This window comes from Pholis gunnellus (assembly GCF_910591455.1).
Source record: "Pholis gunnellus genome assembly, chromosome: 22".
NCBI lineage: Eukaryota > Metazoa > Chordata > Actinopteri > Perciformes > Pholidae > Pholis > Pholis gunnellus.
Window position 1 is genome coordinate 15,423,293 of NC_136549.1, and position 231,977 is coordinate 15,655,269.

A 231,977-nucleotide genomic window follows, 5' to 3' on the forward strand; every position below is an offset into this window, starting at 1 on the left:
CAGTTAATGGATATTACACACACCAAGTGTGCAACATCTGATTCAATAAAATATAACTTAACAAGTTAACTGCGTTTGTTTTTACATCTGCAGGAGCTTTAATATGCTTATATATTATTATTTGTACAACTTCTTTTTATGAAGATGGATTTTTGCTAACTCTCCAAAATATACTTATTCACAAGGCACTGAAACATATTAACACTTTGTGTAACTAACAGCAGTGTGAGAGCCCAAATAATTACTGTGTGATAGTAGGTCACGTTAGACATCCCTGCAAGACAACACTAAGGTAACAACAACCCGCATTAGCGCGGTACGGTAGCTAGCTTACATGCTAATGCTAACCTTGTGGCGCGAAACCGTCGCGGATTTCTAAACTACCTATTTACACTTTCCTGCCCACAATAACTACACACAGCCGTACAACATTAGCATACACATACAGTAGTTTCCCAAGAGTGAACATTGGCCGTTTCCACCAGTACTAACCTGTAGGACACAGATACAGTTTAACAAACACCAAGACACCAGCCGTTCAGTTGTTCTTCCAGATCAGATCTGAGGAGTGAGCGGGTGTCACACCCTAAAGCAACCTTCGCGCAACTGCTCCGGTGTCAATAGTTCCTCCTCAGGCGCTGTAATTCTTTCCTGTCCCTCTGTTCAGTCCATATGTTCCGATTACACTCCGTAAATTACTTCAGTCCCTCAAACAATGTTCTACATATTTAAATCAGTTATTAAATCCTTGTGGTCACATTTTTGGGTGTGCCACAAACACATAGAATCAGTTATTGGATATTACACACACCAAGTGTGCAACACCAACACTATTTCTACGCCTGCAGATGTTAGAGGTGGCTTTGAGCTGGTGAAAGAGACTGAGCCTTCCTTCTCTCACAGATGTTTTTTTCTTCAGTGATTTAGTGAATGAAGTTGATATTCACTGAATCTAGGAAGAACCGGAGACCCCGGAGAAAACCTTACCTTACCTTCAGCTATATAACTTCAACATTATTTCCTGTAGATGTTGGAGATACCTTTGCACACAGACGAGAAGAATTTGTAGATGGTGCTGCAGGTGATCTTTGACAGAGGAGGTAATGCAGTTCCCAAGTTCTGATTCCTCTAATCTCATGGACAGCATCACCATTCCTAAACTGCCCCACTTCTTACAAAGGTCCTGGAAAATGGCCTTGTGAAGTTTTGTAAACGTTTTGGGATCAAAATCGACCTCCTGGACATTGATCCACGTTTTTTCAAACAGACGCATAGTGATGTCCTCACAGTTTGTATAAAAGGTCGTGTTCACTTTTGCTTTCTTAAATATCCGCAAAACCAGCTGCATCACGAATACCTTAACTGCCATTTTCCTTTCTTCTTCCTGTGGTGTTGCACCTCGTGAGGGTTCAGCACGTGTTTCCTCACATACTGAGTCAGCAGTTGTTGAAGCTACGTCATCCTCGTTGCTGTCGACCAACGAGGGACTTGACGTAAGATACACAGGTTTGTGGTTTAACGGCTGCTCAAGAGAGTCCCATCCTTCAATGAAGTCGTCATCGACCTCACGGCCCCATCTCTCACTTGTCGAGTCAGGAGTTGTAGCTTCGTTGCTCTCAAGGCTTTTGGGCGGCACCTGAAGGGGTGGAAGAGACTCAGGAGTTGTTGAAGCTCCGTAGTCCTCGTTGTCCGCGTCGTTCTCGTTGCTGTCGACCAACGACGGACTTGACGTAAGATACACAGGTTTGGGGTTTAACAGCTGCTCAAGAGTCCCATCCTTCAATGGAGTGTCATCGACCACACGGCCCCATTTCTCACTTGTTGCGTCAGGAGTTGTTGAAGCTACGTCGGCCTCGTCGTCCGCGTCGTTCTCGTTGCTGTCGACCAACGACGGACTTGACGTAAGATGCACAGGTTTGGGGTTTAACAGCTGCTCAAGAGAGTCCCATCCTTCAATGTAGTCGTCATCGACCACATGGCCCCATCTCTTACCTGTTGAGTCAGCAGTTGTTGAAGCTACCACGTCCTCTTTGCTGTCGACCGACGACTGGCTTGGTGTGGAAGAATCATGATACATTTCATGTGTGTCAATCCTGATATTCATCTGTTCTAGGAAAGTCCATATATTATTGAGCATCTCAGCGTACTTGTCAGCATGTGACTCACTACAAGATGCTCTGTTTGCTAATGTATCTGGGCGGATCTTGGGCGCCACTCCATCTGTAAAGTCACTGGAGAGGTAATCCTTCACTTCCTCTGTGAAGATACATCTGGCAACGTCTGTGCAATACTCATTCTTCTCTTGATCTATGAACGACATAATTTTAACAGAATCGCTATGGGATTTCATCCCTAGTGGACATAACTTCTCATAGTTCTGCTGGTCTTTAAGAACCAGCCAGAGAAATGTTTTTGCCACAGCTGACAGCTCATGAGGAATTTCCTTCCTTATGAGACCACGCTCAATGTCTTTCTGCTCCTCAATAAAACCAGACAGCATGTGACAAATTCGTCTTATTATAATTTTCAATTTTCTGATCTGCCACACCATGGTGTAAAGGACTCTTAAGAGGTTCTTTCTTCTTCCTGTGGTGTTGCACCTCGCGAGGGTTCAGCACGTGTTTCCTCACATACTGAGTCAGCAGTTGTTGAAGCTACGTCATCCTCGTTGCTGTCGACCAACGAGGGACTTGACGTAAGATACACAGGTTTGTGGTTTAACGGCTGCTCAAGAGAGTCCCGTCCTTCAATGAAGTCGTCATCGACCTCACGGCCCCATCTCTCACTTGTCGAGTCAGGAGTTGTTGAAGCTACGTCGTCCGAGATGCTGTTGGGCAGCACCTGAAGGGGTGAAAGAGACTCGGTGCCCCATCGCTCACTTGTTGAGTCAGGAGTTGTTGAAGCTACGTCATCCTCGAGGCTGTTGGGCGGCACCTGAAGGGGTGGAAGAGAGTCAGGAGTTGTTGAAGCTCCGTAGTCCTCGTCGTCCTCGTTGCTGTCGACCAACGACGGACTTGACGTAAGATACACAGGTTTGGGGTGTAACAGCTGCTCAAGAGAGTCCCATCCTTCAATGAAGTCGTCATCAACCTCACGGCCCCATCTCTCACTTGTCGAGTCAGGAGTTGTTGAAGCTACGTCGTCCGAGATGCTGTTGGGCAGCACCTGAAGGGGTGAAAGAGACTCAGTGCCCCATCGCTCACTTGTTGAGTCAGGAGTTGTTGAAGCTACGTCATCCTCGAGGCTGTTGGGCGGCACCTGAAGGGGTGGAAAAGAGTCAGGAGTTGTTGAAGCTCCGTAGTCCTCGTCGTCCTCGTTGCTGTCGACCAACGACGGACTTGACGTAAGATACACAGGTTTGGGGTGTAACAGCTGCTCAAGAGAGTCCCATCCTTCAATGAAGTCGTCATCGACCTCACGGCCCCATCTCTCACTTGTAAGATACACAGGTTTGTGGTTTAACGGCTGCTCAAGAGAGTCCCATCCTTCAATGAAGTCGTCATCGACCTCACGGCCCCATCTCTCACTTGTAAGATACACAGGTTTGTGGTTTAACAGCTGCTCAAGAGAGTCCCGTCCTTCAATGAAGTCGTCATCGACCTCACGGCCCCATCTCTCACTTGTAAGATACACAGGTTTGGGGTGTAACAGCTGCTCAAGAGAGTCCCATCCTTCAATGAAGTCGTCATCGACCTCACGGCCCCATCTCTCACTTGTAAGATACACAGGTTTGTGGTTTAACAGCTGCTCAAGAGAGTCCCATCCTTCAATGAAGTCGTCATCGACCTCACGGCCCCATCTCTCACTTGTCGAGTCAGGAGTTGTTGAAGCTACGTCGTCCGAGTTGCTGTTGGGCAGCACCTGAAGGGGTGAAAGAGACTCAGTGCCCCATCGCTCACTTGTTGAGTCAGGAGTTGTTGAAGCTACGTCATCCTCGAGGCTGTTGGGCGGCACCTGAAGGGGTGGAAAAGAGTCAGGAGTTGTTGAAGCTACGTCTGCCTCGTCGTCCGCGTCGTTCTCGTTGCTGTCGACCAACGACGGACTTGACGTAAGATGCACAGGTTTGGGGTTTAACAGCTGCTCAAGAGAGTCCCATCCTTCAATGTAGTCGTCATCGACCACATGGCCCCATCTCTTAGGGGAGGTTTGTCCTCCCCAAAGCACTATCACTGAAACACACAATGAAGATCAGAAAACCTCAATTTAACACAGTTGGAGGGTTTTTTATTGGATAGTTACATTGTAAAATATAGGACCTTTTTTAACGAACGGAGTAAAGTATTTTATATTAAATTATAAAATAGCTATAACTTTGATTCTGTCTAGGCCAGATGAACAGACTTTATTTTTGTATTTTATTGAATCAGATATTGCTTGTGTGCAACATCTGATTCAATAAAATATAACTTTTATACAACACATAGAATCAGTTAATGGATATTACACACACCAAGTGTGCAACATCTGATTCAATAAAATATAACTTAACAAGTTAACTGCGTTTGTTTTTACATCTGCAGGAGCTTTAATATGCTTATATATTATTATTTGTACAACTTCTTTTTATGAAGATGGATTTTTGCTAACTCTCCAAAATATACTTATTCACAAGGCACTGAAACATATTAACACTTTGTGTAACTAACAGCAGTGTGAGAGCCCAAATAATTACTGTGTGATAGTAGGTCACGTTAGACATCCCTGCAAGACAACACTAAGGTAACAACAACCCGCATTAGCGCGGTACGGTAGCTAGCTTACATGCTAATGCTAACCTTGTGGCGCGAAACCGTCGCGGATTTCTAAACTACCTATTTACACTTTCCTGCCCACAATAACTACACACAGCCGTACAACATTAGCATACACATACAGTAGTTTCCCAAGAGTGAACATTGGCCGTTTCCACCAGTACTAACCTGTAGGACACAGATACAGTTTAACAAACACCAAGACACCAGCCGTTCAGTTGTTCTTCCAGATCAGATCTGAGGAGTGAGCGGGTGTCACACCCTAAAGCAACCTTCGCGCAACTGCTCCGGTGTCAATAGTTCCTCCTCAGGCGCTGTAATTCTTTCCTGTCCCTCTGTTCAGTCCATATGTTCCGATTACACTCCGTAAATTACTTCAGTCCCTCAAACAATGTTCTACATATTTAAATCAGTTATTAAATCCTTGTGGTCACATTTTTGGGTGTGCCACAAACACATAGAATCAGTTATTGGATATTACACACACCAAGTGTGCAACACCAACACTATTTCTACGCCTGCAGATGTTAGAGGTGGCTTTGAGCTGGTGAAAGAGACTGAGCCTTCCTTCTCTCACAGATGTTTTTTTCTTCAGTGATTTAGTGAATGAAGTTGATATTCACTGAATCTAGGAAGAACCGGAGACCCCGGAGAAAACCTTACCTTACCTTCAGCTATATAACTTCAACATTATTTCCTGTAGATGTTGGAGATACCTTTGCACACAGACGAGAAGAATTTGTAGATGGTGCTGCAGGTGATCTTTGACAGAGGAGGTAATGCAGTTCCCAAGTTCTGATTCCTCTAATCTCATGGACAGCATCACCATTCCTAAACTGCCCCACTTCTTACAAAGGTCCTGGAAAATGGCCTTGTGAAGTTTTGTAAACGTTTTGGGATCAAAATCGACCTCCTGGACATTGATCCACGTTTTTTCAAACAGACGCATAGTGATGTCCTCACAGTTTGTATAAAAGGTCGTGTTCACTTTTGCTTTCTTAAATATCCGCAAAACCAGCTGCATCACGAATACCTTAACTGCCATTTTCCTTTCTTCTTCCTGTGGTGTTGCACCTCGTGAGGGTTCAGCACGTGTTTCCTCACATACTGAGTCAGCAGTTGTTGAAGCTACGTCATCCTCGTTGCTGTCGACCAACGAGGGACTTGACGTAAGATACACAGGTTTGTGGTTTAACGGCTGCTCAAGAGAGTCCCATCCTTCAATGAAGTCGTCATCGACCTCACGGCCCCATCTCTCACTTGTCGAGTCAGGAGTTGTAGCTTCGTTGCTCTCAAGGCTTTTGGGCGGCACCTGAAGGGGTGGAAGAGACTCAGGAGTTGTTGAAGCTCCGTAGTCCTCGTTGTCCGCGTCGTTCTCGTTGCTGTCGACCAACGACGGACTTGACGTAAGATACACAGGTTTGGGGTTTAACAGCTGCTCAAGAGAGTCCCATCCTTCAATGTAGTCGTCATCGACCACATGGCCCCATCTCTTACCTGTTGAGTCAGCAGTTGTTGAAGCTACGTCGTCCTCTTTGCTGTCGACCGACGACTGGCTTGGTGTGGAAGAATCATGATACATTTCATGTGTGTCAATCCTGATATTCATCTGTTCTAGGAAAGTCCATATATTATTGAGCATCTCAGCGTACTTGTCAGCATGTGACTCACTACAAGATGCTCTGTTTGCTAATGTATCTGGGCGGATCTTGGGCGCCACTCCATCTGTAAAGTCACTGGAGAGGTAATCCTTCACTTCCTCTGTGAAGATACATCTGGCAACGTCTGTGCAATACTCATTCTTCTCTTGATCTATGAACGACATAATTTTAACAGAATCGCTATGGGATTTCATCCCTAGTGGACATAACTTCTCATAGTTCTGCTGGTCTTTAAGAACCAGCCAGAGAAATGTTTTTGCCACAGCTGACAGCTCATGAGGAATTTCCTTCCTTATGAGACCCCGCTCAATGTCTTTCTGCTCCTCAATAAAACCAGACAGCATGTGACAAATTCGTCTTATTATAATTTTCAATTTTCTGATCTGCCACACCATGGTGTAAAGGACTCTTAAGAGGTTCTGTGATTATTTCCTACAAACCTTTTACTTTACTCAAGTTAATCACTTCCTGCTAGCTTTTATTTTGTAAGTGCCTTTTTTACGTTTTGGGTCTTTTATTTTGAAGTCCTTTCGGCCAGCGGAAGCAGAGCCATATCTCGTCCGAGTATGGTAGCTTGACTTCGCTTCAAGCTAAGAACGAAATTTACGGTACAACTGAAAGGAAAGGTGGCATGAAATATATTACTCTGCAATATATTTTCATAATTAACGTTTAAGCACCTAGCTGGAACGGGAACAAGGTATTGTGTGTTTATTGTGTTTTATTGTATTACTGTTTTAACTAGATGCTAATGTTAGCTTAACGGGTATAGCTAAATGACTCAGCTGTAATTTTGGGCTAATACTAGATTTCGGGTTTACATATGCTGTTGATAAGTATACATGAGAAAATGTTTGATTAATGCTCCCATGTATATTTAAATGTAAGCCACTGAATGTTTAAACTCGTAAGAGCTCACTCATGTTTTATCTGTTTCGTAGCTCTTACGGTGTTTTCTGGAGAAACATATATTTCTGTTCATCAAAGGAAGGATGAAAGTTGAACAAGAATAAAGGCCTCTGGAAATATCAGTAAGCTTCACCATTGTCCGGCTGGGGTCCGCTACAGTAAGAGCTTGGCCCTCACCGATCTGACGACTTGCTGCCTCCATGACGGGCCGTGACGGAGGGTCTTCACGGCTACCTGCTGTTGCTACGTCACCACATGCTGTCAACATGGATTCATCTAGCGTGTGTGCCCGCGTGCCAGCACTTGATCGACTTCGGCAATTCTGGTAGTGGTCTCAGGGATTCGGTGCAATGGTCAAGTACGGTCACATGCATTGACATTGCCCCCCCCCCCCCCCCCCTTTATTACCCACAGTCCACAGTACTCAAATAAGGAAATAAGGTGAGCTCCACATGAACAGCCTGTAGACTGAACCAGTGAACATTTCATACTGACCTGCTCATCTACAGCAAAGGAAAGACATTGTTGTTTACATTCATATGGACTCTTATTAGTTACAAAAATTGTAAAATTGTACTACTTTGAATGCTACATTCCAACTACCTTTTAGAATTGGGTTAACACGGTACTTACCTGAATATTTACAGTTATTTGAGTATATGCACACGAACGCAACAACTTTCTATGGTTGATCTGATGTTATAAGTTCATGCTGTTTATTGCAAGGGTTTTATAATTGTTTAAAGGTTTTTCTATTGACTAAATAATTTAAGAGATTTAGTTCATGATGTCAGAGTCAAGTAGCGCTAAGGAGACTGAGGAACTTCAAGATAAGCAGAGCGAGCTCCTCTCACTGACGGATGTATCTGAGAGACCCTGTCTGAAAGACAATCTTGACAAAAATGATAACCAGCCTGAAGGTCCTCGACGCTCTGAACGTGCACGGAACCCTACAGAGAAAATGCTTGCGTTGCAAGGTGAAGAAGCCAAGAGAATGGAAAAAAGGCTGCTCTTAATGTATGAGAAATGGAAGCTCAATGTGCGTAAGGCAAGAGATCAGCTGAAGACTTATATGCCAGAGAGCGAGCTCTGGCCACTCATTGAAGAGCTGAAGAAAAGTAAGGATAACATTATGAACATGTATTTCGAGATTCGAGATCTCGCCACACCTTCCACTGACGTGAGAAGACGAGTGGATACGTGTGAATCAATTACAACGGAAATTGTCAGTATCGCCTATAGTAGAGCAATTGACGAAGAAGGTGAGTTTAATGAGGACCAGGAAAGACGCCGCCTTCATGAACTGCTCCACCGTGACTGTGCAAAGTCTGTTTACGGATCTGCTGCTTCTTCTATAAGTCACAGCAAATCTGAACACCACTCCATAACTTCGTCCACGGCAGCTAAGCGTGTGGCTGCAGCTGCTGAACTTGCAGTGAAGGAAGCGAATTATAAGATGATGGTAGCAGAAGAAAGGCAAAAGGAAGTGATCCGAGAGTTAGAAGAACAGCAACGGAAGGCCCTAGAGGCACAAAAGCGGGAGTTGGAGCGATTGCAGGCAGAGAAGGAGGTGCGGGCGGCTCAAGCCAAACTGAAGGTGTACGATAAGGAAATGGAACGTGAAGCCGCTGACTGCCTTAACAATGAAAGGAACAAGGACACAAGGAATGAGCCTGTAACCACATTCCCTCTGTCACATGCTGCAACACCCTCTCATACAGACATTTCCTCTCTTGCTCAGGTCTTTCAAGACAGCATAGCCTTAAATAGGCTCCCTCTTCCAGAGCCATTCATCTTCAGTGGTGACGCAATGCAATTCATTGAATGGAAAGCAGCATTTACCTCACTCATTGACCAAAGGACGATCGCTCCAGCTGAAAAACTATACTATCTGAAGAAATACGTTGGTGGTCCAGCACGTCAGGTGCTAGACGGGACTTTCTTCCGAAACGATGATGAGGCCTATCGGGATGCCTGGAACAAGCTAAATCGTCGCTTTGGCCAGCCATTCACCATTCAGAGAGCATTCAGAGAGAAGCTCACCAATTGGCCAAGGATTCAAGCTAAGGATGCTCAAGGACTCAGAAGCTTCTCAGATTTTCTGAGTGCTTGTCAAGATGCCATGCCTCATGTCAAGGGTCTCGACATATTAAATGACTGTGAGGAAAACCAGAAGCTCACCCATAAACTACCAGACTGGGCAGCTTCAAGCTGGAACCGACAAGTCACACATAGCCTAAACGAGAAACAAGAATTTCCAAGTTTCAAGGACTTTGCAATCTTTGTATCAACTGAAGCTGAGATTGCCTGCAATCCAATTACATCTTTCCATGCTCTTCATACATTAGACTCTAACACTGAAAAGAGAAATCTCCTAGACACAAAGAGAGACAGGGCCAGTGTTCTCACCACTCACACAGCTACAGACAACGCAAACCAAAGGTCGGATCAGAGACAAGTTAAAACGCCCTGTATTCTCTGTAAAGATAATAGACACCAGCTACATACATGTCCCAAGTTCATGGAAATGTTGTTGGTAGAGCGACGGAACTACGTAAGGGAGAATAAACTTTGCTATGGATGCCTGAAAACTACTCAGATGCTATCTGAGACTAGCATACATTTCTTTAATGGTAATTTGATTCGTCCGCATATACCAGGTGCGTATGTGGACATGTGTTGTCAATTCATCAGAAGAAAAGACACAAGGTCACCTGTGAACATGTGATAATGTTAATTTAATAAAACATGATCTCTTCACACAACGCCTTGTCTTCCTGCACTGATTCGTGGGCGATGCGTGCTGTCGTACGCGTTCACATCTTGGCTTTAAGAGTCTGGCTGGAGTACAGATGCTGCTGCAGAAAAGCCAAGATCTTATTCCAGGAGTCCTCCTGAGCGTCTGAATGGGGTTTGGTTTGTCCTCCCCAAAGCACTATCGCTGAAACACACAATGAAGATCAGAAAACCTCAATTTAACACAGCTGGAGGGTTTTTTATTGGATAGTTGCATTGTAAAATATAGGACCGTTTTTAACGAACGGAGTAAAGTATTTTATATTAAATTATAAAATAGCTATAACTTTGATTCTGTCTAGGCCAGATGAACAGACTTTATTTTTTTATTTTATTGAATCAGATATTGCTTGTGTGCAACATCTGATTCAATAAAATATAACTTTTATACAACACAGAATCAGTTATCATATATTACACACACCAAGTGTGAAACATCTGATACAATAAAATATAACTTTTATACAACACAGAATCAGTTATCATATATTGCACACACCAAGTGTGCAACATCTGATTCAATAAAATATAACTTTTATACAACACAGAATCAGTTATCATATATTGCACACACCAAGTGTGCAACATCTGATTCAATAAAATATAACTTAAGTTAACTGCGTTTGTTTGACTCAGTGCCCCATCAGTTATAATATGCTTATATATTATTTTTTGTACAACTTGTTTTTATGAAGATGGATTTTTGTTTGGTTTTATATTTTATATTTGATAGGAAATATTGTTACGTCCAATGTTGCTCTGGGGACATATTTAGCCGGTGCCAGTGTTGCCAATTTGGCGACTTTCTCGCTAAATCCGGCGACTTTCCAAACCCTCTGGGGATGTTGCACACACCAAGTGTGCAACAGCTGATTCAATAAAATATAACTTTTATACAACACAGAATCAGTTATCATATATTACACACACCAAGTGTGCAACATCTGATTCAATAAAATATAACTTAAGTTAACTGCGTTTGTTTGACTCAGTGCCCCATCAGTTATAATATGCTTATATATTATTTTTTGTACAACTTGTTTTTATGAAGATGGATTTTTGTTTGGTTTTATATTTTATATTTGATAGGAAATATTGTTACGTCCAATGTTGCTCTGGGGACATATTTAGCCGGTGCCAGTGTTGCCAATTTGGCGACTTTCTCGCTAAATCCGGCGACTTTCCAAACCCTCTGGGGATGTTGCACACACCAAGTGTGCAACAGCTGATTCAATAAAATATAACTTTTATACAACACAGAATCAGTTATCATATATTGCACACACCAAGTGTGCAACATCTGATTCAATAAAATATAACTTAACAAGTTAACTGCGTTTGTTTGACTCAGTGCCCCATCAGTTATAATATGCTTATATATTATTATTTGTACAACTTGTTTTTATGAAGATGGATTTTTGTTTGGTTTTATATTTTATATTTGATAGGAACTATTGTTACGTCCAATGTTGCTCTGGGGACATATTTAGCCGGTGCCAGTGTTGCCAATTTGGCGACTTTCTCGCTAAATCCGGCGACTTTCCAAACCCTCTGGGGATGTTGCACACACCAAGTGTGCAACAGCTGATTCAATAAAATATAACTTTTATACAACACAGAATCAGTTATCATATATTACACACACCAAGTGTGCAACAGCTGATTCAATAAAATATAACTTTTATACAACACAGAATCAGTTATCATATATTACACACACCAAGTGTGCAACAGCTGATTCAATAAAATATAACTTTTATACAACAGAATCAGTTATCATATATTACACACACCAAGTGTGCAACACCTGATTCAATAAAATATAACTTTTATACAACAGAATCAGTTATCCACCAAGTGTGCAACAACTTTTATACAACACATAGAATCAGTTATCATATATTACACACACCAAGTGTGCAACAGCTGATTCAATAAAATATAACTTTTATACAACAGAATCAGTTATCATATATTACACCCACCAAGTGTGCAACATCTGATTCAATAAAATATAACTTTTATACAACAGAATCAGTTATCATATATTACACACACCAAGTGTGCAACAGCTGATTCAATAAAATATAACTTTTATACAACACATAGAATCAGTTATTGGATATTACACACACCAAGTGTGCAACACCAACACTATTTCTACGCCTGCAGATGTTAGAGGTGGCTTTGAGCTGGTGAAAGAGACTGAGCCTTCCTTCTCTCACAAATGTTTTTTTCTTCAGTGATTTAGTGAATGAAGTTGATATTCACTGAATCTAGGAAGAACCGGAGACCCCGGAGAAAACCTTACCTTACCTTCAGCTATATAACTTCAACATTATTTCCTGCAGATGTTGGAGATACCTTTGCACACAGACGAGAAGAATTTGTAGATGGTGCTGCGCTCTTTGGGTAGCGTCATCAGGTGATCTTTGACAGAGGAGGCAATGCAGTTCCCAAGTTCTGGTTCCTCTAATCTCATGGACAGCATCACCATTCTTACACTGCCCCACTTCTTACAAAGGTCCTGGAAAATGGCCTTGTGAAGTTTTTTAAACGTTTTGGGATCAAAATCGACCTCCTGGACATTGATCCACGTTTTTTCAAACAGACGCATAGTGATGTCCTCAAAGTTTGTACAAAAGTTCGTGTTCACTTTTGCTTTCTTAAATATCCGCAAAACCAGCTTCGTCAAGAATACCTTAACTGCCATTTTCCTTTCTTCTTCCTGTGGTGTTGCACCTCGCGAGGGTTCAGCACGTGTTTCCTCACATACTGAGTCAGCAGTTGCTGAAGCAACGTCGTCCGAGATGCTGTTGGGCAGCACCGGAAGGGGTGAAAGAGACTCAGTGCCCCATCGCTCACTTGTTGAGTGAGGAGTTGTTATAGCTACGTCATCCTCGGGGCTGTTGGGCGGCACCTGAAGGGGTGGAGGAGACTCAGGAGTTGTTGAAGCTCCGTAGTCCTCGTCGTCCTCGTTGCTGTCGACCAACGACGAGCTTGACGTGAGACAAACAGGTTTGGGGTGTAACAGCTGCTCAAGAGAGGGCCATCCTTCAATGAAGTCGTCATCGACCTCACGGCCCCATCTCTCACCTGTAAGATGCACAGGTTTGGGGTGTAACAGCTGCTCAAGAGAGGGCCATCCTTCAATGAAGTCGTCATCGACCTCACGGCCCCATCTCTCACTTGTCGAGTCAGAAGTTGTACCTTCGTTGCTCTCAAGGCTGATGGGTGGCACCTGAAGGGGTGGAGGAGACTCAGGAGTTGTTGAAGCTCCGTAGTCCTCGTCATCCGCGTCGTTCTCGTTGCTGTCGACCAACGACGGACTTGACGTACGATGCACAGGTTTGGGGTTCAACAGCTGCTCAAGAGAGTCCCATCCTTCAATGTAGTCGTCATCGACCACATGGCCCCATCTCTTACCTTTTGAGTCAGCAGTTGTTGAAGCTACCACGTCCTCTTTGCTGTCGACCGACGACTGGCTTGGTGTGGAAGAATCATGATACATTTCATGTGTGTCAATCCTGATATTCATCTGTTCTAGGAAAGTCCATATATTATTGAGCATCTCAGTGTACTTGTCAGCGTGTGACTGACTAAAATATGCTCTGTGTGCTAATTTATATGGGCGGATCTTGGGCGCCACTCCATCTGTAAAGTCACTGGAGAGGTAATCCTTCACTTCCTCTGTGAAGATACATCTGGCAACGTCTGTGCAATACTCATTCTTCTCTTGATCTATGAATGACATAATTTTAACAGAATCGCTATGGGATTTCATCCCTAGTGGACATAACTTCTCATAGTTCTGCTGGTCTTTAAGAACCAGCCAGAGAAATGTTTTTGCCACAGCTGACAGCTCATGAGGAATTTCCTTCCTTATGAGTCTCCGCTCAATGTCTTTCTGCTCCTCAATAAAACCAGACAGCATGTGACAAATTCGTCTTATTATAATTTTCAATTTTCTGATCTGCCACACCATGGGTGTTGACGTTACATCTTTAATGAAAGATGTTCCAGGTCTTATTTTATCTCCTACATCTCCCAACGTATCCCCTTCGAACCAGCTCTCCATCATTTGCCCGAAAGTCACACATTTTTGGATCAGAGCAGAATGCATCTCGATCTCTCGCAAATTGTCTCGTTTGGATATGACCTCCAGTTCCCTGATTAGAGCTATTTGGTTTACTGGAAATCCGTCGTAGTACACGACTTTGTTCTTTAGAAACAGCGCAATCGCCCGATAGATTTCACAATGTACCAACCGATATTCAAATGTTGATACTCTAGCATCTATATATGCCATAAGCTCGCGCACCTCAAGAAGTAATTTTTCAAAAGGATTGTAAAAAACTCGCTCTTCATCTAGTCCATGGACAGGGCTGAAACACAATCCTTGGATCTGATCCACCAATCTCTTTAAATTGAATGTACCCATGGCTATATTACTCTGGTTGAACCTGTATCTACTCTTCACTGAACCTCGGGAACTAATGTGAAGTCCAAGCCCGTAATCACACGTCCTTACAAATGCGATGAAAGGCACGTGACGTCACAAAGGCAACCTCTCAGCTGACGGAACGTCGTCACAAAGGCAAAGAGAAGGCACGTGACCGGCGTTGCCGTTGCCGAGCAACAGGTGGTACCTCCTTTCTGAAGTAGTTAAGGCTCCGCAAGGCCTCAAACATCATGTCAATAAACTTCAATGTTGTCTTTCAGTCCGTTGTGTTGCTGCAGCGCTGTCGCCCCCTGCTGGCCTGCCTGCAGTACAACAACCAGCTGGCCCAGCACCTCCGATCCCACTTCAGAGAGGAGTTCAGGTTTGCACGAGTAAAAAGTCAGATTAAAAAGCAAAGTTTGCCAACGATGAAACCCTTCACCAACCCAGCGTCAATGCCAGCATTTCATCAACAGTCACAAGCTGAATAATGTCAGCAGCCTTTCAGTGGTTTAAGTCATACAGAATAGTTTCTGGGGCTATATGTATACAAATAACTGCTCATTATTTGTCGTAAAGCTACGAATGCTATCTGAGACTAGCATACATTTCTTTAATGGTAATTTGATTCGTCCGCATATACCAGGTGCGTATGTGGACATGTGTTGTCAATTCACCAGAAGAAAAGACACAAGGTCACCTGTGAACATGTGATAATGTTAATTTAATAAAACATGATCTCTTCACACAACGCCTTGTCTTCCTGCACTGATTCGTGGGCGAAGCGTGCTGTCGTACGCGTTCACATCTTGGCTTTAAGAGTCTGGCTGGAGTACAGATGCTGCTGCAGAAAAGCCAAGATCTTATTCCAGGAGTCCTCCTGAGCGTCTGAATGGGGTTTGGTTTGTCCTCCCCAAAGCAATATCGCTGAAACACACAATGAAGATCAGAAAACCTCAATTTAACACAGCTGGAGGGTTTTTTATTGGATAGTTGCATTGTAAAATATAGGACCGTTTTTAACGAACGGAGTAAAGTATTTTATATTAAATTATAAAATAGCTATAACTTTGATTCTGTCTAGGCCAGATGAACAGACTTTATTTTTTTATTTTATTGAATCAGATATTGCTTGTGTGCAACATCTGATTCAATAAAATATAACTTTTATACAACACAGAATCAGTTATCATATATTGCACACACCAAGTGTGCAACATCTGATTCAATAAAATATAACTTAAGTTAACTGCGTTTGTTTGACTCAGTGCCCCATCAGTTATAATATGCTTATATATTATTTTTTGTACAACTTGTTTTTATGAAGATGGATTTTTGTTTGGTTTTATATTTTATATTTGATAGGAACTATTGTTACGTCCAATGTTGCTCTGGGGACATATTTAGCCGGTGCCAGTGTTGCCAATTTGGCGACTTTCTCGCTAAATCCGGCGACTTTCCAAACCCTCTGGGGATGTTGCACACACCAAGTGTGCAACAGCTGATTCAATAAAATATAACTTTTATACAACACAGAATCAGTTATCATATATTGCACACACCAAGTGTGCAACATCTGATTCAATAAAATATAACTTAAGTTAACTGCGTTTGTTTGACTCAGTGCCCCATCAGTTATAATATGCTTATATATTATTTTTTGTACAACTTGTTTTTATGAAGATGGATTTTTGTTTGGTTTTATATTTTATATTTGATAGGAACTATTGTTACGTCCAATGTTGCTCTGGGGACATATTTAGCCGGTGCCAGTGTTGCCAATTTGGCGACTTTCTCGCTAAATCCGGCGACTTTCCAAACCCTCTGGGGATATTGCACACACCAAGTGTGCAACAGCTGATTCAATAAAATATAACTTTTATACAACACATAGAATCAGTTATCATATATTACACACACCAAGTGTGCAACATCTGATTCAATAAAATATAACTTTTATACAACACAGAATCAGTTATCATATATTACACACACCAAGTGTGCAACAGCTGATTCAATAAAATATAACTTTTATACAACACAGAATCAGTTATCATATATTACACACACCAAGTGTGCAACAGCTGATTCAATAAAATATAACTTTTATACAACAGAATCAGTTATCATATATTACACACACCAAGTGTGCAACATCTGATTCAATAAAATATAACTTTTATACAACACAGAATCAGTTATCATATATTACACACACCAAGTGTGCAACAGCTGATTCAATAAAATATAACTTTTATACAACAGAATCAGTTATCATATATTACACACACCAAGTGTGCAACACCTGATTCAAAAAAATATAACTTTTATACAACAGAATCAGTTATCCACCAAGTGTGCAACAACTTTTATACAACACATAGAATCAGTTATCATATATTACACCCACCAAGTGTGCAACAGCTGATTCAATAAAATATAACTTTTATACAACAGAATCAGTTATCATATATTACACCCACCAAGTGTGCAACATCTGATTCAATAAAATATAACTTTTATACAACAGAATCAGTTATCATATATTACACACACCAAGTGTGCAACAGCTGATTCAATAAAATATAACTTTTATACAACACATAGAATCAGTTATTGGATATTACACACACCAAGTGTGCAACACCAACACCATTTCTACGCCTGCAGATGTTAGAGGTGGCTTTGAGCTGGTGAAAGAGACTGAGCCTTCCTTCTCTCACAAATGTTTTTTTCTTCAGTGATTTAGTGAATGAAGTTGATATTCACTGAATCTAGGAAGAACCGGAGACCCCGGAGAAAACCTTACCTTACCTTCAGCTATATAACTTCAACATTATTTCCTGCAGATGTTGGAGATACCTTTGCACACAGACGAGAAGAATTTGTAGATGGTGCTGCGCTCTTTGGGTAGCGTCATCAGGTGATCTTTGACAGAGGAGGCAATGCAGTTCCCAAGTTCTGGTTCCTCTAATCTCATGGACAGCATCACCATTCTTACACTGCCCCACTTCTTACAAAGGTCCTGGAAAATGGCCTTGTGAAGTTTTTTAAACGTTTTGGGATCAAAATCGACCTCCTGGACATTGATCCACGTTTTTTCAAACAGACGCATAGTGATGTCCTCAAAGTTTGTACAAAAGTTCGTGTTCACTTTTGCTTTCTTAAATATCCGCAAAACCAGCTTCGTCACGAATACCTTAACTGCCATTTTCCTTTCTTCTTCCTGTGGTGTTGCACCTCGCGAGGGTTCAGCACGTGTTTCCTCACATACTGAGTCAGCAGTTGCTGAAGCAACGTCGTCCGAGATGCTGTTGGGCAGCACCGGAAGGGGTGAAAGAGACTCAGTGCCCCATCGCTCACTTGTTGAGTGAGGAGTTGTTATAGCTACGTCATCCTCGGGGCTGTTGGGCGGCACCTGAAGGGGTGGAGGAGACTCAGGAGTTGTTGAAGCTCCGTAGTCCTCGTCGTCCTCGTTGCTGTCGACCAACGACGAGCTTGACGTGAGACAAACAGGTTTGGGGTGTAACAGCTGCTCAAGAGAGGGCCATCCTTCAATGAAGTCGTCATCGACCTCACGGCCCCATCTCTCACCTGTAAGATGCACAGGTTTGGGGTGTAACAGCTGCTCAAGAGAGGGCCATCCTTCAATGAAGTCGTCATCGACCTCACGGCCCCATCTCTCACTTGTCGAGTCAGAAGTTGTACCTTCGTTGCTCTCAAGGCTGATGGGTGGCACCTGAAGGGGTGGAGGAGACTCAGGAGTTGTTGAAGCTCCGTAGTCCTCGTCATCCGCGTCGTTCTCGTTGCTGTCGACCAACGACGGACTTGACGTACGATGCACAGGTTTGGGGTTCAACAGCTGCTCAAGACAGTCCCATCCTTCAATGTAGTCGTCATCGACCACATGGCCCCATCTCTTACCTTTTGAGTCAGCAGTTGTTGAAGCTACCACGTCCTCTTTGCTGTCGACCGACGACTGGCTTGGTGTGGAAGAATCATGATACATTTCATGTGTGTCAATCCTGATATTCATCTGTTCTAGGAAAGTCCATATATTATTGAGCATCTCAGTGTACTTGTCAGCGTGTGACTGACTAAAATATGCTCTGTGTGCTAATTTATATGGGCGGATCTTGGGCGCCACTCCATCTGTAAAGTCACTGGAGAGGTAATCCTTCACTTCCTCTGTGAAGATACATCTGGCAACGTCTGTGCAATACTCATTCTTCTCTTGATCTATGAATGACATAATTTTAACAGAATCGCTATGGGATTTCATCCCTAGTGGACATAACTTCTCATAGTTCTGCTGGTCTTTAAGAACCAGCCAGAGAAATGTTTTTGCCACAGCTGACAGCTCATGAGGAATTTCCTTCCTTATGAGTCTCCGCTCAATGTCTTTCTGCTCCTCAATAAAACCAGACAGCATGTGACAAATTCGTCTTATTATAATTTTCAATTTTCTGATCTGCCACACCATGGGTGTTGACGTTACATCTTTAATGAAAGATGTTCCAGGTCTTATTTTATCTCCTACATCTTCCAACGTATCCCCTTCGAACCAGCTCTCCATCATTTGCCCGAAAGTCACACATTTTTGGATCAGAGCAGAATGCATCTCGATCTCTCGCAAATTGTCTCGTTTGGATATGACCTCCAGTTCCCTGATTAGAGCTATTTGGTTTACTGGAAATCCGTCGTAGTACACGACTTTGTTCTTTAGAAACAGTGCAATCGCCCGATAGATTTCACAATGTACCAACCGATATTCAAATGTTGATACTCTAGCATCTATATATGCCATAAGCTCGCGCACCTCAAGAAGTAATTTTTCAAAAGGATTGTAAAAAACTCGCTCTTCATCTAGTCCATGGACAGGGCTGAAACACAATCCTTGGATCTGATCCACCAATCTCTTTAAATTGAATGTACCCATGGCTATATTACTCTGGTTGAACCTGTATCTACTCTTCACTGAACCTCGGGAACTAATGTGAAGTCCAAGCCCGTAATCACACGTCCTTACAAATGCGATGAAAGGCACGTGACGTCACAAAGGCAACCTCTCAGCTGACGGAACGTCGTCACAAAGGCAAAGAGAAGGCACGTGACCGGCGTTGCCGTTGCCGAGCAACAGGTGGTACCTCCTTTCTGAAGTAGTTAAGGCCTCAAACATCATGTCAATAAACTTCAATGTTGTCTTTCAGTCCGTTGTGTTGCTGCAGCGCTGTCGCCCCCTGCTGGCCTGCCTGCAGTACAACAACCAGCTGGCCCAGCACCTCCGATCCCACTTCAGAGAGGAGTTCAGGTTTGCACGAGTAAAAAGTCAGATTAAAAAGCTTGTTTGCCAACGATGAAACCATTCACCAACCCAGCGTCAATGCCAGCATTTCATCAACAGTCACAAGCTGAACAATGTCAGCAGCCTTTCAGTGATTTAAGTCATACAGAATAGTTTCTGGGGCTATATGTATACAAATAACTGCTCATTATTTGTCGTAAAGCTACGAATGCTATCTGAGACTAGCATACATTTCTTTAATGGTAATTTGATTCGTCCGCATATACCAGGTGCGTATGTGGACATGTATTGTCAATTCACCAGAAGAAAAGACACAAGGTCACCTGTGAACATGTGATAATGTTAATTTAATAAAACATGATCTCGTCACACAACGCCTTGTCTTCCTGCACTGATTCGTGGGCGATGCGTGCTGTCGTACGCGTTCACATCTTGGCTTTAAGAGTCTGGCTGGAGTACAGATGCTGCTGCAGAAAAGCCAAGATCTTATTCCAGGAGTCCTCCTGAGCGTCTGAATGGGGTTTGGTTTGTCCTCCCCAAAGCAATATCGCTGAAACACACAATGAAGATCAGAAAACCTCAATTTAACACAGCTGGAGGGTTTTTTATTGGATAGTTGCATTGTAAAATATAGGACCGTTTTTAACGAACGGAGTAAAGTATTTTATATTAAATTATAAAATAGCTATAACTTTGATTCTGTCTAGGCCAGATGAACAGACTTTATTTTTTTATTTTATTGAATCAGATATTGCTTGTGTGCAACATCTGATTCAATAAAATATAACTTTTATACAACACAGAATCAGTTATCATATATTGCACACACCAAGTGTGCAACATCTGATTCAATAAAATATAACTTAAGTTAACTGCGTTTGTTTGACTCAGTGCCCCATCAGTTATAATATGCTTATATATTATTTTTTGTACAACTTGTTTTTATGAAGATGGATTTTTGTTTGGTTTTATATTTTATATTTGATAGGAACTATTGTTACGTCCAATGTTGCTCTGGGGACATATTTAGCCGGTGCCAGTGTTGCCAATTTGGCGACTTTCTCGCTAAATCCGGCGACTTTCCAAACCCTCTGGGGATATTGCACACACCAAGTGTGCAACAGCTGATTCAATAAAATATAACTTTTATACAACACAGAATCAGTTATCATATATTGCACACACCAAGTGTGCAACATCTGATTCAATAAAATATAACTTAAGTTAACTGCGTTTGTTTGACTCAGTGCCCCATCAGTTATAATATGCTTATATATTATTTTTTGTACAACTTGTTTTTATGAAGATGGATTTTTGTTTGGTTTTATATTTTATATTTGATAGGAACTATTGTTACGTCCAATGTTGCTCTGGGGACATATTTAGCCGGTGCCAGTGTTGCCAATTTGGCGACTTTCTCGCTAAATCCGGCGACTTTCCAAACCCTCTGGGGATATTGCACACACCAAGTGTGCAACAGCTGATTCAATAAAATATAACTTTTATACAACACATAGAATCAGTTATCATATATTACACACACCAAGTGTGCAACATCTGATTCAATAAAATATAACTTTTATACAACACAGAATCAGTTATCATATATTACACACACCAAGTGTGCAACAGCTGATTCAATAAAATATAACTTTTATACAACACAGAATCAGTTATCATATATTACACACACCAAGTGTGCAACAGCTGATTCAATAAAATATAACTTTTATACAACAGAATCAGTTATCATATATTACACACACCAAGTGTGCAACATCTGATTCAATAAAATATAACTTTTATACAACACAGAATCAGTTATCATATATTACACACACCAAGTGTGCAACAGCTGATTCAATAAAATATAACTTTTATACAACAGAATCAGTTATCATATATTACACACACCAAGTGTGCAACACCTGATTCAATAAAATATAACTTTTATACAACAGAATCAGTTATCCACCAAGTGTGCAACAACTTTTATACAACACATAGAATCAGTTATCATATATTACACCCACCAAGTGTGCAACAGCTGATTCAATAAAATATAACTTTTATACAACAGAATCAGTTATCATATATTACACCCACCAAGTGTGCAACATCTGATTCAATAAAATATAACTTTTATACAACAGAATCAGTTATCATATATTACACACACCAAGTGTGCAACAGCTGATTCAATAAAATATAACTTTTATACAACACATAGAATCAGTTATTGGATATTACACACACCAAGTGTGCAACACCAACACCATTTCTACGCCTGCAGATGTTAGAGGTGGCTTTGAGCTGGTGAAAGAGACTGAGCCTTCCTTCTCTCACAAATGTTTTTTTCTTCAGTGATTTAGTGAATGAAGTTGATATTCACTGAATCTAGGAAGAACCGGAGACCCCGGAGAAAACCTTACCTTACCTTCAGCTATATAACTTCAACATTATTTCCTGCAGATGTTGGAGATACCTTTGCACACAGACGAGAAGAATTTGTAGATGGTGCTGCGCTCTTTGGGTAGCGTCATCAGGTGATCTTTGACAGAGGAGGCAATGCAGTTCCCAAGTTCTGGTTCCTCTAATCTCATGGACAGCATCACCATTCTTACACTGCCCCACTTCTTACAAAGGTCCTGGAAAATGGCCTTGTGAAGTTTTTTAAACGTTTTGGGATCAAAATCGACCTCCTGGACATTGATCCACGTTTTTTCAAACAGACGCATAGTGATGTCCTCAAAGTTTGTACAAAAGTTCGTGTTCACTTTTGCTTTCTTAAATATCCGCAAAACCAGCTTCGTCACGAATACCTTAACTGCCATTTTCCTTTCTTCTTCCTGTGGTGTTGCACCTCGCGAGGGTTCAGCACGTGTTTCCTCACATACTGAGTCAGCAGTTGCTGAAGCAACGTCGTCCGAGATGCTGTTGGGCAGCACCGGAAGGGGTGAAAGAGACTCAGTGCCCCATCGCTCACTTGTTGAGTGAGGAGTTGTTATAGCTACGTCATCCTCGGGGCTGTTGGGCGGCACCTGAAGGGGTGGAGGAGACTCAGGAGTTGTTGAAGCTCCGTAGTCCTCGTCGTCCTCGTTGCTGTCGACCAACGACGAGCTTGACGTGAGACAAACAGGTTTGGGGTGTAACAGCTGCTCAAGAGAGGGCCATCCTTCAATGAAGTCGTCATCGACCTCACGGCCCCATCTCTCACCTGTAAGATGCACAGGTTTGGGGTGTAACAGCTGCTCAAGAGAGGGCCATCCTTCAATGAAGTCGTCATCGACCTCACGGCCCCATCTCTCACTTGTCGAGTCAGAAGTTGTACCTTCGTTGCTCTCAAGGCTGATGGGTGGCACCTGAAGGGGTGGAGGAGACTCAGGAGTTGTTGAAGCTCCGTAGTCCTCGTCATCCGCGTCGTTCTCGTTGCTGTCGACCAACGACGGACTTGACGTACGATGCACAGGTTTGGGGTTCAACAGCTGCTCAAGAGAGTCCCATCCTTCAATGTAGTCGTCATCGACCACATGGCCCCATCTCTTACCTTTTGAGTCAGCAGTTGTTGAAGCTACCACGTCCTCTTTGCTGTCGACCGACGACTGGCTTGGTGTGGAAGAATCATGATACATTTCATGTGTGTCAATCCTGATATTCATCTGTTCTAGGAAAGTCCATATATTATTGAGCATCTCAGTGTACTTGTCAGCGTGTGACTGACTAAAATATGCTCTGTGTGCTAATTTATATGGGCGGATCTTGGGCGCCACTCCATCTGTAAAGTCACTGGAGAGGTAATCCTTCACTTCCTCTGTGAAGATACATCTGGCAACGTCTGTGCAATACTCATTCTTCTCTTGATCTATGAATGACATAATTTTAACAGAATCGCTATGGGATTTCATCCCTAGTGGACATAACTTCTCATAGTTCTGCTGGTCTTTAAGAACCAGCCAGAGAAATGTTTTTGCCACAGCTGACAGCTCATGAGGAATTTCCTTCCTTATGAGTCTCCGCTCAATGTCTTTCTGCTCCTCAATAAAACCAGACAGCATGTGACAAATTCGTCTTATTATAATTTTCAATTTTCTGATCTGCCACACCATGGGTGTTGACGTTACATCTTTAATGAAAGATGTTCCAGGTCTTATTTTATCTCCTACATCTCCCAACGTATCCCCTTCGAACCAGCTCTCCATCATTTGCCCGAAAGTCACACATTTTTGGATCAGAGCAGAATGCATCTCGATCTCTCGCAAATTGTCTCGTTTGGATATGACCTCCAGTTCCCTGATTAGAGCTATTTGGTTTACTGGAAATCCGTCGTAGTACACGACTTTGTTCTTTAGAAACAGCGCAATCGCCCGATAGATTTCACAATGTACCAACCGATATTCAAATGTTGATACTCTAGCATCTATATATGCCATAAGCTCGCGCACCTCAAGAAGTAATTTTTCAAAAGGATTGTAAAAAACTCGCTCTTCATCTAGTCCATGGACAGGGCTGAAACACAATCCTTGGATCTGATCCACCAATCTCTTTAAATTGAATGTACCCATGGCTATATTACTCTGGTTGAACCTGTATCTACTCTTCACTGAACCTCGGGAACTAATGTGAAGTCCAAGCCCGTAATCACACGTCCTTACAAATGCGATGAAAGGCACGTGACGTCACAAAGGCAACCTCTCAGCTGACGGAACGTCGTCACAAAGGCAAAGAGAAGGCACGTGACCGGCGTTGCCGTTGCCGAGCAACAGGTGGTACCTCCTTTCTGAAGTAGTTAAGGCCTCAAACATCATGTCAATAAACTTCAATGTTGTCTTTCAGTCCGTTGTGTTGCTGCAGCGCTGTCGCCCCCTGCTGGCCTGCCTGCAGTACAACAACCAGCTGGCCCAGCACCTCCGATCCCACTTCAGAGAGGAGTTCAGGTTTGCACGAGTAAAAAGTCAGATTAAAAAGCTTGTTTGCCAACGATGAAACCATTCACCAACCCAGCGTCAATGCCAGCATTTCATCAACAGTCACAAGCTGAACAATGTCAGCAGCCTTTCAGTGATTTAAGTCATACAGAATAGTTTCTGGGGCTATATGTATACAAATAACTGCTCATTATTTGTCGTAAAGCTACGAATGCTATCTGAGACTAGCATACATTTCTTTAATGGTAATTTGATTCGTCCGCATATACCAGGTGCGTATGTGGACATGTATTGTCAATTCACCAGAAGAAAAGACACAAGGTCACCTGTGAACATGTGATAATGTTAATTTAATAAAACATGATCTCGTCACACAACGCCTTGTCTTCCTGCACTGATTCGTGGGCGATGCGTGCTGTCGTACGCGTTCACATCTTGGCTTTGGCTTTAAGAGTCTGGCTGGAGTACAGATGCTGCTGCAGAAAAGCCAAGATCTTATTCCAGGAGTCCTCCTGAGCGTCTGAATGGGGTTTGGTTTGTCCTCCCCAAAGCAATATCGCTGAAACACACAATGAAGATCAGAAAACCTCAATTTAACACAGCTGGAGGGTTTTTTATTGGATACGTAAGGCAGAATAAAGTACATCGACGTCCAGCTTTCTTAAATAAAATAAAATCAATAAATGTTATTAGCAGTCAAGCTCTAGTTCATTTGTACTCTGGAACCAGTTACATTGTAAAATATAGGACCGTTTTTTAACAAACGGAGTAAAGTATTTGGTTCTGTGATAGACGGTGAAGGGAACACATCTATGAATGTCTTCCATAACCCCGAAACCACCAAAACTAAAAGCTAAAAGCAGAGCCTGCAGACGTTAAATGAGCAGAACTCACCTTTCTCTTTCGTGCTGTCCTTTATGAACTTAGTGGCTCTGAAGTGAGGCGAGTAGGGCGGCTCGATCAGATGTCCAGCATCCAGGTATTCAATCCTGGTCAGCAGGTGCTCCTTCCCTGCTGCTCGCATCATTTTGGCCATCTGGGGTGGGGTCAAAGGTCAAATCAAAATGGCACCGACTGATTTCATGTCTGTGGAGCTCCAGCAGGTGAAAACCACTCAAGAGTTATGAGATCTGAGCCTTTATTGTTCAGTTCTCTGACGGACTGTCTCGACCAAACGGACTCATTTTAGGATCTGAACGAACGCTCCTTCACTTCTAGAGAAACGTTGTTAAGTTGAGCTATTGATTATTTTACTACCTATTAATCTGCTGATTGTTTTCTCAATTAATAGTTTATTTACTTTATTTATCAGTAAAACATTCTCAAACCTCATTTTACTAATTTTATTAAGTTAATACTAAAACATTGATCAAACAATCTCTTTGACAGCAAAGCTCATTCAACATTATAAATTACCAATCAAAGTACTCAAGGAAGTTCAAGCAAGAGAAAAACTTTAAAAGAATACACATTTAAATATTCAGCCAGATACAGAACTACAGCTTGCACAAACATCCTTTTTCATTTGTAGCTGTGCCGACATTTGATTTATTTTAACTTGCAATGAACAATAATACTCTTAAGATATACAAATCATTCCCACAGAGTGTACCTGGTGGTGTACATCCCCGTATGATACAGTGGATTCAAAGGTAAGTCAACAAGTTGCCGTCTTTAAATAGCTTGTTTTTGCAGATTCATCGATGCTCTTCTTCACTTTGCACAAAGTACCTGCTCTAGTATAAACTGCTCTTACATCTACTTCATCGTCAGGTGTGTGTGTGTGCGTGCGCGTGTGCGTGTGCGTGTGCGTGTGCGTGTGCGTGTGCGTGTGCGTGTGTGTGTGTGTGTGTGTGCACTCACGTCCTCAGCACACTCCACTGTGGGCCAGTTCTGATCATCACGGCCGTTCACCAACAACATTGGACAGTTTATTTTCCCCACCTCCAAGAGAATCAACCACAATACGTGTTTGTTAGAATAATAATAATTATTCTCACGACTCAACACAGAAATCATTTAGTTGTTTGGTGCAAAGTGGAACAACATAAATATATTTTACATTTTAGTACAATGCATTGACTATATCGTAAAGGGATGTAGTCACCGTAATGTCACTCCTTAACTTGTGGACTGCCGACATTTTGGCCGTCGCCATCTTGTCTTTTTTTGCAAACAGAAGTGACACGAGAGGGAGGAGCTAAGTACAACCGAACGCTAAATAAGACATTTTCAAAGGACCAGAAATGTTACAATTAACTTTCATTAACTGAAAACACACTGTGAGAGGGTTGTCTGTTTGACTCTAAATGGAGCATCATTGACTAAATGAACATCATGCAGTGTTGAAGAAGACTTGAAACTAGAGATTGAGACCATAAACTCATGTTTACAATGTTTACTGAGCTAATAAATCAAGAGAGAAGTAGAGTCATTTTCTCATAGACTTCTATACAACCAGAGGAGTCGCCCCCTGGTGGTCATTAGAGAGAATGCAGCTTTAAGACATGAAGCCTTGACTTCACTTCACAATGATTGAAGAACAGATAAGAAAGCCACGAAAATAGGGAGCCAAGACATATTTTAGTCCGATGTTGGATGTTAAAAAGTGAATTTGTTTACACTTTGAAACTTGCTGTGCCGTATGAGTCTTTAATGAAAGGCGGGTATCTGTTGAAACAAACCAATATATAATCTCATCCTCGTGTGTCAATAGTGTAACGTGTACTTACGTCCAATTTCTGCGAGAGATCATCGGGAATCGGTAGGACCATGTCTCGCCATATCTCATGGTTGTTCTCATCCACACGCATCTTGTGAGTATTCCTGCCATCACAAGTAATTAATTCACCATGATATCAGTCCAACTGTGTGTACTGGCTTCATGTTACTGACAGAATAACAGAAACCTACGAGACCAACGCTCGATAGAATCCTTTGAGGGTCGCCCCGCGTGGATAAACGTGGATGCCGCTGATACAAACACAACAACGAGGCTGGAACAAAACACAAAGATGCATTCTTAAATCTGGTTCTCTACTGTGTGCTATCGGGGCCAAAAGTTCTACAGGTTTTCAATTTCAAACCTGCAAACAAAAAAGCAATCTCCAACATATCTTGCATTCAGTACTTGCCTTGATAACGCTGCTCTCGGCTGCCAGATAATTGGTCACAATTGAGCCGAGTGAAAGACCAAAAATTCCGACTCTGTCTGGGATCACTTGAGGATGTTCACTGACGATATTAAACGCCGTCTGTGCAAAAGTAGAACAGGAACTTAAGAAACAATGAACCTTTTTAAAACGCTAATAAACGTAATAAGTAAAGTTTTAAATATTGGTGTCTGTTCATGGCCTAAAGATGACGATGCAAATGTAAATGTAAGATGTTTATGTGTCTAATATTAAGATGTCACAAACAGAACGGGCAGAAATGGTAAAATATTGGTTTCTGTGCCAAGAGGTTAATTGTTTCAATAAAAACGGGGCATAGTTTGGCCACACCAGCTTTATATATTGAAATATGAATAACTTAGTATATTAATAACAAACACAAACCTCAAAATAGTTAAACTCTATTTCGGCTGACTTCAGCTCACCGGCGGAGAAATATTCCAGCGCCAAAGAAACGTAACCGTGAGACGCCAGCAGAGCTGAGCGATACTCCAACAGCCCTCCACCTCCTCCCCAGATGTCCAACAGGCCGGGGAACGGTCCTGGACCTGAGGCACGGAGACACTGGATTTACTGATCATCAATTATCTAATCTAACTAAAACACTGATCTTTTAAGAGCAACACAAAGAAGATAAGAGGAGGACACATGTTTTTCAGGTGGACCTGGAGGTAGGAACAGCGTCCCTCGCACTCCTTTCTCTCTGACTTCCATCCTCCGGACTCCTGGACTCATGTACCATCTCTCTGTGAGCGCCGAGGCCAGAGGAGCCTGCTCCCTGAAGCCCTCCTCTACATGTCCACTGTAGACCGAGATGTTGACCAGCAGGGGGCTGCAGACGTTCATCTTTCTCAACCTTGACAGGTGAAGAGGTTGTGTTGTAGAGGTGTGTTAATGAGGCCCGAAGCCTCCAGCCTGCAGCAGAGATGAGCAGCTCACTTCATCAACACATGCTAGGTTTCACCTAACATGACACAGAAATATATATATTTCACCAGTTCACCCTGTGGATCCACACCCAAAGAATTAAAGCTGAGACCTTAAGGCACAAGCCTGTGTTCAAATCCCACGTCCTGTAGTCCCCCGTCTTTCCACAATGTCTTTGTTATCCATGATTTTGTTGTTCAGTGCAAAGAATTTATAACAGATCCAGTGCGAGGACAGAGAATCAATATGGTTTCATTAATCATTTCAGAGGAGAAGAAGAGGATTAATTGTGTTATTGACTTTAGGTGATAGTTTTACCTGAGGCCCTCGCGGCTGCCTGGGACAGGACGCATACTCCACAACAAACCCATGGCTTCTTTTCCCGTGTACGTTCCCCCAAAACTGAAATCCTCTGCAACTACAAACATTGTTTAAATGTCAACAAAACAAATATACAAAATTAGGGAAATGAAGTGCAGACATCTGAAGTGTTTTAGTGTTTAGCATGAAGCCACTTGTCCTCACGGTAGATTTAAAACACACTTTAAGATTTTAAAATAGTAGTTTTGAGGAGATAAAAAGGAAGAGAACCCACGAGACACGGTTCCTCTGTGATCGCTGATGTAGTGTCCGAAGGCCTCCCAGAAGTCCTTGTCCTCGGAGAGGTGGAGGGAGTGAAGTGTTACTGGAGAACCCGGAGGAAGATTCTGCACCGCCACCTTGAACGTCTCATCCACCAGAGCCCGAGAGGGGACAACGGAGACAACCGGAGGGACAGTGTGGGACATGGTGGACAATCGTCTGTGGAGAAATGCACAAGTTCACGTGACAAGGAGGAGGAACGTCCTCGGTCCTCACAGGCTGCGTGAACAAGTGAACTAAATATACATTTGGGAAGAGTACACAACAGACATGTGGTTTTAACAGAGCACATCTACGATAGAGCAGCACAGTGGGTTCTTGTTCCCATCATCCCTCACTCAAGGGCTGAGGTTCTACCCAGAAGCGAATGGTTCTGGGTAGAACCCTTCAGTGGGTCCACAATTGATGTTACAGGGCTGTCGGCCATCGTCCGTTATGAGCGTCGTCGTCACTCCCGCATTGCATTGTGGGATGTAAATACCGGCGTAGCGGGCAGTGTTTGCATGCTGTAATATTTCACTGGAGCTAGTATGCAATTTGAGTACTTTGGGTTTCATACTAAGAGTTTGGGACGTACTAGAAAATCTCACCTCCTGTTTTGGCGCACTAACTAGCATGTTAGTGCAGGATTTCATACGTGCCATCGGTTGTTCAAGGGTTCTTTAAAGGGTTCTTTAAAGGGTTCCATTAAGAACTCTTTACAGCCAAAAAACTGTTTTGGAAGAAAGAGTTCTTCAAGGATCGATGAAAGCATGAGTGACAACACAACCCCCAAAAACTGTGATTGTGAACAAAGACCCTGGACCATCTTAACAGTAACGTGAGCTCCAGAAGGAACTCTGATAATATAAAAGGGTTCTAATGAACTACGTCCAGACGAGGTATAACTTTAGATATCCTAAATGTTGGCTGCATTACAGTAAAGTGATGTAAAAGATAAATAAAACAAGAGGTTTAGACTCTGATAAACCTGCTGACAAAACAGAAAGACCAAAGACACAAAAAGGAAATGATTGTTTAGTTTGACGAATGTTATCTCAGGAGAGGTTGTCTTCGACTCTTTTCAAGGTTGAGACAGAACACAGCGTTCCTCCACACTGATTGTGGGTGTGATAGATTTGATAAGTTAATGATTTGATGATGTTTAACTCCCCAACTGCATATAAAATCAACTCCACATCAGAGATAACTATCTAATGTGATGATAACATGTCAGTCACAGGAGTTATTTAATGCAGAACCAGTACTTTTGATACTTCTATAAGTATAAATATATCAGTATATTTTGCTCATAAAACTTCTGTACTTTTTGAGTGCAGGACTTTTACTTTAATTCAAGTACTTTTTACATTAGTGTATTTTGTAATGTTGCCACTAGTGGAAGTCTTTAAGTTATATCATGCACCATGAGTATGTTTTCTCTTCATACTTTGCCTTCACTGCAACGTTTGGTTTTGTTTACTAAATCTAACCGTTTAAAGATATTTTATCTAAACCCAACTAAGTGGTTTTGTTGCGTAAAACTTTCGTTTTCTTGCATATTGTCCCGAAAAAAAGGTTTAGAGCAGTAGATAAACCTCGTGAGCATTTCACAAACTCAGTAATCATTAACAGTTTCACCAAAAGCACTCACAGAGTTTGAGGATCGTTGGCTGCAGGTCCACGGGGGGCTCAGGGAAATCCTCAAATGCCTGTGAGCTCTCTGGTGTAAACCCTTTATACACACATTCCTCGAGTGTGCACACCTTAAAGGGGACTTTGCACAGAAACATGCTCACCCAGTTGTAGACTACTTATCTCTACGACCGGTGTTACGGTTTAACCAGGGACCCTATGGCGACCTTCAAGCTGTATTCTGGTACACTTCTAGATGATCTGTTGATCTGGTTCCCTCTGCTGACTGTGTTTTACTTTTCCATGTATTTCTCCAATTCCTTCGTCCGGCGTCGTGGCACCTCCTCTGCCTGCAAGTTAATTTCCCACTCAATAATATCAGTTCGAATCCCGTATATACCTTTTAATGTATTTGTTTAACTGTGCTACAGAGTTCTTCTACGTAACACATGTTTCCACAAAACAGGCTCCAAAGATTATGTGTTTGTTTGTTTTTATACCAACTTTATTATTTCAAAGGAAGGGGAATTTGCTCCCTTTCTGTTTCAACACATAAACAACAAGCAAGCAACGTTTCAAACTCGAGTGGACTAGTTTCCTAAAAAGACGCTCCAACGTGGAATCCGGTATGTTTTGACCAAAGACTGTAAATGAGAAGGTTTGACACTGTATTGCAAAACTAAACAATGCGGCATTCACGAGGACAGCTACGTGTTCTCGTCTCGTTTATAACAGCTGCCGTAGCTACGACAACAACAGACGCATTCGGCTGAAGGTCGCCAGTTAACAGGGTCCCTGGTTTACCCGTAACACCAGCGTGCATGACACGTCTCGTGTGCCTCGGGACTCTTATCTTTGCAATTACCCATTAAGGACCCACTTTAAATATCCTGGAAGGTTAACCATCCTGGTTACATCATGTGACAAGTGAGTTTATTTGTGTACCAATTCAATCACTTCCACTTGTTGCTGAAGGTAAGTTTCAACACATGCTTTCATAACAAGTCCTACATTAGATCTAAACTGTTCTAACCATATTCCACAAACATATTTATGTCCAAAAAGTTATGAAAATATATTGTTTTGTGGGCTTTTAAACTTATAATTGTCTCAGAAAAACCAATGTGAGGCAAAAAAAAATCACATTGCAACATAATGACGTGCAGTATTTTGTATTGGTAGTAATTCATTAAAGTCATAACATAAAGTACAGCATATAATCGTATTTGTTCACTTGACATATGTTTGTTTGTGACATGATGCAAGGAAATAAAGAAAATGTATATCCAAATATAAACAATATTTCCCCCCAAAACTATGTGGTAATTTATGAAACTCCTGTGATTTATATAATATAATATTATTATGTTAAAAAGTATTTTTATAATGTTCAAAATCGATAAGTATGATGATTAAATGTTACGTGGGTGTTACTTCCGGTAGGTGGTCGGACTCGTTTTAGAGACGGACCGGAAGCTTGAGGTTACCGAAGACCGTTCTGCACCTGGTGAGTTTCCAACCAGCTCTTTCATGTCCTTCTTTTGCCAAACTTTGACACCGTTTTCTACCAAACACGCGTCCGTTTTGTCTCATATTATATTTTAATGATTTAACAGATTTATTCATTTATCACATCCTAATGGCGCGAGACCCAGACAGCCTCATTGCTGTTGTGACTTTGAGTCGACGCTCACGTGCTTGATTCTTCTTTTTGTGTGTATGTGTACAATGATAATAAATTAACCGTGTAGGTTATAATGTTACATTTTTCTTAAAACTGTTAGAGGTTTTGAGTCAACTGTTTGATTATTTAGCTTGTATCAGTTGAAGTAAATCTTTCTTTATATAGTCTGGTTTTGTGAGCTTGATGTCAGTGTTGTGCAGTTACTTGTATACTTTTTCTATTATCTCTAAGATGTTTGTCGTTGTTTTTAAGATCAGTCTCCTAAAAAGTCTCCACAGCTGACAAGATGTTGAGAAGTGCCTCTGCACAGGTGAGAGGAAAAAGGGGATTCTTACTGCGAGTAGTTATTAATTTAATTATCAATTAGTTTCTCTCATTTTCTGGATTCATCAATTAGCTATTTGTTCTATAAAATGTGTAAAATAGGGGTTTTCCAAAAGCACAAGATCACATCCTCCATTTTTTAAAATGGTCATAGAGGAGTAAAGAAAATATTCACATTTAAAAAAAGCATCTCAACTGATGAGAATGAAGGAGGAAAACATTCAAGTGTGTGCAGGGAGCTGCACACGAGCTCTGCATACTTTTTGGTTTTACAGAGTAAATATTTACTCTCGTCCCTCCACAGATCTTCAGACAGGTGGTGAGGTGCAGCAGCACAGACGCCAGCCTCATCCTGGAGAGATGTGAGTCCGCTTTGTGTCCGGAAGAGACGGATTTAAACATCCTCTCCTCTCAAATGTTTTCTCACTACGATTTAACGTCTTTATTCCAGCGATAAACCGCGTGCAGCTGTTGGGCCGAGTGGGTCAGGACCCGGTGATGAGACAAGTGGAGGGTCGCAACCCGGTCACCATCTTCTCGTTGGCAACCAATGAAATGTGGCGCTCTGGAGACGGAGAGACGACCCCAACGGGTACGATGTCACGTGATACCCGATGATGGAATAACAGTATTTTATGCAACACAGTTCGTTACAAGTAGAGTCGTTGTGCTTTACGCTAAAATTCCTCTGCAGAGATGGAAAGAAATCCACATAAAGTAAAGACACAGAGCAGCATGTTTTAATATATTATATTATTTTACGATCTCCTCAAAGATCCAGCTCTGCTGACATTGTTTTGTTCTTATTTTGGTGCGTAACAAAACACTGCACGTTAAGAATATTAGAAATAAATGTACAATATAAGAAATAAACATCACTGCAAGGTGAGAATCTAAAGTACTAATTTACAGTAAAAGTACTAAACTAAGTGTACGTGTACATTTTAAAGAGCTGTAGTGTTTAAAACAAAGCGTGTAAATGGTTTTTTTTGTGGCTCCAGGTGACATCAGTCAGAAGACGACGTGGCATCGCGTGTCGGTGTTCAAACCTGGTTTGAGAGACGTAGCCTACCAGTACGTCAAGAAAGGGTACGACCGTGAACGCATCCGGGTGTTTCAAAATGTTCTTTTGAGGGTTTACAGCAGAGAGGCAGAGTCACAAAACACACTTAAAATCATAAAAAGTATTTAAATTCACTGGATTAGCCAAAAGAAATGTCACTATATCACAATATACATTGATATCTTATTATAAAATTACACGGTCAGAGGATGTTATCAGTCATTCTTAAAGACTGGGTCGGGTCACCAAATACATTTTCAGAATTTCTTCCACGGTCTTTGATTCAACGTTCATATCTGCAGTACAGTTTTGAGCCACACGGGGGCGCCTGAACGTTTGTATTCTGATAATTGAAGCTTTTTATAACATTTCTAAAGTCTAAAGTTGGATGACATGACAGAGGAACCTTCATGTGACTGATTCAAGGTCTCTGTTTCAGGTCTAGGATCCTTGTGGAGGGGAAACTGGACTACGGAGAGTATGTGGACAAGAACCAAGTGAGACGCCAGGCCACCACCATCATCGCAGGTCATAAACGCTTTGTGTGAACATGAAGTGACGTAAATGTGACACGACGATTACGACACAGTCTCGTGCCACAAATTCAATCTATTGGTTTTGTGTAAAAGGACACGAATTGTCGTGTCGTTTGGAGGCAACAGAACCACTTGGTTGGGTTTAGAACTACAATCATGGTTGGCCTTAAAATATCTACGTACAGTTCGCTTTAGGCATCAGAACCACAGCGTGATGTCAAACACACGGGTGTTATGGCTGAACGTCCTGTTTGTTGGACCCACACTAAGGTTTATTTTTTGGATGTTAAATATGACATCACTTCCTCTTACTGTCGCTGAGTCATTTGGATGCATTTAATTTGTGTGTTTAAAGGATCCGAATTGACAAACAATTTGTTTCTTTCTTTCCAGACAACATCGTCTTCCTGAGCGACAACGTCCGAGAGAGAACCTGAAGCTCTTTCTCCTCTTCGTCGCCACACAACAACTTATTTTTGTATTCTCCAGTTTTACACAGAAACACGACTGAGGACCTGACCCCCAAAAGGAACTGACCCACCCAAAGAAAAAGGGGACCGAATATGCTGCGACACTCTGGTCATGTTTGGCCTCTCCTGCGGACCTTGAGGCATCGAGAGAAGCAGAAAGTATAAATAAATGTTCTGATTATATAGTTTTCATTGTGCTGCTTGTACATTACCGTTAACGGTGCAATTTAGAAAAGACAAATGTTTCACTGCGTTACAAGTTGTAGCGACTCGTAGTCGTGTTGAGGATCGTAGACGAACGTTATTGTTTTAAAAGAAATCATGTGTTTGTTGGGAACTATTTTCAGATTAATCGTGGTCATTTCATGGGATTTGTTCATCACAAACAATACAGTTCATTATAAGTCAAATTTAACATATTTGCTGTTTCTTACACTTCTCTGTGTTAAATGTCAGCTGTCTTTCCTGCAAAATCAGAGGAAACGCGTTTAATATGTTTTAACTTTTTTGTCCTGTTTCTCCATTTTGTTTTCTTGTTCCCATCCCTGAATCGTGCACACTTCTAACACATTGATGTGTGTATTTGATGTTTTCTGCTTTGTCACTTATCAGTTGTCATCCCTCTTATCTGTTGATCGTTTCCTTCCGTCACCTCACTACTGCTGCTTCATTTCCCTGTAATATTTGGTATAATAGATTTTTTTTTTACAAACTATATTTGTGTTCACATTTTTGTTCATCATCTTCAGACAGAGCATGTATGAGTCAAACCTCCCTGTGTTAATAACTGAACAAATTCCCCTACAAAGCACTTTATAGAGGAGGAAAAGCAGATAAAGTTACAAATAACCATTAAAAACAATATATTGTTAAAGGAATTCTAAGAAAATTAATGACAAATGTTTCCATTAAAAACATAAATGTCTACTTTATGAAAGTATGTCATTATGCAAGTATTGAGTTATTTAAATCTTGTATTTTCGCTAGTGGACGTTGATTGGCTGTTTCTCCGGCAGCGGAGGCGGGCTTTAAGTCAAAGGTATTCTTGGCCTAACGTGATTGGCCTCAGGATTAGTCTTAGTCTTTTCTGATTGGTTGTGTCACTTGTCAGTCAAAGAAGAAGCACGGTCGAACGGGCTTTAAACAGGGGAGCGATGTAATTGGTCGGATAGATGGAGGTGGGCGGGGTTTTGAGTTGTGGGGAAACCTGTGGATTGAGTTTAAAGACGACGCGTCACTTTGACGGAATTTACCAGTGTGGGACCGGAAATGGGTCGAGTGGATTTAAAAATAAAAGCTCAAAACCTATTCATAACAGGATTTGTTTATTAAAAGTTAGAGACTGAATCTTTTATCTTATTATCCTACACAAGTTTCTTTCAGTATATATATTTGTTTACTGTTTACTCACTTTAATTGCCATAAAACTTCAGCAAAGGCCTGAAATGAGGAGTGCTGGCTTTATCTTGAAGTTCTTAACCGGAAACTCTAGTTTGTTATTGTAGGTATTTGACGCTAGTGTCATAAACAGCTGGAACAGACGAACCACTCCACATTCTACAGCCTACATCTAACCTCCAATGTATTACATTACTTTCACTTTTACTTGTTAACAGTCGTGCTCACTTTTTTATTGATTTTCTTTTATTACTTGAGTTCAGTTCCCCCAATTTCTCTGCTCGTCCGTGACTCCGCCCATGCATTCCTGTGTGTCTGGGCTGTGAAGAAGAGGAGGAGGAGGAGGCTGCAGAAAGCTGAAGCAGAGAGCAGATGATCATCAACAACAATAACGCGCAGCTTCAATCTGACTGCTGCAGCCTTCTGACACATCGAACATTAATCCCTCAAGTCTGAACTAACGGCACGTGTTTCTATTTATTTTATTTATTTCCTTTAACAAGTTGTTGGAAACTTCTTCTTTTTTTTACACCGGAGTTGGAGCTTTTTTTTGGAGTTTTGGTTTTCAGTCCGACTGCAACAAAACACCCGTTTTTGTCTTCGCTGCATTTTTATTTCTGCTGCAAAAAACAACAACAAACCGGCCAGAAGAGAGAGAGAGAGTGTGTGTGTGTGCGCGTGTGTGTGGAGGAAATCATGGAGATCCTGGACGGTAGTGAACCGTTTCTACACTGGGACCGGAACCTCAGCGAGCTGTCTGAGGCTGGAGAGATCGACCGTGTGCTCTACACCAATGTAAGTAATCGATCAGGGTGATTGGCTCTGAAACCTGTCAGTGAGAAATAATCACCTTTTAATCACCTTGATTGAGAAGAGGGGGGAGGGAAGTGTGTGTGTGTGCGTGTGTGTTGGTACCCGCCTCTCCATTCACAACTTGAGCCTTGAGGTCCAGGATGCAACTTTCTTTTGGATGATTTCTCAGCCTCCTTTTCCTTGAAACGCATTTTTTTAGCAAGATGGTGACAAAGTATTCAAAATGAGAGATAACGGAGATAAACAACTAGTTTTTGAGGATATGGAACTTCAAAATAAGACTTTTAATGTTCTTTCAGTGTTTTAACTTGTGATGAACATTTAGGTCAGAAAGGTTATAACTCAGATGCTTTATTTGACATGGGGTGATACACTTTATAAAGCTTATACTTAATATATTGAAAAAATACCTGTTTTCATACTTTCTCTTTGGACTGTGTTTATAACAAATCGCAGGTCATAGTTGAACCAAATAGTGACTGATTTTTTGAGCATTGCGTCGATGTTAAAGCCATCTTTTTCAGGTATCTTCTCACAGCTTTTACTTTTCCATTAACAGATATTTTCCATCAGTTATTTTCACCAGTGACGCTGCTTGAGGCCCCCAAGTTGAAAATGTGGCATTAGGTTTCTTCCAAAACATATTTGCTGTTGCAAATTAGTTGTATTTTAACAACGTTATTTCTAGGGGACGGTGTTGAATAGTTTGTGAACATGTTTGAGTCTAAAGAAGTAAAGTTATTGTGTACGTTTTTGCCATTTTGCAGAGTTGCATATCACGACGAATACCACTTTTAATAGAAATAAGTTGCACACACAGCATCTCCTCAGGAAAGCTGCTTTAAAATGGCCTTCAGTTGTCGTCCAGCCATATGTCTCTCGAGAGGAGAGAGTGTGTGTGTGTGAGTGAGCCAGAGACTGTGTGTGTGTGTGTGTGTGTGTGTGTGTGTGTGTGTGTGTGTGTGTGTGTGTGTGTGTGTGTGTGTGTGTGTGTGTGTAGATGATGGGAGGGAGCGTTTGGGTTTACAGTGGAAAAAAATCCAGCTGGCTTGCAGGACGGGAATCAGACACCACAGAGGCCTATTGAGCCCTGAGACTGAGACAATACACACACACACACACACACACACACACACACACAGTCTTGTAGGAAAACTTGCAGACAGGTAAAGACTTGTACTGATAAAACTTCAGAGCATTCAAGCTGTGAATGTGGGCTTTTTAAACGAGTCCCGAGGCTACGAGTCCTGCAGCATTGGACCAGCGAGCTGCAGCTGTTCAGAATTGACTGCACATTTTTGGAAGATTATGCGATGAGAAGAAAGATCTTCCTCTATGAAAGTGCCGTACTAAGATTCAAATTCTGTAATCTTTTGCATTTAATTATGATTTATTACAACTTGCGTCTTTATTCTACTTCTTATGACTATTAAAGTCACATTATCTAACCCGCTTTAAAGGGCGATTGTGTAGCATTTAGCAGAAATGGAATATAATATAAAAAACTTTGTTTTCGTTTGTTTCACATGAAACTAAGAGTCTTTGTGTTTTCGTTGGCTTAGAAAACTTCATATCTAACATAAGGAGTGGGTTGCCTCTTGACCGCCATGTTGCACCTCCATGTTGCTACGGTAGCCCAGAACGGACAAAACAAACACTGGCTCTAGAGAGTTCACGGTAGTTCTCCGACACGCTGCGGTACCCTGAGGAGCACGGTGCAAAGAGTTGGTACGGCCAGCCGCTGTCAGACCTACGTTGCTCCTATAGTGTTATTATGGTATGGTCACCATCTTGGAAAGGGAGTCAGCTGGTTGCAATCTGCAACCACAACGCTACATGCAACCAAATCTTAAACACTAACCCTTTAAGAATCGTGTCAAGAAACACTTATTTGTTTTGAATATCAACATGCATTTAATAAATAAATCACGACTAGTTCTTCTTTAATACATTATTACACATTAGCTGCTTTTAATTTGTTTTGATACTTGTGATTTTGGCTCTGCATTTCTTGCTATTGTATCAAAACCATTTTGTGTTGCTGTCCCACTTTACTGCTCTCGACTATCCGAAGCTCAAAGTTGAACCTCTCCAGGTGTTAAACATGAAGCCTCGCTCTGCCGCTCATGCCGACGGCACACAAAGGTCAGGTTGTGTTAAGCAGCGGGACTAAGATGCTCTTGTTTAGAGAGGTGAATATTCTATATATATATATATATATAGTAAAGCATGAATAGCATGTGTGTGCGAGTGGGGGATGCATGAAGACTGCAGTGTTTGAATCCCGGGCAGCTTGGGAAACAGACTGGAGTCTTTGTTGGGTCTCACTCTCACTTTCTCACTCTCACTTTCTCTCCCCGGGGGTTTTGTTGACGTGAGATTCCTCACAACAATGTACAGCCCCTCGGTCGGTCGCATGTGTGGGATCCTCGATCTCTGCTTCCCTCATCAGTCCGACGTCCCTCCCATCTCCCTCTCTTTGTCTCCGCTCATATGATAATCAAGTTCCTCAGGTTTTAGAATAATAACGTAGCGTCATAGCCAAGGTGCGGTTTGTTCTTTTCTCTCCATTCATCCTTGCGCCTCTGACAGAACAACGGACGTATTTGTGTGACGTAAGTTATATCTATTTCAGGAAAGAGAAAACATGCTCCAAAACAGGAGGTCAAATTAATCGATTCATTCAAAAATATCTTGGTTTCTTCTTCAGTTTTCCTTAAGAGCCAAATAGACTGCTTTAACTTTGTGGTTTTGGTGGTCCCTGTGGACAGTCTGAATCCTCTCAGTCCTGGTTCTGGTTCTCCCGTTGCCTCCCTTCCCTCCAGCGGGTCCAGCAATACGTCCTGGGTCTCCAGCAGCGTGGTGTCGGTGTTGGCTCCCAGAGAGGAGAAGCTCTGCTCCTGGAGGAGGAGGAGGAGGGAGGAGGAGACGCTGCTGCTGCTGCCGCCGGGAGCTGAGCTCTCCTCCCTCCGGAGCTCCGACTGCAGGTCCGAAGCTGCAGAGAAGCCGGATCTGGGTCTGTCCATGGTGGACCAGGTCTCTGCTGGAGGATGAAGTGTTTGTAGTCATGAATTGATGCTCAGCTGGGAGATAACCGGCCGTCTTGGTTTGACCAAATGTCTGCTTTTGAGTTTAGGAAGCTTGGCTTCCTGTCAGACAGATCAGGAAATTAAACTAAAATGCTATTTCATGCTCTTACACATACTTGTCATTAAAAAAAGAACTTGGCGTGGTGCTCAGCACATGGTGTACTCGTGGAGAGAAGAAGAGGACATGCAGAGGAAACGAGTATATTTGCTCTGCTCACGCTACAGGGCAGCTGTGTGTGTGTGTGTGTGTGTGTGTGTGTGCTTACATAACACACAGCATACCTGCAGATAAAGACTCACCTGTGTCTTTAAATCAAACTCCAGCTGTAATACAGCTGATATAATGGCTTTGACAGCTTAAGTATTTACTCAAGTATTGTGCTTCGAGGTACTTTACTTGAGTATTTCTATTTTATGATACTTTATATTTCTACTCCACTACATTTGTCTGACAAATTTTTAGATGACAGGTTTTAATGTAGATTAACCTAGTTAACAGGATACGAAGGAGTTAAAATGCAACATACACATTAGTGCAGCAGAAACATCAGATATAATAGTAAAACACTGACGGGGAACATATTACTGCAAAATCAATAGTTTTACTTTTCAAACTTAAAGTAAATTCTACTGATAATAAATAATGTTACGTTTTTAATATTTCTACAGTGTGTTCTCACAGTGTGGAATCTGTACTTTTACTCAAGTAAAGGATGTGAGTACACACACTTAGAGTCGCTTTATTCATCGAGAGCAAACACACAAGGAGACGAAAGGTAAACAGCCTGATCCGTGTGCTCACTGAGCTCAGCCTGTTCTCCGTCGGGGCAGGGCATCCTGCTCGCCGGTGGCCTCGCTCTGTCTCTCTGTGAATGCTCCATGTGTCTGTTGTGTCGGTCCGTAGGCAGCACACACACACACACACACACACACACACACACACACACACACACACACACACACACACACACACACACACACACACACACACACACACACACACACCATCACACACACACACAGTTTATATACAGATAGTGAGTAAATGACGACATAATTTCACAACCAGTCACATTTTACTGCCAATCAAAGTTCGAGTGTCTCAGATGTCTGTACTAATACCACACTGTGTGAAAATACTCCAGTACAAGTAAAACTCCTGCACTCAGAACCTTACTTTAGTAAAAGTATTGTTGGCAACATTATTTAAAGTTTCCAAAAGTAAAAGTGTTTTTCTTTTGTTCATGATGTTTCTAGATTTAATGTGAGAACCACGAATCTCTAAAAAGAAAAACAGCCTGTTTTCAGCTTTGTGAAGATGCATTTTAAAGAGTTTATTTAGCTGAAGAAGAAGAAGGAGGATCTTCTCAACACATAAAGGAACACTTCATCCTTCAGTTTATCACAAACATTAAACATCAACACGTCTGGAGATACGTGTTTTTCACTGGAAGGGGATGAAAAACTGTCATCTGGACAGACACTAAAGCTGTCAGAGAAATGTAGTGAAGTAAAAGTAAAGTACTTTAAATGTGTACTTGAGTAAATGTACTGGGTTACATTCCACTACTGTGTTCCAGTTTTGAATATTACAACCAGACCGGCCTCTCCATCTTTAACTCGCCTAAAGGAATGCACCAGTGTTCGACAATGAAGTGTTATTATCGCAGGTGTGGTGCCGGATCTTCTGGTTGGTCGACTGAGAGTTGACTGTGTGAAACAGACTACAGTTAAATTAATACTTACATCAATTATTTTTTAAGATACTATGATACAGAGAATTTTCTGATTATATTTCTGCTGCTTGTAGAGCCAAACTAAAATGGGGAACATGGTAAACCTGCTTAGCAACAGATTTTAGCATTTTGAGCATGTTAGCACGCTAGCGTTACGGAGCTGCTCGCATGGCTGTTGATTCTTATTTTTGTTTGGAAACTGGAGCTGCTTAATGATTTACTGTTTATTATCACTTTACGTTCTGTGTTTGATTAATTAAAGTGACACTTATCAATATAAGATATGTTTCATACACATGGAAGTAGATCCCTACACAGTTAGCTTAAATAGCTAATCCATGTAGCTAAATTCTGCATTTACGTCTGGTCTAACCAAAACCCCATTTACACCTGGCAGTAATGTGTGATCTCTACTTGGATATACTACTTGGACAAGGAAAATGTTATATATGTTGTGTTAATACAAGAGTTAAACAAACTTAAACAAACTTGGCAAAAGCTAGTTAGCAACTAGCACTAGCTACTTGCGAGCTAGCTAGTGCTACTACTACTAGGTATAGCCAGGTGTATATGTGGTTTAAGAGACAAGAGTTTAGATTTATTTATGTAATATTTAAAATATATAGTCATAGTCACAATAATGAAATCCCAGGTTGAAAGATAAGATAATTTTTTTAAGACATTGCAATAAATAGCATAGTACACTGGTTGTAAATGTTACACAAAATACTTCTAAGGTTTTTCCACCCATAAAATATTTGGCATATTTCACAAAATCTGTCTACATTGTTTTAATCAGAGCCACCTTGCTGACTTGAACTCTTTTGGCTTCAGAAAGTGACAGCGGGTCTACACATGGTGTGCAAATGGACGCACGAAGGCCACGTTTTCTCTCTTTTTTCCCCCCAAATCTGATGCAACTTTTCTCCCGACTTTGAAAGTGGACTCAAGTTTTTGCTGCAGGCGGACGGCCGTTTGGGAGCAAAGCGAAGGTAGTAATCAGCGCGTGAGGGATCATTATGGAAAATCCACAGGAGCCTTCGTTCTCCGAGGCAAAGCTAAATTTACCTCCTCTGTCTGTAATTCTGTCTGTCTCTCTTGATTCTTGCATTTACCCGTCCCACATCTGCCCCCTCCGGTTCTGCTTTAGTCACCATAAAAGGTTTGAAATGGATGTGTGTGTGTGTGTGTGTGTGTGTGTGGTTAGCAGGGTGTGGGCTTAATATCCCTGTGAGTAGCTTATACACACAGCCCACACATGAGTCTGGAAGCTGTGTGGTATAATAGCAGCCTGGTGAAAATGCTTCTAACTCACCAACTTTCTTTATCAATTCTAAAAGACACCGAGGTGGAGATTTGAGCTTTAAGTTTGGAGCAAGAAATAGAATGTTATGTTGTTTAAAGTTGCACAATCAACAGTATTTAGGTGTAGTTTTTGGGGGCATGAAACATCAAAGTGTTTCATGTGCTTATTAAACAGTATGAGCTGTGAGACCCCCTCCGATGTTTTTGTTTTTTTATGGATGTTGCAGCTCATATCCTGACTTAAAGTGTACAATCAGCTTTAAACAGAAACCTCTCCATCCGCTGTCTAGTTAACCTCTCACCCCTCTTTCCATCCCTCCTCCTCTTCCTCCTCCTTCTTCGTCACTCCTCCAGGGAGAGCTGAGAGTCGGGACGAGTCGGCTCCTGTCCAAAATGCCAGAAACTCCTCCATTGCTCCCATTTCTGAGTCTGCTTTTCAACCTCCTTGTTTCTCGTCCTGACTCTTCTTTCTGTGTGAACGATGAGTTATTCATCTTTCTCCTCCTCTACAACTCTTTTTGTTTTCACCGGTTTATCTGTTTGTCTTTTTAAATTTACTTTTAAAGTAAATTTTTTTTATTGAATTTCCATATCAGCTGTTTTGAAACACTCAAAATTGGGCCTTGTCTCCTAAAAACGTCCTTCCCATGCAACACACCTGCATTGTCTTTTATGTTTTGAGGAAAACGCTTTTTGTTCTCACAACTAAATCTCTTGCTTGAGGTTAGAGACAGATTGCGGTTATCAAACTTTCCACCTCAATAATAATGTCACACTACTGAACTGTCCAAGAAATACTGAGCTGCAGGTGTGACTGCAGACAAACTGGGAATAAATGGGAAAGATCTGATGTCTGGGGCACTTTTATCGGCTATCTCAGCGAGATACAAACAACAAAAATATTGCAAAAATATTACTTAAATCCATAATATCAGTACTGGAATCCACGTTTTAAAAACCCATTCTGGTCAAATAATACGTGTCTCTGCATTCTTCTAGACGAACTCTTCATCTCACCTTTTCTCTTGAACCTTTCCATTTAAAGAGACGTGAACAAGCCCGTTCATCCGTGCATAGTTCAGTGTGTGTGTGTGTGTGTGTGTGTGTGTGTGTATGACTTGACATTCAAGCATGCCTCTACTTGGCAAACGTCCCTCTCACAGCTCTCTAACGCTTTAACACAGGATTTAAGATCGGAGGCGCGCCCAAACAAGTTTCCCGGGAGTGATTGCCTGTGATTAAAGCGATCTCTGGTACTCAGGACCGGCATTGACCCAGTTCTTTTACCCAGATGATGGTCATGAGGAGGAGACAAGTTTACAGTTTGTGTTGAAGGAAGATCGTTTAAAAAACACAAAAGGAGAGCTGAAAAAACTAGAAAGGGGTGAGGGAGTTCACTGGTTGAGTAACGTGTGTGTGTGTGTGTGTGTGTGTGTGTGTGTTTAATGGTACTTTGTGACCGGTCAGTGTTACAGTGCAGAGATGGAAAAAGTTATTCATGTGTGTGTCTGTGTGTGTGTGTGTGTGTGTGTGTGTGTGTGTGTGTGTGTGTGTGTGTTGACCCAGTTTATAACGAGCACACACACACTCAGGATGAGAGAGGGAGAGACATCAGAAGACAGCTGTGCTTGTATTTGACACAAACAGTCTCAGCTGTGTTTGACGACAGGAAGTAGAGTCCTGATTTGATGATATGTGAACAGTGTTAAGTTACGTGTCGGACTATTTCTTTAAAAACAACACCCAATAAATATATATATATATATATATATATATATATATATATATAGTAATTTCCTGCTGGTCTCTGTAGTTTTCGTCAAAGAAACGGAAAGAAGTAGTGCATTTGTTCGGGACTATTTTCAGCAGCGGATTAATCGTCATTTGGTGCTCTAGTGCAGTTATTTTCAAAGTGCAAATTGGTGGAGAAAGGAAGAAGATTTATCAGGACACACTGACGATACTCGTTGGTTTGATTCATTGTTGGGATTTTGTTGACATGAGGAAAGTTCAAGCTGATATTGTAGCTTCTATCAGTCTGGTGAAGTCATTGCGTAACATCTGGAGGGTCAGTGTGTGTTTGGATGTGTATGTGTGTGTGTGTGTGTGTGCAGAGTGGGGGTTGTACTCTGTGATCGGTCAGAATGACAGAGACTGGAAAGTGTGTGTGTGTGTGTGTGTGTGTGTGTGTGTGTTTTGAGGGTAAGAGTTTGAACTTTTGGGAAGCCAGACGGGGGAGAAAATGAGAGCTTTTTCCATTTGTCATCGTCTGGGTCTGTTTTTTATATCGTCTCTGGTGTGAGGACTCACTGATTCCCTCACACACACACACACACACACACACACACACACACACACACACACACACACACACACACACACACACACACACACACACACACACACACACACACCTGCCCTCTAATATCAGCAGAGTCCCCGTCAGATAACGACTGACTCATAGATGTGAACTTTGACTCGGGATCTCTTTGTCGCCGCTGTGACACTTCCTATTTTTAACACACTTCCTGTCGTGGCTCTGCGTGCACTTCTTTAAATAAAGCGTGAAAACATTAATGAGACCGAAAAAAAACAAAGGTCAAGGACGACGGTGTTGAACAGGAAGGGGGACCTTGAGGTTTTGGGGAGCTGGTTTGTAATGGATCAGCTGTGATTTGTGTCACATTCAGGCGTTGTGTGTTTATTCCTGTCCTCCCACTGTGGGTGGAGAGTAAACACTGCTGGACGTCCCGCCTGCTGTTATTCTCCCTCACATCCTGCTGTTTACATCCGTTTACCATCACTCCACCCCGACTCAAATCTGTTTAAAGAACGAATTGAATAATATCAAGGCAGATTAAGTTGTTTCTTATATTTAAAATAGTCAACATTTAGGCAACAAAACTACTTGGTTACGTTAAGGCAGGAAGGTTAGTTGATAATGAATCCAGTCAGTGAGGATTTCCTTGTCAGCTAAAAACTGTTTTTCTTCCTTCCATGACTGTTTTGCTTTTTGCTGATTAGTAGATAAATCTGGCTCAAATCAAGCTCTCTGGATCACCGATTTGGAATAACGTTTCTCGAGGCTGCAGGGTCGTTCGTGCAACATGTTGCTTGATCTCATCTCTGGTTGACGTGTATCATGTGTGGTTGTGATTTGCTTTGGTATTTAGTTTGTTAATTAATGCAACTATGGAGGAAATGATGAGACGAGTCAAATCATGTGAGTCCGAGACAAATGATATCGTATATATCTAGAATCTGAATCTGGGAGAGTGTGTGTGTGTGTGTGTGTGTGTGTGTGGGTGTAATTTAATCCTTGTGAGAACCACTTTGAGTCTCCTTCACAACGAGGACATTTCTGTGAAGCGACGTCACTTTACTTCCTCAGACATTACGGAACGAATGATGTCAACAAGACGGATGTGTGCGGTTGTGTGTCCGTTGGAAATGATGGTGTCACACGTGAAGCTGCACCATGTTAGCTCCTCCAACACAGCCCGGACACGAGGCCTCGGTGCTGATAAGACCCAGATAGCAGAAACCCTCCAAGGCCTGGAATTCGTCTGATTATGCTGACTCGTACAATATTAATGCCACAGCCGAGATGGCCTCGGGTCTCCGAGCTGTTACAAGAATGGTGGGTGATAAATAGTCCTGTTTACTATCAGGGTTATCTGATGCAAACATATGATGGTTGTAGGTGTTTTGGCTCGTTACGGTGCAGAACAGCTGTTTTATACTTCTATGATTTTATTCTCGATCCAACTGAGAAAAAAAAGCTCTTTAGTCAAATTTCTCAGCTCTGCTTTGAGTTCGTGTGGCGCTAATAAGATCAACTTAAGCATGCATTCGGCTTAAAACACAACCGAGTCTTTACACTTGATTCAAACAAAGTACATGTATTGATGAAAAGCTGAGGCTGTGCCTAACGTCCCCTTTAAAGCCTCATGTGGGCCTGTCGACTCTACTGGAATAAATCGCTGAACGCTGGAATAAAACACCAAATAGTTGTACTTTTTAGAAACCTCTTGGATTTACTAATAACAAGCTGCCGGCGTGTTTGATGCACAAACATTGGTTTTGTTATTAGCTGTTTATTCTGCTCAAACACTAGTTTACTGTCTCAATTTGACCTGAAGTTATCAACAAGTATTAAAGATTGTATTCCGAGCCGCTGAAGGAATCTCTCTGCAGACAAAGTCTCTCCACATGTTCTCCAAGTGCTAAAACATTGTTGGCATTCCAGCAGATACTTGCTGCACTTCGGCTCACAGCTGCAGGAATGGGGACGCAGTCGCATCAACTGAGGTTTATGCAAATATTTTTTTTTTTATCTGGAAGTGTTTTGGGAATTTCACCAGAGGGTCAGGATGGTGGGAATTTACTACGAATGCAGAGGAACTGGATTTTTTTGAGAGTCTCTGGACTTGCTGGGAAGCTGAAGTCAAAGAAGAATATAGAATAACTTTTCACCTTCAGTGACAAAATACAATCAAAGAAATACCACAGAAACCTGCAACAAAACTGAAACTGAAACATGTTTTAAATTTGAGTTATTTTAGACGCTTCTGTCTCTCGGTTGGTTTTTCGCCACCTGTTCATCTGTTCTGTAATATCATGCATCTCCTCAGTGCATGCTTTCAACAGAATACTAGATTTTAATCTCACTCAGACAACTTTCAAGATAAGCAAAGTTTTGTTTTACTTGTGAGGCAACTTTTATCTGTGAAGAAAAGGCACATTTATTTATTTATATATATATTCATTCATTCACAAGGTTTCAACGAGTTTTACAGTAATTTAAACTTTAAAAGTAATTGGAACAAACTTCAATAGATTAAATAAAAGAAAGCAGAACATGAACTGAAAGAAAAGACATAAAAACAACAATTGAAGTCAGCAGAAAGTAACAAAACCAGTTGCGTTATCAAGATGTTTAATTAAATATTAACATTAGATGATAGCTGACTAGATAGGGAGAAACTCATGAGCCTTATAATGACTTATTGACATATATCAGGGGTTTTAAAAGTCTCACACTGTGTATTTGCAGCTTGGATTTGTTTACATTTTGGCAAGTTAGCATCATTAAAATTATGCCGAATTAGCTATTAGCTGCTCCTGTTTACAGTGGACCCATGGAGGTCCAGACAAGTATCGCTGGAGCACTTTTATACTGACGGAAATGCTAAAACGTGATGTTTTCGAGGCAAGTTATAAGTGGATTTATGGACGTTTATTTGCGATGTACTGCCTTATAAATGAGTGATCTATAAATAAAGCCATTAGCTACAGATTATAAACCTATTGGTGACTTTTTAAAACAGTGGAAACGAAACTATGAATACATTATTTAACAGTAAAGCGGCAGATAAACGGTCAGATACCTCTTGGGACTTTAATGCTGGTTTCATCTGGTTTTGATGGGACACGTGCTGGTGGTCTACATAGTGACTGGAACAAGTCTTCAACCTGGATCCAAAACAAACAAATGAGTCATTGAGTTTATCTTGACATAACGCCAAGTGTGTCTTTTTTATTAGTGTTTGTGAAGTTGTATCATCAGCAAAAGTACACACAGATGAGTCCAGGGCAAGGTACACACACACACTGACACACACTCTCCGAGGAGATGACCCTTGTCTCTGTGTTTGTGTGTGTGTGTGTGTGTGTGTGTGTGTCATTAGTAATGCCAGTACTCTTTCACATCTGTTTTTTGCTCTTTAAGGGAGGAAGGTGTTACGTCATCAAACGTCCCTCCTCTTCCTACCTCTGAAGTTTTAAACTTCTGGTCATTAAGCGTTAAAACAGACATCCTACTTTATTGAACGGAGGAATTACAGGCCTGAGAGGACATTCCTTCCACTCCTCTTCCACTCCCAGACCGTTAATTTAAATGCTAACTCCTGACCAACACAGCTGCCGAGGCTTTTATTGTGAAGGCTTATCACTCTCCACTCTGCCTGGGAGTGTTTTTAAAGAAATTGGTCCACCACTTAAGTACAGACTGAAATATCTCAACAACTATCTGATGGATTGGCATGAAATTTTGTACAGACATTCATGATCCCCAGAGGATGAATCCTTATGACTTTGGTGATCCTCTGACGTTTCCTGTAGCGCCACCATGAGGTTGAAATGTGTAATTTAGCGTGAAATGTAGCTACAACTGTCAGATGGATTGGTATGAAATTTGGTCTGGGAGTTGTCCGTGTTTTCATCTTTCACAGTGTGTTTTCATTTCATGACAGTTCATTTTACACTTTTTTGGTCGCCTAAAACGTCTTATTCAGCTTATTCAGCGTCCAAAAAAGCAACATGGTGACAAAAAAACGAGATGCTCTTTGACTCAATCTCAGCTCACAGTTTTCCTTCGCCCTCAGTTCTGCCTCTGATTGTTTAATAGACTTTTCTGACCCAGTTCGGCATCTTCTCTTCATCAGTGTTCCTCTGATTTGTATTAAGATCAGGCCTCCGAGAGGATTGTCTCTCTTTGGAGGAGCCAGGAACCGGAGAGATAGTCTCTCTGTTTTTCCTCCTCCATCGACAGACTTCATTGTGGCTTCATTAAAAGATAACAATCTGCACTTTCAGCGACGTCCTCTGCTGTGTTTCGATATGTTTCTCAGAAAGAACATGAGAATAGGCTCTTTGTTAACACCACTGCTCCTTCAGAGTGACTACGGATTCCTGCCCTACTTCCAGTTTACGCTCCCACTTTTTCCCATTTAGGCTTTAAATTCCGTTTCCCAGCCGAAGAGTGTCGAGTTACAGTCGACCCCAAGTAACGCCTCTGCGTTGGGCTGCGAAGACAAAGAGGTTTCTGTTGCGTGTGTGATGAGTTACACCCGACCAGTGACCCATCCTGCAGCCCGGTCTACTCCCTGCATCACAGTTTCTTCTCTCAGCCACAACCACACACAGAAAATGACAGGGAGCGAATACAAACCCTCTCTATATGTGTGTGTTTGGTGTGGTTCTGCAGAGATGGACCTCTCCCATTTCCTTTTCTTGAACAACAAGAGGCTTTATTCCTCTCTGTGTAAACGTCTGCACTGTGAATTAGCTGTGAGCTAAAAACTTGAGCCTCGTTGTAGCCCGTGTTTGTTTACGTTTCGGCGGGTTAGCATCATTTAAAGTGTGCTGAATTAGCTGTTACCTGCTCTTGTATGCAGGATTTACAGACAGTATCACTGGATTGCTGAAGATAATGTGAAAATGTGATGGTTCTGCAGTTCCAAGGAGCCTCTTATTTGCTATGATTTGCATGCAGATTTAAGAATGTTATTAATGGTTTATATTGATCTGACAAAACTACAAGTTAATGTCAAATGTCACTTAAACCCACAAAATATGGCCTTTTATTTAAAGATGGGTTCTGGATGTAATTACGCCTCCATAAAAACTACACCCTCTTTTACCATCATGATGGTTTCTCCTCTTTCTCAGCTGAAACCTGATCAATCTCCTTTTCTTTACTCCCTCTTTGAGGATATTTTCTAACTGTTTTTCTCTAAACTTGAATAAATGTTCACTTTTAATGGAGTTCACTTCATATATTTAATGTTCTCCTGCAACAAGTGCTATTTTATTCGTTTACAAAACCCTCAACTGTCAATAACTGAGCAATAACACCAGCAGCAGACGTATGAGATGTGGTAGCCAGGAGATGCTGTAAAGCGTCGTGAACTGCTGTAAAGGTGATGGGTTTTGGCTCGTGCACACTCATACGTGCACTCTTTTCTTGGCTGAAAGGTGGAAATGGACCCATCTGATGGATAAGAGTGTAAATATTTGTCTTCCCTCCTTGAGTAGATTCACGGTACGCTGTCGGTGTTTGCATCACACACACACACACACACACACACACACACACACACACACACAGAGGCCTGAAACCAGCGGCCTTATAGGGCAGCATATGGTTTGCAGGAGTGTGCTGTGTGTTTATGGAGTTAAGAGGTCATTTCACTGTGTGTGTGTGTGTGTGTGTGTGCAATAGAAAGTCTCTCGGCCTGTAATTGAAGCCACATGTTTGGCCCTCCTCCTGTTTCCTCCATCTTGATTTCACTCTCGTCTCTCCGTACGTCCTTTTGTCTGATGTCACGGAACAAAATATGTCTGAATGGTAGATTTTCTTTCCTTTCCTTTCCTTTTTCACTTCTTTCCTTTCCTCTCTTAATTTCCCTTCTTTCCTTCCTAACTTCCTTCGGTCTTTGTTTTTATTTTCAATTCCTTTCTTCTTCTCCTTTCCATTACTTTCTCTCTTCCTTCTTTCTTTCCTTACTTCCCTCCTTGTCCTTTTTTATCCTCCCTTCCTTTCCCCTCTGTCCATTCTTCGTTCTTCCTTTCCTTTCCCTTCTTCTTTCTTTTTAATCTCTTTCCTAAATTAAAACTGCACTCTATTAGACTTTAACTTTTTACGATAAAAACTGCAGATTTGTCTTTTTAAACTTCTCTTTTCTTCCTCTTCTTCTGTCTGTTCAAACTCTAAACTCACCTTTTGAATAAAGTTTCCTTCATTTCCTTTCTTTCCTTTTCTCGGGCAACAGTTCCAGATGTCTCAGTTTCACGTGTGTTTGATTTAAACTGTTTATTTACTTCTCATTGGCTGAGCCCAGACTGCTCTCACATCACCAATATTTCATTGGATACGATCTTCTGCCCGGCAACAGAATCTGAGCAGAAATATTTTCACGTTCTCTCGGGAGCGATGAGTTCGAGTGAGGACAGGACTTTTATTTTGTAGTCACACAGTTATACTATAAAAATGTTGCTGTTCCAATAATTAGTCACTCTTACTTGTATTAGACTTATTAGAATATTGTTTTAGTTAACAGCAAAGTAGTTAATTTATTCCGAATTAAATTAAACGTTTCTTGATGCTACAACAAGTCTTATTCTTTCAGTTTTCAAAATAAAGGTATAAGCAAGACAAAATCTAGTAAAATAATCTATTATTTGTTGCCCGAAACTAAAACATGAGCATCTGTTGCTGTTCTCTGATTTTATAAAATGGTAAACTTATTATTTTTGGACTGTTGGTCGTTAAAAAAAAACACATTTGTCAACAAATTATGTCACTTTTTACTCACATTCTGTTGACGACAATCAACAACAAATCCTGCAGATGAAATATAATGAAAATACTGAAATATAAAAAGAAAAGAAACACAAGGTTGTGATGATTTGCTGGCTCTCCGGCAGTAATTATAGGATTCTACCAGTTCCACGCTCACTAACAGGAGATGTACGTCAGTATGCTATCAACACGTCACCTGCGGGGCCTTTTTGTTTTTGTTCATCACAACACCTGAACGCTCACCTTCAGAGATGGAAAGATAGAGAGAGCAGCAGGAATGTGGGGAAGGAGGACGCTTGTCTACTTCATGGCTTCACACTGAGAGTCACACACACACACACACACACACACACACACACACACACACACACCGTGTTTCTAATTGGCTGCTTTAGTGTTCCCTGAGGGGAGAAGTTAAAGTAAAGGTTTAGCCGTCTGTAATTACAGGCAGGCTGTCTTCCACTCTAAGTATCTAATTATCCGTCTGTGTCATCGTCTCAGATTGATATTTTATGCTTGTATTAAATAAGATATTTACAGTATATATTTTCTTCCTTGTCTTGTGCAGCACTTCTCCGAGCTCCTCGACGATCTCTCCCAGGATGCGTTGCTGGGCCAGCTGCTCAGCGACCCCTTCCTGTCCGGGGTGCGAGGCGGCGTGGAGGCCATGGAGGGGGAGGACGGCAGCGACCTGTCCCCGTCCTCCCCTCTGCCGCCTCACATCACGGCCGAGCACAGCTACTCGCTCTGCGGGGACAGCCGACCACAGTCGCCCCTGTCGCACCTGACCGGAGAGCAAGGCAGCGACGCAGGTAAGAGGCAGATTAGTGGAATTAGTTTTTATCACAGTCCTTCTGAAGAGTCCCAGAGCACAGTAACAGGAGTCCATGTCTCTCTTGTGCTGCAGAGTCTGATGGAGACTCGGCCGACTGGCCCATGGAGCAGGAGGACGCCATTGACAGCCTCCTTTGTGAGACTCCTTCCCTCCTCCCTACCCTCTCCCTCTCTCTGGCCTCCTCCAGCAGGGGGCCTCAGGAGCCCGAGGGCCTCGCTGTGGCCCCCCCAGCTGCTGCCGCCGCCTCCCCACCTCAGACCACCGTCAGCAGCCACAACCAGGGCAAAGCCTTCAAGGTGAGGGTTAAGCGTCACGATCGTTGATGATGTTTTCGGTGATTTCTTTCCCATGTTTGTAACTGTGTCATCACTCTCCTTCTGTCGTCAGATAAAAGAGGAGAACATCATCCCTCAGATTAAACTGGAGCCTCATGAAGTGGACCAGTTCCTCAATCTTTCACCCAAAGGTGTGAATTTAAGGTTCACCCTCTCACTCAGTCACTTATCTGATGCTACAGCGACCCCTGCTGGCCGTTTGCTGATACAGCAGTTTATTTTAACAACACGACTTTTCATGGTTGCATGAAGCATTTTTTTTAATCGGGATGTCGTTCCAGGTCTGGAGTCGCTGCAGATGCCTCCCACTCCTCCCAGCTCCCACGGCAGCGACTCGGAGGGCAGCCAGAGCCCCGTCCACGCCCCCCCCGGCCTGTCCTCCCCCGCCTCCCCCACCAGCCCTCCTCCCTCCCAGGCCGGCCTGAAGGTGTCGCCTCGCGCTGCCTCCTCCCTCTCCAACTCCCCTCTGCTCACCGCCGCCCATGTGAGTTATCCCACCAATCCAAACCTGTCACACATAGCAAAAATACGTCTATTCATTTGGAGACATTTGCATTGAAATGACTGCTAATAATTAACTTTATTTCAGTGTTATAATCCATCTCCCCCCCCTGTTCATACCTGGCTTCAACAAACATGTTATGGGTCTTCATCATTTGTGTGTGTGTGTGTGTGTGTGTAGAAGCTGCAGGGGTCGGGCCCCCTGATGCTGACTGAAGAGGAGCGTCGGACGCTGGTGGCCGAAGGTTACCCGGTGCCCACCAAGCTGCCGCTCACCAAAGCCGAGGAGAAGGCGCTGAAGAAGATCCGCAGGAAGATCAAAAATAAGGTACAGATATCGACATCCGTATTATTTATTAACAATCCGCTCAAGTTGTCAACTACAGCCACTTATTGTGAGTTAAATGTCACGATACGTTTAGTCTCCATTAGGTTTTTGCTCTGATAAAAAGAATTTGTTCCTCTTTGTCTTAGATTTCGGCTCAAGAAAGTCGCAGGAAGAAGAAAGAGTACATGGACGCTCTGGAGAAGAAGTAAGTCCTCCTCCTCTTCTTCATTCTTCATCATACCCAGAGAGACATGGGACATTGCAAGCATTTACGAGTGCAGAAGATTATATCATGACAGAGAGGAACTACATCTAGTTATGCTAAATGATCTGCAGTCACTGACCCTGCAGTACGTCTGTCTGACCACAGGGTGGAGACCTGCTCCAACGAAAACCACGAGCTACGCAGGAAAGTGGAAACTCTGGAGTGCACCAACAAGTAAGAACGACACAGTCACACATTCACACGCTCAATACACACACGTGACTGACTTCAGACACAGTAACGGTTTAGGTCCTGAACGGTTGTGTTTTATTTATTTAATTAAAGTAGTTCTCACTGTGAAGTATGAAACGTTCAGGTGTCGTTGCAAAAGTCTGACAAAAAGATTGTTTATCATCATATCAGCAAATACAGGTAATAATCAACGCATCACAATACACAATGCAGTGGTACAACGTAGTTTAAGTACTGTTAAAGTACTTTACTTAAGTATATCCACATCATATATTGTACTTCACTACATTCGTTTAACAGCTCCTTTGATTTAACATACAAAACACACGCTAGACTTATTAAATATGATTAATCGTTATAGATTAAAGCTCCCAAATAACCTCACAGGTGTTTTCAGTTATGTTGCTGATGTTAGACTCAGGTTGGAGTTGTACTTCATCACATACTTGTCGTATCATCACATACTCATCGTACTTCATCACGTACTTATTGTACTTCATTGCATACTTGTAGTACGTCATCACATACTTATCTTACGTCATAACATACTTGTCGTACTTCATTGCGTACTTATCATCCTTCATCATGTTCTTTTTGTACTTTATTACGTAAGTACTTATCGCTCTTCATCACGTACTTATCATACTTGATCACGTACTTATCGTACTTCATCTCGTAATTCGTACTTTTATCATAAGAATGATAAAAATGTAAATTGCACGACAGCAAAACTTGAAAAACAGGAGAACCCCGTAGTCCCGAAATAAAATGATTATGTATTATTATCATTTATTTATTTATATTTAATTATCTTGTTGCACAGAAACGTGTGTGTACAAATTATCTCATTTGCATAATATAACACTCTGAAAAAGGCTATTTTGCAGGATGAGTACTTTTTACTTTAAGTACATTTAGCTGCTAACACTTTTCCTCAAGTTGAATTTTAAAAGCAGGACTTTGTGGTGACAATCCAAACACTCCAAATAATCCAAATAATCCAAATGTCTCTCTCTGGAGATGAGTCTTGACACATCCTCCGGGACCTCACGTTTATATCCACCTTTTTTATTTTTACAATCCCTTTAAAGAATTTGTTTTTTATCACACACGGTGTAGCTGAGAGGGAAACGCTGACTGCATTTTTATTGTGGAATCAAAAGCTCCCTGTAGATCACTTCATAGGCAATTTTGCAGCCATGCATAATCACGAGGCTGTTTTTTAATGTGAAATGCTCGAGCCGGCGTTGTTCGCTCTCGTTATGCTCGGATGAGCTGCGTGTGTGTGTGTGTGTGCGTGTGTGTGTGTGTGTGTGTGTGTACAGCTCACTGGATCACAGCTGCTTAGGGTCTTGTTTTCCACTCGGTGGGTAAAGTGGGCTTCATCGTCGCTGTCTGAAAGTTAAATGAACCGCTTGCGTGTGTGTGTGTGTGTGTGTGTGTGTGTGTGTGTGTGTGTGTGTGTTGATGCTGGTGCACCTGGATAGTGTGTGTGTCTTTTTAATGAAGCAAACGACAGAACAAATCCTCTGACTAGCGCTGAATAAAAGACATTAACACTGAAGCAGTTTGTAGCTCATACACGTCGTTTTATTTACATATTGACAGTTTTAGAAGAAGTACTCTGTTGTCACTTACTGTTGAAGTAAAAGTACATCAGTGTTAGCATCAAAATATACTTAAAAGTACCAGAAGTAAAAGTACACTCTATGCAGAATGGCCTATTTCAGAATAGTAATATATAACAGGGTTATAATTATATATATATGCATATTGCAATGTCATTTATTGTTGATTGTATTTTGTATTAATCTGAATCTGCAAAGTACCAAAAGCTATGTGTCTAACTTGTGTGTGTGTGTTATGTGTCTAACTTGTGTGTGTGTGTTATGTGTCTAACTTGTGTGTGTTATGTGTCTAACTTGTGTGTGTGCTTCTTCCTCAGGTCTCTGTTACAGCAGCTGCAGTCTCTGCAGGCGGTGGTGGCCGGTAAAGTCCCCAAATCCTGCAGGATGGCCGGCACCCAGACATCATCATGCCTAATGGTACTACACCGTGTGTGTGTGTGTGTGTGTGTGTGTGTGTGTGTGTGTGTGTGTGTGTGCATGCTAACAGGAGATTGTTGTGATGAAACATTGATTAAAATATTGAATTGAAAGCATCTGCTTCCATTCATTAGCTGCTTAGCATTGATTCATAATGTATTTTCTCTCTCTCTCTCTCTCTCTCTCCCTCCCTCTCTCTCTCCCCCCCCCCCCCCGTCTCTCTCTAGGTGGTCGTGTTGTGTTTCGCTCTGTTTTTGGGGAGTTTCTACCCCGGCAGTTTGACTCCGTGCTCCACCATCACTGAAACTGGCCTCGCTTCCAAACAGCTGGCTGTCAAAGATTCCTACACAACCACAGGTGGTTAAACTCTACATACTAATCAAACACACAGACATCATGAATAATCTAATAATGATAACTTCGTCTGTGTAGCACGAAGCACGAAGCACGAAGCACGAAGCTTGTCTCGACATTAACAAGTAATCACAATTAAATGATATGTTGTATATGTATGTATATATATCATGGAGCCCTGTTGCATTATTGGACTTAGACACCTGAACAGTTCTCAGATAAACTGTCTCCTCCTGCTGTTTCTATTTGTAATGAATCATTATTTTCCCGGCTATGGAACTGCGGAGCTCCATTATAACATCGGCAATAATCAGATTCCACCTACAGCGCTGCAATAATAGAAAGCTGCACAGATACTGATTACAAGAGCTGACCTTTCACTACATCCTCTCTACTACCTCACACACACACACACACACACACACACACACACACACACACACACACACACACACACACACACACACGCACTTTTATAATAGAGACCAGATATAATTTTCTTGACAGTCAAATTCAGTTTCCTGCCCACACACACACGAAACACACGAAACACATCGTTTTCACTGCGAAAACCTTTATTAACCTGTTCAAGAGTTACAGTTTCTCCTCTCAAACTCACATATCAATCGATAATATCTCAATTAAAATGTCTTTTTTCCTCTTTTAGTGAAGTCGAGGAATCTGTTATCGACCTTCGAAGACGAGCAGCCGCACCTCCTCGGTCTGGGCGGGGAGTATCCCGACCAATGGGAGGACACGACGGCCGTCGTCCTGGCGGCGTGGCGGCGCTCAGAGCAACAGAAGGAGGCCGTGGAGCCCAGCAGGGCGGAAACACACCCACCCTTCAGAAATACAAGCAACGATACGCAGACGTCCAAAAACGTGCTGCTGGACCTGCACAGGTGAGCCCCACAGAAACAGCTATCTGTGACCCCTCACCATATGTCTAAATGTTTCTGAAAACGACGTATTCAAAATTAGATTGAAAAAATATGACCTGACCTAGAAATGAAATAGAAATAAACTCTCCTGTCTTTTGTCCCTCAGGTCTCTGGAGCAGAGGACGAACGAGAGCAGCAGTAAAGTGTTCGAGCTGGAGCGAACGGTCAACGAGACCTCCTGAGATTCATGTCGACACACACACACACACACACACACACACACACACACACACACACACACACACACACACGTAGAGCTGGTTCAGTGTCCTGGAGCAAACCTCATGCAGTAGTTCCCACTGCTGATTGTTCCATCTCTGCTTAATACACTGTAATGATAATAATAATAATAATAATAATAATAGTAATTAAGAGGGTTGCACTGAATATTTTTTACATGAGTCAACTTATCGTTTGTATCTGGCTTGACTCACATTGTGATGAATTCCAATAGATACTTTGAATAACGCAGCGCGGCGTTTATTCCAGTGGAAAGCTTATTCAAATATGACACGTGAGGCTTTTTACAGGACATTGACGGAGAACATTTGTATTTATAGAAACCTTTTGTTTTGTTGTTATTTACGTAAAATGATTACTCTTTGTAGTTCTTTTATTATTAAATGTTTTTATTCCATTCCAGTGAGGCGTACATCCAATTTTGATACGTGTTTGTGTTCATAATATACTGTATATATATATTTTGTGTTATTTTTTATTTCATTGTTCTCTTTTATATATTGTGATATATATATATATATATATATATATATATATATATATATATATATATATATATAAATTCTCTTCAGCTGACTTGACATTTCATACATCGAGGGCTTAGCTCGACGTTCCTGCGCTCATTTAAAAACATTGTTGATGGTAGAAAGTCATATTTGGGATGTTTTTAGGTGAATCTGACAGCCGGTTAGCTTAGCTTAGCATAAAGACTGGAATCGTATGGAAACAGCTAGCCTTGCTCTGACCAAAGATTAAAAAAACACTTACAAGCAACTCTGAAACACACTTATTAACAAATGAGAAACGACGTACTCATTACTGAGCTTTATAGTTGTGATGCTAGCTGTTTCCCTCTGTTTCCAGTCTTCATGCTAAGCTAAGCTAACGGCCTGCGTCTTCAGTGTTTTTTAAATGTGCGAAGGAACCACAGAGTGAACTTTTTGCAGTAACTGTTGACGGCCCTTTAACCCTGCGATGCTTCTGCCTTTAACACTTTCACAGTCAGCTCCGAGAGTCTTTACCTCGCTCTGTTCTCTCAGCGTTTGCCAAAAAAAAAAAAATCTATTTTTGTAAATATATGTTGTGAATAAATAAGCAAGTCTAAATGTGTGTGGGACGTGCAGTTTATAAACCAATCCATAATTCAGTCAGAGTCTATTTTGGATGCGACGTTGTTGATAAATTATGAACGTACGATGCTTTAGCGTCACGGTTTGTTGGCTTTAGTTTAAAAGTGTTTTAAAGTTGTTTTTATAGTTTTGTTTATGTGTGTTACAGACTCGTTGTAAATACAAACATCCCCTTTGTTAAAAACTCAAGTTATTTAAGTCCAGAAACGTCAGAAATGATATTTTACAGACTGAGGATGAATCAAAATGTCCTCAGAAATAGACCACAGTCCTGTTTGGAGACTAGAAGACAACGTTTGTAGATCTCGGTCTCGTGTTTTGTCAAAGTCTTGTTGTTGAATCTGTACGTTATGCATGGTGATCGTCTGCAGGAGAGGTCGTAAGAAACGCAAGATTTTAACTTAATTTAGATTTATCTTTTGTGGAAACGTCTCCTCCGGTGAAGAGCTTTTCCCCAAATCATCTTTAATGTTCCGTGTTGCTTCAGTGTAAAGTCGCTCCTGTCTCTCTGCTTTCAAACAAATATTCAGTATTTTCTTTAGTAAAAGAATATTTTGCAAAACAGATGATTGTGTTTGGTCTGTTTGTTGACGTTAGAGAAGACATAAAAACAAATGTTATGAGCTAACATGTTAAAGTTACTGTGAGGACCTTTTATCTGGTTCTGAACCAGTCTCAGTGTAGTCCTGATCCTCTATCAGACCTCCATCAGTAAAGAGACCATCAGAGAGAAGATGGTCTGTTTCATCGGAGCCACCGGGTCGGATTCTGGTGAAGCCAGGTGAAATCATTCAGGTTTACCAGAACCTCCTTCAGCTCAGACTCCAGCAGAGACCGGTCCACCGTGGACAGACCCAGATCTTCCAGCAGAGACCTGGTCCACCGTGGATAGACCCAGATCCTCCAGCAGAGACCTGGTCCACCGTGGATAGACCCAGATCCTCCAGCAGAGACCTGGTCCACCGTGGACAGACCCAGATACGGCTTCTATGCAGCCTCGGACCTGCAGTTTGAAGCTCCGGAGGGAGGAGGAGAGCTCAGCTCCCAGCAGCAGCAGCAACGTCTCCTCCTCCTCCTCTTCCTCCTCCTCCTCCTCCTCCTCCTCCTCCTCCTCCAGGAGCAGAGCTTCTCCTCTCTCGGAGCCAACCCCGACACCACGCTGCTGGAGACCCAGGTCGTATTGCTGGACCCGCTGGAGGGAAGGGAGGCAACGGGAGAACCAGAACCAGGACTGAGAGGGGCAGACTGTCAGAGCCTGCTGCAGTAAAATGAGAGCCTTTCTAAAGGGACTTTAGCTCGAAGTACTGCTGTGTTTAAGTACAGCCTCATAAATGCTGCTAGCAGACTCTTTCTCTCCAAAAAACTCCAAAACAAGTGCAACAACTGCCCAAAATGTAATGTTTACGTCAATGTAAGATGGATAGTTTCTGTCTTCAAAGCGTTTTCTGTGCAGCTTAAATTGAGTTAGACTCATATAGGACAGACGGCCTGTAGAGGAGCGGTGTGTCCTCCACCGTGACCAGGATCCTGAAATAGATCAGCAGCATCGCCTCATAATTACTGCTCAGTGGAAGCACAAAATAGATTTCAAATTATGCATTATAAGAATAAAAATGACCATCGTAGGTCACAATTATGAGCTGTTAAGAGATGCTAAGACAAAACATTTGACTTACTAAGACAAAATGATGAGTTACTAAATTAAATTAAAAGATTCTCAGTCACTATGTTGACTAAAGAGAAAACTGTAAGATATGATGCCAGAATTAAAATGTTTCAATTCTAAATGTTGACTTGAGTAAAAAATATGAGATATTATGTCAAAATGTAAAGATTCTTAGTCAAAATGTTGACTTAAGTCAAAGTTAGGAGATATGATGTCAACATGTTTACTTATTAAGTCTTATTAAATCAACATTTTGTGATACTAAATTAAAAAAATCCAGATTCTAAGTCCAAAAGCGTGACAGTATCAAATTAAAGCAGCCAAACTGAAGTTATAACAACTAGAATGACTGCGTGTTTGTCTGTAATTTCACGTGGTGTGTTTCGTTAAATTATTCATGGTGAATAGGATTGCAGACAGATGCTCCACTGCTGGAAACAAAAACAACACAAAATAAAGGTAAACAAAGGTGAAACAGGTCAGCTTGGGTCAGTGTTGACTCTGTAAACCTGGTGGCTCAGTGCAGCGAGGCGACAGCAGCAGGCGGACAGATGTGGCCTGATGTTTTCATCAGGAAGACCTAAAGAATGATTAAACATAAAGAAGAGCGACGTGACAATATTATCATCGGGAAGGCTCTGACACGCGCAGTCCCTGAACGCACCATATGGTCTGTGTGTGTGTGTGTGTGAGAGAGAGTGTGTGCGTGTGAGAGAGTGATACACTGAGAGAGGGTGCGTGTGAGAGTGCGTGCACGCTCACCCTCTGCCCTACTTTCTGACTGATGATGCTGCAGAAAGGAGGAGGAGAGGGAATATCCCACAATGCCACGCTGCTCGTCCCGTGGGCCAGATGGACGGACAGACAGACAGACAGACGGACAGACAGACAGACAGGCACGGGGGGGGGGGGGGGGGGGGGGGGTTTACAGGGATGGACAGACAGGATGCTGCAGTTAGTTGAACGTGTTAATTGTCGCCGCGCTTTCGCAGTTTTTTTTTAAAACTCATCAAGTCGCACAAAGAATTAAATACCCGACTTCCGGTCATGTATATTAAAATAAAAGCCTTTTTCAGAGATGCAAATCCACATCAACAACGCCAAAAATATAAACAAAGCCAATGATTGTGTCCGTAATATCAGTCAGAGAGTGTTGTAATGATAAGAGAGTATTATATTTATCGTGTGTGATCACAAATAACTAAACTACAGTTGTGCACATAGAGAGAGTGGAAATAAAATGTGCGCACAAATGTTGTGAGGTTTCACAACGAAGTGCTTTCTTATTCATCATGTTAGAGAGAGTATAAGATATGAAATACACTAATGCTTCCCTTTCTTTGCCTACTACAAAGTATAGTCCTACTAAGAGTCTACTAAAGATATTAGCTGGCAAGATATGTAACATAACTATATGTATAGATAACTGCATGTATATAATGGGATTAATTATTTTCAGAAATAACCCTTTTAACCAGTACAGATGTCTACATTATTTATGTTCAACTAGTTTTCAGGTATTCTTCTACAGCTGTAATTAAATAAAGACGTTTTTTGAGAAATCTTTTATTTTGAAGGATAAGACGTTACACTTCCTGGTTGACGTTGCTTAGCTTGACGTAGCTCTCCTCCAGTTGGTTTGGGGCTCGTGAGATTGCAGTTCGGTCTGATGTCCAGGCGGCTGCGCGTGCTGCGCGTGCCTGGCTGCCCGTGTACATAAAGGCGGTCTACAGTCTGAAAATCACAACGGTCCATACCGCTCGAGAACGTTAGCGGGTGTCGTTTTTACTCCCCCCCCCAAAAAAACGCCCCCAATTCTCCTCTCCACCACCGGCACAAGCCGGTAGAGAGGGGGGTCCAGAGCGGAGGCGAGACATCCATAGACCGGACCAGCAATGGACCCCCAAGCGCAGGAGCGAACCTGCGGGTTCAGCGGGCGCATGGCCTCTCTGGGAGCCGACGGAGGTGACTCGGAGTCCGGAGCCGCCTCGGAGGAAGCTGGCGTCGGCTGCTGCAGCGACACTTTCAGCAGCCTGCAAGACCTGGAGCAGGAAACACTGGAGGAGAAACTAAGAGGACTGGCGTTCAGAAAACAGACCTCGTATCGGTGAGGATGCTGGGACATTATGCTAATCAGAGGGGGGATATGTTGATGTTTTTATCTGTTATTCATTTAGATAGCTAGATGCTTTATTAATCTCGCTACAGCAGCATTGTGATACAGGTAAAGCAATCAAAGTACAAAATGTAAAACATATTGAGTGTAAAAAATGCTCAATAAATGCAATAAAAATAACAGGTTAAAAAATATTAAATATAGAAAAATGCACAATATATACAATAAAAATATAGTGAAAAATATTAAATATAAAAAATGCACAATATATACAATATATACAACAGAGTAAAAAATATTAAATATTAAAAAAAATGCACAATATATACAATAAAAACAATAGAGTAAATAATATTAAATTAACTACCTAAACAGTAGTGCAACGATTTAACGAAACGACAAACATTTAGCTAGCCCCTCATGGTTAATGTATATAAGCTAATGCTATGGTAAGGATGACATGTAAGCTAGCTACAGCTTATGATAAACACAAAGAGACTGAGGGATTATATTACAGGGGTTATGTTTTGTTCTAATTTTTGAAAGCTAAATTGTCATATAGCTACACATGTTGACTATTGAACAGCTGGGAGACTGCGTCCTATGGTGGTCATGACATTGATACACACAGCAGCAGCAGCAGCAGCATTTTAGCCCATGACAGTGATGGATCAAAACAATTTTGCACATGCAACAATGCTGTCGTTTGTGTGTGTGCGTGTGTGCGCTCATTTCCCAGTGGTGTTGTAGCGCTGTTGTGTTGGAGCATGTGAAGAGAGGGGGGGAGGGGGAGCAGAAACAGTATTGATTTGTGGGCAATGTGTGTGTGTGTGTGTGTGTGTGTATGCGAATGCCAGCAGCAGCCTGACACCCTGGTGCGACTGGCAGCTGCTGTTGATAGTGAAAACTGGCTAGAGACCGCGCACGCACACACACGCACACGCACACATGCACACACACACACACACACACACACACACACATAGTTTTTGTTGTCAAATGTCAGTCAGGAATGTGTGGCATCTGTCTATCTGTCTGTGAATGTATGTCAACCAAAATGATCTGCATTTAGAGGTAAAATCAATCGTTTTAACTTGTTTGTATCTGATTGATTTATTTTTGGAAACTGTGGCACAACAAAGCAACAGAGTCTATTGAATATTATTATATTTTTGGCTGGTCTTAAGAGTTACACGGAGATAAGGTCATATATCGGCCTGGTGAAATCTCTATTCTCTAAATTAATATTGATTAAACATGACAACAAGGACCACCAGCAATTAACGTCCCACTCAGATGAAATAAGCATCATGTTAAACACATTAAAACAGAATTAACTGGCCATTTAGGAAGGAGGTTCATCCAATTTACAAAAGAAGGGATGCTACAGGATGATCCTGTTACAATCCATTTGACAGATGATAATTTATCCGGTTTTATAACGTTGTTTTTTGAAGATTCACAGTCTTTTTAAAGTACTGTAAGGCAAATACATTACCAAGGGAAGACTCGCCTTCCTTCACTTGAACCAGCGTTTTGTAGAGTCTTTCTTCCTCTGCTTCTTTTCTCTGAGGGAAACCATCTTTTGTTAAGTGTCCAGCAGACGGTGCATCATCAGGGGGGGGCACAGCTGCTTCGCCTCCAATTTAATAATAGCGGGAGTATTTTGTTCTGATACATCTGTTGCCTTGGATTTGTTAAACCGTGCATGTCAGAACCTTTTTCTAATTCATGTAATGTGGAATGCAGGTTTTCTGATTATTCTTCAGCTGCCGATCAAATCACATGACTTTACGTCACCGTCACTAAGCTAAAGGAGGACTCGTGTTCCAGTGAGGGCGTTTTGTAGTCTCATTTAGCCTATTTTAAAGACACTCTTGATTTGCTTAATCAGTGGTTTGTGTGCTGGACTATAAATGTATTTAACGGTCTATTGGACATTGTCTCCAATTAGTACGTAAAATAAATAGTTTGGCATTTTTGGGGGAAGTCACTGGCTGGATAGTGCTGCCTCGTAGTGACAGGGAAACATCGTCACAATCTTTTCCCTTTGCAGCGTTTCCCCGAGTCATTTTTATGTACTTTTGGAAATCCCCTGTTGGGTTACTTTCATTTGGAAAGAGAACATTTGGCTCATGTGAGTGCAGCCATTGTTTGCTGTTCATACAAATGTATTCTGGGGAAACACAAGCAGAACATTTTTGCTATTACCCTCACTTATTCGAGAAAATAGACTATTCTATAAGGTTCTTTTATTTTGAAACCTCCACACAGTATGAATGCAGTCCGGTGTCTTTAACTATGTCTTCTCTTCCGTACATGACAATAGTAAGGGCATCAGTTACATGATTTTTGGCCTTATTAGATAAACGCTGTGAAGAATCTGTGATTATTCCTCTTCAGCCGTGTGGAGGAAATGGCATTAACCGGTCGAGAGAGAGAGAGATGCTTCGTAAGAAGGTGGTTTACATAGCTTTGAAGTGGCCAGAGCCAAGGATTGAATTTCCATATGTGGCGATATGAAAGAGCTGAGAAATGATGGCGTTGAACATCAAAGCTAATGTGTGTGTGTGTGTGTGTGTTATGATGTGTTTATGGCAGCGTAAGGCACGTGTAACTTATCTGGCAGACATTCGTCACACTGTGTCTGTGTGTGTTCTCAGAACACTGTCCCTCCTTTTATCTATTCTTAGACGTCTCACCCGTCTGCCTGCATGACAGTCGCTTTGAGTGTGTGTGTGTGTGTGTGTGTGTGTCACGCCAACCAGTTAGTCAGCACGCCAAGTTAGCGTGTAAGACATCACTTCACTTAGCTAGTCAGTCAACCAGCTGGACGCCCAATCAGCGAGCGAGCTAGTGAGTCAAAGAGTTGTGACAGTCAGCTGGTCATTTATGCATTTCTTTGGGGACAATCCAGCTGTCAAGATAGGTAGACGTCTTACTATTGTGTGTGTGTGTGTGTGTGTGTGTGTGTGTGTGTGTGTGTGTGTGTGTGTGTGTGTGTGTGTGTGTGTGTGTGTGTGTGTGTGTGTGTGTGTGTGAACCACCGCTTGAGCCTCCACATGGCAGACTAGACCATGACTCTGCTGGGTAAACATGCCACCATGACCCGTTTGCCCAAGAGGAGGAAAAAAAAGAAGACAAAGAAACAAACGCTTTGTTTCGTCAGCTAGCTTATCGTGTGGTGAGATTTCACCATCGTCCTTCATGGGAACTGGTGCAGAAACAAAGTGCCACAGGACAGGATGTCGTGTAACGTTATCCCCCTACTATTTACAGCCCACTTTACAAACAATAGGAGCTGGTCGCAATAAACTTTGGGTTTTTATGTCTTCTTAGGCACACGGGACGATGTACAGTAGGGACGGGGGAAGAAAGACTGGAGAGACATGAAGAGAGGCAAAAACATGAAAAGATGTATAAATGTATCTCATGTCGCTACCGCTGTGAACCACCTGCAGGGGTAAACAGTGATCAAAGGCCTTTCATCGTCTGATGCTGCCAGAATACAAAACTCTCTTTTCAGCCTTCAATTAGGGCCAAAATACAGAGAGAGAGAGACAGTTGAGGGGGGTGAAAAAGATGGAGAGAGAGAGAGAGAGAGAGAGAGAGAGACGAAGTCAAAGGAAGGAATAGCGTCAGACTGGAAGACAATTACTGTATTACCCAACAGAGAACTGATACATTATGTGGAGCAATACAAGTTAACTTGCTCTAAAAATACATTACTATAACTTGTATAACTTCCAAGACTGTCCTCAGGCGTTAGAATAACACAGATATATTTTTAACTTGCCGATGAAAAGCTCACAAGTCTTTATGCCAAATCCTTTAATTGTGTTGATCTAGAACATTTAAAAAAATGTGCTTGGGCGTGTTTGAGTCGAGCCTTTATCAGATTTCAGTCGGGGTATACGTACCTTCGGGCTCATGAAAAGGCACTCGTGAATTTTTAAACCGTGTGATCCGAGTTTTCAGTTCTTTCAACAACCAACACGGGTCAACAGCCGAAAGGAAAGAGAGAGATTCCAGATTTAGAAACCTCTGTAATGCCGCGCTGCTTATACGGTAATTGTCTTAACCGAGCAATGCATCACAGTGTTGCACAATAGCACCGACTCCCCCCCCCCCCCCCTTGGGAAATTAAGTTTAGCAGGCCAACACGGAAAAACAATACTCATTATACACAACAAGGAACAACATTAAACACATCTTTTTTTAAAATCTCGTGGTAGAAAAAGTAAAGATGTGTCAGGGTTTCGTGTATTTGCGTATGAAATCACAGCAATTATGCACTTAAGCATTTCAAGAAATCATCGATTTGGTGCATAAATCAGCAAAACCTGATTCACTAATTGACCATTTTTAGCCACAATGAAACCCAAACAATTGTTGGATGAATTTTCATGACATTGTACAGACATTCATGGTCCTCAGAGGATGAATCCTACTGACTGAGTTGATCCCAGTGAAATATCTCGACAAGCGTTTGACGGATTGGCAAGAAATTTCACACAGGCATTCATGGTGCCCAGAGGATGAACCCTTGTGACTTTGGTAATCCTCCCAACATTGGCCCAAACGTTTGGACGTTCATGTTAGTAAAAAGGCTCTTCAGCCTGTGTTTTTCTTTACATGGTGATTAACTGCCTGCTCCCTTCCCCCGCCGGGGCTAAAGTGGATTGAACCACTAAAATCAATAAGGAACGAGAGCTTTCACCTGAATACATCTGCATAGTATCCCGCAGGAAGAGCTGCTCGCTCATGCTTTATACAACCAGTGTAGGAGTCGCTTTTGTTGCTCGGTCTGTGGTAAATTCAGCGGAGCGCTTGGCTCAGAGTCCGGGCAGCTTAAAGACACTCATGAATTGTTAAGCAGACGATCAGAGCACCAATTGTTGGTGAAATACAAGGCTCACTGACACAATTTCCCCTCTCTCGTCTCATCCTCGGGATGGATGAACAGATATATGCATGCATATTTATGATGGGAGGAGGAGGAGAGTAAGCTGTATGGATGTATGGATAATTCAAAAGACATAACGGCTCAGCAGTCGTATATTGTTTTAAACCAGTGCATCATCGGGTGTGCTGCCAAAGCTGCAGTTGGATTTCCCATCAACGGTTTTGTTAATTCCAGTCATAGCTGGTTATTTTATTGGAGTTTATCATCACTTACTTGACTATAGACTGTCCGTGTACACAATTTACAACATGTTTGGTACATTTTTATTAACTTTGCTTAGAGGCCCGTTAAACATGTTCGGATGTGTACCTTTTTCCTGGCTCGGTCAAACGTCAGTCATGATGATGATGATGCGGTGTGTTTCTCTGCTCTTTATCTTTCCACATATCGTAGACAGACCGAGGTGTTGGTACATCCCTCCCCACCTTCTCTGAGCAACGGCGTTCCCGTTGGCTGGCGGTGTGTTTGTGTATGCCTGTGCATATCAATCAAGAAGAGGGATGATGGTGTCTGTTTTAGGAACAGAAGTGAGATTTCTCCCCTCTCTCTCTCTCTCTCTCTCTCTCTCTCTCTCTCTCTCTCTCTTTCTCTCTTTCCTAGCCTTTTCAGGAGTGTTTGAGAGTGCCAGCGAGTGTGTGTGTGTGTGTGTGTGTGTCGGGGGTTATTTTGCCCTTAATGCAGTGTGCTGAGGCATTATGGGGGATTGGCTGTCAGAAGCCGCTCCTTATTAGTCGTCTGGCCGGCCGTAAGAGGCTTTTCCAGCTTGGAAATGGAGCTATGAAAAAAGAAACCAGAGGGTGAAAAGCGAAACAGAAGAGAAAGGAGAAGTGGATCTTCCTCTTCCTGGTGTAACAGAGAGGAGGAGGAACCTTGACGTGGTGAAGATTAGTCAAGTACTTCCTTCTCTATCACACACTTGTGCAAGGAGGGAGGTTTCTGGAAGATGTGTGTGGCCGGCTAACACCTTTTATGTTTCACTCATTATTTCAAAAGAGGCCTTTCGTTAGAAGTCTTAATTCTCGCTGTGGTTGAACCTAAAGTTCTCTGACCAAACATCACATCTAATCCCTTAATGTGTCGTAATGCAATGAACGTCTTGTGATCTCTGTGTTTAGAAGAAAGCACAGCCTTCACCACACTGTGCTCTGCTGATCTACATACTGTATGTGTTTACATTCCTCTGATGTAAAGGAAAGAGGCTCAGGACGGGGGCACAACGCTAACGTTAAAACACACACAGTCCACCACACAGAAACCCTTCATTATTGTTATGATTATAGAGGATTCTTTACTCACGATTCAGTGTTTTAGTCATTCAGAAGCTGTAGTGACAGGAGATTGACTGATTAGCAGTTATTGGTATGAATATATGTATTTTATACCTGCTGGGTTCTTACGCTTGTGATTGACGTTGACTTGCTGCGGTTTAAAACATGTTTTGAGTTGCACTAAAACGGTGTGTTACCATTCATTGAAAGCTAGTCAGCGTGGAGCCAGACAGACAGCTTCTCTCTCGCCTCCTCTCTCGCCTCCTTTCTCATCTCCTCTCTCGCCTCCCCTCTCGCCTCCTTTCTCATCTCCTCTCTCGCCTCCTCTCTCGCCTCCTTTCTCATCTCCTCTCTCGCCTCCTCTCTCGCCTCCTTTCTCATCTCCTCTCTCGCCTCCTTTCTCATCTTCTCTCTCGCCTCCTCTCTCGCCTCCTTTCTCATCTCCTCTCTCGCCTCCTCTCTCATCTCCTCTCTCTTCTCCCCTCTCGCCTCCTCTCTCGCCTCCCCTCTCGCCTCCTTTCTCATCTCCTCTCTCGCCTCCTCTCTTACCTCCTCTCTCACCTCATCTCTCGGCTCCTCTCTCATCTCCTCTCTCGCCTCCTCTCTTACCTCCTCTCTCGCCTCCTCTCTCACCTCCAGTAAGCCCATCTGTCTCCTCCGAGCCGATAATGAACCTGTGGAGTCGACCGCTGAGGTGACAGCGACTCCATCAGCGCAGCTCTAACTCTGTCCGTCTCCGCTCGGTTTAATGACACCGCTCACACACATGTGTAGCCAAAGAACACACAGCAGGGAGCTGCAGGTAAAGGAATTAACAGGAAGTAACATGAGAAACGTATTTTTATAGGTAGAAAAGACCACAAGTTTGATCTCTTGTCTCTAATTTTTCTTTTGAGCCAGATGGATTCCCCGTCTCACAAAAGGCCATTTTATTTTTAGATTTTATTATCATCGCTTTATCGTCGGGTATAATCATCTTTTAAATGTATTTCAAAGGGTTTTGATGCTTGAGAGAGAGAGAGAGGAGAGAGAGACAGCGATAGACGGAGAGAGACAGATCCACAGATATCTCTATCTCTCTCTGTTTGATACCAAATGGTTGCGCTCACTAATTTGGTGGAGCTCACAGCTGCTCCATCATCTCCACATCCACAGAGGAGAGCTTTGGGTTTCATCTCTCTGGAGGATGTGGACTACGGGTTAGACTAGTCCCAGGTCCTGCACATCTGCACACCTCCCTATTTATAGACCTCTACTAACACAAACACACATCAGCATGATTGTAGACATGTATGTGCTGCGTGGATTAACCGCGGGCTTTTTGGAAGTGTCTCTGTGTGTGTGTGTGGGTGTGTGTGTGTGTGTGTGTCTAATGCAGGTAGGATTACTGAGCACTGATCATCTCTCAGTTCTCACAAAGATGAGTCCCCACTCAACCTCAAAGCTGACACACACACACACTAACACACACACACACACATATGCACTTATGTACACACACACACACATTATAATGCAACCCTATACTTAAATTATTCTTCGTTTTTTATTTTCTTCTCTGCAATTAAGCGTTTACTTTGCTGGTTTGGGATTTTTTTTTTGTCCCTGACTCAAATGCACACACGCTACTTCGCCGACACACATGCACACACGCACACATGCACACACACGCTCACACACACACACACGCTCAAACACAACCTAGCAGACCTCAGCTGCAGAGACACGCTCTAATTAGTGAGACAGCATCTTTATCTCTCTCTCTCTCTCTCTCTTTGTGTGTGTGTGTGTGCCTGTCTGTGTGTGTGTGTGTGTGTGTGTGTGTGTGTGTGTGTGCGCACTAATTGCTCAGGTTAGATGAGAGTCATTAGTAAATAATTAATTTTATTAGGCAGCTGTAGAGGTTAGAGAGACGGTACACTTGCGTGGTTTCTCTCACTTTCTCTGTTAGTACTTTGTCGTTCTTCCTACCAGTTTAACTTCTTATCCTCCTTTTTTCTCTGCTTTCTCTCTTTCTTTTCGATCCACTTTTACCCTCCATGCTCCTGTCTTTCCGCTCGTTCTCCGTCCAACTATCCGTTTCTCATTTTCTCTGCTTTTCTTCTCTATTCTAAGCAGTAAAGGTCAGATAGAGATGCACGGCACGGATCTGATGCCTCCCCCACACACACACACACACACACACACACACGTGCATACACACTGACAGACTGTGTAATTATGTAGGTGTCAGAGGACAATGTGAGAGAGAGGGTGAGGAGAGGGAAGTATCACTCCTATGTTCTGGCTGTGGTTCATGACATGTATTAGCTGATATATGCTGTATAGTTTTAACGTTCTGGCGTTCTCAGGAACTGCTATAGCTTCTAAATTGTCTCTGCGATCGGTTTCTTTCTGATTCTGTCGTCATAAACCTGAGCTAGCACAAGTCGTTGCCTCGAATTTGAGTCCGTTAACACCCATTTGCATGCATTTGTGTCTTTCCATCGACTTTGAGCCTAAAGTTTGCATCACGTTCAGGCCACGAACACACCTTGTGCACGCGTTTGTGTTTAAAAAAGACTCGCCTGAAGTCAGCGAAAGCAAACAATCCATAGTCCCAACGTTTAAGAAAACGCTTGGCAGGAACAATCAAAATGAATCACAGGTGAGAAATCCAGATTTTGGAGAGGTGTGATCACTCAATGATGTGTGTGTGTGTGTGTGTGTTGCTGTTATTGACAGCTCTGTGTTGTTGTTGACACGCAGTAGTGACCCAAGTACAACATGCGGCTCGTTATAAAAGAGTACCAGTAGAACTTGAGTTCATACGCTGTGTTTCAAAGCCTCGTTTCAACATATTTGTGGGTCTTCTTTGGGGCGTGAATTCCTTTCTTTGTCTTTACCTTTCACATTGCCCCGCTGGCTGTGTGTGTGTGTGTGTGTGTGTGTGTGTGTGTGTGTGTGTGTTGAGTTGACACTCCACCACTATGACTATGTTCATAGTGCAGTTCACAGACGATAAGCAGTTCTCTGGCTCCCGTCCTCTCTTTCTTCTACTTATAGAAACAGAGTGGGTTTTCTGAGTGGGAGTTTTGGAAAAGATACTCTGCTGACTCTGCTGGACAAAAAGAGAGAGAGAGATACAGAGAGAGAGAGAGAGAGAGATTTAAATGTGAGACTTGTAGCCTCTGTTTGAACCTCCACGCTCTCTCTCTTTCTTGTTATCCGTTGAACCTCGATGTCTGCAAACCGCTGGATTAACCGCACTTTACAAACCACGGCATGATAACCAAAACGTGTGAGTGAGTGATAAAGAGGAAGAGAAAATAGTAGGTGGATGGAGGGATGGAGATGTGGAGGGGAAAGAGAGAGAGAGAGCAGGAGAGAGTGAACGTGTGAAGGAGAGATGATGATGAGGAGGAGGAGGAGGATGAGGAGAGAAGCCAAGGCCTTTGGGCAAAGCCAAGACCGCCTACAGATGCTCTCTCCTTCACCCCCTCACTCCCTCACCCCCTCACTCCCTCACTGTTATTCCGTTTCCTCTCTCTTCATGTGTCCTCTTGTCCTCTCTTTCTCTCTCTCTCTATTTCACACTCGCTTTCTCCTCCTCATCCTCCCTCAGAGGAGAAGTAATGTAGGCCAATGGAGAAGGGAAGTGAAGGGCAGGCAACCACGCACACACACACACACACACACCGTGTCCAGTGAAGGACATCGTGAAACGTGCACACGTGGTCTGTCCTGAGGTCCTTCAGAGACATATTTGTCTTTGTTTTTTTGTCCTGTCATGCCAGAGACTCTGAGCAGGTCTCTGAGTCTGTAGTGTGTTCACACCACAAAATAATGTATCAAGAGTGTGCAGCCTATGTGAGACTGTATTTGAGACTCAAATCTAGCGCTAACGTGCTCATAACATCAATGTGAAACCTGCATTAACTCACTATAAAGATCATTAAAGCAGAGGGGAGCTGCAGATTCTGGTGATAATTCTCTGTGGGTTCATCACTACAAGCAGAGTCACAGTCTCATTGTCCTTTCATGCATTGTTTGTGTAAAAATGTTTATTATTGCTTCCTCAACATGCTGATGTTTAGCAGGTATTGTGAACACCATATTCACCATCGTAGTCCAGCTAGCTGGTATGCTAACATTTGCTAATTAGCGCCTGACCTTTTGACGACAGTTTGTTACTAAATATATGTATTTTTAATGAAGTTAAGGTGGTTGTGGAGACATTTCATCGCCGAAAGCCAAAAATACAATCTTCATGGTGAGGTGAAAAAGTCAGAGGGTCAGCAAAGTCATTAGGATTCATCCTCTGGGGAACATGAATGAGAGAGAGAGAGAGATTATAAATAGAGAGAGGAAGGCCAGAGGGAAGGAGTCAGGCTTCCTGTATCCAGCCTCACAACCGGATACACACACACAGACACACACGCACATACACAACACACACACACAACAATGTGATGTAAATGTTTGACATGTTTCCAGTTTTAACAGTTCAATTTATATTAAGAGCTACAAACGTATTGTCCTCCAGTCTAGGGCTGCAACTGATACTCTGTGCTCTTCTCTGTGTTCATGACTCTGTGTGTGTGTGTGTGTGTGTTATTGGTCACATTGCACTTGCATTCACAAGAACAGTGTGTTGTCCAGAAGTGCCTGCATGTTAGCTTTGTGTGTGTGTGTGTGTGTGTGGAGAGAGTGATCTAATAAGAGCTGATAGTGTACCCGACTGCAGCTGCTCTCACACACCCACTCCCTGTCAGAGACGCACAGAGAAGAGGAAAGCAGACCATAATTAAATATATTACACTTATTAAAGTGGAGTGAAAACGCAGCTCAGCTAGAATCAAACTGAAGTGATGTATAGAAATATGACCACAGAGTGTAGATACACAGTAGCACGACTTAATAAAACATTTGTTAATAAACCCAATTATTTACGTGTTTAACCCACATACCACATTTTTCCTGCACCTCGAGGTGTACTCGCACATGTCTGGTATCCGGGTCACGGCTGGACCACGATCCTGCAGCATAAAGGTGCTGGTTTTCTGGTGGTTTTCGTGGCCCAGATGTGCATCAGGTGTCCTAACTTGGTAGATTGTCAGTGCGGCGCTGCAGAACGGGAGAACAGCTGGGTGTACACGTTCAATCTGGGGGCTGGTTTTATCGTTTACAGACCCAAAGAAAACATCTGCTTTTTAGTGGCTAACACCTGCTGACGCAGACAGACACACACACACACACACACACACACACACACACACACACACACACACACACACACACACACACACACACACACACACACAATCAGAAGGGCGAGGCACTGAACACTGTGCAGACAGACAGGCCGACAGGGAGGAAGACAGACAGACAGACACAGAGAGGAATGCTGTATGCTTCGATAAAAACTGGGAAGGAAGTCTGAGTGGGGTTGCCTTCACACCCCGCCCACTAACACACACACACACACACACACACACACACACACACACACACACACACACACACACACACACACATTAACACATTGGCCTGTCCAAGGTGGGGAGATGAGGGAAATGTTTGTGTGATTATTTGAAGTGTGTGTGTGCAGATAAGAAATTGTTTTGTGCAGATTGACAATAAATGACCACAGAAGAAGAACTACAATCTGTAGCTCGCTGTAGTAACTGTTCGTGTGTGTGTGTGTGTGTGTGTGTGTGCGTGTTGATTTCTTCCTGCTATTGTTTGCAGTCACGTTCCTGTTTGTTTTTGTGTGCTTAGGGGTCAGACTGAAGCTGTTATCCAGAAAGTTAAGCTATCTCCGTTAGCTGGAAGGCTTATTAGACACTAAAACAATATAATATAATACAATAAGAAATACTTTTACAGCAGCAATCATTGTATCCTCCACCATTACAACATTCACATTACTAAACAATCTACCAGGAACTTGCATGTATTTGATTGGCCAACGCAGAGCATTGCTGCATGAAGTTGCATTGCACTGTTATTGTCGCTCTGAATACACACTCACATGTGTATACAGCCTCCAAAAGATGCACTTTGTATACACAGGATACACAGTCAGACATATTTATTTCTATGCAAAGCATGTGAAGGTTGTGTGTGTGTGTGTGTGTGTTTCCTGTTATTTAAAAAATGTCATCCGTCGTCCTGAGATGCTCAAACCGCCCTGAATCCCGTCTCATAAAGTCGGTGTGAGTTTTGTTGCGAGTGTGTGTTTGCATGTGGTGATCAACCTTTATCCATCACACCCAATTACCTGAGGCACCGAGAGCAGGCCTGTAGAGACACACACACACACACACACACACACACACACACACACACACACACACACACACACACACACACACACACACACACACACACACACACACTCTGGGCATGCTGTGTCACCAGCGGCAACAAACAAGACTTTCACACTGACCCACATAGAGAGAGAGAGAGAGAGAGAGAGAGAGAGAGAGAGAGAATGAAAGGAGGTAGAGAAATTGGTTTGAGATAGAAAGAAAAGAGGAAGATTGAAAGGAGAGAGATAAAGAAACCGAAGTGGAGCAAGAAGAAGAATAGAGCGAGCGAGCGTTCGCTTGTGTCGAATGAAGGACTTGATTGTCCTTAACTGTCCACTCTCATGTTTGAGCTCCACGTGAATGAACATCTGTGTGTCCATGTTAAGATTGAGGCTAACATCTGTAACTGTCTGCGTGTGATCGGCTTGTGTCGTCTCCTGAGGTCACTGCCGTTGTCACCTGGAGAGTCATAAGTGAGGAGAGAGGGTGTAAGGACAGAGGGTCTAAGGACAGAGGGTCTAAGGACAGAGGGTGTGATGTAAAGCCCCTTGAGGCACATCTGTGGTTCGTGTTATCGGCACAGTTGGGTAAACGCAGTCTCGTGGAAACTCTTCATTATTTGTGAATGTCTATTTATTTATTTTTGGTCATGAGGAGACATTTAAATCCTCTGGAACGTATTTATTTTTTTCTCTACACTGTCAAGAATTAAATCCTCCATCAGCGTAAAAGCCTAAAAACAAAAAAAAGTCTTCTTAACCTTTAAATCCCTGTATCATCTCTGTGCTGCACAAACATTCAGCTAAATGCCCCGCTTATAAAAACACTGATAAATGTGTGTGTGTGTGGGTGTGTGTGTGTAATCATGACCTCAGTTTCTCAGGTTATCTCTTACGTAATGTTCCAAAAATAGAGCCCACTCACCTGTAAGGGAAAGGAGACGTAGAGGAGGAGGAGGCAGGAAATAGGAAGCAATATAATAATGGCTGAAGGGGGAAAGAGACTCTTTTATTGAACCTCTGCTGTCACTCTATAGGGCGAGGCTTTTAACCAACATCGTGGTGTTGATCATACGATGAGTTATCATGAGGTACTCTCCTATAAACAGCCCCAAAACACACACTTCTGTTTGTTATTTTATCTGTAAACATTTAGAATCGTCAGTAAGATCTTAAACAATATCTATAACATCACAGTATCAATATCATTCATCTATAACATAATAAACCGTCGTCACGCCTGATGTATAACCTCGAGCTTAATCTCGAGCTGAATCGTAACTCTGTACTACCTACACACACACACACACACACACACACACACACACACATTGTCACACGGCAGCGTGGAGCTCAGATGTCTGGTGTCAGGTGTCCGGCTGTCCGTCACGGTGATTGGCATAATTACTCGAGTCGTGCTGGAAATAACTGTTTGGTTGATTCAGTCCGGGAGACGAGGACGTTAGCAGCAGGAGAGAGAGAGAGAGAGAGAGAGAGAGAGAGAGAGAGAGAGAGAGAGAGAGAGAGAGAGGCTTTGAATATAATAATGATAAATGTGGGAGCAGACGGACGTGGAGGGAGAAGGAGGGGGAAAAAGGTGCGCTGGTTTCACCGGCTTCTTGGCTACAGGTGAGTGGAGTTCTGCCTGTAGCTGTATCTTTTACAACGCGTCATATTCTGTCTTCCTCTGTTCACCAAACCAATCGATTCCTGAGATGCTGCTTCAAATGTCTGGCTGCTGTGGGCTCTTCAAGGCCACTTCTGACTTAGTTTGGTGTTAAATACATATTTAAATATAGATGTTTACTCACCACACACACCCAGTACTTCTGGGCTTTTACTCAAACCATAACTGAAGCTAATCCGGGCTGAAACATACAAAGGGTGACTTTTTGGACACTTTTCACTTAAGTGCTAATAACAAAGCTAACAGCTAACGTTGACCGAGGTTGCATTGAGTTCAAATATGATGCGTTCGAGCTCTACTCAGTAAAAATGGGTCTTGGTTGAAGGTAATTATAACGTTATCATGAGGCGTTAAGTGAGAAACTTGAGGCGGATCATCGGCGATTAATAATTGCGTTTTGGCACAATTTTGGATGAAGAAACACGTGTTATTTCCCCCTTTTTAACCAAACAAGGAACAATGGTTATGAAAGCCTGAGAAACCACACAATTCAACTTCTGTTCTTGTGAAAAACCTGCAAACTTAGTATTTCTCATTTTCCCTGAAACTGGTTCAGCACTAAACCCACACTGGTGCAGTTGTGTCTCTTTTGTCAACCGACGTCTTCCCACATATAATCACAACATCCTCTGCTCCACGAGTCAGAAGATGTTCAAATTGATTCCTCCCACTTGCAGCTGCCTTCTTTTTCTTTTGTGTTGGCCATTACTTTGTGTTCTTACTCTGCCATTAATCATGAGCGGTGCAGCGAGGCTTCTCTGCGCTCACAGAAACCGGTGAAATCACCGGATAGCACCGGTGTGGGTTTGTTCACACTCCACCGTGATCACCTGAACACCACACGAACACGCTCCTCCTGTAGTAACGGGTCAGCCTCCCTCCGTCGCTGCAGAGGATCTGTATATAGAAACCAGTTGAGGAGTTACACAGATTACATCATCCTCAGTGTGTAGGCTGTTAAATGAAGACTGTTAAAATGAAGACAACCCACATGGGGTGACGAGGCTTCTGTCGAAGTAACTGCATTTACAGTTTTGCTGTTAAAGTTGCTGAAACACACACACACACACACACACACATACACATTCATACACACACACACCAGAGATGGTTCTCCACCAATATAATTACTGGATGAGCTGCCGATGCTCCCGCTGTGCCGTCGCATGGCAACGCCGACAACCCACCTCTGCTGGAGGAGAGAAAGGAGGAAGAGGAGGAGGAGGAGGAGGAGGAGGAGGAAGAGACGAGACGAGAGGGATGGATGGATGATGGATGGATGGGAGAAGAAGAGCAGAGGAGGAGCAAAAATGTAAAAGAGGGAGATTAGAGGGTGAGGAGGGGAGAGGAGGGTGTTGAAGAGGGAAAAAAAGACGTGAGTGGAGGAAGAGGAGGATAGAAGAAGAAGAGAGTGGAGGAGGAAGAGGAGGGTGATTAGTTCCAGAGACAGTGATGTAGGAAAGGACCAGATAAAGAGAGAGAATAGGAGGTGTTGGATCTATTCATGGTTTAATCTCCTCTCTCCGTACCTGAAGAGTTTAAGTGTTTAAGACATAAGCTGAGGAGGCACCGTTCATTTCAACTTCTGTAAGAACTACTTCTGGTCGTACAGATGATGATCTGAGTTTGACTTTAATTACTTTGATCTTGTGGAGTCTTGATGCCCCGATTCACTGTCGACGTTTGGAGTTTGTTCCCCAAACACAACAGAGAGAGAAAGAGAGAGAGAGAGAGAGAGAGAGAGAGAGAGAGAGAGAGAGATAACCGCTCATAATATCAACGTGCCTTTTGCAACACAACGGGTTGTTTTAGTTATTTTAGTAGATCTGTCTCTAAACGAGTGCAGCATCAGAGTGTGTGTTTATGTTTGTATGCTAACGCACACCACAGAACAGCTTCACACTGACCGTTTCATTTGTGTGTTTAGATTTTAGCCTTAATGCGTGTGAGCCTGTCTGCTTTTAGTAGATTAGGACTCACTCAAATATAGTGTTGCCCTATGACCCCTGAATCAGAGTGTGTGTGTGTGTTTGCATATTTTAAGTGTGTGTTCCCATTTACCTTGTTTTGTGATGATCATATCACAAAATATACATTCATCGTCAAGTGTGTGTGTGTGTGTGTGTGTGTGTGTGATCCCTGTTATACGCGGCATATGTCCAGTCACCATACGTCCTTGTATTTGTGCGTATGTCACCCACGCAATACTATTTTTATCCCAAGAGTCGTGAGGGCATGTGTGAGTGTGTGTGTGTGTGTGTGTGGGTGTGTGTCGGGGTGTGTGTGTGTGTGTGTCATCAGGTTACAGTGTGTGTAAGTGGACTCCTCTTTGTCCTGGTGGATAATTTTAGACAGACGGCCACTGAAACTTTCAACAGGGAGGTCAGATGCTCCCGTGCAACCTTTTCCACTGACAGACACACACACACACACACACACACACACACACACACACACACACACGTCCCTTCAGTCCCATAATAACCTATTTACTATAGAAGTTGTGGCTTCTAATTCAGGAATTCTGCAATTTCCAGACCTGCAAAAATAAGGACGTTTATTAGAAATTATTGGGGAAAAAGCTCAAATGTTTTCTTCTTTTCTACATTGTACAAACAGAAAAGGTTTCCATAATACAAAAACATGAATAGTTTTTAAATAGGGACATGCACTTTTATCAGAGCCCCCAAATTGTTTAGTTTTTTCTCAGAAAGTGAGATTTTAGTGTACTTAAAATGAATTTAAATGCAAATACTGCATGAAAAGACAGTTGACACAGAATGGTCTCAATGCTGTATAGTGAGGTTCATGATAGATAAACACAATTATTAAAGTATGTTAAGTATAAATGGTCTTTTGCTGCTTTAGTGAACGCTGATAGATGCTGGACAGCAACATGAATAAGTAGCGAATAAGTGATATGTTGCGGACACGGGGACGAGAGAGGTGGTGAAGAAATCACAGAGAACAATAATCCAGATGACAGAAGATGGGAAGAGGAAGCGTAACGAGAGTCTGAGCCTGAGACATGGCGAGTAAGAGAGATGACTGCTGACTCATCCTCTGACTGAACAGATCTGTCTCTGTCACCCCAAAGTGCTGCTGGCAGTCTCTCCTCCAAGCTGTTCCCACTTCTTCTCCTCCACCAAATATCTCCAGCCGAACCCGCTGAAACGTGGTCTCATATCATGAATAATGAAAGTACATATACTGACTTATACTGAAGCTGTGTCACACACACACGGATGACAGTGTGTCTCTTTACAGGCTTTTTCTGATAACGTTTTTCCCGTTTTTTTAGGAAAGCGATCTCCCGTTCAGGCCTCCAGCACCTCGGCCCACCTCAGCCCTCCCTGCCTCCAGCGTCCAACGGGCCCAACAAGGAGCTACGTTCCTGCGTGGACTGGACGGTCAGACACTCGTATACTTAAACATGCATAAGGATCAGATTTGTTTCTTTGTCTTCTTGGTTGCATAATGCGCTTCATGCATGTACATAAATGTTCAAAACGCTGGACAAAAAGGACATTTATCTCCCGTCTGCGCTGTTATTCTGTCTGTCTGAGTCACTGAATGACATTTGGGTTTTCATGCCAACAGATTTGTCGGCAGACTGGTTTCGGCAGCCGTATGTTCCCGTGGAAATGAAAGCAGCAATTTTCTTTTGGGGTTTTTTGATTATTAGCAGAAAATGTCTTGAGCGTGGGAGAGAGAAAAGTTTTTATGGGATGTGACTTTTTCTGGGGGGGTTTATTTTTTGCATTTGAATTTAATGGCAGTGCCATGGAAAGCACTCAGAAAAATGTCATGAAATGTCATGAAATGTCATGAAATGACGCCGCAAATCAGGGAGAAATGTTCAAAAAGTGCAGCGAGGCCTCTTCTTTTCCTTTTAAAGCAATGTGATTTAACATAGGACATTTGTAATAAGACGTGCACAAATATATTCCAAATCAACTTGTGTTTTTGTGATGATAAAAATGAATCAATAGATTCTGTAAAAGGCCCACATTTCTGCAGTCAAGGGAGAAGTTTTATGTTTCCTATAATCTGACTTTTTCCTCATAAATTAATGTAAAATCTTTTCCCCTAAGTGGTGATGTGAGGCCGATCTTACAGTAAACTAAACCATCTCCACTACAAACAACATACTAGTAATAACTATAAATAATCCTTTGGTCTGCAGTTACCACAAAAACAGTCTGAGATCCTGTTAGAGCTGATTTTAAATATAGTCTGTGCAGAAATAACCGATTACTTTGTGTGCAATGGGCTCAACGGAAGCGAGACAAAGCTTCTATTTATATCTGATTCAGACTGTGACAGAGGGAGCTTTATACTCCCAAACATCAACGAAGGAGCATCTTTAATTTAGAGCACAACAGGCTCATGAAAGAAAACCAACAACAGCCTCCAAAATACTGCAAACTCATTGATATGAATCAGAAAAACATCTAAAAATGCTTAATGGAGTTTAAAAAACAAGGATGTCAGGTGAGACACCGAGGGGAATCGTGCATCAATAATGAATATTGAATAAAACGCGCTGTATTATTAATTGGGAGGTGTAAGTAGACAAGCCTCCTGAGATTCCCCTCTGGCTCCGTCTGCAGGGACACTTCCACCACGTCATCGCTGGCCTTTAGCTCTCCACATGACACACACACACACACACACACACACTTCAATATAATCATTGTACCTCATCACTCATTCATTCACATTCAGGGGTTGATTTACTGCGGCTTTGGTTTGAATAAGAACTGATTTTTTTGTTTGTGGTATGGCCAGATATCGGAGGAGGAAATGGAAATGATTACAAATGGCCACTGAAGGGGATTTGCTGTACTGTGGCAGAGGCAATTATGACCGTGTTTAACCAATCAGAGGGAAGTGAGAGACAAGAGAGAGAGATTAGAAAGAGATCAGACAGCTCTGGCTCCTCTTTTCTCATCACGGTCCAGCTCCGTTTGGCCAGTCGGTCTCCAATCATCCACATTTACAGCCATCGCTTTATGACGGTTACATGGTTACAGGAGAAATGTGTTCATTGTACTTTCTACAGGACTAACTGCTTTGTTTAACACACACATGCGGTCAAGCACACGTACATGTTTGTATGCACAGAGGTGTGTGAATCACCAGCTCCTGTGGTGGGTTTCAATCAGCTCCCTGAATTAACATGCACTGTGAAATTACCCGCTCGCCTCAGCAGCGCCAATTATGTCCTTGACACACTTGTTGACCGCGTTTGCTGCGGAGTGTTTATGTGCATATGGTTGCAGTTTAATGTGAGTGAGCGACGCAAAGGATAATGTGAGTTATTATATCATTACTTCCACTCTCACTCTCTCTCTCTCTCTCTGTCGACCTGCAGGAGAACGCACTGAACGGGGATCACGTGTGGATGGAGACGAGTTGTTCAGGAGAGCTCTGTTATCTCGGAGAGGACACCTGCCTACTAAAGACCGCAGTGAGTAGTGTGCACACTGACCACTCGTGTGTGTGTGTGTGTGTGTGTGTGTGTGTAGCACTTGTTCTGAGGCCTGGTACTGGTCTGTGGTCCAGAGGGTTGGGAACAGGCGGCAGCCTCTTGTTCTGAAAGGTGAAGTCAAAGCTGAAGTGTCTTAGAACGTGCATTCTCTCTAATGTCCACCAGGGGGCGACTCCTCTGGTTGTATAGAAGTCTATGAGAAAATGACTCTACTTCTCTCTTGATTTATTACCTCAGTAAACATTGTAAACATGAGTTTATGGTCTCAATCTCTAGTTTCAAGTCTTCTTCAACACAGCATGATGTTCATTTAGTAAATGATGGTCCATTTAGAGTCAAACAGACCATAAAGCAGGGGATGCTTTAGGGGCGGGGCTACACGGTGATTGACAGTGTTTTCGTCTTTCGGTTGTACTTAGCCTGTCGAGGCTTTAAAACCGTAGTTTACAAACATCCAAAATCTAGAATCTACACGCTAGTAACTCATTCAAAGTCTGATATATTTTGGATTAGCTCATGCACAGAGCAGGTGGTCCAGCGCTCTGGAAGTGCAGCATATTGTCTGCATGCGAGTTATTCTAAACAGGACGCCGCACTCCCACTCACGTGATCCATGTCTTCAAAGCAGCAGGATAAAAGTGAACTTTCACATTAACCATGCAGAGCGGTGCAGAAAGGCTTTAAATTACAGGCATTACGGACCCTCTCTGGATCCACACACCTCCAACGGCACTTGGAATTGCAGAGCTGAGAAAACAACCTACAATACTGACAATAACATAATGACATATCTGGTCATTTCCACTGATGGCATGTAATTACAGCGCAGTGAGAGTACAAGAACACGGGGAGATTGCTGCCAGCGAAGCGGAGCCGCAGCGAAAAATATATTCATCATAATCTCTCCCCGTCATATGTTTAATTAGATAAATATTCCATCAGCGATGCGTGCTTTCAGCCCGCTCAAAGGACAGCGTGACCTCGGGGGAGATTGCACATTCCTACCTGCGCTCATCTAGATAGGATTTAGTCTTCTTAATCGAGGAAAACCCGGCTTTAAACTCAGCACCGAACGTCACGCGAGATTCCTTTTACTTGAATTGCTGACGTTGATTCCTCTCATCGACTCTCTGCTAAAAACAAATCTTTTAAAATCACGATCGTAAGATTACGTACGCCGAAGATTTCTATCAATTTCCTCGTCAAAGACCCGTCGCTCCCCGACGTGTTGAGCATCTTGAAAAAGAACATCTTGCTTCCTTACTGTGATGCACTTTGGGTTTTTTTTGCACTTTGAGAACATTCAGAGCTGCTAACCCATCAGATATGAGCGTGTAAGGCTGTTTTTAGAGTAGCACTGTGCCATTAGGTGTTGCTCACTGTGACAGTTCAGACTGAACCCATTGACTGGAGTTGACACCACTCCATTATCACCCATTGTGAGTAGTTTGTGTGTGTTAAGAGCAAAGGCAGCAGGCCAATACTATTCATTGAAGGTAAACAGCACTTTGGCATCCTGAATGTTTGCTTATTATCTTTCATTGTGATAAATGGAAGTGGCTTTCCCCGGCATCACTTATGTTTTTATGAGCTATGTTTACTTGAAAATAGTATGTTTTTGCTTATAATTAAAGCAATATTTTAACATTTTGATTTAAAATGCCATGTTTAAGTCTTGCCCAGAGTTAGACGAGAAGATCAATACGTCTCTTATTATCTCTCCACAAAATATGAAGCAGTTGTTTAGCTTAGCTTAGCATGAAACAGGAAACAGGAGGAAACTCTCTTGTAAACTGACAAATTAAAGAAATAAGATATAGCTGGTAAAACAGGGAGCTTTAGTGTGATGGTAGGTGGATTTGGTTTTGTTTGGAGCCAGCAACGCTAGCTGTTTCCCCCCCCGTTTCCAGTCTTTATGCTAAGCTACGCTAACGGTCTCGGGGCTGTAGCTTCATATTTAAGGGACAGATCTCATCAAACTCGTGGCATGAAAAAGATTGAAAATCGAGTCATCACAGGTGTAATCGTACCTTTTTAACGCTGTAGAAGTGACACGTTGAACACATCTCTGTGTGCGTTGGTGTGTGCTTGTATGTGTGTGTAACAGCCTACACGTATCATCAGTGTGTGTCTGTTGTGTGTTTGTTGTTGTTGTTGTGTATCTCACCTCCCTCTGTGCTGTGTGTCTGTTTTCTCCTTTAAGAAGTCGGCCCCCAGGAGGAAATGTGCTGCCTGTAAGATCATTGTTCACTCCGGCTGCATAGAGCAACTAGAAAAGGTATGACACACACACACACACACACACACACACACACACACACACACACACACACACACACACACACACACACAGTTAATCTTACATTTAATGCAGACTTCACACACTATCATTGAAGGGAGTTTCAGTTCTAACATATGTTTGTGAGAGAGTTTCCTGCAGCATTCATTGTTACTGTGGAGCTTAAAATGAGTGCAGGCTGCTAACATAGGACAGATGCATGTTGGGTAACTTGTCGTATGCTGTTGCAGTTCTTCAGAGCGATCTTGTCATTATTGAACGCCAGAATGTTGACCAATTATTCTTTGTTAGCAATCGAATCGAAACAGACTTTACAGGTAACGAGTAAAAGAATGAATTCATCACGCATCTAAAATGAAGTTTATTTGGCATTTTGTGTCTCTTTCTAGATTAACTTCCGATGTAAGCCAACCTACAGAGAGGGAGGATCTCGCTGCATGCGAGATGTAAGAGTGTGTGTGTGTGTGTGTGTGTGTGTGTGTGTTTAAATATGTTCGAGACTTACTACATGTGAGAGAAGAAGAAATCCTGTTTACACTTTGGGTGATGAGGAATCAGGATTATAAATAGCATTTCTCCCTCTGACAGCAGAACATACTGAGACATCACTGGGTTCACAGAAGAAGACAGGAGGGGAAATGTAGACAGTGTGGAAAGGTAAGCACACACACACACACACACACACACACACACACACACGTTGTTAATATTGTTCATACAGACTTACTTGGTTGTATTTCTGTCGGTTTCTGCAGAGTTTTCAACAGAAGTTCTTCCACAGTAAAGAAATAATCGCCATCAGTTGTTCCTGGTGTAAACAGGCAGTAAGTATCCTCTGTAATTATTATTACAGGGTTATAATAATTATTATATTCTTGGGTGAAGTGACCCTTTAAGAGGCGAAGTTTCAGAAAGATGTGGCTCGACTATAAACGTTATCTTTGATAAAATGATTGATTAAAAGGATAAATAACAACGAGGAGTGTTTTCTGTTGCAGTTCCACAATAAGGTGACGTGTTTCATGCTGCACCAGATTGAGGAGCCATGTTCACTGGGGGCCCACGCTGGAGTCATAGTACCACCCTCCTGGATCATCAAAGTCAGGAAACCACAGGTGCACACACACACACACACACACACACACACACACACACAAACACACATTGCAGACGCCCCTCACCTGTCAGTCCTCTGGTTGATAAAGTTCACTAACTTGTCATCTTGTGACAGTAATGAGAAACGACTGTTGGATCTAAATTTAAAACTCTAAAAGGAGGCGTGTGTCAAAAACTGTGAGTGTTTGTGTGAGTGTGTGTGTGTGAGAAAAGAGTGTGTGATTTTGGCTCTGATGTGATATGAGCTGACACATCTCTGGGTTTGTGTCTCACACGCACACACACACACACACACACACAACCCTCAGTCACATCACATCCTTCATTTTAATTACCATCATAAGGAACACGGTGGCAGTGAACTAACCGTTGAACTCTGTGTGTGTGTGTGTGTGTGTGTGTTTACCCCAGAGCTCACTTAAGAACTCTGCCAGGAGAAAAAAGCGGACGTCATTTAAACGAAGGACAAGCAAGAAGGGACTGGACGTAAGTAACACGATGAGACTGAACGTTAAACGTTTTTTTTCTGTAAATCAGCTTTTGTTTTTCCACCTTTTGCACGTCTCTCTTTGTAACTTTGTCTCTTTCTGTCTTCAGGAGTCTAAATGGCGTCCGTTCATGCTGAAGCCTCTTCCTTCACCTCTCATGAAGCCCATCTTGGTTTTTGTCAATCCCAAGAGCGGAGGCAACCAGGTCAGCAAACTCTGAAATGTTTTATTTTTGTCTGTTTGAGACCCCTGCAAGCTCACCATCAGTGAGGATTTATGAAGATACTGGTATCATCGTTCCTCCTGGAGGATCTTCCAATAAGGTTTGTCAAGTAGTTGTAGGAGAACCCTGACTGTAAATGTCTCTCTGCAGGGTGCCAAGGTGTTACAGATGTTCATGTGGATCTTGAACCCTCGACAAGTCTTCGACCTGTCACAGGGGGGGCTGCGAGAGGCGTGAGTACCCTTCAGTTGGTAGCAAAGCATGAGTGTGTAAAGAATGCAAATATAGAGAAACAGCCAATTTAGTGATCGTTTCCTACTTAAACCGTCGTTATGTCCTGCCGGGGTGAAGGTGCTGTATCTTCTCACTCCAGCGTTAGTCATTATCCTCTTTTATTGAAATACTCTGCTCACGGGTCGTGCAACTTTCACAAAGCGTGCACCAATTACACCCACTCCACACAATCAGTCTTTGTTATGTTTCATTCTACAACCTCTCTCTGCTTTGTGTGGGAAATTGTCAGGTTGGAGTTGTATCGTAAAGTGCCAAATCTGAGGATCCTTGCCTGCGGAGGGGACGGCACGGTGAGACTCTGTTCTATTGTGATGTATTTCTATGTATTCTATTGTGAATCTCTGCAGCCTTTCACCTCCTGTGCTCGTCTTTCTGTAGGTGGGCTGGATCCTGTCCACTCTGGATGAGCTGCAGATGAACCCGCAGCCTCCGGTGGCCGTTCTTCCTCTGGGAACAGGAAATGACCTCGCCAGGACGCTCAACTGGGGCGGGGTGAGTTGTAGCCTTGACTTGTGAGCGGCAGGACGTCGCAGCTTCTCCTCCCTGTAGTTCAGTCGTTTATTAAGTGTGTTTGATGTCTTTGAATTCAGGTTGATTAAAACAAGCTCTCTCTGCAGAGTTGTTGAAATGAAATGAAGATAAAACAACGCCAGCACTTCCAGCACACTCAATAAGTTGAAAGGGAATATCTAGTATTCGTCTCTCAGACGCTTCTGCGAGCGACAGAAAGACTCACCCACATTCCAGGAAGTCTACGACACGCTCTTCCTGCGCAACTGTTCCTCTAAAGCCCGACATTCAGCCATTGTCTGACCTCTCAGAGGCACAGCACGTCACACGGCGATGACACGGTCGTTGTTGACACTTCCCTTTAATTGATTCTATTAGTGGAACATTTTCTCTTTCTTTATGCAGTAGAAACCACATTAGTGTGACATGAAATCACAGCAAGCAACACAGCAGCAGCAACACGTTCCTGTTTCATTGTACACAGGTTTTGGTTTGCAGAGTGTTTTTTAAATCCTTATAGAAGAGACCTTTTTAAAAGCACCCGCATTCTTTCATTCGGCTTTTCTTTCGTCCAGTTATGTGGGATTGAATCGATGATAATAAAACTCTGTATGAGACCCGTGACTGACTGACAGGATTCATGGAGCATGAAGCAGAAGAAAGTCCTGAGACAGAGAGAGATGAACGTTCATATCTACTATGTGGTTAATTAGTGCGTCCTTTCTGTCCTCTACTGGCTGCAGGGTTTATATTTGATCCACTTTGTCTCTTTCCTTTCCTCGTTCTTTTCTTTCTCCTTTCACTTCAATTCCTTTCCTTTGCTTCTTTCACCTCACCTCTCTTTTCAATTGCTTTTTCTCTCCTTGCCTTTGCTTCCTTCTTCCTCCCTTTCCTTCCCCTTTCTTTCCTCTCCGTTCCATCGCTTCCTTCTCCTTCCCCTTCCTTTCCTTTGCTTCCGCATTCCTTCCAATTCCTTTCCAATCAAATCCTTACCTCTCCTATCCTTTGCTTCCTCATCCTTCCTCTTCTCCTTCCTTTCCCTTTTCTCTCATTCCCATTCCTTTCAATTCCTTACTTCTTCTTTCTGTTCCTTCTTTCTCCTTCCATCTCCTCTTCTTTCCTTTCAGTTCCTTTCCTCTTTTTTTTTTGCTTCCTTCCCTTCCCACCTTCTTCCTGCCATCTTTCCTTCCCTCTCCTCTCTTTCCTTTTTTCTTCTCCTTCTGACACTCAGTTGTGTTACTCATCATTGCACCTGCCCCACCTCTCTCTGTGTGAGTGTGAATAACCCTGTGACTCGCTGTGTGTCAGTGTGTAAGTGTGTGTGTGTGTAACACTCACTGCAGTCCTTGGTACACTGATTTCCTGACCCTGTCCAGACAGAAAATAAAAAGCAGACGACACACAGAAGACAGAGGACGGAGAGAATAATGAAAGAAAGACAACAACAGCGTCCATTAGAGAGACCTGGCTTGAATGACAAAGGTAGACTAGAGAGATGGATTGATGGCGGGATGAAAGGGAGGAGGAAGGTGTGTGTTATCTGTAAAGTCCACTCATTTATGCATGAGGTCTGGTGTGAGTATCCGTGCTCTTGTGCCAGTGAAGCCGCCTCAGTGACCACTTGTTGAGAGCCAATCATCACAAGCTCTCTCTGCGTCTGTTCCACTCTTTCTTTACCTCCCTCCATGTGTGTGTGTGTGTGAGTGTGTGTGTGTGTGTGTGTGTGTTTGTGTTATCAAATAGAAGAAGAGACCTCGGTGGTTCGACAGATAAAAAGACGGATAGAGAGGAAATCATCCTCTCATCTCTCTTTACCTTCTCTCCACATCCTTTTTCCTCCCGTCCTTCTCTCTGCTCTCCCTCTCCTCACTTTCTTCCTTTCCTTCGTCCTTTCCGTCCTCTTTTCTCTTTACTCGTTCTTCCTCTTCCTTTACCTTTTGGTCTTCCATTGTTTTTCCTCAAAACCTTCTGAATTTATAAGAGTAATTCTATTGACAAGAATCAATTTAATGTCCTTTGTCTTTTATTGTGTAACAATAACAAAGTAATCATAAAGGAAATCTGTATTATTCAAATGTTATACTACTACTAATAATAACATCCACACCACTTATAATTATTATTACGAGCGTCCCCTTCAGACCGTTAAAACAGCCGTCGGCACAACAATCTCCCCTCAAGCTCCTCTTACTGTAGTAGCTGTTCTGGAGCTTTTGATGGGATCGCGTGATCTTCCTCTGCAGATGAAGTTATTACAGATGTTCTCTCTCTCTGAGCACTTAAAGGACTTGAAGTTGGGATTGAAAGTTCATTCTTGACCCGTGGAAACAGACAAAACAAACGTCAACACGAGGTGCATTTAGTAGCAGCTGGTCTGGAGTGTTCGGTCATTTCACATCTACTATAGCTACTAAAATGATCATCTGTGTTGGAAACCTTGGCTCAGCGCTTTAACTGCCGACTGTATATGTCATTTAATGTAAATTCACTCCTCTTCTCTCGCTCTCTTGTCTGTATTTTGTCTGAAGGGTTACACAGACGAGCCGGTGTCCAAGGTTCTGTGTCACGTGGAGGATGGTTCGGTGGTGCAGCTGGACAGGTGGAACCTCCTGGTGGAGAAAGGTGCCGCGCAGCCGGAGGAGGGAACACAGAAGGTCAGCTGGGTGGTTAGGGTGTGTGTGTGTGTGTGTGTGTGAGTGTGTGTGAGTGTGTAATTTGAGGGTTAGGACTTGGTTAGAATAAGTTAAAGCCACTATGTGGCATCTTTCAAGAGATAGGGGGCCTAAAAAAATCAATATCAGTTCAAATGTACGCTATATTTACAATATAATGGCCAGTTTACCTTGTCTTCAAACAGCCCTCTTCGACGGGGACACAAAGCCATTTTATCCATCTACGCTCTCTTCAAAGCTACTAGACTAAAACAGTAATTGTACCTTGCGGAACTGTTTTAATCCGAGGCTTTGAAGAGAGCGTAGATGATATCTTTAGTTCCCCGTCGGAAGGGACTCTCTGACGGCAAGGTAAGTCAGTGACAATACTCTAAATCTAGCGTACACTTAAACGTCCTCAGCAGTGCATTGCTCTGCTCCCGTGCTGGTCCTCCTGTCTCTGACTATGGATAAGTACCTCATACGACCCCACTTCAAAAAACATGAGCCGTCTAATTGTGTAATATTTATGCAAACATGCTCACTTAAATACTCGGCCCTTTGTCCTCAGCTGCCTCTGGATGTGTTCAACAACTACTTCAGCCTGGGCTTCGATGCTCATGTCACCCTGGAGTTCCACGAATCCAGAGGTCAGTGAAATCTACTTTAATGCTTTTCTTCCCCCCCACATTTCATCCTGTATTAACTCTATTTATATTCCATTAAGTCCTCCTCTTTCCCGTTAATGCATCGCACTCCACTGAAAGAGGAGCCGAATGAAATAAAACTTTAAAAAGGACACGTTCATGCACGCACTAATGAGTCCGAAAGTCTTACTCTGTGTTTGCAACATATCTAATGTGTTCCCCTTCTCTGCCTCTCTCATTGTGTCTTTGCAGAGGCCAACCCAGAGAAGTTCAACAGTCGCTTCCGCAACAAGATGTTCTATGCAGGGGTGAGTGTCCCGCTTGACTTGTTGCCCACTCAGAACCTTAATGTGTTAATAAGACACGAAGACAGAAACGCGTAGTCTTCTACAAGAATGACGGCCGAGAGGGAAGCAGCATTGGGAAAAGACAAGATAAGGAGAGATGGAGCGGCTGGAAGACACAAATATCAGGAAATACAGATGAAGGGAAAATAGACAAACTAATCACTGCCAGAGTGAGGAGGTTGGGATGAAGCAGGGTCTCTGAGTCTTACTGTCGGCCGTAAATACTTAAAGTCGTAAATCCAATTGGAAGTGTTGTTATCTGCCACCGTGCAACGCCAAAGTTAATTGCAGTTTCTAGTCGTTTTAGATTAATAATGAATCTGCATCCCGTGTGCTATAGTAAACATGATGATGTCATGGTTTATAATAATAATAATAATAATTCATTTTGACATTTTGCATCGTCTAGTTTGTAGAAGTGTTGGATCAGAAATTCATCATATTTTCCAGCTTCTTCAAATCTAAAGCTTTTTTTCGAAACTTTTTTTTTTAACTCACGATATTCTGAAAAGAATGAGAGATGTGAGGAATAAAGGATGGGTGGGGGTTAGAGGGGAGTTATCTCTATTTAATGAGGAAATGTAATGTGTGTGTGTGTGTGTGTGTTGTGTCTTTGCAGGCTGCGTTCTCAGATTTCCTCCAGAGAAGCTCGAGGGATTTGTCCAAGCACGTCAGGGTGGTGGTGAGTGTTAACACACACTCTGTCTCTCGCTCTCTCTCTCTCTCTCTCTCAGCAGGTCGGCCGGGTGATTAAAAGGTCCGTCCTTCAACTCCTCTGTTAACATCGGCCATGCTGAAGTGTCCTTCAGTGGATCCTGACCAGAGCTGCTGACCTCCGTACTGTTATTAGAGCAGCAGCTAACAATCATTCTCGTTAACGATTCGGCTGTTTGTCACAATCCTGATCTACTAAACTACTACATACGACCATCGTTGGTTGTGGTGTTTTCATGGGATCCTTGCAGAAGAATTCCTACATTCCTGCCTCAGGTCCGTGCTTCTCCTCGCTCCTTTGCGCTGCCACAACTCCTCGACGGTGTCCTTGAATGGGCCAAGTCTGACGTGACCTTTGACCTGTAATCAATCAATTTTCCACCCACTTCACATCACGGCAGGTTTTTAGAGCGAGAGCATTCAAACTGAAAGTGAGAACTGAGAACTGAGAGAGAAGTGAAAAAAAGTGAAGGATCTGAGAGTGAAAATGAGTTTGTTTTGTACAGAAAAAAGAACGTGATGCCTGAGGGCATACATCTGGTTTTGGTAACAGCTGGTCAGAGACACAGATTTGAACTTTTCCTTTCCTTGTCTCTGTCTCTCTCAGTGCGATGGTACCGATCTAACTCCCAAGATCCAGGAGCTGAAGTTTCAGTGCATTGTGTTTCTAAACATTCCCAGGTAGAGTCCATGAAACTGTGTCTGATATTATTACAAATGAAGAGACTATATATATATATATAGAGAGAGAGAGAGAGAGAGAAAACTAATTCACTACCGATGATCAGGGAAAAATAGAGGAAGATGATTGTGACTGAAGAGCATCAAATCAGATAGCTTTAAATGTGGAAAGACATATTTGGGTTGTTTTGATGAACTAGTGACGCATATGTTAAACGTGTGCAGGTACTGTGCTGGCACCATGCCGTGGGGGAACACAGGCGACCACCGGGACTTTGAACCGCAGCGACACGACGACGGCTGCATCGAGGTTATCGGCTTCACCGTGGCCTCTCTGGTGAGACAACGAGGAAATAGAAACAATGCGGTACGATTTTAATGAAATCGTCATCCCTTCTTTTGCCATAAGTCTCCGTTCTGTCCACCAGGCGGCGCTACAGGTCGGCGGTCACGGAGAGAGATTGCACCAGTGCAGAGAAGTCGTCCTCACTACCTTCAAGACTGTACCTGTTCAGGTGAGCGTATGTGCCAAAGGATCAGCCTGCTGAGTGACTTTACTTTGTTATTGTTATTATATAGTTAAGATTTAGAAAGCGTGCACAGTTATAGTTACATATTATACCTTTAAAAGATATTTAAGATCATGTTTTACCTGTTCTCTCTCTGGAAAAGCGTGTTTATTTCCCTCAAACAAAGTATTGTATCATATAATTATTGTCACTGATAATAAAAATGACCAAACAATGAGTTGTCCTCGTGTGTCTCTCTGTGTTTACATGTAGGTGGACGGTGAGCCGTGTCGACTGGCTCCCTCCACCCTCCGTATCTCCCTCCGAAATCAGGCCAACATGGTCCAGAAGAGCAAGAGGCGCACCTCTGTGCCCCTGCTTAACGAGTGAGTCACACACACACACACACACACACACACACACACACACACACACACACACAGATAGAGGAACTAGGCCAGCGGTGTTGTAAAAGCCCGGGTTGCACTGAGTGAGTCATACAATCTGTTTAGTGGGAGCTGACATTCACTCCCCTCTGTGTCCCACATCTCCCAAACCACAATCAAAAGGACGGATGTCCAATTTAATCAAGACGAAAGCACCAGGGAGATCAGCTGACATGTTATACCGTGTGGTTATGTCGGCTGAGAGGGAGAGTGAACCGAGACGTTTATTGATTTCTATCGAGGGGATGAAGCAGCAGAGCTGTGTTGCGGTGCAGCGGTGGGAGAAGTGCTCCGATCCTTTTCAGTTAATTAAAAGTAGGAATACCGCAGTCTTAGAGAATCCATCGTGAGTAGTCCTGAATTGAAAACGTTACTTAAAGGGACAGTGTTATAGATCAACCCCTCTGCTCACTCCTCCCTTTGTAAACACACACTGTCCCTTTAAGAACAGGACTCGTATTAAATGTATTTGCCGTATAATAACAAAACAATGCTTATATCTGGCTACTAACACTCCTCCACTCCCTGTAGCACTAATACTTATCCATGTATATCTTTGTCTTTATATATGTGAGTCTACCAGCTACGGTAACTATGTGCACAGTAAATAACAATAAGTACTTCATAGTTACTGCAGTAACTATTGTCTCTGCTTGATGTACTGCTGCTCTACTCTGTGTATCAATGTTTGTCCACTTATCTCCCTCTTCTGTTCTTACCAACACATGTCTGTGATCTTTTTGATTATTTATTACTTTCATTTGTTTACTTTCTCTCCTCTCCTTCTCCTGTCCCGTCTCCTCCTCTCTTTTTTATTTTCTCTCCTCTTCTCCTCTTGTTTCCTTGTCTCTTCCCTCTCTTTCCTTCTCCTCTTTTCCCTCTCCTCCTCTCCTCTCTTCCTCTCCTCTCCTCACCTCCTCTCATCCTCTCCTCTCCTCGCCTCCTCTCATCATCTCCTCACCTCCTCTCCACTTCCTCTCTTCATCTACTCTCCTCACCTTCTCTCCTCCATATGTTTCTCCTGACCTCTTCTCCTCCTCACTTCCCTCCCCCTCCTCACGTTCCTCCTCTCTTCTCTGTGTGTGTGTGTGTGTGTGTGTGTGTGTGTGTGTGGCCGTAGTATTCAGAAGGTGTGTGCAGCTGATCTGCGCCGCCTCTCTGCTCCCCCCGACTCCTTCTCTGTGTAAGTACCTGAGCCCTCTGTCACTGAACGTCACTGTGTGTTTGTGAACGAGTGAGGGAGCGAGTGAGGGAGTGAGTGAGAGGACGAGTGAGTGGACGAGGAGTGAGTGGACGAGGAGTGAGTGGACGAGGAGTGAGTGGACGAGTCGATGCTGTTGTTGTTGTCAACGTTTGTCTCTTTGGGTTCAACCAATATTTCATTCCATGAAACTGAAACCAAAAAATGACTAGAATAATCAATGGATTATTAAAACTGTTGAGGGTTTAAAATTAATATTAGTACTCTGTAGATAAAACTAAAAGTCAAAAAGTCATATTGGTCGAACCTAAGTTGAGTCGTATCGTGTTGAATGTGAGTTTTTGCTTTTATGTGGAGAGAGAGAGAGAGACAGACAGAGACAGAGAGAGTATGGCCGCATGCTGAAAGTCTCTTCACTTCTACATGTTTGTCTGCCTCTTGTGTTGGTGTTTTCCCGCTGTAGTCCCTTTACCTTTAACTTCTCCCTGAGCTTATTATTCCTGCACCACTCCTTGGCCCTCCCTTGATGTCCACACACACACACACACACAAGAAAAGCTGTTTTCTTAATTTTGCTCCAGCTGTGATTGAGAGGAAGTTACTTTTAATTTGACGCCCTTTCTGTTCGTTTGCAGATGAGATGTTGAGCTCACGAGGCTGGGTCGATGGGTAGATTTGTGTGCGACCGACAGTGTTTTCTCACTGTGGTTTTGTTTTTCACCCACGTCAATATTCAACCTCCGTCCTCGCTGAAGGCAACGTTGCCCACAAACATTGACTTAAACACAGCGTCAGGGTCGTGCTGCAGCAGGATAACGGAGTCGTCAGTTAGACTTTTAAAACTGGAGAAAACTTCAACCAAACAAGACAGAATTTAAATGTCATTATCGTGCAAAAGCTGCAAAATCTGGTTTGTGACGTGTGTGTGTGTATGTGTGTGTGTGTGTGTGCATATGTGTGTGTCCTTATCATTGTCTGAATTGTGTGTGTGTGTGTCTTTCCAGTCCTCACGCAGTTCCAGATCGTCTGCGTCTTCGAGTGAATCGGATCAGCATGCAGGAGTACGACCGACTGCAGTACGACAAGGAGCGGCTACGAGACATCTGTAAGGGTGTGTGTGTGTGTGTGTGTGTGTGTGTGTGTGTGTGGGGTCACTCACAATGATTAGCATGACTCTACGGAGCATTTCAGCATCTTTAAGCTCATTGTTTTGGTTTTCTAGCTCACAGCTTTACCGTTTTTGATTCACTCCGGTTGATATACTTTAAGCTCCTCAAACCCTCAGCAGACGGACGGAGGTGGAGACTTCGGAGTGGTCGGTCCCCGGCAGCGTCACAGCAGCTTACTGCTCCTAAACGCTCAGGAGGGGTTAACTGCAGAGCTCAAATTTCATGCATGTGACGATTAGAATAATGTCTTGAAAGTTTTAAGAGCAGCCGATAGACGTAGTGGAGCGTTTAGCAGCTTAAGAGCCAGATATTTCCCTCAGGGACCTGAATCAGAGCTTAAAGAGAGTGAACATTGGACACAAACAAACTCCGAATCAATGACGTTGTCGCACATCTGCTGGATGTGTAAATGAGCAACTGTTTGCCAACAAAATGAAAACAAAAAAAGATTAAATGTCAATGAATGCAGCCAAAAAAAAAAAATGCAGTTAATCCTGGTTTAACCTACTTTTTTTTATGCATAAAGGTCTAAAGTGTGCGTTTTCATTCCAGCCATCCCAGTGGGCATCGTGGTGGTGAGGGGCGACTGTGACCTGGAGACGTGCAGACTCTACATCGACAGATTGCAAGAGGCAGGTTTTTATCTTCATCGTTAATGCTCATAATCATCTCAATCTTCTTCTGTTTCTTCCTCTTCATCATTATTTCATGACGCTTGCAGCGTTATTCATAGACGGATGAGCATCCGAACACCGCTGGGAATGCAGAGCTTGTGTGTCTCTCGTGGGAAGCTAACTGGGCTAACATCTGTGGACGTTTTGGATGTAAATGCTTTGGCTGCTTGTTAACCTTGAAACCTGTCTGCTGTGCTTGCTAGGACTTACACCAGGCGCCATCTACTGGCCACAGGGTGCACTATCAGGTATATCACTTTTGGGTGTCTTTCTGCAGGAAAAGTTGTTTTTTTAGAAGTCATTTCTTACATAGTTTAAATCTCTAAATCTGCCCTTTTTTTCCAGTACTTAAAATCTGTGTCAACCTGTTTTAAGGATTTTGGACGACTAAGCTATAGTTCTGATACTTTTAGCAGCATAAAACTCATACGCTGAATACAACGTAGGAAATGTAGGTTTTACAGACTGACACCCTTGTTGAGTAAAGTCTTTTGTGTTCATATAAACAGTAATATTATAGTGATATTCATTAGCTGTGGTGAGTCTAATTTAAACTACACTATACGCTGCCTCATTGTCTTATTAATACCTTTCCTCTGTCTGGATTCCTCTCTTTTGCTTTCTTTAAATACATGTAAATGTACATTTAGTTTATTGTTCAGTGAAGTGATCGTGAAGATCACGAGTGTCCGATCTCTTTTTCTTCAGGACGAGAGCAGAGGCGTCCCGAGGACCAGTTCCACCAGTAGACTCTCTCCCAACTGGAGCTTCTTGGATTGTGAGTGACTGAGACACAGATGTTCACGTGACACAAACACACAGGAACAAACCTCAGAGAGTCATTTTTATCCTTTAATCACAGAGGAGCAGCTAAAGTATGCAAGCAGTGGACACATTGAGTTTCTACAAAACATTTCCTTTGAATTTACTTCCTTCTTTGTTGAAGTACTTTGGAACTATATTAAGAAAAGAGCTTCACAAATACAGTAATTATCATTGTGACGTATTTTTAGATGCTTTGTAAACTAAATCTGTACATTTGTTATGCTGCTGTATCCACCTTTACACCTGCATCTATGTATAATCCTTCCACCTCAGTAAAGTGCTTAAAGTTACAGCCTCAACGCTCTGTTTGGCTCTCTTTATCAGCGCTGCAGCTGTGTTTTTGTATCTCACTTCCCAGAGATCTGAACATATAGACGCCAGGTTTGTAACTTTCATCAGTGGAGGAAGACCTTTAGAATAATCACTGAAAGGATATATTTTATTTTGTTGTTTTTGGTGTCTCAATTATCATAATAACAACTTTGTAAATCTCTTTTCTTAACATGTTTACAAAGGCAATTAGAGACGAGTGTCCTCACAAGTGCTCCCTGTTGACATGCATGTTTCTGCTCTGCAGCCACGTCAGCTGACCGCTTCTACCGCATCGACAAGGCTCAGGTACGACTTAAAGGAGCTACTAGCATCAGAATATATGAGCTTCTGCTTGTATATATATCTTTATCTGCATGTGCGTACGTGTGTGTGTGTGTGTGTGTGTGTCTGTAGGAGCACCTCCACTTTGTGACAGAGATCTGTCAGGACGAGGTCTTCATCCTGGACCACGAGGGGCCGACGGTGAACCAGGGATCGTCCGCAGCGATGCCTGATCTGGTGGTGGAGCCGACCGCTGGGTACGTCAGCAGAGACACAACAGATGTATTGTTTTGTATTTCTTTCAACCTTTATTTAACCAGGTGAGACCCACATTTTAATTCCTTCTGTCATTTTTATTTGCAGTGTTTCCTTGACACCCGACGAACAAGGTAGAAAACACACACACACACACACACACACACACACACACACTGTGTCGAAGGCAACAGCTTTGTCTTAATAAAGAACAGATTTTCCTCTTGCTGAATCTCAACATCCTCTGAGGGCTTTACAGATGTTTTTCAAAACAGCTGCGAGTCTCTTAAATCCCCTCGTTCGGTCTTGTGATGGTTCTAACGTTCCCGTTAAACTTCCTCACGGAACGTTGGAGGATGTTTTCTGTGAATAATAAGTCACTGTAGTTCCTGGGACTCTCCAGTTTAACAAACCTGTCTCGACATCTTTGTCTACTTTCAGTTTAGCCCACGACAAACAGTCGTCCACTCACTCTTAGATCAAAACCAACATCTGATCCGATGCTTCACATTCAGTCTTTCATGTTTGTTTCATTGTTTTTGGGGGTAAATTTCTCTTGAATTCAGTTCCAGAAAGCGGTAAAACGATTACAGATACAAAATAATTGCAAAAGGTGACTCAGTATTTTTGGAAACCACACAGTTATGGGTGCGGTGGTGTTGAGTAATGTTAGATGAAACCCGTGTTTTGGTGCGTCTAACTCAAGTCCAGGCAGGTTTGAGTTCATTTTTTGGTCATTAAGTATTTATAGATGTGCCAGAGACAATGAAAATGTTCCGCTGCGAGGAAATTAGCTCAGGCGTCACCTGAATGGACAAAAGACGGTGAAACTGAAAGCTCAAAGAGTCCCAGCAGAAAGACCCTGCAGGAGAGGAGAATAACTTGTTTGTTGTTGTTTTCCTCGCTTCCTTTTTTCTTAATCAAAGCCTCACTTTGAGTTCATCCTCAACATCTTAAAGCAGAAAAAAAATCCCTGAACGTGATTCATCGTTAGTCATCGTTACTCCACGCGGAGGCGGATATGTTTAGAAAAAGAGGAAGATTTCTGTAGCGTTGATCTCACTCGATGATTTCTGTGTGTTTACAGCTCTGCTGACGGCTGCCAGTACAGGAGACCTGTCTATGGTAAAGTGCAATCACACACAGCGTGTCGTTAAAGCAAGTTTAACCGGTTTGCTGCACTGAGATTTATTAAGACTCCGTTTAGTTTAATCTCTCCAGGTTTCACCAGCTGATAAGAAAATCCATAATGATTCAGCATAAAGCCACTTCATTAAATCTCTCGGCTCTTAAGAGACCGTTCTTTCTGTGCTGCTGAAGAGAACGCTGAATATACTTTAACAGTTATTTTGTTAAAGACATAAATCACATATATATATATATATAAACAACACAAAGATATGTTTTATACCATGTTGAAGCTACAAATGAGAAGAAGAAGCTAATCTGCTTCTTTCCTCTGTCTCCAGCTGTCGGAGTGTGTGCGTCGAGGCGTCAGCTTGCTGGTTAGAGACTCCAGAGGTTGTTCAGCGTTGCATATATCCGCCCAGAACGGACACACGGACCTGGTCAGCTTCATACTGCAACAGGGTGAGAGCGTGTGTGAAGTGCATGGAGGTAAATGTGTGTGTGTGTGTGTGTGTAAGATGATCTTAAAGGGTGTCACTCGAAGCGATAAATACATCTGGTGGTGTGGAGTCAGAAAGAAGCGTAACTCGCTGCTCATCTCTGCTGCAGGTAACGTTAGCCGCTACGAGCGTAGCATACCTGAAAGTGTCAGCCATGGAGTTGCATTGTGGGTAGTGTAGGCGCCAGCTTTTGACGAGCAAGAAGAATGAGTGTAACACTTTTATGTAGCCGTTTACCATGAGTTTGACGCTGTTAAACTCCTTCGAAGTGCTAGTTTAAAGAGTAAATGTGTGTTTTCTTACATAATCTTTGTGTCTGCTGATTATGTTTTTCCTGTTTTTCCATCTTCAGGCTCTAAAGTGCTTCTGGATTTGACCGACAGAGAGAAGTATGTTGACTATACTTTAAATGAGTCTCTGTGTATGTTTTTTTATTTGTATTTCTTATCAGGTTATTGTTTAAAGTCACCTGCCTTCATAGCATGAGAACTCTCCTTTTATCTGCTGTGTGTCTCCTTTTATGCTTTCTGTTTTACGTCAGTGTGGTTAGTTTACCGGTAATCTTTACCTGTAAATGACAACCAACAATTTGCACGTACTTACAGCTTATCTGATCGCTAAGACGTCTGTCTGTCTGTGTGTGTGTGTGTTTGTGTGTGTGTGTGTGTGTGTGTGTGTGTGTGTGTAGAGGCGACACTGCCTTGCACAAAGCAGCCTCAGCGAAGCAGCATGCCGTGTGTCGTTTGCTGGTGGAGGCCGGGGCGTCGCTCGAAAAAGTCAACTTTCAGGTAAACACACACACACAGTCACACACCTGCACACAGTCACACACACACACACACACACTGTAGAGACACTACCCGTAAATGCTGTTGAGTCACATCAAGAGGACCAGCGTAACTCGTAAATGATCTACAGAGGCCTCCAGGGTGTGTCTCTCTGGCTCCAGTGTTGGGGATGTCCTGACTTTAAAAAGACACAACGTTGGTTTGTTTGTTCGGGATTCACCGGCTGTCAAAGCACCTCACTTCACCATCCTGTTAAAACACTTCAAGAAGTCTGTGAAATCAGAAACCATAGGATGCACAACATGAACACACAGAACGTCTGTTTCACTTCTGAGTAGCCATCAGAGAGTGACATGAAGAGAGCAACGTGTTTAGTGTGAAGTCTTTAGAACAACGCAGCATTTGAGGCCGACATAACGGCAATTTTGTTGTGTTTGCATAGTGACAGTAACCTTTTTAAATTATATTCAAGGGGGACAAGGACAGATTTATTAAAGCCCTTTGAGAGAATTACAGAGAGAGAGACAGACAATTCATATTACTGTGTACTTTTTTTGTTTTGATGCATGTGCAACATGGTAATATGTTATTATTGTTCAATATGACAACTTGTTAGATGCAGCCCTGCGCTCCTTTTTGTGTTTTCACCGTAGTGACCGTGTGTGTGTCCACCAGGGGAAGACGCCCGTGGACCAAGGGGAGGGAGACTCGGAGCTCGCCGCCTTCCTGAACAGCCAACAACAATCTACCACCCACGAGGACCTGGAGACGGCTGTCTGAGGCGCACACACACACACACACACGCACACACACACACACACTCTGACTCTCTGGACTCACACACACACACACTCGTAGTGGAGACGAGTGTGTGTGAGTGTAAAGAAAAACAAATAACGGACTCTCTGCAGACGGAGACACGAGACAAACCAGAGGAGTGAACTGCTTCAGCTCACAGCAGCTGGAGGTTTTAATGGTCAACTATTTATTTGTATTTATTTATTCATATTCTATTTATTGGTTGTGCTGATTGATTGAGGATGCAAGTGCACTTTGAGCAGCCGTCGTGAGTTCACGTGTCGTTTAGGAGAGCCGAACTCGTGAAAACACGTTTGTTTTTGGTCACAATTCATATTTTAAGAAAAGAGAGTGTGTTGATGAGCATTTAGACAAATATTTGACCTTAATACTTAAGTTTTGTATAACGTTCACCCCATAAAACCTGTGTGCCAAAGACATTACATGGATGTAGTGTCACATCTGCTCCCAGAATCACTGCGGTTTGTTTTCACATAAATCTCTGCTTTCATACCAAATGACGTTAATGTTTCATTCAGCGTCACTGGGTCAACGGAGGGCTCTGATAACATTATGAAGGTCCCACATTTATTTAAAGTACAGAAAGAAAGACGGAAGAAATCTTTTTGTTTTATCTTTTAAAACCAGTGCTACAAGTTGCTCATAAAAATACCAGAAACAACAAAACAAGTACATTTGATTAGACAAAATGAAATACCAACAACATTTATTTGATGTGTTTTAAGGTGTCACAAGATAAATAAGAGTGTTGGGAACCACTGGTTTGTTCCACAGTGTTGCAGGTAAACCAGGAAGAAAGGTCTCTCATTTACCTTTAAACATCAACAGAGCCAGTATCAGCCCAGTGTGGAGGATAGTTCAAACCGTAACGCAGCCAGTTGACTATGGAGGAGAGACCAGACTCGTTTAAAGCATAATCACTAACTCCAGCTGACGTCACACAAACATATTATAACTTTTCATAGTGTGTATCTGGTACTCCTGACCCGACAAGGCTTTTCACATGCAGCTTGTGAGTGTGTGTGAGTGTGTGTGAGTGATATGATTCCTCATTCCATATCAAACCTGAAAACAGAATCAGTACAGCTGCAACAGAAACAGTCTTCTGTCTGTGCAGCATGTACGTGACTACAGACTGTGTGTTGCTGTAATAGTGTGTGTGTGTGTGTGTGCGTGTTTGCAGCATTTATCCAAGAAGAAGATAAAAATCTGAGCCATATTCAATGCAATATGAATAGATGACGTCTTTTGCATTTCTATATTAATCGTTTACATTACATTAATGTTTTGAACATTACCTTTTAGCACCGAGGAGTATTGAATGTGCATTTTTACTTCAGTGCTGGTCGGTTACATGATTGTCCAGTTCTTTTATTTCTTATGTTACTTTGTGTGCATGTACATGGATTGAACTTTTAAAAACAACCCTGTGAGGTCTCTTTTGATATAACCTGTTGTAAGCTAAATTGATATATAAAGTAAGAATTATTTTAAAGACTCCGTAGCCATCGTAGAAGTCTGACTTTTAAATCCCGTATTTTTAACTGCTACTGAAACTCTGTGTTACTCAGACTTGTTTTTATGAGTCATTGCTGACAGTTTATTATCTCTTTACCATTGAAACCAACACATGGAAAGTTTTATTTTAAAATAGAGCCGTCACACATCTTTCACAGTTTAACATCCACTCACTAGATTTCTTCCAGAGCTTTCAGAAACATTTGGTTTTCTTCCTTGATGTGGCTGAAAGCTCCAGAAGATATTTAGTAAATGGACCTTTTTTGTAAACATTGTCAGTTAAAGGTTCACTCCACCAAGTTTAAACATTAAGGTCAATTTACTTCCTTCTCAATCTGGGAAAACAAAGAAAATAATAACGCTAGTCGAACTTAAACAGTAAAATAAACATTTGTTTCTTGACATGGTTTTAAAAATGGACACTTTTAAGCCAATCAAAGGCCCATTTTCTTTTAAATAAATGTTTTTTCTTGGCATCGGGATGAGTATATAAACTACTTAAAGTGTTGCTCACACGACCATCTTTTCTTACAGCTTTTAGTTTAATATATCTGAGATGTTCTGCTTCACTTCTGAGTAAATTCCCTCGACTAAATCCACATTTTCGAGCCTCTCAGATACGACTTTCTTTGTCTTTTCACGATTGTTTGCTTCTACGATGGCTGCCGCTGTCTCTCCAGCACCGAGAGCTTCCTCCGAGTGTCTGGAGACGATAAATGAAATCCTCAAACTGAACTCTCTGTGAATGGAGACGACCTTTCTATGAAGCCACTATAAGCTCGGCCCGCTCACACGCCTCTTATCACTCTATGGAGCAGAAACTCTGTATTAGATTACGTCTCTCATCAGCGTTTGTTTATGCATGGCATTCTCTTACCTCCTTCTTGGGATTATTTTCTGGTAATATGGCATAAAAAATGGCATTATTGTTGTTTTAAACTATTTAATTATTATAATTTTATTTCTACCTGAGTTTCCTCTTTGGTTGGACATGTGGTTTTCTTTTGCTTTTGTATTTCTTATTTTTCTGATGATGATGATGATGGGATTACTTGAAGTTTGTTTTATTTTATTAATTTGTTAAAAGAAGATGTGATGCTGTAGTTTTGCCTCTGACATTATTTCCTGTTGTGGACATTTTACTTAACTGTGTTTCCTCTTCAGCCAAAAACGTTTATCTGAACTGGGAACCAACTGCCAACACGATGAAGTCACTTTTTTTAATTTAAACATCCAGAAGCAAAGATGCCTCGTAGTGCAGTTAACAATGTTCTTAATTCATCATATCTGAACACTGACTCCCAACCACAACAATAATACATACAATATATAAAGTATATCAAAATGATCTCAAATATATGAACAAGGTATCAGGCTCTAAATGCTAACGCTAGCATGCTAACGCCAGTATGCTAACGTGCTGATGCTAAACATGTCCACCATCTTTGTTTAGCATGTTAGCATGCTAACGTTTGCTAATTAGCTGTAAAAAAAACAAAGAACAGTTAAGGGTTGATGGGAATGTCATTAGTTTTGCAGGTATTTGGTCATAAATATAATTAATTAATAACATTTATAAAAGTGGAGAACCAAAAAGAGGACGCTAATCCTCATCCACCCAAAAGTTCTGTGGACATTTCACTCAAAACAACTAACTTCAGCCTCTTGGTGGCGCTAGAGGAAAAGTCAGAGGATCCCCAATCAGTAGGATTCATCCTCTGGGGACCATGAATGTCTGTGCAAAAATTCATGTAAATTCATCAAATAGTTAAGATATTAAAAATAATAGATAGAAAATAGATATTTTCACTTTTGCACGGCTAAAATTATCCAAAATACTTATGCAAGGAAACAAGATATTAATCATGACAAAAACCATTAAACACTCCACTAGACATCTCTTTTTTTAATATTATATATTATTATTTTTTTAGCAAACACTAACAAGCATGTATGTTATCATTGAGACTATGAACAGCTTTTTATAGGAAGCTCTACCACGAATATATAAAAATACAACGAGATGAGTCAACTCACACTTCTAACGGTCTTTAATTAAATAGATTTAAATCTGCTGGATTCATATCAGACCTGTGAATTACTTTGTGTTTGTTTTACTCCACTTTTAGCACCAGGCGGGTGGAGTTAAGGTATTTCATTAAACCTTTAGTTATTAAAAGTAATATTGATGGATTAGACTCTTCTCTTTAAGTCATGAAAACACTGTGCCATAGAAATAATTCAGGTAAAATAAAGAAGTATGAACTAAACATTTTGAACAAAAACGTCTAAATATCCATGACTTTCTTGTTTTTAAAGGATTATTTTTAGGTTTAAAAAGATGCCTTAACTTAAACCTCAGAACAGATTACAAATCAAGTGGTATTATATTATTCATATCAGTTAATCATTAATACAGGGTCAAGAGGTCCAACACGAGACTCTACTGCCAGTAATAAAACGATTTAATCTCTTTTACATCTTCCTCCACACATTAAATATTTCACTGCTCGTTGTCGTGAACTCAAACCTGACTATAAAACCGTGATTTACCGGCGTACTGAAGCGCGTGTTCACTGTATCCTGCTGTTTGTATACTGAAACAGGAAATGAACGTTAACTGTGTTCAATAACTTCCTGAATGTGACGCGACTCTGACGGATTTCTCAGGTGGCCGTTAAGTCAAACACAAGCTCAGCGCGTCTCAAATGGGAATTCCCTGAAATGGTAAAAAAAGAGGAGAAACAAACCTGTGGAAGGATCAAATTATCTCGTAGTGGTGTTTCTTCTTCTGACTTCAAGGAGTTTTTGTTGGCTTTAAACAAATGTAGATTAAAGATAATTCTTTAAAACCTATCTGCTAAACTATTACTTCAAGTGTCAGACTTTATCAACTGTTTAACAGGCTGGAAACTTGTAATACTTCTGCAAATATAATAAGTCTAAAACACGAGTTAAGAAGAACTAATCAGCTGATTTATTTCAGTATTTAGATTAAAACACCACTTTACTGGGTTTATGCCCCACAAATATATGGATACAAATTTAGTCATGATAAAAACATACATTTTGACTTTTTATCTCATAACTTTGACTTTTTGTCTCATAACTTTGACTTTTTGTCTCATAACTTTAACTTTTTGTCTCATAACTAACTTTTTCTTTCCTAACTTTGACTTTTTGTCTCATAACTTTGACTTTTTGTCTCATAACTAACTTTTTGTCTCATAACTTTGACTTTTTGTCTCCTAACTTTGACTTTTTATCTCCTAACTTTGACTTTTTTTCTCATAACTTTGACTTTGTCTCATAGTTTTGATCTAGTAAACTAAAATGCTATTTTCTCATCATTACTTTTCATCTTTTTATCTTATTTTTACTGGTTAAAATGAGCTCCCGTAGTGTTTTCTAGATCCGTGGTTCCCAACCTTTTCTACATGTGACCTCTTAAAATGACACAACGTCTTTTAGCCTTTTATCACCAGTTTAAACAACTTTCCTGTTTTATTTAAATGACATTCTGCTGCTTGAGGAAATTCAATTATTCAGTAATTCACATGAAAAAAGAGAAGAAAAAGTCTGACAAAGTAGAAAATATATGAGGCAGAAATATGTTTTTGTTTTAATAACATTATGTGGGAACCAAAATAAATAAATCAAAATAAATATACATTTTAATGACCAAATCAAAAAATATGAAACTCACACCCACCTTATTTTGTTATGGCCAGAGTCAAGTTTAACATGACTGATGACAACTGATGAGTCAAGTTTAACATGACTGATGAGTCATGTTAAACTGCTGCTGCTGGCTCAGGTTGTTTTCATTTGTTCATGAGTCAGATGTCGCAGCAGTCAGTGAGTATTTGGAAACAGATCACTTCTTGGAAAGAGGAAGAATTATACGTCGCCCCGTTCATCGTCAACAATAAGTGCCGGTTAAGTTTTCACATGTTTGTGAGGATTCCAGACATTGAAGACGTCGTAGAATCACAACATGTAGTTTATTTAAACGAATGTAAACTTCCTCTTTGTTATTTTAGTTTATATGTAACAGTTCCTCTTTTCTCTGGTCAAAACACTACTGCCAAAGTGAAAGTATTTTGATGTTAAAGAAGGTTATTATATCACTGACACACCATTCAAAACAACTGTTACCCAACACAAAGAGGTTCTGGAAGTTTCTGTCACAAAAACGAAACCACCTATTTACTTTGGGATGAATTTTGTGGACTTTTAAAAATGTTTAAGGGAAGAATAAAACTAAATAAATGTGTGTATGTATGTATATATACATTAACATTTGAGTAATCTTATCATTTTATTATAAATAAAGTTGAAACACTTTTTTTATTTGTTGTGTCACTGTCAGTTTCACTTTTGTGTCTGGTTAGAAACAACACTTGATAGCACAATATTATATATTTATATATTTAAAATATAAATATATTATATTGTGTTCTTTTTAAATGTATCTATTTACTGATTTTCAGTAGAAAAACACACCTAAAGCTGTGATGACGAGCACATAAAGTAGCTTTCTGTCACGTTACAGTTCTCTGACGTGGGCCTGCGTCATTACGCGATAACTTTGTCCGCTGAGTCTTTAAAAGTCACTCGAGGAAGGAGGAGTAATAACCTGCAGCTAGTGAAGGAAGAAGGAGTCACTTGGAGCATATTTGTTCCTCTTTTTACTCGATTGGACCGTAAGTACTCAGATATTTTTATGCTTTTTAAATATTATTATTTTATTATTAAAGTTCACTTCCGCATTTGTTGACTCGATACAGTAACACACTTTTAACTTAACATCTGTTTAAAGTGTCTTTTATAAATTAAACATACCGTGTGACAGTTGATTAACTTATTATTTAAGTTCCTGGCTGTACGTGTTGTGTGTTTAAGTAAAAACAACTTGTTAAGTTAATCAACGAGTGCATGCCTCGACATGACCCAGGAAAGTTTATTGAGTGTAATGCCCACTACGCACCACTAGAGGGCGGTAAAACAGTGGAATAAATGTAAGTAAAATGTCTTAAAATACAGATTAAAATGACATAATATATAATATTATATAATATATATATAATATTACATAAATAATAAGAGTTATACTATACCACTATAGAGTATGAACACATGTTTATTACACAGTTATTGGAGTGTGTAGAATACAGACATCAGAGTCAGCAGAAATAAACACTCAACAGGAAATTATGTCATTTTTCAGGCTTAAAAATCCAAACTTTCACTTGTTCCAGATTTCTTAAATGTGAGGATTTGCTGACATTAATATTTATGAGCTTTTGATTGTTCATGATGATCAATAATGCATTTTAAAGACGTCGTCTTGTGGTATTATTCACATTTTAAAGACCTTTTATAATGCCTATGTCTATAATGCTGAATAATACAATTAAAGTAAAAACCAACAAAGAAGAACACGTTTATGATGAACACTCATTTAGCTCAAAATCCCTGATTTTGAGTTTAATCTTATATTTATTTATTTTTTCCATTTTTAATCAACAGTAAACCAACATGGCGAACGGACGCGTGGAAATCCACAAACCCTTCTCCGGCCTGGACGGCACCACGGACGTTAAACCTACCTCAGACTCCGACAGCATGGAGGACACGGTGGAGCTCAGGCTCCTCATGGCCTACGCCAAGAGGAGACAACCTCAGAAGGAGTCTCCTTCACAGGACGAGTCGTCCTCACCTCAGACGCCGGACAAGACGGAGAAAGAGAAGAAGAAGAAGAAGAAGAAGAGGGGGTTGAAGGGATTGAAGGGATTGAGGCGAAACATTTTCAGCTGTATCCAACCTCAGAGAGAAGACGAAGAACCGAGCCAACCTGATGAGAAGCTGCCTGACGTGGACGACAGATGTTTCTGTGGTGAGGATCATTACTTATATTATTGATTATTGGAACCATCGTTTTGTCTGTAAAATGATATAAAACGACGACTTTAATGACTGAGAGCCACTCTAAAGTCCAGAGCTCTGCCTCATATTTAATTAAGGGTATTTGGGATGTTTAAATTATGGATTTGTAGCTCTTTTCTATGCATAAAACAGTCAAATTAAAAGATGTTATAAAGTTACTTTAACAAGCAAACAGCAGGCATCTAAATGAAATTATAAATGAGATTAAGTGAGACAATTATCACCGGATTACATCGATAATGAAAATATATTTAAATCTGTTATAATCCACCGAAACTGACGACGCATTCTTCATCACCTCCTCGTCTACGTCACCTTGTGTTTTTGTACTTTTGCCAACATGCAAATACATTTTCAGCTTTTTAAAACTTGAGTCAAGAAGATTAAAACGTGCAGCCACAAGTTCATCACCGGCCGATGACGTGTTTTTATTCTTAGGTTACAGGCTGGGACTCGTTGCTGTGCTTTCTTTTCTTTCTCTAAACTGTCTCATTCGTGTGTTTTTATTATTTCTTTCAGCTAAAGAAGAAGTAGAAGAAGAGGATGAGTTGAAAGAAGCAGCAAATAAACTAGCGCAGATCGCTGATGAAATCTCGTTCCTTCCTCCAGAAATAGAGCCCGACTCGCCAGAAGGTTAGTTTTGGTTTCTTCTTCTCAGAATAAACACGAAGCTCCTTTTAGTGAAGACTTTATCCACAAACATGTCACCAGAGCTTTAAGCAGCACAGACACCCAGTTTATTATACTGCAAATATATATAAATATTACAATACTTAAATTACCACTGAGTTAACTTCCTTCCTCAAACGTGCCACTAAACAAAATGTAGGTGATGTTTGAGCAGCGATTAGGAGTCTGCATCAGGAAATATGAAACTGTATCTGTTGGTTTTGTATTTCGTGCTCCTTTAAACCTTCAAACCTTTAAACCGTTGATCTTTGTTGTTTCCTTCCAGGTGAAGACGAGAATGTGGAGAAAATGATCGGCCTGCTGCTGAGAGACTCTGGAGACCGGCTCAACGAGAGGGTAAGAAACAACGTTTTAATATAATTCTGCCTCTCTGGAGGATTCATAGGAAACTCTTTCATGCTGAAGGTTTGGAAGTCGTTCACAAATAGCTCATAAACATTTGAGACGAGCATCAGATATCGTATGTGTCCGAGACAAATCCTACTGGATGTTTATGAACTGAAAGTAGTGAAACAAGACTCCAGACTGCTAAAATCTTAAGGATTACCATTAAAAACATAAGATCTTAGTGTGTGAACGGGTGACGGATGTTTTATCCATCAGTGAAAAGACTCTAAACATGAAGAAACCGCTTTTTTGTCCTCACCAGGAGCTGAAAGACGCCGCGATCGCCACGGAGCTTTTCCGTGACTACGGTTTCTTTAAGCTGCTGATGTCGACTCTTCTCTTGAGGATGGGCCTCAAGAGCCGCCACCCAGACTCTCCGGGGCCCAAAGCATCGCCGGAACCCCAGATCGCCGTCGCCTGTGAGGTGAGAGCTCAACCGTTATGGTGTTATTAACAAATATAACCAACGTAAAACAGGTTTGACTCACGTGTGTTTGTCTGCAGGTCACCAGTCGTCTGTCGGAGGTGAACTCGCTGCCCAGGAACCGACTGCTGGACCACGGAGCCAGATACCTGCGGCATTATTACTCCCCCTGGGTTCAGCAGCAGGGCGGATATGTACGTTAAAAAACACACCTTTAACATCTTCTTAACCACTTCAGTTCACCCATAAGCCTTTTTAATAATCAAGTGTCCCTCTCTTACAGGTGGAAGCCTTCTACAGTGACGATGAGGACGAGGAGTGAGCGAGCAGGAAGTAGTTTGAGTTCCTTCAAAGACTCGAGACGCATTTCAGTTTACATGCACGTGAAACGCTGACGAGCAGCAACACACGTGCACCCTCACATGCATCATGAATAATGGTGTTCAGGTTTCTTTTCCTCTTACGACGACTCCGTGCCAAAGACAGAACTATTTTTGTCTCGTTGATATCAACTTTCATATGTGATTTCATTAAGAAAACATCATAATCGTGTTGTTTCAGGGAAATAGAGGATATCTGTAGTCATTTTAAATCAGCATTATGTGTGCTGGAGTTTGGTGGACAAAATAATTTTATATATATTGTTTTTTTTACCATTTGCACTTTTTCATGAAAATTAATTTAAGTGTGTGTGTGTGTGTGTGTGTGTGTGTGTGTGTGTGTGTGTGTGTGTGTGTGTGTGTGCAAATAAATGTGTAAATGAAAACAACTAAACTGTATTCTTTGTAATAAAATCGTCACAACAAGTGGTTCTTACTGACGTAGTCACGTGTATTCTCTGTTTATTAAAAGGTTTATCGATGCAGCAGAAATAAATATACTTAAGGAATATAAATGGGTTAATTGATCGTGAATATTAAAAAGTACGACATTTTATCGCGACGTTTTAATGTATTTATGTCACAAGAAATGTTAATACGGCACATTTAAGTACAAGGCTGCAGACGTAAACCATGGACGTGTATGTGAGGAAATATGAACTAAATGTATGAACTGAATTGTTAAAATTACCTTTCTGTGAACGGTGCATGTATAAAATGTCATAATGTACACATCTCTTTAGTTTACTGAATTAAAAAATGCGTTAAAGTGAAAACAGCACCGTCTTGTGGTCAAATGAGGAACTGTATCGTACTGACAGAGCAGTCCTGAACCCATTCAAATGTTTCATAATGTATTTAATTTTTCTACTTTTTAGTTTTCTAATTACTTTCTCAATGCTTCACCAGGTGACAAGTTCTTATATTATTATTTTTTGTAATAATTCGGCATATAAATGAAATCCCTAACAGCAGTTTGCTTTAATTAAATCTCAGTTTAGATGATTTTGTTGCAATTTACGCCAAATTAAAGAACACAGTCTCTTTAATTCACTGATTTATTAAATCGAGTTGCAAATGATTACGCGTCCTGACAATAAAATAATCTATAAATTCGTGTATTTAGTTTGTGCTCCTTTCTGTCCAACGTGACGCTGCTGCTGATCTCCAAATGAAATGAGATCCAACCCGTTCCCCTGAACACCTCGGACTGCCTCAACCTGCTTTACCGACAACAAATAGGAGCGCGAGGAGGACACACGGCTCATCGGTCGGTGTCATCAGTGACGCCTCACCTGTCGGTCACTGTTCAGTGCACCTCACCCGACTTTGTAAACGCAGCGGAGGAGTTTGAGGAGTGTACATGATGTTCAACGTCGTGCACCAGGGTCGGAAATATGTCCCCATGCGCTCCTCGGTCACGGATGAGTCTCCGTTAACCGTGCGTACTGTTCATGTCAACAGATCCCCGGGCACGATGGACGAGGCACCGGAGACGGCTTGGTCGCAGCCCGGTGCCAAGTTGCGGATCTCCAAGGCCGGGGCGATAGTGAAGGCTGTCCGGCGGCACTTGACTCCTCCGCCGGCCTCTCTGGAGAGCCTGGAGGCGGCGTGGAGCGAGAGAGCGCACGGGGAGGTGAAACCCCCGGTGAGTTCACCGAGCCAGGAGAGGAGAAACGGGATGGACGGTCACGGTGCGGGGCCATCGAGGGCCAGGAAAAGAGGGTTCATACCCCCCGATGTGAGGACCATCTTCACCCCCGGAGAGAAGGACCCCAGGGTGAGACAGGAGTCCGGGGAGGGACACACCTTCCTGCCCGGAGGCGAGGACACCTGGTGTGACTTGTGCTGCTACTTCATCTTCCAGCATGGGGTCACCTGTGCAGGTGAGTCTGGAGGTGATGGGTGTTGGGGGGCACGAGGATCCCCCTCATTTGAGTGTCAGACTTCAGGAAAAGTGCTTCGACCACTTGATCCTCGGCTGCTTTTTTTTAACTCGCCCTGTTAGGTGAAAATTATCTTATTTAGTGCTGAGACAATATGATTATAGTATTTTAAAATTCCACTTTGATCCTCTTATTAAATAGATTCTATTTTACTAAATAATGCCAGATGTTTTGCGGTTTATATCATTTATCAAGAAAAAAACACCAAGAATCTGCTGGTTTCAGCTTCATAAATGTGACGATTTGCTGCCTTTTTTATCACAGTAAACTCTTTGGGTTTTAAACTGTTGGTCAAAACTAACAGTTTTATAAATATTTGGTTTCAGGGAATTGTGTTTGGCATTCATCACATTTTACAGACTAAATAAATCAAACTATAAAATACCCTACAGAGGAATTTATGATGGAAATAACTGTTAGTTTCTTCCCTAATTGTTTGTCCATTAAAGGCACAACCATTATATAAGAATAAGGGATAGTAAAAACCTTCTTCCTGGAAAATATTATATAAATCTGATACTTTTATGGAAGTATAATTGAATGTTTTGATGTTGATAGAGTCAGAGAAGTCACCTTGCTTTGCTGCTGTCTCACATTTAGATTGGCTGATGTCACATACTTTGAATAATTGTTTTCAAAGTGGCATCGATACATAATGGTTAGCACCCTGACATGCAGGGAGAGCACATGTTTGTTGATGACATACGTGGGCAAGGCTCTGAAACGCAGCTCAGCAGCTGGAATGCCGTCGTGAATGCAGACGGACCGGTTCAGGTCTGAAACGAGCCTCGATGTCTCATCGAGAACAAGCTGGACCTTCATCTGGGTCAACTTCCGTCTGACAAACAATACAAAGAGGAAACGCAGAGAAACTCTCTTTCCTCATGTGATGAGGTGCGTTAGTGTTTCTCTTTACATGTTTGTTCTGTCATGTAGCTTTAAACGTAACGAAGACTCTCAGTCATGATGTCTGTAACAGCTCTGAGTGAAAGATTTACTGAACCTTGTTGTCCTATTTACCCCATCGTATTCATTTTATCACAAAACAACAACAAAGAGACACAAAATGACCACGGAACAACTGCATAAAGGGGGAAAACAGACAACAACAGACATAATCTAACAACAAAAACACCAAAACAACTATTAAGAGACAAAAAACAATTACAAAGAGACACAAAACTACTGCAAAGAAACACAAAACAACTACTAAAAGACACAAAACTACTGCAAAGATATACAAAACAACTACAAAGAGACACAAAATGACCACAAAACGGCAGCAAAAAGGGGAAAAATAACTATAACGTCTCTGAGTGTCCCTCCTTTGTGTAGGAGAGGCGTTTGGTCCTTTCTCTTGGGTCTCATTGTCTCATTATCCGTCCGTGGCAACAAGTCACATAGAAAATATAAAACGTTAAAGCAAAGCTGACACGGACACAAACACACTGTTCTTACTCCGCCTTTGTCCCTTTAACCTCATTTAGTTCACAGACAGTATTCCTGCACAACGAGCTCTGTGTTTCCCGTCAGTTGTACCAGCAGTGCTGATGGACTCTATGTGTGTATTAAGTGAGTGGGCTCATTTAAAATGCAGTTGATTGCCACTCAGGAAGCCCGTTAAAGGCCCATTACTCCGACTGAACGTTAACAGCCTTTTCAAATGGACTAAAATAATACTTCAGACGAGGAACAAAGTTCTAGAGGTGAGACTCTGACGTCCTGTAGCTCTCTGCAGAGGACCGCCGGTCACTGGTTCACTTATTAACACAGAAAACAGTCACTTATAAGTCAGTGGAGCAACAGCAGCTCAGTGATTTCTTTTAAAGATTAATTTCTAATGCTGCAAGCAGGTTGCACTGATCCGCTTTACATTATGTGGACGTGAAAATGTTTTATTTAATTAATGCAGTAAATTCTGTTTTTTTACTGGACGTAGTTTCATAACTTTGTTGGTGAAATTCTGTAATTTGAGTCTGAATCTGACTGATACATAAACAAACATGTGTTATCATGACTTACTTGTGGTTATTAAAACCCCTGAGTCTGAAGACACATTTTCTATATTCCCTGTAAATTATCCATAACTACGTATTTCTTTCCAGAAAACCACCAAGAAATTCCAGAGCTCCAAAGTTCATCTACCTATTTTTTAATATGACCAAAATTTCCAGATCTCACACCAGAACTACATCCAATAAGTTGACTTTCATCTCACATTAAAATATAATTTATACTTATTTGTTTTGAGAGCCGAGATGATAAAGATGTGTTCTCTTCAGGGTTGTTGTTGTCAGTGGTCTCTGGTGGACAAACGGAGACACAGTTTGTAGACCTCCATGTTTTTATTACTTACCTGCAGACTCGTACGTCAAAACTGAATCTTTGATAAACTAAAATCAGCCCGAGGTTCTCATCATATCTAATGATGACACTATTTTAAAGTCTCTATGTTTAATAACTTCATATATTCAGTTTAATTTAGTGAATCAAAGTCTCCTCAGGATGAAAACACAATGAAATATCGTATTTTTGTACTATACACTGTAGCAGAGAGGTATTTTGACATTCATTTGTTAAGGAATTGAAGCTTTCAGATGATTGTTGGCTAAAAAGTACAAAACTTCTCTCTGAAATGTGGTGGAGTTGAAGTAGAAAGTGTAATTTAATCAAGTGAAGTACAAGTACCTTAAATGTATACTTGAGTAAATGTATATAGTTACATTCCACCGGTGACATGGAGACTGTTACTGGAGAAAACCGAGTAGTTCATCCCAGTGAAGTAATGTATTCAGGGCCGAAGTGGGTCAGATGAGTCTCTCTCTCTCTCTCTCTCTCTCTCTCTCTCTCTCTCTCTCTCTCTCTTTCTCTCTCTCTCTCTCTCTCTTTCTCTCTCTCTCTCTCTCTCTCTCTCTCTCTCTCTCTCTCTGTCTCTGTCTGTCACATGCAGGTCTCTCGTCTCTTTGTCTCGTTCTCATCAAGATGAAGTAACAGAAACCTGCCACACAGATCAGGACTGCTTTGTCTGATGAGGTTTAATGTTGCAGCAGAAACACTGTGTGTGTGTGTGTTTATTAGTCTCGGGCCGGTAGACGGAGTTTAAGTATGAATAATGTCTCCCTGGTTTGTTGGCTTCCATCTGTTCTCTGTTATTTTCACATAATAGGGACAAAACGTCTGCTGTTCTCAATGCAGACGTGTGTTTGTGGCTCTCAGAATAGCAAACTGGTCAGAATGTATGTGGGTTACAATGTTCATATAAACATACGTCCTGTAAATTATTTACAGGATTCCGTCCACTGATAATCACAATAATAATATGAAACTGTATTATCACGATACTTAAGTCACAATACGATATTATTACGATACTTAAGTCACAATACGATATTATTACGATACTTAAGTCACAATACGACATTATCACGATGCTTAAGTCACAATACGATATTATCAGGATACTTAAGTCACAATACGATATTAATACGATACTTAAGTCACAATACGATATTATTACGATACTTAAGTCACAATACGATATTATTACGATACTTAAGTCACAATACGATATTATCAGGATACTTAAGCTGCGATACGATATTACAGTAATTATGTCACGATACGATCTTATTGTGATTTAAAACATTTTGTGAGATAATATATATTGCGATTTATTACCAAATTACGCAGTTTATCAGCATATATTTTATTTTTCACTCATTTCATCTCACCTCAATCATGTTTTATTGCTGCAAAATGCAAAACTCGCTGACGTTAAATGTTACAGCACCAGAAGAAACTCAGCACCATCTAGTGGACTAGAGAAGCAGTTGTTACCAAAAGGTTTATTTCTATTTGTAATATCAGTAGTTTATATATTAACAGATTGATACCTGGCGTCCATGTTGTGATCAAATATTGCTTCATAAATTATTGCGTTACGATACTTTCCCCCAACGTCAAACAACCCGTTTGTACTCGGTGAAGTTTTGACCCAGTTATTTTTAATTGTGTGCTCATGATACAAGCAGAAGAAGAGACAAAGAGGTTTCACATTGTAGCGCAGTTTGTTACGGAGGCTCATTTTGAACCATTGTGCAAAATACTGTGTGTGTGTGTGTGTGTGTGTGTGTGTGTCATCAGCTGCCACAGATGAGTGTATCTTGTCTCTTGTAGCACCAAACTGTCACAGCGACTGAACAAACAAGGGACGGCAGTAGAATGGGTGGTCAGATTTTGTGTGTGTGTGTGTGTGTGTGTGTGTGTGTGTGTGTGTGTGTGTGTGTGTGTGTGTGTGAGGCACCAGTTCAGACCTGAGCAGAGACAGAGACACATCCTGGGTGACAGTGAAGGCTGATTTGAGATCTACATGGAGTTATCTCTGGATTTAAATCAAACATCTGGACTCTAAAACACATTAAGAAGTGTGTGTACGTCTGTACGTGTGTGTGCGTGTGAGTGTGAGCAATGGGTTTTGCCAAAAACTTTGGCAAAACTTTGAGGAGAGTGTCGGGATTTTTCTATCGCATTCCAAAAGTGATGCGACACTCTGGACGCCTGGAGGTCAGTCTGCTGTGGAGGAGCTCCGGTGAGTTCAGACCTTCACTACGATCAGCAGCTTATTCTGAACTTTTGTTTCCTACTTTTCCTTCTTCGTTTAAGTGGAAACCCAAAGACCCGGAGACGACTCTGTTTACTGTAAACTGAGCTGAACACGGCAGCAGGAAACAGAAAATATCACATGTAGGAACAAAGTATCAAAACGAGAAAAGCTGAAACTGATCTGCTCCTTTTTATATTTGATGTAAATGAGAAAAAACTGGAAACCTGCAGTCACATGCATTGTGTCTGCAGCTATTTAAGTGTGTGTGTGTGTGTGTGTGTGTGTAATATGATAACTCTTTTCATTCTGAGGTTTGATTGACATGATAAAACATCTGAACACACGTCCTAACATGTAGAACAAAAGAGAGAAAGAACATTACAAAGAAACAGAGAAGAACAGATGGCCGCTGTATTCAGCAAACACCTGTCCTCACACACACACACACACACACACACACACACACACACACACACACACACACACACACACACCTGTCTTTGTCTTCTATCTACTGTAAAAGCATTTGCAGCTCATGTTTACTGCTGAACAGCTTCCAAACTTTTTTTATGAATAGCGAATTAATAAAGTCATAGAAAATAACAATAAACAAAGATATTAACATAATATCGATACAACATGCGCTACTTTAAGCGTGTGCTGTGTTTCAGCAGGTGAGTGTTGGAGAAGCTGAAGGTTCGTTGTGCGTCTCTCTGAACACACAGATGTGATTAGAAGGTTTTCACACACACAAGATAAATAACTGTCCAGTTCCTGCGTTTCACAATAAGAGCCCTCTGTGTGGAGTTTACAGGCTGCTGCTTCAGAGGCAATTCTTGCTTTTTTTCTGCTTCAATCAATTTTTTTAAAATTCACCAGAATTATATTGTAGTTTCATAAAGTATATAAACAAATAGCAGATATGTTATGCTTTTACACACAATAAATCCTGTATGCAAAGAAACTTTACCCCAACAACAAACAAACTAATGAACTAATAACAGCATTGTTATTGTTCTGGTAACTTATTCATGATAATAAAAAGATGTGTTCCTCTTAAAGGGAATACTTTTACATTAAGTCAATGCAAAACATAAAAGCGTTTGCTGTCAGCATGACATTATGAGTTTCTGTTCACCATTTAATTCATTTATATATTCATATTTAGATAAACGATGTAACATAAATCTTGCTTCTACAGTAGAAGCATTAAAGGTTAAAGAGTTTGTGTGTCTGACGTCTGATTGAGTCTGATCGATTGTCTGCATCTGGGAAAAGCTTTTATCCCCGAGACAGCAGAGAGAGAGAGAGAGAGGGAGAGGGAGGGAGAGAGAGACAGAGAGAGAGAGAGAGAGGGGGAGAGGGAAAGGGAGGGAGAGAGAGACAGCAGAGAGAGACAGACAGAGGGAGAGAGAGAGGGACAGAGAGAGAGAGAGAGGGGGAGAGGGAGAGGGAGAGAGAGAGGGAGAGAGACAGACAGAGAGAGAGACAGACAGAGGGAGAGACAGACAGAGGGAGAGGGAGGGAGAGAGAGAGAGAGTTGAACAGTTTGATGGCCACAGTCATAAAAGTAGGATTCATCCTCTGGGGAACATGAACAATCAATCTGATAGTTGTTGAACATCTCACATAGAAACAGAAACCCATGCAGTGTGCACAATGTGCTGGATGGAGGGATGTAGAAAGGCTCTTCCTCTGTGGATCAAGTTCATTGTCAGAATGGATGAGAGGGTGAACGGATGAATGGAGGGAGAGTTGCAGCAGGAAGCTGGGGAGACACGGTCATAACAAGCTACGTAAGAGAGAGAGAGAGAATGAGAGTGAGAGAGAGAGAGAGAGAGAGAGAGGCAGTGGATGACTGAGTCAGCAGTCCTACATCCAGCAGCACCCTGCTCTCTCCCCGTCTGCATGTCCAACACACTGTGGCCTCCATTTGACTGTTAAATCTCCCACTCAGCACAACAACACAGAGAGACAGAGAGGGAGAGAGAGGGAGAGAGAGGGAGAGAGAGGGAGAGAGAGAGAGAGAGAGAGAGAGTGAGCGCGCCGGCTGCACGCAAATCGGCATCTGAAGTCTGATAGACGGAGGCTGAATGTCGGGCCGAGAGACACTGAAACACGTCTGCAGGGGGAGAGAGTGTGAGTGTGTGTATGCGTGATTTACTCCTGTGAGTGTGTGTGTGTGTGTGTATGCGTGATTTACTCCTGTGAGTGTGTGTGTGTGTGTGTGTGTGTGTGTGGGAGGATGTTGAGCTGTGTGTAAGATGAAGATGGGAGATGGGAGCAGCCATGTGCAAACTGTCGGATAAAGTCGGACAGCACGTGAAAAAGAGGACACCAGGTATGGGAACGCCAGTGTGTGTGTGTGTGTGTGTGTGTGTGTGTGTGTGTGTGTGTGTGTGTGTGTGTGTGTGTGTGTGCAGGTCTGATGCTCTCATACAAGTTATATTTAAGGAACTAAGGGTGGCCACCATGGACAAAATGATTGTGTTGTGATCTTTTACTTCAGTATAAGTAGCAGTACTACGATGTAGAAATACTAAAAGTACTGCATATACCTTCCATGACCAGTTTATTGTTCTATATATTCTTTGTTTGTTTATTAGGATATAATACATTAATAATATAATAGTTTATACGTAATTAACCGCATGGTTTATACACTTTGGTGAGAATTAAATAATCAGATTTTCGGACATATAATTATTATTTACTTTCTGTATTTGTATTTATTTGGTACATTTTAGAATTCTCAATCTTTGCCTCTCTAACGTTATAAAGGTAAAATCCTCAGTCACATTGTTTTTAAACATTTCCTTCCTTCATATTTTGCATGTTGTTGGATTTCATTTGCAAATGAAACTGACCTCAACTGACTCTTGTAGATATCAGAGGATTATTTGCATATACGTTACACACACACACACACACACACACACACGTGTGACTTTACAAACGTGATGCACCTTTTCCTGTCTTTTCCTTTATTCGTGTTAATCATCCTTTCTTGTCTCTGCAGGCTGTAAGTACGCGTGTCACGCTGCCTGTCGGGACCGAGTGTCACTGGACTGTCATCCTGCAGCTTCACCCGCCAGTCAGGACCAGATCAACAACAACACACTGCCACACGTGAGTACACACCACACCGTGTGTGTGTCTGTGTGTGTGTGTGTGTGTGCGTCCTCTTTATTTCTTTATCTCCTACACAAAGTATCAGGTTTCCCTTTATTCTAATCAAGCTCTAGTCCATTTACAATGCAATGGTTCTATAGACTGTATAGAGAATGTTAGTGTCTCATGATGCTCTGAATGCTGTAAATAAACTTGAGTAATACTCATCTTTAAATTGACCACAAGGTCCAAATAGTAGTTGTTTCAGAGCTTTTGATCTTATTGTATGAGCTTCCTCAGCAGCTGGATGTTCAAATTCACTTTTTCCTTCAAGGACTTCTCCTCAAGTCGGTTTAAAATTGAGCTCAAGTTCATCTCCCGGTTTGTATTTAGTGAAACTCAAAGAGGGTGAAGTGTTGGTGTAGCACCGTAAATCACCACAGGAGGGCGATGCAGCCAAGTCTGTGGTTTGTTTTTACACCTCCGACTAGTTAAACAGCAAACTATGACCAAACAACAGGGAGGAGAAAACACTGAATCCGTCAAAGAAGAGAAATCATGATGTGATGAATGTGACACAGTGAGATGATGAAATGTGTTTCAGTGACTTTTCAAATTCCATTCTGGTTAGATAAAAACATTGGACCCCAGGTCAGTGCACACACCCACAATGCATCACTCAACAAGAATGTGTGTGTGTGTGTGTGTGTGTGTTTCATTCCTTAAAAGACAGCTGGGTGTGTAGCAGGTCAGAGTGTACATGATATTGTACAACTGTATGTCTGTAACATTGTGTGTTTGTGTTACACGACGATCTCATAAACAATGTGAGTCGTGATACGTTTTGTCAGTGAACGCTGGTGAAGTCTGTCTGACGGACGAGGAGGATGAGCTCAGCACGTTTCAAACCAGCACACACACACACTCACACACACACGCACGCACACACACACACACACACACACACACACACACACACACACACACTCTGGTAGTGCTGAGTATAGTGCTCTGGCTTTTTAGGTTGAGTCAGTTATTTCATAAAAAGTACATTTGTGGTGTGTTTGCAGCTGTAACTGTTGGGTCAGAGTGTGTGTGTGTGTGTGTGTGTGTGTGTGTGTGTGTGTGTGTATATCTGTCAGCTAACCTGAACTGAGTGTTTCTGGGTAATTGACAGAATCATTTATTAAACTTTTTATTGTGATGCGTAATGTTTCATTGGGTTGAATGAGTCTGTGAATCACTAGCTGCGTTCTGAACCACATACTTTGTGTTTTTACTTTGAGTACACGCTGCAGCCGCCCTTACAAAGTACGAACTGTCACATGCAGTATCCATTCACGTCACTTCTTGCTCGTATATATCTGCTGCGTAAAGGATTGTGGGTCTGAATGGCCAGAAAAACATGCTGACAGAACACGACCGTATAGAAGTAGAACATCCTGGTATTCTTTGGCAAACTGCATCGGACTACTTATTGGGAAACACTAAACCTTTTCCTGGTACACTAAATGGTTGTTTTGTTACAACTAGTGAGTCTATTGACATGTAGGATGGAGGTGAGTACATCTTTGGTACTCTCACACACACACACACACACACACACACACACTAGTGTCAGTTACCAAAGCACGAAGGAATTTACTCTATTAATACAAGTGAAGGGAAGTGAGTGTGGCTGTGTTTGTGTTGGCAACCAGTGCTACTACTACTACTACTACTACTACTACCACTATTACTACTACTACTACTACTACTATTACTACTACTACTATTACTATTACTACTATTAGTACACACCAACATTAGGCATAAAGCAATTTTCAATACATACATTGTCTGCAGCTGTGGTGGTCAAACTACAGCGAAAAGTTTAAAAATAAAGAAGAATATGTCTTGATCATATTTCTAATAAATTGCACTGTATGTGCGTGGAACCGAATAGACAATGAGCAGAAACTATTGTTATTATATTACAGATGTACACATGAGATAATAGTTTAAGTGGTTTAATGCATTAGAGTTTAAAAGTATTGAATAAGGTAAATATAGCTCATGATTTGGGGTTTTCTGGTGTTCAAACACATATTTTCTTGCAGTTTAACTGGTTGAAAACGACACATTCTCGATTGTTTGGCCCGTGATTCCTTTTATTGTTCTGTTTATGACCCACGATCGAGACAGTCTGTGTCTGCAGCGTCGCAGCACGGACAGCAGAGACGGAGCGGAGATCAAATCTGAAGCTTGACGTCAATCTGAGGCGTCAGACCTCGTTAGAGTCAGACCGGAGACAAACCTCCGACTCTTTATTTAACTACAAGCACTGAATGTGATCAGCAATCAGCTGGTCTGAGACACAAACTATGTTTTTGTGCCAAATTAGTTGTGTGATCTTTTGTAATTAAAGATAGTTTCATCCCTATTTATCAGTCTGACCCTGTTTTATTTACCTGGACGTGATTTAGAGCAGCGGACCTCAGAAATGTTGTCTTTTCTCCTCTTGGATTGTCTCATTTGTAGCATTTTAGACCAAAAGAGGTGAAAGTACTAATTTCACAATAAAAAGGTTTGTTTATCCTTTCATGTGACCCCTCAGAGTTATTGTTCTCTGAGCTCGTTTTAGGTTCATTTATCTCACTTTCCAGAGCAAATTTCTGTTTTAATTTCAGTTCAACATTACGTTAAACTGGATCCCGCTAATATTGAACATCTGAAAACAACCAAAGAGGATGTTTTTGGGGAACTCCAATATATTACAGTATAAACAATAAGTTTGGAATGATTAACGAGTTATTGAATACTAATTTCCCAGTGATACACTGGGGCATTATGTCGATGTAGTCGCTCCTCCTGCCGTGTGATTGGTCGGCCTGAAGGGGAGGCGGTGAATGATCGACAGAGAATAACGGGTCACTTCCTGTCTGCTGGGAAAGACAAACACACTCAGAGCGAGAGGAGAGGAAACAAAGCGGACAGAGGGAGGGAGAGCAAATACAGAAAGAGAGGAATGTCTTCTCTTTGGTTTTAATGACTCATTAACACCACCGGCTCACATCACTGATGTCAGATTAAAGAGCTCGCCGGCTTTTCAGGAGAACAATAAAAAAACAGCAGCAGGAGTTAGTGTGAAGTGCTCAGATCTCATCTCTTGAGTCGTTTAGTTAGATGAATGCTCTGCTGGCTGATATAAAGGAGATTATTGTGACCTTTTGGGCTTTTGACCCCAGTTGTGTCAACATTGCACCAAAGAGTGATTTTTCCTCCTTGTATTGTTTTATCTTAAAGTGTTTTTTAAGCCATAAGAGAGTGATTCCCAGACTGTGGTGCACCACAGAGCTGCAGGGAGGACCTATAGCGTCACACTGGTTCCCTCGACAAAAAGCTAACGGGGTTTTATTATTGGATTTTGTATTATTGCAGAAAATAATCTCTGTGGCAAACAAACGTTTATGACACTTAAAAGTCTTGTTCAGCAAGATATTCTTCACAAATTACACATTTTTAATGCAGAAATGATGCATTTCGTGATTCTAGGACTCATTCCTGCAGCACTCTACTCTCCTTCATTTAAATAATATGTCATCTAATTAGATTTTATTACAGACAGTCAGACAGACAGTAAAGAATCCGTATTTACATGTTAAAACTCAGTATAAGGAGAGCAGAGAGAGACATGCTTTAAATGTTAGGAGAGTAAATTTGACTAGAGAAGGAATGTTGATGTGTTTTCCCTCTGAAGCTTTTACGGTTACTCATTAACAGCTATCGGCTGGGTGAGAGCCAGGGCGGGGTAACGCTGCAGTAAATACACACTCACAAGAAAAAACAGCTGGAAGGAAAACTGTCGTAAAAGTTGAGAAAACAGACTCCAGTGTGGGAAAGTTTCTCTCTCTCTTGTGTCTCTTGGAGTCTTTAAGAGATTTGACTTTTCACTATATAGCACGGCTGCTATCTGAAGTCTAAGTTGACGGTTTCACTTTGTACTTTGTGTTCATGACGCAGCTCTGTTATGTCACCGGTCATCAGGAGGAGGGGCGGACTGATACGGGGGTTTCTAAGCTGATTTTGATGTTTGTTTTAAGGAGATTTAAAAGCAGAAATGAAGGATTTCTGTCTCCAGAATGTTGTGTTTTATATGAAAATAATAGACGGACGGGCTCAAGCGAAAGGTTAATAAATCCATAATGTTGTCAGGCACTTATGATAACAATCTGAGTGTCAGTGGCAACAAAAAGCATTTGTAGTGGACGTACAACTGAAATCATCTGGATGCAAACATGGAGGCGTCATGGACGCAGTCATTTGAGCTTAACTTTGAATAAAGAAGCAATGGCTGCTTCTTTATAACCAGCTCCCAGGACAACGCTGCCTTCAGTTGTGCTTTAGAGAAACATTAACTTTAGATGCTATATTTGCACAGAACAAACCGACAGGCGGTGAATGTTTTGTGATATATTGAAGAACATGTTGTATTCTAGTGGCTTTAGTCTTATCTAAAAGTGTATCTTGGTAATGCTGAATAAAGTTGCATAATGAATTAGATTCTCCTCTATCGGCTGATAATAAACATCTGAAAACACGTCGTGCTAGTTTTTAAGAACAGTTTGTCAGCTCTGTACAAGCTCTGGGGAGGTTTTCTTGAGACTGTCGTGATTTACTGACAGTAGTTCCTCGACTGAGAGGGAGAGTCGGAGTCAGCGAGACGTTTTCTCCTCTTATCATCTCTATTTCCTCTATGTGTTCATTTGTATTTGTCTTGTATCTAAACAGATGTTCTACGTCACTTAGTCAGAGGGAGAAATATCAAATGCTGTGGCACCAAAACAAACTCACACACACACACACACACACACACACACGCACACACACAAACAGTACCCTGAGTCAGGCTAAACTGCAGCCACTAAATCATGTGGGGGTTAGAACAAAGCACACAAATCATGTTATTCTAGATGGTTCACCTTCACACAACCTGACATCACACACACACACACACACACACACACACACACACATGCGCACACACACACTCACACACACACTTTTTTATTGCCTCTGCTCTCATAAAAGTTCAAGTTCAGTGCAGAAACTTTACTGGTTCTCAAGAAGACTTTTAAGGTTTATAACATTATAGGTTTAAAGATAAAAAAGAGTACGTCGAATATGACGGTTAGCTTAGCTTAGCTTAGCATAAAGACTGAAAACAGGGGGAAACAGCTAGCCTGGCTCTGTCCAAATGCAAAACAATCTACCGAGCAGCACCTCTGAACCTCACTGATTAACGTTGTACAGTTTATGGTTTTAGTGAGAGGTGTTGCACTATTCTAGCTGTTTCCAGTCTTTGTGCTAAGCTAAGCTAAGCTAACTGTCTCCTGGCTGTTTAGTTTTATATTTAACAGACATGCATGAGAGATAAATTAATCTTCTCACCAAACTCTCTGCAACTATTGTTGAACTAATGTTTAATACGATAAAATACAATAAAATAAGATACAAATATTATTTGTCTGAGGTTGCAGATTATATTCTTGAGTCGTTATTAAAACCTCTGACATTTTGGCTCTTAAAACATTCGAATATTTTTAGATCATTTATTTATTTTTGGTCATTTTTAGTCCAGCATGTTGCTGCTCGCTGTCCTTTAAAGACATTTTTAAACAATCCTGCGCCTGAATTTCTGGATATTGCTGAACCATCTCCTCAGTATCAAACATCTGCTTCGATAGAGTCCTTCCTGTAAACAAACTTCATCACCATCTGCTTATCTTCCCTCTCTTCCTCTTCCTCCTTGAGTATCTCTCTTAATCTTCCTCCAGTCCTCTAATCAGCCGTCTATTATGTTAAAGCATCACAAACAGCATGGAGGCTTACCTGCTGAACACAGAGGAGAGAAAATCAAACCCGTTGGGATAAAACACGTTTATATAAAAGACAAATGTCAGTTTTGCAGCAAGATGTACGCACAAAGTCACTGAATCACTCACAATAACACATTTTAACTTTGTAGATTATTTCCTTTTTATGAAATGGTGCATTCACAAAAAGTATTCACTGAATACAAACATCATATATCTGTAAAGAAGTGGAAGAGGAGACCAAAATACATTCAATATGTTACGTTGTCCAACGACCACTTAGAAAGAAAACAGTGTTCAAGAGGGAAACTGTTTCATAGTGTAAGACAAACAACAGTGAGAATCACAATAACACATGTCGATCACATGGACTGCAAAGCTTTATAAGTTGATGCTTGAACAGACACGATAAACATCAGACAACCACAAAGAGTTATGCCCCAAAGCCACGTTGATGTGAAACTACAAAGTCTGAGCTGTGAGCTTCACGCTGCTGTATTCTTTAGCAAAACCGGCATTTACAGCTTCTTTACGACACATAAAGGTCTCAAAACCTGCAGCCGCCAGCTGAAGAAACATTTGATGAGTTTTTTAAAATATTTCTTTTATCCAAGCCCTACATTGTAAAGACAAAGAGACTGAACGGCAGAAACAGAGGGCTGCATTATAGCAGCCAGAATAACACTGTAATCTTTGTGGATTGTGAAGGATTAACTCCTCGGTCAGATGCCGGGCTAACAGACAAAAGCTCCCCCATCATCAGCTGCCTGTTGCAGAAACAGGACACCAGCCGACGGCTTAGAGACCCTACAACAGACGAGGCCCATTGATTTCCTTCATTTTTCGGGCTCCTGACGTGTCCCAACATGCAGCTAACGCGTTTTTACAGCTGAGTTACAGCCAGCTGAGCCCCGCGACGCCTCCGAGGAGTCTCTGAGTGGACGTTTTAATAGCGAAGGCTTACAGTGATCACTTTATGTCGGTGTCGTCATGTGACGACGTAAACATGAAACACAGGTGAACGACAGCAACAGGTGCCGGCATCACGAAGCAGGGTCAAAGGCCGGATCAGGCCTCAGACATCTGTCCACGTTTGAGGTGATTCTCGGGGTGAAAGTTATCAAGAGAACCCAGTAAACCTGCTTCTTGGATCGGACCTGTGAAAGGTTCCACCAGAACCCCCTGTGAGAGGTTCAGAGAACCCTTCCATGGTTTAATGGTTCCACCCAATACCCTCTCTGGTATCCAGAACCTGTCCATCATCTAAGGGTGCTAACAAGAACCCACCCATGCTTTTCTACAAAGAACCCTTTTATATTACTAAGGTTTCATCTAGAACACACCCATGTGGTTCTACCAAGAACCTTTTTATATTCCAAGAGTTTCATCTTGAACCCACCCTTCGGGTTTTACCGTGAACCCTTCATATTTAAACGGGTTTTCATCTAGAACCCACCCAGAAGGGGTCACAGTCAAGGTTTTTGAGGGTGGAGATTTAGGAGGCCACCTGTCAAACCTTCAACACCCTAAAAACCTGGTTTTACTTTAATATGTCAGCCCATAGCCATCGGAACCAGATCCACTTACTGTAGTCCTTGAGAGACTCCTGAAAGGGCTGATGTGGCACAACCAGCACAACCCGAAACACTTGTGGTTCCCGATCACGTTTTTTGAGGTGGAGATCTTATGAAACTAGTTCTACGTTCTGCACTATTCTAGTGGTGCTGTGGATTTCCATCGCTTGCTGTCTGAGCTAAGAGGGGGAGTGAGAGTGTATGTCAGCATTTCTTCAACATTTCTTCATCCAACATGAGACCGGTGTTTTCACATTTCCCCCGCTGGGAGTCAGTTTTTTTTACAAAAACCTCCAATTTTCAAGTGGTGGAAAATGTCAACTCGTTGTGAATTTAAAGGCCCAACACAGGAAAGAGTGTGTTTATCTACATGTCTGCAGGTCTGTGGCAACATTTTTGAAAACTCATCGCAACATAAAACCCAGTTTAATTTAGTGCTTCGTGTATCAGGACGTAAATTCAACTCTGCAAAAAGCTAATTCTGAAGTCAAGTTTCTGCTGAGTTTGTGGGAGGTTCAAAGGAAAACACAGATCAGTATCAGGGTGGGACCCTAAAGAGGACTCCTGTGTGTGTGTGTGTGTGTGTGTGTGTGTGTGTATACAGTGTGTGCTTGTTTGCTCTTATCTTGGATCCTGTCCTTATCCAGGCGGACAATCTCAGCCTCAGATACCGACCGGTCGGGGTGAAAGCTCGCTGTAAATGACACACATTCACCGTTCGCGTAGCTTAAACAGAGCACAGACGCACCGCAGCACAAGTAAAATACACAGATATGCCGCCGTCGGCTGAATTTGCTCTTGACAGACCTCAGATCAACAGACAGAGGAGGAAAACAGAGACAATCACTGTATTGTGATTATAAAAATCCTAAAAGTGTCTGTGCTCACTCATTCATTTAGATGAAGGTTAATGCTAAAATCTAAGCGAACTAAAGAGCGATGGCGAGAGGGAGGGAGAGAGCTTGTGTGGGGAGGGTTAGAACGTCTTATCACGCCAGCGAATCTCTCAGAATTGAATTAAACTCTGTGTGAGTTTGGCCGGTGACTCTTTATCTGCAACAGTTATGTTATTGTGCCGCTGCTGCTGCTGCTGAACAGTTCCTCTCAACTGTGAGTGGAGTTCAGGCCAGCTGCTTCCCTTCATCCTGTCGGATTTCAAGTCATTTAATTCAGCAAAAAACATTATTTCTTCTTCATGAAAGGGCGATTTCCTCCAGATGACCTCGTGCCCGTAAAACTCCCATCAGTCTGAACACACTTGCTATAATGTGCACTGTGAGGGGGGTAGAAACACTTCAGTTGAATTGAACCTGCAGCACCTTCCTGTCCGGGCTGGATGTGGTCCTTTTGGGGCCTTGAAACCCTTTTTTTTTTTTACCACACTCCCTGCAGACGTGGACTGTTCTGTGCATGCAGGCGGTTGATATGAGCAACACAGTCGGCCTCTGTATTGTTTATCTTATCCCAGCTTATCACAGCGGGCGTTATCGGCAGAGTCGTACAGCTTTTACAGGCCTACACCGGTGTAGTTTCCTTCTCACTGTCTCTATGTAAAGCTGAGCTGCTGTAGCTCAGGAAGCCTCACTGAAGAAACGCAAAACCGTCTGTGATTGTGATGTTCATTCAAATAAATGGCACCTGAACCGGACTAGAAAGCTTGAACCAAAGTTAAAACTTGCTAAATGAGAAGTCAAGGGAAGTTATTAGGGTTCATCTTCTGGAGACTAAGATTGTCTGTATTGTTATTGTTATAATGCAATACCATAATATACATGATTCTGCTATGGGCCATTCTGCATAATGAGTGCTTTTACTTTTGGTACTTTAGGTATATTTTAACACGAACGCGTTTGCGCCAAAACTTGAGTTAAATGTTTTCTGGCAACATCTTTATTTCCTGTTTTCTTGTGGGAGGATTTAAACTAATTCAACTTATCATGATAAACACAGTCTGAACTTAAACTAGGACGCTAAAAGTCCAGCACCCCACAGGGCTGCCGTCTGCATCCGTGCTCTCGCTGCTCCGTCTGTGATTATGTGATACACCGAGAGGCTGCGTGTGAACCTCAGCCGGCATTCCTCTGCTCTTTGATCACCAGACACTCAGTGTTTTGTCTGTCAGGATGACATACTGGGACACCTGGGGTGGGGACACACACAAATACGCACAAAATATTAGTTTCCGAAATCCCAAAATATACAGCAAGTGCCTGCACGTGGTAAAATCTCCACTTACGCAGCTGCTTTCATGCAATTTGTGGATCAGTTTCACTGTCCCTGAGGCAAAGTGGAGCTCACGTTGGATATTTAACACCTGTAACGCCAAAACAAAGGACACACACACACACACACTCATCCTCACAGGTGTTATATGACTCTGTGCTGCATGACCATCAGCTCCTGCTGTTTCCTGTCTCCTTCATTTGCTTCTGTTTAGCATTTCAAGGCACGCCTGTGACGTTCACACCTCCAGGCTTTGGCTTTATCCTCTCCTCTATATTATTAGTCTGAGTGCTTGCAGACAGATAGTTCATAAATCTTCCTAACTTTGCTTAAAAGGGCAAACTATATTAAACTCCTGCAGACTTTCACTTGCATTTTTATTTTTGCAGTGTTTCTGGCCCTGAATGGACTTTCCTAAAATTTTGAATTCACATTTTAGGGAAAACACAACATCCAGAAAAAGCTAGCTGATGGAGCTGTGAAACTTCCCTCACTGTTGGTTCCCACGTCTAACATAGCGTTTAAACACACACACCTCTATCTCTACGCCTACGCCTTTAAATCAGAGAACAGACTCACACCCACCTGCAGTAAAAGAGACACACACCCCGCTCACAAACACACACCTTCACAAGATAACAGCATCTTTACTGAGTGAGGTCATTGCAGCCTGAGGGGAACCTGTTAACACCCCTCTCTCCGTCTTTCTTGGTTTTCTAAATATGACACATTCCTCAAAGTTTGACCTTTCACTTCTCACCTAACCTCTCACATCGCGTGACTTCTCAGCCTGCATACTTATCCGCCCACCACCCTTCTAACACCACAACAACGTATATATATCTTATGTATATATATATATATATGCAGCCATGATTGTACAATAAATGTAAAGAAAGTGAATCATGTCTTCCGATAGAAAAGAAACATTCCTCACTGACTAATAACTTTAAACTTCACAGATAAATGCTGATAAATAGAAAAGCAACAACATGACTTCAATGGGTACGATTCTGATATTAAGCTTTCATTCATCTTTACACCTGGTTCTGATGCTTTGATGTTGCTCCATCCCATAATGTCTCATCACCCAGGATGCATGTATATGTGTTGGAGCCTGTTCCTGCTTTGAAACTGGATTCATGTGTAATCAGACCTTCAGCTGCAGACACACACTTGATCTCATCATGGAGTAAAAACAGACATCACAGGAGACTAAAACCTTTTAATGAAACCAGTTCAATACTTTTAGATGGTGCGGCAGATGAAGTCATGATTTTATACATATGTAGGTATTAAACCAAGGCGGTGGACACATGAACAAACTGTACCTGCGAGTACCAATACACTAATCCAGTTCCGGAGTAATTCAGACAAAAATCCAGAGTTTTGGGATCCAGTTAAATCACCATCAAGTGTTTTATTTATTTAAATTAATGAAGAAAACTTCATCTTTATTTTTTATCCTGAATTAAAGGGGCACAACTATGGAACTGTCTCCCAACTGAATTGAAATTGCAACACAATTTTTGTGGACAAGCGTTGTAAATTAGCGTTTCATTAGAAACACTAAACACATTGTGTTGAAGGTTGCATTTGTGCATAAATGTATGTTACAGTTTGAACGCTATTGTGACGTCAATGACAAAATAACGTTTAACTAGCTGGCTAGGGATCCTTCATCGGAGTGTGAGGAAGAACTTTGAGGTCAAATCTGTGGGAGAAAACCTAAAATAAGTCCGCAGTGACCACTCGCTCTGTAGGGACCTGCCCTGCTTTGGAATGCACGTAATGTGTAACTACGACTGCAGAGCTGCAGGTCATCCATCTCACCGAAACCACCGGACCGCATTCCTCACGTCTCTCTCTCTCCTTTTACGTTTATCTTGATCATTGTCACAGAGCTGGAACTCAACATTCAGCATCTCCTTCCTGCCTCGTGGCTCCTCGCTCACGTTACTTTATTAGTTCTGGTTTCTGTTCAACGAGAGAAAAGTGTCTCAGGATGTCAAAGCAGTTTGGCTTCAACATCTTTGCGAGGATGAGATTAGTGAGCAGAATTTAGGATTGATAGTTGATTAATGATTATTTTTGAGTTTTTCTATTTTTCCTCATATTTCTTTTGCAAACGGATTGTGTCCAGATAAAATATGAAGTAATTTTTTAATGTTTGTATTAAGTAATAAGTACGATAACTGTGATGTTTAATAATAATACATTTTATATATTCCATTTTATATAGACTCTACCTCCATCTCCCTCGTACTTTGAGTTTAATTCATTAGTCAAAAAAAAAAGCATTATCATCAATATATTTTATTATCTATTACTTTTAAAATGTTCAAAAAAATGTGATATTATTGTTATCGTGAATTCTTTTGGCAACAATAATCGTGTAGTGAAAATCTGATATCGAGCCCTAATATCGTACAATAATGATTGTTTATTAATTTATTTAGGTCATAACACGGTGTGAAATGAATGAAAACCTTTATGGAACATAAATAAAACATCTATTTAAAGGGTCAGATCACCCAAATGACACGGATGATGTTGGTTTTATCTGCAGAGGTTTTGAAACATCTGTCTCAGAGATTTCTTGGAGGTGAAAGGTGCATCTTTATTTAGTTTTTAAGAGGAAGGCCACATTTGTTGGGCCATAAAGGAACATTTAATCCTTTAAGTTATCTGTAAACGTAAACAAAAAGATCAAAACTCTCTCACTTTTCACGAGACAGCATCATTATTTGTTGCTGCACTGATTCCTAAAACGTGTGATGACTAAAACTCAATGTACACGAGCACACGTAGAGTAACGGATGCATGTTGGCGCCGTTGGGAAAAGGTTTCATCTTTTACATCTTCCCTGCTGTTCACTTTGTGTTAACAGCCTCAGAGTTACAGTAGAGTGTCTGCATGTTCGTTACGTTCACACTGGAATGTGAGTGAAGTTCAACCAGACTGGCTCCGGACCAAAGTGACTGGACAGCAGATTAACACCAGTGCGTGTGTGTCCCAATGACCTCTGTGTGTATATATATATATATATACACACACACACATACTGTATGTATATGTAAAATGTTTACATGTGTAACACGTAACTGGGATAACCTCAAAAACTGTCCTACAGCTAACGTTTTAAAAGAACGGACTGATTGATTATGAATTGTCTCCTCAGTGCAGTTCTTTGCGTGAATACGTTACAATATTTAAAGCCTGAAGTGTTAAAGGCTTTTACAATCTGTAATATGTAAATATCTCATGTAATATCTGCAGTTTCTATTGGATTGATATTGTATAAATTAAAAAAATGGCTGATTATAAGTACAAAATACACATGTTTATTGATATTTGACAGCTTAAGTCCAAACATAGAAGCGTTGGTATAAGTTTTGAGGAACCATTTGGCGAAACATAAGATAATAAGAAGGAATAGAATGTCAAAAGAATGCAAATCATTTCTGATTTGGTTAAAATGGCAAGTGTAAAAACACCAAAAACATCAGTATATGTGTTCACCTAAAGCTTTTTAAGTGTGTATTTGTGTCTCTGACTCTCTTCTGTATCGCACTACACAGTTTGCGGTGGCTGCTTATCTGCGTACTGTGTGTGTGTTTTGGATGAATCTCCACAGTATTGTAAAGGACATGACGGTGGTTTGGCTTCCCCCAGATGTGCCATGTTTATTTTCGGTCCCTCTTCTAACCCCGCTGGTTTTAAATTAGAGCCTTTCTGTCTCGAAATCTCCCAGCTTGTGGACTAGTTGCTCCCAGTGCTGCTGCATGTGTGTGTGTGTGTGGTTTAGGCTTGATTTAGTGCAGATGTACCGTAGATTTCACCCTGCAGCTGAACCTGCTTTGGTGATTATTTTGGCCCTTTATTAGCAGCTGGGTGGGTGATGATACGATCATATAATGTTAGAAATCGTTCACCCTGCATGCAGAAGGAAACACGGTCCTGGAAGTAGCTGAAAACAGAAGGTGCACCGACACTTACACTTTTAATCGTCTCTGTGCTCGGTAATAGCTTACAGTTGTTGGCCCATGTAGGGGCGATATTAAAGGCATAAAACACACCAGCTGAAAACAAGAGTAGAACTCTGATCCGTTTTACGACCACGTAAACTCAGCAGGCGGCTTCAGGTTGCTGCTCCGCTGAAAACGCTGTATTATAACGTTTCATATGCTTTTTATTTCTTATTTACGTTTTATGATGCTGTAGCATACAGGCGCTTTGGGTGCAATTCTGCTGTGAGTCACTTGCAAACATTCATGTTAAACCTTATTGGAAACACATTTTCAAAAATCCACTAAAAACTCAGTTAATACTGCAAGTAAAAGCAGCTTTAGTTGATATTAATGTGAGTAAAAACAAAGTGACAGCTAGCAGACTAAAAAGCAGACTGAGTGAACATACAGATACTTTCCTTTTGTACATTTTGTTTTGGGCAACATGCATGACATACAACATCACAACAATAGTTTACAGTCATGCTAGCAGCTCTGTGAGGCTGTTCTTCAGCTAAATGCTAAGGACACAACATTTTACATTTTGCTCAGTATATCTTGCTACAAAAGGCTAGCCTGCACCAAAACCATGACTTATGGTAAAACCAAACCTCACCACATCGAGGCTTCTCATTTGGGTTTGGCTGATTGTATCCTCAGCCTGCTATTGTCCAGAGAAAACATTTGCACAACCCCAAAAAACATCCCAGAGAAAGAGGCTGATAGCCTTGCTTTTAACAATATTGTATCTGCTGGTTTCTACATTTTTAGAGACTGGAGACAAAACTAATTATTAACAAACATCCTGGGCGCTGCAACTAATTTGTCACATTCAAAAAGAAAATGTAAAAAGATAATTTGCCTCTTTTTTGAGCTCTGTGCTCCTTATAAAACATTCAACTGTTCAACCGATGCATGCAATCAAACATCATGACTTGATGCAAGCAGAGGCAGGAAAAGCATGTTGCAGAGGAAGAAGCTCGGAAAGTTAGCATTAGTTTGTTGCTGATCGAGGTCAGACTCTAAATTTTACATTTTGGCTGTCCTGTAACTGACCTTTGACCTTGTATTTTTGGGGATGTGGGTAGCTTTATTCCTGTCAGTGGCTTTTCATCTTTGTTGTGAGTTTCCTGAGGTTTGAGGGAGACTCCACGCCTCTCATTTTGCACAAAGTGCAGAAAAGCTGCACGCTTGAATCTGCTCTCTGTGTTTCAGCGTTTAAAGAAACGTACCGAGGTGCAGATAAAACTGGATACTTTATTATCAATCAAAGGTTAAAGCTTTCAGTCGTATCACACAATCTTTATTTGTTGTTGACACGCCAGCAATTATGGGTCGATCTCAATCCATCGCCATGATTCTGTCAAGTGTTTGGATTGTTTTCCCAAACTAGTATTTACAATACAATGAATGATGTGGTTCTTTCTGGTCTGTTTTTATTGGGTTTTGTGTGTGTTTCTGTTTCTTAATGAAGGAGCTACCCAGATTTACAGGCTGGAAAGTGGCGCAGTTTATATTTTACAAGAAGTCTCGAGAAGTCCTTTACTTTTCTGACAATTTACTGATGAGAAGGGAAATTACTTTGGATAAACAAAATGTCAAGACTGGCCAGAAATGAATATTTCACCCTAGAGTTGAGAAACTTTTAATTTCCATAATAAAAACAACATAACAACAACTAAAACCACAAATCCCCTTTGTTTTTTCCCTCTCAGTGTTTATTAAGGAATACAAAGAGTTTAAAGTTTACAGAAAAATAACAGTTAAGGTTGAGAAAACAGGCACTAAATAGTAGCATACTCTCGTGAAAGCTAAAAAATGAATGGCAAAATAAATATAAATACTCAATACAATTAAAACAAGATATATTTTGACATTTCTGTCCATATTTATTCAAAAGTTTGTGATTATCTTCAACATACACCACTCAAACCTGCCATCAACGCGCTGATTGGCTGTCAAGTTGCATTGGGCGGGGCGTCCCTAAGTGTCACACCGCTGATTGGCTGGCTAGGTATAGTGGGCGGGGGCGTCCCAAAGTGTCATACAGCTGATTGGCTGGCTGTGTGTAGTGGGCGGGGCCTTACTGTAGCCTCGCTGTCACACACAGATAACTTGGACCATACATTCAACAGTAAGGCGTCGGTGTTGCTGGAGTTCCGCGTGGGGGGATTTCTTTTTTTCTTCGAAATTAGGTTTAAATTGGCGGAGATATTTAAAGTTTGTCGGACCTGCTTTCTCGTAGTGACAGTTGCGTTTTCTCGCCAAAAACATGGAGACATTTAGATGAGTTTCTCGAGGGTGTTTTTCTCCGCAAATGACGTGGAATAGCACGATGAGCAGTGGCTACAGCAGCTTGGAGGAGGACTCCGAAGAGTACTTTTTCACGGCCAGGACCTCTTTCTTCAGGAAACCCTCGGGAAAAGTCACCGTGAACAAGGTAGACGTGACATTCTGCGACGCTTCCGTCAAAGTCCGTGAGCTGCGGACCAGCTTCGAGCCTGGTTGTCCCAGAACTTCCTGCAAAAATGTGTCAAATTTACATTCTCTCGTTTACTATTTAAATGCACATGAAATATAAACTAACTGAAGCCGATATAGCAGTCAAACTTGACTCCGGCATACACCTGTTTAAAAAAAAAAACGCGTCTATTTAAGTTAAAATAACACTTTTAGAGTTGCTTCACCTGTTGTGTCATAGTCCGTGTGTGTTTAGTGGTATTCTTTTATGTTTGACCTTTTTATTATCTCCTTTCCTTTCAACCAGGAGACGTTAAATCCACAGACTTGTTTGTATATATGAATATTTGCACAACGAGTCTGCGTCTTAATCCTCTTTTGACAGTTTGTCAGGTTTAGCCTACTTTGGATTTGACAAATATGTATCGAGTTGCAGATTGCACATTTAAAATGTAAAGGGGTTACATATTAAGGGATGCTTTATGTAATGCTGAATAAAACAACAAAACATCTTACAATACAGAAGCAGGAGGCTTTGATCAGCAGGCCACTGGTTACTACCTCCAGGGACTCACATGAGTCCACCACACCCCCAACCTTGTGACCCACTTTGGCCTCATCCCAGAGTTTAAACTACCCTAAATATGATTATGCATTCCAACCAAGATTTCACTTTGTTTTGAGAAGTCTGGGAGAATTAGGTCTAGACGGGTCATTGCAGTTTAAAACCAAAGACATTCAGCTTTAAAACATGCCTGGAACTCCAAAAATGAAGCCGCTCTTCAGGTCTTGGACTAAACACTGGCCTGCTACAGCCTTCAAGTGGCTCTCACTAACACTGATCCACTTGTGCATGCACTCACACACACACACATGCTCACAGTATCCCAGACAGGCTTGCAAACACAGCTGGTTTGTTCCATGCTTTCAGCATACTGTAACAGAAGTAAGCTATTCTTCTTCTCTGCCCACTTAATGTGTGTATGTGAGATGGATTGCTCTGCAGCAATGCATGACCCTTCACTTTTCCACAACAGGCTCTGAACACAGGTCCTCATTCCTCATGGCAGTGTGTGTGTGTGTGTGTGGATGCACAATGTGGCCCATACACTGCTGCATGAGAGGTTGTGACCCGCGGTGGCTTAAACTGTGGCTCCAGACCTGGAATGGGACCGTGGCTCCTGTATGGTGGTTTCCCCGCATGCCGGCAGTAATTACAGCTGGAGAAGAGCTGGTCCTCTGGGAACACTGTGTGGGACCGCTGGATGAAATTACTGCTTTATTATCGGGGGGGGGGGGGGGGGGAAATAGAAGGTTATTGTGAGAGTCGGTGTGTATTTATGCCACTGAGTTGTACTTGTACTGCAGTAATTGATTACTGCAGTTGGGGTGTGGATAATGCAACTATAATTGTTGCGTCAACAAACGCAGGTAGACGAGACGTCATTTAAAGACGTCCAAAGTGGCCAAAAACGGATCCCTTACATTTGGTTGTTAAAGAATTGTGACAGAGATTAGCGTTTTTACAGTTGGAAATAAACTTGTTAGTACTTTCTGGTGGACAGAATATGTTGTATATGCAGATTGATACATGACATGTAGGCTGGTTTCATTACTTTGTCTTTTTGTTCCCTACGGTGTAACACCAGCTCTCTGGCAACACGTTGACATGATGTTTACAAAGACAAATGACTAGATGTGAGTTCAGTTGGATTTTAATCACAGAGTCTCCCAGGAGAGAGGAGACATCTCTCATTAAGGTGCCAGGCTTGAGTCTGAACTGTATGAGAAAGTGACGTTTAATAAGGTCGAGTGTAAACGGAGAGACGGAGGACAAACAGAGAGACAGACACACAGACACACAGGCAGGCAGACAGACAGACAGACAGACAGACAGGCAGACAGACACACAGACAGACAGACAGACTGGTTCTAGATGGTCAACCAGGGAAATGAGATGGAACAGTCTGGCCAGAAGAGGATTTATCTCTATATCCTACACACATGCAAATGCACGCACATACAATCTTTCAGTAGAGACTGAAGCAGGGTTCATGCCCATTTCCTACCAACACACACACACACACACACGCTCTATTGCCCCCTCTCGCCCACTCGTCCACCTTTTCAGTGTGTGAATGGTGTTTCTGTCGGGGAAATGTCACGCTGACCAGTGAGTCTGTGTGTCTCATGAAAAAAAGGGTAATCCCACCCAACCCCCAGGACACACACACACACACACACACACACACACACACACACACACACACACACACACACACACACACACACACACACACACACACACACACACACACACACACACACACACACACACACACACACACACACTGGACAGCTACAGCAGCTCATCTTCAATTCAAATCATCCTGTCACACTGAAGGCTTTATGTGGTTTTATTCATCATCTTTCAGACGTGATGTTTGGAGCTCATGGTCATGGGTTTTTTAACAACAGTAATGCATTTTATTGACAGAGCACTTATTTGAAAACGTCTTTATCACATAAATAAACACGCCTCCATGCATGCTGCCAGTGTTATTTTTAGGTTTAATGCATGGAGAGACAAACGCACACATCCTCATTGTTACACCGATGGGAAACGTAGCGTTTCCGAGTTATGTGGCACAACATGTGACTCCAATAAAGTAAACAAACGCACACATTATTGCCACAAGTTTAGTTTATTTTTACCCAAACAATGTTAATCTAATGGACCCCGACTTGGTTTTACAGTCGTACCGTATCTACCAGTTGGTGTGTGTTGTGCATTTGCAGCTGTGGTTTGTCTGCACGTCACACAGCCGCCTGGTACAGCACATCTAATGTATTTCGCTCCGACAGTGCTTGTGTTGTGCCTGTAATGGACGGACGCTAGTATGTCAGCAGTTGTCTTCACTTATGAGTGTCAGCTGACCATGAATAAGTTAATATAGATTATAGTAGAGCTGGCTTTAACAGGAACTGGTTACACATTCTTAGAAACCAGGGGCACATTGAGAAACATTGAATTCTACGGACTGATTCCTAGAAGAGACGTTTGGACTCTCTCTCTCTTTGTCTAAATCGCTGTTTAATGCATGCATCAATATGTATCTGCATTGTGCATTATGGCAGATCGGAGTTAGTGCTCAGAAGTGTGTTTTAAGGTTTGCAAACGACAGCAAAGTGTGATCACTGTGCAAACATATTTTGATTCAGGGAGGAAGTTTGTTCATCAAGAATTTCCTGCAGCCTGGTGTAAGAATTTCACATTCGTTCTTCAGGAAGTCCAACACGAGTAAATACAAGTTTAAGACAGTATACATTCAACAGCATGGAGACGTAGAGAGTATTTTCTTTTATTATTTTAACTTTTTTACCAAAAGAAAACCAAAAGCACCTCCTCATTTGTGACAAATAACTGTTTTGGCACCTTGAATCTGGAAACTTAGGTGTTTTTTATTGTTTCACACACAGCATTTCTGTCTTTTTGCATAATATTTTATGCATGTAATGTTTGTGAGACAACATTTAACACTTGAGAGGTTTCTTTTGAAATGAAATAAAGTTTTATTTTAGAGAAAAGATGCAAACAGCGTCTAATATGCACGGTCGATTTAAATTGACCTTTTTTAATAAAGATAAAATGAAAGCATTCAGTTTTAGGAGCTGTATCATGAAGCTTTAACCCCATCATGTTCTAAGTGCTCTCCATAAAACGGTGCATAGATGCTGAATTTAAATCCGCTGCATTATTACACGACAGCAGTAATGTTGACCCATCAGAGGAATGTCTACAGTCCTGCTCCAGTACCCGGTTTGTACAGGACACCGGTGTTCCCAGTCAAAGAGACGAAGCTGTGGCTGTGTTTGCCAGCTGATGTCATAGTGTACACAGTACAGCAATAATGGAGGCTGTTTGCTGTTCCTGAGCAGAGATGATGGATTTATGGTGCACTATTTCCTACCCGACCGCACCCTGCAGCCCTCTGCAGGTGTGTTTTACCATGATGTCATTTCTGTTTATTTCTATTCATATTGACTTTATCAAGAAGCGCAATTCAGTCTCTGTGCTTCTTGACACGTTTTGTGTTTTTGTAGTCCCGGCACACATTAAAGTGAGGTCATTCTCCGCTGTTGAGCTAAGACTTTAACTTCCTTATCTGTCGCTGTGGGAAAAGTACCTCGTGTGTTTTTTATCACTGATAGACGGACTGAGCGCCACGGTGGTGGACGGATTCAGATCTTATCACCGACCAGCTCATTGTAAACTTCTACAGACTTTGTACATTCTTTCACCTGTAAACTGAAACTGTTTGTCACGCGCCAATCGAGCATTTCTCGAATGTTTGTTGTTTTGTTTTTAGAGTTTAAGCTTGTGAACTCTTATAAAGACACAACGTCTGCTTCTGCCTCTGTTTGCATTTGTTCTTGCCGTCATGACGAGGCCAAACAAAGAGTTTTGTAATAATTCAACAATTTGTAGAAGAAAATATGTAAATATTACAGAATAAATGTGAACCACATCCCCATCGCTTGTACTTATGTCCACGTTACCCAAACCATTTGGTAGATTTAACGGATTTATTGTTTATTGAAGCTTTCTCCCTCTCTAGATTTCCTTCCTCTGTCTGTCCAGCCTCGCCCCCTCGTTCTCTCCTCCCGTCATCCTGGTTCCTCCGCCATTGTTATGTCACTTCCTGGCTGTTCTCGGCTCTACATCCTGTTCTCTCAACACCCAACGAGGCCACCCTTGTTTTGTTGTTTAGTAGCCGAGATCACGTGAGAGTAGGGAAACGGTATTGCCAAATCTCTTTTCTACCATCGTACGATATATACCATCATATCGCCCAACCTTATTGCCGATAAGTTTGCCGTTGTTGCTCTAATAGATTGCCAGGATCTGGTGCCACATTATATGTGTTTGTATTGTTTGATCCAGGAGACACTGTATCCCACCACCTTCTTCTTCTAACTTTATCAAACCTTTTCTTCTTCTGCTGCTACCACTTCTGTTCAACCTGACTCCTGACACAGTTTCTACTCATCGCTCTAGATGTTAAGAGTTATTATTTGGCAAACATTTGGTAGCAGCTTTATCTTGGCAGCAGCGATACAGCATCTGCAAGATAATGCTGTTGTTGTCCTTGGAACCTTACTCAAGACTATTAGGCCACGTCCACTGATGCAGATTAAAGTCTTTTAAAAGCTGTAAATGAAGTCTCAAACGTATGCTTATTTTCTTTAAACAATACTTAATATTGGGGGGATACAGTTGCATGATGCACCCAGTCCATCTGTGTATGGAAAACAATGAGGACTTCACAGGAGTTGGTCTTTAGTCTGTGATCATAGCTTCTTCCTCTGCCACAGTAAAAGGCCACGGGTTGGTTGTTTGGTAGATTAGGCATCACGTGACTATACGGACTGTGTCTTTGTTTGAATTACAGTTGTGTTTAAAGTTCTTCCAGTCAACCTTTACAGTGTTTGGACTCACAACACTGCCATGCCAACCATAAACACAGGACTTAGTGTTGTGTTTGCGTGTGGTGTCCATGAGGGCCTTGCTGATTGTACGGCACGAAACCTGATCAACCAGTTGTTCAAAGTAGATTTTAGTTTTATTGAAACGGAGCATTAACTTGTTAACACAAATGGAAACCTTTTGCTCGGTAACAGTTGTGTCTGTTTATAATCTAGCTGTGGGTGAACTTTACCTCAACCCGCCCAGAAGAACGTCATTAGTCTGACTTTCGTTTTATTGTGACCCTTCTGAACGGATTGTGAGTTTATGTTCACTGTGGATTTTAACTACTGTTTGAAACAAGTGATTTTTAAACTGAATGTAGTCAAAGCTTAACTTTAACACCATGCAAGTGGATGGGAATGTCGGTCAGTCCTCTTCTTTGATCTCAACTATTGGATGGTTTTTCGTGACATTTTGTGGACATTCATGCTCCCCAGAGGATTAATCAAGAGGTCAAATTTGTCCAAGTTTGACCCAATACCTTCAGCCTCACCTGTACGTTTTACAGGAACCATGAATTGTCCTTTAGTCTTGTTTCTGCTGTAACAAATTTAGTTTTCTTAGTTACGCATCTCTGTGTTTTTGGGCGATATTACTCAGCCACAGCTTTTGCTGTCTGACTTTAATTTAAAGTTTTAGTATCCCTTGATGGTGTAACTGCTGTTTAAGAAGCTTTTATACACGCTGACAATTAAATAAATACATCAATTAAATATATATGGGCCCTCCTGCTTCTGTAGAAACCAAATTTGAATCCATCCACAGCTCCAAAAGTATAGAATCAACGTCAAATATCAACCAAAGGTTCATTACTTTACACATATATCAGTCAATCTTGACTGTATGTGTAAAGAGACCTGTTACAGTTGTGAAAGTCTCTGTTGACATTCTGCCGGTTATGTAAAGATTTCTGCGAGACTCTTTTTGCCTTTCCCCTCTCTCCTGCGCTCTGCTTTTCCGAAGGAAACATACGTGGAATTGTTTTTGGCTGAGCCGCTCTCGCTATCTCTTCAAACAGAACCGGAGTGCTTTTATGCCTGGAAACGCACACACACACACACACACACACACACACACACACACACACACACACACACACACACACACACACACACACACACACACACACACACACACACACACACACACACACACACACACACACACACACACACACACACACACACACATCTCCAGAGCAATGGGCTGTTGTATAATAAGATAAATCTGCTTTGAGAGGCACCTGCGTCATGGAGAGTATGAGGTGTTTGTCTGGACCGTGTGTGTGTGAGATGCATGTAATATACAGTATATTGGCCTATAATAACATCTCCCGCTCTATGTCTGATATGATGCATTTTAAGTGATTTTAAATGTGGAATTCATCATTAATTTATCCTTTTTAAAATCTTGTTCTTCTCCTTCTCTAGTTTTAATTAAGTAAGTTTGAAGTTTTGTCCTTTTTATGAAGCACAAATGCCAAACATTCACTTCTTCCAGCTTCTCAAATGTGAAGATCTACTGATTTTTCTGTTTCATCTCATTTTAAATTAAATATCTTTGGACAAAACTTAGCAATTTAAAAAAAAATATTTGTTGTTGTTATTTGAGAATTGCTAATAAATACAACAATTTGTTTACAGGCAAGTATAATTTTTCACTGGTTGTGCAAGTGAAGAACCGTTAACGTTGAATCCCGTAAAGACTAAACGATCGAGTCGGAGAGATTAATAGACGGTGAAATCAACTATTAGTTCCAGAATATGTATTATTTATCCGGTCCTGATGGTCTGGTGTGCCCGGTCACAGCTTATGAAGCTTGTGGACAGTGATTATGATTAATCATCGACCAGCTGCCCTCTAACAGACTCTCTACTGTACGGCTGGAGGCCAAACTATCTGAACAGGTGGTCAAGTGGTTTCTAAAAAGCCTCCCCCCTTCTCCCCCATTCCTCTCCCCCCTTCCTCCCTACACTTCTCTGTGGAGAAACTGACCACCTGTATCTTCATATTACAAGGCACCAGATGGGAAGAGTAACCTACCATGTATGGTCCATAAAGAACTGTATTCTTCTTATTTATTCTGCAGAAAACAACATGCTTTCTGAATAATTTCCAGCAGTGGATCATCTATCTGAAGTTCAGAAGTTTAAGTTGGTTTTGCTGCTGAAAACGTGTAATTATTTAAGTCTGCTTGTATGAAAGTGAGTGGGGCCTTCTCTGTGTTTATGTGATCAGTAATGAGGCGTGTTGGTCTCGTGCTCGTGTAAACCATCCCGTCACGTACCGGTCTTCACTTAAGAGGCTCATCTGGGAGCCGTTCAGACCGGCTGTGATCTCCGTTCGGACCATTATCTCCAAACCACAGCTCGCTTTGAGGCGGTTTGGTGTTTGATGTGCGAAAAGGAGAAAGTGAGAGTCTTAACGATGATAAACGACGAGGCGGGTCGACTGAACCTGTGCGTTGATCGGTTGAAGACCTCCGTCTCTAGAGGTTTTCGGTCCGGGGCGTTGGTGTCGTGGGCAGAGGTTGCTGTGTGGAAATGTTTAATTTAACGTGGTGCTAATAACAGAGAGAGAGAGAGAGACGTCGTCTTTAGCTCACTGATAAGAAACTGGAGTCAAGAAATGTCTCAACATCTATTTAATGGATTGTTATTAAGTTTGATGAAAACAATCACGGTCCCCATTAGATGCTAACATGCTAATGTTTAGCATATTTCACTAACAAGCGTAAACCTCATAACTCTTTTTTTTAGTTTAGTAGTTTAGTATATATATAGTCGATATATATATATAGTCGATTTACATATAATTTACTGATTCAGTGTAAAGTTATTCTTTAATTTTAGTCATTCGTGTCCATTTTAAAGCCAAAATAACAAACGTTAGATGTTTCCAGCTTTTTAAATGTGTGGATTCTCAGTTTTAAGTAACATTTATGAAAGAAAATAGTCTTAAATGACAATATGGTATCAAATTACTACAAGTTGTTGTAATACAATAGACACAATGAGGATGTCAAAGGCAGGGGTGTCTGTGTGCGGCCTGATAATGGACACAATACCTGTGTGTGTGTGTGTGTGTGTGTGTGTGTGTGTGTGTGTGTGTGTGTGTGTGTGTGTGTGTGTGTGTGTGTGTGTGTGTGTGTGTGTGTGTGTGTGTGTGTGTGTGTGTGTGTGTGTGTGTGTGTGTGTGAGAGAGAGAGAGAGATGACTATAATGGGGCTCTAGTCACCTCTGCAACAGTGGAAAATCCCTTAAGAGCCTGAACACACGCACAAAAACACAGATTCCCACATCAAGCTAGCCAAACCAGACCAGTGACACCCAACCACCGTGAGCCAAATGCTAATGTTCAAACCCCCACACACACGCACACGCACACGCACACGCACACACACATCAGCATACTGATCAGCCAGAACCAACAGAACGTCGAGGTTTCTACCTATAATGTGCGTGAGTTCAGCGTTTATTAGGATTGTTGCTTCATTTTAAGTGTCACAGGGAAGAACTAATGACACACAGGATGACGGGTTATTCGGCACGCAAGTCCATCAGTCTACAGACCATCATTATGCGTAAAGTCATGGAGGGATGAGTTGGGGGTGTGGAATGCCGTTTACTGCAATTAGGGCGATCCTCCACCACAGAACTTCTTAGTCGACTGGTTTTAGCCACAGATTAGTAAAACTGAGTTTCTCCACAAAGAATCTGCAAACAACTAAGATCGTGAAATAGTTGGTTAGGTTTAGGAAAAGATCGTTACTGAAGTAGGGAAGTTATGTGACAAATAATCAATGCTTTCAGTGATATCTACGAATAACAGTACATTCATTTTTGTAGGTAATGCTAAGAACGCGCTATGAGAACAGCCTGAAATGTGTAATAATATGTGTATAAGATATTGTTCATATGTTCATAGAGAGTTGGAATAAGTGCTATAAACGCATGCATTAATGTCTGCTGCGTGTGAGAAACCTACATTGGCTCAATGTGATCCTCATGCAGCAGGAGACTGAGGGTCATTTGGTAATAGAGGTGACTGATGGTGACTGGCTGCTCCTTCTGTTGCTTCATATCTGACTCATGGAGGACGCTCAGAAGCTCGCTTTCATCGTCCTCCATCGCTGCTGTTTTGTTTGTTTGCGTTTGCCTACTTTGGCTGAATATGTTTAAATTGTATTTAGTCTTTTTGCGGCTTCTTAAAAGCCGTGAACGACGAGCTATTTTGAAGACATTTGACACTAGTTTCCCCACACTTTAACGACTAAATGATGAAAGATTAATTAGAAAAACCGGCTTTAGTTGAAGCCCAACATGCCTGTACTGTATGCACTGGTGTTCAGCTTTGTGAACAGGAAGTGAGGCTCATTGTTGGCTCACTGTGTTTAAACACACACATACACACCTCTATTCCTGCTCCATGAAGTTTCATAATCTCAACCCCCACACGCTTACTCACACACACACACACACGCACACACACACACACACACACACGCACACCCCTCTCTGGGCCTGTTGCTCAATGCTTCTTGTGCTAACAAATGTGTGGAAAGACTCTTTCATTCCGACCTCTTACTGTGTGTGTGTGTGTGTGTGTGTGTGTGTGTGTGTGTGTGTGTGTGTGTGTGTGTGTGTGTGTGTGTGTGTGTGTTGTAATCATTTGACTTCAGGAACGACTGATAGTCCAACATGGTGTGCGTGTGCGTGTGCGTGTGCGTGTGCGTGTGTGTGTGTGTGTGTGTGTGTGTTTGTGTGTTTGTGTGTGTGTGTGTGGGAGCTGTTTTTAAGCGGTGTCTTTTTAATGAAAGCCATTTTTCAGTGTAATGAGAACATTTGAGACAGCGGCTCCAGTGTGTGCTTGGACATGTTTAATGTTATATTTATCTCCAAAGCAAACAAATGAACTGCATGACTAGTAGCTGAGTGGCAGCTAAGGACACTTATTAAACATGTTAGAATATAATTACAACTATTCACTTAGTTGTGGGAAAGAAGTGTATTTCCTGCTCTCGTTTGTTTCTTCTTCTCCCTTCTTCACACGTCCTCATTCTTTACTGGTAATCAGTCTTTTCTTATTGTTCTTTTCTCATCCTTCTCTTCCTCTTTCTTCTAACCCTCCTCTGACCTCCCTCCTTTGTATTCGCTTGTGTCTTCTACTTCTCATCTTTCTTCTCTTTACCTCCTCTTTGTTGCTGTCGGTGAAGGTCTTGATGGAGGACCACCCAGCCCTCCAAACAGCCTCCTCGTGGTCTCCTCGTGGTCTCCTTGTGGACTCCTCTCACAGAGTTCAACCATAACTTTGTGTCCTACACTCTTGCCGTCCATGTTTCCGTGTTGTACTTACTGAACCTCGGTGGAAACATGCCGACAGTTCAGGGTGATGTCAGCGGTCCACTTCGGTTCACATCAGTGTGTCGAGCTTCTCGTCTCTCTGCGGTCCAGATGGTTTAGTCTACAGGTTTCACTTCTCTGTCTGCAGAGACAAAAGCATCGTTTTCTCTTCTGAAGAAAAATAAACTGTTTCTCATGTACTGTACTTAAGTACAATTATGACGTACCTGTACTTCACTTCTATAATCTGCTACTTTATGCTTCTGATCTACAATTCAGAGGGAGATATTGTACTTTTTACTTTCAGACAGATTGATAAAACAAAATATAATCAACAGATTATTTATGAATTATTATTATTGATAAAGATGGGATTTCATTGATCTTTTGGGGAAATTCACAAGCTACACAGCAGTATATAGACAAGATCAGCCCACCCTAAACAGCTGCAACACGAAAGTAATGTACATATTAATGCATCATAAATTATAGGCTAAATCAATGACATGATATTATTCTGAAATGGGTTATTCTGCATAAAAAAGCTAGTTTTTTGTACATGAAATACCATAAAATGCTCATATCTGCCAATTTCACCAATTATACCAATATTTTCATGGGCTGATATTGGCCCTGCTGATATATTGATGGGAAGCCTTAACGCTGAATTGATTCTCACAAGCGAGACGTGTTGATCAGAAGTTATCAAAAGCTGTTTTATATTGAGAGACAGAGACGGCTCCAAGTCTCTCTCAGCCTTGAACTCCTGGAAGTCGCCCGGCTGTAAATGAAAAGTTCTCTTATAGAAAAGAGACGGCGGTGGTTACTGAATAGTTTATATAGTGGTTGGCTCTGCATAACACAGATGGAGGGATCTATAAAAGGCTTTAACAAGGCTGCACTCTGTCTGCTGTACGAGCGTCCATTAACTCGGGAATGTCCACTTAGGAAGAGGAGTTTGTCTCCGTCCATTAGCGGAGGATCGTCCGCTGCAGAGGAAAGGTGTGAGCACTTCCACCATCTATGTGGCGTTGTATGCGTGCGTATCCATTAGTGCAGGAATTCCGGAAGGAAAGGTGTGGTCGATCTCAACTTCCCCCCCCCCTCCCCCCCGGACGCAACAGGAAGTAACATGGAGAGGGAGGGACGGGGTGAGGAGGGCAGAAAAATGGACATAAGATGAATTTAGAGGAGACCAAAAATGAGCTAAAGGGTGGAAAGAATCAATAAATTTGATCCCATATGAATTAACAATGACACCAGAGATTTTATTAAACGTTTGAGGAGAAGTTTACAGTTCAATTTAACCAGAAATATAGTTTCCAATAATAAAATTGACAGAAAATTAATCGGCAACTATTTTCTAGCTTCTCCAAAAGTGAGTTTTTGCTGAAACAATTTGGGGTTTTGGGCTGTTGAGCAGACAAACTAAGACCTTTGATGATGTCACCTTTGGCTTTGTTTTTATATTTCAATATTTTCTGATTATTTTATCGACCGAACTGGGAAAATAATCGTGAAAAAGTAACTGTTTGAGAGAAATAAAAAGTCACAGCTAACTAAATACAGTGAAATAACAGTAATGTGTAGTAATTAGTACCATATTAGATTCTTTAAGGAAAGTATCAGGAAATAACTTGACTGTGTTTCCAAAGATTTAGTCAGAATAGTACAGATCAGACTGGCAGAGGGCCAGTATGATATAACCAGCATAAACTTCCTTGTTAATGTTTTGCTAAATTTGAAAATGACCTTTGGTCATTTCAAACATACACGGCCTCGAGGAACTTTAGTTAACACAGAAACGTCTTTCTTGTCCTTTTTTAAAATACAGGTTAGAGTCAGTCAGCACAGAAGAACCGCTGTGTTTAGTCTACTCATGACACAGAAACACACAGTCCACTGCTTCAGGGTCTATTTAGCTGAGCTCGGCGTGTTTTGACTGCACACACACACACACACACACCTACATGGTGATGTCATCTATTTAAAGATAGTGGATGCAGACGAGTGTGACTGTGTTTAACAAAGGCAGGAATGCTGCAGGTGTGTGTGTGTGTGTGTGTGTGTGTGTGTGTGTGTGTGAGTGTGTGATAAAAAGTTATTTCTCACACACTGACTCAGACTAAGCTTTTAACTACCTGGTTTATTTGTGAAACCACAGTCGGGGAACATGGAGGCTCTGGCAAAGATACAGATACAGATAAAGCTTTATCTCTGTATCTGTCCTCTTCTTCTTCTGTCTCGTCCCTTTTTACTGTCCCCTTTCTCTTCCTCTTTTTTTCCACTGTTTCCTGGTATCTGGTACCAAAGAAGAGTCGCTTCTGCTTTTTAATCCAATGTTTCAGGCAACAAGTGCAGGACGGAGACATGAAACTTAATTATTCCTTAAATATTGAATCAGATGTTTAGCGCAGTCAGTTTTTATACTTAGGACTGTATTTTTAGGAGTCCTTTCCTATTCTAAAGCTGGGTGATAATATGTTATGTTGATTTAAAATAAGTGCCTTTTATATATCTTCCTAATCAGCTTTCAAAATGTCAAACTTCACCTCTAAAAGCACGATTTGTCCACCATCAGAACCTGCAATGAGACCAGTAATATGAGCCTTTATTCATTGATATTAGCACCTTATGATGTACAACATCTCAAGAGACATTATATATATATTTGGATATCTGTTCCAGCTAAAGGCTTGATTATTATCTTTTGTTGTAGTTTTTACCTCCAAACGTTGGCTAAATCCCTGAATCAAGTTCATCCTCCTCTCTGTGTCTCTCCATCTCCCAGAAATTAACTACAAATTCAGTTTTACAAAGTCTGTCTTGCTGTCACCATTTGTAATTTCCATTGGTTATAAGATTTAGGTCAACATTAAGCTTCATTACTGAGCCTCGCCTGAAATACAGAAGGCCTCCTGCTAACATCAGGAAAAGGAATGCATTTTATGAAGCATGTGTTTAAGCTTTGAGGGAAACATTTAACGAGTGAGGTTGCGGTTTAAGTTGTTATCTACTCGCCCAGGGACAACAGATGAAAAGAAGTATTGTGCAATACATGTATTGTAAATTAAACTAAATTGAGGAAAAATACGAATGAATGGCTACATTTTAATTAGGTTATAGTTTTAGTGGTTCTGTCTTCATGCGTCCTGATTCTGAGTTAAATCTTCTGGGATTCGACTCTATGCAGATGATGTTGCTCTCTGACGTTCAGAATTTTGTTCTCTAAAAGGTGATTAAAAGTTGAAAGCAGGCAGCGTAAGATACAGACCTCAGCTTCAGCGTTAGTCAAGTAAAGATGGATGGATATAAGTGAGATAAGTATCTGTTTTCTGGTGCAAATCTACTTCTTTAGTCTTCGTTATTGAAACCCAGCTACTGTCTTTGTTCTTTCCTTCTTCCCCTCCGTCCGGTGTTCATCCTCCGGCTTCAGTGGGAGGATTCGCTGTGCTCTTAAATAGGACCATGACCTCATCGTGTTGAAGCTCCGCTGTGCTCTGCTTCTCTGGTTTGTTTGGATTTGGTCACTTTGACCCTCCCGGTTCCTCTGAGCTGGACCCACTGGTATTCACACCCACCAGTGTTGGAGTGACATATCGCTATGTCTGTATTAGAATACAGTCTTCAGTCAATGTTTTGCTCGGTTTAAGAGTAGCAGTGATTCCAGCCATTAAGCCTGTTGTTATCAATCATGGGATTCAGTTTTAGTGTCACTGTCACATGACGGTCAAACAGTTGTTTCTTCATTCTGGAGCCTTGTGATCGGCATGAATATCTTTTGGGTTGTGGTCGGTTGGTGACACAAAACAAAACATTTAAATATATCACTTTGTTTGATATTTTATAGACAAAGCAATGAATCGATTGAAAATAATCTGCGTCTTTCCCGCCCTGATGCTTCAGCGTCGGTAAAAAATGTTGCTCTTTGTATCCTGATTGTGCAACAATGTTAATTTGTTCCTATCTCCAAAGCCTAAATGCATGCATTGATGGTAAAAGGTGTAGATGTTGCCATGTTGTTGACTGAAAGTTGTCAAGTTCAATGATGATGGACCTCAGAGCATGATCGGGGGGGTGATGGAAGCTGAATTTGGGGCGTCTTTTCTGTCACGAACCCCAACATTTGACAACTAAAATAATGAAGTTAGCTGTTAGCAAGCTAATGTTAGCTAAGGCTCTCGCAAACTTAAAACTGCATAGCTTTCTTATTGATCCACATTCAAAGTAAATTAAATAAAAACTGACATTTTGACAGTTTTAACCACAGTTATAACGTTTTTCTTGCTGATGTTTTTAGGCATTTTTCTGTTGTTTGCTAGCAGACTAAAACCAATTCTACAAACTAAATCGAGTAGTATTTCCCTCAAGGGGGCAACTCCCCCCCTCTGTCTGTCTCCGTCTTTCTGTAGAAGGTAAGATGACAGATAATCTCCTTACCTGTCACTTCCTGGTAATAATAAGCTTTGACTCATCTGACCCGGCAGGTGCTTAAAGGGAACACTGAATGGGGGGAAAAGGTCAAACTTACCGTCACGATACACCGTTAAACAACAGGTTTTTAGAAATAAAGGACTCTGATGTCCTCAGGTTCGTGTTGTCGTGTTGTTATTTGTGTCTTTGCGTGGAATTGTTGAGGTCCGCTGTGCCTGTGTGTCCTCCTTTTATTAATCCTGATGAGTCAGTGTCTGTGTCTCTCAGGTTGGTTGACACATGCAGACAGACGGGCTTTACGCACCAATATAGGATTTAGATGAAGGAGATTTTTAATCAATGTCTGTAGTTGTGTTTTATTCCCTCCTTTATCTATTGAATGAATTCTACGATAACCATTCATCACATCTGGGGCTGATTTAACTGTTTTTCTTTTATTAATGAAAAATGTCCATCACAGTTTCCCAGAGCCCAATATAAAGTCTTTTAAATTGCTTATTTTACCCAAACAACTGCCCAAAACCTGAAGATATTCAGTTTATCAATATTTTAAACTGAGAAAGGAAGCAAATGGTATTTAAGAGGCCGGAACCAGCGAACGTTTGCCATTTTTCCACAATGAATTACTGATAATTTCTTTTTCTGTCAATTGTTTTCGCACTTATGAAGACAAAAAGACACAAAAACTGTCCCAACGTCTCAATATCAGGATATGAATAGATGCTGAATGCAACCTAATGACCCGAATATTAATCTTCCAATAGACTCTGATAGAAAAGAAGGCTTTTCACTTGTAATCTACAATAAACATCCAGTTTTGACGTTGCATTATAAGCATATCTGTCCTGTTCACCTGCTGTAGAGGGATCATCAAACTCCCTTTTAATCTTATCTCAACACGTGATGACGGACTTGTTTAATGTTGTGAGTATATGTAAGTCCCTTTAGCTCAAACACAGACTGGTGTTACAACGTTAAACACTCAGTGTGTGTGTGTGTGTGTGTGTGTGTGTTTGCACATGTTGCATTGGCACCTTGTCTTTCTCTTGAGCAGTGTGTGTTTTCCATATAAGGGTTGATGTGCCTTCAAAGCCTCCCTGGATCGTGCACTATGTGTGTTTGTGTATGTGTGTGTGTGTGTGGTTTTTAATAGACGTAGAGGAGGGCTGCACTATGCCCATGTAAGCACACACACTGCTCTGGAGAATTAAAGTCTGAAGACTCTCACACTGTACGCACACAAGATAAAAGACATCAGGACAGACGTTCATCTGGTTTTATTCATCTAGAATAGTTCGTTTTGCGTCTCACAAACCTTTAAGAGCTAACCTTTGACCTTCACCTTGTTTGTTTACGTCTTGTTTTGTTGACACAAAGACGAGCTCATTAGTAAACGGATGAAGACGAATGCTGTAAATGTGGATTAATGCTGCAGCAGATGCTTTCTTTTTCATTATCAGTTAATCTATTGATGCTTCTTTAATTTTTAATGATCAGATAAAGAAACATCCTCAGATCGTCTCATTGGAGAGGCTGAAACGTGGCGCCAGTATTTAACCTTTTCTAGTTAATTTAGAAAATAAAAAAAGCTATTTTTGTGATTATTAAGCTCAATTAACGGTTTCATTTTTGTGTCTATAAACTGGAAATAGTGAAACATTTCAATAATCAGTATTTGCCAATAATGCCAATAATGATTATTGGATGTACAGCATGTTTAATCGTTTCTGTAGCAGTGTTTTCCTTCTTATTCATTTACTTAATAGGTGTCTTTTTGTGACGTGTCTGCTTTTAGCGAGAGATTATAAGACTGTAATCTCTGTCGGGATACAACAATAACAGTAACGGAGCGTCTGGGTGGGGACTTCATAGTTCAGCATGTGTCACTTCTTGTTCCTGAAAGCATCTGCATGCAGCGACTACCTGAAAACACTTTAATTGGCTCTGAGGTCAGTGGACGGACTCTTTACGACCGCTTATGGAACATATTTGACTTTGTCATGTGACCTAAATTATAGCCCTGCACGTGTTGTGTGCAGTTGCAGCTTTGTGTTGTAAAATAATAAAACGGGAGAGTCGGGCCGTGTGCGTGGCGTGACTCATAATATCCTGCCTCTTTATTTCTGGGTGTTAAAGCTCGCGTGCAGATGTTTGTCTCCGTGATGTACAGATGTTCGTCCATCGTGATTACAGTGAAGCCTCTTGTGCAGCCGACTTGCATTGTTGAGTTTCCTGCAGCAGGTTTGCATGTTTTGTCTAAATTTAGAAGTCAGTCGCTCGGCATGAGACCCAGATTGTGTTTTGGTCAGGCGCCGACCCTCCAGCAGTGACAGTCCGAACACTTTTTAGTTCGTGAAAATTAACCTGGCTACCACAGTATTTTATTATATATTTTCTGATATATATTCCTATATTTCATGTTTCTTTAGACATATATTTTCATAGGGCCTCACTTTCTTTGTGCATTAGTCGATTAATCTGTAGTTTTGGTAATTTTTTCATGCCGAATGACTTATTTCCAAGAAACTCATGAACACACCTCTGCTGAAACCAGCTTTAGTGTGTTTGTTTTATTTGTGGAGAAGAGGAACAGGACTCCCTTCTTCACTCTTAATTGTTGTACATGAACTTTACAATCTGTACAAATTGGTGAGGAAGAACTCTAGTTGTGCACTCGTCCTCGTGTCGCGCCGCCGTTTGTCTGAACAGAGACTGTGATGTTTCAGTGATCTCGGTCGACTTGTGACTTATCGTGTCACGTTTTCTCTCTCTTGTCAGGATGTGGAGAAGGAGCGAGAGCTGCGGACCGAGTTCAGCAGGGAGGAAATCAGGCAGAGGATCGAGCAGTACAACATGCTGACTAAAGACCACCTCAAAATGACACTGGTGAGTGGAGCGCACACACACACACACACACACACACACACACACACACACACACACACACACACACACACACACACACACACACACACACACACACACACACACACACACTGGCTGAGTCAGTGAGTTGTATGTATTTGGCTTGTTTCTTGTTTCTTGTGTCTGTTCTTTTGCGTGTACATTTAAAAAAGATGAATATAAATAACCGCCGTGATGAGCGAACATGCAGAGTCCTGCAGGCTTTTTAATAACGGCGGGCTGATGTTTCAACATCCACGCTGCCGTCGTCCTCCACCTCCCAGCATTCCTCAGCGCTCGCATCAGAGTGGCGTGATGTTATTCCTGCTATTGTTCTCCCCCACACTGTTTCCTTTGGCAGCGTGAAAGGTGTCTGAGATTGTATTCACAACCATGACGCACTATAAGTCTCTGGATCATAGGTGAAGCAGAGCTGAGCTCTCCTCCACCCTCCAGAGCTCCAGATCTGGGTCAGTCCACGGTGGACCAGGTCTCTGCTGGAGGATCTGGGTCTGTCCACGGTGGACCGGTCTCTGCTGGAGTCTGAGCTGAAGGAGGTTCTGGTGAACCTGCATGATTTCATCTGGTTTCACCAGAATCTGACCCGGTGTCTCCGATGACGAGCTTTAAGAATAACTCTATAGAAACAGACCATCTTCTCTCTGATGGTCTCTTTACTGATGGAGGTCTGATAGAGGATCAGGACTAAACTAAGACTGGTTTAAGTTATAAGCCTGAAACCAGTTCCTCAACACCTGTTGGAGTTGATAATATCTCTACGTGAAGCTCTCAGACATTCAGTCTTTACCTTTCTTTGTCATTCTATCCTTCTTCTTGTCACTTCATCTGTGAAGTTTCTCTTTGTCACCTTATCTAGTTTCAGCTTGTGTGTGTTTTTTGTTTTTTTCCTCCTGATCTCGTTTGTCGGCTCATGACACACACACACACACACACACACACACACACACACACACACACACACACACACACACACACACACACACACACACACACACACAGAGTCCTCCAGGCTCAACATGGAGTAATGAGATTAAGATGCTCTCCCTCTGTCTGGGGCCATCTGTCCTGCAGGACGCACTGGGTGAACTGGGTGAACTGGTCTCCTCTGGGAGAGACCGTGTAACACGTACGGTGTGTTTTTAACTGTGATTTTACGAAAGTAAAACGTCCTACGTTTGCAGAAGATGTGCTGCTTTTCTTTGTCACGTGTGAGTCGTTTTAAAACTTCAACGTACGGAGCTGAGGAGTTTATAACCGGAACATCTCACCGTTTATCAGTATATTAAACAAAAAGAGTAAACTATTTATAAAGAAACTCCTTGGCAAGTAAATAAATTAAATTATCTCTCTCTCTCTCTCTCAGAATCCTACTGGTGTGTATACTGGCTTCATCCAGGTCCAGATGGATCTGAGGAGGCCGGTGACGGTGCGGGGGGGTCAGAGAGGAGCCGGTGGAGGCCGGGTGGAGGAGGCCTTCTATCTGCCCAGAGGAGTCACCAACACCCTCCACATCAGCTCCAATAATACCGTCAAACAGGTGGCTCTCACACACACACACACACACACACACACACACACACACACACACACACACACACACACACACACACACACACACACACACACACACACACACACACAGTCAGCACAACCTAATTAGGGTCTGATGACAGACGGGTTGATTTCAGACGCCGGCTGATGTTGAAGTTTTATTACATTTTCATTCAGTTTTTTCAGTTTTCTGACATGTTGATTAACTTAAACTGATTGAGTTCATCAGACTCAGAATATTTAGTTTCTGATTGGCTGCCAGGTGTCTGTTAATTAGAAATAAAATAATTTAAGATAACTAAGGTGAAAGGTGTTTAGTCCCTTTCAAACAACACACACGGCAGAAAGTAGCGTTTTAATGACCATCGGTCATGAAGAAGCTTTTATTAATTGTTTGATCTCAGAGTAATATTACCCATCAGATCATGAAAGATAAAGAAATACATTATAAAAAAAGTTTTGATATTTTACTAATTTCTTGTGTGTGTGTGTGTGTGTGTGTGTGTGTGTGTTTAGGTGATCGTCGCCTTGCTGAACAAGTTCACAGTCGCAGACAACCCGGCCAAATACGCCTTGTTCAAACGCTATCGCAGGGAGGAGCAGGGTAAGACTGGAGCCTACTGTGTGTCTGTGTGTGTGTGTGTCTGTGTGTGTGTGTCTGTGTGTGTCTGTGTGTGTGTGAGAGAGAGAGAGAGAGAATGTGTGTGGGAGTGTGTGTGTGTGAGACTGTGAAAGCGACAGGGCTGGAGACAGTGTGTTTCATGCCACTCATGCCAAGCAAGCTTGGTATCAGATGCTTCGGCACTGACATAGTGTTGTGTGTCTGTGTGTGTGTGTGTGTGTGTGTGTGTGTCTGAATGCCTCGCCCTAATGTTGCTGGATGCTGTGGGGCTCTCCCCACTATCAACAGCCCACCAGGGATACCTCACATGTATATATAAACACACACACACACTCTTTGTGAATCAGCAGCTGTTGCTTGATTTCAAATATTATCTTTAGCGTCTCAAAGAAAGGGAAAATATAGAGTTTATGGGTCTCATCCTATAAAACAAGACCATGTAAAGTTATTAAATAGTTTTTTTTAATTTGTTATTTGAAGTCTGTGAAACATTTTGCCTCCTGGTCTGTTGTTTAGCTCGTTACTGGAGACGCAGAGTGAGACTCGGCTAATAAAAGACGTCTAGACTGACGTCTGACGACAGATGTGTGCAGACTGAGCTTCATATATAAACCTCCCAGACAATAGTGGGGTGAAGCTTTTATTTAATATAAGCAGTTGAGTTGGCTAGCTGTTCCCCCTGTTTTCAGTGTTTATGCTAAGCTAAGCTAAGCGGCTGCATGGTGTAGCTTAGTATTCAACAGTGCGGTATCAATCTTCTTATCTGAAAATACTCTTCTTTGTGTGAGTTAGATGAGACGACTGATGCCACTCTATTGTCTGTTTGGTAAATATGAAGCTACAGTCAGCAGCTGGTTTAGCTTAGCTTAGCATAAAGACTGGAAATGGTGGGAACCAGCTAGCACGGCTCTGTCCAAATGTAAAATAATCTTCCTACCAGCAACGCTAAAGCTCAGTAATTAAGACAACATATCTTGTTTATTAAATCCGAACAAAAACGAAACGGAGAGTTATGTGCCGGAACATTGGTCAAAGCCAGGCTAGCTGTTCCCCCCCGTTTCCAGTGTTTATGCTAAGCTAAGCTAAACAGGCTTCTAGCTTTAGCTAGATATGAGAGAGTGCTGTCAATCTTCTTAACTTACTTTCATTATTTATGAAATGTAGTATTGTGATTCCTAAAATATTATAAAAAACTATTCTGTTTGTCACTTTTATTTGATGTTTTTTCAAAGATACTTTGATACATCGACATTGTCATACGTTCATATCTTTATCACAACTCTCTCATTTAACTGATTTAATCAAATGTATTTGATCTAATTTACATTTTTCCAATTATCAGTATCGGTATCGGCCTTAGCCCAGTGTTGTTGGTCTGTTTGCTGTGACGCCACTTCAGTTCAACATCATGGATCTCTTTCGTTTTTTCTAAATTACTGTGGCCGTTAATGTGCCGCACCCATCCTTTCATCTTCTGCCATGTACACACACCCACACACACACACACACACACACACACACACATTCCAAATGCAACTGCAGCGACCGCAGTGGTGCCTGCATGCATGTGGTTTAAAGGACTGCACATACTGCCTAAATTAATCTCTGTGTGTGTGTGTGTGCATCCTGCAGTGTATGTGTGTAAGCTGGCGGATGGCGAGCAGCCGTTGTTTCTTCGTCTGGTGGCGGGACCCGACGGCGACACGCTGAGCTTCGTCCTGAGAGAACAGCAGATTGGAGAAGTCATGGTAACTCTTTCACCTCCATCTTCCTCGGCAGAGTCTCTGTGTCTTCTTTAATGCGTTCACAGTTAAATATTTCTTCCTGTTATTCGCTTTCTCTCCTCCTCTTCCTTCCTTTTCTTCTCCTCTACTCCTTTTTATGGAAGCTCATTTCTGCAAGAATCCTCTGTTCATCTTTATTAAAATAAACCTCCTCTTCGTCTCATTGCCTTCTTATATATCAGTGACACAACAACAACAGCATGATACATATTATAAAGACCTACTCCTACTAAACAATCCCGCAGCATCCACAAGAGAAAACAAACTAAAATGTTATCGATAAGGTTTCTTTGCTCCTCGTTTCAGTGGGACGCGTTCTCCATCCCCGAGCTGCGTAACTTCCTGCGGATCCTCGACAAGGAGGAGGACGAGCAGCGGGAGGCGATGCAGAGGCGCTACGATGCGTATCGCCATAGACTGGAGGAGGCGCTGAGGGAGGTCAGAGGACCCTCTTAGAGGATTAACCTCCATGAGACAGGAACACTGCCCCCTACAGGGACGGAGGAGGTGATTCTCTTTTTTTTTTTTACCTCCTCAGAGGACAAAAATAGTGTAAATTTTGCCGGAGAGAAGGATGTGACTGCAGAGTGAGAAGAGAGGATCCAGCGCCTGGAAGAAAGGGATGATATAAAGGAGATAAACTGACGGACTAAATCTGGACGCTGGAGTTTGATTCAGCCTGGATTAAAGACTTCAAAGTGCTGCCTGCTCTCACCAAAGATTCACTTCATCGTGCCAAACTCATCCTCTCTGCACCCCTCTCTTCTTCTTCTTCTTCTTCTTCTCTCACTCTGTCCTGCTGTCACATCATTTATCTAATTCCTCTTTTTATCCTTTTAAACTTGTGAAAGACTCAAGGCCATATGTTGAGTTAGAGGTTTATTTAATTTTTGTTTTTAAAGGTCTGTACATATTTTTTTTTTCTTAATTTATATGGGTGAAGCTTTTTATTGTTTTGTTTTTGTTGAAACGGCAACAAAAAAAAGAAAAAGTCTTATTTCAGTTTTTTGTGCAGAGGCAGAGGCACCAATGTGGTTGTTGACACAGAGACGGAGAATAGTTCATCCAGACTGCTACTAGAGGTAAATACACAACATTAGCATCGAGCTAAAAGCATCTCACGCTGCGGCTACATAAACCAAGACATTGAGCGAATACACTGGAAGTAAAGAAGTCTCGATTCAAGGAACAAGTAGCCTGCATGCAGGTGTGGAGCCTCGAGTTTTAGTGGTTAATTATGTGGGTTTTTTTTGCTTTGAATAGAACATAAAGATGGCAAATAAACATTTAAATAACAGAACAGACGATGTCAAAGACGATACAAAGATGACATCGCTATCTTTAATTATATATATTGTTGTTATTATTATTATTGGCACACTACAGACTCCATAAAAGTTGTCCTGAAACTGAATGTGGTTGACGAAGGTACAGAGAAATATAAAGAGTTTAATGTGACTGAAAACATCAAAAAGAAAAGGTTTCTACTGAAAGACTAAGAGTGAAAGTAGAGGCTTGTGAGCACAGGAAGAAGTTTGGTTTGTGGTTGTTAAAGATAGTTTGTGAAGACGAGCGAGGATGAACCGACTCCTGACCTTTTGACACCGTGTGGTCGGAGGAGGGAGGCGTGAGATTTGACTGGTTTCTGGAAGTTGACCGAGCAGCGTAGAGGAAGTAGAAGAGAGACATTAAGTGGAAGGAGGAAGGACGAAGACGTGGAAGGACCGCGGTGTGGCCGTCACCTTGAGGACAATGACGGGATTCAAGCCACAAGTCGCCGCGATTAACTGCTTCTGAGGTTTTTGCGTTGACGAAAGCTCCTGTAATCCACAGCTGATGGAACAGGAGGTCTGTAAGCGCTGATAGCTGCAGAGAACAAGGGAGGGAAAATGGCTGCATTGTCCGTCTGCCTGTCTGCCTGCAGACATTCATTTTAAGTAACGCCTGTGTTTTTGTGCTCTTATCTCAAGTTAAAACGTGCAGCCTTGACCTCCTTGTCTACCCAGGTTTCAGCTTTTTCACGGTGGATAAAAGATGGAAATATTAAAGAAGGAAGGAAGGAAAGGATGGTAGTTTAAAGTAAAGGATAGAAAGACGTCAAATAAATGAAAGTTATGCAGCCGCAAGTGCAGAAGAAGGTACAAAAGTTGAGGTGTTTTTGTGCAGTAAAGGTTTTTAAAGTAAATTGCTGCCTTAACTATATATGCAATGTTGTCTTTAGTAAATGCAACTTATCGTTTGTGGCTTAGAGACCAAAGAGGCTTGTTTTCAATATAGTTTTGTAGAAGAGTCTGTTTTTGTGCTTTGTGAATGAGCAGAAATCCAGATATTTGAGGAAACTACAGACAAACAAGATAAAACAAAGACAATCACTTTGACAAACTACAAATCAGATTTTTAAAATTGATCAAAACTTATTTTAAAAAGATGAATGAAAGAAGTACAACACCGCCGCCTAGTGGACAAACACTGCAACTATTCTCTCATTTCTGTGTCAAAACGTTTTTATTTTTTTCTTATAACCAAAGATATTTTTGTGGTGTTGCCTGGAGCAAAACATATATTAGAGGCCTTTATCCCACTGGAGGGAAAACATAGTTTATAGTTTTATTTAAAGGGTTTTAACCCTCGTTTCTTCTTACTTTCAGACACTGGGTTAACGCTGTGGAAGCAAATAAAGAAATGGTCAAAAGGATTTGAATCTTACAAGCAGCCGAATGTCTAATTGTGACATTTAAAGATGAACTTCACCAGATTTATAAATTACTTCAGTTTTACTCATCGTGAGGAGAAATACTTGTAAATATATTATTGTTTAATTCTGTAACTCTGGAGGTCACATTTAGGTGGCGGAGAGGGTCTAATGGAAGAGTTGCATTATGGGAAATGTAGGACCGAGTGGTTTTTTTGGAGCTTGACCTGTACTACAGACTAAAAGTCAGCACATGCTTTTTAAATCTGTCCCCCTCAAGAATTTAAACTTTATGGAAGTGCAATAATAAATAATTGGAGCATCCCTGAATACCACTGAATGAAACGTAAACATTTGCGCTGCCAACAATGAACAAAATCTGATTTAAACTACTGAATATTTCAAACAATTCACATAAATTATGTATTCAGTCGCTTGTAAAGCTCAAAACTATTTTGTCCTTTTTTTTTGCTTCCTTATAATATAATTTAAAATGATACGAAGTCTGCATGGAAACAGTTAATTAACCTTAAAGCCATGTTGTTGTTTGTGTATCTGATAAACAACGTCAGCTGTTAAAACAACACCAGACGAGTCGTATCAATTAATTTTTGGGCACTTTAACTTCGAATTCAGGGAAGACGGGTTTTCTTAATTCATTTTTTTTTGTTGATCTCCTGCCGGCATCACACTCTGTACTTTATCTTAACATCTAATACTCGATTATCTTATTTTGAAAGATCTCGTTAAGCTCCACTCATAATGATGTTTTTATTTTTTTTAACAAATGGAAGTTATTTTAAGCTCATTTTATTTTGTCTCAACGAGCTTCCGTATGATTTGAGTTTAGCTGTAGACTGTGAATCTCGCATGTGTTCCCGTTCCTTTGTGTAAATACATGCTTACTGTACAAACTACTGGGCTACTTTAAAGCACGCGTTACCATAGATAACAATGGGGGTCGGACGGCGTTTGGAAACATTTTTTGGAGTGAAAATGATTAAAAAACAGCTGATTTCAAATGCGGTCGGATCTGCTGGTGATATGAATCCGGCTGGTTGATCATTTTATCTGTAATGAAAAGCTTTTGTGCCAGCGGTGCTGATGAATGAAGAGTCGATGTACCTGGTTTGTATTCAGAGGTTCAATCACAATATTGAAGTTTGTTTTCAAATTGTCATGTTAAATCATATGATGCTGATATTTTGTGTCCCAGACTTACTCCGTTCATGTGACAACAACTAAACCATCGGAGCAAAGTCTAATGGCTGATGAAGGCCAGGGAATGTGGCTGAAAGCTCTGGAATAGAAAACGGTTTCAGTGTTTTGTTTTCCTTTATTTTATACATTTAAGTTTTGTCTAGAGCTGAAACATCTATAGCGGGGATAAATCAATTAATCAATCAACTGACAAATATTCTGCATTTTGATCATTTTTTAAGCAAATGTGAGGATTTGCTGCTTTTCTTTGATAAACTGATTATAGTTGAGTTTGTTTCTGTTGTTCGCACAAAACAAGCGGTTTTAATATGTTGTTGTTGTCTCTGAGGATTCATTAAGAGCTTTTTCTGGACATTTTTCTGGCAGAAATTCTCTGATTTTAGCCAATCAAATGCGAGTATTTCCTGGTTTTATTATAGTAAATCCTCAAGGTATACTTACTTAATTTTTTTCCAGAGCTTTCAGTGCACTTTGTGACACGATTTCTTGAAAATATTTGTCTAACATCACATCCTACAATATCTATAAAATGTGTTAAATAGATAATATTTATTTTTACTTATGTCTGATTACGTCCCAAAGATTATCCTTAAACAAAGCTATTTTCATGCACCCTTACATATTTAAAATCATATCTACGAGCATTATGTGGTCGAAAAGGACAGCTGGAATTATATAATTATTTGCAAATTTATATTTTTTAAAAACCTCTGCAGCCACTAAATTGCAGGAGTTACATCTGGAGCTTTTGACCACATCACATGATCTTCATCTGGTCACTTTTAAGGACAAAAAGCTCCAGAACGGTCACTAAAGGGACCTTTGTGGTGAGACTGTTTTTCTCTGCGGCTCCTTAGTTAACGGACGTATCAGCTTCGATTCTACGAGCAGCTTTCGGGCTCTTAAGATCTTCTGTTTTGTGCGATCTGTGTTTGAATATCCAGAAACTGTAACGTTAAATGCCAAAGATCTGTGTTTAGCTCTTCTGCCATTTAAGACACCATTTCTTGTTCCAATTATGCAGATTATTGTTAACTATACAGAGAAGAGATCAGGTTTATATTCACATGAGTTCTTCGAGCGTCTGAGCTCAGAAACACAAAGTTTTACACAAAAAAAAGGTTTAAATTTCAGACCTGAGCTACAAAATCCGAATTGATCGTCTGTGATTTATGATCATGAATCCTCTTTTATTAATTCACCAATCTGTCTGCCGTAGATTAAAGTCAATAGAAGCCATATTTTAGTGCAGGATCTATGAAAAGCTCGGGTCTGAGAGCTCGGACCTCAGCGGTGCCTTTTTAAAGTTTCATCACGTGTTTCAGTTGTCAACAGTCAGCTGGAGGCGGGTCTTTATTGTTGGTGGTGTCTTGTGGTTTTCTCTCTGAATCGTTACCAAATGTGGCCTTTCCGTCACACGAGGCGGGCGGCATCTATTAAAGGTGGAATCAAAACAAAACGAGTGCTTCATGGATGTTTTTTATTGTCTTCTTGTTGTAGTCGTTGATTTAAGATATTGTAAATGGGATTATTTTAATACAAGAGTTTAAAGATTTGTCTTTTAATTTCATTTTGATGATACTCATGCAAAAAACCCTGGTTTATTTTGGCGTCTAATAAGAGAATTTGCTACTTTTATTTATTTTATATCATTTTAAATTGAATATCTTTGGGTTGCAAACAAAAAAAACCAACATATTTGAAGACATGAACTTCAATGAAGATAGACATTTTTTCCACACTAAAAAACAATCATCAGATTAATGGATAATAGAAATAATCGTTAGTCACAGGCCTGTATTTCCTAAATCAAGCAAGACTTTTACTGAATTCACATTTAATCCACAGACAAACTGTACAAATGCCGGTATTTCAAAATAAATCAGGTTTTGTAGCATAAAGACCGTAAACGTGGATAAAAAGTCTAGTGATAGTATTTTGACAGACCTCCTCTTGACTTCTGTTTGAACCTGACTCACATAACCTCCAGACCCCCCCCCCGTCTCACGCACGAACACTAAACTGTCTCGTGTAAAGCTACACGAGGGAGCCTGCCAACGCTGCCTTCAAAATAAAAGCTCACACTGTCTCGTCTATGTTTTGCTCATCCTTTCACATTTCCAGAAGAGGTTATGAGGGAAATGAACGTACCAATTTTTGAGAACATAAAATAATCTGACAAAACAAAACTTCCCTTAAAGCCCCGATAATATGAATATGCACCACTAAAGTAAAAATATCCATGAAAGTGAGTTTCCTACAGTGTTTTATAGCGCTAACATTTAAAACCGAGTACTCTGGACGTAAAGGTCAGTAAAGTATGATAAAGTATGGACCGGAAACGTGTGCCTCGTCGCTTTTATTCTGAAGGCCTACACCGGATGCTCCCGTGTATACTCAGGTGTACTTCAGTGTTCTCTGACTCTCGCTCATTCAGCCGTGTGCTGCAGCAGGAAGAACAGACAGCAGACGGCAAAACTCAACTATGTAAGTTTGACACTTAGACTGCTGATTATTATTATTTATTTAAACAACTAACCCACCGGTTCAGGTGTCACTCTCACAACAGAACACGCAGCTGTGGGTTTATTAGACCAAAACAGATTCCTGCCTCAGCATTTGTGAATGTATTGTGAAATGCAAATTTACAAGAAGTAATAAAACTTGCACATTTTACTTGCTTTCTGCAAGGTGCCAGCTCACATCTAAAAACAAAATAGTTGTATTAATGGCGCATCTGCATTAGGACACTGTGTTCATGCAAACTGGTGCAGAAGTTGCTCAATCAGTGCGTTTTGGGATTTCTGTTATTTCCTGAGAAGAATGTCTCGTGTTCTTCACTCCCGGTCCAAATAGGAGGAACAAAGAACCAATCTCTGAATAAACGCTACAATCTTATTTACTTGATGAACATTGATGTGTAGTTTGATTCAGACCCTTCACCTTAGTGTAACCAGCATGCAGCGTTACATCTTATAGATCCTGTGTGAAGCATCTTCTTCATGTCAAAGTTCACCTCACCATGTGTGACACAACACTGTTGACTTATTAACGGCAGACTGTGAACTGCACACACACACAGTAGAATCCTTTAATTTTGCAGCTTTGATTCCCTATTTTTATATTAAAATATAAAAGTGTTAATATGCATGAATTAAGAAACTAAGGGTCAGTGTCATGTTTGCTTTATTCTACAAAATGTAGGCTTTAAAAGGACTTTTAATTTGAGTTTAAATTATCTTAAATGTAGTTTTTATTTTATTTTTGTCTAAAGTGTAATATATAAATAACAGTTCTTTATTTCTGCTCTCTGTCAGGTTGGGTAAGAGATCGTTATTAGCGGCTCTGCTCGCTGTGGTTGTTGGCGTTTATCTGCTGCCTTCTCCTATAGACCCCAAACCACATGTGTAAGAACACACACACACACACACACCCACACACACACACACTCACTCCGCTCTTATATTAACCCCATTACCGCTGCGTCGTTTCACTGCAGTTGTCGCTATCAGTTAAATCCAAATCCGTTCCTCCAGACTGAAGGGGCCCCCTCCGGCCCTCGAGGGGCCGCTGGCTGTCAACACCCGGCTGCAGAACGGCCGCAGGCTGTTCACCGGGAAACTACGCGGACCAGAATCCTTCACTGCGGATGAGGAGGGTGAGCGTTTTCTTTTAAACTTTCTAGATTAGCTCGTCAATGGGATTGGACCCCTGAACCATCGTGTTGTGTTTCAGGTAACGTGTTCACAGGGACGGTGGACGGGAAGCTGTGGAGGATCGGTCCTGATGACAGCCTCACCCTCATCACACAGATGGGACAGGATCTACCAGAATGTGGTCTGTGTTTTATTTTAAAAACCTCTGTTTCTTCTTCTGTGTGTTTTTTTTTTGTAGTCAGTATTTTGGGGGATGGTCAGACTTTAAATGAGATTTGTAAACAAAGCAGTTAAGTTTTGCTAATAGATGAAGAACGCTCTTTTCTTGTATCCCACAAAACAATTTTTCAGGCAACGTATTGAGAAGTGTACGTGTTCACACACGTGTGTGTGTTTTCAGGCAGCAGCACGGACTACGAGCCCGTGTGCGGTCGTCCTCACGGTGTTCGTCTGGATCGCCGCGGTCAGCTGATAGTCGCCGACTCGTACTTTGGGCTGCACAGCGTCGACCCCAAAACTGGAGAAAAGACTCTGCTCCTTTCTAATTCACAAGGTATAGTGTGATGGCGTGCATGCTAAATAACTGTAATGTGGCAAATACATCACTTTGTTTCTTTGTTCCTCAGGAGCTGACGGCGTTCCCTTCGCCTTCCTGAACGGGCTGGAGATTTCCTCCCAAACTGGGCTCATTTATTTCACCGACTCGTCCAGCCGATGGGGACGCAGACACGTCAAGCTGGAGGTGAGATGAACAGAAAGCAGCATCCATTCAGGGGTTTTTTTCAGCGCTGCTCAGCAACCGCAGCCCTCCAAATGACCCCACGAGGACACTTGTCCTCTTTTGCCCGTCCATCCGGCCGGTTTGCCAGAAGAAGAGAATACTAATAAGAATACTAATCGGAGTTCATTCAGTTCAGCAAACGGCTGAGTGCTGCTGAGGAGAGACGATCTGATTATTATTACAACTGTTATGTAGAAGAAGAAATCTGGTTCCATTTATCAAGACAGAACCTGCGTCCCTTTGACCCGAAACCCCACACGAATAACCATTAAATGTCTACGTAGGGAGCGAGTCCACGATGTCGCACCGCCGTGTTTCTACAGAAGCCCAGAGCGGACAAACCAAACACTCGCTCCAGAGAGGGACATTTGCTTTTTCTCGTTGCCGCTTCGGCCGCCGTAGTTCTCCGACGCGCTCGGCACACGGGAGAAGTTTCAGTTGGTTGCAATCTACGACCTCACCACTAGAGGCCACTGAATCCTACACACTGCACCTTTAAGGTGAAGCTATTTAAAAGTAGGCTAAGCTAAGCTAACGTGAACTAAGGTTAACTTTAGTGCACAGATTTTATGCAGCAGGAAATTGAAATGCACTTCAACTTCTCAGAACTATGACAAGTTAGGATGTACTTAACCTCTTGAACCCTAGGCCTATTTTTAGCCTAGGGTTCAAGAGGTTAAATGAGCTAAATGTGATCTAAGCTGAACGGTTTGATGTTCCAGGTGATCGAGCTGAACAGCCTTGGCCGTCTTCTCTCCTTCGATCCAGAGACAGGAAGTGTGAAGGTGCTGCTGGATTCTCTCTACATGCCCAACGGCATCGCCCTGTCTCCAGACGAACACTTCCTGTTGCTGGCAGAGACGAGCATCGGACGCATGCTGAGGTACACATGCACACACACACACACACACATATCTACACACCTACACACTCACTCTCTCTCTCACACACACACACACACACACACATTCCTCAGCTGACTCTCTGTCCTCTCTCAGATTTTGGCTGAAGGGACCGAAGGCCGGCACCAAAGAGGTCGTCCTGGACAACATGATCGGTTACCCCGACAACGTCCGCCGTAGCGACCACGGAACATTCCTGGTCGGCATAACGACGACGCGGTTCCGGAAGGTCACGCCCCCTTTCCTGGACCTGATCGCCCCGTACCCGCCCGTCAAACGCCTCCTGAGCAAGGCCAGTGTGGTTCATTGTTACATAATTTATAGCTAATATATACGTCTGATATGATACAGGTGTGTGTGTGTGTGAGAGTGAGTGTATGTGTGTGTGTGTGTGTGTGTGTGTGTGTGTGTGTGTGTGTGTGTGTGTGTGTGTGTGTGTGTGTGTGTGTGTGTGTGTGTGTCGCTAATCTAAAGAGCCGTTCATCCAAACTACTTCACACTCAGCAGGTGTTTTGTTCACGAGTTTGAATCTGAACATGCAACGCGTTGATATTGATCAACTTTGAATAAACAGACGAACGGCGCTCTGTGCAGCAGCCGGGGGCGGAGCTTGTTCTTATTTTTGCTCCACTGATTTCAACATGGCGGTCGGGTTAACAAACCTTTAATATGTTTCTGAAAACATTAGAGGTGAGTCTGGAGTCAGCCAGCGATGGACTGCAGGAAGCTTCTAGAAGATCCATCGTTCTGCTCTGAAGTGGAACTGCTGAACAAGACACACACACACATCCTGAAGTCGTGTCTTTAGCCACTTAAAGTCGACTTTCTTTAAAACCACATGACTTCAGTCAAGCACAGAATCGGATCTTTGTCTTTTCGGGTCGTTGAGTGCAACCCAGAGTAGTAAAAATTAACTTAAAGAAAATTAGATTATTGCAAATCAGAGTTCAGATGGCAAACAGAGATAGAACTCTTAGAGAACGTTTCTCATCCTGAACTTCGTTTTAAAGGCTGTGCAGTCGTGGAAGAGCGGTTATAACCAAATCTACTTTCCCATGATGCATTTGGAGCGCTGTGTGATTCACAATGATCTCGTCCGTCAGTCAGGAGGCAACAACAGGTTTTGTTCACGGCTGCAGAGACTAGATGGTGTGAAATGTGACAGGACAGGGGCAGGACCCCTTTATACACACACACACACACACACACACACACTTGGAAGTAACAGGTCTGAACTCCCAGTGAACTCTGGGAAATGCCAGCTGAGGTCAAACTGACTATTCAGCTCAAATATAATGAAAAACCTTGTTTTTATTCAAACTTTTATTCAAAGATGTGACCGGACTACTAATTAACACAACAGTGTTCAGTGATGTGGAAGAAGTATTCAGATCTTTAATCACTAATACTACAATGTAGAAATACTCCATTACAAATACAAGTGATTCTGAAAAGAACAAAAGTAATATCAGCAAGATAGAATTTAAGTATTAAAAGTACAAAAATATGATTTTTTAGTCTATAAAATATAAAAACAACACAATCTTCTGAAAGCATTTCTTTTGTCTAACCAACAATATAATATCCAAATATATCTAATTTACTTCATGTACTTTATTTACTGTCACGTGACGAAGAAAAGCAGTAAATTCACACATTTGAGAAGCTGGAACCATCAAATATTTACTGAAACGATAAATTGATTATCAAAATAGTTGCTGATTGACTTTCTTTAGATGTACGTCACCTTTTTAATATTAAACCGAAGGCGTTGGTGTTTGCAGGTGATCCCTCTGAGCTGGTACGACCTCCTGCTGCCGCGCTACGCTCTGGTCCTGGAGCTGGGCTCGGACGGCGACATTGTGGGAACGCTGCACGACCCCGAAGGCCGGCTGACGTGGGCCGTCAGCGACGTCTTCCAGCACCGGGGGAGGACGTACCTGGGCAGCACCGACCTGCCGTTCCTGCCCGTCCTGGAGGGATGGGACAGCTGAGGACGCGGCTCATTGGTTCATATGAAGCTTCTGATCGAGCAGCTACGAGGACAGTTTGCGCTGCTTCTGGATTTGACTTTTTTTAAGGTTTTAAGCGTCGACTTCTGGAGCGACGGGTGGATGATGTGTGGATAAAAACCCGGATGATGACCTGAGAGGTGAAGTGAAAGAACCGTGATCATCTCTGAACAAACTTCCATCTGCTCAAACTAAAAAGTGTCACAGAAATGTTGAGCTAATACCTTAAGTTATAAACCTAAATGGTAGAAATTAGAAAAGTTAATGAAGTTCATCTTTGCACTGGACGTCTGCAGACGAAACACTGAGTCAACTTTCTCTCGTACTGGAATTAAACTTCAATAGAGACACTTTAAATGTTATTTAGCATTTTCACCTTCTAGTCTTTGAATAGTTCATATTGTTTGAAAGAGAAACAGAAGATTTGAGGATTTTTAAATTACACTTAGAAACTGTAATTTCAAACTGTATGAAAAACTAAAAGCGGTGTGGTTGTGTTGTATTAATACCATATTTGACTGTTAGATTTTAAAATAAATATTTTATATAAAAATGAGAAATAAGTGAGTCTCTTATTATATCTTTTGGACATTTGAAGATCTCTCCTTTGACTCCGACGGTGTTCTTGTAACTATTTTCTGACATTTTTCTTTTTCTTAAACTTTGCATTTGATTTGGGGTTCATCAGGAGATGCTTTGTTGTTTCCTAAAGAGTTCGTATGAAAACAGGTACGTACAAAATGACCAACACTTGTCCCCAACAGGTGAGATATAAAGGAAGAACATAAAGAAGGCGTCGAGTTTTACAGCGAATCAAAACTTTAAATAAACAGTTTAAATGTGACAACAAAACAACAAAAAAACTTTAGAAAATGAGGGAGAGCTTCTGTTATTTTCGAGAATCTCTTTATTTGGACAAAAAACACAAAAATACATAATCACAGAAAACTATTCCAAAAAACAATTTAATAAAACTAAGGGTTCCAAAATGAAACGGTTGTGACAGAGTGAAAAGTGCATCAGTGAATTGAAATGAGAGGAAATCTCCGTGTTGTCACATTAATTCAGTTCAGTCGTGAATCAGAACAGAGAAAGAAAGGAGCTGCATGAATATATTAATCCAAGAATAACCATCGATTCATTAGTTTGTTGCTTTGCTCGTCGGTGAGAAAATAATTCACAATCAAAAATAAAGATTCAGTCTTTTACAACAAACGTCGGGCAGATGAGGCGAGACCTTCGTTTAATACTTCAAACGTCATCAGATCTTTGGTTGGATGTTAATAATCTGCACAGATTAGATCTGAGGTTAAATATGAATGTATCTCCACAAAATAATAATCTTAAATATATATCGACCTTTTGAAATTAGAAATACCAGCGACAGAAGGGTTGAAGAAACTGTATAAATGTTGTTTATGGCAAAAATAAACGTGATCCAAAGAAAACAAGTAGTTTCCTTAAAGGAGGTCACATTTAAAAATACTTCAAATATAGATTTTAAATTTGTAGTCCTCACATCCAACTCATAAAGCAAAATAAGAATACTTGGTGGAAACATAAATAAAAGAAGCTGTGCCGACTGAAACCCTGATTATGTGAAAAAGGACTTTTTGGCAAAATATTCTACTTTTCTAAAAATCTTCTTCCTCCTCGTTAGGAAGTTAATCTCTGTACCAAACAAATGTTTCAGAAAAGACAAAAAAGTGACTATTCATTTGCATTTTGAGAAAGAAAAAGGTGCTTTAACACATGAAGATAAATCACTGAAATAATGTAAATGTTTGTCTGACGCTGGAAACAAAGTAGGAGACTTTTAAAATGTCACACATGAGCCTTTACATCAGATTCATTGATTCAACTTGAAAGATTAGAAATGATCTCTTGACTAATTTTAGTTGCTTTTTACTAAAACACTTTATTTGCAGCTAGTTTAAAGTTTTCCTGTTTATTTGTTTTATCTGATTTATTGTGACAAAGATAATCGGAAACTTTTTTTAACCAAAATTGTCGTCAACTTTTCCTTTTTTAAAGTCGTCGTTTAATTCTTTATCACTCTACAAATGTGCATTTTACATTCTGTGATCGCTCTTACCGATATTTATTTATTACCCGCATCACAAGCAGGACATCACAACCTTTAATTAAAGTAATTCATTTTGATATATTTAGTAAAAATGCTCCAGAAAATTGCTGCTAATTGAAGAAAAAAGAGCAAATTGTCATGTTTTGAAAAGCATTTTCTGCAAATTTAGGAACTTTTAGAATTTTTTTTAGGCTTTTCACTTTGTCCAGAATTGGTAACTTGTGATGGAAAAATGATATTTTCTCTTTCTGATGATTTGAAGAAATACTACCTGATTGATAATAGAAATCTCTAGAAACTGTCCATGTGACCCAGTAAATGTTTAGATGGACATTTTCATATCATGAAAGTGTTTCTCTTTGATTTAAGACTGAAATTCTTGAGGACCATCTGAACGCAGAAAACAAATATCCACCAGGCACGCTGAATAATATTTAGACTAAAACATGAAGAACCTTCCATGAAGTGGCCACTGATTGGATCATTGATATGAAGGTCAGCACAGAGAGAGAGACGCTTGTTTGCAGGATTTTAAATTGACCGATCGGACACAACAACGCTCACAGGAAAACAGGAACGAATGGCTTTGCGGGTGTGAATCCATCCTGAATAATTTCCCTGCACGTCTACTGACAAACTCACTAAACAGCAGCCCGATCTGGAAGCTTTAAAAGTGGGTCCAGCACCCAGAGAGGCCTCCAGTCCCACCTGGTCCCTTTTTACTCAATCCATCTACAAAGAGACTCGGCTCAGGAGGCCTGAAAACAAGGCAGCAACAGCAAGAAAGGCCCGAATACAAAAATACAACACAGCCCTCCTCTTCCTCCCTCCGTCCTTCATCCGCTCATCTTACTTCATCTTCTGTCGGAGCCGCCAGCTGTGGCTCGGAAACATCTGTCGAGGGTCAAATTTATACCTGAGGAAACGGGACAGAGGAGTCAACATTCTGTGTTTTTTAAGTACTTTTTTCTTTTTCTACTTCTCAGTGAAACGACGTAGCACGGCAGCGCTGAACAGACCTCGTATCGTACACGCCGGGCGTCCGACACGACTGTCCGGAGCAGGACTGCAGCATCATCAGCCGGTGGTTCATCTTCTCCAGGACTTCCTGGTCGATGGTCTTAGCGATGTTGGTCAGCTGGAAGGGGTCAGCGGTCACGTTGTAGACTTCTACAAACACCTACAGGAGGCAAGCGGTTCATCGTTAACTTCACTTTAGCTGCCGCTAACATTTGCTCAGCTTGTTTCTCCAGGTTTACAAATGTGGATGATTACTACACAACTCTACGAAATGTATAACATGAATCTAGAATCTTTTAATGCGGAAAAGTTCCAGATTTTGACGGAAGAAAAACAAACCTCATTATCGTCGAACTCGCAGTACTGCAGGTTGGCAGAGGGGGCGACGGTTCGCACACAGGCGTATGTGTTGTTGTACGAGTCCTCGCACACACAGTCGGGGAAACACTCCTGGAGACAGAAGAGAGAACATTGAAGCTGCTTCTTTACCTGCTGCAGAGAATAACTAAACGTTAAATCTCGTACCGAGACTCCCGGTCCCAGCAGAGGACAAGCCGGGTCGGACACGTTGCTTCCTTCTCCTTCATACTCCACCAGGATGTCTGTTCTCCAGCTGCTGCTGTTCATCTTCCCCTCCTGGTGATGCAGGCAGACATTATAACGACAAAAACGCTGAGCCTTAAATAGTGCAGTGGTTATATAATAATAGGATGATTGCTGTTATCTAGCTGCCAATAGATCCTTCTAAACGAAGTAAAATTGTAGAAATCTTCTGTTTTATATTGATCTAATTGAGTGACCTCACCATAACGGGCAGGAAGGACATGCCGTCCATCTGCGTCTTGTTGACGTTGTATCCGGCGATGTCCAGGATGGTCGGACCGAGGTCGACATTCGCCACCAGCATCTGACAACAAGATGAGTTTAATGTGTTTAGTTCCACAAGTACTTCCGGCTGAGAAAGAACTACACACAAACAAACACGCACAGGTGTGTGTGTGTGTGTGTGTGTGTACCTGGCTGGTCTGGTTGGGCTTGATGTTTGGTCCTCTGACCATGAGAGGAACTCTGATGTCAAACTCGTAGAGCTGCCTCTTATCCAGAGGAAGAGAGAACTGACCTGAAAGAGACGGAGGCAGAAAGAAACACTAAAACACATTTTAAATGTAATAAAATCTATTTTAATTATACTTCACTACACTTTAGAGGCAAATATTGTAGTTTTTTCTCATCTATGTTTATTAGACACAGACACTAGTTACTTTTTAAATAGAAAAAGATATAAAATATACAATCTGATGCTGTACTATACTAATATTAATCCACCCGGTAGGATACTAAGTCTCTGAAATTGGCTTCATTGTGCAAAAAACATTCAAAACATTGTGCGGTTACACACCTGTGTGGTAGCCGTTGTCGGAGGTGAAGAAGATGTACGTGTTGTCCAGTTCAGCCCTGACCTCTAACCTCTTCACTATCTTCTCCACCAGGTCGTCCACTGACAGCAGAGTTCGCCACCTAGAGGCCAAGACGAGCAACAACAAGCCTGCAGTGAAACCAAACAGTGAAATCAAGTAGAAACACAGCTCATAAATAATGGAGAGGAAGGATGACAGAAAGAGGGTGATGATGAGGAAGAGAATGAATCAAACAGAGTGAGGAGAGAGAAGACTCACCGTTTCCTGAAAGCATCGTCCAGAACCTGAACAGACGAGTTGGTCATCGGGGTTTTAGCTTGTCTGATCAACCAGTGTTTGTCCTGAAGAGAGATGAAAGGACAATAAAAGACGCATTTAAAATCGATTGAATGTCAACTTTCACATATTTTTAATGAAAAGGAAGAGAAGTCCCCTTACCTTCCCGTGGACGTTGAAGTTGGGGTCTCTGGGAGCCTTGGTGGTGTTGAAGCTGTTCTGGTACTGAGGGGCTGCAGTCCAGGGGGAGTGGGGGGCCGGAATGGAAACCATCATGAAGAACGGCAGGTAGTTGGATTTATACTGGAGGAAGTCCAGAGACCTGTTGGCCTGAGAGGATGTAAAATTGCAAGATTTGAACAAACAATACCTGAAGTCACCGCCTGTTGTTATTATAGGTCGTAATATAAAATGTGAGGCGTTTGATTTGCTCACCAGGACGTCTGTCAGGTAGTCTTTGCTGTAGTCCGCTCCATGATCCTCGGCCTTCCCGTTCACTGACAGAGTGTAGTTGTAGTATTTAGAGTTCTTCTCCTGGAAAACACGAAACACTTTTATGAAATACTCTTATTTACATCGCGGTCACACGTAGCGACACGTGATCCAAGAATCTCTGAACTCAATGCAAGCAGATTGACATGGTGTCCATGAGAGGGACCTGATGTAGTAACAGGCAGTAAAGTAGGTGATACTAAAGAAGTAAAAGAGTGTGTGTGTGTGTGTGTGTGTGTGTGTGTGTGTGTGTGTGTGTGTGTGTGTGTGTGTGTGTGTGTGATAAGCCGTCAGGTCATGAGTTCTTCTTACATCTGTGTGTGTTTAGTAACGGTGAAGATAAACTTGTCTGCTCTGCAGTTGGATTACGGGCGTGACCTCCGTTTCATGACTCCAGTAAACCGGTTAGAAGCGTAAAGACGATCTAATTTTATCTGTTTGTTTGTCTGACTGCTTCTGCAGAGCTTCCAGTCACATGACCGCATGGACTGAACCCAGTGTGATGCTCTGTTAAACCTCCCACAGAGATGTTCTACTATCTACTATGAAACAATATCAATGAACATGCAGGGAGTTAAATACTGCTTTTTAAATATTATTAATAGCATTTTAATACCAAAAAGGGTGAAATAAAAGCTAAAGAGGCCTTAATTCTGACCAAATCAGACAGGAAGGAGCCTCATAGTGAATTTGAGTCTTACCAGCCCGACCCAGTAGCTCCAGCCTGGAGGAACATGCTCCACTCCACCAGCCTCTGAGTGCCCATACTGAAACACACAAACAGCATAATGCGTTTAATGACAAGATGGTTACAGCAGCACAAAAAAAACAAGAGACAGATGAATAGAAATAAATGGTAGAAACAATGTATAGCCAAATTAAAGATAGAAAACTCTGACAGCCATGTTCAGGGCTCATTAAAGGGAGAAACTACAGCCAATAACAGTGTTCATGCACTGCTCTATTGTGAGATTCTGGTCTTCTTTTAGACTAGTAGAAATAAATCATCCAAAATACACATTGTGTTGTTTATTTCACTACTTTATGAAAAGTCAGGAGATCACGAAAAGTCAGGAGGGAAACATGAATGAAGCGCCGCATATCAAGCTGATCGTCGATCACAAGTCTCCGCCCCACCTGCACCACCACACCTGATTAGACCACGCCCCCAACCGTATTTAACTCCGCCCTTTTCCCTACAAACCATCCAAGGCAGAACAAAGAGAAGCCACGCGAGTTTAATTTGGACTTTTCACCTTAATATCACTTTATTTGGTCGATATGACGTATTGTTTGACAGATAACGGATTGTCCAACATCCAACTGTTTAAATCTGCCCTCAAATGCACCTTCGTCCTGGATTTTGTATTTAAAAATGCCCCACAAATGCTTTTCTCAGTCTGGACCAAAGCTGGTTATGTGTGCTGACCTGTGACGAGAGGGTCACAAGTGGAAAAGTTAAGAAACACAGAGATACAAGGAGGGAGGGGAAGTTAGAAAACGGGGTTAAGTGTCATCTGTTTGCTATTTAGGTGAAGAGTTTGTTCCCCATTCGACCATCTGATTATCACGAAGGGTCGATGCAACTTTGACAGTTGGACTTTACCATGACATAAAAAAAACGCATGACAGAAGATCTTGTGACTAACTATTGACTATCACCTGAGAGGCAATTTTCTACTGCAGGCGTTACCAAAGGAATGCTGCACAGAACAGCTCTTCTTTAATGTTTAATGGGTATTAATTGACAACTATTAGTTAATGAGCAACAGGAAGTCGATATGCTTTGATGTGCAATTAACAGATGTGTACAGGAAATGATTTTACACTTCAGATACTGAGTCGAAGGAAATGTTCCAAACAGAAGACGCATGTTTCGGTTTGTATAAACCGGTACCATCCCATCGTCCGTTACCTGGTTCAGATATTTCCCAGCGAAGAAGGTCTGGTAGCCGGCGTAGGTCCTCAGCAGAGCGGGGAAGGTGTGGGCCTCCTCGCTCTTCTGCCAGGCTTTGCTGCTGCAGTTCCCCTCCAGCGTGTTGTTGATGACGTGGTGGTTGTGGGGGTATTTCCCCGTCAGGATGCTGGCTCGACTCGGGCAGCACAGCGGGCTGGCGACGAACTAGAGAGAGGAAGACGGTGGAGGAAGAACACGTCTCTGTATTGGGTTTCTTTCAGCCACTTGATGTTGAGACAGGATGATGATACTTACTGCGTTTGTGAACGATATCCCTGCATCGCCAATCAGTTTTTTCGTCTTGGTGAGTGGACTCTGGAAGGAAAAGATCAATTGTGATGAGAAGTAATCTATTGGCTTCCATTGCACTCAAACATACTCAAATTAAGCAACAAGCTCCCTTTTACACACTTTCATAACATACTTGTTTTAATGTACTCTTTATTTGTTTGTATTTTATTGTAAATGTTCATATTTTCTATTTTTAAATGATGTCTTTTACTATTGAACTGTTGTCACCAAGTCAAATCCCTTGTATGTGTAACGTATTTGGCAATAAACCGTCTGATTTTGTGAAATCAACAATAGATGCGAAACAGACAGGAATAAGAGGCTAAAATAAGCAACAACATGGTTCTGTAAAATTGATTTTTCTAATATTTTAAAGATGATTTTTGCATGAATATGTATAATATACATTTAAATAAATTGTACAATACTCATTATCATCCGTCACAGCTCATAAAAGTTTCAATATATATTCTAAGCTATAAGTGTAGAAAAATAAATGAATTTATTTTCAATGCAATACTTCTACTTACTAAATACTTATCCAAATACTTATTTCATTTCTGGAAAAGACACATTTTTAGAGTGACAGCAGTTTAAATCTTTAGATTTATAAGTCACGACTCTTGAATTTCACAGTATTTCACTAAATTGCCTGATTTTTCACTGGGATTTGGATACTAAGGGTTGTTTTTGGAAGGAAGGTGTTTACTGGAAACCATGGGAGCAGATTAAAGCAAGTGATAAAGCTGCTGACTCATGATCTGTCCAACCAGCAGGAATGTGAGCAGTCAGCTTAACCAAGACTGGAACCAAAACTGTTAATTTTACATCAATTAAATCACACATATTTGTTATGACATCACTACGACTGAGCTGCAAAGTCATGACATCTCTGGTACTAAAAACAACACATGCATTAACATGAAAAGCAGAATCTGATTTATTTACCAGACCCCCGATGGCGATGTCCAGGTCGTCGGTGAGAATCAAAACAATGTTTGGTCTCCGGGTTGATTTAGCAAACACCCCGCTGCTCAGGTTGCTCCACAAAGTGACGCAGATTAGGAGACAATGCAATAAAATCGTCGGAAACGAGCGTTTTAAACCCATTTTAAATAAACGAGTGCCACACTATTGAAGCTGTCCGTCTCCTCCTTCAGCTCTGCTTCTTATAAGAGCGTGAAACGCTGAGTCCTCTGCGGAGAGAGGAAGAAAAAACAGGACAGACTCGGCCCTGTTTCTGTTTGAGACAACACTTCCTTGTTTCCTGGTCACGTGCTTCTTGGCTACGGAAGCCCGAATCAGCTGATTTGAAGACGTGACGCCTCCTCCAGCATGACTAATGAGTAAAAATAACTGTTTTACTTCTGTTAAGATCTGTTTTTAACTTCTACATGCTGTTTGTTGTATGTACTAGTTCTGCATTGATCTACTTTATAATAATAAGTAAAAATAGTAACACCTTTGTGTCAAATGTATTTTATATAAGGATTTAAGGATAATTTATTGTCATTATGCAACACAGGGATGCACAACAAAATTCAGTTGTAGCCCATTTTCAACACAAGCACATGACTATATATATATATATAGGTGTATAACCTATATATATATGTAGTACATTTTCTGGCAATTTGGCATAAGGAATACAGCAACAAAAACATTTCTCTGTGCAGATAATATGGCCGACATCTTCACATTAAAGAGTCAACATGAGGAAAAAAAACATTGACTGTGTTTATTATTATTTTATTTATGTGTTTGATATTTATTTTACTGAAGTAAAAGCTCAAAAGTACTAGAATTCAAATATACTGACAGTACAAAAAATTAAAGTTGTCATTTCAGACTCATATATGTTGTTATTCTGCGTTGTTGTACATTATTAATGAAACATGAATGTTTAATTCACATTAACATTGCAGCTGTTAATGGTGAAGTTAAATATTTTATACAACCTACAATAATATGTAATGATTTATTTGTTGATGTATATGTTGTATTAATATAATTAATTTAGCAAAGTAACTGAAGCTGTCAAATAAAAAAATGTAGTAGAGTAGACAATTATGTGAAAATTGTAAAGTACTTAAATAAAAGTACATAGTTACATTTCACCACTTTATTTGTGCTATAAAACAAAATATTTTCAGCAAGACCGAGAAATCAGAGAAAAATATAAATATATACATATGTATGTACATACATATATATAAATATATATATATACACATACACACACACCTCTATTTTGAGCCACACTTCATCCATTAACATAATACATCAAACACACTGTTTACTTTTGAATACTGCACTTTTATTGTGTCATACTTGCATTTTGGGGTTTTGAAAGTCATATAGTAAGATTAAACTATTAATATTAGTATGATTTCTACAATACCATAATTTTAGAACAAAAATGACTTTTTTTACAACGTGTCAAACAACCACTAATACTAAAATAACACATTTAATTGGAGATTAGAGCAGAAAAACATGAACAAGAGAAAGTGTAAATGTATATACAATCTGCTGTTTGCCTAAACGTGCGAGTTTATCGTCATATTTATGTTATTTTCCGTTGTTTTCTACATTAAATTGTGTTAAAAGTTGCTATTGTACACGTACAAGGAAGCTGATTGGTCGATAAACTTTTGTCTCCTCCGTGATTGGTCGAGCGACAAGCACCTGTCGCGCGACCTGAAGAAAGTTTGGCAGCCGTTGAGAAATGTAGCCAGTGGGCTGGCCCATTGTTTAATCTCGGAGGGGGGGTGGCAGGGAACTCGAGTCCGGAACGTTCAGGAAGGAAACTAAATGCTGTCAAACGGGTCTCTACCTTTTCTGAGGTGAGGAATGGAGTGCTCCAGGAACTCTATCCTCCTCGAGACACCTCAAAGGAAAACTTTCCAACTTCTGCTGTGTTTTCTGGAAACATGACAACTAGTTAATTAACCGTTAAAAAAAAATGGCGTCTGAGGTGAAATTAAACGGGAGCGAACTTTTGGAAGTTGACATATGCGACGCTGGCGTGTACTCCGAGGAAGAGAGCGGCGTTTTTGTCAACTCTGCCGCCTCCCCCCAGGATGATTTCTCCGGCTTTCACCAGTGGACGAGCCCCGCCACCGAGCACGGAGCTCCGCCTGCCTCTCACTGGACCAGCACGGCCGGCGACAGTGACTCCGAGTCCCAAGGAGATGGAGTCAAATCTCTGACGTCCTCCTCCATCGTGGACTGTCTGTTGGTTGAGCTTTACGAGACGTACAGTGGAGGCGGCCGGAGGAATCTGGACAGCTGGGACAGCTCCACCGAGGCGTCCGGATCCGATGCCTTTCTGGGCCGCAGTAACTCCGGGTCCAGCTTCCTCCAGGAGCTCCAGGAGAAGCACACCAGGAGGCATCAGGTGAACTACCTGGGCCAGAAAGGTGAGAGGTGTGGGCGGGCCAGGGTGTTTGTGTTCAGGGGCGTCGACATGTCCTGTTTGAGTCTTTTAAAATAATTGTATTCATATTAGGTTAAATCGCATACAATGCAATCTGTACAACATGCACATCTAGATCCTCCAATGAGTAAACACCCAAACTCTGTTAACACACTGGTCAACTACATTTTTGCATGGATTATTTGTAACTCTTCATTTCATATGTTTACCCATCTTTTTTAGGGTTGATCAGGGGTGGAGCTTTACCCAAACCTAGTGGGTCCTTTTTACTATTTACAGCTGCCATATGCACTATTTCTTCAGCTTGTTGAGGTAAAAGAATTCCTAAAAATCCTGTAGTTTGCATCCTGTAGAGCCCATGTCCTGTTTTATATCTAATTGTCTTCATCATTCAGAAACCATTACACATCTCCTAGTACAGTACTAGGAGATGTGTAATGGTGTCAGAATGTTTTGATTGTGTGTGAGAAGCCAAACTTCCTGGTTTCTGGACACCCTGTCCACAGGAATCCTCCCAGCATGCACAGCTTCACATCCACAAACACACTCCGACACAGAGGCCGGTGAGGTGTGTTGACAGCTCGTTTACTACTCACTCGATGTGTGCTGTACGGTGTTGTCTCGGAGTCTTGAAAGGCATGCCACGCTGCCATTGTGGAGTCCTACAGTAAACACAGCCAGGGATGTGAGCTCAGTGTTTGCCCTCCACACACACACACACACGTGAGGGCCGGTCAAGTTAAACACTGCAGAGGGCTGCCACTCAGGAAGAGGAAACAGAGCAGCTAAAACATACGTCTAATGTGTTTAGTCAGGGATTAAATGTGGGGGCTTTGTCTGCTGTGGGATGTTGGAAGTTCTTGGTGCTTGAGGCAGACCCTGCCATCTCCTGGGCATTGTTATATGAAAGGGCAACCTCCAAGGAAGGTGGTAATGTAGACGAAAAGATCGTCAAAATTGATGTAAAAATGCAACTATAACTTTTTTCTTCAGTAATTGATCCATGCAAAGTATTTATTTTTCTATATTAAGTAATAGCACATAGGTTATATCTAATTGAAATAATAAACCGTGAATATTTTTATTTTTTCAACAGTGTTTTGTAGGTATTTATTATGTAATAATGTTGAAAAAGTATCTGTTAACCTGAAAATGTGATCGGTGAGTCGGAGGGAAGAACAACTTGAATATAACTCCTGCACACTGTCTTGATATTTATTAATTTACTACGTTTTGGTCTGTTCAATGTTCATCTTCTCATTTATCTTCAAAGATATAATGTTAAATGAAGAAAAGCAGCAAATATTAACTTTTTGGGAAGTTATAATGAGCAGATATTTGGTATTTTCACTTGATGGAGGACCAAAGGGACCCTACTGATTAACTCTGTCCCACAGATCTGTGTCACCTTCACCTGACAATCTGATTTTCTTGCATTTAGTCTTGTGTGTGTGTGTGTGTGTTTATGTGGGGCGGTGTTCTGGTTTCTCTTATTTCATCTTTGCCTGCAGCCTGGAAAAATTATATTCTGATCTAATAGTGGAGTGCAGACATCACATGTTATTTCAAACTATATTAAGTAGCTTTATTTAGAAGACATCTTATCTAGACAGACCTTAATAAGTACTGAGCTGTGATTATGTGGAAAACAGAGGAAAGTTGGCTGGTTGGTTCCATGTTGGTTCCATGTGTTCACTGCAAGAAAACAATCCTGTGAGCCCACAAATGAGCTTTTTATGACAGTTTTAAGATGTCCAACGTGTGTCAGACATTCATGTCATCATTTATACTTATGTGTTTGTGTGTCTTTTCTTTTCTTAGCCCCGGAGGAGCTGCACTCGATCATCCAGGAGGTGAAATATCGATCGGGCCTTCAGTCGACCAAGCTGCTTCGCCAGCTGAGGAGACGGGACCGACTGTGCCACAAACTGCAGAAGAACTACGACGTCATCACGGCCTGCCTTCAGGCTGTCTCGCAGAAACGACGTAAGAACACATTTTAGTCCTAAAAACACCGGTAGACGGTATCACAGCACGCGTCTGTGTGAGTGAAATTGATTTGGAAAAGAGGTTTATGAACATTTAAAAGGCTTTAACTTCGAGGGTGAATGCATTTGCAAGATACTATAGATCTACAGGTTTGTACACGGCGTAGTCCAAGCTGTCGTATCATATGTTGTATGAAAATAGTCCTCACATTTACATAATGACATAATGGAGTGACATACAGTAGAGTCAAAGCACGTGACTACGCAGGAATCATATGTTCATTTTCATATCTCCATCTCCCGGCCTGTAAAATAGTTTAAATTCACCGGTTATATCAGAGAGGAAACAGTTTACAAAGGTGTTTTTTCCAGGAGAGAGATTATGGATTGAGCCTCATTCTATGAGTGATCTTTGAGATTAAATATCCTGACTTTACAAGTTGGGAATTTAGTTAGAATATGGGAGAATAACAATAAGGCTAAGTCTACATAATTATTCTCTTTACAGATGCTTGTAGCGTTTAAGTTTTTGTGGTTGATTGTTATTGCGCTCTTCCCAGATACGAAGAAAAAAAGAGCAACGACTCAACAAAGTTAAACATAATTAAAGGAATTTAGGTCTAATGTGTGTTTTCTTCTTCTATTAACAAGCAGCATGACGGTCCACAAGGCGGTAGAGTATAAAATAATAATGAAGTTTTAATGTGATGAGGCATTTACATGTAGGATCATGGCCAGGCTGTGACAATATATCATATATATATATATATATATATATATATATATATATATATATATAACAAGCTTCAGTTCCTCATTGAAAGGGTTGTCTGACGGCAAAGTAAAGTGGTGAAGATATTGTAAATATAGCATGTATACTGTATTGATTTGTGTGTCTAGAATAGGTTTATATCCACAGCAATACTTTGCTTTGCTCCCACGCTGGTACTCATGTCTACTCCTCCAAACTGTGTACAAGTACCTCATGAAGCCCCACTTCAATACATCCTAACTAACCCTTTAATACAAAGTACTTGTTTGATTCATGTCATGTTTATATGAAGAATATTCCCTATTAGAGTTTTAACAATTATATGAAACACAAGTCAGTGCTTTTACTATCAGTATGTTTGTTTTCTTGAAATGGTCATTAAATAATATCTATTATTGACATTATATCTATTGAAGGAATTATACATCAACAAGTCTCTGTATTTCACACTATTTAACTCCTTCTGCTCCTCCTCCTCCACTTCTTCCTCCTCCTCTTCCTCCTATTTATTAAATAGTTACTGATGAAGGTAAGTAAGTGTGCTTGTTAAGAGTTCTGCTATTATCACAGTATAAATATATATATATTTAGTTATCAGAGCAGTGAAACAGCTGTAACATCTGTAGAGAATATAAAGTATAATGATGATTACGTAACCTCATCATGGAGGCTGTTTGTTGGTATTGATCCTGAGTCGTTAAGAGACTCGATGTCTTCAGGAAGCACTTACTGCACCTGAGACTGAATCATAACCTCATTTCTTTTATTGCTGTGTGTGTGTGTGTGTGTGTGTGTGTGTGTGTGTGTGTGTGTGTGTGTGTGTGTGTGTGTGTGTGTGTGTGTGTGTGTGTGTGTGTGTGTGTGTGTGTGTGTGTGTGTGTGTGTGTGTGTGTGTGTGTGGTGACTCTGCAGAATCAGTGTTTCCTAAATCTTGGAGGGTGAGTTTTAGTTTGCTGATTTGATAAGATAACTCACAAGTTCCCACAGCCCAAGTTTCAATTTTCAAATAGCTTTTTACCCAAACAAAAGTAAAAGCTGGCCGACCACTTTGTGGCTTCAGAAAACAAAGAAACACCCCTGCTCTCTTTTCTCCTCCCCTCTCTCCTCCACCATTACCTCATCCCTCTCTTATCTCCTCCCCACGTGCCTCTCCATCCTTGCACCTCCTCCTGGTGACGCAAAAAACACCCGGAGGAGGATGAGGAGGTGTGCATCCTCAGCAGCACTGTATACCGAGCACAGGCTGCATGAAACCGGATGTCTTCCTCCTGCTATTTGTGGCATTTTTCTAGAACTCATATTTTATGTAGATGTTTTTGAGTCGCTTGCGCGAGGCTTCCTGCACGTTTGCTGCTCCGCTGATTTGATTTTTTAAAAAGAGGAAGCACACACACGCGATCACCGGAAGAGATTGGAATCGGTTTCATTGAACAGCTGCGTTTACCGGGGGAGATGCGTATCGGCAAGGGAGGCGTGAAGGGGGATTATTAACGCGGGAGAAGAAGACGATGATCGATCGGGTCGAACGGCTCGATTCCCGATGAGACAGGAGCGGCTCACCGCCGCCGGCAGGAGGCCGAGGGCGGGCGCGAAGCAGCGGCAGCAGGGCTCGGGAGGGGTCGGTAACATCATCAGCAACGTCCTGAAGAAACGGAACGGGATCTCCAGGAGCGCGCCGCGGCTGCTCTGCACCTTAGAGCCAGGTGACGCTCACAGAGGATGGGTCTCTGGGGGAAAGCACTGCATTGTGGGGTTTAAACAATACCTGAGAATGAAGATATCACTGTGTTACAGCTAAGCCGTCTGATGAGCTCATTGATTTAAGAAATGAGCTCTAAATCAGATCATGAGAGCATGAAGTGAGGTTTGGTTTCATACTTTAATGCATCACACCGACCAAACGAGTGAGGTATCGGTTTTCACTCGTTACTGCTCTTCTTTGTGGATGAACACCTGATATGAAGCCAGCAGAAACGCCCAGATGTCTTTATACATCTTCTGACATGCTATTTAAATAAATAGATGTCTTGTGTAGACACATCAGACATGATTTTATATTGTTTACTGTTTTAAAAGTTGTGTTGGGCTGCTCACCTTTTCTTGTTTTGATGCAAACTCATGCAAAGTGCCCGATAGAGCTTTTTGAATAAGTGAAATCCATAAATAAATAAAGACAAGGACCCTGGGAATGGAGGGCAAGTTGCATATTTAATGCTTTGTGATATTTAAGGTGCTTAAAACACCAACAACACAGCAACAATCCATCCATTTCACAGGTATTCTTCTGGTTATCGGCTTGACAACAGCCTGACAACAGCTTGAATCTTGTTTATTCGTGATAAAATCAACTTAATGTGCATATATATATGTATATAGACTAACACATTTTTTTAATAGTTTATAACGTTGTTTTCTCTTGTTTCTACCCAAAGACTGAAGGTTAGATTAATTAATTAGACCCTTTCCCTCTCATCCATTCCTTCTATCACCTCATTCTTCCTCACCTTTCCTGCCTCCTTCCTTCCTCCTGGTTTTATTTCAATTAACTTCTCCTCTGGAGAGATTAAACTCTCACCTATCATGCCGGACTGCAGCCTCTGGACCTCACTAATGTGTCTAACCTCGGCTGAGTACACGTTGTGTGTAATCTGTGACAGAGGAGTAGGAGGGTTTTCCGTGTTAATCCTCTCCCAAAGCTCCGCGGAATAAAAGCGACGTTCGCACAGAATGGCGCAGGAAATAACGACAGAGGAGGACCGAGCAGGTTAAAAACACATGTCTTCTTGTGAGGGGTTTCTATTGCAGTGTAAACTATATTGTTGGTACTTGTGGTGCGATCGGCTTCCGTTTGAGAGACGGATCGATCGTCCAGAGGAGAGAGGTGAAGAGAGAGAGAAATGGCCGCTGTTGGCTCAGAGCCGCAACATGTCAGGACCTTCCCCTCTTAACTTCAGATCAAAGTTTCATTTCCGTTTGCAGGGTTTATCCTGCTGTGTTAAATATCTCTCTGAAGAAGAAGTGTGTGTCTGTGTGTGTTCGTGCAAAGAGATTTGGCGGAGATTGAAACGAGGATTTCAGCACCACGCGGAAGTGGACAGCGACTCTCAGTTGACGCGTCTCAGAGCTCCAGACTCTGTTCAAACATCCAATAATTTAACACGACGGCCTTAAATCTCCTCGTTTTGTCTCATAATAGCGTTTAAAACAAAAGGTTGGACATATATTTCTGTAACACTCAGAGCTTCCGGTGTTTGGATTCTTGTTTCGTTGCCAGATGTCAGTTTACCGACATTTTACACGTGCACGAGTCTGCAGGATGTAAAAAAATATGTTTAGCATCTTTAACAAAAGGAGGAATTAGATTTAAATTATAAAGATTAATGCTATTGTATTTAGGTTTGAGACAGTTTAATTAACTTTGAGTCATAGATTTAATTCTTTTGTATTTGATCTCCTTAAAGGATGTTTACATGTAAAATATAGCTCATAAATAAGAAATATTTCCTCTTCCTGCACACAAACTTTGAGACGTTGACTGGTTCAATTGTAGTCACCCAGATCTGGTTCCAGACCAGTCTGACCGGGTGTCTCTTGTTTGTTTGTAGGAGTTGACACGAGGCTGAAGTTCACCATCGAACCATCGCTGGGGAAGAATGGATTCCAGCAGGTGAGAAGTAAACGTGCTTTAATTTGTTTCTTCACTGCTTTTAGCTGTTGGTCTAATGTTGTGTGGATGAACGTGATGATGCAGACTTCTCCTCTTAAAGATATATATATATATATATATATATATATATATATATATTGCAGTGCAGACGTGTGTGCTGGTTAATTAAAAATGTGAATAAAATGGTGTTTCTTCCCCACAGTGGTACGACGCCCTTAAAGCAGTGGCTAGACTCTCGACTGGGATACCGAAGGAATGGAGGAAGAGGGTAGGTCACGTAAACTAAATGTTAAACATCTCTCTCTCTGTCTGTCTGTCTGTCTGATCCGTTTCTTCCCTCTTGGTTTGGTTCAGCTATTGATATTATTTTAGTATTAATGTGGTTCCTGGTGGATCTGTGTCTGTTGTCTTTGTGCAGGTTTGGCTAACGCTAGCAGACCAGTACCTCCACAGTATCTCCATCGACTGGGACAAGACACTCCGCTTCGCCTTCAACGAGCGCAGCAACCCGGACGATGACTCCCTCGGCATCCAAATAGTCAAGGTAAGCAGATACATGATATTGAATATGTTTACAGTTTAATAACTTTGAGAAAGTACCAATGTTTTCATGAAGAATAATATTCATGGCAGCATGAAAAAAAACCTCTGGAACATCAATTAGGCCGTCAATCGACGCAGAATCTTTCTGAAGTTTAGCAGTAAAACCAACTACCATCTTTCCACAGAAATGATGTCATTCATTATAAACACACTATTCTTTATAGATGGGTCCACATGTAGGAATCTGTACTCTCACCCGAATCTCTGTCTTCATCTGCACATTTGACGACTGAACAACAATCTCTGTTCACTAATGAAGACGGTGAGATTTGTGTGACTGATTCAGAAGCTGTCATTTATGTTTGCCTACTGAGTGTGTGTGTGTGTGTGTGTGTGTGTGTGTGTGTGTAAGCACATCCTACTAATGAGAGGAAGAGTAGTGTCCGGTAGGGGATGTTTACTTCTGACTGTGCGTCAGAGAATGAGGTGACTGCATCATGGAAACACTGAAGCTCTTTTCTGTTTCTCAGTGACTCAGAGGTACAACAGAGTTTTCCATCAACAGGGAAAAGTCTGATTATCTACTTCTCTTCACCGTCTCTCTCCTAAATGCAAGAAACGATCATTCTTTATCCTTTAATCTATCCAGTACATGCACAGATTTATAATACAATAAGCCATACTGAACACTGATATAATTGTTATTTTATTGTTCATATGTTTATTCTAGTTTTTTTGCTGTTCTTCTGTTGAATTCTGGTAGAATAATTTCCTTCAGGATTAATAAAGTTTGTATCTTACCCTTCTGATGTCCAGGACCTGCACAGGACGGGCTGCAGTTCTTACTGTGGCCAGGAGGGGGAGCAGGACAGGGTGGTGCTGAAGAGGGTGCTGCTGGCCTACGCCCGCTGGAATAAAAGTGTGGGCTACTGCCAGGGATTCAACGTACTGGCTGCGCTCATCCTGGAAGTTACAGAGGGACATGAGAGCGATGCACTCAAGGTACAAACATACAGCAACAGTATCAGCTTAGAGAAAATGAATGCAGATTAGTAGAATGTGACTGACCTTTTCAATAACTATTCAACTTTTTCCTCTCCTATATTCAGGTGATGATCTATCTGATTGACAAAGTGCTGCCTGAGAGTTATTTTGCCAACAACCTGCGAGCATTGTCAGGTAAACACAAAGACTAAACTAAACTGAATTGACGTAATGAAACGTCCCCAGTACCTGCAGTTTTGAGATACGTTTAATCTCATATACTTCCTGTTTGAATCTGTCTCCTCCTCTCAGTGGACATGGCGGTGTTCAGAGACCTGCTGCGTCTGAAGCTGCCCAGACTGTCCCAGCATCTCCACCACCTTCAGAAAGCTGCCAACAAAGAGGCCGGAGGTACGAACCTGTGTTTGTGTTTACAGGAATGCTACCTGGTTGCAAATATCAGAGAGCAGAGCTGCCCGATGCTGCTTTAACTGTTCAATTATACTGGAAAAAAAGAACTCAACTAATACCCCAAATAACACACGTCTGTGTTCTCTCAGGCAGCTACGAGCCTCCGTTGACCAACGTGTTCACCATGCAGTGGTTCCTCACCATGTTCGCCACCTGCCTGCCGGCGCCCACCGTGCTGAAGATCTGGGACTCGGTGTTCTTCGAGGGTTCAGAGGTGCTGTTTCGGGTCGCCATCGCCATCTGGGAGAGACTGGGAGAGTGAGTGGACCATTACACAGAATGGGATTTGACTTCTGTGGGGGATTAACATTTGTGTATCCAAATGTGTGGTTAATCAGCTTTTCATTTTCATGCTCAAACATTTAGAAAATTGAACCTTGAGACACTCAAAATATCCACTTAGAACTCAGAACCGTTAACTCCGGACCTTATGAATGCTCTTGATCCTCCCATCTTCTAAAACGCTGCTCGTCTTCCTCGTCTCCGTCCAGGAGGATCGAGTACTGTCACACAGCGGACGACTTCTACAGCACGATGGGTTGTCTCACTCAGGAGATGCTGGAGCACAACCTCATCGATCCTCCTGAACTCATGCAGGTACCGGATGAACTAAACCGCTCACGCCTGTTAAACCACTCTAGTGTAATATATTCACCGTTAACCTCACATTGCAGGAGGTTTACGCCATGGCAGTGTTTCCCTTCCCTCAACTGGCTGAGCTGAGAGAGAAGTACACCTACAACATCACTCCGTTCCCTACCTCAGTCAAATCCAGTGGAAGGTTTGTACTCTTCTTAGAAATCTTGATAAAGAAACACAGAATATTTATTTGATTTCAGCAGCTTACTGCCGTTAAACGTACCCTGTGGAGCTTCTGACAGCTAGTGGCAGATAGTTTTAGTATCGTATAGTTTTTCCCCTTAGTTTACATGTGTATGCTCACATGTTATAGTGGTGGTGGTGATGATGTTGTTATCTTGTTCTAGTGGCGTTCTGGGCAGCTGGGAGAGCGACGAAGATGCCGACATGGACGATGAGGACTCTGTGGTGACGGCGCTCGGCTGCCTGGGTCCCCTGGGTGGCCTGCTGGCCCCGGAGCTGCAGAGGTACCACAAACATCTCAAAGGTCAGTGCGACCACATGAAGTGCTGCACAGGATTTCAATGGCAGCCAAGTGGCTCAAGACAAACTAACAAACGGCCCCAAATCCTCCATTTTCTGCCCTCGATTCGTTTCCTCCAGACAAATCCACACTTCCTCCTCTTCCAAAGAAGGAAAAAAAAGTCAAACAGCTGGAGGGATTTAGTTAAAAACCATTGGTTAAGATCTGAAGCAGTACTCGTCAATCTCCAGAGAGATTTAGAAACGACTTCAGACAGAAATAAGTGTTTAATTTAACCTCAAAAGTAGAGCTTAGTACAACTGTTTTGACCTGGTTTAAAGTGGAAACATGGCTCATTCTTAAGAGCTAAGTGTAGCATTTGATTATTAATAAATCATCACCACAGTAACCAAACTAAACCAGCTGGGTTGGATTTGGTCTTTGCAACACAAAAGGAGGAAAAGCTGCCGTAAAAGGTGATGAAAGAAATAACTTCTGCCCTTTTCCAGTCGAGCTAAAGAGAAAACGAACAGAAATTCAGTGAAGTAAATGTCAAACGGATCCCAACAAAGAGCAGATTTACCTCGTCTTCAAAGGTTAGATAGCATCAAGAGGCTTTTTTATAGTTTAGTTTAGTGTCACAGCTTGATTAAAGGGAATGAAAGAGAAACTGGGAGAACAAATAAGTAAGAAAAGGAGCTTAAAGGACCTAAAAAGAGCATTGGATTTAGTCTGATTTGTGTATTTTCCTGGAATGTTTCCTTCCACTTTTCAACCAAAGCCCTTGACTCTAATCTTTGATTCTCTGAAAGCCAAAATCCCGGTCATGAAATAAATCAAGTAAAATAAATGAATGAAGAGTTTAATGTTGGGATAAAGAACATGACAGCAGTGTTTCTTCTATCTCTCTTCCTCCAGACCAGCGAGGAGAGCAGGGGAACATCGCAGAGCTGAGTCCAGGAGCGGTGGGAGCTGGAGGAGGAGGAGGTGGAGGAGGTGCCAAGGCGGAACATCAAGCTGCAATCAACAGCATGATGATGGAGAGGATGAGCACCGACATCTACGCCCTGAAGAAGCAATATACGCGCATCAAAAGGAGGCAGCAGCAACAGGCCATGCAACTCTACATACGCACAGGTGGGAAGAAGAGTCACAACAATCATAACTTCACTTTAACTGACGTTTCTTCTTTCTGTTTTAGCATTAATATCAGTAGAGAACAGCTCTCACAGTGGGGCGGCTTTTCATTTTACATTTTAAAGTTACTATGAGGAACTGAACCAGTCTCAGTCTAGTCCTGATCCGTGGACAGACCCAGATCTGGCTTCACCTGCAGTCGGAGCTCCGGAGGGAGGAGGAGAGCTCAGCTCCCGGCAGCAGCATCTCCTCCTCCTCCAGGAGCAGAGCTTCTTCTCTCTGGAAGCCAACACCGACACCACGCTGCTGGAGACCCAGGACGTATTGCTGGACCCGCTAAAGGGAAGGGAGCCACGGGAGAACCAGAACCAGGACTAAGAGACTCAGACTGTCAGACCCTGCTGCAGTAAAATGAGAGCTTTTCTAAAGGGACTCTGGTGTTAAGAAACACTACCACCCTCGTCCACAGGGACCGCCAGAATCAACATTAAAGTTCCTCGTAGTAACTCTAATAACGTTTCACCACATATATAAATGATGCATCAATATATTAACTACATTTCTTCTTTGCAGGTGGTAAAGTGATTTATTGCTCATTATTACACATTTCTTATTTCAGAACAAAATAAGCTTTAGTTTAAGTCTTTGCTAAAACAAAGCAGACACTGACGAGGCTCTCTGTGTAGACGGACAGGATCACATGCACGCAGCAGCAAGTTCTATGTTTCTGACGATGATGTGTGACTCGTAGGACCTGGACCTGAAGTGGCCACTAATCCAAGGGTTCTCCAGGAGCATCGCAACAAACACAGCGACAGTACCGACCAGCACACCGACGGTACTGCTGTCGGACCACAAGGGTCCTCTGAAAACTGGGTGTTCTGGGGCTGATGAGGGTCTTTAATGATTCATTCTTGAATTAAAAAGTAATTGAATGGTATAAGGAGGATAGCAGCTGGACAACTGGTGATGGCTTTGTTCTATTTGCAGCTGGTATATTCTAGATATATTTATTTGGAGACACCTGTCACTACTTTACAGAAAACAAGTCCATCAGATGCATGAATCAATTCTTTTATAACTTCAATTTTAATGCCAGAAACTTACAGTTGTGTTCACATGTTACGGTATATTAATATGATTACATGACATAATAATGTCAAAACACTGTGTGCTCGTAAAGCTAGTTATTAGCTTTAATAGATAATATTCCATTTAACAAAATGCTGAGGATGTCTTCATAAGTGACAGGTGTCTCCAATTATACTTGATTTTTGCAAATGATTCATTTGTTTTCAGCTGTATGCTGCAGTTTCTGGGTGAATTTCTATCACTAACATTTAATTTACAACCTCTACTTCCTTCTATTTGTTGCTCCTCTCCTCTCATGCCAACATATGACTTTTGAACATTGTATAACAGGCGAGATTTAATGTTTTTTTCCCCGTTCAGATTTAAACATCTGTGCACACACTCTAATATGAAATTCAGTGATCATGAAACGACTGTTTTCTGTTTTTCTGTCCCCTCACCTTTTAGACAAATGTCCCGCCACCCGTGTCTTGCCCTCCCAACTCAACCCTTCAAGCTCCGTAATCAACCACCTCCTTCTGGGTCGGAGGCCACTCGCAGATCCCCGGGGCTCCAAACCCACATCCACTAGCACATCCACACTACCGGGGTCCAGACCTGCGTCCCTGTCCCAGAGTCAGGGCTCCCCGGCCAGGCAGCGCTGTGGCTCGCTGCTCTCCAACAGCACTGGATCTCCAGGGAGCTTGGGAGGAGGCGCCGGGTCGCCGTGGCGAGCTCATGTCCGGGTTCATCGACGGAATATAGCCAGGGCCCGAGCACAGCTGGGCTTTGGAGGTTCAGAGGAAAGGGAAGGGGATGATGATGATGGTGAGGGGGAGGAAGAGGAAGGAGGATCAGGAAGATTTGAGGATGAAGAGGAGAGGGATGATGAGGAGCAGAAAGAAGGGAGTGACTCCTTGGTGTCTCCATCTCCTGTTTGCTCTGTTGACGGGTCGGTGAGTGAAGAGGCTCCACAGGTGGCAGATGAGACAACAGAAGTTGCAGAGGTGGTGGTGCAGCTGGACGCTCTGGATCTAGAGGACGCGTCAAATCTGACCTCCCCCAACAACCCAGATACACAACCGGAGTCTAAACCAGCATCCCAAGTCCCTCTCCTTCTCCCTCCTCCGCCGTCCTCAAACAGACACAAAGAGTCTGATTCCTCAGGTTCAGAAAGAAGCACCACGTCTGACAGACACTTTCCCTCCATCGCTTTACCTCCACCTCCCCACTCCTTGAACTCCACTCCCTCCACCCTGAGTCCGTCCCCGTCTCCGGTCCCTAGGCTGGCTTCTCTCGGCCCGTCCGGCTCGTCCTCTCCAACACCTCCCTCCACCCCGACGCCCAACTCCACATCCTGCCTCACGTCCTCCCCTTCAGCTCACGACTTCTCCTCTCTCACTCCTCACGCGTCCTCCACCTTTTACAAAACGTCCTCCCCCTCCACCCCCTCGCTTTCCTCTATCGCCTCCTCGTCCAGGTCCCATTTGTCCTCCTCCCCGTCGACCCCGGCCTTGTCGTCCACCGTCTCTCCCAAACAGCCGGCCTTTTCCCCGTTCCCTAGCGTGAAGCAGCCCAGGAGATCGGCGGCAGCCAGAAATCTCGGCCTCTACGGTCCGACGTCCAGAACACCCACAGTACACTTCCCTCAGCTCAGCCGCAACCTCAACCGGAGCAGTGCAGCGGGCGCCACCGGCAGCCGGTGAAGACCTCTGCGCTCCCGAATTGAAGCTAGAAACACACAGTCGTTACGTGATATGAAGAAAATCATTCTATAACTACACCGTGTTGCCTCCCGCGCATCAAGAAAATAACCCACGTCTTATTTGAAGTAGATTGAAAGTTGTAGAAACGTAAAGTTCAGTGTGCATTGATGTTGACATGTGAAGATTGTGGTTCACTTGATAAAAGGGTCCTCCTGAAAATCTCAAGCCATCACAGACTAGTTGACTCTTAAGTGTGAAACCTCCCGTTTTGTTTATTGTTTAAACCGCATTGTTACTGTACAGCTAAGGAACATAGGACTCTAAGCCCTTTACAGCGACTATAATGGATACATGCTAACAATAAAAGATATGACATCAGATGTGAACAATGTTTTACTGACGTTAAGAAGTTACATTGCATTTGTGTTGGACGTCGGCGTCTCTTCAATAGTTGTTTTTTGAACCTTTAGAAAATACTTCTCCCCGGACTGAACCATGAAGAGACCTGCTTCCTTCTGGACTCATTTATGTGGCAACATGATGAAGCACCTTTTTTTTTTTTTTCCTTTAAGATAACACAATAGCCATCCAGTTGTTTCAATGCCAAGTATTAAGAAACAAGAGATACCGAAGAATTTCTGTAAATGAAGAATAATAAAAACTGTGTTCGTCCCCAAAACCCTCCCAATCTGAAGATGTTTGATGTCCTGAAGCACTTCTTCTTTCTTTCTTCTCTGAGTAACGGCATCATGGCTGACGTCTAAATAAGTACTTTCAATAACAAAAATAACTAAACTCCTTGTGTCTTCCAAATTGTAACACTTTATTATAATAATAATAAGATAATTCTCAAAAACATGATGAAAACCCATCAGGTGATGTCACTTTTTATCTTTAAATGTTATTTTAATTAAAGTGTAAGGCTCTGCAAAACTATAATAATCATTATCTTTATTATTATTATGCATAAAACGCGTAACTGTAGGATCAGAATACTTACATCCCTGCAGTTCATCACGTTCTCCAGAGGAATAAATATTACCAAAACATATGTGCAACAACTTGCGTCTTTAAATTAAAAAAGATGAATACTACCTAAAATAATTTCAGTTTTAAGTGAGATCTGCGTGTAAATGCATTGCTTTTCTTTCTCCACTTCCTGTCTCGTTGACTAGTTTGTAATATATAAAATCTTAATTTGTAAAGTAACTAAAGCTGTCAGATAAATGCAGTGGAGTATTGGAGTGTTATCCAAAATCCCCTCTGTAAAAACCTTTGACTCGATATGTTAAAACACATTTTAACATCTAAAAAATAATTTAATAACATAAAAAAAAGATGTAATTTAATGTGTTCATCTCACTTATCATTTTTCTTTAAGAGCTGAAATTATTATAAGTTCTGATGATTCATTTGTATAAAGTGCAATAAAAAGTACCAAACAAGTTAAAAGAAACCATTGTTTTTATATTTAAACCACTTTCATCAGCAATAAATTAAAAGTCATGACCCAGAATTAATTTCTACAAAATAACCACAAAACAAATTCTAGAAAAACAATAACATTAAATTAAAAAAAATTAATAACTTTAATATTTTTTATATTATTATTTTTGGACCAAATCTTTAAAGTTTTTTTCTCCAACATATTAAAATACATAGAAATGTTTGAATTTCTGACTTCCTGGTTTCGTCTTACGTCGCCCTTACGTGCCTGTGACGTTGACTTCAACCCGGAAGTGAGTGTGGCACGAGGAAGCGACGAGTATAAACAAACATGGTTCGTAGTTTACTCTGCAGAGCTGTCGGTGTGTTTCAGCTCAGCGGGACTTCAACGCCGCTGACCGGGACTCGTTTCGACTCTCCGACTGAACCGGAGCCGCTGACGGTGAGACAGCAAAGCAACGGAATAAGGTGCAGCAACGAAATGTGTCCGTGTCCTTTGGAACTGCCATACTCTGTGGTAGATGTACTATAGGGGACAAAATAATGTACTTTATTGCACATGTCAAGGTGTTAAGAAACATTTGGCATGCATATTATTTCTAGTTGCATTGTGGGCAAAGTTGCAAATTATTAAGCAGTTCTGCTTTATGGACTTAGAGGATTTAGAGGATTTTTGTGATAATAAATGTGATGACCTTTAACCTTTTAGTTTGTTTTAATCAGAAACACAGCAGTCTAAAAAAAACACATATTTTATTGTACATGATTCACAGGAAGAGAACAATAAAAACTACAGTACACAGCCGATCATAGTACCTGATCTAAATTACCGCATTAATAAAAACTCCTGAGGTACAATAAGAATACACGTAAACAAAACCCTGCTAACAGATCTACATCACAGTACATCGACAGAATTATATTTATTTACACAACAAAGGGCTGAACATACTTGTTAAGCTGTGGAATAGGTAACAATAGATGTAATAACGTTTCTCAGTTTGCTTTACTTGAAGAAATAAACTTAATAAAGTATTACGAGGCACAGTAAGCTCATGTTCTATTGATAAACACACCCTGATAAGCACAGAGGCAAGTTCAGAGGGTTAAATACTTTAAGATGGAATTCTATGCTGTCATCTATTGAACACATTTTATGTGAGTCCTTAAAATGGACTTACGGTATATTGTTGATTTGCAGAAATGTTTTTTGTTTTATTTAAATTTAAAAGAATTGAGAGGAGAGATCCCATCAGCGTTGTGTGTGCCTTAACCCCTAACCCCCCCCAGTAGTGGTTCTCATCATGTTGACGGATACAGTTTTGTGACATTCACGGTCAGACGCCGTTTTTCTTCCGGTTCCAGTGAGTGCTGGTTGTGACTTGAGTTGTTCCGTAAAGGTAGTAGGTTGTCGGTCCGGCGGTCAGCGCGCTGCGACGCGAGTCATCCCCGGGTTCACGAAGGAGAAGTTCCTGAACATCGTCTGGTCAACGCTGTTGATGAGCGTCCGGTCGGCACACGACAGCCGAGGCTTCTCGTTGATGAACTCTTTGTCGAAGTTGCTGCAGTCACTGGGCGACGTCTGTCAATGCAAGTGCAATAATGATTCAACGATCTCACGATCTGTTATGTCTTTTATTTTCCCCCATGAATAGATGTGTCATCATTAGTCATCAAAGAATGTAGCAATACTACCAACAAGCACTTTTTACATTGATTCACCTGCCAGTTATTGTCTCCATCAATCGTTTTGTTCTGTAAAATGTCCCAAAATAGTTTCATAATAACCCATAAATCAAAGGTGATGTGTTGTTTTATCCGACCCGCTGTCCAAAACTCAGTTTATTATCACACTAGACAAAGAAACACATTAGAGAAGCTGGATCAAGACATTCTTTTGCATTTTTTCTCCCAAAAGGACTGAAATTAATTGTTAAATATACCCGTTAAGACACTGAATCTACTCGTGTAGCTTTAGCTTTAGTTGAGTAGTCTGTTCAGCTCTATTTAACATTAGAATTAAACGATGAACAACATAGCAAGGAGCTCCGTTCATTAATGAAAATTGAAATTGACACAGAATTCAAGGAAATTACAAATGTGCACTTCATTGATTTTGAAGAATGCATTCTTCACTTTACTTAAAGTAGGTTTAACATCTGCAGCTAGCATAAAAAAAAAAGATCCGTCTCTCCAAATGTGGGTGACAAAGTGAGCCCACGCTGTGCACCAGCTGTGTACAGTGTACTTACTAGAGTTGGCCTGAAGGGCGGCGCCACCTTCCGTTGTTCCAGGGCGGTCCAGTCGGTGCTGCTGAAGAAGTTGTGCTCTCGGATGTTTCCCTTCACTCCCAGTCGCTCCTCGGGCTCCCTCACAAACAACTGCAGCACAGACGCACAACGGAGTCATTTTTATTTTTGATAACACATTTAAGTTTTAAGTTTCTGTACTGCATTTCCCAGAAATCAACGGTGCCCGAGTTCTTTTTCTTCTTCTGTTCATGAAGTTAAAGTGTTGTGTTTTCCACGATGGCTTAAAGAGTTACCGTTGGTAGTCGTAAAAGGTTAACTTGTACTTTTGAACCTCGGCTTTCCTTCCAAGATCATTTTTTTCTACTTTCTGCTTCTAGAGATGAATTAGTTTGGTTCCCTCGATGCCACCATTCAGACACACTGAGCGTCTCACCTTGATCAGAATGTCCTTGGCGTCTTTGGTGAGCCAGCGGGGATAAGCGGGGTTGTCCGTCCGTATGGACTGAAACAGCTGCTCTTCGTCGCGGCCGTGGAACGGAGACTGACCGATCAGCATCTCGTACAGCAGCACCCCGAACGACCACCAGTCCACCGAGCTGTTGTACTTCTGCCCCAGCAGGATCTGATAACAGTTAAAAACACACCGTCATAGAGGGGACAGAGATGAACCTCTTTAAATGTATGTAAACGGTGTTTATGGTGCTGCTCGGCCGCCTCGTTAATACGGGAGTATACCGGTAATTCTACCGCTGTGAAAGTGTTGTTTTTGAGTATTTCATTAGATAAAAAAACATGTTGTGAATTTGTTTCAATAAATGTTGACTTTTGAACAACGCTCTGGAGTTATTGGAAATGTTTGGATCGCACGAGTCTATATTTCTGTTATGGTCTCTAAAGCTAATAGCTGAAAGATGAACCTATACTCTTGTATTAATATAAAGGTGTATGTGTGTGTGTGTGTGTGTGTGTGTGTGTGTGTGTGTGTGTGTGTGTGTGTGTGTGTGTGTGTGTTGTCACCTCGGGAGCGATGTAGTCGGGCGTCCCACAGAAGGTGGAGGTCCGTGACTCCTCCTGCATGTTCTCCTTGCACATGCCGAAGTCTGCTATCTTTATGTGACCCTCAGAGTCCAGCAGCACGTTGTCCAGCTTCAGATCCCTACAGAGGAACACGAGGAGGTCAGCAGGGAGCAGCTCTCCGTCTGGCCTGTTTCTTTGCTTTTAGTTTAGTTTCTGGCTGACACTGAGACTCTACCTGTAAATGATTCCTTTAGAGTGCAGGAACTGGAGCCCACAGATGATTTCAGCTGCATAGAAGCTGCAGAAAAAAACAAAATACTCGTAATAAAAAACTAAGTACATTTAATGTCAAATACTTCATTTTGAGATGAAGACTTTTGCTTAAAACTTTGCTCTGGTCTCTTCTTTAGGTTTGTATTCAACGCAATACCTTTTATTATCTCACTGAAATGTACTGAAACTGATGTATGGATGACACAAAAAGGCTAATTATTATAAAATGATGCTTGATACGGGATACATACGTGGTTCTGTGCACGTCAAACTTGTGGCAGTACTGGATGTGGAACATGAGATCGCCTCCATTCAGGTACTCCATCACGAAGAACAGGTTCTCCTGCACACAAAAGCAGAGAGGTCAGGGCCCTGCCGAGGAGGTCTCAGTCCACCGATGAGCGTCCGTTGGTCCTTACCTTGGTCTGGAAGGTGCAGTGAAGGTGCGTGAGGAAAGGGTTCTCCCAGGCTAACGAGAGGACCCTCCTCTCCACCATGGTGCACTCCACGTCGTCGTCCATCAGCACCACGTCCTTCTGCAGAGCCTTCACCGCGTAAAACTGCCCGCTCTTCTTCAGCTCGGCTAAAAACACCTGGAAACACGGCAAGAACATGTAAAAAGAACTGCTGCTGCGGCTGGACAGTTGCCACCCACTCCTCATGCTGATTGTGATGCATGACGGTTTGCCACAACTGATATCAAAGCAACAAGCAACTTGTGGTTTTCTGTGGAAAAAGTGTTGACTCATAATGTGCTGCATGAAAGCTTTATGACGAACTAATGGAACAAGTCTCTACCTAAATATGCTGTCTATGAAAATGCAATATAGCTGTAAGAACTTCCATAAAGAATGGTGAAATGATCTGCATGTATTTTAAACTTCTGCAGGAACTCTCTCGCTACATCCCATTTTCTCTTTGCTCTTGACTTTAAGTGAATAACTTAACATATCTGGATTATTGTGCTTTTCTTCTTCAGATCTTCTCCCGTACCTTGCCGAAGCTGCCCTTCCCGAGCATCTTGTGCAGGACGAAGTCATCCACGGTGAATTTGGGATGGTGATCCTTCTTGGGAACGGCGTACAGAGGCTCTTCTTCCGTCAGCGCCTCAGGGATCGACCCGTCAGCCGGCCCGTCCCATGAAACGCCCTGCAGCTCTGCAGGTCAGCAAGCAGGGATGTGGAAACAAATGAATATAAATATAGAAAAAAAACTATCAAGAAGTGATGACAGAGAGTTCAGTGTGTACCTTTGTTTGTAGCTGCAGCTGTTGCAGCCGGGACTAACCCGGACGGAGCTCGCACGACCCCCTGCTGGCCGACGCCTACTGGACCTTCTCGACCGATGATCTCGGGGTCCGTGTCTCTGGTGCTTCTGGCCTGAAGGCAAAAGGTAGGACTGAAGTTTATCTTGTTAAGCGTTCAAAAGTCGAAATTTCGGTGCAAAAAGCCTCTGAAAAAAATCAGTTAAGCCATCTTGAAACACTTAAAACACCCCTTAAAACCGTCTTTGTGGTTGAACCAGTAAAACCTTGCTAATAAAAAATACTTTAGGTGTTTTAGCAGTTCCTCAAAATGTTCACATTTAAAACAATATTAAAGAACAAAGGATTTGTTTGTCCGACCTGCTGTTTGCTCTCGATGATGGCCAGAGCTTCAGCCATCAGTTTCTGGTTGACCCCACACAGGTTGGCTACTTTCTTCTGGCATTTGTGATGGACGTTCATGCTGCATTCTGCACAGGGAACTCAGCGTTATCATCACGGTGGACATGTCCAGTGATTGTACCTCCACATGTTTTCATGCGCGCGCTGCTACAACGCTTTCAAAGCAGATGTTAAGATGTGTTTCTGCAAGACGGAGCTAGATCAAGATTATTATTCTCTTAGTTTGACAGATTCTTTCTCTTGTTGCATTTTCTCTTAACGATAGAAGGTGTTGTGTTCTGGACAGATTGTAGAGACCTGTGAGGATTTGGTGTAATATGAGTAGAACACCGGCACATTTGCATATTTACGCTTGAGCGTATAAACAATCATATTGCATAGTCTGCCTTACAACTGTGACATTTACGTATCATTTATATTAGTATATACTGAAACATGTCAAAGCCCAGATACAGTAGACACTGGACCAATCACACTTTATCTAATACTTTTTACATTTGTTTTTCTAATTTTACCCTTAATTAGCTTTATTATCTTCACACACACACCTGTAGATACCGTAATTAGATTATTGGCGAGTAAGCTCAGCTGTGCTGTCGTATAAAAAACGTTCTTTTATGCTTGTTGTGTTTAATTAGTGTCATCAGGTAACACAAAGCAAGTAGGTGCGTACGAGGTGTCGGGCCAATCCTCACAAAACCAGTTTCTTAACACAAGATGCATAAAAAAACCACAGAAATCATAAAACTCCCGCCTCTCACCCTCACATTTGAGCCCCTGCTTGGCGAGCCCCCACAGCAGAGTCCCGCAGTGTTCGCAGAACGTGGGACTTTTGAAGTTGTAGACTTTGAACCTGTGCGGCATGTCGATCTTGAAGCGCTCCTTGTGGATCTGCAGCACAAACATCACATCAGACAGATTCATCTCGGACACAGACGAAGCCAAAAGTAGCAGCAGAAACACTTCCTGTATCCAAACAGTGGGTGGCAGGTTTGTCCTTTTTTTTGTATTCCGCGTACTACAACATGAGGCTTTGCCTTCTCTTTTGGTTTCATGCACATGGACTCAGCCGGCATGATGAGGAAGTGAGAAGATGAAAGCAGCAAACGAGACGAGACAAGAATGTCTGGCGTCGTGACCCCTTACTACCTGATTAGTAAGCGTTTATAACCACGACTTTACAAAGCTCGTAGTGACGCATTTAAGGGCATTTCTGTGAAACAACCCGTGTCTGTGAGGCAGGAACTCACCATTGTTTCTTTGCTGTTGATGGCTGAACCCGTGCATTTGGCGATGACCTTGTCGATGCATTTTTTGTGAATCGCCGCGTTGCACTCTAGAAGACACAAAGGTGACAGAGTCAGACACGTGAAGGCAGACGGGTATGGAAGACATCAGTCAGTGGAAACGTAATGTGACACTCACGTCTGCACTGGTAGCCCTGCTTGTTCAGACCCCTGTGGGTAAATAAAAAACAGGTTAAAATGACTCATGTGAGGATGCAGAAAACCATCATTTGCGTGGTTGATATCTGAGTTCGCTGCGCACCAGACGAACTCTTTGCAGACGGAGCAGAAGGTCGGTTGAGGGAAGAACGTGGCGCTGAACTCGTGGCATTTGACAACGTGGACTTTGGCCTGTTTGATGGCACCTCGCCGCTGATGGAGGGCGAACAGACCCTCCCTCTCCGGTTCGGACTCTTGGTCTCCTTCGCTCTGACCCGCAGCGTCTGAAACACGTCATGCAGTTTTTTATTTAGAGAAGAAAAGACTTCTTGTTGCTCTGGACGAGCTGAGCTCAGCAACAAAGACGTTTCACACCTTGATGCAGATTCCTACGTCAGAGTTTCACTTTGTCTAAACCGTCTCTTAAGTAGTCAGTCTTCTCTGTTGAAGCCCCGTTTTGTGATCTTATTTTTGCAGTTTAACATAAAATAACTCGCCTTTAACATAAAATAACTCGCCTGATTCTGACTGTTATTGATTCTGTCGTTATCTAGTGATTTTACTGCATCACTGACTCTTGTATTGGTTTTCAGAACCGTAACAGTTCATATTTACACCTCTGCTTTTAATTGATTACTGAGAAGTGAACCTATACTCCATGATTGATCAATAACCTGCTGAGCTGAGACGTCAACATTTCTGGGTTCTACGAAGCTCGATTGATCCCAGGATCCCAGGAATAGAAAGCAAATAAGCACATTTTCCCAATCTGTCCCTTTTTTAAAAAGCTTAATATCTATTTAGAAAGGTGTCTGCATGCTGCCCACATGAATATACAATACACAATGTATTTTATACAAATTGAACGCCGCTCTGGAGGACGTTCCACAGAGCAAATTGCCGCAGTGTGCCGGTCGCTGTGCCACCTGTTGTTCTGAGCAACGATTTCCTATTTACTGGGTCTATAAATAGAAACATGAGACGGCTTCTTCCTTTCGGTTTGGAGGGACTTCTTAGGCCTTGGTATGGTGTTAATGTCAGGAAAGCACCCGGGAAAGGGATCTCACACACACACACACACACACACACACCGACGAGGGAGGACCTGCAGAGACTCCACGTTCTTATTTATAGTTTGAGAAAATGTAATTAGTCTCTGAGGGGATTAAAGCTCATTTAAACACACAAGAGTTTTGAAGGACTACACAGACAGTTGAGGTGATGGTCAGTGGTTTATCATCACATTCACTATTTATTTACACAAAAATACTAAATATTCCCTCTCAAACTGTCACATGAAAGCATTTAAAGAATATAATGTGGTTTAGTGGCTAAAGGAAAAAGTTCTGTATGAATGTTTAGCAGCTCTCTACCATGACTCGGTATAATAGTGAATGATTACCATTCAATTGGCAGTTTAAAACACCTGACATTTGTCAAAGACTATTGTTTGGTGCACAATAAATGATTAGCATCAAGTTTTTTTTTCTTTCACTTGTCATTATGAAGTAAATGTTGATTGCACAATGTGACGGCTGCAGAGTTTAGATTGGTTCCCTTTAAGCATCGCTTTCACTATGCGTGCAATTTCCTGGGAAAATGAAGGCTCCATTCAGAAAACAAAGGAAATCCATTACCTCACCAAAACAGGAAGAGGATAGCGCTTTTGGTAGCTAACCCCAAGTCACCAAAGAGTATGAATGTAAGTTCTTTGCGGTTAATATCTGCAGTACATCGTAGTTCTTATAGTCTGACTCATGGGATGTAGACTTGGGATACAAGTCTGCCGTTGGCCGCGTATCTCACGTTCCTGCGCCTTTAGCTTAGCGCCGCCCAAGAAGGTCGTGATTGTTTTAAAGGAATACAAACGAGCGTCTTTAACATGTGGAGCCAGGACTCTCTGTTAAGATGTGTACGGCTGTGCAAGACTGTAGTTGTTGTAAGTGGTGGTAAAGGGCAGCAGCTGGATGTTATAAAGCTTTGAAACCACTCACCGCTTTTCTCCAGATAGTATTTGGCCTCCATCAGCAGGCGTCCCTGTGGCTTCAGCTCCAGCTGACACAAAGAGAAACAGAAGCAGAAGCAGCATTTTAAGGACCGAAATTCACGAGAAAGACATTGAGAATGAAAAGGGAAGGATTCAGGATGATGACGCGTGAACTGAACAATAGAATGATGTTTGAGCTCACTGAGACAGCGGACCAGACTGTGGAGGAAATTCAGAATATATTTGATTTGATTCATCCGTTCTACTTTGTTTGTTTGATTTCTTAGTTTGGAATGAGAGACAGTTGGCGTAAATCCTCTGGTGTCACTCAAAGTCTTTCCAGGGAAAGGAATTATCTGGTGCACGAGAAGTGATCTGTGTCTAGATTCTGACTAAAAATAAATTGAGGAAGATCCGGGTAATGAGCATGAGCAGAGACGGCCTCCAAATCCTGGATTTAATGAAGAAGCAACTCGGGCTGAAGTGGGAGAGAATAGATGTGAAACTGAACCTCTGGAGGGGGTCTGGGGGGCCTCCACCTCCACATTCGGGGCATTGTTTTCCTGATTAGATGGTGTACGATAGAGAGATGACAAGAAATGAGGGTAGAGACCGAGGCAGGGGGAACAATGGTCTAATGGTGAGTCTTAAACCCTGAGGACACCAACGTTTCTTTACTATTTTAAAGGAATATTTCACCCCCAAAACAACCATTCGTACATCAATTACCGTGTTAAATATGAGCCAAACATCCGTTTACAAACGCTCACACATTTCGTGTAGAAATACGTTAAAACCATACGTTTCGAAGGTCTGATAATCACTTTTTTGACATTGTTTTTTTGGTCCGTCAGCACCAACACAAACACAACTCACCCAGATCTCCAGCTTGCCGTTCTCCTTCTTGCATCGCGTCGCCAGCGGGTCCAGAGCCACCGTGGCCTCGGACTTCAGCTCAGCCGTCCGGTCCTTCACCATCACGTGCATGATGCGCCCGCGGTGGACGTGGGCGTCGAACGTGGTGTTCCACGGCGGGTACATGGTGGGCTTCTTCTGCTTGTACACTTGGCCCTTTTCTGGGGAAAAAAACAACAAAAAACAATATAAAAGAAATTAAATTTTTTTATTGGCAGGATTCTTTTGCTTTGAGCTTTTCTTGGCAGCATACAGGAAATAAGATGAAAAGGAAGCTGCGCTGGTGATTTTCACTTTGACTTCCACTTCAATACCTAGAAATCCTCTGCGTCAGCAAAATAAATGTGTTGTCGTTACTGGCAGGCGACAAAGCTATGACGAGATGAAAGCATCACCTGTGAGTCATATTTCTGGACAAACTGAGTGTATGTTCTATATATATTTATATAAAATGCTATTTCAAAGAACTGGAGGAAGGACTGACTGACAATCGTTGATGAAACCGTCTTCATAGAATAACTGACACAATTATGCATGACTCAAAATGAGACAACAGGACTGAATAAATGGTGGCAAATATGTGAACTAGAGCACTAAATGTGTATTAATCCGCCACTGCAAATAGTACCCAACACATGCACTTTTTACTTCAGTTTAATAATAATAATAATTTAACAGATTTATGTCTTCAGATTGTACTGAAGGGCTGAGAGTCTCCGGGTAAGAACTCATTGAGAGAGCCCTATAATAATAAAAGTATAGACGGCCTTATCCTTCAAGGATTTAACTAAACATCCAGAACATTACGAAGGGTTTTAACTGCCAGAGACGAAAACACCGGGAATTAGTGTATCGCTCTTAACGTATAGTGAGTCACTCTCAGGGGATTAGATGCTCTTCTACGGTCCAAAGCTGTCATTTAAAGCTGAAATCTGTGACTTTTATTACATTAAAATGTGGTTTTCTTATGTTGAAGATGTGATAACTTCACATTCTCCTCCACTCATTGGTAATAACGTTCAGTTTGATATTCCATCTTTCACCACCTGGCCAGCAGATTGTTCTGATCATCGCCTCGCAGTGTCGGGAGATTTTCTATCGCACCGCATGGATAGAAAAAAAATAAAATAAAGTGACATCTGCGGATTTTCCTCTGTAAAAACATCCCATATATCCACTTGCATAACAGCCACCTGCCACCGTGCTGCCGCCGCAATAAAGCCCGCTAAGCTTCTTTTTTATTTTCTCTTCTCACAACCTTCACCATCGGCTCATCGCCGGTCCGTCCACCGGCTCTGCCAGCTGCCGTCTGTGCTGAATAACGCACCCAGAGAGGAAAATATGTCATAGGCTACACTTTTGAGAGATACAGACAGACAGACAGACAGACAGACAGACAGACAGAGAGACAGAGGTGTCACTTTTGGTGTCAGCCAGTTCCTGTGTTATTCAGTGAAGGTGTCATTTGGACTCAAGTGTGCTCTCATGCAACATCTCCCTCTTCTTCACTGCAGGGCGTGTCGTCAAAGATCTTAAATTGGAGTTTGTTTGAGTTGTTAAAATTCAAAGTTATTGCTTCGTCCCTTTTTAAACCAGCTCAGGTATATAAACACACCACAGCTGGAGCTCCTCCTGATCGCGCTGAATCCGCACTAAACTAAAAATCTAAAGAAAGTCTGTTGGCAGCGTTTGTAGCTGGAGCAGCTTGAGTCAGCGTGCAGGTTTGCCTCATTACAATCTAAATGTGGAAGTTTACTCTGAATGGCCCACTGTTTGACTCCAGCAGCAAGCTGTCCAACGAGTTTTTCCATTAACACGGAGGAGGAAGGGGGGGGGGGGGCTGTATTTCATGTTAGGCAAACAAAAGAAGGAAATATCAGTTACACACGCAATTACAGACAAACAGGGCACATCTTTTGCTTCTTTCAGATACGTTCACTTAAAGAGGCTCGGCGTGAAAAGAAAGCAACAATGAATGTGTTCCAGTGTTGTCTATGAAAAGATCTTCTTCCTCTGTGCCATAGAACTCCATTTAAAAAGCCACAAATACTCACTACAGCACTCAAATGTGGATTCATCCGCCGCTGAAAATAGTCCCCAGAATAAGAAGTAAGAACCATAAGAAGTGGGCGGCGGTGTCTGTCTCTGCAGAAGCGCTGTCACAAGTTATTTACACAAGTTATTTCCCTGCTTGGTGTTAAACTACAAGTTCTACTGAAGTTAAAGACCTGAACGCTTCTTCCACCACTGAGTGAAACCAATGAAGCTCATTGTATGTGATGTACGGTTCTGGTAGTATCATCTCCTGTAAGTCTCCAGTGTTTCCAAGCATGACAAAAGGTACAAAGTGAAATGAATCTAGGTGATAATGAAGCACACGGGGCCTCTCTCTCTGCAGGACCATCTTGTGGTTTCACAGAGGAAAAGAAGCATCAGAGCCGCCCTCTTTCCTCTCAGTGACTCTGTTTTTAGCTCCGTGCTGCACTCATATTCACCGGCGGGTAAAGATAGCCAGATGCAGAACAAAGATATCGGCTCTGAGTCTCTTATCACGCTGGGAAGTTTCCCAAAGTTGTGAATCAACAATAGCAATGAAGATATTACAAAATGAAGGATAGTGTTGAGTTCTTAAACATGTCTAACTACATGGAGCCTGCCGTCCTAAAGCTCAGATCTTTAGTGTAATACTTCTCCGATAAATGTACTTTCTTTAACTAAAAGTTAAAGATGCTACTTCTACATTTCTATGTTTATTCCAGACACACACTGTTGCTGCTCTACTGAACATGAAATGCACGGTTTCCCTGCGTGTCAGAGGAATTAGTGTCTTTCTGAGAACGAGCCAGTGAACATATGGTGCTCACAGGGACGTTTAAGCTTCCATGAGCTGGATGGAATTAATGTTGGAATACATGTAAGGCATGTATGAAATATGTGTACATGTGGGTTCTGAAATGATATAAGTGAACAGAATGTGTTTTGTTTGTCAGGATGAAGAAGTTAATGTTGCAGCAAAACATTCATTTTCTTTGTCAGTCATTCTCCTCAGTAGTTGTTTTATTATTTTGTTCATAAAAATAACTAATCACAATTTCCCCAGAGCGGTGACAGATGAAAACCCAAATATTTATATTCACTATGATTCATATTCACTAAACTATCGTACGAGACAAAGAACAGCAGCAACACGTCTCCTTTACAGCTGAGATTAGACTGAACGTTTGAAGAAACTCGGCTACAGCGTAGTTTGGTATCGCTATCGGCTGAGGAGGAGGAGGAGGAGGAGAAGGAGAAGGAGAAGGAGAAGAGGAGGAGGAGGAGGAGGAGAGAAGAAGAAGAAGAAGAAGAAGAAGAAGAAGAAGAAGAAGAAGAAGAAGAAGAAGAAGAAGAAGAAGAAGAAGAAGAAGAAGAAGAAGAAGAAGAAGAAGAAGAAGAAGAAGAAGAAGAAGAAGAAGAAGAAGAAGAAGAAGAAGAAGAAGAAGAAGAAGAAGAAGAAGAAGAAGAAGAAGAAGAAGACTTCTAACCATCTATGAGAGAAAGAAGGAGAGAGGTCTTCAGGACTTCTCTGTGCAATTAAGGACGTTTTATAGAATTTTGTCGTTTCCATTCAGCTTCTCTAATACGATACTTCACAATGTGTGAATGGAAACAAGACCATGGACTCCACTATGACCGATGTCTGTGTGTATGTCACTAGAGACCAACGTATCTGGAATCTAACGGCATTTTAAGTCGACACCGATGCGTAGCCACTTGTTGTTTTTGGCGCACAGCTTGACGACAGTGTTTAGTCCCGCCCCCGACGTTGATTGGCTAATTCTTAAACCCCGGCATGCTCAATTGGTCGATTACTTTTTGACCAAGAAACCTTTGTGAAGGGGACGGATTTAAAAACTATGGACCATAGACAGCAACAGTGCTACTGTGTTGATCGCTGATGAGACCACAACTGATTTTCAAAATTAGTTGCAAACAATTCAAGCAAAAAACGCAGAATATTCTTCAGTTCCAGCTTCTGGAATGTGAGGATTTTCTGTCTCATCTCATTGTAATCTGAATATCTTTAAGACATTAGAAGAAGTTATCTTGGAGACTACTGCTATAACCCACCTTGTTCCAGTTTACATCACATAAACATTGTAAATATTAGATTAATATATTTAACACAAATGGACCCGAGCAGCCACCAACCTGTGTCGATGGCCTCCTTCATGTAGACGGCACAGTACGGGTTCAGCACCTCTTCGTGGTAGGCCAGACCGGGATCCATCTCAAATTTGGAGAACCCGATCCGCAGGAAAGGAGACATGGCTGCAGGTTTTCAAATATCCACAAAAACAAAAAACCTCCAGGAAAGACGCCGTCTTCTCAAGTGAGGAGATTTCTCACATTCGGTGTCGCCGTCGGCCACCTTTCCTCCACTTCAGCACACGCTGACTGACACTTCTTTCCTCCAGAAGAGAGAAGAGTCGGGCGGTGGGGGGAGGAGGAGGAGGAGGAAGAGGAGGAGGAGGGTTTGCTGTTTTCCGCCCTTGAAGATTTAAACAACCTGTGAGAGGAAGAGACAAAGAGAGAGAGATGTTTCATCACCCGTGACACCGTAACCACAAGCTCTGAGCGAGTTTCCCCTCAAAGACTTCGTCCGCTCAGCGTTTGAAACTAAATCAGCAGCCAAACGTCTCCCCGCATGGAGACACGTCTCATCACCGGCGTCTGTTCTGTGGGGAGATGTTTGAGGAGCCTTGTTTAAACCCAGAAACCTGAATACAGCTTGAATAACCCCTCATACCTTCAGGACTTGTAAACAGCTTGTTGTCACACGTGGTGGCAGAAACCTTGTTGAGCAACTTTATGAAAAATAAAAAAGATAATCTCTAATAAATATAATCTCTTCGTGTGATCAACTGCAAATATGACTACAGCAACCCACTCGCGTTGCCTCTCCTGCACCAGTTTTGATGGCAAAGTCTTCCACTTGGTGACGGTCGATGTGATATTTGAGGCCGGTCGGAGAGCTGTGTGTGTGTGTGTGTGTGTGTGTGACTATTAATAGAGCTGAAACACTAAACGCAGTGCAGGAATATGCGACCGCATGTGCCTGAGTCTGCAATACTCGCTGTCTTGATGGTCAGAGGCGAGTCACCTTCTTTCCTGTAAACCTCACTGACCCTGAGTCAGTACACACAGAGAGACGTATAAAGTACAGTCGGTGGATTATTCCGTACTTCAGGTACTGTAAATACTGTAAATACTAATCCTACGAGGTTTATGCGACATGTTGGCAGGTCGTCCAGAAGAAATGTGTCCCTGCCTCGTTCAATCGTTCAGACCGAAGTCCTAAAAGTTTCTCCAAAGTATCCAATTAAATAACACAGACGACAAAGACAACCAGCAACTATTCACATGTGACAAGAAGTTAGATGTTAATGTTTAAATAAAGTAGCTGCTGACAGCAATAGAAGGCTACGGACTGAAGGATCCCAAACGTTTTGTTTGTTTTGTGAGTGTTTGTCAGAGCAGCTTTCTCACTTTTTGTTCCTACTGTTGAAGAATCTCTTTCATTTCTGATCAATCAGGCAGTTTTATTTTTCATTCAGTCATTTTCCCCCGAGATGCTTATAATGAAATCATGAAGAGTGAAACTGAGACACAGCTGCAGCCTCCTTTGATCTTTTTTAGGTCCAGTTTTTTAGGGATGGTTTCAATTATAACACTTTCTTTTTGCTTATAAAATCTAACCTACATAAACATCTTTATCCACATTTAGTTAAGCACTTCTAGTGACAGACTGATACTGATATTGACACACACACACACACACACACACACAGATTCAAACGTTTGAACGGTGCAGCGCTGCAGCCTCCTAAGCCGTTTGAACCTGTTGTTCATGAACAGGAGGGAGTTTGACTTCCGGAGCCTTCTGGGTTGTGACGATGCGACCACACTTCCTGTCTCCTTTAGTGGGGCTCCAGCAAACACTCGACCCAAAAAGTCGGTAGTTAAATATGTAAAGTAGAATGTGGACCTGATGGAAAAGACTCCCTCATCGCTCCTGATTATTGTAATATAATTAATATCACTTGATTTACAGTCCCTTTGTGTATTCAGGCCGATCTTTCTGCTGTTTTTACAACATTACTGATGTAAACAAACTCTTATCAGCATCATAAAACATTAATAACTTTGATTTATTCGTGCTTCCTGTATTAACAGCCCTGTCATTTTAAATTGACTGGTGCTTCATGGTGACAGATTGTACCTTCAGGTTCGTCGTATTAGATTTCTCATAAAACTATAGACTGAGGCTGAGACACCAATAGAAACTGAGCTCTGACCTCAAACCTTTATCTTACTTTCAGGTGACTAACGTTTAACAGAATGAGGTAATCGCATATAAATCAGAAGTCTCTCAGTAAAGCCTCCGAGTCTGAGCTGCTCTGTTGTTATGGTTCATTTATAAATATATAATATAAATATATAAGTGTCCCGCTAGTAACTAAGTTAATACAAGTGAAGCTGCAGAATTCAATGATTTAAAAAAAGGGTTTACTAAATATGTTGTATGGATTATTTTTGTTCAACGGATCATCTGCTTCATGTTTCCTTCATCCTATATTTATATATATATATTATATATTTTCTAGTACAATCCACACACCATGAGTGTAATATGGGTGAAATTATCCTTCATGCACATATTTTTATCAGCAAAAGGTGTAGTGCATGCAGATATGTAGCTCTTCAAGCTCTGAACACTGTTGCAGAAAACGTCCGCTGCATTATCGAATACACTTGTTTTAAAACTAGTTTGGACCGTTAAGGTTTCCGGCACTTATAGTGTGAAGTACAAAGCCGACATAATTAGATGAAACACAATATAAAAGTGACCAAATACTGTAGAGCTTTGGAGCTGATGTGGTGACGTCCTAATAGGATTACACCATCTATGGCCTCTTTCTTCCTCATGAAGTAGCTGGACTTTCAGTGTAAGAGGATTTAGACGAGGCCAACACAGAGGTTATTGTTCAAAAAACAAGCTGCTGATCTTTACGCTGCGAGTCGGCTGCTGGGGGAGTCTGATGGGCTTTTCCACACGTCAGGATGTAAACAAAGGCTTTTTAATGAACTAGAACGTTTCATTCCAGTGAGCTGGCCTGTGTTTGATACTGAACAGCGGCCGTCTGCTGACTGTTGATCTCTTTCAGAGGGAATAAACAAGACTTTTAGTTTTTTTATGTGGGAGGTGGATTCGCTTTTTAATGCAGAACCCACCCATGGGTGCTCAAAGGCCACCTCAATCCTCAAACACACGGGTGGAGCTACATGGAAGGTCAAGTACACCGGGAGACCTTTCAACAAAGCTTTCATGAGGGACGGCAAAGTCAAAACGAGCCTCACACCTGACCCCTCTGTACCATCAAAGCTGTGTGTGTGTGTGTGTGTGTGTGTGTGTGCACCAAAGCTTTTTGAAGTAGCCAAGAGAAGAGGATGAGGAGGGTGAGGAGGAGGAGGGGGGTGTTTGTTGTTGTTGACAGGAGGTCCATGTCTGTGACAGAAGCCTTCGACTGTAGCTGCCACTGTGTCGGGAGCCCAGACGCCCCGAGTGTCCCTGAAGTGGTCTCTCGTTCAAAGATAGAAGGTAGCACACACACACACACACACTCGGAGGATGTGGCCCTCGACAGCCTTTCGTTAATGAATTATCTTAAAATTAGTTCACATTTAGGGCACGTTTGTACCGTGAAAAGAGGCCATTCAACGAAAGTACTGAGACTGAATCGGATTAAAGGCTTTTCTCCTCCAGAAGATACAAACGTGTTCTGATCTCGTTGTTTTTATAAAAGGACTTAAAGATGCTGATGTGCTGTAACTTAAAGTAATCATGTAGTAGTAGTAGTAGTAGTAGTGTACTTCCATTTCATTCTGGTGTGCTTTACTCAAGTATGTACATTCATATACTACTTTTTACTTCTTCTGCACAACATTTCAGTGACAAATAAAACACGTTTCTTTCTACATTTACAGTATTTGACAGCTGTTACAAGTTACTCTGCAGAGTCTTTTACAATTGTACACACACACACATGTCTAATCTGGTTATAACATGTTATGCATTCTGATTGATTTAACATCCAGAATGTATATAAAGTAGTTTAAATGATGCTGGATGCTATGTTTACTTGCAAAACTGTAATGTAACTCAACCAGATTGACTCAAGTACTGTACTTTTGCACAGTTTTGGTGTACTTCATAAAATGCTATGACACCTGTACTTGTGCATCACTGTATTTTACTGTATTTCACTTCACTGCACTTATTTGACAGCTGTAGTTACTTTGCAGAGTTTCGGGCTCACTCTGTTGCACAATGATACTTTTACTTTTGTAATACTTTAAGTACATGTAGCTGATAATACCTCCATACTCAAGGTAATATTTTGATTGCAGGACCTTGTAATAGAGTATTTTTATTTTACTTTTACTTAATTATAGGAAGTGAATATGTCATCTCGCAGCGATACTGCAGAAAATAACAATCAACTCAACGAAGAGACAATATAGAACAAAACAACATAGAGCACTACAATAGAAACCACTAAATGTCAAAGACACGTGCAGCCGTTTACCTTGTTTTTATGTCCTTAATTCAGTGTCACAGGTATCAAATGCGTGCTTTACTAAACAATAGCTCAGTTAAGATGAGTTAAAGTCGCACTAACCTGTAAGAGAGCAGTGAAGGTTTAGTGTTGGCCGACAGAAGCTGCTCTCCATCCGGACACTCTGCAGACAGACCGGAGGACGCAGGGAACGGAGCATTTAACCGTGATACAGTGAGGCCTTCAAAGACGGTCGGAATATTGAGGACTACCTCAAACAAATGGTGAAAATGGTGTTGAATAAGGAAAAATAACAAAGGAAGGGGGATGTTTTACCAGGGCACCATGAGCTAGATGGGACATGTTTAATAAGGAGGTGCAGAGCTTTAAGTTTGTGTTTGCTATTAGATGTAGACGTAGATATATTTAAGATAAGATAAAATAACTCTTTATTAGTCCCGCAGCGGGACATTTACAGGATTACAGCAGCAGACAATATAGTGCAAACAAGAGACATAGTAAAATATCAAAACAAGTATTAAATAAGAAATAAAACAGTAAAGAATATTAAGTAAAAAAGTAGAAAATCCACAATAACTAAAAATATCAGAGGCACATTTTCGAAACCTAATCCCTGCTTTTTGCTACAGCTCCATGTCATTTGGTTTTCTAAGGACTTCGGTTTCAATGTTTTTTGAACATATTGAATTCAGCTTCTGCAATAACCGAGGAGACATTGAACGCATCATTGAGCACCAACGTGCAAAGTGAAACTGCTTCATGAAGCGACAAAGAAGTAGGATTTATAGAACTCATTCAGTGAGCTTAGATGAGGGAAAGTCAGAGCTAAAGTGTTTTTTAATGCACTTCTCAGTTTAACGTGCACATAAGCAACAAAAAGTAGGTTAGTACTATTTTTAATAAAAAGAACCAGAAGACATTAGTCTATCCTGTGAAGTAGTTCCACTCTACAAATAAAACAACCGCCAGTGATAACATGGATTTTGTTCTGCTTTTGGATGCTGAGTCATATGATAGTTTTGGTGTTTGTGAACGTGACATTTGAAGATGAACTTCAGTGGAAAGTAGTTCCTTGCTGAATCATACATGACATATCATCTTTTTCTTCTAAAACCCCATTTTGAGGGGAAATGCGTCTTTTTTTCTCTCCAGAAAACATATTTTTGACTCATCAATTAAAGTATATATTCAACAGAAATGACACATTATAAGCTTCAACAAGGTATTTTTATTAATGCAATGCTGTTAGATTGCATTGCATTATGTTATGCATGACTAACCCTTGTAGTCTCTTATATTATTATATTATTATACCGACAAAACATGTAGCAACCATGTTGAAAAATGTGTTTTAGTCTTGTATTTAGTCTTCAAAGCTTATTTTTAATTAAGAAAATCAATTAAATTAGTTTTTGTATCTTGGAACAACATCAAAACAAGACAGATTTTTGCACTAGTAGCATAACAATTACATTTAATTTCATAATACTTGAAACAAGTTGATTTAAATAAGAAAAACGAAAGAAAAACAGGTGCAATAATCTCAGCTGCTCCGGCATTTTTCTCTAATATAAAAAAGAAAAAGATTTTAGAGTTGAATGTCTTACAAACATGGATTTTCTACAGTTTTAAAGTAATGTTCAATACATAATAGATGTAATATTTAGTACTTCCCTCCACCAGGAGGTGCCAGTGTTCATGTTATGACCTTAGTGTTTGCAGTGAATACTCATAGGTGGGTGAATTTTAGGAAAGCCGTGCCAGTGATGCCGGGAGGAAAATCTAACAATAGTTAAATGTTCCAGATTGAAACATTGCTCAGAATTAAAGTAACATTTATTAAACTTATATTTACAATATGACTTGTCACCAATCTGTGACGGTTATGTTGGGCATCATTAGAGGCCCGTTCATCCATCCATCCCTCCATCTCTCTGTTCATTCATCCATCCATCCTGTTCGGAGGCAGAGAGAGCCGTCGGCCTCCTCAGCCAATCAGAAACCAGGAGATTAGCTGCTCTTAAGTGCAGATAACGCAGCAGCAGATGCTCGGCTGCCAATCACGTTCGCCCGTACTCTTTTAAATGTGTGCCTGGACGTCACATCCATCATGTCATTCACTCGGTAATGTCGCTCGATTTAGATATTTTATTTTAAATTCACAGCAGTTAAAAGGAAGGAAGTGTGTGTTAACGGTGTTGGTGAGGTCACACTTCCTCTTCCTGTGACGCGTTGAGCACGTTGACGGGTTTTTAAAGTGAGTGTAATTGTTTCACTTTTGCACATAAAACACAGAAAGAATCCGTCATGATGACAGTTACAGTTAAAACCGAAGAAGAAGAATTAGGATGCTCTCAATACAAACAGTCAGGAAAACAGCAGACGGCCATGTTGGTCCTGTTAGTGTGTGTTACATTGTATTTACTGTCTTTTATTGTATTGTCTTTTACTGTCATTTACAGCCTCATACCATCTTTACTGAGGTGTCTTACTGTCCTCCACTGTCATTTACTGCCTTCTATTGTATTTATACTGCCCTGTACTGTCTTTTACTTCAAAGAACAGTCATTTACTGTCTTGTACTGTACTGAACTGTCATGTAATGTCCTCCACTGTCCTCAAATGTCTTCTACTGGTCTTTACAAACATCTACTGTCCTCTTTTTTTGTATTTCACTGTCCTCTGCTGTCTTTTTCTGTCCTATATTGTCCTCTGATGAACTGATACTAGTATTTATTGTCCTCCACTGCTCCCTAATGTCTTATACTCTACTATTGCAGCTTCCCCCTGGTCCGTCCTATTCTGTCCTCCACCAAATGGACACAGCAGTGTTTCATGGGAGTTCTGTTTCTCTGTGCGAAACAGAACAGAAGTTCCTTTAAGAGCCAAATATTATTCTTGGCTCGGAGCCCGTCGTGTACTCGATGTTTTGAAACTGCTTTGAATTTCAAAAAACCTCAACTATGAGCTGAAAGAGAACTTCTTTTGGGATTTAAATTATTTTGAATATATGTCGTAAATAATTTCTTTTTGCCGGTGGTTTCAGCCGTGTGCCGGATTATCGGAGTAACCCTGTGAATAATGTTGGCAGCCAATGTGTTGCAGCTGCACAATATGAAGAAGTGCTGGAGAAAAATCTATGTGCTGGCAGCGTTTCATTTCCCTGGAACTGTGTGCAGCTACTGCAAAATAGTTAATGCAGGAAAGGAACGACTTCCCAGAAACCCTATTAGTAATGTTCTCTGTGCCACATTTTCCATGAAAACAGTTGGTTTTCTCCTCCTTCTATCTTGTTATTTATTAATAGTAATGTTTTCCAAAAAGATCTGCAGGTGTTTTCTTGAGTTTTGCAAAGATCGGGCGGCTCCCTTTTTCTTCTCTCTTCTGCAACGTGAAGCAATCCGTCAGGTTTCCTGCCAACAGCAACCTGCTGCGTGCAGCGCCGAGGCAGCTCAGGGCTCCACAGCGCCGGTGTCATTCCTCTAACGGTTCAACCTTTAAACCTTTATTCTATTTAGCATGTTCAGTGGGCCAATCAGTTAACCATACAGAACGCCAACCAGCCTGCAAAACAGATTTAATGTTGGAGAATATCCAAAACCTCACAACCCTAATCTTTTTAGTTTTACATTTTTCCACTGAGTACATTGACAATCAGATGAATAATTCACTCCCACACACTGTTTCTCCCCTTTACGAAGACTCACTCCTGATTTAATTATACTTCAAACGTAATTTTGCACATTTATTTAAACTTTGATGATGTTTTAAGAGTAAAGCAGGCCCTGTCTACAGGTATACAATCGTTTTAAAATAGAAATCTGTAACTCAGTCACCAGAGAAGAAGAGTCTGAGCGTGCTCAGTGAGCTTATTTTCATTTTGGCGGTGTTAACAGCGAGTAAAGCAATAGCTAATTATGTCTTTATTTGTCTGGTGCTGTGGTTGAAAACAGAAGTCGACTCGTACGTGCGGACGGTCGACGAGGTGGAGCTGCTGCTCAGAGTCACTTTACAATACAAGGTGATGAAAGACAAAGAAAACGTTTATTAAATGTCTTGTTATAAGAAATATTCAGACGACCTCGTGACTTTTCAGGAACAGAATCCTGCCAAGGAAGACTCTGAGAAGGCGGGGAAAGAGTTTCCTAAGCAGGGCCTTTGTTTAGTTTAAACTATCTCAGTACACGTGTAGACGGGGCCTTCGTCTGAATAACACAATCAGCAAACAATCAAACTCTGTCTTTGCGGGCGGAGGCACAAACATTTAGTTCACTTTGGCTGCAGGTCTGAGGGTTGACATCACTTCCTCTGTGACGTCGGTGGTGTTTTCAAACCTGCTGAACTAAATGTTTGTGAGCAGAACCGCAGGAGTCCTTCTGCTGGGTTTCCCCCGAGCATCGCACCAAATGAATCCTCAGTTCTGTGGAGAATATGAAATCAGATGAGATCTCATTCTCGCACGTTTAAGTCTGATGATGAGAGTCTGCATCTATTAATAAAACACACATTTTAATATCTACAACGTCAGTTTATTTATTTTAAAATCAGTTTTGAGTTACGAGACAGATTCATAAGAGACAAAGACGAGTGCAGGGCACGTCGGTGTAAAACGTTATTCTTTTGTACAAAGCATCGATACAGGACTGAGGGACGGAGACTCCACTCTTTTTGTTTTTTTTGCACAAGTTGCCATGGAAACCAGCCCAGCAGCCAACCAGCTGCTGCCCCCCACACACACACACACACATACACACACACACTCCTCCTCCTCCATCTTTTTACACACACGACCCCCGTCTTCTCTGCACATTCATATTGCATACCAGCACATGGATTACTATAAGCCCACCACTCAGTGTTTTTACAGTTACACACACACACACACACACACACACACACACACACACACACACACACACACACACACCTTCTGATAACCACACACACCTTTGCATGCACAGAGGTGCTGCATTAACTGTGACACGGCTGTGCAGCAGTTGACGATACAGAGTGGAGACACAACAGGAAATGAGTCAGCTTATTTGAGAGCAAAAAGATAACCGCAACATTGAAATCCGACAAAGTGTAAAAAAATGTAATTTACCTGCCAGGAGCCGCTTGAGTTTTTAATTTGAATCTTGTCAGGTGACAAAAACAGGCCAGTTCATGAGCAGAGGAATACACATTAAGTGGAAAACACACACACACACACATGTGCACACAAATAGAGCGTGATGATTGTCTTCTGTTAAACATCTGGACGGTCTTCACTGAGTGGAAACTGGAGGAATAAGAAAGAATGAAGTGTTTGAGATGAATAACTCTTATTGAAGTACACGGGTCCTCTAGTAAAACACAAACTACATACTGTGAGTATTATCACAAAGTAACAAAAGTAAAAATACTCATCATGCACAATACGTCATAAATACAGTATATTTAATATTATCTGGATTGTACTTCGTGTTGAGGATGAATTGACTGGTGAGCAGATTTAATGTTAAAAAAAGAGCAATTTATTTTCCTACGTTATGTAAATACTGAACACTGTACTGTAATAACCACAGCTGCCAAATATATGTGTACTTTTCTCTGAAATGTGGTGAAGTAGAGGTATAAAGTAGCATAAAAAGGAAATACTCCCTCAGAATTGTACTCCAGTTCAGATCTTGTCCCTCAGTATAGAGTAAATGTACTTTATGTGACTTTCTATTGTATATAAGTAGGTAACTGTTCATAATTTCTGTATATTGTTTGGTTTTCAGATTCAACTCGAGGTTTGTTGTAGAAGTAAACTCGACTTAATACTCTGAAGGAACTTTAAAAGGTTCGACGTGTCAGTAGATGCAGTATTTTGATGTGAAAAACTAAAGTAAATGTTGCTTTTCTGCTTTAATTTGATATATTATTTCATATTTCAAGGTGAGAAATACTCATACTAGTACTCGTACTAATACTAGTACTTATGTAAGGTGTATATATTGTAGTACCTCTGATTATATTTGTACTCTTCAAGCTTAGTGTCCAATAGTAGAGGCTCATAATATAAAGTTCTAGCAGTCGAAACAATGAGGCGATTGTCAGAAAATGATGCATCAGCTCTTTTATTAGAGAACAATGGCCGACATCTTGTGGTTCCATCTTTCTGATGATTTGCATCTTTTTTTATCTAATTCTGGTTTTATTTATATTTGTGGGGTGTTGGACTGTTGGTCAGATCAAACCAGTAATCTGAGTGAATGTGAGTTTACGTTCACCTGTTTTGATGCACATGTTTCAATTTGTGCTGCGTTAAACAGAAGACTTTTAGTTTAGTTCAGCTCAGACAGAAACTTAACTTCGACGACGCTGACGGTCCGATATCTAATATTGACTGAAAGTTTAGGATCAGCCAGAAGTAGTTTGTTATTCGTGCCAACGTGTCGTCTGTGACTCCAGAGAGGGTTTTAGATTTCCCTGACGCAGTGAGGAAGAGGAGTCTCATCGACCTTCCAGAGACGAACCCCCCGACCATCAACACGGGCCGGGTCTCACGTTACTGACAGCCCTGCCCCTAAGGCCTGAGCACACACACACACACACACACACACACACACACACACACACACACACGACATGGGATTATTGTTTGTGATAATCTCCTCACTGACCGGGGGACGATCGGGTCAAACTCCAGAGGTGAACGTTAACTATAAGTATTTATTCTGCACAGCTGGAAGTACTGCACTTCACTCAAGTATGGAGGGAAATATACTATATATATATATATATATATATCCATATATATATATCCACTACAGTTCATGTGACTGCTGTAGTTTCTTTTGCTTGCTTTGCATTTAAAGATTTTTATTTCATAACATATATCTGTTGTTGAGTCTAAAGAAAAATAGCTTTTAGCTTCATGACACAGTGGATTTAAAACATTAGAGAAATAGTTTTTTAGAGGGTTTTTCAACCTGCAGAGGAATATGTGATCCTATAATTAGACTATTCTATTTGTTGAATTAAAGTGACAGATCTGTAAAACTGAGTTTCTCCACAAAGAATCCAACAGAAGCATCGCTTTAAATCTTGTGTTTAACCAGAGATGTGCTCAGAAGTTTCTTTAAAATAAGTTATTCAGCATGAAAAAGCATTAAAATGACTAATCGACTGAAGAAATCTTAGTGGATTAAGAACAAAACGACCGATTGTTCTATTAAGAGACGGCAGACCGACCGTCAACTCATCATAAAGCAGTAAAATCCTCAAACCCGTAAAAAAGAGTCAAGTTAAAAACCTTAAATTCCATTTTCTTGTGATGTACCTTTTGAATATGACAGGATCGTGGTGATATAATGAGCTCATCGTCTCTGTTTCCAATTCAAAATGTTGTAATGTTATACTTTCTTTTCTTTTACTGAAGTCCATTATAAATTTTCCATCTCGGTGTTGTTAATTACGGATCGTCAGATTCAGATGAGGCTGATAACAACATCTGGGATCTGATTAAAACTGTGGTGTAGGTCGGTCAACGCCTCCTGATATGACGGATACGAGACACTGTGATTGATTACATACCGCATGTACCACACAGATCAATACGACACCGGAGGGCGAAGGAAAAAAATGTAACCTGGAGTCAGTTCCTGTTAGAAATGTCAATGCAATTTCACCCAAGTGTGCAGATCCAGTGTCAGTGTTTTTTTAGGGCTCTAGGTGAGATTTGATGTATTTTAGAAACCCAATAATTCCTCCAGCTGCACTGATGCAACAAATACAGACAATTGTGCGTTTTCCTATATTTGTTAGGGAGCTGATTAGCTGTTAGCACATTTACAATCCTCACACTTGAGTGTGGATGAAGTTGAAGGCGTGCTCGCCGAGCAAAGGGACGAGTCCTTAATTAAGGAGACGGCGAGCCAGCTCGCGTTATTACGATACATATTTACAAAGAACGTCTTTCAGGCTTTCTGTGGCGTTCAGTCTCATGTTCTAAATCAGCATTTAATACATTTTTCTACCGTTTTCTTACCTCTCCCATTTAAAACACAACAGGAAGCTGTCCAAGTCATCATGCGGATCTAAGAATATCTTCACTTTACATGAAGCGAGGAAATTGAATCTGTTCACAAATCATATGAAACGCTGAAGTTACAGCTCTATCTAGTATCCAGCTGCTCCGTGTGCAGAAGCTCTGGTGCAAATCTAGTTAATTTAGCAGAAGTATCAAACTCTGCAGGCTCTCTCCAACCCAATTACTGGTTTTCTATTGTTTTATTTTTTTTGCATGAATATATTAAATATTACAGTTCCTAAAAGTAGTTCCATTGTTCCATTTCATGTCTTTTTGCTTCTGCGTGAAGACGCTGAGATAAAGGTGCAAAAACATTGAAATTGCAAAGTGAGAAAGAACTTGTGTGGGTCTTTTTTTAGCATTTCCTGTGTCAGATCATTCAGTGTGAATTTTCCATGTAGGCAGACTGCTCGGCCAACTCCTAATTATACATTTCTTTTTCTTTAAAAATTCCCTCCCCCCCCCTGCCGCCCACCCGCAGCACTCGAAACACACTTCTTTCTTCCCACACCAGTCCTGTTGTGTCCCAGTCCTCTGCCGTCTCTGCTCAAAGCGGCAATTTATTTCCAGTTTTTATCATTTCATCAATTCCCCCAATGATAACATCAATGAATGCATTACCTTTTGAAAGAGAGATGAAGGGAGCAGAAGAGAGATGAATTTATACCTTCTCTCTGTCTCTCTCTCTCTCTGTCTGTCTGTCTGTCTCTCTCTCTCTCTGTCTGTCTCTCTCTCTCTCTCTCTCTGTCTCTCTCTCTCTCTCTGTCTGTCTGTCTCTCTCTCTCTCTCTCTCTCTCGCTCTCTCTCTCTCTCTCTCTCTCTCTCCACATATCAGATGTATGGCTCGCTCGGTCGATCCGGGCGTATGGAAATGGAGCTGAAGCAGATGGGAGGGAGTCCCACAGGCCGTCCAGATGACTAATGAATAATGAACAATAGAGAGGAAAGTGCTCCGTCGTATAAACAGAGGTGTGATGTTCCAGATAGGCCACCGTTCAGCCTGCCGCTAAACATTAATCAATAGTGAATCACGTCTCTTCCCTCTGATTCACGCGGAAGCGGTGGCATCAATTTGCCTCCACTCAGACGTCTATTAGCTTATCAAAAGCTCAGGCAGCGCATCATTTATGAGACATGCCTTGCTGGATTCCAGATTGCGATCTGTTGATGCAGGGGGGGATACATGCATCTCTCTGTGCAATTCATTAGAAATAATAAAGATTATTCCCAGAGAGCCGGGGAATGTGGAGAAGTTTGGACTGAAGGGGTGAAAATCAGTCCGAGGCTAAAAACGCTGCTGCTGGTGCTGCACTCTGGGAGCATGACAGGGACCCCTTTTTAGAAATAAAAGTGTTTGTTTTTATATTCCTGTGGATACAGGCCAAATGTGGAGGATCACATGGGGAAGATTTCCATTGCAGCTACTGAATTATGCAGCTTGCTCTTAGTCTGCTGTGAAACGGACAGTTTTACTGCTTGTTCCTCAGTGGAAAGACGACGAGGGGGTTCGTAGCTGAGCCGCCTCTTTGAACTCCAACACATACACACGAGTTACAAATGTGTAGATGCTGGTTTGAATTACATGTTGTGTGTAAAGAAACGGTGAAGACAGAGTCCAACACGTAACTGTAGTGAGGACATCACACACCATTCAACCTTTACTGACTTACACCAGAAAGTTTAAACACACGAGAGCACAAAATACCGAAGAAGTTCCCAAAATAACTAACAAACTAACATTTGTCTTGGGCTCGGTTAACGTATCACAAATCAATATGGTGATTATTTTATGTTGGGCATCATTTTGCATACGCAGTTAAAAGCTTAAAGCCTTTCTTATGTTGTTATATTACATATTTCCATCAGTTGTATTGAAGAGTATGTGACCGGATTACACAAGTAATGGAACACTATGACCCCCCTACAGCACAGCTCTTCTTCTTCTCTGTTTTGGGGCTTTCTGGTAGGGCGGAGGCCTGTGATAGTACTTTCTACAGTAAATACTCTCGTATAACTTTCACACCTCAAGTAAGCATGAAACCTTTTTTTTGTGTGCAATATTTGTGCATTATTTTTGTAGGTTTTTTTAATGCACAAATAAAAAATGCACATAAAAGCAGACGCACATACTCACTAGAACAACTTTATTTGTTATAGATGGATTATTAACCCCGGCCTCGGGCATGTGTCAACTTAAAGCCCACAGCCCTTAAACAAGCACATTGCAAATTATTTATATTTCATGTAGGCATTCAAGTTATACTCTCCCTTATTTGCACAGTTGTTCTATATTTGCACTCGCTGCCAGAGGCAAGCAGTTCTGTTTCCATGACTATTGTTTCTGCAGCACATACTTGTGACGCCGACTCTCCACGTTTCCTTTGAAATATCAAAACATGTTCGAAACATTCTTGAGAGGAATTAAACGCCACTTCTTGATGTGGAAACCCGTTTGGTCCTTTTACAAATGAAAGGTACAAACAAAACCATATCACCACATAGAGACGTTCGTGCTGATCATTCGTACGTGAGCGACTTCTTCTCAGCCGGAGGAACGTGTCTCTGCTCACCCTCCTCACCCACAGCCGACTGACACAAGTTCACACAGCGACTTGTGCTAAAAGGCATCAAGTCGTTGTGTGGACGACAGAAAAGAACATTGTGCAACACCTCGCAAAAAAAAAAGAACAACTTGTGAGAGGCTGCGAGCCCCGAAACACTGATGAAATATCTCTCTCTCTCTCTCTCTCTCTCTCTCTCTCTCTCTCTCTCTCTCTCTCTCTCTCTGTGTGTCGAGCCTTTAAACACTGTGTGTGTGTGTGTGTGTGTGTTACTCTGACCTAGATTTCAAGCCTGCAGTGCAATGCAAGTGATTGGTTGGTTTGTGAGTGTGTGTGAAAGAGACAGAGAGCTCAGTCTATGGTTAACCATACCCCTCGCCTTCCCCCACATCCACTCATACCTGCACACGCACACACACGCACCCACACACACACACACGCGCGCACGCACCCACACACACACACGCAGACACACTCTGAAATTACCTTGTGAGTCGTGGCTCACAAATGTAGTATTTTTAGTGTAAATTTGATTGTGTTTTCACGTTTTACACGCTGTTATTTGTTTTGTCACCATCGATCCGATCTTAAACTTCCTGAGTTGATGAGGTGACGTCATGATGATTGTGTATTTTAGTTTTGTTGATTGATAAAATAATGTTTTCATGAGATCATTTCACTGTGAAGACGGACAGTTGGTCCTTCACTTCTCGGTGAATTAGTTCCCAGTTTGTGTCACAATCATTGGAAGCTGAAATAACTGTGATTGACTGTATGTGTGACTCATCACAGATGACACATCATTTTTACATCAACATGTATTTTAGTGAAAATCAAACAACTCACGTCTACCATGTCAGTGATGTATACGAGATCAAATCCTTTATCCTCCCGGTACCTCGTGTGTGTGTGTGTGTGTGTGTGTGTGTGTGTCGTTTTAGTTTGCATTGCCCAGTTTGTTTGATGTTTACATGGTTGTTGAACACATTTCAGTGGATTTAACACAATGTGATATTTAAATGTTAGACTCTTCATCTTCGATGTCTTAGCAGCATCTCAACATCCTGGCACAGGGAAACCCGCGGCATGTTTCATTGTGGTTGTTGTGTACAGTCCTTAGTAATAAAGGAAATGAATGTTTTGCGTTTGCTCCTGTGTTCTATTGAATTGTATGGTGGCACATTGTTCCGCTTGGCTCAGCCGTCGGCCTCTTGATCATTGCACAAAGGACAGAATATGAGGAAGAGCGAGTTGTAATCAGGTGTGTGGCATCTGACCAACATGTTTCACCATGAGCGCATCTCTTTCTCTCAATTCTTTAAATATAAACATGTGCAGCCCGACAGTTCGCTCCTGACAAAACAGCAGCCAAGAAAACAACCGCAGCTCAAGGTTCACCCGCCCGCCCACTCGGTGAGTCTTCTCAGCTGGTTTTCAGAGGCAGAAAGCTTCACCTGTCTGTTAGAATGACGGCTCTTTAGTCATTCGGACATGAGTGACTTGTACGTTAATGTTTCCTACAAGCTCGATTCAGACATGAAAGCACATTATTTGGCAGCCGATGAGAGAGAGAGAGCTGCTTATTTTGCTGTCATGCTGTATGTAAAACGTTATGGTGGATATTCATCTAATCATCCACACAGCTGGCGTGAATGAAAATGACATAACTGATGGTTACATTATAACTGGGGTTGAGTGAGGCGTGTTTTCCCCTGATTGAACTCCTGCACAGCGTGAATATGTAACCCAACAAGTTAAGAAAGCAATCATTAGGTCAAGCTCGAGGTTTCCTTGCTGATAAAAATGAACCATTCCAGTCTGTTCCACACAGTGAAGCATAGCATGTATTAATTAAACACTGGTATCCGATCCATACTGTGTATCAGGATTTCAAAAGTCTGATTGTTACATCCCTCAAACATTACACCAACATGTTAAATGACATCAAAGGTCTGAACGGGGTTTTGAAGACCTTTTTAAAAGACAAAAGCTCCAAAACAAGCGAAGTAAGCAAACTCTTTGAGCTGAAAACGCCCCGTAAAACCAACACAAAGTTTAATCCCGGCCTTAAGGGACGCTTGTTCTCTTGCTCTGGAGCTTCTGGGCAAATCACACAGACTCTAACACTCGACATCGAGTTTACATTGTTTTGTCAGCTCCTGTATTGATCGGATTATTGACTTTTGGAGATCTCCATTTGACAGAAAAGTCAAATGAAATACATTTGCATTAATGCACGTTGGCAGTATCGGGCAGTCCTCGACTAAAGAAGTGTGCAGTCGACTGACACTCACGTGATCCTGTCGATTAGTCAAGAAGTTGAATGTTGTGAAGAAGTGACGTAGTGTAGCATGTGAGAGAAAGGTGAGGTGGAGTCAAACAAACACATGTAACCAGGAGATGAGAGTTCAAGACCTGAAGCTTTATTTTTATTTATTGATGTTAATGACGTTTGTTTTAGTTTATGAACTTATCTCAAGCACAAACATGATGTTTTTCCTCAACCTAACTCAGTGGGTTTTCTGCCGTCATCGTAGTTTTGTTGCTGAATCATAACGTGGCATAAAGTGACACGTGAATACGCCTAAAATGTGTATTAAAGACATGAATATGTCAGAAATGTCGTTCTATTTATACCCTTTCCCATGAGATTGGCTCGGTGAAAATAAGATATTCAGCATGAAAAATAATATTTGACTGAAGAAATCTTAGCCGACTAAATCTAAAGAGTGGACTAATCCACTCAGCTTTAGTTAGCAGCTTTACATTCAGATTAAATAAATGAATTTTCAATAAATATGTTGACAACAAAAAGACAAACACTTAGTAAAACACTGTTCTTTACAGGCAAATTCAGTCAAAATGTATGAGCTATATCAGACATAAGTCATAAAGTCGAATGGAATAATATAATAATAAACTCAGATGTCATTTTGACAACATGAATCTACAAACGGACACTTTCTGTATCGTTCTCCTTTCCAACCAGCAGCCCTCCCTCGCTCTCTCCCTCCCCCTCACTCGTCCTCCGGTGCCCTCCTCCTCCTCTCCTTCTTCAACCTCCGCCTCCCACCCTCCCTCCTTCCCTTTTCTTTCCTCTCAGACTCACCCACAGCAGAGCCCTTGAAGCTCCTCGCTGAGCCGCTCCGGGATAACGACCCGGCGGCCGCTCTGCTGCACTGAACCACTGAAAGCATCCGTCCAGTGAAGGAGGTTCTACTACCAGTGGTTTTAAAGCAGACCAGGAGACCTTATCGATTCATACTGAGGAAAAAGTACTTTGAAAGCATAAAATATCTGTATTTAAAGAGACTTTTTTAACAGTGGAATCAATTGTACTGATGTCCTACATTACCCAGAGTCACTCTGTTCGCCCACAGACAGACAGAGTTTGTTCCACTCAGCTGTGGGTTCAGTCTGTAGGAGGAAGGAGAAGCATTTTTCCAGTTAACGGTGTCATACATACCACAGCATGTCCTCCGACTGCTTTGCATTCTGGGCATTGCATTCTTGGTTCTTTGCTGAGCAGCCTTGACATTTGGCTTCATGATTTAGTGGTTTCTCTATTTTAGATTCTGTAGAATTTCACAATAAATCTCCGTTAGGAATCAGTAACTCTGATAAATGTGCAGGAACACAACGTTCGTTTACATTTTTTACTGTGTTGTTTTTCTTCTTTTTCTTCAATCTCTTCAGGATTAAAGAAGTTCTATATTATCTTATCTTACTAAACGGTTAAAGAATGAAACAGATTACGTGCAACACTTAAATCTTGGTGAAAAAAAGCTCTACTTACTCGCTTTTTTTACTGGAGCTTTCATCCACATTTTACGTGTTCCTCAGTCGTCATTGTTGCCAAATATTACCTTTGACCAGAGCCGGAGGTTATGAACTCCCCTCGTATATACAACCATGTGTTCATCAAGAAACTGAACTTCCACACCGAGGTCATGTGACAACTGAGCAAACTTCATCCACTGATAAAGACCATGAGATGTGGGTGAAAGCTAGCGAGCGTCTAGTGTTTGTAATGCAGTTCACGTTTCACCGTGACGAGAATAGAGAAAGTCTCACTTGCATTAGCTCTAACTTATATATAATAAAACCAGCATTTAGATTGGTTTCCTATAAGACTCGCTTTTCTACGATCTATTTACGCTTCAATGGTAGTGCGTCAACCTTTAACCCAAACAGGAAGCGGTAGCTATCCCCAGTTACCGAAGTTTTTGCGTGGCTATCCCCGGTAGAGTAGCCGGTGGTGTTTGGTATTTGTTGGGCTCTGAGGAAAATGGAAAGCGATCCGGTTGTTTTTGTGCAACGTATCCTCGTGCAACGATTCATAAGTTGTCTTACGAAAAGTTTTTTGTGCGTTTTTCTACGAATGTCCAGCAACACGTGTCAGTTTCAGCTCGTTACATGCACGCAGTCTTTTTAAGATGAAATTCTGTCTTCACAGGAAATAACTCGGTCAGGTTTAGGCAACAAAACTACTTAGTTAGGAAAAGATCGTGGTTTGGGTTAAAATAGCTAAGTGGCGTTACTTAAGTACGGAAGTCACGTGACAAATAAGTCAACGTAGTCTCCGACCTCTTGCCCAGCTTGACTTTTTTGCAGTTTTTACACTTCCTGGTTAATGATTACGTACGATTTTCTTTCAATATCCACGAATTACAGTGCATTTGTTTTTCTAGCAACGGGAATACCGTTTGGAAACACGCGAGGGGGAAAAGTTTCCACTTCAGATGTTTTACAAACTGCTGTTTCCAAGATGCAGAGTGAACTAACATGCTCATTACTGCTTTAATATGTTCATATGATGCCAAAGACTGAAGACTTTGCATAATTTTGGACTTTCTTGTTGTTTATCTGCCGACATACGCTGAATGTTAAAATACGTCGGCCGTGTCAAAGTGTTGTGCTGCACAGAATTGCTGATGTCAAGTTGTCTGATTGGCAAATATCAGCCGAGCAGCAGTGACGGATCGTTCCTTCTGACAAAGACAAAGACGAGCTTTTGATCAATCAGTCAGACGACACGACATCTGATCTCCCGTCAGTGTCGTCGTGAACCCACAGCGGGCTGAATATGAAGCGTAAAGACCCCGTCTGCTCCGGTTCAGGGCTTCACTTTTAATCCCACAAACGTCTGTTTACTCCTCTGCTGTCATGACTTCTCCTGAATCCACAAACAACACGGCAAACATCATGCAAAGCGGACGTTTGATATGAGGTTGCCAAGCAACAGTGTAAGGTAGCAGCTTTTTCAGAGTGACTCGATACAAAGTGTTGGAGTTTGTGTGTGTGTGTGTGTGTGTGTGTGTGTGTGTGAGAGAAAGCTATTAAATTAATTCAGCTGCACCAGTACAGAGAGCGGGTGAGGCACGACACTCTGAATGTGAATCACCGCCTTTATGAATTTCCGTTGGCTAATGTCACACAGCGAACGGTGTAAATGAATCAACAAAGAGGGCCACGTGCCGCACGCATGACTTAACGCGGCATTACCGCCAATTATGTAGCGACACGAAACAGCCATCGTGGCCACGCTGAAGGGGCGAATTCTTTTGTTTTTGCCACCAGAAGCTGTTCTGCAAACACGACGGCTTCCTAATGGCGCCGTCGACTCGTCGGGAGAGTTTTCACGTTGTTGCCCGCTGACAGGTTTTCTTTTTCCCATTTCACTTTGTCTGATGAACTGGAGCCTGTCACATTCACCGCCATCATTTCGTTTTCCTTCAGCACTTTTGCGCCGAGATCGCTCCTAAAAAGATGAGCGTGTCGTGTGAGGGAGATGTTAGAAATACTCAAACCTGTTATTTTATGGAAGGATACATACAAAATGATCATGATTCAGCTGTTTTCATTTGAAATACTGGATTATTTTACGTCCATCCAACCTCAAAGCAGTATGGATTCACTTAAAACACTGATGCTTGGATATCGAACCTCAATGCACTTTTGGTGCCAAACTAAATGTGTCTTTATCAAAAGCAGGCGTTACATTTCTAATGAAGACATCTGTTTCATTCAGGGGGAGAGGTTCAGCTTCTTTGATATAAATCAATTAGTTACTCATATATCAAATATTTTGTCAGTTTTAGACTATTTTGTTTTGTCAAAAGTCTGCTTTTGAGACAAAAAATCCAACACTTTGTATTCTTTGTTAAATGGAAAAAACGTTTTTACATTTCTTAGAATAAAGATGAGGAAGAAAAAGATTCGGGTATTGTGTCAGCTCGTGTAACAACAGTTACATAAAACAATAACAATAGGAACCTCAAACCAAAACGTGATTCTTGACCTGAAAATAGTAGTTTAGGAAATAATCTAAAAAGACTTGAAAGCTCTGGAAAGAAAAGCTAGTAAGTACCTTGAGTCGGGATTATTTGGTTGAAGAATAGTTCAGTAAAGACCGATTTGACTGTTGGCACACTGGTGTGGTGGAATAATCTGTAATCTCCTCATCCCTGTAACTGCTTTTCTTTTATCATTCCGCTCTGTTTGTTCTCGGTCTTGTTTCATTATTCTGTTTATTTAACAGGGAGTTGCTGTA

General features: G+C 41.6%; 10 protein-coding genes across 10 annotated transcripts; 7 read left to right on the forward strand and 3 right to left on the reverse strand.

Moving 5' to 3' along the window:
- Positions 1-25,174: 25,174 nt before the first annotated feature.
- LOC306713921 (peroxisomal succinyl-coenzyme A thioesterase-like) lies at positions 25,175-31,324 on the reverse strand. Its single transcript, XM_079183769.1, has 11 exons — positions 31,164-31,324; positions 29,484-29,689; positions 29,207-29,306; positions 28,627-28,817; positions 28,346-28,509; positions 27,923-28,042; positions 27,702-27,784; positions 27,521-27,614; positions 26,652-26,732; positions 25,683-25,824; positions 25,175-25,347 (listed from the first exon to the last, which is right to left on the reverse strand). The coding sequence occupies exons 2-11, from the start codon at positions 29,674-29,676 to the stop codon at positions 25,217-25,219; spliced, it is 1,299 nt and encodes a 432-aa protein (XP_079039895.1). The 5' UTR covers positions 29,677-29,689; positions 31,164-31,324; the 3' UTR covers positions 25,175-25,216.
- Positions 31,325-31,931: 607 nt separating this feature from the next.
- On the forward strand, positions 31,932-35,936 carry ssbp1 (single-stranded DNA binding protein 1). Its single transcript, XM_079183389.1, has 8 exons — positions 31,932-32,071; positions 32,588-32,651; positions 33,081-33,138; positions 33,457-33,514; positions 33,604-33,744; positions 34,154-34,241; positions 34,655-34,743; positions 35,145-35,936. Exons 3-8 carry the CDS (start codon positions 33,115-33,117, stop codon positions 35,186-35,188), a joined length of 444 nt encoding a protein of 147 aa, XP_079039515.1. The 5' UTR covers positions 31,932-32,071; positions 32,588-32,651; positions 33,081-33,114; the 3' UTR covers positions 35,189-35,936.
- A 964-nt stretch (positions 35,937-36,900) lies between these two features.
- Positions 36,901-60,377, forward strand: creb3l2 (cAMP responsive element binding protein 3-like 2). Its single transcript, XM_079183768.1, has 12 exons — positions 36,901-37,414; positions 53,216-53,459; positions 53,555-53,778; positions 53,870-53,948; positions 54,099-54,301; positions 54,500-54,646; positions 54,793-54,851; positions 55,017-55,085; positions 57,049-57,148; positions 57,376-57,505; positions 58,170-58,404; positions 58,550-60,377. The coding sequence occupies exons 1-12, from the start codon at positions 37,316-37,318 to the stop codon at positions 58,623-58,625; spliced, it is 1,665 nt and encodes a 554-aa protein (XP_079039894.1). The 5' UTR covers positions 36,901-37,315; the 3' UTR covers positions 58,626-60,377.
- A 2,997-nt stretch (positions 60,378-63,374) lies between these two features.
- dgki (diacylglycerol kinase, iota) lies at positions 63,375-102,141 on the forward strand (the record flags this gene model as incomplete). Its single annotated transcript, XM_079183365.1, has 34 exons — positions 63,375-63,586; positions 81,110-81,218; positions 83,186-83,281; positions 85,506-85,580; positions 85,991-86,047; positions 86,190-86,258; positions 86,357-86,425; positions 86,600-86,716; positions 87,129-87,203; positions 87,315-87,410; positions 87,579-87,661; positions 87,952-88,012; positions 88,101-88,214; positions 90,761-90,886; positions 91,455-91,533; positions 91,783-91,838; positions 92,497-92,559; positions 93,199-93,272; positions 93,498-93,609; positions 93,701-93,787; positions 94,055-94,167; positions 95,348-95,410; positions 96,433-96,533; positions 97,150-97,229; positions 97,475-97,519; positions 97,980-98,049; positions 98,674-98,714; positions 98,823-98,947; positions 99,054-99,079; positions 100,033-100,070; positions 100,415-100,535; positions 100,926-100,962; positions 101,262-101,361; positions 102,037-102,141. 34 exons carry the CDS (start codon positions 63,375-63,377, stop codon positions 102,139-102,141), a joined length of 2,895 nt encoding a protein of 964 aa, XP_079039491.1.
- Positions 102,142-108,270: 6,129 nt separating this feature from the next.
- LOC306713934 (uncharacterized protein) lies at positions 108,271-112,278 on the forward strand. The gene is made up of 7 exons (XM_079183784.1): positions 108,271-108,404; positions 109,231-109,597; positions 110,167-110,280; positions 110,603-110,673; positions 110,987-111,148; positions 111,229-111,342; positions 111,432-112,278. Exons 2-7 carry the CDS (start codon positions 109,240-109,242, stop codon positions 111,468-111,470), a joined length of 858 nt encoding a protein of 285 aa, XP_079039910.1. The 5' UTR covers positions 108,271-108,404; positions 109,231-109,239; the 3' UTR covers positions 111,471-112,278.
- Positions 112,279-112,894: 616 nt separating this feature from the next.
- On the forward strand, positions 112,895-164,864 carry rassf3 (Ras association domain family member 3; the record flags this gene model as incomplete). The annotated part of the gene is made up of 7 exons (XM_079183618.1): positions 112,895-113,414; positions 121,097-121,206; positions 155,395-155,502; positions 156,905-157,078; positions 157,609-157,696; positions 159,347-159,462; positions 159,805-164,864. The coding sequence occupies 7 exons, from the start codon at positions 112,895-112,897 to the stop codon at positions 159,952-159,954; spliced, it is 1,266 nt and encodes a 421-aa protein (XP_079039744.1). The 3' UTR covers positions 159,955-164,864.
- Positions 164,865-165,869: 1,005 nt separating this feature from the next.
- LOC306713790 (adipocyte plasma membrane-associated protein) lies at positions 165,870-171,302 on the forward strand. The gene is made up of 9 exons (XM_079183619.1): positions 165,870-165,898; positions 166,729-166,818; positions 166,948-167,069; positions 167,147-167,248; positions 167,468-167,620; positions 167,694-167,809; positions 168,571-168,731; positions 168,847-169,042; positions 170,535-171,302. Coding segments are annotated over exons 1-9 (1,152 nt in total). The 5' UTR covers positions 165,870-165,896; the 3' UTR covers positions 170,745-171,302.
- A 355-nt stretch (positions 171,303-171,657) lies between these two features.
- On the reverse strand, positions 171,658-179,544 carry gnsa (glucosamine (N-acetyl)-6-sulfatase a). Its single transcript, XM_079184243.1, has 14 exons — positions 179,251-179,544; positions 178,267-178,326; positions 177,970-178,176; positions 176,756-176,821; positions 175,998-176,096; positions 175,725-175,892; positions 175,545-175,627; positions 175,268-175,386; positions 174,885-174,988; positions 174,674-174,775; positions 174,394-174,504; positions 174,208-174,318; positions 173,868-174,028; positions 171,658-173,764 (listed from the first exon to the last, which is right to left on the reverse strand). The coding sequence occupies exons 1-14, from the start codon at positions 179,410-179,412 to the stop codon at positions 173,698-173,700; spliced, it is 1,620 nt and encodes a 539-aa protein (XP_079040369.1). The 5' UTR covers positions 179,413-179,544; the 3' UTR covers positions 171,658-173,697.
- Positions 179,545-181,142: 1,598 nt separating this feature from the next.
- On the forward strand, positions 181,143-195,763 carry tbc1d30 (TBC1 domain family, member 30). The gene is made up of 15 exons (XM_079183408.1): positions 181,143-181,724; positions 183,563-183,727; positions 188,107-188,168; positions 188,371-188,436; positions 188,587-188,712; positions 189,528-189,713; positions 189,821-189,890; positions 190,008-190,106; positions 190,256-190,424; positions 190,658-190,763; positions 190,841-190,947; positions 191,153-191,292; positions 192,187-192,405; positions 193,157-193,243; positions 193,945-195,763. Exons 1-15 carry the CDS (start codon positions 181,268-181,270, stop codon positions 195,180-195,182), a joined length of 3,297 nt encoding a protein of 1,098 aa, XP_079039534.1. The 5' UTR covers positions 181,143-181,267; the 3' UTR covers positions 195,183-195,763.
- A 1,601-nt stretch (positions 195,764-197,364) lies between these two features.
- Positions 197,365-210,499, reverse strand: prkcq (protein kinase C, theta). Its single transcript, XM_079184120.1, has 17 exons — positions 210,375-210,499; positions 206,145-206,344; positions 205,276-205,336; positions 203,385-203,565; positions 203,262-203,293; positions 203,087-203,172; positions 202,598-202,727; positions 201,795-201,904; positions 201,420-201,549; positions 201,164-201,327; positions 200,590-200,763; positions 200,422-200,513; positions 200,133-200,195; positions 199,898-200,036; positions 199,314-199,502; positions 198,881-199,009; positions 197,365-198,210 (listed from the first exon to the last, which is right to left on the reverse strand). Exons 1-17 carry the CDS (start codon positions 210,490-210,492, stop codon positions 198,052-198,054), a joined length of 2,157 nt encoding a protein of 718 aa, XP_079040246.1. The 5' UTR covers positions 210,493-210,499; the 3' UTR covers positions 197,365-198,051.
- Positions 210,500-231,977: the final 21,478 nt, after the last annotated feature.

Coding starts and splice junctions, on each gene's coding strand:
- creb3l2 (XM_079183768.1), top strand. CDS start 37,316: ATGGAGATCCTGGACGGTAGTGAACCGTTTCTACACTGGGACCGGAAC. Junction 53,779..53,869: donor ACCAGGGCAAAGCCTTCAAG/GTGAGGGTTAAG, acceptor TTCTGTCGTCAG/ATAAAAGAGGAGAACATCAT. Junction 54,852..55,016: donor ATGGACGCTCTGGAGAAGAA/GTAAGTCCTCCT, acceptor GTCTGACCACAG/GGTGGAGACCTGCTCCAACG.
- LOC306713921 (XM_079183769.1), bottom strand. CDS start 29,676: ATGTCCCACACTGTCCCTCCGGTTGTCTCCGTTGTCCCCTCTCGGGCT. Junction 28,510..28,626: donor GACGCTGTTCCTACCTCCAG/GTCCACCTGAAA, acceptor TCCGTGCCTCAG/GTCCAGGACCGTTCCCCGGC. Junction 25,825..26,651: donor CAGTGGAGTGTGCTGAGGAC/GTGAGTGCACAC, acceptor ACCCCACCCCAG/ATGGCCAAAATGATGCGAGC.
- ssbp1 (XM_079183389.1), top strand. CDS start 33,115: ATGTTGAGAAGTGCCTCTGCACAG. Junction 33,515..33,603: donor CAGCCTCATCCTGGAGAGAT/GTGAGTCCGCTT, acceptor TCTTTATTCCAG/CGATAAACCGCGTGCAGCTG. Junction 34,744..35,144: donor GGCCACCACCATCATCGCAG/GTCATAAACGCT, acceptor CTTTCTTTCCAG/ACAACATCGTCTTCCTGAGC.
- gnsa (XM_079184243.1), bottom strand. CDS start 179,412: ATGGGTTTAAAACGCTCGTTTCCGACGATTTTATTGCATTGTCTCCTA. Junction 175,387..175,544: donor GACGATGCTTTCAGGAAACG/GTGAGTCTTCTC, acceptor CTTGGCCTCTAG/GTGGCGAACTCTGCTGTCAG. Junction 174,776..174,884: donor AGCCCAACCAGACCAGCCAG/GTACACACACAC, acceptor TCTTGTTGTCAG/ATGCTGGTGGCGAATGTCGA.
- LOC306713790 (XM_079183619.1), top strand. Junction 166,819..166,947: donor ATAGACCCCAAACCACATGT/GTAAGAACACAC, acceptor CCGTTCCTCCAG/ACTGAAGGGGCCCCCTCCGG. Junction 167,070..167,146: donor CTTCACTGCGGATGAGGAGG/GTGAGCGTTTTC, acceptor GTTGTGTTTCAG/GTAACGTGTTCACAGGGACG.
- prkcq (XM_079184120.1), bottom strand. CDS start 210,492: ATGTCTCCTTTCCTGCGGATCGGGTTCTCCAAATTTGAGATGGATCCC. Junction 200,764..201,163: donor GGAAGGGCAGCTTCGGCAAG/GTACGGGAGAAG, acceptor CCGTGTTTCCAG/GTGTTTTTAGCCGAGCTGAA. Junction 198,211..198,880: donor CGCCCTTCAGGCCAACTCTA/GTAAGTACACTG, acceptor TTGCATTGACAG/ACGTCGCCCAGTGACTGCAG.
- LOC306713934 (XM_079183784.1), top strand. CDS start 109,240: ATGGCGAACGGACGCGTGGAAATCCACAAACCCTTCTCCGGCCTGGAC. Junction 109,598..110,166: donor GGACGACAGATGTTTCTGTG/GTGAGGATCATT, acceptor TATTTCTTTCAG/CTAAAGAAGAAGTAGAAGAA. Junction 110,281..110,602: donor AGAGCCCGACTCGCCAGAAG/GTTAGTTTTGGT, acceptor GTTTCCTTCCAG/GTGAAGACGAGAATGTGGAG.
- tbc1d30 (XM_079183408.1), top strand. CDS start 181,268: ATGGCGTCTGAGGTGAAATTAAACGGGAGCGAACTTTTGGAAGTTGAC. Junction 183,728..188,106: donor GGCTGTCTCGCAGAAACGAC/GTAAGAACACAT, acceptor GTTTGTTTGTAG/GAGTTGACACGAGGCTGAAG. Junction 190,764..190,840: donor ATCCTCCTGAACTCATGCAG/GTACCGGATGAA, acceptor CTCACATTGCAG/GAGGTTTACGCCATGGCAGT.